The sequence below is a fragment of the Dasypus novemcinctus genome, chromosome 5, assembly GCF_030445035.2.
Source record: "Dasypus novemcinctus isolate mDasNov1 chromosome 5, mDasNov1.1.hap2, whole genome shotgun sequence".
NCBI classification, from domain to species: domain Eukaryota; kingdom Metazoa; phylum Chordata; class Mammalia; order Cingulata; family Dasypodidae; genus Dasypus; species Dasypus novemcinctus.
Window position 1 is genome coordinate 121,226,851 of NC_080677.1, and position 288,358 is coordinate 121,515,208.

Here is a 288,358-nt window from a genome sequence, read left to right on the forward strand (position 1 = left end):
TAGAAAGGATTTGAGGGCACAGTCATTAGCTTAACCAAAGTGACCTAAAAGGGGGTGTTACTATAGAAAAATATTATGAGTGTGAATCACATAACTTGAAAAATAAATGGGAAGCTATAATAATACTTTAAAACAGTGGTTCTTAACTTTTTTGTTCCATGGACCCCTTTGCCAGTCAGGTGAAAATCACAGACCCCTAACTAAGTCCACACTATACTGTGTGTTATTTAATAAATTTGTCACACCCACACCAACATGTCCTCACAAGAATGATGTTTTTTTTTGAATTTTGAATTCAGGCTCATGGACCCCTTGTTAAGAACACCTGCTTTAAAATGTCAGTATATATATCTCATGGTGGAAACAGTTAACTCCTCAAAGATGTATTTAAGACTCACTCCCCGTTTGATGAAGATATTCCCCATTTGGAAGTGGCATATCTGAGTCATAGGACCTGTTGTTTTTATCTGTACAAATATGCAATTTAGGGATGGAATGCAAAAAAGTCTCTCTCAGAGACCTACTGTAGTCACAGTCCACTGCTATGCTCTTCTTCATGTATGGGATTCTCAGGTTTTTTATTTTGTGGAGGTGTCCCATTTTTTTCTCATTAGATAATCTATGTAGAGGTCTGGGAACATCTCACCACTGGGAACCCAACAGGCTGATATCAATGTCCCCATTCACCCCTCTAGTTGGCTGGAGGGTTGCTCCCCCAAAATATGTCCAAGTCCTCACTCCTGGAAGCTGGGAATGTGAACTTATTTGGAAAAAGGGTCTCTGCAGACACAATTTAAGTTAATGATCTATGGATGAGATCATCTTGGCTTATCTGAGAGGACTTTAAACCCAAAGGCAGGTATCTTTATAAAAGAACAGGAAGGAGATTTGACACACAGGAGAAGGCCATGTGGAGATGGGGACAGAGGGTAGAGTGATACTACCTGCCATAAGCCAAGATACACTCGCAGCCACCAGAGGCTGGAAGAAGCCAGAAAGAATTCTTTCTTAGAACATTTGGAGGGAGCGGAGCCCTGTCAAAAGACTTTTGGTCTTCAGAACTGTGAGAGAATAGCTTTCTGTTGCATTAAGCCACTGAGTTTATGGTTATTTGTTACAGCTGCCCTAGGAAATGAATACAACATGCTGGCCACAGTGAAATTTACATGGCCTTCATATTAAAGAAGTAAACAAATGAGCATCACAGATTGTGCCACAAAATGGCTCCACTGAGCACTCCTTGATGGCTAATCATTCCTGGGTGATGCCTGCTGTGATATACATGACCCTCCGTGTCCTTTTCACCTTCTTTTCTCTCCTCTGTCTTGGGATGCTGTTTGCCAGTGTCCAAGGGCTGTCACAACTCCTATTCAGGCATTCTGGGCATCTGCCTTTGATGCTTGACCTTTTCAATAGTACTTGGCTCTTCAACTCAAATAAAATCAGGGGTTTCTTTTCCCACAGTTCAATTACACCCAAAGGTTACTTTCCAGTGAGATCCTGGAAGATCTTTGAGATCCCCCAAGCTGCCAGAGAGTCATTGCTGTGACCCTGATTTTAAATGGAAATCTGAAATCTCACTCCAGCCCTGGTTCTTTGCCAGAGTTCTTGCCCTGGCTGGGCAGAGTTCCTTACAGGCTGAATACGTCGAGTAACTCTTCCCAGTTTCTCCAAGCACATGTTCTTTCTTTCAAGGTACCTAATGGGTTGCAAGGAATAGGTTTCTGGTTAGTTGATGGCTACTTGAGCTTTAGGCTGTGTCCATGAAGAAATAATTTTTAAAATGATGCTTATTGAGTGTTAACTATGTTCTAAGCACTTTTCTAAACGTTTTACATGTATAGACTCATTTAATCCTCATGAGAACCTATGAAGTAGATACAGTTATTATCATCATTATAGAAATTGAGATATAAAGAAATTAAGTATATTGTTCAACTCCCTCAGCAGTATGTGGAAGAACTCAGACTCAAATCCAGGCAGCTTGGTTCCAAACTGGTGCTTAACTACCCTCCTGCCTCGGCACAGGCTAAGTGGCAGCATGAAGATGACATCAAGTGCCTATCTTTAGCCTTGTTAGTATTCTATCATTCAACTCATCCAATAAGTCACAAGAAACTGGAAATGTGAGTCTTCTCACTGCCATGGAACTATCCACACCATACATATGCTTATATGGCCAAGTTTACACAACTATATCATGGGAACACTCATAGGCAAACATACATACACAATCACATTCCATGCAGTCACACTCACATCCACATGCAATGAGGATGTTCCAGCAAGATGGGCTTCTGATCTTTAGGGGCCTAGATCAGAGCTTCCTGTCTACAGATATCCCAAAACAACAACAACAAAAAATAAGCCTTCAAACAACAACAACAAAAAGCACACATATATGTGGAAGTTTTTTAAAAAGCTTCTTTCTAGATTTTCTGATTGGAAAATTATGGAAAGTTCATCAAAGCTGATCCTTTCTTATTTTGGGTAACTACCATTTTGCTGAAGCTCTAAAGCATATGTTTAGTCTGTCCTTTAGGCAATCCAGCATCAAGTCCCAGAATTTTTTAGCCTGCAGGCGAACAGTTCAGCAACTCATTTTCAGACACACATTCTTTAGATAGCTGGAAAGGAATTGAAAAGTCTTCCATATTCTCCATTTTACCACCTGTTAGAGCTATATGAGATTTTTTAATGGTGTTCTTCTTCAGGACCCTAATTTGCAGATGGAGGCTCAGGAGAGAGGACTAGAAAGTTCATTCCAGTATTTAGTATGATCCAGTGAGGATTAGAACCTGGCCTAGAGCTTGTTTTATTGTGCCACAACCTTGTTGAAGTTTCTCACTTTTCTTAAAACATTCATCTAAGGGGAGATAGGAAGAATGCGTTGTACATGTGGCAAGTAGGGAAAGTAGATTGTAAGCTATATGAGGGCAGGAGCCAGGATGGTGCTGTACATGGGAGTATCTCTAGTGCCTGATACAATGTCTCACACATTCTCATCAGTCATCAAATGCTGATTGAGCAAATTATGGAAGGAAGAAACCCAGATTGCCTGGCTTGGTTCCCACACTAATTTGGGGTCCTGTGGGAGGAGGATAGAGACTTTGAACTGCTACCTGGTGGTGGCATTCACCCTGACTTCTCAAAAGCATTCTTAAAAAATAAAATTTTAAAAAAAAAATTAGAGCAGTTACAGGTTTATAGAAAAATCGTATGTAGAGGTCCCATATACTGCTCCCCTCCCACGCACACAGTTTTCCCTATTAATATTATGCATTAATGTTGTACCTTTGTAAGAGTTGATAAAACATTATAATTATATTATTAACTTAGTCCATTGTTAACATTAGGGCTCACTCTTTTGTCTTCTATTCTGGTAACATAAATACAACCTAAAATCATTTTTATCCCCTTTCAAGTATACAATTCATTGGTGTTCAATACATTTACAATGTGCAATAGCACTCTTGCTCTCTAGAACCCACCACAATGTGGCCAGAGAAATGTTAAAAATGTAAACCATGTCATTGTCATTTCCCTCACTAATTTCCTTCAAAGCCTTCCTCTTCCATTTGGTATAAAGTCCAAACTCCTCACCACCAAGGCGTACCTTGCCCACCTCTGCAGCTTCCTCACTACCACTCAACCGTCAGCTCTCTGCTTCACCCTCACTGACCTCTAATGTGTCTAAAGCCGGCTTTAGGGCCTTTGTATTGACCATTCCCTCCACCAGGATCTCTCTTTTCCCCTCGATCCTTGCTTGACCTGCTCCTTTCCATTCAGGTCTCAGATAAATTGTCACTTACCGAGAAAGGTCTTACTTAGTCTGACTAATTTAAAATAGTTTCCCCCATCCCGCTCCCTTTATCTTTTCCTTTTATTTTTTTCATGGCACTTATGACTATCTGAAATTACTTTATTCATTTAGTTCATCTATTTTTCCATTTAGTTCCCAGTTCTTAAATGGTATTTGACATGGTAGGCTTTCAGTAAAACATTGTTGTGTGAATGGATGGATGGATGGATGAATGAATGAGTGAGTGAATGAATGAATGCAACCCATGGCTGCTGTCCTGCAGCACCAGCGTCAGGATGGTCCCTACTAACCGCACTCTGCCTGTCGCGTCAGTTCCGGCTCTTGCCCTACCCCCTGGCCTGGTCAGAGCGCGCAGCCTCACGTCGGAACCCGAGGGAGGAGGCAGCGGTTTCCCTTGAACTAGGGGGGGATTCTTGAGAGAGAACACAGGAAAGACTGGGCTGTGATCCGGCTCCGCCGCGGTGAGTGCGGGCGCGCCAGGGCGGGGGAATCGAGCCTTTGGCGCTGGGACGAAAAGTGAACGAGGGTTCCGGGATGCAGGGTGGAGTCTCAGGAGCCAAGCTCGGGAGGGAGCGGCCGGGACCCGGGTGGAAGGGTCCCCGGCGTCGGGACGTAGGCTTTGGAAAGCTGGGGCCGCGCTTGCTGACAGCTGCGGCTCGGCTGTAAGAAGACAGTGAAGGCCCGGCGGGCGGTGCCCGGGAGGAGGAGCGCGGCGGGGAAGGGGCTGCGCGCTGATCATCATGTGGTCTCTGTTGTCCAGCCGGACTCAGTTGTCCTGGGTGCAAGTTCCAGATCTGCCTCTACCTTGGGCGACCCTTACATGTATCGCTTTCTTCTTAGACGTCAGAGTGCTTATTTGTAAGATGGGGCGAATAGTTTCTGATCGATTTATGGGTTGATTGGTTCATTCATTCTGGCTCTTTACCAGCCTCTGATGCTAGACAGAGATGGATAAACAGAAACTGTCCTTGAGGGATTCAGTCTAGTGAGAAAACACCCACGTACAGGCCCAGGGGATTGAATACTATTAATAATTTGGGAGTTCTTTGAAAAAATGAATTGCTTTTCCAACGAGCAATGTTAATTGAACGTTTAAAATTTAGACTTCTATTGAGATTGGGGATTTAGAATTCTGTTACTTAGAAGGTATATACATTGTTAGCTACTTTTTATAATGACAACCATCCTAATAGAAAAATTTACAAAGTTCATTCACAGCGGTAGAACATTTATCAAACTAGGTAATCAGAGCAGGTGGTGGTATCCTCATTTAACTAGTTAAGAAATAGAGGTTGAGGTTAAATGACTTACCCAGATTCTTCACTACCAAAACGTGAGGATTTGAAACAACTTCTAGGTAGCCTGCATGTTTCCACATTGTTTTCATAACACATGAATCACCTGTGAGAAAAAGGTAGTTCTACTGGGTTGGGTATGGTCATTAAACAGACTTTTATTGATTCTTAGATTGTCTTCTAACTTACTGGCATTCTTCTCACTTTCTACTGTCACTTGGGGTGATTTTAGCTGCACTTGACCTCCTTTACACCTTTGATTCCCAAATCTACATCTTCACCCAGACAGTTTCTCCTAGTTTCAAACAGTTTATTTTTCAGACTTCCCCTGGACATTTCTACTTGACTCCCTCACAGTTATCTCAAACTCAGTATCTCCTAAACTGCACATATGATCTTTTACAAAATTATATTCCAAATCTAAATGATTGCAATAAGTTTCCAACCAGTTGCCCAAGCACAAAACCTGGTTTGGTTCCTCCTCTCACATCCCACAGTCAATTGATCACCAAGGGTGGCCAAATTGTTTTCTAAAGATATCCCAAATCCATCCTCTGTCTGTATTGTCTCTTCTCTCATTCAGTAGCCTAGAGACTATGGTAATAGCATCACATTTCTCTTTAGCTTTGAATTTTAGCTTCATGTCTCTCTTTAGCTTTTAATCTTAAATTCCCCTAGTCCATTTTCCGTTCTATTTTAAGTGATCATTCTACCATTTGATAAAGATCATATCACTCACTTGCTTAAATATCTTCACAAAGGTTTTTTTTGGGGGGTGGGGTGGGGAGAGGGGTCATTTTCAACATAATTTCCAAAGACTTTAGTATTGGTTAAAGGTCTTTCCTGATTCCCCGCCCCTTTCCCACTGCATCCTCATCCTTAAATTGTTTCTCAAAGTGTAGTGTGGTACTTGTTGAGTTCCATTAAAATCATGGGAGTACTTGTTAAAAATGAACACAACTAAGCCCAATTCCAGAGTAAATCAGAATCTTGGCTGGGTAATACCCTAGAATCTGCATTTTTAATAAATTCTCTTCATTTTAACAACTTCTGCACTAAAGTTAGAGAGCCCATGTTCTAGATACTCTCTCACATTTAACCAGCTCTTTATCCAAACCTGACTACCTACCTGTGTTTTCCTGAATACACCTTGTTGTGTTCTGTGCCTTTGTATGTGTCGGTCTCTTTAGCTCCTTCTTTACTTTGCTGACTCTTACTCATCCTTCAAGATTAAGTTTAAATATCACTCCCTGACCATGTACTTCCTGTAACCCCCAATCTAGTCTAGGATAGGTTCATTTTTGTAGATGCTCATGGAGCGTTGTGCTTACCCTTCAACATTAATCCCACTGTATTGTAATTGTGGCTTTTACAATTGTGAGCACTTGAGAATAGAGACTTATTATTCTCTGCTCTGGCACTTAGCACAGAGTCTAGCACAGAGGATCTTATTAAAGATCTGTTGAATGAAGAGAGTGGTTTAGAGTCAAATGGCTAGGAGTTGTTCGAGACTCAGATAGACTCAGATGGGATCCTTTATGCACTGGCCTGGACTGTGTACTAGATTTAGGAGAGGGTGGCTTCCCTGGCACTGGCCTCATGGTAGATTTTGATAAAATTAGAATCTTCAGTGAAAGTAGCTTTTTCCCCCGCTTGGCCTCTTTACCACACCCATATACAGACTTAATTTTTTGTTTATACTTTTATCTGTTTAGGAAATAATTTGATTTAGAAATTTATTTTAGAAAATTTAGGAAATGTGTTGCAATTTTAAAAAGAAAAAAGGGGAAGCGGATGTGGCTCAAGTGATTGGGCTCCTGTCTACCACATGGGAAGTCCAGGATTTGATTCCCAGGGCTTCCTGGTGAAGACAAGCTGGCCCGTGCAGAGTGCTGACCCGTGCAGGAGTACTGGCCTGTTGCAGGAGTGCTGGCCACACGGAGTGTTGGCTAATGTGGAGTGCTGGCACTTCAAGATGATGCAACAAAAAGAGACGCAGAGAAGAGACAATAAGAGATGTAGTAGATCAGGGAGCTGAGGTGGCCCAAGAGATTGAGCACGTCTCTCCTACTCCTGAATGTCCCAAGATCTGTTCCCAGTGCTGCCTAAAGAGAAGACAAGCAGACACAGAAGAACACACAGCAAATTGGACACAGAGCAGACAGTGAGCACAAAACGAGGGGAGAGAAATAAGCAGATGTTTAAAAAGAAAAGAAAAAACACCCATCATCCCACAACCAAGAGTGAATTACTTTAAATTTTTTCTTCCCTGAGATGGGTCCCTTGTCTGCCTGCTCATTGTCTACTGGCCGTGTCTGCTAGTTGTCTCTGCTCTTTTTCACCAGGAACCCTTGAGGGAGGCGGGTGCCCATCTGCTTGAACCACATCTGCTCCCTGCTCATTGAGTCTACTTGTTGCATCAGCTCATCACATCTGCTTGTTGCATCTGCTCGTCTTCTTTAGGAGGCATCGGGAACTGAACCTGAGACCTCCCGTGTGGGAGGCAGGCACCCAACTGCTTGAGCCACATCCATTTCCCCTTTTAAATTTGTTGTCTTTATGTTCATGCTTGACTATAATTGGGATAATACTAATTTCATATGGCTTTTCGTTCTGCTAATTTTACCTAATGTATTATTTTGAGTATTTTTTACAACAGTAAAAATTTTAGTGACAGCATTTTAATGGCTACATGGTTTAATCATTCAACAAATATTTAATGAATGCCTGTTATGTGCCAGATCTTCTTTTAGGCCCTGGGCATACAGCAGGGACCACAACAAAGTCCTTACTCTCCTGGAGTTTACATTCCAGTGGGGTAAGTTCATAAACAAATCAGCAAATAAATTTAGGATTTATCAGATGGTAAGTGCCATGAAGGAAAAAAACAAAGATTTATATTGTCACTGTGCCTTTTAGAAAGTTTATGCTAAATTCCCTTCCTTACATGGCTGTGATGTTCCTGTCTCATTTTATCTCGTCATCAGTGGATATGATCATTTAAGAAAATTGTTAATTTTATAGTGAATAGTGATAATTCATTGTAATTTGTATGTCTTTGATTACTCTGGAAGTTGAACATTTTTGCATAGCCACATGCATTTCCTCTTCTATGAGTTTTCTAAGCAGGTTCTCTGCTCATTTTTCTATCAGGGCCTTTTCTTCTAGTTTTCAATAAGACCTTTACATTACTATATTTGATGTTGGGTCCTTTATATAATAGACAGACATATATTGTTAACAGTGGTATAGTGAGATTGTAAGGCTGGAATCCCTTTCTTTGCCCTTTGCCCTCCTCCTCCTAATACAATGAAGAAAAAGTAAAAAAAAAAAAAAAAAAAAAAGAAGGGAAGGAAGAAAGGGAAGGAAAGTGGGTGGGTAAGAAGGTGACCTTGATGAGACAAGGAAGATGATGAGAAGAGGCCAGAGTTGATGTGGTAAGAAAGAAAAGTTAGGGAAGGAAAGAGTACTAAGAGGTTGAATGGAAGAAGGGGTAAGAGGGTCTCTATGATTAACCTGGATAATTTTTAAAATATATATATATCATTCTTTTCTTTCTTTCTTTCTTTCTCTGGCTTTACTTAGCAAATCCCTTAGAGAAGATGACTGTATTCTTTAAAACACTTCGAAATCATTGGAAGAAAACTACAGCTGGGATCTGCCTGCTGACCTGGGGAGGTCATTGGCTGTATGGAAAGCACTGGTAAAGATCTGACAACCCCTTGACCTCACCTTTATCCCCAACAACAAAACAGCCTAAAAGGCTGAAGTGAGAATCTTATTCAGTTGTATTTGTATTTATAAAACATTATGGTCGGAAAAAAAACAATGCATGTTATTAAGAACAAAACCAAAAAGCTTCTTGTTGTAGCCAGTTCTGTATGCTTGAAACTATGGAGCTGTTAACACTTATACTTCAGTGAGTATAAATTATAGTAGTGAGATTGGAAGGAAGCTATTTTTCTCCATTTTATTTATAGTGAAGAAATTGAGTCTCAACTAAGAGAGAGAAAAGTCACTTTTCAAGTTAATAGTAGAGAGAGATTGAAACTCCTGTGTGCCCTTGGGATTTTATGACCAGTTTCTGACTACATCCTCTTGATCTGCCATCACTTTCATTGCTGCGTACTTACTGAATGTACTTCCTCCAAGCCCTGCAACTTTCTTCATTACTCCATTAGTCTAGTTAATTTAAATGAGACATAGACTTTCAAACATTTTAAATAAGAAATTCAACAGTCTTAGGTTTTATCAGCATTTAGGCATGGAGGCATAAGAAAATGTCAGAACTCCTCTTCTGGGTTAACATGGTAATAAGATTTAAATAAATAGAGATGCTTTTGTATAAAAATGATATTAATTAAGGCAGCCAAATTGCAGTTGTTTGGGGATTAAGCTGCACCTTAAGTACATAGCAACACTCTGAAATTCAGGTGTCTTAATTGACTGCTTTGTTAAATAGAAAACAGAACTGTGATGCTTTTTAGGAAATTCATACTGATAGTTTTGTGAATGTTCTTATTTCACCACTGTTAGAGAGAACTTTATTAGCAGAATGGTGTCTGCTTTGCATCTGTAGGGACCACAGATCTTTTTCCTCTTCTAAGTATTCTCAAGGCTAAGCACTCAAATTTCATTAGCTAGCATTTAAAGAAAAGAGTAGACCCTAGAAGCTTAAAATTTGTAATATATTAAAAAAAAGAGTAAAGTAAATGTTTTAATAAATGGAATATGAAGCATATGATATTTGGCTTCTCTCTCTTCTAAGTACACTTGAGTCCTCAAGGAAAGACTCCTTCCTGCCAAGGTAGCAACTCAGATTTCCTTTGCAGAGGCACCTAATTAGGCCATGGCTAGCTCTATCAGGGACAGTCTCTCACTTATTGAGGATTACAACTGTTTCTACTGCTGGGTAAAGATTTGACGAATTACCCTTGTCCCCACTTCAGGAAGTCTTTAGAGATGGCATAATAATTTCTTGCCAGTGTCCTCCTGAGACTTAAAAAGTCCCGTTTGGGTCATCTGGTCTCCATCAGCTCAGCATCTTCACCTGAAAAACCTTTAACCAGAAGTCTGATAGTATCCTGGAGACCTAATTCTGCTCTGTTTCCACCCTTGACAATCACAGTTACTGCCCAAAATGTAGCCCCCTATTGTCCTATTGTTTTTCTCAAGCTTTTCTCCTGGATTCTTTGGTACCATTTAACCTCCCCTCCCCCCCCTTTTTTTTGAGGTACCGGGGGCCAGGGATTGAACCTGGGACCTCTCATATGGGAAGCAGACACTCAACTACTTGACCCACATCTGCTCCCCCCACCTTTTTTAATGTCTATATCCCAAACCTTTTCACAGACCCATCCTCACATTCTTTCTTTTACACACTCTAGTTCTTTCCCCCAGAAAATCTTATTCTTAAATCTTCTTCAATAGAAGTTCCCTGGCCTTTCAAATGGGCTGTGAGGTGGGGTTGGTACTAGCTCTCCAGCACCTATTCCAAAGCATTACTCTTGCATTCTTTATAAAAATCCCTTTTCCTTTGAAGCTTATAGTATCTGGCTACATTGTAATACCATAAATCTTCCACCTGTTTTGGATCTGGCTATAGTAGGCTCAGGCTTTGGTGCCTAGCTTATCAATGTCCTTTTCTCTTCAAGTTCTGTTCTTTTCCTCAGTGCCTGCAGTGTCCATGTGGATGACCTATCCAGCACCCTTTCCTTCTATTCCTTGGCTTCATCTGTTCCAGGGACTTCCACCATTACTCCACTCTCTTTCAACTCCACTCACTCTCACTGGTTGAATACTGAATTCACTTACCTCTTCCACTTCTGAAATAAAGAAATTTAGAATCTTAGGTCAAACTATAGCCTTCTATTATTCTAATTTTCTTATTCTCTCACTCCTGTTCTTGAATGTTATTAAGACTTCTTGTCTCTTGGCCCCAACATTTTCTTCCCTTTCTGTCACTCTTCCCTGCTTCTTCACTTTCTTCCTATCTGAGTCTTTGATCCAATACTTCATTCTTGACTCCATTTTTCACATGTCCTCCTTGGCCCTTTCAATGCTCCATTCTTCTGACAGCCAACCTTTATGAAAAATTTGTCTCTGCTTCTCCACTTCCTGGTCATGATCCTTCCTATCCAGACTGCATTAAAATTACTCTCACCAGTTTTATTCCTCATTCTTATTCACCACCCAAGCTTTTGACACAGTTGGGTGTCTTTGGAGCACTTTCTTTCCTTGGCTTCTGACTCCTAAATTCCTGTTCTTCCTCCTGTATCTCTGTCTGTCCCTTCTCCTTCCTTATCTTTTACTGCTCCCTTCTACTCAGGCATTAGTGGCATATTTCTATAGACCCTGCCCTAGGCTGTCTTTTCACTGTGTGCCCTCCTAGGTGATCTTGCCCACTCACATTGGGCAAGATCAGTTGCCAGCTGTATGTTGACAGATCCCGGGTTCATGTCTCCGTAAAGGCATCTTCTCAGCTCCAGATCTCTCTATATATTCAACTCTTGCCATGTCTACTTGAATGCTTCACAGGTGCCTCAAATTCAAGAGACTAAAAATAAAAAGCTTTCCTGCCAAACCTGCTCCTTCTCAGTAATTGGTACCATTTAGCATCCCCCCAATTTTTCCAAGTAGAAATTTAAACATAATTTTCCCTTCCTCCTCCATCTTCATTTCCCACACCCAGGCTATATATTCTAAGTGATTTTGCTTCTTATGTATTTCTTAAGTCATTCGCTTTCTTTTGTCTGTCCTCTCTGTCACCACCTTTGTCTATGTTATCATTATCTCTTACCTGGATTCTTATTAATAACCTCCTACCTGTTCTCCTTACATCTGCTTTTGCCCCTTTCTAATCTGTTTTGCATATAGTTGCCAGAGTGATCTTTTTAAAGTGCTGATTTGATTATTGACTTTCTATGCTTTTAAACTTAAGTCTAAAATTCTTACCAGCTCTCCTTGACTTGGTCTTGCATACATGTCTAGTCTTGCCTCATTTGACATTTTAACATATGGAACTTTCAGATCCTCCAAACTGACATTTTCTTTCTTTTTCAGGGTTCCTTGAGGTCTTTGTGCATGTCATTCCCTCCTCACATGCTCTCTCTTCTTCCCCAGCCAATTGTAATTTCTTCAGGTCTCAAAAGTTATTTCTTCAAGAAAGTCTTTACTGTTCACTCTAGTCTGGATTAGGCAATCTTGCATATTCTCCATAATACCATGAACTCCTCCTGTATAGTAATCATGGCTATTATAATTTTTTGTTCTCTTTGTCTTGTATATCATAAGTCTTTAATGGCAAGGGCCCTGTTTGTCTTGCTCAAAGTTGTTTCCCCAAGGCCCAGCACATTGTAGGTACTTGGCACATATTTTATTTATGAAAGAAGAAGCAAACAAGAGAACAAAGGTATGATTACTCACAGGGCACAGTCTCATTCATATTGACTGACCACTTCTGAATTCACTCACCCAGGCTCTTGAATCCTGTTGAAGAAAATTATACACTAAATCCCTAGTCAGGTTCCCTTTCATTTGCTACAAAAGTTATTTGAAATATTTGTGAATTTCTCAGTTCCCTGAATCCACCTTCACAATCCTTATTCTTAGCAGACAACCTTAACTCCCATTCTTAAAGAGAAAATAAAGGACACTGGGCAGTTACCCCAACATACACATTTATGCTCTTTCTTTCTGTTTTAGTGGATGAGGTTGCCTTCCTCCCACTCAAGGATAATCCCTCCAACTCTGATCTACATCTCATTCTTTCACCCTCTCACTGATTTTCCCTTCCCTCACTTGCATCCTTAAACTCATCTGTTTTGCTTCATTCCGTTATGTGTCAAACTCTTTCCTAGCTTAAACATGTCTTCACTTAACTGCGTATTCCCATTTATTTACTATCTCATTTCTCCTCTTCCATTTACACCATTTTTGAAAGTGAAGTTCATGCTTGCAGTCTCTCCCTTCATTTTAGAAGAAGCTTAGTAAAATTTAGTTTCTAGCCCATCATTCGATTGAATGTCCTCTTGACAAGGCCATTAATGACTTCTTAATTGTGAAAATAAATGGATACTTTATCGTCCTTATCTTACTTGACCTATCTGCTACATTTGATTCTCTTTGACCATAACCTTTCTAGTTAGCTTTAGGAAGTTGTCTTGCTCTGTTTGTCCCTTAAATGTTGGTGCTCCTGGGGTTCCATTCTCATTCCACACATTTCTTAGTTGACCACAATTACAATGGTGTTTTCTGATTATGACATATAGTTTTAGACTCAATATTTTTCTAGCCTACATCTTGCTTCTCTTGATACATATTCTATGTGAATAGTGTCTCTGGAGTTGTACAATGCATTCATCCATCAGAATATTCACTCTAATGATGTCACTCTTCTACTGAAAATCTTTAACTGGTTCTCCAATGCCTAGAGGGGAAAGGCCCTGATTCTTTGGCATGGCATAAAAGACTCAGGATCTGCTTTTGTCTTGGTTGTCCCTCACTCAGCCTTTGCATGTGTTCTTCCTTTCACCTGGAACACTTTTGCCGTTCTTCACCTGGCCAGCAACTTCAAAAAATGTGTCTCAAGACTATGTAAAGTAATGGCAGATTTGGTAGAAAAAGAGCAAAGAAAAACCAAAATGTATTAAATAATTACTCTGTACTGGTGCTGGACCATATATATGATCTCATATAATCCTCAAAAACAAGCTTGTGAGAGAATAATAATATTTGCTTATAATACCTAAGGCATCTGAGGCTCAGAGAAATTAAATAACTTTCCTGAGGATTTGGCTACGTATTGGCGGGATTGGAATTTGGACTCAGGTTACTCACACTCCAAATCCCATGTACTTTTTTTGCTGGTGACCACTTTGAAGGGCAACATTCATTTCAACATATAAGTTCTGCTGTATATGTATAAACATATATTTATATGTTATATATATATTACCTTTTGAATGAGTTTAATAGGTTTATATACCCCTGTTGCATTTTTAACTGCTCAGATGGAGTAAAACTCCTTTATTAAGTAGACAGAACACAATTTATTACCATTTAATACAGGTGAAAGATGAAAACTGACCACATTGCCCAGGGACGAGTACATTCATTTAAGAACCTGAACCTCCCTCTTCCTGATCGTACTTCATTGTCTATACTCTCTTGTAGTTATTCTCTGCCTAGATCTTTATGTTTTTGTCTGACTCCTGTTGTCTTTTTTTGCCATTACTTGTGTTCTTTCCCTTTCATTCTGCCTTTTACTGTTTTCTCCTCTTTTAGCTCCATTAACTGTTTGTAATATATAGCTGAGTATATTATTTTTTCTTTATTTTTTCTTTTTTTTTAATTGATTTTGTAAAAATATTACATTAAAAAAATATGAGGTCCCATTCAACCCTGCCACCCCCACCCCACCACTCCCCCCCCCAGCAACCCTCACTCCCATCATCATGACTCATCCATTGCACCTGGTAAGTACATCTCTGGGCATCTCTGCACCCCATGGTCAATGGTCTACATTGTGGCCCATACTCTCCCACATTCCATCCAGTGGGCCCTGGGAGGATTTACAATGTCCGGTGATTGCCCCTGAAGCACCATCCAGGGCAACTCTAAGTCCCAAAGGCGCCTCCACCTCTCATCTCTTCCTGCCATTCCCCATACCCATCAGCCACCATGTCCACTTTTCCCACTCCAGTGCCACCTTTTCTCTGTGGACCTTGGATTGGTTGTGTCCATTGCACCTCTTATTTTTTCTATAAACTGTCTATTTTGAAATAATTTCAGACTTACAGGGAATTTGCAAAAATAATACAAAACCCATACTGAGAACTGCAACATAACCTCTCTGCATACCTGGATCCACACATTTTAACATTTTGCCATATTTGCTGTTTCTATCTAACTGTCAGTCTATTAGTCCATCTGTCTGTTTTCTAAACATTTGAGAGTCTGTTGAACACATAATACCGTGTACATATCCTAAGAACAAGATAATTCACTTATGGAAAGATATCCATTTTAAATGCAGTTATCAAGTTCAAGAACTTTAACATTGGTATAAAGTGTGTATTCCAATTTTTTTATATCTCAATAATGTCCTTTGGGCCTTTTCTCTTCCATTATTAGATCCAGTCCAGGATCATATATTATATTTAATTGTTACTGTCTTTTCAGTTGCTCTTTTTTAAGGAAATTGTGGGAACACATATATATCTATATATATACAACATACACTTTCCCATGTCAGCCACTTCAAGCATACAATTCTGTGGCATAAATCACATTTACAATGTTGTACTACCCTCACCACTGTCCATTACCAGAGCTTTTCTATCACCCCAAACAGAAACCCTATACCCATTATGCTTTAATTCCCTATTATGAGACCCCCAGCCTGTACTCTCTCTCTCTACAAATTTACATATTCTAGCTGTTTTATCAAGTGGAAGCATATAATATCTATCCTGTATATCTGATTTATTTCACTCAACATAATGACTTCAAGGTCCATCTATGTAGTAGCATGTATTAGAACTTCATTCCTTATAACAGTTAAGTGATTTTCCATTATATATATATATGTATATATATATATATATATATATATATCACATGTTGTTTATCCATTCATCTGGCTATTGTGAAGAATGTTGCTGTGAACATTGGTGTACAAATATCTGTCCAGGTCCCTACTTTCAGTTCTTTTGAATATACACCTAGAAGTGAGATCGCCAGGTCATATATTAATTCTATATTCACTTTCTGAGGAACAAACTATTTTCCATAGCAGGTGCATCATTTTACATTCCTACCAATCATGTGTAAGGGTTCTTATTTTTCTGCATTCTCACCAGTACTTGTTATTTTCTGTTGTTTTTTTTTTTTAATTAAAAAAAAAGTTTTTGTAACTCATTCTAGTAAGTGTGAGGTAGTATCTCATTATGGTTTTGGTTTGCATTTCCCTAGTGGTTAATGATGTGCATCTTTCATATGCTTATTGCCATTTGTGTACCTTCTTTGGAGAAATGTCATAAGTCCTTTTTAATTGTTTTTATGTTGTTGAATTGTAGAAGTTCTTATATATTTTCTATTTTAAACACTTATCAGAGACATTGTTTCCAAATAATTTTCCCATTCTGTTGGTTATCTTTTGAGTACATTCTTTTTTCAATCACTTTATTGTGTAAATTTTTAAACAGATAATAAAGTTGATTCTAGATTTTACTGAATTTGCATTATCACAAATCTCTCTGTCCATCCCTCTATTAATCTTTTCTGATGCACTTCAAAGTAAATTATAGACATCAGTATACTTTAACCTAGAAATTCGAACATGCATATCAGTAATTAGAATTCAATATTTGTTAACAGTGTTTTTCCCTTTGATGTAAAATTTATAACCAGTGAAATGCACAAATGTTAAGTATATTAATACATTTGCTCAGTTTTGGCAGTGCATACACATCTGCATAACCCCATCCCTAGCATGATATAGAACATTACTATCACCTCAAGTTTCTTCATGTCCCGTCACGTCAACCCCCATGCCCCACCATTGTTCTGATTTTCCCCCATCTTAGATTAATGTTTTTCTGTTCTAGGACTTTATATCAGTAGACTTATACAGTTTGCACTCTTTCCTGTAAGTCGTCTTTCTCTTAGCATAATTGAGATTCATCCATGTTGTTGTATTTATCATTAATTCACTACCTTTTATTACTGAGTTAATTCGAGAAGTATATAATTTATTTTTACTTATAGAGTTTTACATTCCTTGTTCTTGATTTTTAAGGCTAGTGAATACAATATTTTACATTTCTCATTTTACAAAACAAATTGTTTTATTTTATGTATTTGATATTTTCCCCTCCCTTTAATAGGAAAAATAGTGTCTCTTGATAAAGGAGCCACATGACAATAATCCAAAGTGGCTGTATTTTGATGTTGATTTTAAGATTTTTAACAACAATGTGAATTTAATAAACTGTAAACTGAGTTTAATAAACTGTATTTTTTAAGGAAAAAGTTTTTTGCAATAGATGTAGGGAAGATTGCATATTTCAATTAATTTTTCTCTGTACTGCTTTTTGTTGCTGCCCTTACTTTGTGTTTTGATGCCAGGTATTTATTTCTAGGCTTTCTTTCATCATTACTATGTGTGTGTGTGTGTGTGTGTGTGTGTGTGTGTATATATATATATGTTTTTGTCTCCTTTGGGAATTCTTTCCCCTTCTTTTTTCTCCCTTCCCCGAGGTTTCAAAGACAAAATATGTGATTTTTCCCCCTTTGTATAATTTTCCCCACAGCAGTTTGCAGTGGTTGACAGCAGTAGCAGGGACTGCTCTCAGGAATTGGTAAGAGCAAGTGAAGAGGAGGAAATGACCCTGTTTGCCAAAGTAAAGAGAATTTAGGTATTGCTCATTCCTCTTCAACTGCTCTTACCAAGGTTTCTGAGTTCCACAGAGGAGATTACGGTCCAGATTGTTCAGTTCATCATGTCAGCAGTTTACCTGCCATGGTCTCTTACCCATTTCTAACACTTTTGGTAACAAAGAGTCATCTAATAAAAAGTAGAATAAGAAAGGAGGCCGTGTAGTGTAAAATGTGTCTCTGGAGCCACAACTGACACTTCTAGCACTGTGACCTTGGGCTCTCTAAGCCTTAGGTTCTTCATCTGTAAAATGGAGATAATAGCAGTACCTTCCTTATTAGGTTATTGAAGGATTAAACTGGATATCAGTAAAGCTCTTAGTAAGGGTTCAATAAATGGTAGTAATTGTTGTTATTGTGTGAGTAAGTTTGATATAATAAATACTCAATACTTTGGAGTTAAAACAAAGTGCTGCTGGTGACTGAGAGAGACAGCAGCCAGTTGGAACGGAAAACAAGGATCTGCCAGATGGTCTTGTTACACCTGAACTTATTATTTATTTCAGATTCCATATGTAAGAAGGCAATTGGGAAATTGTAGTTTTATGACATAGCATAACCACAAAAGAGGCAGGGCATAAGCAGTGAAAACCAGGAAGCCATGGCTGAACCATTGTCTATCTGTCTTGAGCTCAGATTGTTCCTTTCATTATTGAGACCTTGTCCTTGCTCACCCCAGCTGTGGTCTGTCTTTCCATGATTTTGGTAAGTGTTGGCATAACTTGTCAACTAACCCTTTTGGCTCAGCATTTAACAATAGCTTTGTCCCTGCTTTGTTCTGGTTCATACTTGTCAGCTTACTGCTTTGGGTTAGTGCTTCTGGGGCCAGCTCTGCTTCTCACCTGAGCCTGTGACCTGGGATTCAGGAGCATCTATCCTCTCAGCTTAGCTGGATTCCTTATACTTTCCTGGAGATTTTTAAATTTCCCAAATCCCTTGGCATTAAGCTTGCAAAGTAAATGTGATGCAGTAGTAATGATTCTGGGTTCTCTTATACCCTAGATTTTTATTAGTGTATTAGTCAGCCAAAAGGGGTGCTGATCCAAAGTATCAGAAGTCTGTTGGCTTTTATGAAGGGTATTTATTTGGGGTAAAAGCTTACAGTTACAAGGCCATAAAGAGTTCAACTTAAGGTACCATAAGAGGTACTTTGTCACCCAAAGTCATTTGTGTCTGTGAGGGTTCAGCCTTCCTTCTTCCTCTTAAGGCTCCATGGCCCCAGCTTCTTCTGATCTCAGCTATAGGCTGGCATAATCTCTTCTGTCTTCCCAGGTCACAAGATCCTCTGTGTATCTTCTCTTTGTATCTACTTCTGTGTGAGAGTCTATTTTATCCCCACTGAGGGGGTGGGGACTCAACCCTGCATGCCCTAATGACATGGTCAAATAACAGCCCTAATCTTGATTTAATAAAGTAAACGTGAAACCTCTGGATCTAATACAATTTAATACACCCAGAGAAACAGATCAGTTTACAAACACAATCCAGTATCTATTTTTGGAATTCATAAACAATATCCAACTACCACAATTAGTGTTGGAGTTTTTTTTTCTTTGAACATAGGAACATTAGTCTTAATTACTATACATTGGCTTTTGTAAGCATCAATGGGAGCCCACCTCTCAAATTCTATGACAAAAAAAAAAAAATTGCTTACAAGAGGTAAAAGTAAATGATTATTAGTTTATCAGAGGGATGTATTCAGTGTCATTCAATTTATTAAGCACTTAGTAATGATAATGATAATAGCTAACACTCAATCAGTGCTTACTATGTGCATGATTCTAAGCGCTTTATGTTTATTAACTGATTTTATCTTCCTAACAATTCTACGAAAAGATTTTATAGTCCCATATAGATGAAGGAACTGAGGGACAGCAAGATTAAAAACTTTGCCCAAAGCCATACAGCTAGAAAGTGTAAGAGCCATGATTTGAAACCAGGGATTCTTGATCTTGACCTCTCATAATGAGTCTCATAATGGTTACTATGCCTTAGGTACCATGTGGGATACAAAGAAATATAAGTGGGGGCTGTGGTACTGTAAAATACCATAAAACCCAGATGGCATAACATAAGTAGTATAATTTAATGCTTCAGACAGGTATGGGCTTGAGTCCTGGCTCTGCCACTTTCTGGATGTGTGATTTTAGACAAGTTATTTAAACTTGGAAGTTTTATGTAACAACATTATTGTGAGACTGACATGGGATAATCTCAGTTGCTGGCATGTATTTAAAATAGCAGCTGTTTGTATTTGAGATGTATGAGGCTGTGTGCTATGCAACTTATGAGTAGTACAAATGTCTAGGGGCATTTTATTAGTCAGCCCCTTGTATTAATTGGCTTTTATAAAGGGTATTTACTTGGGGTAGGAGCTTACAGATACCAGGCCATAAAGCATAGGTTGCTTCCCTCACCAAAGTCTATTTCCACTTGTTGGAGCAAGATGGCTGCCAATGTCTGTGCAGGCTTCTTGGTTCCTCTCTTCCCAGGGCTTGCTTCTCTCTCGGCTCAGGGTTCCTCTCTTCCTGGGGCTTGCCTCTCTTTTCTCTGTGTGCTTACTTCTTGGGGCTCCAACTTAAGCCTTTAGCATCAAACTCCCAACATCAAAATTCCAACATTAAAAACCTTCCAACTCTGTCCTTTGCCATGCCTTTTATCTACTGATGTGGCCCAGTCAAAGCCCTAATCATAATTTAATCATGCCCAGGTCAGACCAGTTTACAAACATAATCTTGTATCTAGTTTTGGAATTCATAACTATATCAAACTGTTACAGGCATCTAAGGAGAAAAAAGGATCATTAAAAAAGCCTTTTATTATGGAAAATTTCAAACATATACAGAATTAGAGAGAATAGTATAATAAATACCCATGTACCATCACCCAGCTTCAACAGATGTCAACATTTCACCAATCTTGTTTCATCTATCCCCTCTGCTTTTTTTTTTTGGTGAGGGGTATTTTTTTTTTTCATTTTTTTATTCTTTTTTTTTTTTTAAAGATACACAGATTACACAAAATGTTACATTAAAAAATATAAGAGGTTCCCATATGCCCCACTCCCAGCCACTCCCATTCCTCCCACGTTGACAGCTTCTTTCACCAGTGTGGCACATTCACCACACCTGACAAGTACAGCTTGGAGCATTGCCACACAGCATGGACTATAGTCTGTTGTACTTTACACTCTCTCTCAGTCCATTCAGTGGGTTTTGGCAGGATATATAATGTTCTGCATCTGTCCCTGTGATATCATTGAGGACAACTCCAAGTCCCAAAAATGCCCCATTATCATACCTCTTCCTCCCTCTCCCTGCCTTCAGCAACTCCTGTGGCCATTGTCTTGGTGGGGGGTATTGTAAAGCAAATCCCACATATTATATCCTACGTTATTTCACCTGTAAATACTTCAGTTCCTTATCTTCAATAAATACTGTAAAAAAATCACTATGACATTATCATGAACCTAACAAAATTAAAAATAATTATTTTATGTCATCTAATACCCAGTCCATGTTTATATTTCTCCTTTGCTCCCCTAATTGTCTGTTTTACAACTAGTCATGCTCAGATAAGTATCAAAACATTTGGTTTCTGTGTCTCTTAAGTCTCATTTAAATTATAATACTCTCTCCTTTTTATATATGTATTTGTTTTAGGGTCCAGGACTGCATTTGCCCTGTCACATTTTTCATTCTCTAGATTTGCCAGATAACTTCCTTATGGTGTTTACTGCTGTGTGGCGCCATATTGGAGCCTGAGGCAAAAAGAAAAATCAGTAATACTGATCTTGACTTTATTTAAAATTTTAATATGTGTTTATCATGGGATTTTTGCATTAAATTTCATTTTAAAAATATCATATTAAAATATTCATCTCCAACTGAGTTTTTTACTGTTCCCTTAAATCTTGCACTTGAGTGAGTACCTCACTTGCCTCGCTTAAGTTCCAACTATGAGTTTAATTTATTCCTCTACTCCTCATATGTCTTGTTAACTGGTGATTAGATCCAGAATCTAGAGACCGGTTCATCAAACTATGGGGCTGTGGACCAGCATCATTTTTATCTACTGGGAGCTTATTAGAAATAGACTCTCAGGCCCCAATCCAGACCTACTGAATCTGGAATCCACATTTTAGCAAGACTGCATGTGATTTGTGTGCACATTAGAATTTGAGATACACTGATCTGGAGGCATGATTATAGATTGAGGTATAATTTGGGAGGCAGGAATGCTTTCTAAGGCAGTGGTGTGGATTTCTTGTTGAATCAAACCAGGCGGCACCTAGTGTCTGGCTGTTCTGCTTTGGTGGTAAGTTTGATCAGTGGATTCAGGTGTGATCAGCCTGATCTATTCATTGGAAAGTTAAGGATGACTTTTGAAAGTTAACTAGAGCATAATGGTTGAAGAAGGTGAGCTCAGAGTCAGACTGTATGGGTTTGAATCTCAATTACCAGCTATGTGACTCTGGATTAGTTACTTAAATAAATTGGAGCTAATGGTAGTACCTGTCTCATTGGATTTTTATGTTGATTTGCTTAGAACAGTACCTGGACAAAGAAAATATTCATTCAGTGTGTGTCTTTACCTCCTCTTTTTGCTTCATCAGGAAAAGCATCGTAATAAAGCTGGTCATATGACTTGGGCCTTGTGGGATGAGTGGGGCAGTGTTCTAGGTGATAGTAATGACTTGAGTGAAGGCACAAAATGGAAATACAGTTTATTTTTGGAGATTGGCAAAGAATTGGATTTGACTGTAGAGTTGTATTTTAAAATAGAATGGGGGAGAAGCCAGATTATAGAAGGCTTTGAATAGAGGAAGTTTGTAGTATTTGGTCAGCAGTGAAGGCTCAGTTAAGATTTTAAGGGGAGGGGAGTGTTGTGAACAAAGTGGTACTCCGGAAGTGCAGGATACATTTGGGGGATGTAAGTCTGAAGGCTGAGAGAGCATTTCAGGAGTGTACATATAAAGTAATGTTTTAGTTGGTAAAAGCTGCTGGGAGCAATGTATCAGAAGTGGTTTTGGCTTTTATAATGGCAGTTTATTAGGTTAAAAGCTTACAGTTCTGAGGCTGTGGAAATGTCCAAATCAAGGTGACATCAAGAGATGCTGTCTCACTGAGTTGCAGCTGCAGGCGATCAGGCACATGGCAGGGCATAATGGTGGCTCTGCTTTCTCCTCCAGGCTTGCTTTCTCCTTGAGTTCCACTGTGGGCAATCAGGAGTTGGCTTATCTCTCCCCTCTTCTTCAGCTCCTTTCAGCTTCTCAGTTGCCTTTTTCCGTGCCTCTGTGCTCTGCTGGTTCCAGCCTCTGGCCCCTGGGGCCTCTTCCTCAGCCTCTCCAGGTTTTTCTGTCTCTGCAGCTTTTTCCTATGTCTGCTGCTTTTAGTCCTCCATTCATAAAGGACTCCAGTAAGAGAATTAAGACCCACCTTTGGTCACACAATCTAATCAAATGCCCTTAATAGAAGTAATTTAATCAAGAATTCCTACCTACGGTAGGTTTACATGCACAGAAATGGATTCACTCTAAGGACATGACCTTTTCTGGGATCCACAAAAAGCTTCAAAATGTCATAGGTAATAAAGGCCTGAATGAGGATGGTAGCAGTAGGAGTGGAAAATTAAATAGATAGATAGGAGATTGTGACTGTATGAAGAATACAGTGTGGGCACAGAAGGCAGGTTGACTTGGTTTGGGTTTCACTACTCATTAACTAAGTAACCAACTTAACCTCTGAACTTCAGTTTTCATATTAGCATAATGGAGATAATAGTTTTGCAAGGTAGCTCTAAGGATCAAATGAGATGCTGTATATCAAGTGCCTGATATAACTATCCAGCTTATAAATTATAGCTGTTATTATTACTAAGTGATTGGCTGTTTGGTTGAAGAAGAGGAAGGTAGAAGAAGTCATTTTTAGTTTCAAGACTGGAATAATTGGTGGTAAAGAAAGTGGAAAGTCTCCATGGAGAAGTGGATTTAAGAAGGAGGTATTATATCCCATTTTAGATACGTTGAATTTGAGACACTGACAGAATATCCAGGGAGAAATGTATTAGAATCCAAGGGTAAATTATGCACGAGACACTCTTCAGTAGACTCATATTTTTTCTTTTGGTACAGATTATGGTCACAGTAATGTCTCGTACTTCATTTTGCAGCATCTCTGGGGTTTCTGACAAAGCAGATGCTTTACCTTGAAATCAGTTCAAATTAGCCTCTGACTTTACAGTCAGTGGTCTGGGGCCTGGCTGCTTCATCAGCATCTGAAGGGAGGGAGGTTTCCCTTCTCGTGACTTTTTCTTATTTCAGAATTTGTTGAAATTTTAAGAAAGCAGCTTGTTTTGCTTTCCAGCCATTTCATGTTTCATCTCTGTCTCTATGCACAGGCTGATGCTGAAATTTGGGGTATTAATAGTCCTATTTAAAGAAGCTCATTTATGGGCAATTAAGTAACACGCTTGTCAGCCCAGATTTGATAAGGAATAGGGAACCTTTTTCTGTATATAATTAAGTTTAATTATATTCCTTTTCCTTTCAATTCTTTTGCTAGATTATCAGAAAACAGATTTCCTCTTTTTTAAAAAAAGTCATTATTTTGCTTCCTCCCTATATATTTATGGAGGTTGAGATAGAAGGACAAGAGGTATATTTAAATTATATTTTGTTTTGATTTTATATAATTTAAAAGATATTCATGTCAGTGGTTTTAGCTATTTCAAGCACTACAGAGAACACAATCATAATTGATACTAAAACTAACCTCTCTTCAGGTGATAACTGACATTTCAAATATTTCATGTACAGAACAGCAAAAATACTGATAAACTAGCTACTAACTTTTGCATTTATAGGTCAGAAATTGTCCAGGTCTGTCATGTACCCTGGAGCCCAAACAAACTAAATGCTATTTGATGCATTCTCTTTGTAGAGAAAAAATTATTGGGGTTGAGAAAGAGGGGAAAGGGAGGGACTCTCTTCCTAGAGTTTCTTCTTGAAAAGCTGTCATAGTCTCTATGAAATCTGTTTCTGTCTTTCCTTTCTCTAGGTAAATAAATTCAAATGCTTTGTAGCTCATTGAGATTCAATACATATTTATTTGTAATTGCTTATGCAAATGTTTAATAGCTGATGGGGAAAAAACTAGCATTTTGGTTGCCTAGAAAAATTAAAATTACACAGTATATGGAAGGAAAGTATCTGGCATAGCATGTTTACATTGGGGTGTTTGGTGGAAATGTGTGGATGAAAAAAAGAGCAGAAAGTATAAGAAGTGAATGAACAATAAAAGAATGTCAGTAAAATACTTAGGAGAAATAAGTAGGTAGAGCTAAAAGATGCATTTTAGTGGCAGCCGAAAGTATTACCTGGTAATGGCATGGTCTGGATTTAAGCATGAACCTAGAAAGTCAGCTAGAGACAGAATCTTTTTTCCATGTCCATAGAAATTAGCTGACTAAGTTGGGTTTCTGTGAAATTAGGATAGAGAGGGTAGGAACAGAAGTTTAAATTTTGTGGCAACCTGAGGCTAGGATAAGAGAGTGAAAATAGAATAATATCATGTTCTAAGAAGAGAAGTGAGAGGTGAAGATATAGTCCTCTTCCATTTTTAAAAAAAAATTTTATTTATCAAACATGAACAAGCATAAATAATAAATACATAGTAAAATCTATGAATTTATAAATGCATATCATCATAACACCTTGCATTGTTGTGAAACATTTGTTACAAATTATGAAAAAGCATTGTCAAAATTTTATTAATTATAGCCCATATCTTATATTTGGTGTATTTTTCCCCCAACCACCCAATTATTAGCATCCTATATTAGTATTAAGTATTTATTGTTCATGAGAGAATGTTCTCATATTTGTCCTGTTAACCATAGTTCCTCATCTGCCATTGGATTCCCTGTGTTATACAGTCCCCTGCGTTGTACAATCCATTCAAAGTGTACACTCAGTGGCTTGCATTTTCATCACAGAGTTGTGCTGTCATCACCTCAGTCAATTTTAGAACTTTTCATTACGCTCAAAGAAAAAACCCCTGGGAAGCAAATGTAGCTCCAGTGGTTGAGTGCCTGCTTCCCATGTACAAGGTCTTGGGTTCGATCTCTGGTACCTCCTAAAAACAAAAACAAATGAACAAATGAAAAAGCGAACTTTCATTGGGAAACAGATGTATCTCAGTGGCTGAGCACCTGCTTCTCATGTACAAGGTCCTCCAGTCAATCCCCAGTACCTCCTAAAAAAAAAGGAAAAAAATCTCATATCCCATACCATCTTATTTGCCTTTTGCTGTTGTCCCTTAGTATTGAAATAATATCTTCTTGCCAATGCTGCAAAATATTATAATATTACCATTAACTGTCATCTGTTAGTTACATTAATTGTAATTTTCCTGTGATATACTTTTTTACTATCACTATAGAAATAAATCATGAATTGAGGTTACTGTAAGTGGTGGCATTTGTTTGTGCATATGCTTAAATAGTGGAACAAGGTTTAATGGTTGTGTTTCTGTCATTTGGGAATGCCCTGAGAAAAAAGAAAAGTATGGGGTGGGGGGGAATGTCATGTTCAGAATCAGGACACTTAAGTTCTAGTACTAAGCCTTCAAGTAACTTCTAAACTTCTAACTGGACAAATCCCCAGGCTAGGTATGTTAGTTGTTCTATTGGAGCTTGAGAGCGTGGACACTGTTGAATGAAGAGTGTCCTGCTTAAGTGAACACAAGTTCACCATGGGGAGGGGTAGCGGGTCTTAGAGATTGGGGTTTGAACTACACAAGTTGTATGTGTGTTTATGTATTTATCTTTGCCCAAATGAGAATCACTGCTGTAGTGAGCATCGTTGCTAATGGAATATTGTCATATTTGGTTGATGGGTACTGTGGTAGGTGGGGGGAGGTTGAAAAGCATTGGACTAGATAATTTGTAAGGATTCTTCTAACCTTAAAAGCTTAAATCTCCAGGAAATGAGACTAGGGTTTGGATGCCTTTTTATTTGCCTGGCTGCTGTAGGGTTTTCATACTTTGAGAAAGTAATAAAGAAAGATCATAAAAGCAGGGATTTAGACTTGAAAATTGTTATAAATATTCAGAAAGCCATAGTTAAATAGTGGGAAAATTCTTCTCTCTGGGACAAACCACAAATCTTAAGTATTAAGTGGGGTATAACATATTTTGGCAAAGGATTGCTGGATCTGCTTTATTGAGACAGGAGATACTGCAGCCCCTTGTGTGTTGGTCTGTTCTTGGAGCAGCTATCTTTGTTCGATTATTAATTTCGATGCTGAATTATTCATTCCTGCTAACTATGCACCTAACTTCCTTCTTTCCTTTTTCCCACCCCCACCCTCCCCTCTCCTGCCCTCCCTCTCTCCTTCCTTCCTTTCACTTTTAGCAAATTGTCTTGGAAAAATTCTCTTGGCTTGCTTTATATTATTATTAAAAATGTTCATCCTGCCCTTGTTAAATATACCACCAGTTAAAGAAATCCAATTGACTTAAAAATTCCTGGTTGAAAGTTTGGTATACTTCTTACTAGCCCAGTAGGAGGCAGATCTATATGCTTGTCCTTCACATTTCATGGTAGAATTGTTAACTTTTTCTTTTGCTGAACTTTTTACTATCAGCAACACCTGTAATGGACTTTATTTTAATGCTAGTGATTGCCTGTGTGGCTTCTGACTTTCTCTTCTTTTATGTACTCTAAAGGGTATTGAAATTGACAGTCAACCGTTTAATGGTTAATCAGTAAGATTTCTTTTCGACCCTTTATACCTTATGACATTCAGGGACTTCTTTATTTCATTATGTTGGGGAGAGGTAAAAAGATATAAATTTCTTCAGTAGTAGGTAGCACATTATGGGGAAGTTAAGAGCACAAGAAAAGCTACCATCTTTTGGTTAAACTGAAAGACCAGAAGGTCCTAAAATCCTTTTGAAAATCACTAGCATTTTGGTCATTCCCTTGGAGTTTCTGTTCTATTGCTACCTATTTTCTTGAATTTAAACTATTTTTAGTCCAAAATGATCAAGTGGGCTGCATTTCCTCTTGCTTGGTAAGATGTCTTTCTCTTAGACAGGAATTCTGAATATTTTTCCATGTGCAGCAGAGTCATTGCAGCAGCCATCATCTATTTGGGTGGGAACAAGGGGGGCTGGGGAGCAGAGAGTCAGTTTAAAAAAACTGTTCCTCTCTGCACATAGGAGAATCATTCTCTTAAGGTTCATTTTCATCTTTGCTTCAGTTTCCGCTCCATCCTTGCTGCTCCATGGGACAAGCAGTGGACACAGCCACTGGCAATGTAATGATTAATTATTCTAGAATCCTTGGATAAATTGAAGTGGTTGTTATAAAAATCTAAACTTGAGATGGGTTTTGCTATAAAGCAAAAACTGTGCTTGCATGCAACAAGGGAAAAGCTGGTGGTAGAAGTTGTTGTACAATTTGCTTGAGGTTGTAGTGGAAAAGATCTTTTTTAGGAAATAGGATAGATCAATGTTTTTTTTCTCCTTGTAAAATTGTTATTGAAATAACTTACCTTTTTTTGCAGTCCTACAGTCATAAATAAAGCAGTTATGACTCGGAATAAATTGAGAGCATCCCATTACTTGTGGTAGCAGGCATGTTCATATTCTTTTAAAAGCTTTAGGCAAAGTGACATCAGCATTTTTTTTCCTTCATTTTATAATCCAGAAGCTTTTAATTTCTTTCTGTCAAAGAACTCACATTTTAGTACTGAGCAGTTCTTTAGGGACCCATTTTGATATTACTAAATTTTGTAGCACCTCTTTCAAATAGTGCTTAACTTCATTTCTCTCAGGAGACAGCATGAAGGTAGTGGAAAAGACATGGACTTAGAATTTATAAACACTACTTTTTTTTTTTTTTTGGTAACAGGATTTTCAGTTCACATTCATATTTTTGACCCATTAACAATCTGGAATTTGTCTGATGACCAAACAGTTCTTATGGTGCTTCCTAGTGTACCAAAAGGAATTTCTTACTTAGCCTTTTTAGAGAATACTAGCTACATTATTGTCTCCCCAGATATACACATATATACACAACTTTGGATCTTCTTGAACTAATAAAGTTCCTGTATCCTCTCCCGTACCATACCACAGTGATTCCTATTCTTGCCCATTATTAGTAATTTCACACCAAAGAACCATCCTGATTGATCTGTTGGTTCAAGAATGTCTAATATTCATATAAAAAATAACCTTCAGTTTTTCCTATAGGACAAAACCCTTGTCTGAGCATAGTAAGTTAATCTCTCCTCTTCAAATATTTCCCACATATTTATTTATTAAACATTTATTGAGTACCCTCTATCTGCAAGAATCTTTGCAGTAGAAGAGAAAATGGTGAATTATCCATGAATTTAAAAAGTGAATAATCTAAAAAGGAAGGTAAAATGAGCAAGTGTATGTGTGTGTGTGGGGGGGTTAATCTGCTTAAAACTGCTGGAAGCAACATATCAGAAATAGGTTGGCTTTTACAATGGGTATATATTAACTTATCAGCTTACAGTCTGAGGCTTTGAAAATGTTCAAATCAAGGCTTCATCAGGCAGTGCTTTTCTTCCAGAAAACTGACGGCTGATGTTCTAGGACTCTTCTTTCACATGCCAGCTCCTGCTTGTCTCCCTTCTCTTCTGGGTTTTGTTACTTCAGCTTCTGGCTTCTTCTGGCTTTCTATCTCAACTTCCATGGCTTTCTCTCTGTGCTTTTGTGGGTTTTCTCTCTATCTCTCCTCATTCATCCTGTTTATGAAGGACTCCAGGAGGAGAATTAAGACCCACACTCAGTCTCATCCTGCTGAAGTAATCTAATCAAAAGCCCCTTAACTGGAGTGACCTAATCAAAAGATCCTACCCAAAATAGGTTCACAAGAACATGATTTTCTGGGGCCCATCTAGCATCAAACCACAGTGGGTAAGGACATGGGCAGTGTTTTGTTTGGTTCTTTTTTTCTTTTTTATGGGGGGATGAAATGATCAAATTCTTGGAGGTGATTAAGTTCATTGTATATTTTAGGAACAGCAAAGCATGAAATTTGGCAAGCATAGAGGCAGCATCAGGAGGATGACAGGAAATAAGGAAAATGGTACCATAACCTTTTCCCTAAATTATCCACCAAATTTTTTCTTTGCCTTTCAGATGAAGCACAGCTTCAGTTTACTTGAGATACATTTGGTGTTTTCTCTCATGTGTCTCAGCCCTCAGGGTATCTCTTTTCCTGCTTTTATCACTTCTCATCCACTCTCATAGCTAATCTTATCTACTCTCATCCCTACAGTTATCATTCATGTCTTTCACCAAAATCCATCTGGAATTCCAGACCAGTATTTTCAGCTGTCTCATAGATGGCTCCACCTGGATCTACCACCAGGATCCCAGAGCAACAGATCCAGACCTTGAGTCAGCGTTCTCCTTTTTTAACCTTTTCTTCCTACTGTATTCTGTATCTCTAACTTCTACCAGATTGCTCAAAGCAGACATGTGGGCACCGTCTGTGACCCCTCTCTTTCCTTTAATTCCCACATCCCACTCCTCAAATTGACCTCCTAAATATCTACTGATTCTATCCACTTCTCTTTCTTCCCACTTTTGTGATCCTAGTTCAAGTCATTATCATCACTGACCTGCATTACTGAGGAAGCCTCTTTGGTCTCCCTGTATTCAGTACCCCTGACCAATGTGTCCTTCACATTATAATCAGAATGATCTTTCTAAAATATAAATCTGGTCACATCCTCTCCATCACCCTTAGGATAAAATCCAGATCCTTTAAGTAGCTTAAGAGGTCCTTGGTGATCTGACATTTACCTGCCTCTGGGAACCTCATCTCTTGCTACTCTTCCCATTGCATGTTGCCTCCAGCTGTCCAGAATTACTTTCAGTTTCCCATATTTATCCATATTCTATCACTTGCAGGCTTTAAAACACCACTTCCTTTCCCTAGATCCTACTGCCCATTTTTGCCTGGCTTCTATCTATTTCTCCTCTAGAACTCAGCTTAAGTGTCACTTCCTGAGAAGAAGCCTTCTCTAACTCTCTCAACATTGGGTTTGGGTTAGATACTTTTTTTTCCTCCTCAGTTCTTTTTTTAAATTTTTTTTTACTAGAGAAGTTATGGGTTTATAGAACAGCAATGCATAAAATACGGGATTCCCATATACCACCCTATTATTAACATCTTGCAAGGGTATGGTACATTTGTTACAATTGATGAAAGCACATTTTTATAATTCTACTATTTACTATAATCCATGGTTTACATTAGGGCTTACTGTGCAGTGCAGTTCAATAGATTTATTTTTAAAGTTTTTGTTCTATTACCTTATATACAACCTAACATTTCCTCTTTTAACTACATTCAGATATATATTTCAATTCACAATGTTGTGCTACCATCACCACCACCTATTACCAAAACACTTCCATTATTCCAAATAGGAACTCTGTATATTTTAAATCTTAACTCCATATTGCCTATCCCCACCTGTCCCATGGTAACCTATATTCTAGATTCTGATTCTATGAGTTTGCGTATTCTAATTGTTTCATATCAGTGAAATCATACACTATTTGTCCTACTGTGTCTGGCTTATTTCACTCAACATTATGTCTTCAATGTATACATCCATATTGCTGCATGTGTCAGAACGTCATTCCTTTTTATAGCTGAATGATATTCCATTGTATGTATTACCACATCTTGTTTATCTATTCATTGGTTGATGAGCACTTGGGTTGCTTTTATCCTTCGGCAATTGTGTAATGCTGCTAAGAACCTTGCAAATGTACAAATATTTGTTCAATTCTTTCAATTCTTTTGGGTATATACTTAGTGGTGGGATTGTTAATGTGGTAATTCTATACTTAGCTTTCTGAGAAACCAACAAACTGTCTTCCACAGTAGCTGGATTGTTTCACATTGCCACCAGCAATGAATGGGTGTTTCTGTTTCTCTGCATCCTCTCCAACACTTATAATTTTCTAATCTTTATTTCCTTCCTACTGCTTGCATTGGGTTTAGTCTGCTCTCTTTTTCTAGTTCTTCCATTTTGAACTTAGGTCTCTGTAGCAGTATGATATGGTTATGAATTCCAAAAATAGATATTGGATTATGTTAGTAATCTGGTCTGTACCTGGGAGTGATTAAGTTATGATTAGGGCGTTCTGATATAAGGGGTGGGGACTCACAGATAAAAGGCATGGCAAAAGACAGAGTTGAGAGTGCTTTATGTTGGAGTTTTGATGTTGGAATTTGATGCTGAAGTCTTAAGCTGGAGCCCCGGGAAGTAAGCACACAGAGGAAAGAGAAGCAAGCCCCAGGAAGAAAGGAACCTTGAACCCAGAGAGAAGCAAGACCCTGGAAGGGAGGAACCCAGAAAGCCTGAACCCTCACAGATGTTGGTAGCTCTCTTACTCCCACATGTGAAAATAGACTTTGGTGAGGGAAGTAACTTATGCTTTAAGTCCTGGTATCAGAAGCTCTTCCCCCAAATAAATACCTCTTATAAAAACCAACCAATTTCTGGTATTTTGCATCAGCACCCTTTTGGCTAACTAATACAGTCTCTGATTTGAAATATTTTTTTTTTTAAAGATTTATTTATTTCTCACCCCTTCCCCCCTGTTGTCTGCTCTCTGTGTTCATTCGCTGTGTGTTCTTCTGCATCCGCTTGCATTATCCGGCGGCACTGGGAAACTGCGTCTCTTTTGTTGTGTCATCTTGCTGCATCAGCTCTGTGTGTGTGGTGCCACTCCTCGGCGGACTGTGCTTTTTTCATGGGGCTGCCCTCCTTGCAGGGTGCACTCGTTGCATGTGGGGCACCCCTACACAGGGACGCCCCTGCTTGGCACGGCACTCCTTGCATGCCGCAGCACTGTGCATGGGCCAGCTCACCACATGGGTCAGGAGGCCCTGGGGATCAAACTCTGGACCCTCCATATGGTAGGCAGATGCTCTATCAGTTGAGCCATGTCCTCTTTCCTTCTTTTTTTTTAAGATTTTATTTTTATTTCTCTCTCCTTCTCCCTGTTGTCTGCTCTCTGTGTCCATTTGCTGTGTGTTCTTCTGCATCTGCTTGCATTATCTGGCAGCACTGGGAAACTGCATCTCTTTTTTGTTGCATCATCTTGCTGCGTCAGCTCCCTTCTTTTTCAATATAAGTATTTAGTGCTATACATTTCTCTCTCAGCACTGTTTTGGCTGCACCCCACAAGTGTTGGCATGTTGTGTTTTCATTTTCATTCATCTCAAGGTATTTCCTGATTTCCCTTGTGATGTCCTCTTAAACTCATTGGTTGTTTAAGAGTACATTGTTTAATTTCTACATATTTGTCAATTTCCTTTTCAACCTTGGTTACTGATGTCTAGCTTCATTCCATTATCAGAGAAGATACATTGTCTGATTTCAATGTTTTTTAATTTATAAAGACTTCTTTTGTGACCCAACATATTGTCTATCCTGGAGAATGATCCATGTGCACTTGAGAAAAATGTGTATTTTGGTTTTGGTGGGTGAGGTGTTCTATGTATGTTTTTTATGTGTAGTTGGTTTAGAGCACTGCTCAAGTCTTATATTTCCTTATTGATCTTCTCTCTAAATGCTTTGTCCTTTATTGTAAGTGGTGCGTTAAAATTTTCTATTAATATAGAACTCAGTTTCTTCTCCCTTCAGATATGTCATTATTGCTTAATAAATTTTGGGACTCTGCTATTAGGTGCATATATATTTATAACTGTTATGCTTCTTGTTGAATTGACCCCTTTTATCAGTATATAATGACTGTCTTTATCCCTTTTTTTTTTTTTCTTTTCTTTTTTTCAAATTCTACTCAATTTATTCATTTTTTTAAAAGATATTACATTAAAAAAATATGAGGTCCCCCACCGCCCCCACCCCACCAGTCCCCCCACAATAACACTCTCCCCCATCATCATGTCTCATCCATTGCGTCTGGTGAGTACATCTCCGGGCATCGCTGCACCCCATGTCCCGTGTTCCACACCATAGTCCACACTTTCCCATGTTCCATCCAGTGGGCCATGGGAGGACATACAACATCCGGCAATTGTCCCTGGGGCACCACCCAGGACAACTCCAAGTCCTGAGAATGCCTCCACATCTCTTCTCTTCCTCCCATTCCCCGCACCCAGCAGCCACCATGGCCACTTTTTCCACATGAATGCCACATTTTCTCGATTATTAACCACAGTAGTTCATGAATAGAATATCATTAAGTCCACTCTGATCCTTACTGTATTCCTCCTTCCTGTGGACCTTGGCTTGGTTGTGTCCATTCCACATCTATGTCAAGAGGGGGTTTAGATTCCACATGGATATTGGATGCAATCCTCCTGCTTTCAGTTGTAGGCACTCTAGGCTCCATGGTGTGGTGGTTGGCATTCTTCAACTCCATGTTAGCTGAGTGGAGTAAGTCCAATAAATCAGAGTGTAGGAGCTGAAGTGTCTTTATCCCTTGTAACTGTTTTTGACTTAAAGTCAATTTTATCTGATATTAGCATTGCTTCCCCAGCTTTCTTTTGGTTACTGCTTGCATGGAATATTTTTTTGCACCCTTTCGCTTTCAACCTACTTGTGTCCTTGAATGTAAGGTGAGTCTCTTACATACAGTATAGTTGAGTCAGGTTTTTTAAATCCATTCTTCTAATCTCTGCTTTTTGACTAGATAGTTTAATCCATTTACATTTAAAGCCACTACTGATAATGTACGACTTTCTTCTGCCATTTTTCTATTTAGCCTTTGTAAATCTAACTTTTTTGACCCTTGATTCTTCTGTTAATGCCTACTTTCATATTTATTTACTTTTTTATGTGGTACACCATATTGTGTGCCTTCTCAATTCTATCTGGATATATTTTTCATATATTTTCCTTGTGGTTACCATGAAGTTAAAATTTAACATCCTAATTTTATAATAATCCTATTTGGTTTGATTCTAACTTGACTTTAATAGCATGCACATACAGTTCTCTTTTACCTTCTGTCACCCAATTTTGTTTTTTGTATTTTCTACCAGTTATATCTTAGTGCAAATATATGTCCCAAACCATGAATTTTTCATAACTTTTGGGTATTTGCATTTTAGTACCCATAGGAAGTAAGAAGTGGCATTACAGAGCAAAAAAATACTATTTAATAGTAGTGGCATATATAATTACCCAAATGGTTAATGGCTGATGCAAAGGTCCAGAATTCTGTTGGCTTTTATAAAGGGTATTTATTTGGGATAGAAGCTTACAGTCACAAGGCCATAAGGCATAAGTTATTTCCCTCCCCAAAGTCTGCTGCTGGTGAGGGTTCAGCCTTCCTCTTCCTCCTAAGGCTCTGTGGTCCCAGCTTCTTCTGTTCTCAGCTGTAGGCTAAGATAAGGCTTGTCTCTCCCCCTGGGGCTTGTTTCTTTCTGGGCTTTCTCAACTGTTCAAGGCGGTGGTCTCTTTAGCTGCTAGCTGTCAGGGGAACGGCTTGGCTCTCTCCCTGGTACTCTAGCATCAAAACTCAAACTCTCTCTTCTGTCTTGTTTTCTCTGTGAGTCCCCACCCACCAGGTCCTAATCAAAGCCCTAATCATCATTTAATCAAGTAAAAGCGAAACCTCTAAATTTAATACAATCTAATATGTCCAGAGGAACAGGCCAGTTTAAAAACACAACCCAATATCTCTTTTAGGAATTTATAAATAATATCAAACTGCTGCACTCCAGCCTCTGAATTCCAGAGGTTTTTATTTCTTTATGCCACTTTGAACCACTGTCTAGTATCCTTTTCCTTTCAGTCTGAAGAATTCCCTTTAGCATTGCTTGTGGAGCAGGTCTAGTGGAGATGAACTCCCTCAGCTTTTGTTTATCTGGGAATGTCGTAGTTATTTGGGAATGTCTTGCTAAACTCTCGCTCATTTTGAAGGAAAGTCTTGCCCTATGTAAAATTCTTGGTTGACATTTGTTTTCTTTCAGCGCTTCATGTATTTCAACCCATTGCCTTCTTGTCTCCATAAGGAATTGGCACTCAATCTAATTGGGATTCTCTTGTACATAACACATTGCTGTTCTCTTGCTGCTTTTGTGGCTCTCTCCTTGTCCTTTGCATTGAAAGTGTGATCAATATATGATGGGTATATTTTTCTCATGTTGGACAAGACTAGGAAGTAAGTGACTAATTTGATAAATGCACTATAAAGTATATACCTGAATGAGTATTTGTCCAATCAGTATTGCCATTGACGTTAAGAAGAAAAAATATTTGAGCATTTGCTTTGGGGTCAGGTTGGCATAGGCTTGAGTTCCATCTCCACTACTTGGTAGCACCTTGATCTTGGGCAAGTCATTTGCCTTCTCTGAACCTCGACTTCTTCATTTGTAAAATGAGAATAGTAATGTCTGACTTGCAAGGTTATTACAGATTCAAAGTTAATGAAAATAACTACTTGGCACATGGTAGTTGCTCTATGAATTTGAAGTTATTTTCTCTTTTATTCTAACAATACTGCCATTACTGAAAACATTTTTGGAATTTATTTTTTGAAATAGTTTTCAAAGCTTGCTATTGGTCATCAGAATATCTCAATGGGAGAAATCTTTTTTCTTTGAGGATAGATTTGATTTTCAGAAGCAGCCTGGTTCAGAGAGCAAGATTAAGATGGTTAATGCCACTTATTTAATATTTTAAAATTACGTATGATCACAATAAGATACTCTTTTTACGATCTAAATTAGTGCATATTCTGTTTTTCTCAAAGGTGGTTTTGATAGCACATTCAGTTGGTACAATAAAATTCAGGGGATTATCAAAATCTTTTAATTTTGAATAGCACTCTGATAAATAGTATTAGTAAGCTCAGAGAACTGAGGTCTTGAATAATGTATTTAATCACAAGTTAACCATCAAAATTTTACTTCTGGTGAATGAATTTCCTAATATCCACATCCTTTGTAATTTGGATGCCAAAACCTTTGAAATGATCAATATTTGTTCCTTTTTGCTTAACAGCTCCTTCCTCAATTTATCTCTTTCCTCACATTTTACTGTAAGCATCAATGTCAAATCAGGCTGTACCTTCAAAATTTTGCTTAGACATCTCTTTAGCTAATTATGCAAGTTTATTTCCTACAAATTATGCTTTCTACCCAGTAGTAGGACAAATTCAGCCAAGTTTCTGCCACTTTATATACAAGGATTGACTTTCCTCCAGTTTCCAATAAAATGTTCCTCATTTCCTTCTGAGACTTCACCAAAAACACCATTTAATGTTCATATTTCTACCAACATTGTGTTCATGATGATATATCCATTTTCTGAGATGACTGAAGTTTTCTCTTCTGTGCTCTTCACTTCCTTATGAGCCCTTACCAGTTACCTTTAATGTCCAGTTTTCTGCCAGCTTTTTCTTCAAGGCAATATAGGCTTTTTCTATTATGCACCTCAGAATTCTTCCAGCCTCTACCTCATATCAAATTCAAAAGTTATTTCCACATTTTTAGATGTGTCCCACTCCCCCCCCCCAAAAAAAAAAAAAACTTTATAAGTTTCCTATAACAGATTATCATAAATTTGGTGGCTTAAAACCACAGAAATGTATTCTCTCACAGTTCTGGAGGTCAGAAATCTGAAATCATGGTGTTGACAGGGTGATACTCTCTCCAAAGTTCTAAGGGAAAATTCTTCCCTTGTCCAGCTTCTGGAGTCTCCTAGAATTCTTTGGCTTGTGGCAGCATAGCTCCAGTCTCTGCCTCTGTCTTCATATGGCCTTCTTCACATGGCCTTCTCCTCTGTGTTTCTGTGTCTTTTCTTTCTCTTGCAAGGACATTTATCATTGGATTTAGGGCCCACTCTAACCCAGTATGATCTTGTCTCAAGACCCCTATTTCCAAATAAGGTCACATTCATAGGTACTGGGGGTTAGAACTTGGACATATCTTTTTGGGATCACGATTCAACTTACTACAGATGTAGAGAGAGGTACACAGCTTTTACGGAAGCATAGAGGGCTTGTACAGAATAATATACAGGATGAGTGTATTAGTCATCCAAAGGGGTGCTGATGCAAAATACCAGAAATCTGTTTGCTTTTATAAAGGGTATTTATTTGGGGTAGAAGTTTATAGTTACCAGGCCATAAAGCATAAATTACTTCCCTCACCAAAGTCTGTTACCACATGTTGGAGCAAGATGGCTGCTGAGATCTACCAAGGGTACAGGCTTCCTGGGTTCTTCTCTTCCCAGGGCTTGTTTCTTTCCAGGCTCAGCTGCTCTGCTCTCTCCACAAGGCCAACTGTAGATTATCAGGGGAACTGCTAGTCCCTCTTCCTGGGGCCTCTGCCTTATCTCCTTCTCTGTGTGTTTACTTCCGGGGCTCCAGCATAAAACTTCAACCTCCCTTCTCTGCTGTGTGGTTTCTCTGTGAGTCCTTGCCCAGCAAGGGGATGGGCACTCAGTGTCTTACTGATGTGGCCCAATCAAAGCCACAATCATTATTTAATCGAGTAAAGATGAAACCTCTGAAGCCAGTACAGTCTAAGGGTATCACTAACCTAGAGGAACAGACCAGTTTACAAACATAATCAGTACTTCTTTTTGGAATTCATCAATAATATCAAACTGGCACAATGAATTTATAGGATAGAAATTAAGAGGCATGGTAAAAAACAGCCTACTAGGGAAAACAACATTAAAAGCAAATGGTTGGAGAAGCACAACCATGAAAGGCTAGAAGCTGTATTCCCAGGGTAGTGTGGAAGCTGGCTAAGAGGCTAGGAATAAGCCTCATGTCAGGGAATACTCAGTAGCAGTGCTGTGATTACTACAAAGAACACAGTTTTATTTGTGACCAGGCAGTTACTGAGGATTCAGTATTTTACCTCTTCAGTGTATTTAAGGTCATAAATACGAAGTACCAAGTAAACTATAAAGGGTTATCTCTATGTTATCTATTTTAAAATATACCTCACTGTATAGTATATATCTTTTGTGGATGTTGGAATGACTTGCTGAGAGTGATTGATGGGGAGGGTTCCAGGGAGAAAAGCAAAACATGAATATTTGCGAATCTTGGGTGGTGGAGGATGGAGAACTGTAAGATTCTCTTTTGCCATCTGAGTAGTAATGAAGCAGTGTTATTCAAGCAAGTGGTGACTGAGCCTGGCTCTAAAGGCTGCCTCCTGGGCTAGACTTCTCTAGGGATTAGTCCCTCTGAAAATTTTTGCTAGAGAATGACATGGACTTTTTTGTTCTTCAGTTTCAGACTGGCAGCATTTGATATTTCCCTTTTGATAATGGTTTCTTCCTGCAGCTTACTGTTCTATGAAGTGTAGGGATTGTTCTCCAGCCTAGCTCTAGGAGAAAGTCATTGAACAGCCTTGGACTGCAACTGTGGCAAAGAGCAAAAATTGTTTAATTTCTTGTAATTTAGCCATAAGTTTAAAATTTGATTTAAATGACTCTAAAAATGCAAAACTCAAGATCTTTGATGTTATGAAAAAAGTCTAGAGCGAAAGAATATAAGTAAAATGACAATTTTTTTTCTTTCTTTTAAAATTTTCCTGTACATTGGATAGAGATCATCTTTTCTGAGTATTGGTTTTCCTAACTGTCAGGAATCAACTTGAAATCATTATCTTAACAATGCCAGCCATATGCACCAGCACTGACTCTTTAGAGAAGATTCTGGAGCCATGTAGGCAAACAGAGCAATTTAAAGTGCTCTTATGGTATAATAGCATAAATACATTTTAAAGACCTTTTTGTTAAAATAGACGAACATATTCTCAGATGAGCATGTTCTGACTTCCATTTTTGCAAGCCAAAATTTTGCCTAATGCCAAAAGTCTCCATTTATAATATAATTGAGTGTCTGACAGTGATATATACTATAAGGGATTTGGATAAAACTGCAGCAGAAGCAACTAAACGATTTCTTGGCAGATGACCTAAGTAGCTTCTACTGGATAAGAAAATTATAGGATATGTATATATTTTTTTCTATTGCTACCATAACAAATACCACAGATTTAATGGTTTGAAGCAAAACAAATTTATTATCTTCTAGTTCTGTAGGTTAGAAATTCAACATAAATCTCACTGGACTATAATCATGTCATTAGAAAGGGCTGTGGTTCTTTCTGGAGGCTCTAGAGGATGATCTGTTTCCTTGGCTTTTCCAGTTTCTAGAGGCTGCCCACATTCCTTGGATTGTGGCCCTTTTCCTTCATCTTTGAAGCCAACAACATTGCATCTCTCTTACCATTCTTCATAATTCCATCTGCCTCTGTCCACAGCCAGCAAAGATTCTTTGCTTTTAAGGACATATATGATTAGATTAGACCTATCTGGATAATTCAGGATAATCTCCCATCTCAAGGTCTTAAACTTAAATCACATCTGCCGAGTTCCTTTTGCTATGTAAGATAATATATCCACTGTTTCCAGGCATTAGGACATTGACATCTTTGGAGGGCCATTATTCTGCTTAACACAATATAGAAATACTTGGCACGAGTGTCATTCAGAGAAAGTATTTTTCAAATGTGGCCATGATTTGTTATCTGCTCTTAAAGAAACTTTTACATGGCATTTTGTAGGGAAGGCGTACATATGTTTTAAAAAACTGTTGTATTTGTTTGGATTTTAACCTATTATTAAAAGCTAATGTTCATTCTCTTTTGTTTACTTTGATAGTGATAACCTACTAAGGAGAGCAGCCTGTCAAGAAGCTCAGGTAATGCCATTTAATGTGATAAAATTAAAGCTCACCTTATCTGTATTGTGCAGAAAACTGAAGCTTTGCCAGGGGACTTGTATAGTGCCTTGCATCAGTGCAGTTTGGCTATTTTTTTCTGCTATCAGGGGATGAATCAGGCTGAAAGCCAACCTGGAGTAGAACATAAGGAAGTTAACCATCTGGTGAAGAGCAGTTCTAACGCCCACCCCTTTAGACTTGTTTACTTCCCATGAGCACATGACTAGACTGGTTGGAGCTTTGGGAATTTGTTCAAGTGTGCAGTAGTCCTTTGAAGATCAGGCTGAATCCTGAATCATCCCTGATCTGAATAACAAGGATATCAATTCAGAACAGGTGTTACCTCTAAAAGTTAAGTCTTATTAAAGCTCTTGAATCATATTTTTAACACCCATCTCTTTAGCTTAATTTATTCATACTCTGTGCATTATTATCTTAGTCACATGATATTGCATTTACTTTTCCATTTATATTATAATTGTAAATTCTTTCAAGTTTAACACCACATTTTTGCTCTTCTCTTCCTCCACATTTGTACATTATACCTACAGATGAATTTCAATACTGAATTGCTTTTTTGTTTTATGTCGTTTAAGCATTTGATGTCAAAGATACTAAAAAAAGAAACATAAAAGTCATAAATGGCAAATAGATGATCCATTTAGTAGGAGAGGTGGGTGGCAAACCATATGTTTGTTTCTGAAATGTTTTCATGTATCATTAGTTGCTATTAATAAATTCATCTCTTTAGTGATTTTGACCTAACTTTTAAACTTGTGTTTTAAGAACTTAATTACTTTATTGTTTAAAGGTTTTATCTCATATGGTTCCAAGTTTGTTTTAGAAATCAATTTAAGTAAACTTTAATTTAAATTTAAGGAAACCCCCACCCCAAGCTATCCTTTAGCAACTGGAAAATCTTGGAAGGAGACCCTTTCTTTAAGTGAGGAGACCTATATGATTTTGGGGTCCTCTCTTTTTTGTTTAAGGTAAATGCTACTACCTCTGTTCTGGATTCTGAGTCCTCTTATTTTTTTCAGGGACTGTATTCCTTCAGTTATTTCCTTTCTCATTTATTTACCCTTTCCTATAGTTCCAGTTACCTACTTCCTCAAGGCATGCTTAACTCTTTACATCTGACAAAAGAAAGCAGATTCATCTTTAGTACCTCCTCCGGTTACTTTTCTTGCCTAAGTTCTTTTCTTTATAGTCTAAATTCTTGAAGAATATGATTTTTTAAAAATATCCTTATTGCACACAAACTCAACTCATCATTTCATATAAACCCTTTTACCTTCTGTGAACCTGAGGCTTGAGCTGCAGCTGGGTAAGAATCCTAGAGACTATGAATCCAGGAAAGAGAATAATAACCTAGTACTATAGGTCTGAAATCTGGTTGGCCAGAGAACCTGGTTAATTAAATCATTTCTGACCACATTCCTGAAAGAGTTTGGGCAGAGCAAGTACAAATTACAGTAATTGAAGATTTGGCAGCAAAGTGCTAAGATCTAACTTAGTAAAAGTGAAAACAGTTGAAATTATAATGTACAAGAAGCTTTTTACAAAAAAACAATTTGTCTCCTTGAAGTATTCAGATATAGAAGTTTTATTTATTTTTTAAACAAGAAATAGACAGTGGATGAGAGAGTCTCCAATGGATTGTAAGTAAGCTTTTAATAAAAATCTTTGGATAACTTTCCCTAGTCTCCTGTCTTTACTTTGTACTTCTGTCCTTGAGTTCTTCTATCTTAGCCCAGACCTGGTCCCCAAGATTCTTGTTTTTGCCCTTTTTGGTGCTTTCTTACTCTCTTTTTGTTGACCATCTTCTCTGATCCAAGCAATAGCTTCCATTTAGTTCCCATTTGGCTCCTCTGTTCTTGTTCTCTGTGACTCTTAATTCTGCCTCATTTTTTATCTTTTCCTTAGAGCTGATAGAGGTTAAAAATAAAAAGCATAGCTTTTAGAGTTAGCTGTAAATTCTAGGCATATAATTTATTAACTGGATATCTTTGAGTAACAATCTTTGTGAATCTTTGTTTTCTAATCTGTAAAAATGGGATTACTTAATACTTCCTTAGTTTCTTAGAACTAAGAATAATGTGTGTATCAGTGACAAATATTGGGTGCTTAGTAAGTATTTAGTTGCATTTGTTTTCCTGTGTTATTTGATGCTAAATTATTTACTTGCTATACAGGGTTGCAAAGTAGAGGAGATAAATAGGGTATTAGGTTTAGTTTTTACATATAAAGATATGAAGATTATTTGGTAAACTGCAAAATTCCTTATAAATTAATTTTAGTAATAAGTTGAAGGAGAAGAATATTTATTCTGAAAATTAAAGACACACAGTTTGAACCTCCCTTCTGGCTGACCATGGCCTTACTGATTATGTGTTTATATTAAACCTCTCCATATCTTGTAGAGAAAAGAAAGGTGAATTGCCCCCAGTAGGTGAAGCAAAGTTTTTTATTCTGATAAATTGAATTTATTGTTTCTGAATAATGGTACACATTTTTTTGTTTGTTTATGGTGTTTTTGTTAATTGAGATCACCAAAGGACATTTTCCCCCCAGAGTAGATATAGTATCTGCTGGGTGTAAATTCTTTAGGAATAAAAGAATACATATGGTCACTAACTGAATAAGAGGACATTTATTTGATTTTTTTTTTTTTTTCCTTTTTAGGTGTTTGGCAATCAACTCATTCCTCCTAATGCACAAGTGAAGAAGGCAACTGTCTTTCTCAATCCTGCAGCTTGCAAAGGGTAGTTCAGTTTGTGATTCATTATATATTTGGTGTTTCTACAGGAAAAAAGTAATAGAATATCAGGCAGCTAGTTAGATTGTATAGAGTAGAAAGAATTAGCTTCATTTCTCTTCTGTTAAGATTCAGTAATAATGTAGAAATAACAATTAACAATGAGATACAATTTTAAAACTAGTTGTTTAACAAACTTGTTTAATTGACATTTAATAGTCGTTCCTGAATGAATACACCCAAGGAAGCCTTCTCTTAAAAGTAGTCCCCTTGGGAATGACTACTCTGCTGCTCTGGCATAAATCATTAGGTCATCTCTGTGTGCAGTTCAGTGATGGCTAAGAGCACTGTGGGCTTGGGAGGTCAGGAAAATTTTTTTCCAAAAGAAGTGAATCTTGAGCTATGTCTTAATGAAAGCATGAAGCAAGAAGAGGGAGAACACTTAATCTTAACGGTCAAGGAAATGGCCCATGGGTCCTAGAGACAAGAGTGACCTTGTTATGTCAAAGGACAGTCTATAAACTAGTCTGCCTGGTCTGAAAGGTCATGTGAGGAAATTGTGGGAATTAAAGTGTGAGGAATAGTTGGGGCCAGACTGCAAGTGGTAAGGTTTATATTTTTTGGTATAAAACTCAGGGCCTAAAGTCAAGGTGTTTCTCTAGTTGTTTCTTGGGAGTTAGTGAGCATGGCTTTGTAGATATGAGGACAAGCCACGCTAATCCTAAACAATATATTTGCTAATCGTATTCATTCAATGAATTGAATTATACACCATGACCAAGTGGGTTTTATCCCTGGTATGCAAGGATGGTTCAACATAAGAAAATCAACCAATGTATTACACCACATTAAGAGACTGAAAGAAAAAATCACTTGATCATCTCTACTGATGCAGAAAAAGCATTTGACAAAATACAGGATCTTTTCTTGATAAAAGTACACTTCTGAAGATAGGAATAGAGGGACTCTTCCTCAATGTGATAAAGAGTATATATGAAAAACCCACACCTAACACCATATTCAATGGTGAAATGCTAATAGTTTTCCCTCTAAGATCTGGAACAAGACTAGGATGCCCACTGTCACTGCTCTTATTTAACGTTGTGTTAGAAGTACTTTCTCGAGTACTTCGGCAAGAAAAAGATATAAAAGGCATCCAAATTGGAAGGGAAAAAGTAAAAGTTTCACTATTTACAGATGACACAATCCTATACATAGAAAGCCCTGAGAAATGTACAGCAAAGCTTCCAGAGCTGATAAACGAGTTCAGTAAAGTGTCAGGATATAAGATCAGCACACAAAAATCAGTAGCACTTCTGTACACCAATAATGAGCAATCTGAGGAGGAAATCAAGAAAAAAATTCAATTTATAATAGCAGCTAGAAGAATAAAATAACTAGGAATAAACTTAAGATGTAATGGAGTTGTACACAGAAAACTACACAACGTTGTTAAAGGAAATCAAAGAAGATGTAAATAAATGGAAGAATATTCCCTGTTCATGGAAGACGAAACATCATTAAGATGTCTGTCCTCTCCAAATTGATTTACAGATTTAATGCAATCCCAATAAAAATTACAACAGCATTTTTTACTGAATTGGAACAGCTAATTATGAAATTTATTTGGAAGGGCAAGGGGCCCGGAAGAGCCAAAAACATTGAAAAAGAAAAATGAAATCGGAGGAATCATGTTACCTGACTTTAAAGCATACTACAAAGTTCAGTGATCAAAACTGCATGATATTAGCACAAGGGTAGACATAGTGTCCAGTGGAACTGATTGAGAGTTCTAATATAGATCCTTGCATATTTGCTCAACTGATATTTGACAAGGCCACCAAGCCCACTCAACTGAGAGAGAATGGCATCTTCAACAAATGGTGCTTGGAGAACTGGATACCCATTATTCAAAAGAATGAGAGAGGATCACCATCTCATGCCCTATATGAAAATTAACTCAAGCTGAATCAAAGACCTAAATGTAAGAGCCAAGACCATAAAGCTCCTAGAAGATAATGTAGGAAGCATCTACAAGATTTTGTAGTAGGAAGTAGTTTCATAGACGTTATACCCAAAGCACCAGCAACAAAAGGCAAGATAAAGGGAACCTCCTCAAAGTTAAAACCTTTTGCACCTTTAAGGAGTTTGTCAAGAAAGTGAAAAGGCAGCCTACTCAATGGGAGAAAATATTTGGTAACCATTTTCTGATAAGACCTAATATCTATCATATATAAAGAAATCCTACATCTCAAAAATAATAAGACAAACAACCCATTTAAAAAATGGGCAAGAGATTTGAATAGATACTTCTTCAAAGAAGAAATACAAATGACTAAAAAGCACATGAAAAAATGCTCAACTTTTCTAGCTATTATGATAATGCAAATCAAAAGTACAGTGAGATATCATCTTATACCTATTAGACTGGCAGCTATTAGAAAAACAGAACTACAAGTGTTGGAGAGGATGTGGAGGAAAGGAAACAATCATCCACTGCTGGTAGGAACGTAGAATGGCACAGCCATTGTGGAAGACAGTTTGGCGGATCCTCAGGAAGCTAACTATAGAACTGCCGTATGATCCAGCAATCCCAGTTCTGGTTATATACCCAGAAGAATTGAAAGCAGGGACACTCACAAATACATGCATGTACACCAGTGTTCATAGTGGCATTATTCACTATTGCCAAAAGTTGGAAGGAACCTTATTTCTTTTTTTTTTTAATCCTGTGATTGAAGTTTCTTTTTTTTAAATATATTTTTTTATTTTTTTTAAAAAAAGATACTTAGATTACACAAAATGTTACATGCAAAAATATAAGGGAATCCCATATGCCCCACTCCCCACACCTCCTACCCTTCCCCACATTAACAACTTCTTTCATTATAGATTACATTCTCTCTCACTCAGTTCTGCAGGTTATGGCAGGATATATAATGGCCTGTATCTCTTGTTGCAGTGACATTCAAGACAATTCTAAGTCCCCAAAATGCCCCCATATTTCACCTCTTTTTCCCTCTTCCTGCCTTCAGCACCTCCAATAGCCACTGTCCACATCAATGATATAATTTCTTCCATTATGAGAATCACAATAAATCTGTAGTAGGATAACAGTAAGTCTAATCTAATCCTTATTTCTTTTTAATTCAAGATTAAGATTTTTACCTAAAGATGGTCTAAATTGGCTTCTGTTTAGACCTATCTATCTGAATCATATCCGCCCAATTTTATTAGAGCCCTTCTCATTCCCCATAAACACACCAGTCTGTTTGTTGATCACACTCATTTAATACTGCTACTAAATACAACCAACAAATGAATGGGTCCTAACACAACACAATAAAAATATCCGAGATAATTGATTAAATCGTCATTGATGGCCTGTGGTAGAAGGTAGCAGAGAACTCAGTGTGGGTTTTGGACTTTGAGGGACCTAGTCTGTATACTATTTTGCTGCTTACTAGCTCTGTGATGCTATGAGTTACATGACTTCTTAAATTCTCAATTGTTTCATCTGGTCAAAAGAAACAGTCACTCATATAATCAATGCTGCAAGTTTATTAAAAGAGAAATTGCTTGAGCAGAGAGATCTCAACCTGGGACGTTAGAGTAAAGGTCTCTATATCTGGTCACAGCTGCTTATAAATGCACTTAGAGGATTTTCAAGTGCAAGGTTACAATGATTGGTTGACATTTAAGCTTCTTATTACATGGGAGGGTCTTACACAATGGGGAACAGATGTACGTTGGTTAGGATGATATACTTATCCATTTCTGATAGGCTGTCTTTACTGGACTAAAACTGACTTATTACTAAGTGTCTTTAAGTGTTGTTCAAACTGCAACTTTATTGGGAATGTTTCATTTCTTGTAAGGTCCCATCCCGGTAATCAATTGTTTTGTCTTTCGGAAGATACCTGTCATTTCTTGGAAAGGGGTCGCTTCTGGCAAATGCCCAAGGCAGGCAACCATTTAATTTTATTTAACAGTCTAAAATCAGAAAAGTAATGGTGCCTACTTTATAAACTTACCTTATAGATATTGCACTCTTAGGATTAAGTAAAATAATGCCTATGAAGTGTTTAGCATCATTTCCAATACGTAGTATTGGAATGTAAGCAACTAATATTATTGGCCCATATGCTAGGTTCAAAACATTCTCTACTATGCTCTGCCACCCTTCCCTAAAACTCTGTGCCTCTCTTTCTAACTACCTTAGTATAGCTGTTTTATGTCCTAGCTCTTTAGAAACTCAATAAGCTAGTAACTTGCTAATTTCTGATGAAGAAATGTATGGTTATTTAAGATATCGTCAGTCATTTTGAGTTTCTACTTCTAAGAGGCATTTACGGTTTTTACTTCTAATGCAAGTAAAAACTCCAATTTTACTTGCATATGCGTTTTTAAAGGTACGTCCTTTATTTAAAGGAAAGACTGAAACTACCACCAAAGGAAAGTAGCTTTCTTTTGTAAAGGCATTGTCTCTAACAAGGTGAATCCCTACATGCTCTTAGGAAGCAGCCATTCTGAAACTCTTCGGCATTTTCTTAAAATACTGCTTTGAGTATTTAACTGCACTATTTTTGTCATCTTGGCTCTGTCCTGACAACTTTATTTATAATTTATAATGGAGCTATTTCATTATGTAGTATTGCTTTAAAACTGCATAAGAGCTTTAAGAAATAAGATAACCGTGGGTTTAGCTTAGTAAATAATATATTAAAGAGTAATTATTTTTTGTATGTGTGTGAACCTGGAAATTGCTATAAGTACATAAAGTTTTTATTTATCCCTGGTGCTATTTCACCCTTAATTATGTAATAAATAATGCACTTCTTACTGGAAATACTTATTTTTAAATCTTTTATTTGAAATCTCTAGAAGAAAAGCAAAATCTTCAAACTAACTTATAGGAGGTTACAAATTTGTTGTGAGTGATTGATATGGCAGATGGAGACTTCTCCAGGGTTTCGCTTCTTGGATATAGAATTGATCCACTTCCAACTGATTCTTTCTTTCTTTCTTGTTATTTTTTTTTTTTTTTGAGCATTTTTACAAAGATACATAGATCACAAAAAATGTTACATTAAAAGGTATGAGGTTCCCACATAATGCACACCCTCCCCCTCACCCCCCCCCCCTCCCACATCAACAACCTCCATCATTGTGGCACATCCATTGCATTTGGTAAATACATTTTGGAGTACTGCTGCACTGCATAGATTATAGTTCACATTGTAGTTTACACTCTCCCCCAGTACATTCAGTGGGTTATGGCAGGATATATTATGTCCTGCATCTGTCCCTTCTGTATCATTTAGGACAACTCCAAGTCCCAAAAATGCCCCCACATCACATCTCTTTTTTCCTCTCCCTGCCCTCAGCAACTACCGTGGCCACTTTCTCTGCATCAGTGCTACAGTTTCTTCCATTACTAGTCAGAATAGTTCTTTCTTTCTTATCAGTCCAGTAATGAAAGCAACCCTGGATGGAGAAATGTTTGTAGTATCACTAGCTCAGCCTTTTACTGTTGGGTTAGGGCCCCAAAAATGGTGAACTGGAAAGGAGAAATTTCCATTTGACCTTTTATGCCTGTTAAAATAATCATTCAGAGCAGTAGAAAAGGTAGAGGGTGTTTGTTAATTTGGTAATTACATATTCAGATAGACCCTTGGTTTGAGATATTCTTTTTGATGGTTCTTATGAATATTTGTCCAAGGTTCTCAATTCCTTTTTAGTTTAAAATTTAAAGCATGTTCAATTTGATCTGTGCATATTTATACATGCTCCTCATTAGCTACCTTTGCATCTCTTCTAATATAAAATGTCCTTAAGAAAGTCAAAGCATTGGTAAAAAGAAGAAATCTTTTATGGCAAGAGAACTGAGCTAATATAGATATAAAATTTAGATGTTTGATATGGATTGTTTTGAAAGTACTAGTTTTTTGTTTTCTTTTTTTTCCTCTCCTTGTGTGATTGTAGAAAATATTTGTGTAAAAGATGGGTAAACTAGTTGGTATGTTTTAAAATTTATTCAACCTCTGGGAAGGAATGCAAGGAGGGATGTTTTTGCAAATTCTGCATGCCTAGATGCCTAGGCTGTGTTTTCGAATCCTGACCTGAATTGGGCAAAAGTCACTACCAGAGGGTGTGCATGATACTTTTAAAAAAAATACAAACTCTTATAAGAACTGTATAATTATTTCTTTTATTATAAGACATCACAATGTTGGCATTTCCTTTTCCTCAGAATTTATGTGAATACATTTGGGGAGGTTTATTCATTTTTTTCATTTGCGTATTCATCAGACATATTTTAAGTACCTTCTAAGTACAATAGACATTATCCAGATACCAGGAAAGTCTAAGGATTAGTAAGATTTGGTGATTGTTTTTGCAAAGCCTCTAGTCTAGCCCCAAGAAGAGTCTTGCAAATCTCTAATCAACATTCAGTGTGAAAGATGCTAACAAATTTGTACAAAGTGCCAGGACAAACATTTGATTAATTATCCTATAGTTAAATCAGAGAATTTCTAACATTTCCCTTTCCTCACAGAAATTCTGCCTTTATGGAAAAGACTTTTGTTCTGTCTCTGGGGATTTCACTACAGATTTAAAACTCAAGAAATGGAGATACCCCTAGCATTTGAAATTATTACAAGTGATTTATCTCTGTCCAAAAAGTTAGGACCACTCAGTCAGAATTAAGCAATGGCTCTCTTTGGTTTAGTCTCTTTCCTCAGGCCATATAAAATTGTTGCAGTAAATACATTACCTTTCTTCTACCTATATAATATAAGTTCCGTGAGGACAAGTATTTTTATCTGCTTTGTCATTTGTATCCCAACCTCCTGTACCTGTGTCTAGCACATAGATGCTCAATAAATACTTGCTGAATGAACCAAATATTGTTGCCTGAGCAGAGCCATATCTAGTGTATATTTTCTAAAACCTGGACTGCAAACTTAAGTATCCTAAATGAGTAAGAGCCTATATTATTAGACAAGGGGCAAACTCCTGGAGGCCCCAGAGTAAAAGATTTTATTTCTCTATCTGTAGGAATTTATTATTTGTTATTAAACTTTCTATATTTAAGTAAACAAAGAAAACCTTTCTTCCACAGTCTGTTCTTTTCTGGGCTTTTTATTCTCGCTCTAATGGAACTCATGTTAAAATATTTGTATTTTTCCTTTTCTACAGTAAAGCAAGGACTCTATTTGAAAAAAATGCTGCCCCGATTTTACACTTGTCTGGCATGGATGTGACTATTGTTAAGGTGAGAATGGCTTGGGAGTGTTTATATTATCCATGCTACTGCTTTTTATAACATATCTTTTTCTGTTTACTTCTTAGCAGGAATCATTGGTCATTTGAAAACTCAAGAAGAGGGGAGCAGGTGTAGCTCTGTGTTGAGTGCCTGCTTCCCATGTATGAGGAAGAGGTCCCAGGTTCAATCCCTAGTACCTCCTAAAAAAAGAACAAACAAAACAAACAAAAAACCAATAAGGGATAAAGATGGAAAAGTACATTTTAAAAAAAACACAAGAACAAAAAAATCGGTGTTGTGTACTTGTTCTGATAGTTAATAAAAGCAATTTTGATCCCAGCCAGCTATTCATTTTCAGAATAGGATTAGATGGAGGCATGGAGGACTTGATACCTTTCATTTGAGAAATAGGATGTGAAATTATCTCTTGGATCATGGAAGTGTTAGAGCTTTAAGGGTTCTTTTCCTGAACATATTAAACCTCCATTTTAGAAGAACTTATTGGATTTCTTGGTAGTTTCACAGACAGGTAAACATTTTTCTCTCCGATGAGGAATTTTAATTGGTAAAACCTTAGAATTTGTGGAGATTTAGGTAAGAAAGGCGACAAAAATAAGTAGGAGGAATTTTGCTATTTCAGATGATACCTCAAGATTCTACTTTGTTGACTTTGTATGGATATATATGTGAGTGTGTATTTGGTAAAAATCACTGTTACTGTGTTTATAAGGTCTATGGTTAACTTATTTTTAATCTTACACACTTTCAGTAAATCATAGAGATTAAAAGGTGATTTACTCCAATTTACTATTGTTTTAGTTTCTCAGCTGCTAAAACAAATACCATAAAATGGATTGGCTTAATAATAGTAATTTATTGACTCACAGTTTCAGAAGCTAGAAGGCTTGCATTCTCCTGGGATTGGTATCTTCTGGCTAGTTGGCAATTTTGGGGTTTCCTTGGCTTTTCTGTCACATGGCAATGCATGTGGCAGCATCTTCTTTTTTGGGTTTTAATGATTTCCAGCTTCTTGCTGTACATTCTGGGTTCCACTAAATTCCAGTTTCTTGCCATGGTTTCTCTCTGTGTCCAATTTCCTCTGCTTATAAGGACTTAGCCATATTGGATTAAGGCCTACCTACATTCAGTTTGGGCACACCTTTAACTAATAACATATTTAAAGATCCTTTTTACAAATGGGATCATACCCAAAGGAAGAGGGATTGGGACCTGAACATGCCTTTTGTGGGGAACATGATTCAACCCCCAACAATGATGCAGCGTTGACCTTGCTTCTCCACCTTATCCGAAACATGGTTGTTCACCTCCAGAGATAAAAGAAAGGGGAAGAAAACTAACATTTATTTGAGTACCTGTAATGAACCATACTCAACTAATAAGAGGACTTAGAATTGTTATGTTAGACTGATAGTATGTGTTTCTTGTATTTTTGGTAGAACTCACCTTATATGGGCTTAGAGCATTCTTTGAGGGAAGATTTTTAACTTAATTTCTTTAATGGCTGTAGAACTACTCTATTTCTTCTTAAATTAATTTTGGTAAGGTATATTTTTCAAGGAATTTGTTCATTTCATCTAAAAGTTTTCAAATTAATTTGCATAAACTTGTTCATAATATCCTCTTTTTAACTTTTAAATTTCTGTAGCATCTGTAATATACCATTTCATTCTTAATCTTATTTGTACCATCTCTCTTTTTCCTTAATTTATCTTGTGAGGTGTTTGTCAGTTTAATTATTCTGTGCAAGGAACCATTTCTTGGCTATTGATTCTCTCATATTTGTTTCATAAATCTCTGGGCTTGTCTGTATTTTTTCCTTCATTCTGTTTTCTTTGTTTTCTGCTCTTTTTCTTAAATTTTAACTCGAATATATAGTTTACTAGTTTTCATCCTTCTTTCCTATTACATGCATTTAAGGCTATAAATTTCATTCTATAATGACTGCTTCAGCTGCATCCTATATGTTTTGGTATATAATGTTGCCATTATTTAGTTTTAAATCTTTCCATCATGGTTTTTGTTTGAACTGTGAATTATTTAAACATGTCTGTAAATTTCCAAATTTAAAGTTTTTCTACTTCTCTTTTTGTTCATGATTTCTGATTTATTTGCATTATGTTAAGAGAATGTGATCTGTATAATTCCAGTGTTTTAAAGTTTGTTGAGATGTGTTTTATAGTCCAGTATGTGATCTCTTCACAAATGTTCTAAGTGTTCTTTGTATTGCTAAAAAGAATATGCATCAGTTATTGGGCACATTATTCTATACATGTCCACTAAATCAAGTCTTTTAATTCTGGGGTTCAAATCTTCTATGTCCTCTTTGATTTTTTTCATCTGCTCTATCTATAAATAATTGTGAGAAGGAGTGTTAAAATCTCCCACTGTGGTTGTGGAATTGTCTCTATCTCTGTGCATTTTTCTTAGTTTTTGATTTTTATATTTTGAGCCTATAATTAGTTGCACTCTTGGAATTATTTAATTTCTCTCATGGTTTAACTTTTCATAGATTGAGTTGCTCTAATGCTAATACTGCCTTTGTTCTCATCTATCTTATCTGGTATTAATTGTAACTATACTAGTTTCTTTTGGTTACTTTTTTGCCTGACATAATTTTTGCATCCCTTTACTTTCAACATTTTTGAATCCTTGTATTTTATATGTATCTTTGGTAAAGTCATGAAAACACGAGATTTAAAAAATCTGATTTAACATTTAATCCATTTACATTTGTTGTAAATGTACATTTGTTGTTAATCCATTAATATTTGTTGTAATTATTGATGTTTTTAGATTTATTTCTATATCTCTTTTCTTTTGCTGTATAACAAACTACTTCAAAACATAGTACCTTCAAACAACTATTTTTTCTGCTTATGATTCTATTCAAAGAAGTTTTTGTTTAGGATTCTTTCTAAAGAAGAAATTCCTCTTTGCCATGGCTGAGGCTGTAAATTCTAAGATACACTCATTCACGTATCTGGCAGGTTGATGCTGGTTGTTGTCTTGCCCATGTGTCTCCACTAGTCATGTTCACATGGTAGCTGGATTCCCTGAAGTAAATTACAGATATCATCTCATTCTACTCCTAAATACTTTAGTATGCATTTTGGAAAAATAAGGTTTTCTATATAAATGCAATGTCATTATCATAAGCAACAAATGTAACAATTCTCTAATATCATCTAATGTTACCTAACCTATGTTCAAATTTCTTGAAACCCATTTATTATTTTTCTAATTGAAAATATTTATAAATTATATACAAGTACTAATATATCATGTGCATTATAAAACCTATATGAAAATAGATATTTAAAAGGATGAGATTTAAAATTTGTTAGAAATACTAGTGTTTTCTTATGCTTAGAAACTGCTCTATGCATGGTTTATTTCCTTTCTTTTTTTTAAATTTCATCTTGAAAAAATTTCAGACTTATACAGAAAAGTTACAAGAATAAAGAATTCCCATATGAAGTTTACCCAGATTCTTCTAATATTTTACCATGTTTGCTCTATCATTCTCTCTCTATATATATGTATACACACATAAACACGTAATTACTATTATTTTCTGAATTGTTTGAAACTAATTTGCAGAAATAATATCCCTTTATCCCTAAATATTAATATTACCCCAAAACAAGAATCCTTTCTTACACAGAGTAATTATCAAATCAGGAAATTAACATTGATGTAGTACTATTATCTAATACTATAGAATTTATTTACCTATTTTTAAAAATATTTATTTGATATATATATATATATATATATATATATTTTATGCTCCCACTACCAGTCCCTGATGGTTCTCTTGTCTGTCTGCTCATTGTTTGCTCACTTTCTTCAGGAGTCATCAGGAACCTAACCCAGGGCCTCCCACATGAGAGGCAAGTGCCCAGTGGCCTGAGTCACATCTGCTCCCCAAGGGCTGCAGCGTCTGCTGGCTTGTGGCATCTGCTTATTTAGGTATCTGCTCTTTGCGGCAGGGTGGTGTCTAGCTTGTTGCGGCAGGTGCATTGTCTTATTGCTGTGGGTGTGGTGTCTGCTCATCTTTAGGAGGCACCAGAACCCAAACCTGGGACCTCCCATGTGGTAGGCGGGCACCCACTGGTTGAGCCATATCCGCTTCCCACAATTTATTTAAATTAAATCAGTTGTTCCACTAATGTCCTTTATAATAAATGAAAAAAGTTTTCTGGTCCAGGATCCAATCTTGGATCACATAATATATTTAGTTGTTATGTGTCTTTATGTAACTTTAATCTAAAAAAGATCCTCAGTCTTGTCTTTTTCTTTTATGGCCTTCACATCTTTGAAGTGTTCAGGTCATTTATTTTGTGGAATGTCCCTCAGTTTGACTTTTGTTGTGATTAGATTCAAGTAATGCGTTTTTAGCATAAATTCCACAGGAAAAATGTTGTGTCCTTCCCAGTGCATCATATAAAGAAATCCTGGGAGCTCTTTAAATTAAATTATTAGCTTAAGTTTTTCAGATTACCCAGGTAGCATGTATTTGGGTCACTTACCTTTCTGAGGACCAGCTTGAAGTCATGAATTCTCAGGGGAGATTCCCCCCCATCCCTAACCTCCCACCCCAGTCCTCCCTAGGATGGAAATAAGGATAGGAATAAGTGAGCTATATTTCTAATTCACCCTTAAACTGTGCATGTACCTTTTTGGATCCTGGCTTTTTGGCTGAGTGTGAATCTTCTATTAGACTTTCTTCTTTGGGCAGGTTCTGGGATTTTGTCTCCTTTCCTTAGAACAAGGTCAGGTCTACCTGGTTCGCTAGAGGCCCTTGAAGCATTTACTGTTTAGGTGTTATTTTTTGTTGACTATTTCTTACTTTATTCCAGTTTATCTGTGCATCAGAGATGTTTTTAATATTTTACTCCGTAGCTTTAGTGTTCAATGGCAGGGTACCTCTACTACCATTCTGCTAGAAAGATAATTGTACCACTTCACCTAAGTCAACTTACTGAAAGACCAGTGAAGTTGGGTGTTATCTTTATTTTTATGAATGATAAAACCGAGGATCAATGCATCTAGAAATCTGCCCAAAGTTACTCAATTTACAGCGACAGAACTAGGACTTAAACCCAAATCTGACTCTGAAACGGAAATTTTCTATTGTGAACTCTTCCTCCCACTTGACATGAAACTTACTACCCTCCAAGACAACCTCTGTCATCTTAGGATAGCACTGTTAAGATGTTCTTCCTTATTTTGAGGAGAAATCTATTTCCCAGGAACTTTTAAATATAGGTCAATGATTCTCAATTCTGGCTGAATAGTAAATTACCTAGAGAGCTTTAAAAAAAATATCAGTGCTCAGATCTTACTCCCCCATTGTAACTGATGTGGTATGGAGCCTAGGCATCTGCAGTTGAAAAAAAAATCCCAGGTGATTCAAATGGGCAGTTTTATGGAGAATCACCTAGTTCTATGGCCATGTGAAACAAGCCTAATCCTTCTGCATACTAGTATTCGGAATATGTGAAGAATGTTATTGTGACCCCTCCCTTCAGCCTTCTCCAGTTTAAACATTTTGATTTCCTCACAGGGGTCATGTTTTCAATTTTGTCACTATCCTGGTAGTTCTCTTGAGTGTTCTCTGTTGTTCTTCTGTCTCTTAAAAGTATAGAGCCCAGGATTGATTACAGCAATTGCAGGTGTGGTCTAGCCAGGGAAGAGTAGAACAGGACCAAAGCATCCCTCATTCTAGTGCTGTTCTTCTTTTAAGTAGCCTAAGGTCACATTTTTTTTTTAAGAATCTTTCTCTCTTTTTTTTTAAAGATTTATTTATTTATTTCTCTCCCCTTCCTCCGCCCACCCCAGTTGTCTGTTCTCTGTGTCTATTTGCTGCGTCTTCTTTGTCCATTTCTGTTATTGTCAGCAGCATGGGAATCTGTGTTTCTTTTTTTTGTTGCGTCATCTCGTTGTGTCAGTTCTCCATGTGTGCAGCACCATTCCTGGGCAGGCTGCACTTTCTTTCTCCCGCTGGGCGGTTCTTCTTACGGGGCGCACTCCTTGCACGTGGGTCTCCCCTACGCGGGGGCACCCTGACATGGCTCGGCACTCCTTGAGCACATCAGCACTGCGTATGGGCCACCTCCACACGGGTCAAGGAGGCCTGAGGTTTGAACCGCGGACCTCCCATGTGGTAGATGGACACCCTAACCGCTGGGCCGATTCTGCCGCCTAGGGTCACATTTTTGTTGTTATTATATCATGTTTGACTAATACTGGACTCATGGTTCCCTAAAGCTCATATATCTTTTTTCCTATGTACCATTAGGCCACTTTTTATCATTCCTGTTTTTGTGTATTTGGGATTTTCATCCCAAAATCAGATCCCCAAGTGTACTATCACTAGTAATTTAATCTTTTTTATATGTTCTACTCTTAAGTCTGTCAAAATCTTTTTGAATTTTGGTACTTTCATGTAAACACTTATTCATATTTATTCATTTTTAAGCAAATATTTATTGAGTGCCAACTATTAGCCAAGCCCTGTTCTAAGTATTAGAGATGTAATCTGAACAAAACAAGCTCCTTATCTATCCTCAAAGAACTAATAATCAAAGTCTGAAAGGAAGAGACAGACAAGCAACAAATATACAAATAAAAATATGATTTTCTGATGGTAATGAATATTAAGAAGAAATATATAGTTGGTTAAGGGGACAAAGACTAATGGGTTTTGTTATTTTGGTTCAGATGGTCAAGAAAGGCTAGTCTAATAAAATGTCCTTTGAACAGAGATCTGAAGGAACTGAGTGAACCATGTAGATACTTGAGGGAAGAGAATCTAGGCCAAGGATATTACAAGTTCAAAGGCTCTGAAGCAGGAGTATTTGTGGCATGTTTGAGGAACCACTATGGTTGGAGTAGAATTAGCAAGGGGGTACAGTGACCAAGGATGAGGTTAGAGAAGTAATGAAGAGCAAGATCATCAGATTTGTATCTTAATTATTTTTCATCTCCATTATTGATAAAATAATGTATAGGAAAAGACTGAAGGGAAAGCCCTGATGAAATGTCACTAGGAATCTTCCCACAGTTTGATGTCACTGAATTAAACATAGGCATTCAATTGGTAACTAATTCACTTAATTGTATTCTTTTTTTTTTTTTTTTTAAAAGATTTATTTATTTATTTAATTTCCCCCCCTCCCCTGGTTGTCTGTTCTTGGTGTCTATTTGCTGCGTCTTGTTTCTTTGTCTGCTTCTGTTGTCGTCAGCGGCACGGGAAGTGTGGGTGGCGCCATTCCTGGGCAGGCTGCACTTTCTTTTCACGCTGGGCGGCTTTCCTCACGGGCGCACTCCTTGCGCGTGGGGCTCCCCAACGTGGGGGACACCCTTGCGTGGCAGGGCACTCCTTGCGCGCATCAGCACTGCGCATGGCCAGCTCCACACGGGTCAAGGAGGCCCGGGGTTTGAACTACGGACCTCCCATTGGTAGACGGACGCCCTAACCACTGGGCCAAAGTCCGTTTCCCCACTTAATTGTATTCTTAGAATATTGTTTCCATATATCTCTACCTTGTCCCCTAGGACATCGTCAAATAGCTTGCCAGGTGCCTTGCTGTAAACCAGATACAATCTGATTTCCTTGATAATCTAGTAATTTGTCAAAGAAGAAAATGAAGGTATTCTGAAATGACTTGTTTTAGCAAATCGATGTTGATTCCTAATGATCACCTATTTCTGGGGCTGACAAACCATCCTTTCACTCAAGATTAGCTTATATTCTTGTTTTCTAAAAATCAAATATATACAAAAATAACTATAAAGCCAGTTATTTTTAGGGTAAAAAGTAGGATTATTCCTCACAAAATTCAATGGTATTAGCTTAGGGGTGTCCTTTTTCCTCTGTGTTAACCATGAATTAATGGTATACCAGAACTTGTTGGCTCTGGTGCTTTAACCCATCTGAAATCAAAGTATTTAATTTTTGTCTATTACAGTTTCTAGTGTAGTGTCCATTGGAGGGAGTATTTTTAATTTTAGAATTAATGTTTTCTTTGAGAGGTGTGCCTATCATTGATGGGTTAAATGATTTGATTAAGTTCGTGCATATATCTGAGATGAAATGATCTCAATAAAAATAGTAAGGTTTAGGTACTGCTTTGTGACTACTTTGAATCATACTTGTATTTCTTAACAATAACCTCCTAGGAACAGTTACCTAGTTGTCTCACGTATGGCTTTACAAAGTACTGTAAGCAAGGAAGCAATTATTACCCCTCCACAAACATGCATAATTTCAGTGATAAGGAACCTAATATCCGGAGAGTTTAAGGCTACTCAGCTGAAAAAGTAGCAAAGTTGGGATTTAATCTGGTCTCGGGGGTTCTCAAATCTGTGCTCTTTCCATTACATTTGCTTCTCCCTATTTACATATTAACTTGCCTTCGGATGAAAGGCACTGGGTAAACGATGTAATGGAATTGGCACTGGACCGGAAATGAGTACTTGACTACCTAGCTGTATAAACTTAGAAAATCACTGGGTTTTCTTACTTGTAAAATGAGGAGCTAAGTGGATGGTTTTTCAGGTCCCTACCAGCTCCAAAGTCTATAATCATATAATTGCTTTATAACTGTTTCATGTCTATCAATTATGTAAAAGTTAAGAGACTCAATGTAAAACTTTAAAGATAATAGCTAACATGATTTAACCTTTGGCCTTGTGGTCCCAGGATGCTAAAACTATCAAAGGTTTCCTTTATATTTCAGACAGATTATGAGGGACAAGCCAAGAAACTCCTGGAACTGATGGAAAGCACAGATGTTATCATTGTTGCTGGAGGAGATGGGACATTGCAGGAGGTGTGACTTTTTCCTGTTAAGTCATTTTGAAGAGGAGGAAAATGGAAATTATTCTTTTAGTGTTGTGCTTTCTGAAACAAGTGGGGTTTTGTATTTGTCCTAGGCACTTCTATTTCATTGTTTTTTGTAAACCTACTTCTTAGAAGGATTTTTGTTACATTTAAGTTTGATAAAATCAAGTAAGACTAAAGATAAAATGGTGGTAGTTGGGATAAGCTTGTTATATCTGAAGACATGTATGAGGTAGCTCTGTTTATGATGGAATCATAGTTTCAATTATGAGGAATGTTTCTAATAAAATAAAGACTCCTTTAAAAAAGTATACATCTATTCTCACATCATTTCCATCATATGTAATGTTATCTCCAAATAGTATACTTATAAGAAGAGATCTACATGTTCAGATGTATGCATTTGCTGTATTTTAAAATTGCATATACTTCCTGCTTCCCTTTGTCCAATAAAGTAAGTAAGTATATTGCCCTGGAAGAGCTATTCTATTCCACGCAGCAGAGTAAATTGTTCATTGTATATTGGAAAATTCCAAAGAGCCCAGTGTAGGCAGTCTTCCTAATTGCTCCATCATTCCATACTATAATTCACATCCATACACATTTTGCCTCTATTTGGTGATTTTCATCAGATTCAGGGATCAGAAGCTAACAGCACGGAGGGTACTATCCTATGTTTGATTTAATAATTATGGGAGTTTTAGTAAGCTTCTTTTAAAAAGGTTGTGCTAATGATCTTGTAATTGTTTTTATGGCTTTTTAATGAAGTGTGAAGAATACTGATAGCCTACCAACAAAGAATGGCAGTCCCATTTAATCCTGAAATTCAGTGAGGGAGGTAGAAGACAAAGGGAGAAGATTCACATGAGCCTTTACTTTACAAAATGTTTTTAAAGAAAGATATCAAATTGTGTATTTGGTATAATCACAGCCATTTAAAAATATGCCTTGATTAAAAAAAGGATTAGAGGGAAATATACCAAAATATAAATAGGTGATTAGTGATGGTTATCTTGCATGGTAAGAATATAAGAAATTATTTTTTCTTCAAGTATTTCTATAAGACACATATGTTACATTTATTAAGAGAAAAAGTACATAAAAATTAAGAGTGAAAATATATTTAATCCCTCTTCATATTCATCAGTAAGAAACATTTATTGAGCTCCTACTTCTCTGAGTATTACAAGGTATTATTTATTTTCCTGAGGGTGTTCATAGTAGTAAAGTAGGGTCTTTTGTATAATTGATGTATATATCACATTTGTACCCATTTTATAGAACTTAGAGCATAGGTTTGCTAATATAACATGGAATTTTTATTATTATCTTATTCTTTATCATATTATTGATTCTAGGTTAAAAATAAAAGCTCTATTTTACCGCTGATTCTATTGGAGAATACTTTGTGTTTTAAGATCTCTTTGACGTAGTTTCTAGGAAGAAAACAAGAACGAGTTTCTGGCCCATGAGAACTGAATCCAGTTCTTTTATGATAAAGGGAATACATGTGGCTTATTTTATATATATATATTTTTATACATTTATAGGTTGTTACTGGAGTTCTTCGAAGAGCAGATGAGGTGAGCATTAAAGAAGGATTAACTGCACTTTTGCTTTTCATTTTCTGTTCTGTTTATCTCTCTTTACCTTTTCTCCTGAGATTCAGTGTTTTTTGGAGGGCACAAGTTGGACCTCCTTGAGTTTTTGAAGGAAAAGTATTGCTGCCTGTGTCATAGAACACTTTTATTAAACCATAATGGACTTTTCTGCTTGGTAATCCCAGGTATCCAATAGCTTTACCAATGGTTGCTTAAAATGTAAAATCCCTACAAAATCTTTTCTTTAAACAATTACTTCATGAATAAATTATGTTATGGTCATATACTATAAGCAGTAATGCAGTTAACATGAATGAATTTTATCTATAAATATCTGAATGACTAAATCTCAAAAATGCTGATGATAACAGGTAGGTTGCCAAAGTATGTTATATATTTCTACAAGTTTTTAAAATTCAGAAAATAAACCACATATTATTAATGGATACCTATTTATTTAGTAAAAGAATAATAATATGGGTGAAAAAGAATCAAACCAATTTCAGGATAATGGTTACCTCAGGGAAGGGAGAGAAGGGAATAGGATGAGAGGAGATAGCACTTCTATCTGTACCATTTTATTTCTTAAAAAAAAATATTGGAAGCCAGAATGGCAGAATGTTAACTGGTTAAATCTGAGTCATGGGTACATGTATGTTTGTGACATTATTTGTAAATAACAATAACAACAAAATATCTTTTTCAGTTCCTTTGTAAAGTTGAAGTAGTATATAGTAGACTGCTCAAAATAGTCTTTAAAAACCTTACAGTATGTATTGTATTTGTGACATTTAATTAAATTAACTGCTATGCCATTATCTTTACTTCCTTAAACCTGTGTATTCTCTTTGCCTTATTTATCCTTGAGATAGTTTGTAAAGCACTTTTACTTGTTATTAGCCACTATGCAAATATGAGACATTCTTAGCCGAATTTTATCTGCAATTTTTTCAAATAATATGACATTCTCTGATACAGGAGTGTATTTATCTAATATGTTCAAGGCCCTTACCAGTGGCCATAAGAGAGTTCTTAAGTATTTCTCCAAATTCCACTCATTTTGTTTTCATTGACTACCTTGTTTAGGAAATTGTTCAATGTTTTCTGATACTGGTCTAGGGGTCTGTGAAGGGAAGGTCTAAGGGTGGTGGCTACAGGATCAGTTACTTTGTCATTTTGGAAACTCCTGGGCCTCTCTGTTTGGTCTGATTTTCTAGCTATAGTAATAAAACTTTCCTCTTTTTGTTTTCCCCAGGCTACCTTCAGTAAGATTCCAATTGGATTTATCCCACTGGGACAAACCAGTAGTTTGAGTCATACCCTCTTTGCTGAAAGTGGAAACAAAGTCCAGTAAGTTGTCATTGTAGGATATTAGCATTTGTGGGTGCATGAGGATGGGAATGAAAAATTCACAAGTATGATATAATAATTATTATTGTTTTAGTTTTGATAGCCTGAAACTTGAAATAATTAAGAGGGCCTAGATCAGAGTTCAACTTTTTAATTCATTGTGAGGTTTTCCTGTTGGGTTGTAGGACTCTGGTGATCTAATAATATGTCCCATACTTAGACTTATTATTAGATGGAAATGAATACTTATGTTTTTTTGTCTCAGTATGCCTGAACCAAACCGCTTTTATGCTTTTACATTGTAGATTCTCTAGTTAAGACACATTTGCACTGATCATTTTTTGATGACAAATAGTAAGTACCTTGCCTTCATTTTCATGATGCTATAAATAGCTAGAACAGCTAAATAGAATAACATTCTTTTGAGAATGCCTCGTGTGATAGGCAGTATGGGTAAAGTAGACAGGAAAACTGTGTAGCCCTGACATCTAAACTAAATTGCTGTGAGTCTAACAATGTCTTCAGGAGTCAGGCAAATTATTGTTGTTTTTGTTCTTTTTTTCTTGAAAACATTATGTAAACAAACCTCTTGTCTTTCAAGAAGTTAGGAATATTAAATTAGAGTTCTGGCTTTGCCCAAAATTAATAATATTATCTTGAGTAAATAATTTTCAGACTTTGTGTCAGTTGCCTTATCTTTAATGTGACCTTTGTGACACATTGGAGGAGGTCAATAAATAAATATTTGTTGAATGAATGAGTTAAAGTATTCTCAAGACTTTTCTGGTTGTAACGTTCTAGAATCAATAACAGTTAGGATGATTTTCTGTTTTTGGTTAGGATTTTTTCCCTCTGCATTGGAGTTCTTTGGTAAGGCTGGTTTTTTGTGGATTTAGTTTTGTTGTAATTTTAGAAGTCAGTTGTTATATGCCATAACAATTCTGTATTTATTCGTCTATTTTTAAAAAGCCTTTGCCCATATGTCAAACACTGATCATACTCATAGACATATATCAGTTCTTCATTAAAATGTTTCTCATGTTTCAAATCTTAATGTGATGGGGACTGTTGAGCGATTCACCAATCATTCTGAAGTCTAAGAAATATGAAAGACCATTTCAATTGGCCATACTTTTTATTCCCAGCTTAGAATTTCTGAGGGGCAAAAGATATGACAATGAATTAGATATCTTTTGCTTATCTGAAATAAAACCCATCTGCCTTGTGTCTTGGTTACTTTAGAGAGCTTGTCTAGGGAAGTGGATTTGGCTCAACTGATAGAGCTTCCGCCTACCACATGGGAGGTCCAGGGTTCAAACCCAGGGCCTCCTGACCCATGTGGTGAGCTGGCCCATGCGCAGTGCTGATGTGTGCAAGGAGTGCCATGCCATGCAGCAGTGTCCCCCATATAGGGGAGCCCCACACGCGTGGAGTATGCCCCGTAAGGAGAGCTGCCCTGCAGGACAAAAGCGCAGCCTGCCCAGGAGTGGCACCGCACACACAGAGAGCTGACGCAGCAAGATGACACAATAATAGAAGAGACACAGATTCCCGGTGCCGCTGACAAAATAAGAGAGCTTGTCTTTCCCTCATGTTAGTATTTGATGTGCTTTAGTCAACATTCCTAAATAGCTTATGTCACTGATCCAGGGGTAAACAGTTTTCCTTGGAGAAAAAATTTGTTTTTCTTTAGAATTCCTGAACCCTTGTTCTAAAGCCAGTTTGTACTGAGTGTGGTTATCCTCATGGCCTGAGATAGACATTAGTTTTGGGGGCACTGATTTCCCCCTGTAGTTAAAATAATATTGTTGCTGCTTCTAGTTTTAATTTATGAAGTTATAAAACTTAATTTATAAGCATGCCCCAGAGCTTTTAGGTAAGTAAGTGCCCTCAATTCAGAATTTTGTAGACCTCTTAACATGGCAGATGCCTAAAGCTATTTAAAAGAACAAGGCTTTGCTTTTTGCACTGCTGTCAAAATTTGTTGTTCTATAATTACCACAGAAGAAAAAAGAACCTTGAATCTGGAATATTGCAGGTAAATAATTCTAAAAGTGCTGTGCTATACCAGTGTTACTTTATTTAGAACTTTCAATTATTATGGGAGAATGATAAATTCAAGGTTATATTTTACCTGTCTTCTGTGAAGCAATTTAGAAAAATGTATTTAAATAGTATAAAAGTGCTTTGGAGTTGCAACAGTGTTTAGTTTTTAAGTCCATTTTTTTACAAAAATAGTTACTAAGCATTTCAGTGTGCTAGAAACTGTTCAGTGCAAGTATTGTGCTTCAGGACCCTGTCTAGTAAATTCCTTCAGAGCTTATTAAATTCTTATCAGATTAATCTAAGCTTTGTGTTCATACTTCTTGCTTTCTGAATCTCATTTTCTAAACTGCTACCTATTTCCCAGGCAGCACCTATATTGGAGAAGAAAAATGGGATAAAGATGATAAAAATGTGTTGGTAGAGAAATGTGAGAAAGTAAAATAAGCTCTTTCTTAAATTTCAACTTCCTAGGGATCTCAGAATTTAATCCAAACATTTGAATTAGCATGTGTATATTCAGGATTTTAAAGTATCTTAAGTTGTGTCTAATTTTGTTAGAAAACACTAATTTAAATAGATATGATTCCTGACTTAGGTGTTTCTCTTTGAAAATTCATAGATGTCCATCTGATATATCTAAAAGGCAGCCTCACAAGGGAAAGAGGACATCTAAAGTCAAACTTAGTTTTGACACATGCTTCCTAATCCCATCTTGGGAATTTTATTTAACCTCTTTGAACCTCAGTTTCTTCACCAGTATTTGTTAAATGTATAATAATCATATTTACTTCAAAAGATTGTTAAAAAGTTAGATATAAGGACTACTATAGTAAATAAGTAATTTTGCCTAGTACAGTGCCTAATATTGTTAAAGCATAGTTGTTTGTTATAATCATATTCACTAAAACCTCATTACTGATGAGCAAACTATAAAAACAAATAGGATGACTATATAATTACTGACTACAAATCCTATGATTGGGAAGTGGATTTGACCCAATGGATAGGGTATCTGCCTACCACATGGGAGGTCCAAAGTTCAAACCCAGGGCTCCCGACCCGTGTGATGAGCTGGCCCACATGCAGTGCTGATGTGTGCAAGGAGTGCCGTGCCATGCCAGGAGTGTCCTCCGTGCAGGGGAGCCCCACGCGCAAGGAGTGCTCCCCATAAGGAGAGCTGTCCAGCGTGAAAAAAGTACAGCCTGCCCGGAATGGCGCCCCATACATGGAGAGCTGACGCATCAAGATGACGCAACAAAACAAGATGCAGATTCCAGGTGCCACTGACACAAGCAGACACAGAAGAGCACACAGCAAATGGACACAGAGAGCAGACAACTGGAGGGGAGGGGGGACAGGGAAGGGGAGAGAAATAAATAATAAATAAATAAATCTTTTTAAAAAATTCTATCATTAAAATAAAAGTAAATAAAAAAAGATAATCCTGCTCTTTTATTGCTAACTGCTTTACCTAGAAATATACAAGAAAAAGGGGAAAGAACCCTTCAGGAGAACTCATTCATAAGAATGGGAAAACAGAAGAAATAAGAGTTTTCATCACTTAAACACGAGACTGCTTTAAAATGCAGTAAATCCCAGCTGGTTCAGAAATGTAAAATTATACACACACATGCATAGACATAACAAACTTTTCAGTCAGTTACCATGGAAAGGTGACCTTTCCTACCAAATTCACCATTTTAACCACAACTATACAAAGCAGAAGAGATTAAAAGGGGCTAAATTAGAAAAATGACACTATTTTGGATGGAAATTGAAGTAATTTTTAAACAACTCCTGTCTTGCAGTTGTACTTACAATACAGACAGAATAATCATTTTGCTTTGTTATTAATAAATATTTTTATTTTTCTAAAATATAACTACCAACAATAAAGGCACTAGAATACTAACATTATTAAGCATGTACAAAATAGGGATAAATCTAACAAATAAGTGCAGGATTTATATGCTGAAAACTACAAATCATTGAAGAGAGAAATCAAGAAGACCCAAAGAAATGGAGAGATACCTTTGTTCATGGATTGCAAGGTTCATTATTTAGATGTCCGTTTCCTCACATTGATCTATAAATTCAACACAATCCCAATCAAAGTTCCAGCAGACTTTTTGCAAAAATCGACAAATTGATTCTAAAATTTATATGAAAAAAAAAGAGCTAGAATAACCTAAATGACTTTTAAAAAGAATAACAAAGTTTGAGGACTCACACTGGCCAATTTCAAGATTGTGCTAAAGCTACAGTGATCAAGATGTGCAGTATTGGCAAATGGAGAGACACATAGATTAGTGGAAGAGAAGAAACAGTCCAGAATTAGGCCCAAACACATATGACCAACTGATTTTTTGACAGAGACTCCAAGGCAATTCAATGAAAAGAGGACAATTTTTTAACAAATGTTGCTAAAGTAATTGGACAATTGGATGCAAGAAAATGAGCCTCAACCCATACCTCACACTATAAATAAAAATTAACATGAAATGAAGCATAAACCTATGTCAAAGCTAAATCTTTAAAACTTCTAGAACAAAATATTTGTGATCTTGGTGTGATGATTTGCAGCTTTATAGATCCCAGAAAAGTAGGTTTTTAAAGTGAATCCATGCCTCTGGTTATAAGCCTAGGTAAGTATGGGTCTTTTGATTAATTTACGTCAGTAAGGTGTGGCCCAAGGTGGGTCTTACTGGAATCCATTATAAATGGAATGAATATGGAAAGAGAGAGAGAAAGCCACAGAAGCAGGAAACTGGAAGCAACAAAACCTGAAAGAGGGAAGCAGACTTGGCCCAAAGGATAGGGCGTCTGCCTACCACATGGGAGGTCTGCGGTTCAAACTCCGGGCCTCCTTGACCTGTGTGGAGCTGGCCCATGTGCAGTGCTGATGTGCGCAAAGAGTGCCCTGCCACGCAGGCGTGTCCCCCGTGTAGGGGAGCCCCACGCACATGGAGTGTACCCCGTAAGGAGAAGCCACCCAGTGCAAAAGAAAGTGCAGCCTGACCAAGAATGACACTGCACACAGGGAGAGCTGACACAACAAGATGACGCAACAAAAGGAAACACAGATTCCTGGTGCTGCTGATAAGGATAGAAGCAGGCACAGAAGAATACACAGCGAATGGACACAGAGAGCAGACAACTGGGGCGGGGGGAACCTAAGAGAGAAGGGAGGGACCTGCCATGTGCCAGAGTCGCTGGCAGCTAATCTTTGGGGAGAAAGCAACGTCTGATGATGCCTTGATTTGGATATTTTCCCCAGCCTTGAAACTTTAAACTTTTAAACTAATAAATTCCCATTGCAAACCATTTCAGTATATTGCTTCTGGCAGCCTAGCAGACTAAAATACTTGGGTTAGGCAATGATTTCTTAAGACCCATAAATGAAAAAAATGATAAATTGGACTTCACCAAAATTTGACACTTCTGTCCTTCAAAAAGCATTGTTTAGAATATGAAAAGATAAGCCACAGACTGGGAAAAATATTTGCAAGACACACACCTGAAAACAGATTGATATCCAGAACAAAGAACTCTCACAACTCAATAATAAGAAAACAGCCCAATTTAAGGAAGAAGAAAAAAAACCCAAAACATGTGAAAAGACACTTCAGCAAAGAAGAGACATGGATGGCAAATGAGCCCATGAAAAGATCTTCAACATCATTAGTCATTAATAGGGAAATGAAAATTAAATCCTTAATGACATGCCACTACACAGCTATTAGAATTGCTTAAACAAACTAAATAAACCCAGACATCACCAAGTGCTGATAAGTATATGGAGCAACTGAAACTCATATATTGCTTGTGGGAATGCAAAATGGTGCAGCTCATTATGGAAAACAGTTTGGTAATTTCTTGTAAAACTTAAATATATACTTACAATATGAACAGCAATCATACTTCCAGGTTTTTACCCAAAAGAAATTAAGATATACATTCATACTTGTGTGAACATGAATATTTATAGTACCTTTGTTTGTAACTGCCAAGATCTGGGAACAGCCTCAAAGTCCATCAACTAGTGAATGGATAAACAAATTGTGGTAAATCCATACAATGGTATACTACTTAGCAATAAAACAAATGGTGTACTGATACCTCTAGCAACATGAATGACTTTCAAACTCATGCTAAGCAAGCATAGCTATATTGGAAAGGCTCCATATGTTTGATTCTCTTTATATAATATTCCAGAAAAGGCACAACTATCAGGACAGAACACAGATCAGTAGTTGCCACGAACTGATGGAGTGGGCTTGAATTGGCCTTAAAGGATCATAAAGGAACTTTTTGGGATGTTGGAAATGTTATATGTCTTGATCTTGGTGATGGTTACATGATTGTGTGTGTTTGTTAATATTTATAGAAGAGTATACCTAAAAGAATGAATTTTACCATATGTAAATTATACCATAATAGATCTAGCTTTAAAAAAGAAGTTAAAAAATTATCCCAGCCCCTGGTAACCTGTATTTTAAATTCTAACTCTGTGAGTTTACTTCTTCTAATTATTTCATGTCAGTGAAACCGTACATTTGTCCTTTTGTGTCTGGTTTGTTTCACTCGACATGGTGTCTTGGGGGTTCATCTATGTTATCACTTGGACTTTGTTCCTTTTCGTTGCTGGGTGGTGTTCCATTGTGTGTATGTGCCACATTTTGTCCAGTCATTGGTTGGTGGACACTTGGGTTATTTCCATCTTTTGGCAATTGTGAATAGAGCTACTGTGAATATCAGTGTTCAAAATAAGAAGTTAAAAAATTAAATTAGCCCTTTCAAAAAGAGTTTTACTTGCTTAAGTAAGCAATAGGAAAGAGCTGTTAATTTCTCTTCAGTTTGTTTAGCATTGACATTGACCTTCTGTGGCTACTTTCTCATCATTCAATCTAATTATATACTGACTCTTGTACTCCACCTTTAAAATTCATTCATTTGTGACAATTTGAATATCAATAAAGTTGATAACTATAAATGGATTGAAACATTTAAAATATGCTTCAGTCTATGAGTTCATAATGAAACTAATAAAATTGAAAAATGAAAAACTCATTGGTCACTTTTGGAGAATACTAGGGAATCAACCTATTATTTTAAAAACGGATAAATAAAGTAAAAAAAAAACAATCGTCTATCCCACTTTTCTCATATGATCTCTATATTTCAGTGTTAACAATTGTTAATGAGGGCAAGTTTCTCTTTATAAGCCCAGTTAATAAAAACCACCATTTTGCAACCCTTCGTTAATTAAAAAATCCAGCCAATGATTATCAGTGCTTGCTACTGTGACAAAAAAAAAAGAGACAGGTATGTGCCTCCTGACAGAAATATGCACCACCATCTATGGAGTATTTCTGCCAAAAACACAAAGCGGAATCTGAACAGATTTTCTGTTTAGATACAGATTTTCAGGAAATGCAGAGAGTGGAGGCAATTGTTAAACACCACCACACGGATGCAATAAGTAAAATCTAAACTGTCAGAAAGTTAATATGACAGCCTATGTCTTCAAGTAGAGAAAAGAAAAGGAGAGACATCTCTAGATAGGAGAGATCTAAGAGACATGTAAACCAATTGCAATGTATAGATGTTATTTGGATACTGATTTGAACAAAGAAACTAAAAATATATGTATGGATTAATTGGGAGAGTTTGACTCAATTAAATATATTTTGGTTTAAACATTTAAATATTTTAGGTATGATAATGATATTTTGGGTTTTCTTTTAAAGAAATATTTATTATTTAGAGATACTTAGATATTTGTGGATAAAGGGTTAAGATATCTGGTATTTGCTTCAAATGAAGGGTAGGGGGAAGCAAGTGGGGTATACAAGTAAATAAGATTGGCCATTAGTTGATCATTATTGAGGCTGGATGAGGAGTATGCAGGCGTTCATGGTTCCATTACCTAGACTCTTTTATATCCTTGCAATTTTATATAATAAAATCATTCATTTAGTAAATAGTGATACCTATTATGTACCATGTACTGTGCTAGATGTAGGTTTTATATTAGTCAATAAATGGATGTAAATTATCACTTACCTTGTCGAATTTTCAGCCTACTAAAGGAGGCAGATTATAAGTAAGTATTATAAATTGTGATCTCCTTCACAGTTCAGTGAACACAGTTCACTGATACTTGCAGGGAAGGATCTACTTCTAGGCTGGTTGGGTAGACCTCTCTGAGATAGTGACATTTAAGCCAAGATCTGAAGGATGGGAAATAGCCAGCCATGTAAAGAGACAACAGAGAATGTTATGGGAGGAGTGGACAGCCTGAGCGAGGAAAAGTGCTTGACCTGTGTTTACTTCTTCTCTCTGTTCCAAGCAAATATCTTATTGGCTAGCCATTTGTTGGCTTAATATTTTTTCTGCTGACTATATGTTGTTTATTTATATGTGCATTTGGCAGTGGACCTAATAGATAGTGTACAAACCCTAGAAATGTGCCTCTAAGTTGGACATATTTCACATGCCCTAAATGGATGTCAGTAGTACTATCTTTTGATGAATACTTTTTAAAAAACCTATAGACTTTTCAAATGACTATCAGAATGTATTAATAGATAAAAACAGACCTGAGTCTTTGGACCAAATAATCAAGAATTAAAATGAAGTATATCCTAGTAATCCTAGAAAATAAGAGGAATATATCATGAGTTCTGGTTCTGGATTTTATTTTGCTAAGGTAACTTCACAAATCTTGCCCTTTAGTTACCCTTCTAGTTTTTATAGTAAAAAGACATACTGTTTGTGAAGTGCCTTGAATTTTTCATTCATTCCTTGAATGAATTTTTCACTCATTCCTTGAATGCATTTTTCATTCATTCCTTGAATGAAGGAAAGATGTTTTATTATAACTTATTTAAACATCATATATTCCAGTGATAAATGAATAAGGCAGGCACAATCCTGAGACTCAATGAATGACAAATAAATAAATGATTGGTATTTTGTTTGAACTTTTCCTTGCCGGAACCTTTACTTTGAGTCTGTGTCAGAGCCTTTACTTTGAGTCTGTGTCAATATCCTCTTTGTTCTGCAGTCTTGGAGTATTTTGAAGGAGTATGTCTTTTTCCCGACCCAATTACTAATACTCTAGTCTGGAGTATGGTTGTGTGTGGAGGTATGTATATGGGGCAGAAGTGGGTGAGTGATGTTTGTTTTTTACATCATGATCATTCTCATTATCTTTTAGACATATTACAGATGCAACACTTGCCATTGTGAAAGGAGAGACAATTCCACTTGATGTCTTGCAGATCAAGGTAAAGTCTTTTCTTTAGATTTTTAAAAGAGTTAAAACAAAATTTATCAAAATAGTAATACGCACGTGTTAAAGAAAATAAATTACAGCTGTTCAAATGAGATTTTAATGAAAATAGCTACTCTTCTTACTCCTTCCTACCCAAAGTCTTGCTCTCCAGAGAAAAAGAGTTTTAATTGTTTATTCTGGTTGTTATCACTAATTAATATACTTATGATTTATCAGTTTTAAACCTTATCTGTTGACCTCTTTGTTATATATAAAAATTCTTCTCTATCTCTTCCCAATATAATTGTATCACTATTTTTAGTTCCTCTTTTCATCACCTTTGGACCACAAGTAATTCTCTACCTCGTATTTTTTTTTCTTGTTTTGAATATTAAAAACGTTAATATAGTGACTTGATTACTTGTATGGGAGCCACCTCTTTTTGTCATCCTCTGACAAAGGTAAAGCCTTTTGTATGTTCCTTTTTTCCTTGGAGGAGTTTGTCTTTTGAAATTCAGATTACTTTGTTGCCTTGCAGTCTCAAATCTCTGATGGGTTTAAGAAGAATCTCTGATTTTGTATATTATCTGGTTTTCTCCCATTTGGGTTGTCTGACTTTTTCTTATGCATGTGTAGAAAAACTCCTGAATTTTTAAAGAAATATGCTTCCTATTTCCTTTTGGCAGGGCTTAGAAGCATTGACACCAATTAGCAATGAGCATACCTTGAACTCAGATCTTGGTGTCTAAGTATTTTTCCCTAATAAAATGAACCAGCTCTCTGTGAAAGGATAGTTTTCAGAGGCAGGGCAAGAACAAGTTAAGGAAGCACCCAAAACTGATGGGGGACATCACAAAAAGACATAGGAAACCAGCCTGATGGCATCCTACTGGCCAATTTTGGGATAGTTTGAACATCAAATATAATAATAATAATAATGGATTATACTACATTAAATAAAAATGAAGGGTTCATGAATCTATAGTGATAATGTAGAAGAATTTCTAGCTTATAAATATAGAAGAAATGGTAGAATTAGAAAATTACCATTTTACAATCACCGGTGTAATAATTGATTCAGGCAAAGATCATCACTGGATGCTAAAATCACTGGATAAGATATTGAGGGTATTGGGAAACAGATATCCATACAGTTTCAAGGTATCACAGATTACTTAGTAATTACAAAGGAAAAATATACTTTATATATATGTATATTTATACTTTATCTATATATCTAGCAGATACTACCTTAACCAAGTTATCATACTTACCATCAATAATGTGACTGACTGGCATTATAGGCCTGATGTGATATATTGAGAACACCTGTGAAGTTTACTGTCAAAATGTTAACCAGAATCTAAACATGAGAAAGCAACCAGACAAATCCAAAGTGTGGGTTGTTTTAAAACAACAATTAGTCTGTCCTCTTCAATAATGTTAATGTCACGAAATCCAAGAGAAGATAGAGGATATGCTCTAGATTACAGTAAACTAAAGAAATATCACAACTAAATCTAGTACAAGATTCTGGATTGGAAAAATGAGAGAACAGCCAGTAACAACCAATAAAGACCTTTGGAACAATTGGGGACCTTTTAATATAGACTGTATATTAGATATTATATTGAGATGTTGAATGCAATGGTGTTATGGTATGTCTGAGTATGTTCTTGTTCTTAAGATACACATACTGAAATGTTTAGGGGTAAAGGCTCACGGTGTCTGCAAATGATTGAACAACACAACAAATGCAGGGCAAGTTGGCAGTTGGTGAATTTGGGTGCATGATCTCCAACCAAATACCACACAATGGACTGGCCTAAAGAATGGGAATTTATTGGCTCATGATTCAGAGGTTGACAGACTTGCTTTCACCTAGGGTCGGTAGCTTTCTGACTGACCAGCAATCCTTGGGTTCCCTGGCTTTGTCTCCAAAGGCAATGTCCTCTCCTTTCTCTTTTGAGTTCCCTTGACTTCTAAGTCCCGGCTTTGCCCTGTGGCTTTCTTTCTGTGTTTTGTTTTTGTTGTTGTTTTTGGGTTTTTTGTTTGTTTCTTTTTGCTTATAAAGGACTCCAGTAATCAGATTAAGGCCTATTCTCATTCATTTAGGCCACACCCTGACTAAAACAACATCTTCAAGAGATCCATTTCCAGTGGTTTCACACCCACCTGAATACACACTAAGACCAAGAACATGTGTTTTTCTTTTCTTTTGGGGTGGGGGTGGGGTATATTAGTTAACATATCACAATGAGTGAGAGATAGAAATGGTATTCATTTTTTCCTGAATAAGAATTTGGGGAAGAAGAGTTCCAAAAGCCAGAAGAGTTCCAATAGCCATTCTTGATTTTTGATTGGGATCCTCTTTTGTTTTTTTTAAAGATTTTTTTATTTTTTTATTTAATTCTCCCCTCTCCCCCGGTTGTCTGTTCTCTGTGTCTGTTTGCTGCGTCTTGTTTCTTTGTCCGCTTCTGTTGTCATCAGCAGCACGGGAAGTGTGGGCGGCGCCATTCCTGGGCAGGCTGCACTTTCTTTCGTGCTGGGCGGCTCTCCTTACAGGGCGCACTCCTTGCGCGTGGGGCTCCCCTACGCGGGGGACACCCCTGCATGGCAGGGCACTCCTTGCACACATCAGCCCTGCACATGGGCCAGCTCCACACGGGTCAAGGACCTCCCATGTGGTAGATGGACGCCCTAACCACTGGGCCAAGTCCATTTCCCTGATAAGTTTTTAAGATGACTTTTGGAGCTGCTTTAGAACTCCTTCTGCCTTCTTTCTTTTAATCTAGAATCCCTAAAATTCCTAGATTAGATTTCTATCTAGTTGATAAGATTTTTTTTTCTTTTCATGATTCCTTAAGCCTTTTTTCCAAGCTCTCCCAATTATTTTCTTTCACAAAACACTGAACTATTTTTTTCTCCAGGATTTACTCTTTCCAGGGGAGTTTGAGAATTGAGGCAGCAAACTTCCCTTGCTATTAAGATCTGGCTGATTCTGATGCTGTGTGCCTTCAGTTTTTGTTTTTGTTTATGGACCTGTCTATCTTACTATCTGACTACCTGTTCAGATCTTCATTGGGTTAAAATACTGTAGTACTTTGTCTATTGACTGCTAGTACGTCCATTTGACCCTCCTAATTTTTACTGTGCTTGTGTGTACTCCAATAGGCATGGCCTCTCCATTACTGATCTTCAGGCCTCTTCTCTAGCACTGTTTTATACATATTATACCTTGCTCATTTCTTAATTCCTTCTTGCTAGGACATAGCACTCCAAATCAGTTGACTCTTGAAGTTATAGGGCTTTTCAATTAATCCTAAAAGAATATTCCTAAATTTTGTCCCCTAGATGAAGAAAGGGAAAATAGCCTTAGAGCCCCACTCAGGAAGTCTGGAGCATTTACCCTAGCATTTGCCACTTCACACTACATACTTTTGAGCAGTGTGTCCCAAAGAAAGCTAGTTAGGCAAAATGCACTCCCCACCCCCATCCCAGGAAGGGTTGCCCAGTTAACTCAAGAAAACTGTATATTATATTTTCCTTTTTCTTTTCTTTTCTTAAGATTTATTTATTTCTCTCCCCTCCCCCCCCACCCCGAGTTGTCTGCTCTCTGTGTCCATTCGCTGTGCGTTCTTCTGTGACCACTTCTATCCTTATCAGTGGCACCAGGAATCTATGTTTCTTTTTGTTGCGTCATCTTGTTGTGTCAGCTCTCTGTGTGTGTGGCACCATTCTTGGGCAGGCTGCACTTTCTTTGCACTGGCCGGCTCTCCTTATGGGGTGCACTCCTTGCGCATAGGGCTCCCCTATGTGGGGAACACCCCTGCGTGGCATGGCACTGCTTGCACGCATCAGCGCTGCACATGTGCCAGCTCCACACAGGTCAAGGAGGCCTGGGGTTTGAACCGTGGACCTCCCATGTGGTAGGTGGATGCCCTATACATTGGGCCAACTCTGTTTCCTGTATTTTTCCTTTTAGAAATTCATACTGTATATTGCATCTTAAAAATTCTAAGAACTGCAGTAAATATAACTTATTTTAAACCAAATAAGTAACTTATTTGACCATGGAATCTTTATTATTATTATTATTATCATTGTTATTATTATTATTATTATATAACACTAACAGCTTATGACATATTTGGTGAAATGCTGCTGTAGAATCATCACGTGCACAAATTATTGCTTCTCTCCCTTAGTCTAGAATATCTTTTCTTTTCTCCTGTCCCTTCTCTTCTTGCTCCCCACTTCCCTTACCAACCTCCCCCAATCTAGGTATCTTATTCTTTAAAATTTAATTGAGTGTGTTGTGTTTTCCTAATCATCCATCTCCTTGTTCATTCCACCAATTATGCAGTTGTACCTGCTTGTACTTTCATACTTTATGCATTTCTCTATTATTTGATCTTACTGCTTCATGTTATTGTTTATGTCTGAGGACCATCCACTATACCTTAAGCTCTTTGAGGGCAGACATCTTTATTCCCAGTTCCTAGTATATAATATATATTCATTAATGCTAATTCCACTGGAAAAAAAATGATTAATGTGCATCAGAAGTGTGGTATTTAAAACTTAACTACACTCTTAAATTTCATTAGTAGTTTTGTTGAGGTGCTGTAAAGTGAGACTTTTTTTAGACAATTTTAGAGTCAATAGTTTACTCAGTTCCAGGTGGCAAAATTAAGAGGGACATTGATAATCAACAGTGGGATGAGTGGGTAAATAAACAAAATAATGAAGCTGTAAAATTATGAAGGGACAATTGAAGGACTAGGATATTTACCTTAGAAAGGATAACTTCTAAGGAAAAAAATGTAAGCATTTTCAGAGCAGGGAGTATGTTACTCTGGCTCACCAATGTGTCCTCAGCTTCCAGCCAAATACTTGGTCCAGAGTTGGGGTTCAATAAATATTTTTTGGGTGAATATATGAAATAATGTGCCTTCAGATACTTGGTAGGTAGCTGTTATGGAATTATAGTGAGAATAGATATATTTTTGAGTTATATCAATGCTTTGCAAGGTTACTTTGTTACCTAATTCTCTTGTTATCAAGAGAAATTTTTACATATGGACTATTTCTGACTGCCACTCACTGTACTAGAAGCTGAAGATAAAATGGTGATAGCCCTTAGTACACTTATAGGGTGGATCTAAAGATCAGATGAGAGAAGTTTATGAGTATTAAGGAAAAGATGGCCATGTTTTCAGATATGGAAGCTTTTGTTCAAAAGTTGAGTTGCCTAAGATCACTTAGCAATTAAGTGCTGGGTTTCTGATTTCAAAACCATTGTTCTAAACTACTGTTCTATTTTATAAACACAGCCAGTCATCAGCATCTAACCTTTCTAAGAAAGGAATAAGGGAGTTCTTAAAAAGATCATGTATTTGAAAAAATTCCTCTTATCATGTCCAAAAACATTGGATTCATTCTTGGCTCTCCACATCCAATCAGGCAAGTAATCTTATTGGCTTTACTAAATATACCCAGTTATCTTGCTATTTCTTCTCCTCTCTGTTGTTTCCACCCTGGTCCAAGCCACCTCATCTTTTGTCTGCATTATTGCAGGAGTCCTCTAGCTTCTCTTCTACCCTTGCCTCTGTACCATCCATTCTCAATACCACAGCTAGCGTGTAGCCACAAGTTAAATCATGTCACTTCGGGCTGAAACGTCTTCCATAGCTTCCCATCTCAGAATAAAAGCCAAGTCCTTCAGGGCCAAACACAATCTGCTCCCTATCACATCCCCGTTCTTATCTTCCCCCTTGAGTGCTCCTCTCCCTTTGCCACCTTGTTCTAGCCACACTGATCCCTTCACTATCCCTCTAAAAAGCTAGGTACTCTCCTTCCTCAGGATTTTACTCTGGTTGATCCCTCTACTTAGAATGTTCTTCCACCAGATATTTTTGTGACTCATTCTCTCACATTCTTCAGTTTTTTTTGTTCAGACTCTCACTTCTTAGAGACACCTATCGTGAGCACCCTATTTAAAATTGCAACCCCCCACCAGAGGCCCCCAACACTCTTAATCTCCCTTACTGCTCTAATTTTTTTTTTTTTTTGCATTGTACTTATAACCTTCCAACATACCATATAAATTTTATCCGTTTACTCTCTGACTTCTCCTACTAGAATATTAGCTCCATGAAGGCATGGATTTTCACCCCTTTTTTTTTTTTCACTGAACAGGGCCCTGTTCTGGGTGTGATACTTGTTAGGTGCTCAATAAATATTTTTAAATTACTGAATGCATAAATAAATGATTGCCCATATATGATAATTTTCAAACTGTTGCTTTTCTATTCACCATTAGTTTCTTAAGCTCTATTGGGAATTGCATAAATTAGATGTTTAGGCTTCTTATACCTTCTTGATGAATTGACCCTTTTATCATTATTGCTCTGAAATCTACTTTTTTCTGATATTAGGATACCCACATCAGATGTCTTTTTATTACTATTAGCATAGTGTATATCTTCCATTCTTTTACTTTTAACCCATTTATGTTTTAATATTTAAATTAAGTTTCTTGTAGGAAGTATATGTTTGAATCTTGCATTTTTATCCAGTCTGACAACCCCTCAAACTTTTAATTGGGTTGTTAAGATTTAATATGGGGGAAGCGGGCTTGGCGCAGTGGATAGGGTGTCTGTCTACCACATGGGAGGTCCACAGTTCAAACCCCCAGCCTCCTTGACCCGTGTGGAGCTGGCCCATGCGCAGCGCTGATGCACGCAAGGAGTGCCGTGCCTTGCAGGGGTGTCCCCACGTAGGGGAGCCCCATGCGCAAGGAGTGCACCCCATAAGGAGAGCCGCCCAGCGTGAAAGAAAGTGCAGCCTGCCCAAGAATGGTGCCACACACACGGAGAGCTGACACACAAGATGACGCAACAAAAGAAACACAGATTCCCTTGCCGCTGACAACAACAGAAGCGGACAAAGAAGAACATGCAGCAAATGGACACAGAGCAGACAATGGGGGGGCCAGGGGGTGTGGGGGGAAGGGGAGAGAAATAAATAAAAAATAAATCTAAAAAGATTTAATATGATAATTGATATTGTTGGTTTTAAATCTTTAATCCCACTAATTGTTTTCTATTTGTCCCATTTGTTCTTTGTTCCTTCTTTTTTCTGTATTCTTTTAAATTAATTAATTTTCATCTTTCTGGGTTTTTTTTTCTCCTTTGTTGGCTTATTAATTATATGTCTGTTTTGTTTGTCTTATTGGTTGCTTTAGAATTTCTACTATGCATCTTTAATGCATCACAGTCTACCTTCAAGTAATATACTATTTTGTATGCAGAATGAGAATTTTACAATATTACATTCCTATTTCCTCTCTACTGGCCTTTGAGTTATTATCATCATACACTTTTCTTTTACATGTTATAAACTCCAAAATACAGTGTTATTATTTTTACCTTAAACCATCAGTTCTTTTTAAGGAGATTTTTAAAAGGTATAAAAATTATTTTTGATGTCTTTTTCCTATATTTGACCTAGATTTCTGCCTAGCTTCATTTTCCTTTCCTGCCTGAAAGACTTTTTTAACATTTCTTCTAGTTCAAGTCTTTTAGTGATGAAAAGCCAGCTTTTGTGTATGGGGGGAGGGGTCTTTATTTTACCCTTGGTTTTGAAAGATATTTCCACTAGAAAAGAAATGTAGATTGATGGTTTTATTCTTTTAGGATTTGAAAGATGTTGCTCTATAGACCTTGGACTTACATTGTTCCTGATGAAAAAAGTCTGCTGCTATTCCTATCATTGTTCCTTTGTATGTAATGTCATTTTTCTGCTTTTAAGATTTTTCTCTCTATCACTAGTTTTAAGAAAATAAATTATGGTATGTGTTGGTGTAGTTTTTCTTCATGTTTCTTGTGCTTGGAGTTCACTGAGCTTCTTAGACCTAGAGGTTCACAGTTTTCATTAGATTTGAAAACCATTCAGCAATTATTCAAAAAAGTTTATTTTATCCTTCCTCTTGTCCTTGTTTTCAGGAACTCCAGTTACACATATATTAGGTCACCTGAATTTTTTTCCATAGCTCACTGATGATCTTTAATTTTTTTCTCTTTTTTAAATTTTTTAAAGAAGTTTTTCTATTGTGATGTCTTCAAGTTCACTAATCTTTTTTCTCTAGTGTCTAATCTTCTGTTAATTCTATCCAAAATAGTTTACATCTCAGGCATTGCTTGTTTCCTAACTCCCCTCATCTCTAGAAGTTTGGTATGGATCTTTTTTATATCTTCCATATTTTTATTTAATATGCTTAGTGCTTTCTCTGTCCTCTTGAACTTATGAAACATAGTTCTAACAACTATTTTAAAGTTCCTACCTACTAATTCTATCATCTGTTTCATTTCTAGATCTGTTTCTATTATTTGCTTTGTCTCCTCATTGTGAGTCATAGTTATTGTTTTGTTTTGTTTTTTTCTTTACATGCCTGGTAATTTTAGATTAGATATCAGGTATTTTGAATTTTAACTTTGTTAGGAGTTGGTTATTTTTATGTTCCTACACACATGTATATATATTTTAAGATTTTTATTTATTTATCTCCCCTCCTCCCCCATGTCTACTGTCTTGTGTCCATTTGCTGTGTGTTCTTCTTTGTCCGCTTGCATTCTCAGCAGCATTGGGAATCTGTGTCTTTTTTTGTTGTGTCATCTCTCTGTGTGTGCGGCATCACTCCTGGGTGGGCTGTGCTTTTTTTTGCCTGGGGTGGTTCTCCTTGCAGGGCACACTCCTTGTTTGTGGGGCTTCCCCTACGCGGGGGCACCCCTGCATGGCTTGGCAGTCCTTGCACATGGCAGCACTGCACATGGACCAGCTCACCACATGGAGGCCCTGGGTTTGGACCTCTTATATGGTAGGTGGTTCCTCTATCAGTTGAGCCACATCCGCTTCCCCCTACACATATTCTTGAGCTTTGTTCTGGGACACAATTAAGTTACATAAGACAGTTTAATTCTTTGAAGACTTGCTTTTAAGCTTTACTAGTAGAACTAAAACATCTTCAGTCTGTAGTTAGTTTTACCCCACTATTGAGGCAGTATGCTTTGGATGCCCTATGGATTATGTCATTTTTTTACTCTGGCTGAGAGAAACTCAAACTGTACTGTCCCTGTGTGAGCCCTGGAGATTGTTCTTCCTGCTCAGTTGGTCCCTCCTCTGGCCTTGGGTAGCTTCCTCTCATGCAAGCACTGACCAGTACTTAGCCGAAGGCTTGAAAGGGACTCTGCAAATTTTTGGAATTCACTGTCTAGTTGTCTAATCTCCCTTATGCTACCCTTAGAACTCTAGCCACCTAGGCCTCCCCAGACTCTCAACCCTGTTTTACCAAGTTAGGGAGCCAAGATTCTGGAAGGGAACTCCTTCCAGGTAGTAAGCCAGGGTAATTGTAGAGCTCACCTTGTATGTTCCCCCTTTCTAAAGGATCTGTGTCATGTGTTGCCAGCTGTCTAATATCTAAAAACTGTTGTTTCATATTCTTTGACTGGTTTATTAGTTGTTGAATGCAGGAGAGTAAATTCAGGCCTTGTTATTCCTTCTTGGCTGGGGGTGGATGTCTCATCATTAGTTTTTTTATAACAGATATTTGTTGAAATATTTGACATTGATATATAATAGAGTTAAACAAAACCATTATGCAATATTAGTAACCTTGGTACTCTTCCAGATTAGCTATTTCATTGACTTCCTAACTGGTCTCTCTTCCAATACTCTTATTCCCAGTATAAGGCAATTCACCATTGCCAGAGTGGTCCCTTAAAAATGTAACTCATATCAGATTACACCTTTGTTCAAAACGCTGTAATGCAAAGGTTGCCAAATTTTCTCAGTTCATGATGCCCTTAGTGTTTCAGTAATTTTTCATGTCATGTCAGGCCAAAAGAAATAACTAACAGGCTCATTTATTAAATAATTAGGGCCAATCAGCCTAATAAACATTTATATTCTAACAACTAAATAACTATTTGAAAAAAATAATACACTTACTTTTTTTTTTAGAGATTTATTTATCCCCTTGCTGCTTGCTTGCTGTCTGCTCTGTGTCCATTTGCTACGCCTTCTTCTGTGTCTGCTTATCTCCCTTTATTGCATTATCTTGCTGTGCCAGCTCTCTGCAAGCGCAGATCGTCAGTTCTCCACAGACATGGACCTTCAGTTCTCTGCGGGTGTGGGCCGTCAGTTGTCCGCGGGCACAGGGCAGCTTGCCTTTACAAGGAAATCCTGGGAAGTGAACTGGTGGCCTCCCATATGGTAGAGAGGTGCCCAATCGGTTGAGACACATTTGCTTCCCTACACTTAAATTTTTTAAAAAATTATTTCATTCCTATATAACCATAATTACTAATAGGATGTAGCCACCTGTTGGGGACTACAAAATGTCTTAATTTTATTAAACCTTGGAGTCAGATTGGACGTTCCCACCCACATTTTCTGTTCTACACTGGTTTTTGTGTGGTACTTGCTTTTTATCACAGCAGCTACCAAAATAACAGCTTCTCAAAGATATGTCAATGAAAGGAATGTAATGCAATCTAATATTGAAACTGTGAACTACCTTGAGCTACTAGATGCTGAGTATCACTGTTTTCTCTCAAAAATTTAAAATATTCTATGGCACTCCTAAAAGAATAGAATAAAATCCAGTGGCCCATATGTTTCTATATGATCTGATTTTCACCCCAACATGCATGCTCATACATGTGCACACATACCCCTCTGCTTCTGACCTTATTTTCTACCACTAGCCTCCTGAGTACACTCTATCTGCATTGGTCTCTTGCAGTACTTCATTTGTGTCAAGTGTTCTCCTGCTAGTTATTGCAATTGCTATTTTCTTTCACCCAGAGATCCACCTGGATTGCTTGGTTTCTTGAGTCTATGCTCAGCTGTATTTGTACATGATGCCTTGACTGCCTTACGTTAATTAACAACTAACCTTCCCTCAACATCTTTGTATTTATTTTCTTTCCATTCTCTCTTCTTCCTACTGTTTCTAACTCCTCTATTGATTATGTATAGAAAATGGATTAGAGAAAAATAATTTTACTTAACTGGTGGCATTGTGGTTCACTCCTGGTTCATGATGATGCCCTAGTGCTGCCTATTTTCTGGGTTAATGTGTGAGTTCTTTGGGATGCCTCCTGTGACAATTTTCTTGTGTTGGAGATCTGTTCAGTGTCTGACTCCATCATTTCTCTCCCATAGCACCCTCCATAGCCTCTTACACCTGTGGTACAATGACCTCTCAGCCATTATCTTAGATGGGGTTCTGTCAAGATGGCTCAAAGCCCTGCTATCATCCACAATATCCACTTGGCACCCCAGATACAAATATGTCATTGCTGTGCCAGTCTGTGGGTATGTAAGCTGCCTTACCATCATCTTATCTTTGCTTTACCTTCTCTCTCTATTTCCCATTTACTTTACATATCCAGGTACAGAGGCTAGAGATGTAAATCTGCTACATGAGTAATACACAACAAAGGAATGAGATGCCCATGTCATCGTCTTATAGACATTTCCACTTGTGTGTGATTCTCCTAGAATTTCATCACTTGGTTTTTGTGTAGTGAGAATGGGTGTGAAAAGTGGGGTTCAGGGGTAAGCACTCCCTCCATTCCTTTCCTCTCAGAGTATAAGAGAAGATTTAATAAAATTTTTCTAGCCAGCAACTTACAGCACCAAGAATTCTCCTTAAGTTCCTAATTTTCTGCTTATACTGCTTATAGTAGGGTGATGGTATGATAGAAGTGAGCTGGTTCTACCCCTATTTAGTAAGTCCTGTAGAATTGGGTCTAGCAAATGCTTGGCAACTCTCTTTATATTGTGAGGGTACTTGATGCCTCTCAGTTGTTAGGTCTTGGGCTTTTTAGTTCTAAGTCTGAGCTACAGGAAAAGTCCCGTTCGAAATCCAAGTACCTATATTATTTGTGCTTTAAAGAAGGTCCATTGTGGACTATAAACTCTTAGACGTAGTGGCTCTATGGTATATATTTCTTTATATTGTTAAACTCACTGATTTATTAGAAGCTCACTTACTGTAATATGCAATATTTGACCATAAAGCATTATACTAAATTCAAATCAGTTTTTATTTTGACCTTTGTGACATATATTTCAACTGTATTTTCAGGTATTCTGGTGAAACATTCTAGAGTACCAGGACTCTGATATTATTACTTCAGAGTCCTTGGACTCTAAGGAGAATGCAGGTTTAAATTAGCTTTGCCTTGAGCAAGTGGACAAGACAGAAGAAATTCTGGCTAACACCACTACTGATTGGTCTAAGAACTAGCATCAGTTATGTACATCTTAATTTATGGTCTGAAATATGATAGTATGTTCCCTTGCCAGCAGATTTATGAGGGCCTAATATTTAAAAATTAGTTCCATTTTATAGTTGGCTTATTCAAGCACTTTTATTGGATACTCACAGAGTTCATTCCTTTAAAGTTCAAACTTATTTTTTACAATTTTGATTTTGATGGAAAGCAGGCCATGAATATGTAGGAAGTTCTAAGTTTTTGTAATCATTATATTAAATTAAATGTATTTAACTTCCAGGGTGAAAAGGAACAACCTGTGTTTGCAATGACTGGCCTGCGATGGGGATCCTTCAGAGATGCTGGCATCAAAGTTAGCAAGTAAAGGATTACTACATTGATTTGTGATGTTTTCTTTAAAAATCATCTTCTTTGTCTTTAGGTTTTAAGATACATTGATCTTCTGGGAATAAATTTGGAGGGTCTGAAAGTTGAATTATGTATGAATGATTGGGGTAGAAACAGCCAGGTAGAGGGTTATATCCTATGTGCGGAGTGGTTGAGGGAGTTCCAGTGTCTTCAACTCTGGTTTGGTGGTAGCTAAAGACAAGAGTACGTCTCTATTTTTTTGGCATAATATCTGAACATATGGTAGGCACAAGCTAGATTGAAGGGAGAGCTAGATTGGCTATCATCTTGCAGCCTGCTTAGCTGCATACCAAGGGGACGGCACTGCTTTGCTGTTTTGGCTATAGCCTTCTAGGCTGTTTGCAATGCTGGTCAGAAGAGTTTCTCTGAAAGGTGTTTCTTCTTTTATTTATTTATTTATTTATTTATTTTTCGGGTTGTTGGTTTCGTGGTTTCTTTTTTTTTTTTTTAAGTCCTGGCAGATTAAGAGACCACAGGCTGTCTCTCTAAGAAGAAGAAAGGGTTACTTGACTGTGTTGTGAGGTGGAAGAAATAGGAGGTGATTAGAGGGCTATTGTAGGCTTTTTATGGGAATGGACTTATTTTGGGGGGATCCATTGTGTAAAATGAAACTATTGGCTTGGTAAGAGGGCATGTCATGTTCTGTTTGATATGGAGAGGTAATGTAGGAAAAAGCTTTCTGAGGTGGAGACTGAAAGAAATGCTGCAGGTTCACTTCATAGCTGATGTTGTTTTTTCCTTACCTATTCTTAAACTGTGAGCTTACTGTTTTAATATAGTTTAAATGAATTATGATTGATCTCACACATAGCTTTTATCAAGAAACCTCTCTTTCACTCATAGGTAGGTCTGCCATACTTTCTTTATAAAATTTTCTCTCACTTATTTCATTTTATTATTCCTACTCCTGCTAATGAAGTTTGTGACAGTAGAATGTCAAAAAGTAAATATTACCATGTTGTATTACAGACTGCATTCTTGACATCTTTATATTTGCAAGTATGCCATGGTTGTCTTGATTCTAGAAATTATCTTGTATTTGATCTGTAATCTCAAATTCTAGCCGCCTGCTAAAAGAAATTGCTTTGCTTTCTCTGAAAAAGTCTTGTGAGAACAAATTGCATTCCAGTCAACAATTAAGCACAAGCACAGGTCAGCCCTGTTGGAAATATATACATTCTTGCCCTGTACTTTGATTAATTTCTGAACAATGAATTTTAAAATCTGGAAATTGTTATCTAGTATTTTGACTAGGACTGACCACTGATTTGCTGTATGCATTATGGAAGACACAATAGGATATGAGAAGTGATTTCCTAGCTGGCCATATGGTAAACTTCAGCATATGTCAAAATTTGTTTTTGGTAGAGATGAAAGGAACTGCTGAAAATTTAGAAACTAGGATGTTTATCTAACTAGCTAACTAGGAAAAGAAGCAAACTACAAAGTAAGGACCTTAGTGTAAAATTAAGTAAATAAACACTTTTATAAATTTTTGGTGAAATTTGAAAAAAAAAATAATCAGGTGATCAGGGCTCTCGTTAGTAACATCACAACTTTTTTTTCGGTGTTTGCTCGTTTATTGGGCTGGTCCCAGGCAGCCCTAGAAGAAGTGTTGGGCCTCTTGGTGGTGAAGGGCGGCTTGTGCTGGCGCCGCAGGACGCGGTGGGGCAGCGGGAACTTGATCTTGGAGTCGTGGAACTGCTTGGCGGCCGGCCGTCACTTTGGCTGCGATCTCTTCCACCTTCAAGACCTGGATGGAGTGGGCGCACGCGGTGCCGGGCTCCCTTGTCACGATCTGGGGGCAAGAAGCCCGGTCAGCAGCCCCCGCACCACGCGGCACTCCCGGGGCTGTAGAACCTCCACATTCACTCTGAGCGGCACGGCACAGCCCCCCAAAGGCGCCGAGGTTCGTTTGCTGTCCACACCGCTGTTTGAACTGCTGTTACCATAAACTGCTGCTCTTGGGTTTGGGTGTTAAGAGTAACATCACAATATTGAACTGATCATAATTTATCCACATTGCCCATTGAATTATATCTGAAGTCCTTATTCTGGCATTCAGGGCCCAACTTTACTTTTAAGCTCTTTCTCCTTGCTCTGGCTATTACTATTTCCTGTACCTTTGCCACCCCTTTACCTAGAATGACTTCCTTCCCTCTCTCATGTATCTAAATCTCACCCATCTTTCTAAGTTCTACACCCTTATTTATTCTTGGGGCATTTATGGTGTAATGATTCTAGGCCCTTTATGATTTACTGCTTCTTCTTGACACCCCTTACCAATAAATAGAGATCAGGTTATACAGTGTCATATATATAATAGTCATTTATTGTTTTCTGTTACTATTTGGGGTCTTCATTTCTCAAATTATAAGCCCCTAAAGGCAAAAATTTTATATCCTGTGTATTTCTTCACTTTCCTCCATATACATAGTAGTTGCTAAATAAATGCATAGGGAGCAGTTAAGATGGAGTGGAAGGTATCTTAGTTTGCCAGGCTGTTATGACAAATACCATATTGTAGGGATGGCTTAAATAACAAGCATTTATTAGCTCGTGGTTTCAGGGGCTAGAAGCCCAAAATCAAGGCATTGGCAAAGCAATGCTTTCTCCCCAAAGTCCGTAGCATCCTGGCCCTCCTTGCTGCAATCTTTGAAGTCTCTTGGCTTATATTACTACCTCCTGTCACATGGCAACCTCTCTCTCCTTGTGTCTGCTCTTCAATTTCTAATGATTTCAGGCTTCTTCCTGGGTATCCTTCTTTGATCACTGTGTCTGAATTTCTTGTGCTTATCAAGGACTCCAGTAATATGGATTAAGGCTCAACCTGACTCATTTGGAGCACATCTGAAGTATAAAAACCATTTTCAATCAAAAGGTCTTATTTACAATGCATTCAAACCTATAGGAATGCAGATTAAAATTAATAACATGTCTTTATTGGGGTATATAATTTAATCTACCACAGAAGGTGACATAGTTTTAAGAAAGGAGTCCACTTTATGTCATTTTTCAAATTTTAGCTAGGCATTTTCTTCTCTTCAACAGCTTCTATCAGTTGAACAATGTGCAATAACACTCTTCACTCCCAGGTTTAACATTTGCCATTTTAAAGCTGCATAACTTGAGTAATGTGAAATTACACTGATTTATACGTTGTAATTGTATAGTTGTATTGCTCATTTGTGTAGGTGTGTGAGAAAGAATATGGTGTACAGGATCCAGCCATTTCAATTGTGAGATCATTCAGATCTGCATCTCACTGTGGCTTTTGAATTTGTATGTCTGTCAATTTATATTCTATGATGGAAAGGATAGGTTCCAGTGACACTTACAGATTTAGTGATTCAAGGAGTCTCTGGTTATATATCTCTTACAAATTACAAGTCTCTACGTCCTGTCTAGCTAATTATATACTGTTTGACATGGCATTGAAATGCTGGTTAGAATTTTACTGTAGTATACTTATATGTTAAGCCACAATCCCCAAGCCTTCAGAGATAGTCACTCATAGTAGAGGTGTAATACTAATGTATTGTCGGTTATGAATGTTATCTGTCATATTGATAGTTCTTTTAATATTCTAATTCAATTTTTATTTTGACCCCTTTCAGGTACTGGTATCTTGGGCCCCTGAAAACCAAAGCAGCCCACTTTTTTAGCACTCTTAAGGTAAATGCGGTTTACAGTGTATAAACTTGCCCTATGTTATTTTGTATAGTTGAATTCTGTGATGTGTGTATTTGGGATATGTTTGAAATTCCTTGTTACAGAATTATGTGACATGCTCCCTCACCAAAATGGTACATAAGTGCTTATATATAAATGCTTAAAACATTCCTGTTTTGATAAGCATCACTACCAATCCTCACCTACCAATACATTCCCTCCATCACCAAATTCATATTTAATTTAAGATTCCACTTCCCTTTGCCTATTCATTTACTCTTGTCAGGCAAACCTCAAACAGAATTACCTATATTTCATCAACTATTTGGAAGTGTATCCATATTAGTACCTAGAAATGATGACGATTTATATCTGGATATATTTAAATGTACATGCTTCTATAGGTTTCACAACCTATCTTTTGCAAGTGTGGATAGGGGCTACTGTATTGGACAGCACAATAGAATATTTCCATCACCAGAGAAAGTTCTATGGAATAGTGCTTCTATAAACTATACATTGAAAAATGTTGATATAGAGAAAATCTTAATTTATATTAGTGAGAATGCTAATAGAAAAGTTATCCTTAACCATAGACTAAATACTAGTTTCAATTTTTAATGGAATTCAAAGTCGTTTAGTCACAGTTGGGCTGACCAATATGAAAATTGGCACATGGAGTTTGAATATTAATATTGGACTCAAACTTATGTCTACAATCAGAGATTTTTTTTCTAATTATAACAATAATTTGTTTATTGCAGAACATTTAGAAAATGTAGCTTCTTCTACCTTCTAAGTAAATTCCAGTAGACTAAAGAATTAAAAAAAAAAATAAAACAACTAAAGTACTAGAATATATGTATGATTATTAAAATAAATTTGGGAGGGCACAGTCTTTCTAAGCATGGCACCTAAAGTAAACTGTTTATATTAATAAAATACATTATTAATATTGCTCAAGGTTTAGTGGTTTAGCTTTATGAGATATGACTATGATTAAACATTTTTCCCTTCATTTTCTTCTTTAACAAGGAGACCTTGATCATGTCATTTAACCAATCTGTGTTTAAATATATATATAGATATTGCTCAAGGGAATAATTTCATAATTATTGAAATTAGTAGTAGTGAAGTAGTATGTACTTTTAGAAAGAAACAAAATAAGTACATATTTAAATTGTGGAGCCTGGGAATATATAAACTCCACCATTTATTCAGTCAACAATAAATGGAACACAATAGATGGGATACAATGTCAAATAAGACATGTTTCCTACCCTCAGGAGGATTTTCATGTGCTGTTAGAGCTAAACAAATAAATCAGCGGTTGGGCAATGCTATGAGAGAAATATGGAAAGGCTAAGATAGAGCAGAGAAGAAGGGGTATCTAAATATGATTGAGGGTCAGAAAAGTCTTCCAAGGGAAAGAGCCATGTATGCTAAGTTTTGCAAAACATATAGGACTGAGATAAAGGGCATTTTGGGGGTAGAAGGGAGCAGGATGTGTGCAGTCACAGTGTTATAACATGTTTGTTAATTATGGCAAATGCAATAGAATGGCAGGAAAAGGCTAGAGTGTTAGGTGGAGACAGATTATGGTGATTTTTGATGTGGAATCTAACTTTTATCCTTAAATGAATTGGGGCGTTATTGAAGCATCTTAAGCAGGGGAATGACATGATCAGGTTTTCATTTTAGAAAAATTGGCAGCAGCATGGGACAAGGGATTGGACATGGATAGGCTAAAGGTGAGGTCATCAGATAGAAGGTTGTTAAAGTAATGCAGGTGAGAAGTGATGAGGGATAGATTATGCAGTAACATTGACAACAGAGGATGGATTAAAGAGATATTAAGGTAGGAGCTTCAAAATTTGGAAGAATACTGGATTCCCAGGTTTCTGGTTTGAAAAACTAGTGTTTGGTAACTCGAGTTTTCCATTAACATTGACAATATTAGAATGAGACCAAGTTTGTGACGAAAGATAAAGTTTTCACTTTAGTACATGTAGAGTTTTTTTTTTTTTTTTTTTTTTTTTTTATAAAGGGCATTTATTTGGGGTTGGAGCTTACAGGTACCAGGCCATAAAGTATAAGTTACTTCCCTTGCCAAAGTCTGTCTGGAGCAAAATGGCTGCCAACGTCTACGAGGGTTCAGGTTTCCTGGATTCCTACATTCCTGGGGCTTGCTTTACTCTGGCTTCAAGGTTCCTTCCTTCCTGGGGCTGGCTTCTCTTTCCTCTGCATGGTGACTTCCCAGGGCTCCAGTTTAAGTCTTCAGTATCAAACACCAAAATCAAAACTCCATCATTAAAAGTCCTCAGTACCTGCAGAGTTTAAAGTAGCTATGGTGTCAGCTCACAACCTTCCTCTACACCCCAACTTCCTTTAAGCCTATCATTCAGTCTCTAGCTCTCTGAGACAGCTTGGTTTACTTATTTCATATAAGATAGGTCATGTAGTATTGTCCATGTGACAGCCAGGCCTTGAGCCTGAGCAGACTTGCAACTCCTACTGTCTGGCTTATTGGACTTACCCTGGCCAGCTAACAGGGAGGTAAAGAAGGTCAACCACCACACCAGGGATTCAAGAGTGCCTACAACTGCAAGCAGGAGAATTGTATCCATCATCCATGTGGAATCTGAACTCCCTCTTGATATAGAGGGGGAGTGAGCTGGAGGAATAGAGTATGGATTAGGGTGCACTTACTGATATTCTGCTATGGAACTATTGTGATTAGTAATGAAAGAAATTGTAGCATTGATGTGGAGAAAGTGGCCACAGTAGCTGCTGAGGGTAGGGAGAGGGAAGAAGAGATAGGATGTGGGGACATTTTCAGGACTTGGAGTTGTCCTGAGTGGTACTGCAGGGACTGCTGGACATTGTATGTCCTGCCATGCCCACTGGGTGGACTGGGGGAGAGTGTAAACTACAGTGTAAACCACTATTCATGTGATGCAGCAGTGTTCCAAAATGTATTCACCAAATGCAATGTATGTGCCACAATGATGAAAGAGGTTGTTGATGAGGGAGGAGTGGGGTGAGGGGGTTGGGTGGTATATGGGGACCTCATATTTTTTGAATTAACATTCTAAAAAAAAGAAGGAAAAAAAATAGCTATGGTATATACAGATAGAGATACAGGTGTAATTTAGGTTTGGAATTCAGCAGAGAGGTTTTGGGCCACAGATACAGATTTAGGTGTCATAACAGTATGTGTGGTATTGAAACTATGGGTTTGGATGAAGTTACCAGTGAGAACAGATGACCAGATAAAGCCGTGATGAATATAGACATTTAAAGAGCTAGAAAAGATGACTGAGAAGTGTTAAAAAACAATCCAAGAGAGAATACCAACACAGAGTCCAGTGGAAGAGAGAATTTCTAGAAGAAAGTAAGAATTTCAAGAAGAAATAGCAGAGTCCAAATAAAGACAAGAAAGTATCCATAGGATTTGGCAAGCAGGAGCTCTTCGGTAACGTGAAAAGTAAATAGGAGGTAAAGAAGTGAAGACAGCAAGAGTAGGCCATTCCTTCAAGAAGCCTTACCTTAAAGGGAAGGAGATAGAAAAGGTAAAAGCAGGAGAAAAATATGAGGCCAGGGGAGTGTTGTTTTAGTTGGAGAGGTATCCACACCTTTAAACCCTGAAGGCTATGTAGAGGATTAACCTTGGAGAGGGGATAGGGCACCTTCTTTATTGAGACAGGAGAGATGTAAAGAATAGGTTCAGATGAAAATAAGTTTATATAAAGTTAAGGAAGTTTTCCCCTAATGTTCTTGATATTCTCATTGAAGTGTAAGAAGCAAAGTCATGTGTTGAAAATGAAATGGGTGGTGGTAGTGGCAAGGGAGAGTTCTGAAGAAAGATGAAAGTAGGCAGCCTTTGAAAGATTATCAGGTAGCACTGAAGGCCTGAGACCAAGAACTTATTATGACACTAACATGCTCCTTTAGGTAATTGGCTTTTCCTTTATTAATACTCAGCAGGAGTACTTTTTCCCCCTCTAAAAATACTGAGCCATGATGTAGGAGTGCAGAAATTTAATAACAGAATTGATCTAGAATTGGAGCTTTTTGGGGTAAAGGCAATGGAAGAACAAGGACACAAGAGGGCCAAGGGTAATGGAAAGAGTGATTTAAGGTAGTTGACATTTAGTTTGGCATTGAAGGAAAATGGAGTGGTCAGGGACTGGAATTCTTGATGCAATTGAAAACTTGGTATGATTAGGATCTTCAGGGACCAATAAATAAAACCCTTCTCTTTCTCTTCTGAGTTTGAACCAAGTTATGAAAACAGATGCAGGAACCAGGCAGATGGAAATCAAACTGTCAGCTTTATAAATGTCAGCTGGAGTGAAGAACACCACTTAAATATGTGGTCACAATCTAATTTCTTCATACTCCAAATTGAATTTATCCACTTAAAACTGTTCCTCCAGGGCAGACTCTGCCATGGTAAGCTTACTGCATGAAGATGCAGTGGCTGTGTGAGTCCCAAAGATAGTCAATTTCCGAGGGAGAGAAAGAGACAGCAAGGAAGGAGCTGAGTCTATTCATTGGTCTTTCTGGACTTGAGAAGGAATGAGTAAGTGGTGAAGTAAGAAAAGCCAGAATTGTTACTCTTTTGTAATTAACCCCATGAAAACTTAAGAACAGGGAAATAGTTCATTCTAAGAAGCATATTGACCACTAAAGAGCCAACTAGAAGAACATGAGGTGTGATTAGAGAGTAGGGTATGAGGGTTTTAGATTTCAAAGATGGAATAATTCTGATAGCAATAAGCACCCGGATTTGGTCATGAAAATGGGTGGCTGTGGTGGATTAGAGGTGAAGTCAAAGGCTGAAAGGCTAGAGTGTTGTTTTAATTATTCCTGTGGACACTGATGTTAACCAGGATAAAGTAGGTCTTAGAATGCCAGGCAGTAACAGACAAAAAATCGAGCGTGTGAGAATGATGGGCTTTGAAGCAGAAACGAGCTGTCTTGGGCTGCATTGCGAGGCTGGACTAAACCTTTCTGGCCTCTGATTGGGAATGTGGTTCCAGCAGTGAAGTAGGTATTTGATGCAGCTACATTTCATCAATTTCATTTTTGTGTTGCCATCTATAAACCAAGGTTAAACTTACTATGGATGATTCTGCATTCATTCTTTTTTTCTTTTCTTTTTTTCTTTTTTCTTTCTTTTTTTATTGTATTTCTTTTGAAGATACATTGATCACAAAAAATGTTACATTAAAAAATATGAGGTTCCCACGTAACCCTCCCTCTGCCCCAATCCTCCCACATCAACAACCTCCTTCATCGTTGTGACATATCCACTGCAATTGGTGAACACATCTTGGAGCACTGCTGCACCGCCTGGATTATAGTTTACATTGTAGTTTACACTCTCCCCCAGTATGTTCAGTGAGTTATGGCAGGCTATATAATGTCCAGCATCTGTCCCTGCAATATCATTTAGGACAACTCCAAGTCCTGAAAATGCCCCCACATCACAAGAGAAGAAGGTTGTGAGCTGACGCCTAAATGGGTGAAATCTGTGATAAAGTGGAGGTAAGTATTTGTACAGGTCATGTTCATTCATACTGATTTCAATTTTTTTGAACAAGTATAAAGTGGTTTTTAGTTCACTTTGATCTTTCTGCTCTGTGTGAGGGAGAGGAATTTGAGGCAACAATCACTGTATTTATAGTTTTCAAGATATGGCTTTAAAGAAAAGGAATCAATAAGATAAAAAAAATTGAAGATTTCATTCTTCAACAGAGTAGTGATAATTCCCTCCAATGGGAGGACAGTATTACCTTTCTAGCCAGTATAGTTAGAATACTAACCTTTCCAGAGATTGGAGTTGAGCGTACATGACAAATTTTTTTTTCTCTCTCCACATTAATAAGGAGTGGCCTCAGATTCATCAAGCGTCTATCTCGTACACGGGACCTACAGAGAGACCATCCAGTGAACCAGTAGGGACACCTCCTCGGCCTTCTTTGTACAGGCGAATATTGCGAAGGCTTGCATTATCCTGGGCACAACCACAGGATGGTGAGCAGTGTGGTCACTGAAGATCTGTTTAGGGCTGCCCTCGAGCAGATCCCCAACATCAGTTTTTAGAGATTTAACTAGAGCAGGAGAAGCCTCTCAAGGATCATTGAATTCAGTCTCCTATGTACCATCAGAGCAGGGCCCAAATGAGCACAAACATCTTATGAATGTGTCATTTGTGACAACCAGTGACTCCCTCTTCCTTAGCTGGCCTTTATGTTATTGGAGCTGCTTTTGGAAGGGATGTTTTGGGCATAGAGGTGCCGTTTTGCACCTGCCTCTTACCTTCTATGGATAAGAAGTATGAAATAAATACAACTAAGGTAGAGAAGTCAGCAAAAGGGCTTGGGAGGCAGAGCTGAGCAGCTGGCAGCTGGTCATTTGTTAGGATGGAGAAGTGTTAATGGGAGGAAGTGACCTGTGTCCAATGGATTCACACAGCCCTCTCCAAAGAGGTGAACCCAGAGATCTGGAAAGAAGTACAGCTGTCCACCATTGAACTGTCCATCACAACACGAAACAGTCAGCTTGACCTAACAGTAAGTGTGATTTTTTTTAATTAAAAAAGAATTTGGTATCTGGAAAAAAGCAACAAAAGCTATATGCTCTTCCACTGATTCAATATTTTTGTTTTTGCCCTGTGGTAATAGACAGGAAAAGATCAGGAAAAAGAAAATGGTGGTGTGCCTTTAAGGAATAATAGCAATGAAAAGAAACAGTTGAGTGAAGTAATGGCTTAAAAGCTTAAGGGACTGATCAAGTATTCCAGTCATTGCTTAGTCTGTAAACATTCCACCTCTAGAGAACTTAGGGCAGAATGCCTTTAGAAACTAAAAGTTAACCTACTCTCATTGTCACTGAAATAAAAATTGTGAAACTTTTACTTAAGTAAATAGCATTTTTGGGACTTAGAGTTGTCCTAAATGATATTGCAGGGACAGATGCTGGACATTATATATCCTGCCATAACCCTCTACTGGGGGAGAGTGTAAACTACAACGTAAGCTATTATCCATTGTTTTTGTAACTATAGTGAATATGTAGATTTAGAGCCCCAGTAGAAATACACACCCACACCCACACCCATGCACATCCATATCTGTAGGTATTTAGGGTTTTATTATGATCCAGTCTATAGATCTGCACTGTCCGGTATGGTAACCACTAGCCACATGTGGCTATTTACATTTAAATTATTTAGAATTACATTAAGTTAAAAACTCAGTTTCTCAGTCACAGTAGCCACATTTTCCAAGTGCTTAATAGCCATTTGTAGGCTAGTAGCTACCATATTGGAAAGCACAGATAAACATTTCCATCACTGCAGAAAGTTAGATTGCATAGTGCTGCTATAATACACTTTAAAAATGTTGAAATAAAGCAGTGGTCAGCAAACTGCAGCCTGCTATCTAATTTTGTATACTCCACAAGCTAAAGATTCTATTTGCATTTTTAGATGGTTGAAACAAACTCAAAAGAAGAAGAATATTTTTGTGACACATGAAAAGGATATGAAATTCAAATTTCAATATCCACAAATAAAGATTTATTGGAACACAGCCATGCTTATTCATTTACATATTATCTATGGCTGCTTTTGTGCTGCAATGGCAGACTTGAGTAGTTGCAGCTAAGACTTTTGAGGCCCAAAAAGCCTAAAGCATTTTATTGTCTGCCTCTAGTTTGCTGATCCCTGGAATACAGAAAATCTTAGTAATTTATATTAATGAGAATGCTAATAGAAAAGTCATCCTTTTCTATATATGGACTAAACACTATATTCAGCTTTTATGCAAATCAAAGCAGTATATATATATATATTCATAATTTGGCTGACCAGTGTGAAAACTGGCAGATGGAGTTTGAATCTAGTGAGAAGTTTGAGACCAACATTACTATTCAGAGTCTTGTGGTTTTTTTCTAATTAAAAATTTTGAAACAAGGCCTTCTAAGCATGACACCTGAGGCAAAAATCATATTGATGCATTTATCTACTTATAATGAAAAAAGATACTTAAACAAATTTTTAAATGACATGTTAGGAAAAATATTAGGCTCTCACAGACCAAGAGTAAATAGCCTTTCTTTATAACAAACTCTTAGGAATCAATAAGAAATGGACAAAGGACTTTTCAAAATGGGCAAAGGACAAGAATGGAAAATTCACAAAAGAAATCAGCATATAAAAAGTAGCTTATTTATTGAATATATGCCAGGCAGTATTCTAAGAATTTTACATAATATTAACTCATGCAGTCCTCATAATTACACTACCAGGTAGATACAATTTTTGTCTGCATTTTATAGGTAAAGAAATAGGAAAAGTACTCAGTATCAAAGAAATGCAAATTAAAACAGTAGCTGAATACTATCATACTTTTTAGTGTGTAAGTGACTAGTCTCATGTATTTCTGATGGGAAATTAATTGGAACACCATTTGTGGATGGCAGCTGGGCAGTGTTTATGAAACATTGTATTAGTCAGCCACAGGGGAACTGATGCCAAGTACCAGAACTCTGTTGGCTTTTATAAAGGGTGCTTATTTGAGGTAGAAGCTTATAGTCATAAGGCCCTAAAGAGTCCAACTCAAGGTACCATAAGAGATACTTTCTCACCCAAAGTTTGTTGCCACATGTTGACACAAGATGGCAGGTGATGTCTGCGAGGGTTTAGCCTTCCTCTTTCCTCTTAAGGTTCCATGATCCCAGCTTCTTCCAATTTCAGCTATAGACTGGCATAAGGCTCCTCTCTCTCCCCAGGGCTCACTTCTTTCCAGGCTCAGCTGCTCTGGTTTCTTTACAAGGTCAGCTGTAGACTATCAGGCTCATCTCTCTTCCTGGGGCCACAGGATTCTGTCTAATGAACTGTCTCTTGCCCTCTGTGTTCTCTCCTGTGTGTGTACTTCTGTGAGAGTCTGTTTTATCAGTCCATCAAGGGGGTGAGGACTCAATCCTGCATGCCCTAATCATGGGGTCAAATCAAAGCCCTAATGTTAACATAATTTAATCAAAGACATTCAGCTGAATCTAATACAAACAAAGGTTATCACACCTAGAGGAACAGACCAGTTTACAAACATCATGTATACTTCTTTTTGGAATTCATCAATAATATCAAACTGCCACAAACATCTAAAAATTCATAATGAAAACGTTGCAGTCATTCTTCAAATTACATGATAATAATTTGCTATATAAAAGAAGTTGGTTTTCATTATCCCAGTTAATACAAATGATAAAAAAAATAATAATTTTATCTGATATACCATATATTTGCCATTCAGGGAAACTCCACATTCCTGAATTTTCTTGTTGCATGTTTTACATCAGACCTTTGAAATCTGTTTTCCAAGGAAGATCAGGTTTTCAACTATTGTTTGTTTTTGCTTGCAAATGCAGTCTATCAGAAGCTGAGTCTATGTGATCAGACCTATTAAGTGTATTTCTAGGAATTTATCCTATGAAAATTATCAGATGAATACATAATATCAGCAGCCCCCTTCTTTCTTACATAATAGAATTCTGAAAACATTGATGCAAGTGAATATATTAAGGGTAAAAAAGTAGGTTCTGTTCCAAAGGAATTTAAAAAGAAAGATAAGATTTCTAATTATACATTTCCTTTATAACCAGTCTTTGATAATATGTATTTCCAGTACTTAATTCATGTTCTTTAACATTGTTCTTTTCTCTGATGATGGAATACCAATGAATGGATTGAGTCTAGTGAGTATGTGATTGCAGCTAAAGATTAGCCACATTCAGAAATCCTAGTGCTTTTTACCTTTATGTCAATTATGAAAGTATATGATACTGTGCTTCTTATCACTTGTAGCAGCACATTCATTTTTTTCTTTTTTTCCATACCTCTTTGTAGAAATAAAAGCAAATGCAATAAAATATTCAAAGACAATAAGCTGCCATGTAATAGTTCAAACTGTTCATTTTATTATTAAGGAAAAAAAATTGCATTCAGAGTATGAAAGGGTTTTTAGGAATATGGAAAGTATGAAAATTAGTATGTTCACTCTACAACTGAAAAATACATGAAACTAATCAGGAGACTGAATTTTGGTACATTTATTTAAAATATTCTGTGTTTGTGTGTGTGTATATATATATTTTGTTGTTATTTTTATTTCTGAGTTGCAATTTCCCCTTCCCCATCTTTTTAGAATACTGTATTCCCCCATTCAATCTTGGCTGCCACAACCAGACAGACAGAAAGCATGAGGACCTTCTTTTTCTTGAAGCTATAGTAGAAACCTTAGCAGCAGACATTAACTGCTCCACGTCTGTCAGATGCATTGTATATATTTATTGAACATGGAAAGATGTTTACATGTTGTTAAGAAAAAGGGTTAAAAAGTGATATGCATCAAATGATTACATTTTTGTTTAAAACAAATACTCCCACCTATAAGTGAGTTATGTGAATGACAATGTCTCCAAATTTTATATTCTTTTCATATAGAAAGCCATTTGTCTAAGTACCATTTATTGAAAAGTCCATTTTCCCCCTACTGATTTGTAATAAACCTCAAGTGTCTATATACATGGAAAGTTTTCCAAATTTTCTGTTGGTCTATTTTTATTTATTTCTACTGGTACTTTGCTTGATTATTACAGCTGTATAATAAGTCTTTCTACCTTTTTCTTCTTCAAGAGTTCTTGGCTATTCAAGGCCCTTTGGACTTCTCTTTCAGAATGTTTCTTTTATTAAGTGTCACATAATCTGTTAAAATATTGATCAGGATTACACTGAACCTATAGATCAATTCGAGAAGAAATGACATTTGTACCATATTGACTCTTATCCAGTATGAACATGGTTTTATTAATATTTAGGTCTTTAATGTCTTTCAATGAAGTTTTATAGTTTTCTCTGTAACATTCTGTATTTCTAGTTATCTTAATTTTTTATATGATTGTGGATAGTATCTCTTAAAATTTCATTTACTAGCTGATCTTAGTATATGGATATGTAGTTGATGTTTTATATCTTGATTCTGATTCAGCAACCTAACTAAATTTTTATTGTATTAAATTTATCTATGGCTTTAAAAAAAGTTATCTATAGATTCAGTCCTATTGACTGCAAATAACGCAAGTTTTGTTTCTTCCTTTCAAACACTTATACTGCTCATCTTTTGTCTTACCTTACTATACTGACTAGGATGTCAGTACAATGTTAGATAGAAGTGGTGATAGTGGGAGTCATTGTCATGTTCTGGCCTTAGAGAGAAAGCTGTTAATGCTTCCTTCTTGAGTTCAACTTTTGTTTTTTTGTTGTTGTTGTTATTTGTTTTTATAGATAGCCATTATCAGATTAAAGAAGTTCTATTCCTAATTTGCAAGAGTTTTTATCACAAGTGGATTTCTAATTTTTTCAAGTGCTTTTCAAGCATCTAGTGAGATAACATTTTCTCATTTAGCCTGTCAATGTAGTAAAATACATTGACTTTTGAATGTTAGAATGAGACTTCTACTTTTGGCTAAGATGGAACAACAAGCACCAGTTTTACTTCTGTAACTTAAATGACTAAAAATTGAACCAAAATCTATGAAACAACTGTTGTCAAACATTGGATAACAACCAGTGTAGGACAGAGATCTCTGAGAGAAGGAAAATAAAACAGCTTAACTAGAGAGAGTTTCCCCTCCACAACCTGGGGCAGAACACCCAGGCAAAAGCCTCTTATTTGAGGGTACAGTTGAGAATTCAGGGAGGCCAGAGCTGAATGAAGGGACAGGAGTTGCACGTAGAAGTGCTCCAGAGGTCTACAGAGGTTTCCTTTTGACGTTTAATTAAGGGCTTATTGGCACATGAGGAAACTTCCTGAAATGGTGGAAGAGCTCCTGACCAGAAACAGGCAGAACAATCCCTGGATATCACACAGGGCCAGGAAAAGTCTGGGTTCCCACCAGCCAAAGTGGAAGAACCTCAGAGTGCATGGGGCATTAGGTAGACTCCTCAGAAAGACACTCCCTCAGTTGTGGGGCACAGTTAGACCTAGAATAAAGGCTGCTCTGCTCCCTCCTAACAAAGTTTAAAAACTAAGTTCCAAAGGATCAAATTGTTTCCAATTAACATAATTTTGCATCCAGGACAAAGTTTATGACCAGGGGTCTGCAAACTACAGTCTGGTCAGCCTGTTGTATAGCCAGTGAGTTAAGACTTTTTTACATTTTTAAATGGAAAATCAAAAGAATATTGTACTACATGTGAAAATTATATGAAATTAAAATTCCAGTGTCCTTAAACGTTATTGGCACACAGACACACTCATTTAAGTGTTGCCTCTGGCTGTTTTCATGCCACAGTGCAGAGCTGGGTAGTCGTGACAGAGACCGTAAGGTCTGCCAGTCTAAAACATTTCCTCTTTAGCTCTTTACAGAAAACATTTTCTGACTCTCACTCTAACTGAAATGGGTCTGTCTCCTGAGGCTCTATTTTCTCTGCAGCATTTTCAAGTGGTACCTGTTTTTCTCTCTCCTACCCTTTACCACTAGGCCTGCTCATTAGGTCATTGTCCTCTTACTCCTCATCACTGCTTTAGACCATTCTTCTCCCTTCACTCTGATCCTCTCCCCCAGCTCTGAATTCTTATCAGACCCCATCATTGTTCCTGTCATCTACTGAACCCCAGACCGTTCCCCTCATTTCTCTGATTTTATTTCCTTGCACTGTTACTCTCTCCAATATTATTCCTGTCTTAATTTTGAGTTATTTCCATATGTAAAGCCCCGATTTCTCAGTTCCTTGAACTCTTTTCCTCCAATGATCTCATTCTCCACTCTTACTCAAACACTCGTGTGATTAGACCCTAGACCCTATAATTGCCAATAGCCATAGCCCTCCATAATCTCAATTTAATGCCTTCTACTCATTCTCTGATCACTGCTTTCTTTCTATCCAGCTCATCTCTCATACCCCAAATCCACAAATCCTATAATCCTCTGGCCCTACCAAGAGCTCCATTCCTTACCTAGTGTATTAGTCAGGATTCCCTAGGGAAACAGAATCAACAAGAGATCTCTGTCAATAGTATGCGATTTTATAAGTCTCTCACATGACCATGGGGATGCACAAGTCCAGGTTCCACAGGCAGGCTGCAACCAGGGTCTCTGAAAGTCCATTGAAGGTTCTTGACAAGTTCTGGGAGACGGTTGTCCGAAGACGAGCTGGGACATTCTCACTCAATGCTGGAATTACTTTCCCTTTTAAGGCACTCAACTGATTGCCTTAAACTCATGGCTGATGGCAATCTCCCTGATTGATGTAATGTAATCAGCTGTCTATGATTTACCACTGCAGTAAAGTCCATGGTGATGACTAAAGTCCATAAATGCCCTTTTATTAGTTGGCCCAGTGCTTGCTTACCAAACAACTGGGCACAATTACCTGGCTGAGTTGACACATTAGCCTAACCAGCACACCTAGCTTTAATTCCGTTGTCAGCCACAATTACATGTGTATATTCTCAGCAATCTTGTTTCTCTCACACTTCACAGGACTGGCTCAGCACAACTGGCTTGGCTTAATTGAAATCAACTCATGCTAATTCCAACTGCACAGCTAGCTGAATGTGGCTGAAGGAAAACACAGCCCCATTGACAGTTTATAACTGAATTTTAAGTGGGCCCTTAATGACAACTGGCTGTCATACCCTATTTCCCTAGTCCATTCATTTGACACAATTCTCTCCTCAGACCTTGAATTCTTCCTCCCTAATACTCACCCTCAGCTGATTACCTTGCTTCCTTCTCCACTGAGAAGTCAGAAGTTCTACAGATTCCTACCAATTTACCTACCACCTACCTGCCTAACCTATATACCTCACCCTTTTACCTCCTTTCACTCCTATTTACAGCTAATCCCGCACTTGTGTACTAGATTCTATCTTGCCCGTTCAAAGACTTCTAGTATATCATTTATTATTTTGTCTCTAGATTAATTCCTCATATACATAAGCCTTTATTTCTCCCATCTTATGCATATATGTATATACACACATATTTACTTATTTATATGCATTTAAGTGTGTGTAAAACTGTCTTGGCCCCCATTTTCTCCTACTCCTGCTGATTTTTCTTTAACGTAACTCCTTGAAGGGGCCTATCTGTACTCAATCTCTTCAATTCTTTTTCTCCCATTCTCTCCTAAACCCACTCCAGTCAGTCCAATCAGGCTTTCCTCCCCCTATAATTGCTCTTGTCAAGGTCATGAACAACTTTCACTTTTCTCAATCCAATGGTCAATTCTTAGTCCTTATCAGCAGTGTTTGAAACAGCTGATCACTCACTCTCTACTTCTTGGTACATTTTCTTCACTTGCCTTCTAGAAACCCACACTCAGTTTTTTCCCTTCCTCACTGGTCACACATTCTTTTGGTGAAATTACCTAGTTTCATTAGTTTAAATACTATTTATATGCTAATGATTTCAAAATTTTTAACCCAAACCCAAACCTCTTTCCTGATTCCCAGACTTGTATATCCGTTGACTTACTTTCTTAGGTATCTAATATGCATTTCTTAGCATCTCTAGAAGTGAGCTCCTCATCTTCCCTCTATCCCTTCAAACCTGCTTTACCCACAGCCTTTTCCCATTGCAGTTAATGACTTTTCTTCCAGTTATTCATGACAAACGTCCCGGGCCATCCTTGGCTCCTGTCTTTATAATCTTTTAGGAAATACTGTTGTCTTCACCTTCTAAATACTGTTACTACTTCATACTACCTCCACAGCTATCTAATCCAAACTTGGATTATGGCAATAGCCTCCTAAGCAGTCTCCCTGCTTTTTCCTTTTCCCCACTTTAGTCTACTTTAAACACAGCAGCCAGGGTGGCCCTATTAAGACAAAGGCAGGTCTCTCAGGACTCTGCTTAGAGTCCTCCAGTGGCTCCCTGTTTCACTCAGCCTAATCCTTATAATGGTCTACAAGGCTCTACTGATGTAGTTGTCGTTTTCCCTCTCTGACTTCATCTCCTACTGTCCCCTTCTCCCCTTCACTCACTCTGCTCCAACCACACTGCCTTCCTAGCTATTCCTTGAACATGTCGGGCCTGCTTCCACTATAAGGCCTCTGCCCTGGCAGTACCCTCTTCCGTAGACCAGCAGTACTCAAGATGTGGTCCTTACAACTGCAGCAGCAGCAGCAACATCCCTTGGGAACATGTTAGGAATTAAAAAAAAGAAAAGTTTTTTTTTGAGGTACCTGGGGATGAGCCCAGAGCCTTGTATGTGGGAGGCTGGCACTTAACCAGTAAGCCACATTGGTTTCCCTGAGTTGATTTTTTTCATTTGCTTTGCTTGTTGTTTTTTTCAGGTGGCACCAGGAAGTGAACCTGGGACCTCCCATCTGGGAGGTGGGCACTCAATCACTGAGCCATATCTGCTCCCAGGAATGAAAATTCTTGGGTCTCACTTCATACCCACTAATTATAGAGCCCAGAAGTCTGAGTTTTAGCAAGCCCTCCAGTTGAGACTAAGTTTAAGAACCACTGACTGCTCTGGATATATCCACATTACTAATTCAATCACCTCCTTCAGGTCTCTGCTCAGGTGTTACCTTCTCAAAAGGCCTACCTGGACCCCTTTTGAAAAATATAACCCACCATTATCAATACCACCTGGTGTTCCTTGCTGTTTTTTATCTCATCTTCTACTATACCTATAATTTGTTTTATCATGGTGATTTTTGTTTATCCCATCTAGTACATGTAAGATCCCCCAGTAGAATATAAGATCCTTGTAGGCAGAGAATTTTTACTTTGATGTAACTCAAGCACCTAGAAGAGTTCCTAGGACATAGCTGGCACTTTAAGCTGATTAAAAGGTGAACTTTGAGCAAAGTCATCTGTTTTGTAATTCCTAGTTCAGAGATAGTTGTGCTTTGATAGTATCCTTTGACTTTAGACACCGGCTGTAGGTCCTCAGTGGCCTATGGGTTATCCTGGGGCTACAAATTTTGAACCTGTCCAAAAAGAAAGAAAACTTCTATATGAAGCATATACAAAAGTATTTTATTACAAAGGGCTAGATTTGTATTACTAGCCACCGACTGGTGGCAAAATGGATAGAATGGTACAAGAACGAAGACTGTTTTCATAATCACCTTTTGCACTTCTCCCAGAATGTTCTGTGGTTGGAGAGTTTTGAATAAATGGATTGCTACTAGATATTTGGGCTCTCCACACTAAGAAACTGTTACAATATATCTGGTATGATGCTGATGTACAGGAAGAACTGTGGAAAGCTTGAGGTGTAGGGAAAGGAATCTCAGAGACTTTCACAGCTGCAATTATTCATGATTTAACAGAATTTCAAAAATCCCCAACCCTGACTTTAAAAAAAAAGCAGTGGAAGTGCATTTTATGGCATATAAATTATACCTCAATAAAAATGTTAATAAGAAAAAAAGTAGTGAAAATATACTTAGGATTGTTACGAGTCCCCTATATAATGCACAGCTTCAGAATTCAAACCTACAAAGTCCGAGACTAACAGCAAGCCTGCATTAAGCAAAATTTTAAGAAAATTGATGTTATTTTCTTTATCCTTTTAGAGCATAGAAGACTTTATGAATATCTGCATTGAACCTGACACAGTGAGCAAAGGAGACTTCATAGCTATAGGGTAAGTGAATGGGGGTCTGGAGGAAACAAGGCTTAAGTAGTTTTATTCTCACATTTTATTTTTCAGGGTGCTCCAGAAAGGCTCAGATAGAGATCCAGTGAAGGACTTGTCTTGCTTGGGAATTTTAGCATTCTTTTTCAGTCTAACATGCAGTGTCCCTCTCCTCCTTCAGCCTTCTCTGTTCATTTTGGGTAGGTCAGAGTATGACAGCAGTCTTTGCCTTTTAATTGAAATTTAAAAATTCATTGTAGCATGGCATAGTGTGGAGAGTTCTGGTTTTAGGTCAAAAGCGCTGGATACAAATCTTGACTCTGCTACTTATTGATCTCATGACTTGGACGAGTCTCAAATTTAACTTTTCTGAATCCCTTTCACTGTCTATAAAATGGGATAATATAATTAGCTCCGCCTATCTCAGGATTGTTTTTGAGTTTCAAATGAAAGAATATGTGTAAAAAACCTTTTAAAATTTTGAAGCATTTCATGGATATCAAATATTATTCTTGACATTCTACCTTGTCCTGTTTCCAGGACTTTAATGAAAAAATTGAAAATTTTTCATTGGACATTTTCTAGGCTTTTTTCCCTTTTCCAATACAAAATACTCTTTGAAGTTCTGTCTGATTTGTTAAGCTCTACCTCTGCCAGAGTTTCATTGGTTAAGAATTAAATAAACCTTCCACTGATCTTCAAAGCATCCTGAGGCACTACTGTATTACCATGCCAACTGGTAATCTGCAAGGACTTTTTTTTTTTTTTTCCTGTTCCTTGTCTCAGAGCTCCCTCTCGTGCCCATTTGGGGATTAGCCATTTCTACTGCAGCCGCTGGATCTCCATGACCACTTCATTATCTACATAGTCCAGGAAATTAGTTTGTGGTGTTCTTTCCTTTGGTATAAATTCTTCAAATGCCAATTCTGTAACCTTTGATTTACTTGCATAGTAAAGGGGAAAAGGGAAAGGCTTTTCCCTTCTAAAGCATGCAAAAATGACATTCCGTCTTCATCAAGAGTCTGCTCAGTGGGGTTAGCTGTATTCAAATATATTTTCTAATATTTACATCTGAAAAGAGAAAAGCTGATTATATTGCTTAAGTTGGGTGAAGTCATTTTCCTCATCATTTTATCATTTTCAGCTACAGGACAGGAAATGAAATCAAGTAATGTTTCCTCTGGATATCTGAATAGGACATTGTGAAATTGCTTTAGAAAAACTCTAATGCAAGTTTCATACACTGAAGAATTACTGTTGTAAATTAATGATAAATAATGAGCAAATTTAGTTGGATTAGGTTTTACTCTTTTTCCACTAACCATAACCAGCTATTGAGTATATGTGCATGTGGTAGTGGGATGTTGTATATGTGCATGTGTGTGTAGTTTTATTCCAAAGCCTTTTAGTCAAAGTAAACATATAGTCTGCTAAGTAGTCTTAATATGAATATAGGGAGTCATTTAAGAACAAGTTAAGACTAGTTCATATATATAAAAGAAATAGCTACTTTAAATTAGAATGAAAACATTCCCCTTTAAGTAGTAAACTTTTTGTTATTTCAAATAACAAAAGTTTAGTACTTTTTCCTAAGGAATTTAATTTCATTTTGATTTTTAAGTTTGAAATTTTTAATAGCCCAAGAATTAGGTACATGTGGAACTATTGAAAAATAAAGAACAATTCAGAGAAAGGCACTCTGCCTTACCTTCATGCATAATTTTCTACAGCAAGTAAAGCTTCTCAATGTAAAATATAATACTAAGCAAGAACAGTTGTGGGAAAAATTATTCCCAGAATTCCATAGTTTAATTAGAATACCTTGTCCAACTTTTAACCTCATAATAGAGGAAAGGACTTACTATATAATATATATATTTTTTTATTACCCCCCCTTGTGGCTTTTTGCATGGCTATCTGTTCTCTGTGTCCATTTGCTGTGCGTTTTTCTGTGTCTGTGTTTATTTACTTAATTTCCCCTCCTCCCTTGCAGCTTGCTTGCTCTCTGCTCTCTGTGTCCATTCACTGCGCCCTCTTCTGTGTTTTGACTTGTCTCCCTTTTTGTTGTGTCACCTTGCCGAATTGGCTCTCCGGGCGGCACTCCACAGCATGTGGGAGAGCCTGCCTTCACAAGGAGGCCCTGGGATGCGAACCCAGGGCCTCCCATATGGTAGACAGGAACCCAACTGATTGAGTCACAGCCATTTCCCAGACTTACTATATATTTGCAATCTAAATGCAGTTGCATCATTGGTTTCTAAGCTTACTTTCTCCTATAACTACAGAAGTAAAAAGGTGAGAGACCCCAAGCTGTGTCTTCATGGTACTGAATGTCTCCAAGCCAGCAAGTGCACTTTACTTCTTCCTGAGGTAAGTAGAGTTAGGGTAGCAGAGTTTTAGCTTGTCCATAGCTTTTGCTTCTTTCTTGTTCTGTCTGTCTTCCTATTAACCAGCCAATATTTAGGCAACATTTATTCTGTGTCAAATACTTTGCCAGGCCCTGAGTTATATTAAGGGAGATCTGAAAAGGAGAACTGAATTCACTTCTGAGCTGGACTCCCAAAGATTTCAGTGTTTTTAAGCCAGGGTTCTTCCATAAGGTGATCTTCAGGTTTCCTGAGCTTTCATTTTTCCATATATAAGTTATGCAAAGCATTCCTATATAGTAACACACGGAGAATTCTCTAGCTGGCAAATGTTAATCGTGAGTTCTATCTTTACATTTTTGTAAAGGATCTGGAAGTAGATTTCAAGATGCTTCTAAATTCTTCTATATTGTGAAATACCAAGCTTAGAAGAATAACCTGTATAAGTGGGGAAAAAAATTGGAAATATAAACTCTAAGGTTATTCAATTTATAATAACCCAGGGGTAAAAGAGTTACTACAGACTGCTTCTGAAAAGTGATGACCATCATAGTACTCTACTCAAAAAGGATTGTAGCTAAAACAGAAGGTATCCCCACAGTGGCTGGTACCACACTTTCAACAGAGCAAATGTTGAATTAAATGTATGAATTATGGAAGAGTTTTATAGAATCCATAATGATATTAATATTGCTATACTTTAGGTATGAAACTAAGCAAAGCCTAGAGAAGAATAATGAAAATGATCAGGTGGACATAACGGCTGTCATAAGAGAATTAGCTGTCTTTCTCACTTTCCATTTGACGGAGATAAAGGCTGAGAAGGATGGTATTATATGTTTATGAATTCATTAAAGATGTGGCAGGCACATGTCTTTTAATTAGTATTTGAAAACTATAACCTTGTTCCCCAAATTCTAAAATACTCTGGGAGAAAATTGGGGGTCAAAAAAAAAGCAAGCAAATCTTTTTTTTCACAGGTGGTAGAATTGGAATGTTTCCAGCACTAACATTATGCCTGTCATAGTAGGCCCTGAAATTTAAAAAAAAAAAAAAAAAAAAATTAGGGTGAATCTCCAGATCAGATAAAGTTCTCCAAAGTAAACTGCTCTGGTGCCATTGTGATGGCAGATTTCCCACTCAGGTAGGCCTCTGATGTGGATATAAGCTGTTTTTTTTTTCTCTCCCCTTCCCTGCCCTGCCCCCAACCAGTTGTCTGCTGTCTGTGTCCATTCACTGCATATTCTTCTGTGTCCACCTGTATTCTTGTCAGTGGCACCCAGAATCTGTCTCTCTTTGTTGTGTCATCTTGCTGTGTCAGCTCTCCGTGTGTGCGGGGCCATTCCTGGGCAGGCTGTACTTTCTTCATGCTGGGCGGCTCTCCTTACAGGGCGCACTCCTTGCGCATGGGGCTCCCCTATGTGGGGGACACCCCTGCATGGCATGGTACTCCTTGTGCACATCAGCACTGCGCGTGGGTCAACTCCACACGGGTCAAGGATGCCCTGGGTTTGAACCTTGGACCTCCCATGTGATAGGTGGGTGCCCCATCCGTTGGGCCAGATCCAATTCTGAATATCCTTTTCTCCACAGGGAACGAGGGGCTTCTTTAGCATTGACAGTGAGGAGTATGAAGCAATGCCTGTGGAGGTGAAACTGCTCCCCAGGAAACTCCAGTTCTTCTGTGATCCTAGGAAGAGGGAACAGATGCTGCAGAGCACAGCCCCCTGAGAGAAAAGGATAAGTGCTTGAAGTTGCACTTCAGGCTACCAATGGGACCAAAGGGAACAAATGCCTGGACTATGCTTAAGTGTCTTCAGAGTATCCCCAGGGCATTTTTCATGGCAAGTATCCCTTCTTGAGCAATGCTTCCCAGGATGTGCTCTGTGCCACCTGTTTTGTCATCAGCTTTCCATTAGTGCATGCTTTTATTTTGGCGTGACAGTTGAGTCCTAAATACTGATTTTCCTCAGGTTAGTTCAAGGCGTTCTCACACTCAATGGATGGAAAAAGGGTTACACCTTTGTTAACAGGAGACTGACACTGTATAAATTCTTCCATTCCTGTTCCATGCTTTGGCCATCCCACGGAAGTGTCTCGGCCTTCCCCTGGTTTTCTTATTTCTCAGCTCCTCCCATGTGCTGCTACGTTGTAGGCCTGGATTCTTATTTAGCTCTTGTTTCAGTTCTATCTCCAATCCAAAAAACATGTATGAGGCTGTTGTTTTCCTCTTCAGCAATGACTGAAATGCTGGAAAATACTAGTTGTTTTTTTTTTAAAGAAGTGATTCTTAAATGTTGGATTGCATGAGAACTACCTGGGATGGGGGGAGAGAATGCATGTTGAAAATTTTCCTGGGCCCTCACCCCAAACCTAATAACAGTCCAGGAATGGGGTCCAGATTCTTCATTCTTTATAAAAAAGTAGCCATTCCCTACCCCCACAGGTGACTCTGCTATGAGTGGTCCCTCAACCTTAAGAATATTTTAAAGCAGTGATCCACAAACTGTATTATTATTCATGTACTCCTCCAAAAGTAAGTTGAAAAATCATGTGTCCACTCATTAAGTTGCCATCTAAAATTTTTCATGATTAAATAGTTGCTAAAGTATGTACTTTCTGCTATCATGTAAATAGTTGCATTTTAAAATGGAATTGTTACATCATTCTCTTAAATAAATTGGTTTCCCTCCTTGTATATTTCCATACCCCTTTCAGCAAAGAATGTTATAACATCATCAGTGTTATGCTTGGAGTTTTTTTATTGATAGTCCTATCATCTGTCATCTCACCAACAAAAAATATGGCAATAAATTTTTTAGTTTCTGCTTTAAATGTTAGTACAGAATTTTATAATAGTTATTGGTACACAATTGATGGAACATTATTAAAAATTAACATTTTATTAGAAATGCTTTTCCTCCTAATTAGTTCATTTATTCAAGAACACATCAATGTTATTTATTTATTTATTTATTTATTTATTTTTTTTTTAATTTCCCCCCCTCCCCTGGTTGTCTGTTCTTGGTGTCTATTTGTTGCGTCTTGTTTCTTTGTCCGCTTTTGTTTCTTTGTCCGCTTCTGTTGTCGTCAGCGGCACAGGAAGTGTGGGCGGCGCCATTCCTGGGCAGGCTGCACTTTCTTTCACGCTGGGCGGCTCTCCTCACGGGCGCGCTCCTTGCGCGTGGGGGCTCCCCCACGCGGGGGACACCCTTGCGTGGCACGGCACTCCTTGCGCGCATCAGCACTGCGCATGGCCAGCTCCACACGGGTCAAGGAGGCCCGGGGTTTGAACCGCGGACCTCCCATATGGTAGACGGACGCCCTAACCGCTGGGCCAAAGTCTGTTTCCCATCAATGTTATTTATAGCCAAGACAGGATTCACCATCAATTACACTCCTTGTTTCATTTTGTAAACATGTAAGCACACAAAGAAGTCGATGAGAGTAGAAAGAATTTCATTATAACAGTGTCACTCAGTTCTCTAAATTCAGTGCTCTCCCAGCAAAATTAGTGATGATATATCAACTCAGAACTAGAAACTATCTGATTTGCTAAGAATTTGTTAGCCAGTAATCAGAACAATTTAGTTTTAATATTAACGTCAAATATTTTCTTTTTTTTTTTGGTGCCCCCAAGGTTTTGTGTGTGTTTTTTTTTTTTAACTTCTTCTTGTAGTAACATACGTAAAACTCAAAGTTTCTCATTTGAACCACTTTCAAATGTACAATTCAATGGTATTCATTACATTCACAATATTGTGCCACCATCACTAAGAAGCTGCCTCAGGCACTAAACTTCAGAAGCCTAAGAGAGGAAACATGAACACTACCACAGAAGAGGAGCATCGTCCAGCAAGTCCTGGCACCTGAGCAAGACCCAGGTACAAATTTTGGTTTGAAGGTCCTGGCGGAGCTACTACAGCAGGAAAGGGAGATGGCCATGGATGCCATCAAAGAAAGCAGCAGGAAGTCCATAATGGACCACAAGCAGAAGCTGTTGGCAGACCAGAAAAGAAGCTGGTGGCTGGAAAAGGCAGGGAGAGTGCTGCTTTCCTAGAAAAGGCTCCAGGACTCCTAAGGAGAAATCAAAGAGAAAGCATGTGGTGATGTCAAGGAGAAGGGGAAAGGGTTTCCTAACTCTGGGAACAGGAGGAAAGCTGAGGATAGGGAAGGTTGAGGGAGGAAAACAAGGCAACACAAAAAGCAAGGAGGAGGAGATGAGACAGACAACGGGGGTGGAGCAGGGGACGGACAAGGAAAAATAAAAGAAAGCAAAAAGATCTTAGCTAAAGACCCTAACTTGCCATCTCAGAAGGAAAAAAATAAAAAACAGCAGAGCATAAAGCCTGAAGGGCACAAAGCAGAAGAATGGTGTCCAAGGTCCAAGAACTGTTCCCAGAACATGTAACCTCCCACTCATTCTCCACAGTGCATAAGACATCTCTGTAGACACAGGATGCTTCATATAGATGTGTATAGTGTGTGTGTGTGTGTAACACTTGTTTTTAATGACCTGCCTCTGTCCTCAAGCTCAACATGTCCAAAGGTCTTAGGACTTCCCACGACTTAGCTCTGCAGACCCACCAGGAAGGCTTAGCCTGCAGCTCATCCCACATTCTCAAACTCTTCCAAAAAATGAAGAGGAGGGAATTACTACGTAATTCTATGAGGCCAACATCACCCTGATACCAAAGCCAGATAAAGATAAAGAACAATACAGACCAATATCTCCTTTGAATATAATGCAAAAATCCTCAACAAAATATTAGCCAACTGAATTCAACAGCACATTAGAAGAATTTTATACCATGATCAAGTGGAATTTATTCCAGGCATACACAGGTGGTTCAACATAAAATCAGTTAGTGTAATATACCATATTAACAGAATGAAGGGAAGAAAAATCACATGATCATCTCAATTGACTCAGAAAAAGCATTTGACAATATCCAGGATCTTTTCTTAATATAGACACTTAGAAAATTAGGAACTTCTAATTCCTAATTTCCTCAACATGACAAAGGACATATATGAAAAACCCACTGCTGATATCATACTCAATGGTGAAAGATTGAAACTAAGATCAGGAAGAAGACAAGGATGCCTACTTTCTCGCCTGTTATTCAGCATTATACTGGAGAAGTTATAAACAGAGCTATTAGGCAAGGAAAAGAAACAAAAGGTATCCAAATTGGAAAGGAAGAAGTTCCTGAAAAATCTACAACAAAGCTACTAGAACTAATAAAACAAATTAAGCAAAGTGGCAGGGTACAAAATCAACACTCCAAAATCACTAGTGTTTCTATACTCAAGAAATGTACAATTGGAAGAAGAAATCAAGAAAAAAATTCCATTTACAGTAGCAACTGAAAGAATCAAATATCTATGAATAAACTTAACCAAGGATGTAAAGGACCTGTACACACGAAAAACTACATAGGTCTGCTAAAAGAAATCAAAGAAGATCTAAATAAATGGAAGGACATTCCATACTCAGGGAATGGAAGACTAAATATTGTCAAGATGCTATTTCTGCCTAAAACAATTTACAGATTGAATGCAATCCCAATCAAGATTCTAACAACCCTTGCAAAATGTAAAAGTCTATTGTCAAATTTATTTGGAAGGGCAAGGGGCCCAGAAGAGCCAATACCATTTTGAAAAAGAACAAAGCTGGAGGATTGACAATGCCCAACTTTAAAACTTATTACAAAGCCGCAGTGGTCAAAACAGCATGGTAATGGCACAAGGAAAGATATATAGATCCATGGAATCAATTTGAGAATTCAGAGATAGACTCTCACATCTATGGCCAATTGTTGTGTTTTTTTTAATTTGTCTTTATTTTTTTAATGTTACAGTAAAAAATTATTAGGTCCTCATATACCCCCCTGCCCCCTCTTCCCATAACAACAACCTCCTCCAACATCATGGGACATTCATTGCACTTGGTGAATACATCTCTGAGCACTGCTGCACCACATGGTCAATGGTCCACATTATAGTTTACACTCTCCAAGTCCTGAAAATGCCCCCACACCACATCTCTTCTTCCCACTCCCCACCCTCAGCAGCTACCATGGTTTATTGGACTTACCCTGGCCAGCTAACAGGGAGGTGAAGAAGGTCAACCACCACACCAGGGAGCCAAGAGTACCTACAACTGCAAACAGGAGAATTGCATCCATCATCCAAGTAGAATCTAAGCACCCTCTCAATACAGAGGTGGAGTGGACATAACCATGGCCAATTGATTTTTAACAAGGATGCCAAGTCCACTCAATTGGGAAAGAACAGTCTCTGACAGATGGTGTTAGGAGAACCAAACATCCACCAAATAATGGATGTGGACCCCTCTCTCACACCATATACAAAAAATTAACTCAAAATGGATCAGAGACCTAAATATAAGAACCAGGACTATAAAACTTCTGTAATAAGATGTTGAGGAGGATCTTCAGGATCTTGTGTTAGGCAATGGTTTCTTAGACTTCACACCCAAAGGACATGCAACAAAAGAAAAAAACATACCTATAAGGGTTATGATCACAAATATATAAAGAAATCCTACAACTCAACAATAAAGACAACCTATTTTAAAAATTGGCAAAAGACTTGAAAAGACATTGCTCCAAAGAAGATGCAGCAGTTTGATATGGTTATGAATTCCAAAAATAGATATTGGATTATATTTGTAATCTGGCTGTACCTGGGCATGATTAAGTTATGATTAGGGCTTTGATTGGGCCATGTCATTAGGGCATTGAGTCCCTGTGGGGACTCACAGATAAAAGGCATGGCAAAGGAAAGAGTTGTGAATTTTTGATGTTGGAGTTTGATGCTGAAGCCTTAAGCTGGAGCCCTAGGAAGTAAGCTCACAGAGGAAAGAGAAGCAAGCCCCAGCAAGCCCCCTGAAACCAGAAAGAAGCAAGACCCTGGAAGGGAGGAACCCAGGAAGCCTGAACCCTTACAGACTTGGCAGCCATCTTGCTCCAACACATTTAAAGACTTTCATGAAGGAAGTAACTTATGCTTTATGGCCTGGTATCTGTAAGCTCCTACCCCAAATAAATACCCTTTATAAAAACCAACCAACTTCTGGTATTTTGCATCAGTACCCCTTTGGCTAACTAATACGGAAGATATATAAATGGCCCAAAAAACATGAAAAGATGCTCAACATCACTAATTATTAGGGAAATGCATATCAAAACCTCAGCGACACCATTTCACACCCAATAGAATGGCTACTATTAAAAGCCAAAAAATTTTAAGTGTTGGAGAGTATGTGGAAAAATAGAAACACTCATTAGTTGGTGGTGGTGATATAAAATGGTACAGCTCCTGTGGAGGACAGTTTGGCAGTTCCTAAGAAAGTGAAGTATATAATTAACTTATGACTTGTCAATCCCACTTCTAAGTATATACCCAAAAGTTTGGTGTATAAATACCTTTTTGAGTCCCTGCTTTCAAAGTTCATAGCAGCATTATTCACGATTGCCAAAAGATGGAAACAATACACGTGCCCATCAATGGATGAATGGATAAAATGTGGTAAATACATAAAATAGAATATCATTCAGCCATAAATAGGGATGAAATTCTGATACATGTGCCAACATGGATGAACCTTCAAGACATGTTAAGTGAATTAAGCCAGGCACAAATGGACAAATATATTATCTTACTGATATGAAATAATTAGAATAAACAAACTCATATAGAATACAGATTACCAGGGGCCAGCATAGGGGTAGGGAATGTGAGTTAGTGCTCAAATTGTACAAAGTTTCTATTTGGGTTGATTGTAAAGTTTTGGTAATGGATGGTGGTGATGGTAGCACAACGTTGTAAACATAACAGCAAAGCATTATATATTAGAATGTGGTTAAAAGGGGAAATTTTAGGTTGTATATGTTACTAGAATAAATTTTTTAAATTTTACGCTATACTGTAAGTGTGCAAAAGCATTGTCTCAAAAAACAGACTTTATTGCATTTTCTCAAAAAAAGACTATTGCTAAAAATGGCTAGCCATCATCTGAGCTTTCAACAAGGTGTAATCTTTTTGCTGGTGGAGGGTCTTGCCTTGATGGGGAATGTTGCTAACTGATCAGGATGGTGGTTCCTGAAAGTTGGCTGTGGCAATTTCTTAAAAAACAATAAAGTTTGCCACATAGATTGTCTCTCCCTTTCAAAAATGATTTCTCTGTAGCATGCAATGCTGTTTGATAGCATTTTACCCATGGTGCAACTTCTTTGAAAATGGGAACCAGTCCTCTCAAACCTTGCTGCTGCTTTGTCAACTAAGTTTATGGAATATTCTCAATCCTTTGTTGTCATTTCAACAATGCTCACAACATCTTCATCAGTAGTAGATTCCATCTCAGGAAACCACTTTCTTTGTCCAACCATAAAAAGGAACTCTTCATTCATTCAAGTTTTATCATGAGATGGCAGCAATTCAGTCATTTCTTTAGGTTCCATTTCTAATTCTAGTTCTCTTGCTATTTCTACCACATCTGCACTTCTTCCTCCACTAAAGTGTTGAACTCCTCAAAGTACTCCATGAGAGTTGGAATCAACTTCCAGGTTTCTGTTAATGTTGATATTTTAACCTTCTCCCCTGAATTATGAATGATTTTCATGGCATCTAGAATGATGAATCCTTTCCAGAAGGGTTTCAATTTACTTTGTCCAGATCCATCAGAGGAATCACTATCTACAGCAGCTATTGCCTTACAAAATGTATTTCTTCAATAATAAGACCAAAAAGTATAAATGACTCCTTTTGATCCATGGGCTGCAGAATGTTGTTAGCAGGCACGAAAACAGTTATCTTCTTGTACATCTCCATCAGAACTCTTAGGTGACCAGGTTCATTGTCAGTGATAAGCCATATTTTGAAAGGAGTCTTTTTTTCTGAACAGGTCTCAAGCTTAAAATATTCAGTAAATGTTTTAAACAGATGCACTTTCATCCAGGCTTTGTTGTTCCATTTCTAGAGTTCAGGCAGAGTAGATTTTGCATAATTCTTAAGGGCCCTAGGATTTTCTGAAGGGTAAGAGCATTGGCTTCAACTTAAAGTCACCCCTAATAAGAGTCAACCTGTCCTTTGAAGCCAGGCACTGGTTTCTCCTCCCTAGCTATGAAAAGTCCTAGACGGCATCTTCCAATAGAAGGCTCTTTCATCTACATTGAAAATCTGTTGTTTAGTATAGCCACCTTCAATTATCTTAATTAGATCTGGATAACTGGCTGCAGCTTTGTATCAGTACTTGCTGCTTTACCTTGCACTTTATGTTATGGGGTCTGCTGCTTTCCTTAAACCTCATGAACCTTCCTCTGCTAATTTCAAACTTTTCCTCTGTAGCTTTCTCACATCTCATTGCCTTCAGAGAATTGAAGAAATTTGGAGACTTGCTCTGGATTAAGCTTTGGCTTAAGGGCATATTGTGGCTAAATTTATCTTCCATCTAGACCACTCATTTTCTCTATATCTGCAAGAAATCAGTTTTGCTTTCTTATCATTCATGTGTTTAATGGAGTAGCACTTTTAATTTCCTTCAAGGACCTTTCCTTTGTATTCGCAGCTTGACTGTTTGGCACAAGAGGCCTAGCTTTCAGCCTATCCCAGTTTTCCACATGCCTTCCTTACTAAGCTTAATCATTCCAGTATTTTATTTAAAGTGAGACAATGTGCAACTCTTCCTTTCACTTGAACACTTAAGAGGCCACTGTAGAGTTATTAATTGGCCAAATTTCAATATTGTATGTCTCAGGAAATAGGGAGGCCCGAGGAAAGGGAGAGACTAGGAAACAGCCTGTCAATTGAGCAGTCTGAGCACCCATATTTACCTCTTTAAGTTTGCTGTCTTATATGGGTGCAGTTTGTGGTACCCCAAACAAGTAAAATAGTAACATCAAAGATCACTGATCACAGATCCCCATAGGGATAAATAATAGTGAAAAAGTTTGAAATATTATGAGAACTACCAAAACTACAGATAGACTTACTTGAGCAGGGATGCCACAATCTTCACTTTGTAAAAAACTGTATCTCCAAAGTACGCTAAATCAAGATATGTCTGTATATACTGCCTTAAAATAAATCTCTAAAGATGAAATATGAAATTAAAAATATACACACCATTATATAATATTTTAAACTAAACATTGATAAAAAGAGATTTTGTGGTACAAAAGGGTTTAGGTCTCTGTGTGGTTCTTCTCTGCAAGTATTGATGTGACTGAGCTTGTATGCCCTTGGCTCCCCTAGATGGAGTAGTTCTTCACAACTCTGGTTTCCCTTACCTGGGAATGTTTATCCAGGCCATTTCCTTGAGGTGCCAGCTCTCCGGTTTCCTCCATCGTTACTATAAGTCAAGTCACCAGTCAGCTGCCACGGATTGGGCTATAATTCCTTCCTACCACAAGACACATTTCTTAGACTAAGTGAAGGACTGCAGCACACATTTTCGTGTTAAAATGTGACTTTAATTGTAAAAATTGTTTTCTGTAAATATAGTTATATCAACCTCTCTGCACACTACCTGATTCAGATATATACAGATATGATATCCACAGATGTTATACAGAACAAAAGCAACTTAAGGAACATTTATTCTTAGCTTCAGGATTAACCCCAGCTTTCTTTAGGCCTTAAAAAGCATCACCACAGAGAGAGAGAACAATAAACCTTATGCAGTAGTGTTCAGGATAAAATTTATGAGCTATCGTACTCATTTCATAACATGAGGGAAAGTTTTGAAACAAAAATAGATTCAGTTTCTCTTATTGCTATAACTCTTATGCTGGGGTATTAATCAAAATAAGGGTTTTTACATTTAAGGCAATGGGAACCCTATGTTGATCCTAACTCAGAAGAAATAGGAAAACAGTTTTTCCAAGGCTACAATGATTTATTTTCCAGAAAAGGTTTCTTATTTCCTAGACCTATAAAAAAATTTAGGCAGCAAACTCTGGGTAGATAAAGGAAGTTAATTTTGTTTTCCTCTACTCTATATTTCTAAATCTCCTATCCAAGCAGTTTTAAAGCAAAAATTTATACCTTTCTTCACTTATGGTCATTTGGGGCATGCTGGATCCAAATGTTTTTTCCCCGCTAATGCCATTTTCAAAATTTTTTGTATACTGTGTCTTTGCTTAATTTACCTGAAGGATGACTTTTCATTCCAATGTCAATTAAATATATTTGCAACCAGCTTACTCAGTTACCTCTGTGAATTTTTCATTTTGTGGATCATCTCTGGCAATTTGTAATCCCCTACTTTACCCCCACATTCCCCAAATGTCCTTAGAAAGCAAAGTAAATTTATTATTAGTCTAAACAGGCATTCAAAAGCAAACACAAGTAATTCACAACTATCCTACTGTGGTAATTAGATATATATTTTTTAAATTTAGATATTAGCTCTAAAAGATCATGCTATTAAAAAATGAATCCATGGGTTTTATTTCTCCATCATTATTTCTCTGCATAGCACTAGAACCTTCTTATTCCCTTATTTCCTTTCTAAATGTGTAATTTCACTGCCCCTATATTTTAGCTTCAAAGATGAATTATTATCAGTTATAAAATGACTCCTCCTTCAGAATGATCACATATACCCCCTTTTGTATAAGAGTTTTACTTAAGGATGATGTTTGTATATCATCCTCCTTACAGCTGTCAAAAATAAAATTTTTCCTAAAAAGGACATTAAGATTTCACAGCACAATTTCCTTATGTCAATGCTCCAAAACATTCATACATAATAAACTTATATGAGGTCTCAGACACTACCAAATTACAAAACTGCTCATTTCTTCTAGGATTATCATTTTGAAATTTCTTTCCATTTCAACATCTGCATACTCAGTTCATCACATAGCATTACTGATATAAAAATAAACTTCCATTTCTTTTAAGAAAAACATTAACTTAATTCACAGCCTTTTGTCACAACACATAGTGCTCCAATTGCTTCTAGGAAAGAGGTATATTAGTAATGAAAATGGAATATTAAAAATCCATGACTTGCAAGTAAAAAGAGCCCTTCTCTCCTCTTTCCCTACCTGAATCAGAAAAGAGTTTTCCTGAAATGAGAAGGGATGAGACTGGGCTTGCTGAGGTAAGCCTATTAGTCTGCAGGATTCTAACATCAAGGGTACTAAGTGTAACTAAGAGGTACAGTGGAGAAGATAGGACCGCTGGACTTTTCAGATATTCTGAGCCCACTATAGCTAGGAACCTAATGGAGATAAAAGCCCATGTATAACATGTTGGTCCCCCTATTAATTTTCATGCCTGTTTAAAATTGTCAAACTAAAGCAAGTTCATTGTCAAGCTGAACACCATCTTATAATTTTATTCAGCATCACTATCCCCTCTCTTCTTGCCTCCCCAGGGATGAACTGTAATGGAACTGGAGAAATCATCTCCATCCTTCCCTAGGCTATGAAGTTTCAAAGGAAAAACAAAAAAGCAAAACAAAAAAACAGTTCCTGAGGTCCCTGCCTCTTCTTGAAGGGTTGATGTATTACCATTAAAAGGTTAAAAGTTTTCCTAAAGGCCTAAATGTAAAGGTGAATCCTCTTATCTTCTTATTGTATTTGAAGGGCTTTCTATCTAGACAAGTTAATCCTTATGGTCACAAGAATTAAAAATGACTCAGCTATGATTTAATTTATCCTTATCTCCTAGCTAAAACATCATAGGTAGTTACACTGATAAACAAATCTTCACATAGGACATCTGGAATGATCTTCACCATTGTGCTAATTTATTTCTATAAATGAATTCAGCCCCCCTCTCCTAACCAAAAGGAAGAAGACATGCCATGATGAATATGGGAGGCAAATGCCTTATTTGTTTGCATCCTTAATTTACTAAGGACTGTACAAGGCCCCAAGTGGGACACTTGCATTGCAATGGATCTACAGCAGGCATAATGAATGCTTCATGCTTAACTGAAGCCAAAGATAATTCTGGACATATTACTTGGCTCATATGTTTTAGTCTGGTAGGAGATAAGCCCCACCATTTCTGATTCCTTCTGGAGAAAGAGTTCTGAACCAGAGGATAAATGGTCATTTTCCCAAAGGCTGAGTATTAACTCAACCAAGCTTACAAAACTAAAGTAAAAAAGTCCATTTTAACATGTTTATATGTAACAAAGGTACATATTTTATGTAAATACCAACAAACCCCAAACCTAGATTCCAGTCTGTACAAGGACTGTGCTATCTGAAATTTCTTCTGACTCGCTTGACGGATGACAGAGTAGCCCCAGGCATAACAGGTCAGCAAGTACTTCTAGGTTATGGTTCACAGTGTAGTACCAGATCAGGCTTAATGTTCCCCAGAAGGACTAAGCTGGCTTAGGCAGGGAGGAGATGAGAGAGGCGGTCCAACAGTAGATAGGGACAGAAGGTTAGGATCAGTCAAGGCACCCACAGGTTTCCAACCCTGCCCAGAAGGTCAATGGTAGTAACTCCTATCCCTAGAGTCTGAATTTAGAAGACAGTAAAGTAGGATGTTTAGCAACACCTTCCATACTAAAGTAGATCATTGCTCATTAGAAAATAGTTCAAGGGTGACAGAAAAGGTGGTTCATGTGGCTCCTAACTTCTGCTGTCACTGGACAGGGATTCCTAACTGGTACTTAACAAACTAATTCCCATGGGGAATTGGCAGCAAATGATGCTGAGTTGTGCCTGCTAGCTTCAGATATTGGGGAGAAGAGGAGGGGGAAACAGGGCCAGTCTGGTACAAAGCAAGCCTTCAAAAGGTGACCTTGGGAAAAAGAGGCCCCAAACAACCTAGGCAAGAAATACTTTAGGGCTGAGAAACAATGCCAAAGATAATGAAAGAGTTAAAGAGCATGCTGTGCAGCTAGGCATAGGCACTGCACAGGAGAAATCTCTTCTAGCCCCACGAGAAAGCTGGCAATGTGGGGAAGAACTGAATCCTTGGGTCCCTTCTTAGAGGGAATACAGTGAGGGAGGGAAGAAATTCTGCTTTGGGGTCTGCTTAGCCCAGGTTGCATATGAACTAAGACATGCCACTGCCTCTCTGGTACATTTCTCTCCAGGCCCACCCAAACTTTGGTTCTCTACATGAGTGAGGAGTTGCCAATCAAACAGCTGCCTGGAATGGGATGTGGTTACTTGACTTAGCATTCAAAAGAATATGTCAGAACCTCATTCTCACCTCACTGTCATCACTTCAGCACTTCTGAGCTTGGAGGTAAAGTATGAGGGAAACTAAACTTTTCATAGGCAGGAAGGCTTTGGAGCAGAAGTGCTTAAAAAGAGTATTCTTCCAATTAATTCCCCAGTTCCAGAAAAGAAGAATCAGAACTTTCCTTTCATTTATACCCCTATTTCTAACCACCCCCACCCCAACTTAGAAAACCTTGAACCTTAGGATACCACTAAAAATAACCATTATGTGACTCAAGTTAGAAAGGTTCCCTCCCTTCACAGGTAAGAGGAGATTTGTCTCAAAGGAAAAAAAAATAATAGAGAAACTTCAACTTCTAAACACAATATTTTCTTTTGTGGCTAAACCCACACTGCAGAAGAAAAAAATGTATTAGCTGTACAGTTTACATCTTAATGCCCAAATGTACTTATATATTTACATAAAAGGTTCTACCTTGATTAATCAATGTCTATACTTCCACACATCTGAATTTCTTAACTCTTAAATTTAGCAAGGAGCCACATTGAATAAAGCAATACGCCCTAAAAATCTAGTCTTGAGAGAAGACGTATGATCCATCCATTTGGAAGTTATTTCTCTCTGCTGTGTACATTACCAGGATCTTGGCCACAGACATGGATACACTGATGGCTATTCCAATAACAGAACTATGGAAGAAAGGTGAAGAGGAAGAAATCATTTGTCACCCACAGCCCAGTACCTCAACTCAAGATCCTAAAGTATGGCCCAAAAGCCCTAAACACAACTCCCATAGGACCTGGCTTCCTCACTATGGTTAGCAAACAATCTTTCATCTAAGCTGACATCCATCAAACACCCTGCCAAAGAGACCAAGCAGGAGGTAATAGGACTGGCCCCAGACCAAAATATTTCATTGGAAAGCAGGTGCATTCATTACTGACACTCAAGTGTTCCTTGACCACTTTGCTGGAAGAAGGCACTGTCAAATTTTCTCCCTGACAAATCTGTTAGGGTTCTCACCCCCAAGCACTTAGTCCAAGAATATTGTCTCTGTTGAAGAGAAGTTTGCCTATCAGGGATCCAAACTGGTAAATAGTCTAGTTAACATCATATTACAACATCTGTGCTAACCAGCTTAGATTCTTGCTAGATTTCAAAATCAGTAAAGATATTTTGATCCAGAGGCTCTGCTGGTAAAGCCTCCAAAGAACTCTCATACATATGAATACACTTACTCCCTCATCTCTACTCTGCTTGAAGCTCAACTGCTCTGTCCTTTGGAAACTATTAACTCTGTCCTTTAAAAATACCCAAATTCCTCTAAGAGGATCTTTAGCCCTTAAAAGAGACTAAATTATGACTCGAATTTGTTTGTAGGCTCCAGGGCCAGCATGCCCTTAGGACCTCTCCAATCCATCCCAACAAGAAAGGATCAGAGAAAGAGGATATTACATTGGTCAGCCACCATTAACTCACTTTGAGAAAGGATTCAAGGCTTCATTCTAAAATTTTAGTTTTCAGCTAACTGATAAACAGTCTCTCCCTGTCATTCTGTCTTTACAGAAGCTCCTACTTGGTATCAGAAATACCCTTTTGTGCAATGGACACAACCAATCCAGTGTCCACATAGAAGAGGTGGCATTGGATTGGGAAAAGTGGACATAATGGACAAAGGGTATGGGGAAAGGCAGGAAGAGATGAGAGGTGGAGGCGTCTTCGGGACATGGAGCTGCCCTGGATGGTGCTTCAGAGGTAATCACCGGACATTGTAAATCCCCACAGGGCCTACATGATGGAATAGAGGAGAGTATGGGCCATGATGTGAACCAATGTATATGAGGTGCAGAGGTGCCCAAAGATGTACTTACCAAATCCAATGGATGTGTCATGATGATGGGAACGAGTGTTGTTGGGGGGGGGGGGGGAGAGGGGGGGGTGGGGGGGTGGGGTTGAATGGGACCTCACATATATATTTTTAATGTAATATTATTACAAATTCAATAAAAAATAAAAAAAAAAAAAAAAAAAAAAAAAGAAATACCCTTTTGGTCCCTCTTTGAGGTCTCTACTCAAGTAAATAGAGACAAGAGAGATTTACCCTCAAAACTGGAAAAGAGACTTGATCCCAAGACTACAGATTTTTAGGACAACTAAATACCTTGAAAGGTTATCTGGTCTAGCATCTGCCACTAGGCAGATGAACATCTAAGGCCACACTAGACACATGGTTGTCTTTTTGCTTGAATACATCAAGGGAAAAAGAATACACAGACTTTTTGAATAGTCTATCCCAGTGTTTCCAGAGCTGGATCTTCTCCTAGTATATGGCCTTCAGCACTTCCCCCTAAGTCACTCAATAATGAGTGAAATAAGAGAATCTACTTTTATAGCTCCTAGGACCAAACCAGGCTTAAAGCAGCTCTGGGGAGGAAGCAGTAGAGTCTAATGTCCTACCAAAGCAGGACACAAAACCAAAGGAAATAAAGGAAGGGAAAAGGGAAGAAAGAAAATTGAAAAATTTACATTTGTTGGAAAGGATAAACAATATTCCACTGTATCGACTTAATAAAAAAAGGAGGCCTTTTAGGGGCCTGGGGTGAACTCCAGGCTACTCTCATCCCACACGAGAACAGCTCACCACTTCCTATGGGCAACAGGGGTTGTCAATGACCAACATCACATCGATGCCATAGGCTTCCAGCAGGTCCATAAGAAAGCTCCGGTCTCCTTGCGGGTCTAGACCCATGCCCCGGGCATGTTCTGCTGTCAGGGTTTTGTCTTGACTGGCAGATATCTCCAACAAAGTCTGAAATATCCGGTTGTTTTGCTCTAGGAAAAACCTGCATTTCCAAGATAAGACATAGGAAAGGAGGAAAGAAAAGACAAAAACAAAACAAAAAACCTCACAAGATAATCCATACATGGATTACCAAAACTATATTGTTTTAGTTTACTGCCTAATGTTCTCTTAAATAGTTGAAAAAAAATGAGAAATATCTTTTAAGAAAGAAGAAAATTGTATAAAAGTTAAAGGTTTATAAAAGTGCTACTGAGGTTGGCAAAGAACCCATTTGGCATTAATCACAACGCAGTTAGGAGAAAGCTCTGAGCAAGTGATGGCCCAGCTACCAAAATTTATTTTCCTGTGAAGAGGGAGGTTATTAGGGTTTTAACACAGACTCGGGGAAAGGCTCCCAGACACTGTTTTTTCTCTCTGCTTGGTCATAGGGGAAGAGAATGTTTTTTTCTAAAACAGACAGGAAGGAGGGAGGCCCAAAAACCAGATAATGTAATTCTGAGGTCAAGTCTTAAAGTGAGAAACCGAAATTCACCTTTAAAGTACAGGACAGGTAATAGAACTAGTGGCAGGAGACAAGCCATATTAGAGAGAGAGGGTCTGAAATGGTTGTCTAGCACTGCAGACAGCACGAGGCTGACAGGCTGCCCACATGAGCAGAAAAGGTAAAGCTCTGACAAGCTGGGGCAGGGCTCAAGGCTGTTCGGAAGCTGGCCACACTGGAAGTAAAGGTATTCTATGAAGGAGAAATGGAAGCCAAGATGCTGGCACTGATACTGGCATAGTTTAACCTGACTCTTGGATTATTTGTATTCCTTTTGTTCTTTTTTTTTTTTTTAATTATGTACAGTGCAAGATTTAAATGTCACTAACTTGAAGTCCTCTACGAATAATGCCTTATTCAGAAAAAGCATTAATTGTCTAGATTTGTAAGCTGTGCTCCACAGGGCCCTCGGGTTCAGCAAAGGTTCCTAGTGCCTCAAAAAGCTCAGGATGCTCACGAATTTCCAATCCGATGGTATGTGTCATGCCTCGATGAGGCTGTACCTGGATCTTTGCTCAATACCAGATACTTTCACATCTAAACACTATGTCTGTTTTAGAAAGTACACTTTAAGAGACTCAAAGTACTGCATCTTAGTTTGAAATGTCAACCTTAAGTTTTAAACATCAGAGCCACAAACTGCTCTAACTGCAAGGAACATGGGGTAGGAGGACCAAATAGGACGTGGGGCAAATTATTTCTGTTTCCATTATAATTCTTTTCTTATCATTGACCACTTTCTCACAGCTGCTTCTGTGTGAAATTGATGCTGTAAGGGGTAAAGGTGCCCCACCAGAGCTGTGGAAAAGAGATTTCATTACCGGCAGGAGTGAAATATTCAGATTATCCCATAATACTCAAAAGAAGGAACTGCTTATTCAAAGGAAGTGATGGATGAGACTAGTCCCTATAGCTGAGGCTCAGGCAGCTTCTCTGCTGGGGCTAGCCTGGAAATAAGTGTTCAAGAAAAGACAAACACACACTGAGACTCCTCTTTTCTCTTAATGGCCTTCCCCTGCTTCTTTCCCTACCTCCTCTGCATCTCCCTGATGGCATTTCCAGCTGGGGTTTGACTATATAAAGCCCAGCTCTAGGGGTCCTAGGTAGCAAGAAAGGACATCCCTGGCCTGCAATGGCATGGGCGGGATCAAGGCCGTAGGTTCCCCAACAGCCTAAAGTGGTTTGTGCTGAAGGGATCCCCAGGGGGGACCGCAGCCACTGCCACGGGGCTTACAGCACAAAGAGGTCCTCTTCACAGGGGTGGTAGTCCTCTCCCACTTCCTGGGAATACAGCAGCATCTGCCTGTGGAGGAGGAGAGCACCATCAAGCCACCGAACTCTGGCACAGCCACAAGGGCCCCAGTCATGGGCGCCTCAATGCCCACCTCCTCCCAGGAAGCAACACCAGAGCAGGCTCTGGGTCCAAGGCTGGGAGAGAAGGGACAGCAAAGGAATACACAGGACTTGGGGTCAAAACCCCCAGGGTTCAGTGTCGGTTCTGCCCCTGTGCAATCTTAGGCAAGTGGCAATCGTTCCGGACTCGCCTAAATGGGGGTGATGATAATACCATGATTTCACAGGATAATCAAATCATTGAGAATTTCATGAGATAATGAGTACAAAAGTTCCCAACACGGCGATCCATGCAACATAGGTGCTCAGAAACTGATTAGTTTAAATACAGGTCTACACAAGCAAGGTAAAATCTAATCAGGTCATTTTGAGAATTTCTGGAACCTAGCCTAAATATCCCTTCTGTGGGCTTCACACATTCCCAGGTCCAGCAGAAAGAAATCACCCCATGCATATCTGCTACCCTCTGGTCAGGCAATCTGCAGGGAGTCTGGCTTCTTCAGCTGCTGCAGGGCTTCCCTTCATTTCCCATCCCCCAGGCAGCAGGCAGATGCAGGAATGAACCATGGCAGGCAGGGTGGGCAGGACGGGAAGCAGGGAGACTCTCACTTCTCAGTGGCCCCAGCAAAAGGACAGTCTATAGAAAGACCCTGGCAGAGTGGCCCCTGGGGGCCAGCCAACTCCCCTCCCCCAGAGCGGTGCGCTAGCCTTGAGTGAGTCGGTGTGACCTGGGATTCCCGCTACCTCTGCTCATTGAGCCGCCGGTACTTCTCCCTGTCGGCACTGTTGATCTTCAGCAGGGGCTGCAGGTGGTCATGGTGTGTCTTCACATTCTGGTTATCCACATAGACATCGTACAGTTCAGGTTTCTCCTCGAAAATCTTCTCTGTGGTGCCTGTGAAATCCAAGGTTAAGGAGGTGGGGACTGTGAGGCTGTCACTGAAGGGAACCAGCCAGAAACAGAGTCCAGGAGCCCCATGTCTAAGATGAGAAAAAGCTCTTGGGGAGCTGGGAGGCCAGAGCACAGCTCCCAGCTGAGCTGTTGGAGGCCATCAGGGCAGGGACATGTGCACGGAGTCGAGGAAGGGCCCCATACTCACAGGCCACATAGGATACCTCCACCTCCAGGTTCTCAATGTCAGCCACGTTCACATAGAAGAAAGGCTTGGACTCAGGAATGGTACCTCTGATGCCAGGCAGGGAGATGTTGGCCAGGCAGCAACAGCAGTAAACTGTGGGGGCACAGAGGAGAGGGGAGGCTCTGTGACACCTGCTGGCCAACACCTCTGCTCAACAGTCACCCAAGGAAGCTATCAAGGGTTCTGCTTTGTGCTCTCCTGGTACCTGAGTAACCAGGTGGTACTAGCATTCTGAGATGGGGGCAAGGCTTTTGGGGTCACATAGCAGAACCTGCTTTCTCCAATGTCACCAATGATGCACTCACCAAATCTGAAAGACATTTTTATCTCTTAGGTCTTGCTTTGGATTTGTCACTGTTGATCTTCCTCCTCCTCAAAACTCCTGCCTTCCTTGGCTTCTGTACCCCTTGCATCTTCTGGCTCTTCTCCTCCCTCTCCACTGTTGACCTGTTCTGCTCCAGCTTCTGTGCCTGCATCTTTTTTTTTTTTTTAAGATTTTCATTTATTTCTCCCCTCCCCCCACCATTGTCTGCTCTCTGTGTCCATTTGCTGTGTGTTCTTCTGTGACTGTTTCTATCCTTACCAGCGGCACCAGGAATCTGTGTTTCTTTTTGTTGCATCATCTTGTTGTGTTCACTCTCCATGTGTGCGGTGCCATTCTTGGGCAGGCTGCACTTTCTTTCGCACTGGGTGGCTCTTCTTATGGGGCACACTCCTTGCGTGTGAGGCTCCCCTATGCGGGAGAAACCCCTGCATGGCAGGGCACTCTGTGTGCGCATCAGCACTGCGCATGGGCCAGCTCCACACGGGTCAAGGAGGCTCTGGGTTTGAACCACGGACCTCCCATGTGGTAGGCGAATGCCCTATCCATTGGGCCAAGTCTGCTTTCCTGTGCCTGCATCTTAACACTGCTATGCCTCTTCTCACTCACAATACTCTTCTCAAACGATGCCATCCATCTCCACAGTTATCAGAACAATCTGTCATTCTCAAATCTTAATCTCCAGCCCCAACATTTCCCCCAAAGGTCTGGACCAAACTATTTGAGTGCCTGATGTGTACTTCTGTCTTCCCAGTACATACTCATCAGAGCCAAAGTTCACTATCAGACCAATCCCCCTCCTCCTCCTTCTTGGGTTCCTCATTTGGTGGTTCTGTCATTGTCATCCTATACTAACTTCCTTACCACCACACACATATCAGAGCCTCACAACCCAATCAGACACCAAATTTTGTCAACTTTATTTCTTAAATATATCTGGAGTCCATGCCCACTGCTTTAATCCAGACTCTTATCTCTCACCTGAGAACATCTTCTACATTGCCACCAGAGTCCACATTCTAAAATACATCCAATCATGTCACTTTGGGGCTTAAAAATGAGCCAGGCAGTTTCCATTCTAGAGAACTTAGGAAGAGCCCCTGTTTTTGCTTCAAGTTACCTCTATAGCATACAACGCCCACAGGTGGGGGTGAAAATATCAAGATGCGCTTTCGAAGTAAGGCAAATTTCCAGAGGATGAGGATCTGCTCTCCAAAGAACTTAATGAACTGAGACATGCAGCCAGCTGGGTGTGTGATCTGAAAAAACAAAAAGGGGGACAGGGTGGAAGAAGGGAGAAGTATCACTGGGAAAAGAATTCCATCCAGGTGTGTGCTAAACTCTCTCTCAACCCCCAAAAATCCAAAGTACATGAAAGGATGGTTACTTCCATACAAAATGGTACTTTTCACACTAAAAGGCTTATCTTTAAATTGAGTATCTATAAACACACAAGCTCCCCTGATACATTGAAGTTTGAGTTTAGGGATCATTTACTAGAGGGAGAAAGGTACAGAGGAAATAAAGCTGAATTTAACATTTTAAAAGTTAGAAATAAAAGTTATCTCTGAAGTACCATAATAAGAAAATTCAAACCAAAACACTACTGAGCACTAGAAGGAATAACACAATGAGCAGAGTCCCAGAGAAATTTCCAAATACATAGGAACCCAGGCACTGTGCAAAGTGAGATATGACTGCATAGGGCCTACTGGCATCATAACCTGCTATGCTTCAGTGTCAACCAATCTCCCTTTAGGCAACCTGGGGCTGCCTTCATGGAGCAAGGAATATCCTAGGAGTGGAGAGCATGAGCTCTGACCCCAGGAGGAGCTGAATTCTGAGCCTGGCACTGCCATTTACTAACATTGGCCTGGGAAAATTAGTTATGTTTCTGATTTATTTTCCTTGCCTGTAAAATGGGGGCTCAACACCTATCTCCTATGGGTATAAGGATAACAAGGGAAAACAGCATGATATAATGGCCCAAATGTGGGAATTGCTGCTGTCATGGGCAGAACAGAAGGGCTTCAAACTAGACAGATGCCTTGTGAGCATTTCAGAAGGCCATTTCCATGCTAGAGTGTCAGAGGTAACAGGTGAGTGGCCCTTCTGGAGAGACTGTCATGGTTTAACAACTGGGAGCCCTCTGAGAGTGCCCCACACTTGAGACTTGAGGCCAGCTCGCCCTACCAGGCCAGACCAGGGCAGTCCCACACCCTCCAAAACTGCCTGGGAGAGAACTTTCCTTTCCAAGGCATCAGCCCTGCACCAATGCCATTCACTTGCCCCACGCAAGGAGAAAAGTCACCTTCAGCTTAGCATACCCTGCTTGGAACCCTTGCCTACACCTCTGCCACCAAGTCCCAATTGACAAGGAGAGGCACCAATGGCCAAGTCTGGTCAAATCCCTCCAAGCACAATCTTTCCTGAAGGGCAAATAGGAACTAGCCAGGAACTGAAGTCAAAAGCATGCTCAGGTTCTTCTCAGCCTTCCCTCTTGTTATTTGTACACTCTTAACACATGCTTTTATGGCAGGATGGCAGGGTTTATACCAGTGTGTCCTGGGCCTTAGAATCCTGGAATAAATGATCGATCCTTAATCAAGTTTCATCTTATTTTTTTATTCATTCATTCCGGATATAGTTCTTACATGATTACTATGATCCAGACTCTGTGCTAAGTATTCTAGTTCCGACAAGGAACGAAAAAGACCCAGTCCCTGCCCTCACAGAGTTTATACACCTGTGGGAGAAAGACACAGGCTGACAAGCATTTAAAATATAGCCTGATGAGAGCTTCCAGTGGTGGGAGAAGGTCAGGGGGTTGAAGTACACAGTTCTGGGAGAGAGACAGAAAAGACCTCCTGGAGGAAGTGATGTCTAAGCTTCAACATAATGGATGAGTAGAAGGGACAGTGCTCTTGGCAGAGGGTCCAGCCTGCACAAGGTACAGAGAAGAGGGAACGTGCCCTTCCTGGGAACTGCCAGGGGCCCATCCACAGAAGTGCTGAAAACCAAAAACAGGACTGCGGCGTCTCTATGAAAGAGTTACCGCTCCAGAGACTTCTTGTTTCTCTTTGCTTAGCCCTGTTCAATTACATAATCTCACTTATAACAAACTATTTTTGCATCATAAGTAACTGACATTTCTCTTGCTTTAATTTAAATCTACTTCTCTTTTCAGGTTTGACCCTCTAGCTTTAAGAGAGAACTCTCTTTTCTTGACTCCTATACAGTCTACCTTTGTTTTTTCCCTCTGTCTAAGGTACTCCACCCTTTCTTTAACTCCCTTTTATTCCCTCAGCCTTGTAGGCATATCCCCGCCATGGTTCATCCTCATCTCTCTGGCTCTTTGAGAGCTCTACCTGCCTCTAAGGAATCTGCTCCCCATCTTTGCTTTTCTTTCCAGCTTTCCTGGCTCCCTAAGGAGAACCATTTACCCATCTAATTGCCTGATTTCTCAGAGAGGCTTTGAACTTTCCTTCCTTCCTCTTTTCTAACTTTTTAAAAAACTTAATTTAAAAAATTTCTTTATACATGTGTTTATTTAGTTAGAAAATTCAATGAACTATATACTTAATGATTTTTGTGTTTGTCCCTGTTATATTTCATCAAAAAACATACATAAAAATTTCCTTATACATATATATATATGTGAATTCCCATAACTAACAAATGGAATCATATCACAGATACCATTTTTAAGTGCTGTTTTTTCTTTCTGGCCCTTTTTTACATGTATAAGAACTGCCTCCCCACCCCCATCCCCACCACCAATGCCTTACTTCACTCCCTAGATAATATAGGAATTAATAATCTAGTATACATCCATCCAAATTTTCCATGTTCATGAATGTATGTTTGTGTATAGATTTATATCTGTATCGACCTACCGATATATATATATAAGAGACTATAATCATTTTACAAAGGTGTGACCATATTATACATCGTTTACTGCATCTTACTATTTTCACAAAAATATTTCCAGGTAAGCCTTCCACAGGAACTAATTGTGCTCTAATTCATTATTCATACTAACTGTTTAATATGTGGGGCATTCTAATTTTCTACCACTCTGAACAATGTTGAATTAAAATTCTTATACATGCATTATTTTACACATATACACATATACATGTACATGAAAGATCCCAGGAATGGGAGTGCTTGATCAAAGGGTACACATATTTTAAGTTTTAATGTGTTGGCAAACTCTTTTTTTTAAAGAAGACCTTTCACATTTCTCTCTGCAACCTATGCAAGCACCCTTTGCCCTGCATCTCCTAGATTTTAATAGGAGCTACCCTCAGTAGGGCAAAAGCAGAAAACAGCTTTAGTTTTTCTCTCTTTGTCCCTCCTTCCTGGCCCCTTGGGGAGAGGAAGTCAGGGACACTCAGGTCATATGCTGGTGATTCCCTGGGGTGTTTGGAGATTGCCTAGCAGTAGTTTGACTCGAGAGGGAAAAATAGGTCCGATCTGGGAATGGAGAGAAGACAGAGGAGGTTAGGTCAATACGAGCCCTGAATCCCCCTAATGACCCACTGACCATTTCTTAATGACTATCAGGCCATGCGATGGGCCCGGAAAATCTGCACACTACAGTTCCTAGACTCCCACGCCAATTGGCTTCCTGTTATGTTCTTCCAATGGGAGGCAAGGCCTGGAGATTTCTCCAGCAGCAGAGAACAGCTATGCCTCTAGCCTACAGTTTTTTTTAGTGCTCCCAGCACCAACTGAGCCACCCCCCTTGGAGGTCCTGTGTCTGACGCATGGTGCTGTGCAGCCGCCCCTCTTCCAAGCTCCTATGGTCTAGGTAATGCCACCTCTCCGCCTATGGTACCCCAGTCCTAGGGCTGTACAGCAGATAGCCTTTAAGATAACCGTCCATGATTCCCATCTCCTGCTTTTTACAGCCTTATGTCATCCTCCCACTTCCTCTTGAGTAACTTGGTTCTAGCCCATAGGAAATTGCAGTGTTGAAGGGACGTCACTTCCACAATTACGATTAGGTTACAAAGGATTTCGACATCTGTCTTGCTTGCAGACTCTCTCTTGCTGATTTTGATGAAATAAGTTGACATGGTAGAGATGCCCAAGTGGCTAAGAAATGAAGGCAGCCTCCAACCAATAGCTAGGAAAGAACTGAGGCCCTCAAGGAACTAAATCCTTTCCACAGCCATGTAACTGAGCTTGGGGATGCCTTCGAATGAGAGCCCGGCCCTGGTGGGCAACTTGATTATAGTCTATGAGAACAGCAAAGCAGGATCAACTAAGCCATGCCCAGATTCCCAACCCACAGAAACTATGAGATAAATAAGTATGTCCCATTTAAGCCATTAATTGTGTAGTCATTTGTTATGCAGCAAAAGATAACTAATAAATGGTGGCAGCTGCTTCCTATCAATACTAGTATATGGGTCGCCTTGTGATTTATTTCTAGCTCTTAAGTCCTTGAATGCCTATATACCCATTCCCTGTGTTGAATTCCCATGTTTGAAAACCTAACAAGATTTCTCTTTACTAACAAGACACTAACTGATACCATTTAAGGTTCAAGTCCCATGGTTTAGTATTTAAGGTTCTCTATAACCTGATTCCAACCTATTTTTCCAGTCTTTTCTTTCCTGGCCACCCTAAATAAGAATTAAACTCCAGTCAAACTAGTTTGCTCACTGTCCCATGAACTTGCCTGTGCTTTCTCATGTCCATATCTCCGCAAAGGCCGTGAATGGGGAAGGGAACAAAAATTGGCTTTGGCACCAGTCCTGGGTTGAAATCCTGGAGCCATCTCTTACCAGCTGTATCATCTTAAGCAAATCATGGAGACTCTATTAACCTCAATTTGTTTCTAGGGAAAACAGGGATCTATAAAAAACATTGACTTTAAAGGACTGCTGTACCAAGTATAGATAAAAACCTAGCACAAGGCCTGACTCGCAGAAGGTGATGACAAAGTGATAGATGAGGCCTCTCAAAATTGCCCATGCCTCCTCTTGGTCTGGAATTAGCATCCCTTACTTTCCACCTAGCTAAATACTTTGGAGATAAGTTCCTCTTCCAAGAAACCTTTACAGAGTCCACTCTAGGCACTATTTCTCTGTGAGGGGAACACTAGGGTTCTAGTGAGGTATCTTATGAGGGGAGGGTGGAGGAGAAGCAAGAGGAACTTCCTGTTCTTTGCCTTCTTTGTACCCTTCCAACATCTAATACTTGGTCCACTGCTGTGTTCAATGTAAAAAAAAACATATCCTAGAAGCAAAGGTAAAGTACTGTAGAAAAAACACACAATGAAATAATATAAAAAATATCACAACTAAAAAAGCATAATACCTATTCCTCAAACTCATCTTTAGTTCAAATGTCCAACTTGAAAATATCTGAAACAATCGATAGCATCAAATAAGTCTCTTCCCCACCTAGGAATCCACCTCGACTGGCCTACTTACCATACACAGCTTTGCTATGATTTATGAGTCCAGAAAGCACCTAAGATAACGCACCTTCTGTGGTAAAAGAGCCCAAATGCTTACCTTACAGTTCTAGTCTACTGAAAGCAGACATTTTGGCATGAGTCCAAGCCATAAGTTCCTTATTAAATAAAAGTCAATCAATAACTACTGTACTCAGACACAAATACAGCACTGCTTGAGAGTATGGCTGATCTCACCTTCATCTCGGGATACATGTATCGGTGGATGGAAGGCAGCCAGTAGACAGGTGGCAAGCTGCTGCCTCTCCCCGGACCAGCATGGAGCACCCCTTTCTTGTCCTCATAGAAAGCAGCCAGATGAGAGTAATGTCCTGGCATCTCCAGCTGGTGTCTGTACAACACACACACACATACACACACACACACGCACAGTGAGAACAGCTCTGGCCGCAGCTCTGCAGCTCACTCTCCATCCCCACCCCCAGCTCGTCCCTGCCCTCTGAGAATGACACCGCTAAGGGGCCTAGGATCTAATACACTAAAAGGACCCTTTTTTAAAAGGACCCTCTTTTGAGGTTGCCTAGGACACCTCCTTGGGTGTTACAGAAGATCCTTAGGAAAAGCTCCTGCCTGGGGCCTAAAACTCCCTGACAGCACCATGTGACACAATTCTCCTTCTCATGGGAAACAGACAGAATTAATAGACTATGACTAATGTCTATTGTTTTTGATCAAGGTATGCTTAAAAATTGTGTGTGTTTCCCAGAGAATGGCTATTTACAGTGAGAAGGGATAACTCGGAAGCCGATGATGAATTCCTGGCTTCTTACAGCTGCTCTTTATTTAGAAACCGTGCTTGTTTGCTTGCCTTGTTATAAAAGCAGCAGCAGCAGCAGCAGCAGCAGCAGCAGCTTGCCCCCACTGTCTCTGGGCTGCCGGGGCTGCCTGGTTGAAGCACTATAACCCAACTATGTACTCGCTCTAGGCATATTTTGCTTTCTGGGGAAGCCCAGGAGTGGGAAGCTGGAGGGAAGACAGCTGCTGGGTCTGGGCTGACCCCTTTTCCATATTGTAGCTCCAACAACTGCCCCTGCCTGGTAAGTATGTTAACTGACTTGGTCTCAACACCACAAGGTGGTAGAGATGAACAGGCAAATTTGAAAATTTGAAAATTTATAAAAATGTAACCTATCACTAAGAAGTCTTCCAGCTCCAGCTAGAAATGAGGGAAGAAGGGTCAATGGTACATTCTCTTAAGGGGATGGAGAAATTACTCAGAGTGATAGGACTCCCAAGCAATGTATCTTCTGGATGGTAGACACCAAGAGAAAAATGGGAGGGAGTCAGAGACGCCAACTGGAAAAAGAAAGACACCTAAAAGACTGGAAGAAAAGCTCACAGCTAGAAATAGCTGCACTAAAGTAAATAGCTGTCAACTAGGCAATATTTTCAAAATTGCGCATAGCAGTGGTAAGAGCACACCAAAGCAGGCATTCCCATTACTGTAGTGTGGGTACAAAGAAAAACCCCCTTTCTGCTGGGTAATTTGCAATTTATATCAAATTGTTCCCTGTATATACTCTCTGTGACCCAGTGATTTCATTTCTAGGACCGTCTCCTAAAGAATTATATATGGATGTGAACTGTCACATACCTACAAGGGATGAAAAATAAGAAACAGCTTAAATGCCCAATAACTGAAATAAATTGTGATACATCTATTTTGAAATCCTGTGAAACCACCAAAATGTTGAAGACTGTTGTTCATGATATACTGATATACTGAAAGGTGAACACACCAAGTTATAAAATTTAGATATTATATGACCTCAATATTAACATTTTAATGTGCATTATATATGTATACATGGAAAACAGACTAGAAGGATATATAACAAAATATTAACAGTAGATATCTGTCTGGTGAGATCATGCTTTTACTCTAAGATTTTCTCTATTTTTAAAAAGTTTTCTAGAACATATTAATTTTGTATTTAGTCATTTTAAACTTTTTATTATGGGAATATTCATCACACACAAGAAGTAGAAAGAATAGCATAATGAATCCTACATATCTATCACTTAGTTTCAATGATGATCACTATTTTATTTATACAGTTATGTCTATATCCTGTCCCTACTACCACTTTTTTCTCCCTGAAATTTGCTTGTTTTAAAACAAATCCATATCATATCATTTCACCTATAAACACATCAATATGCATCTCTGATAAAATTTGTTTAAAAAATAACATAACCACCATGCCATTATCTCACCTAACAAAGTAAAAATAATGCCTTTATTATCAACTAATAACCAGTCCACATTCACCAAATTATACCAACTGTCCCAATATGTCTTTTTACAGTTGGTTTGTTTGACTCAAGATCCAAATTAGGTCCAAAAACATGGCTATGTATTGTAAGTCCCTTTTATACTCTAACAGTCCTTCTCCATCTAATTTAGTTGTGGTTTTTTTTTCATTTTATTTAAAATAGCTCTCCAATGTCTCTGGTTAATGGGAAATAGTCATAGAAAGGACTCTCTAGCTACAGAGATATTAAAGGTAAGAGTTATAGGTGAAACATTAATAAGTTTGGGATATTAAAAATCAGAATGACTATACAACACAAATTAAATTTTGTAGGAATCCAGTCCAGTTATTTTACAAAAAAGTCACTGCTGTAATCAAGTATTATCTGCCTAGAAGCTGGGACTTATATAACTATGCTCCTTTCTCCTTCTCATAATAACCTGTCATAGAAACCTCTTCTCTCATATTACCTATAGTCCTCTCTAATAACCAAGTTGGGAAACCTTTCCAGGTATGACTCAAAATCTAGAAGCCTTAAAAAAAAAAAGACTAGTGAATTCAAAGAGGAAAAACATCTACATGACAAAAGATAATAAAGTTAAAAGACCAATAACAAAGTCAGGAAATATTATCAATTCGTATCACAAAAAGCAAATCTCATGGGAAGCAGATGTAGCTCAAGCAGTTGAGGACCTGCTTCCTACATTTGAGGTCCCAGGTTTGATACCCGGTAATTCCTAAAAACAACAAACAAACAAACAAGAAAACAACTCAGGTTGCCATTGCAGCTCAATGTTTGAGTGCCAGCTTCCCACATACAAGGTCCTGGATTCAATCCCTGGTCCCAGTACCTTAAACAAAATAAAACAAAACAAAAAGGAAATCTCATATCAGTGAGACCATACAACATGCATCCTTTTGTGCCTGGCTTATTTCACTAAACATAATAACCTCAAGTTTCCTCCACGTTGTCATGTTCTTCCCCAATTCACTGCTTCTTTTAGCTGAATAGTGTTCCATTGTATATATCATATTTTGTTTAAGTGTGATGAGTAGAGCTATGGAGTTGGACTATGAAGGATAGGTAGGTGGGAGATGGAACGTGGGTTGAAAAGGGAAGGGTTGGGAAGCGGACTTGGCCCAGTGGTTAGGGCGTCCGTCTACCACATGGGAGGTCCACGGTTCAAACCCCGCGCCTCCATGACCCGTGTGGAGCTGGCCCAAGTGCAGTGCTGATGTGAAGGAGTGCCGAGCCATGCAGAGATGTCCCCGCGTAGGGGAGCCCCAAGCGCAAGGAGGGTGCCCTGTAAGGAGAGCCGCCCAGCGTGAAAGAAAGTGCAGCCTTCCCAGGAATGGCACTGCACACATGGAGAGCTGACACAACAAGATGATGCAACAAAAAAGAAACACAGATTCCCATGCCGCTGACAACAACAGAAGCGGATGAAGAAGATGCAGCAAATAGACACAGAGAACAGACCACAGGGGTGGGGGGTTCAGGGGGAAGAGGAGAGAAATAAATAAATAAAATAAATCTTTGGGAAAAAAAAAAGAAAAGGGGGGGGTCATGATGGATTTATGTATGTAGAATGTTTAATAAGGCCAACTGTAAATAAGTCATAATGGGAAAGCGGACTTGGCCCAGTGGTTAGGGCATCCATCTACCACATAGGAGGTCCATGGTTCAAACCCTGGGCCTCCTTGACCCGTGTGGAACTGGCCCATGTGCAGTGATGATGCGCGCAAGAAGTGTCGTGCCATGCAGGGATGTCCTCCGCGTAGGGGAGCCCCACACGCAAGGAGTGTGCCCTGTAAGGAGAGCCGCCCAGCGTGAAAGAAAGTGCAGCCTGCCTAAGAATGGTGCCACCCACATGGAGAGCTGACACAAGAAGATGATGCAACAACAACAAAAAAGAAACACAGATTCCTGTGCCGCTGACAACAACAGAAGCGGACAAAGAAGAAAGACGCAGCAAATAGATATAGAGAACAGACAACCGGGGCAGGGGATGTGGGCGGGGAAGGGGAGAGAAATAAATAAATAAATCTTAAAAAAAAAATAAGTCGTAATGGATGGAGTTGATGGTAACACATTACAATGAGTATAACAAACACTGCTGATTCGTGGATATGATTGTGGCTGAAATGAGTAGTCCTAGGGAGGTTAATGTGAGCTGGAGGAAAGCTAGAGGATAATCTAGGGTCTGTATAACAGTGATTTTGGTGGTAGAGGAGGATTGTGGTTGATAACATAAATACAGAAATATTCTTCTACTAAAGGTATTAAGAATATGGTAATACATGGGAAAACATCACTAAATTAACTTACAGAATATAGTTAACAATAATGTTGTATTATTTTTGTAGCAAAAGCCAAGAAAGTACTCTATCAATGCTAAAAATAAAAATAAGAAAATGGGATTTAGTTTTTTGATACATGAATATAATTAAGTATTTTTTTCCATCTTCATTTTCTTCATGAACAAGGAGACCCTGATCATGTCTTTTAACCAATTTATGTTCATCTGCACATTGTTCTAAGTACTGGAGGAGCAACTGAGTTGGTTTTTAGGAAAGGGTTTTTAGGAATATGGAAAGTATGAAAATTAGTATGTTCACTCTACAACTGAGTTGGTTTTTAGGATTACTTTGTGATAAAAGTACCTGGACAGAATTTTTTGGAGAAATGCTTCCATAACTTGTTAAGCTGCCTTTTGTATGTTATTTTATTTTTTGAATTTGAGATAAAGTTTACTTTAAAAAAAGAAATACAACAGCAAATCTATTTTAAAAAGAGCTCCTCTAAATTGACAATAAAAAGCCAACAACCCAAAAAATGGAGTAAAGGCTAGAGACAGGTCACAGAAAAGGAAATTCAAATGACTCAAACAAATATAAAAATGTTCAACTTCACTCATAAGAAAAATACAAAATAAAACTATACTGACATACTCTCTTTTACCCAGCATTCTTTCAAAAATCCAAGTATTATTTTTGTGTTGGCAATGCTGTGAGGAAACAGGCATTCTCAAATATTATTATTTGGCATGCAAATACAAACCCTATAGAAAGGATTTGACAATATCAACTAAAATTACATATACATATAACCTCTGAATCACCAATTCCATTTCTAGAAATTTAACCTACAGATATATGCACAGGTGGGAAATTATATTTGTTCATGGGCAATCAGTGCAGCATTATTTGCAATAACAAAAGACCAGAAACAATCAAATGTCCACCAATAAGGGACTTAAGAAATAAAGTGTGGATCTTCTATACATGGCATATCATATAATGGTAAAAAAAAAAATGAAGACGCTCTATGTACTGGTGTGAGAAGATCATTCAGATGTATTATTAAATGAAGGCAAGGTATAAAACAACACATATATCACATGCTACCTTTTGTATGAAAAGGAGGAAAATAAGAATATAAGTTTGTGTTTTTCTTGACATACATACAAACTCTGGGAATATACCTGAGAAATTAATAACAGGGATTACTAGGATTGTTGGATATAAAGGTGGTCACTCAGCTAAAGATCACATTTCCTAGACTCCCTGACTGCTAGTAGAGCTAGTAACTAAGAACTGACCAATGGAATAAGAGCAGAAGTGATGTGTTCAACTTCTGGTGATCCTGTTTTCCCTCTTACTGCAGGCTAGAATATGACATAGTAATGTTGAACCAGCTTCTACCATATGGATTAGGACCATAGTCTAGGAGATGGCAGAATGTGGAACAGTTACCTACGCACTCTGGACTGCTTTTCCACCTCAAGGACTATCATGCTAGAAAAGCTATACTTCTACCTTGACTGTGTCACTGTGTTTAGGGTCTGTTACAGTAACTTTGCTAACGCAGAAAATGATGTCTAAAAATGAGTTACTACAGTATAAAAAACTATACTGTGGCACTGGTTTAGCAGCTGCCAGCGTAGAACAGTAAAAAAATAGATAATGCAGATTGGAAAGCTGGGAACTCTTTTACAGTGGAGCAAAACATTTGCTAAATTTGCTACCTTGGATCACTTGGAAGAATGACCCTGTGTCAGCTGAACTGGTACATTTAAGGGAAGTGGTTAGAAATAGAATGTTGTGTGTTGATTGCTTCTTGCTCCTTTTAGTAAGCTACTACAAGAGAGATGAAAACAGCCAATTGGCCAGTTTGCAAGTAGAAGTGGAAGGAAATATTGTTTGCTAAGGGCACAGAGTTCTTTCTGAGTTCTGCAATATAAAATATTTGAGACTCCAATAATTTAAGACTGTGAGACAAGAAAAGCCAAATGCTTCTGTATCCCAAAGCAGGAGATAAGAACATCTGTCAAAACCTCTAGGAAGAGTCTCCAGTTAAGTATTCTTGGCCAGTACCAGCCAGCCCAGTTGCAAAGATCAGATCCAGGGCATCACTTCAAGGAAATTGCCATTAAAATGAGGGAGAATGGAATAGACCACAGAGACTAGAATCCATAGACTTAAAAACTATGACCCAGAAGAGGTCTTTGGCAGTGGATATGTATATACATATACATATACATATACATGTACATATACATACATATACACACACACACACACACACACACACGGAACTGGCTAGAAGCAATGAGACCAGAAGTCTATTAAGGTTCGAGGGGTCTGCATTATCATATGACTGGCCTGGAAAGCCTAAAGGGCCAAAGTGGTGCTGATGCAAAGTACCAGAAATCTGTTGGCTTTTATAAAGGGTATTTACTTGGGGTGAAAGCTTACAGTTACAAGGCCCTAAAGAGTCCAACTCAAGGTTGCTTTCTCACCAAAGTCAGTTGCCATGTGTTGAAGCAAGATGATTGCTGATCTCTACCTGGTCTCTCCTTCCTGGGCTTGCTCTTCCTGATCTCAGCTGTAGGCTGACCTAGGGCTTGTCTCCCAGGGCTTCCTATATCAATGTCTGGCATAGGGCTCATTTCTTTTCAGGCCTTCTCAGCTGCTCTGGTTTCTTCACAAGATCAGCTGCAACTACCAAGTGAATGGTTCCTCCCCCTGGGGCTTCAGCTGGTTGTGCCTTCTCCTTTCTGTCACATGACAGGATCAAAATGACAAGATTCTTTCCTCTATGTGTCTTCTTGAGTGTCCACTTACATTGGCCCACTGACAGGGCGGGGACTCAACTGAATTACACCTTACTGACATAGCCCAATCAGAAACCCTAAATTGATTTTTATCAAATAAACTTAATCAGAGGCCCCTCACTCAATTTAATACAATCAAAAAAAGGAAGAGATTACAAACATAATCTTTCTCTTTCTGGCATTCATAAATAATCTCAAGCTGTCACAGCCCCCAACCCACACCAGCAGAAAATACGTTATAAAATTGTACAGCCTTAAGAAAGGCACACTCCCCAATGCTCATTTCAGATGTAGTTTTGGAGGAAAGTAAATAAAGAACCCTCTGCAAAGACAGAACCGATGGCCATGGAGGAAAATGGAAAAGAGGGTTGTAGACAGAAACATGCTGCTCTGCCAGAGCAAGGAGTCTTTGCAATCCCTGTCCAGCAGAGTTTCATTGTCGTTCTGGACCAATGACTTCTTGTATTCCTTATTCTTCCCTTTTTCCAATAGGAGTTTTGAATTGTGTTTGAATTGAACTGATTTGAATTGAATTTCCATATTGCAATTATAAAGTAGGAATGAGAGGACTCTATTCATTTACAGGTTGTCAGACCAAGAAGAACCGTGTCCTGATCCAACATAAAGAATTACACCTCATTCAGAAAGCCTGGGTTTTAGGCGGGAGGCACTAACTAGATGAGAGCTAAGCTAGCTCCCTTGGGGTTGGAGGAGTGTGTTCTACATGTGGGAAGATAAGTACATAGGGATACCTGGGTGGCCAGAGGGGCAGATTTAAGCAGAGTGCTAATTTTTCCTAAAATCCATTCTTCCTGTTCTTATCTGTAATTGAAGTCCCAGAATGTTAAATGGTCACATGGTCACCCCATTACAGGCTGCATTTCCCAGTCTTCTTTCCTGTTAGGTCTTCCATTGAGATTAAGAACTTGACCGTGAGCTGTGGGAAGTGATATATACAACAGTGGATATAATTTCACTCTTCCTATAGGCTGGCATGCTTTGAACGGTGAGCTGCTTTGAACATGCAAACAAGAAAAACACCTTAGAATAGTACAAAAAAACAACTTTTAATATGTTGGGACAGTAAGAGAGAAGAACCAGGGGTGCTGAATGATTGTGTAAGACAGGGTAGCCCATCCACCTTCACCACCTGTCTGCCTCTAGCCTGTTACATGAGAAAGAATCTTCTATCCTCCTTGAGCCACTGTATTTCTATATCTTCATAATAGCCATTTAGCATGAACCCTAACTAATATAATATCTCCTTAGAATTTTTAGCTTTTGAACCATGAGTATTTTGGAAAAAAATTTTAAGTAATATTAATGTTTAAAAAAATGCCAGGATCCCAATAAAAATGTTCATTTTTTGGACTCTATAATATTATTTCTGAGACTCAAGACTGAATACATGTTCCAAATACAGAAAAACATATATGCAAGAAAGTATTCACTACAACTCCAAAATGTAGAGGAGCAGTAAACAAACAACACAATATATTAGAAATATATTAAATTTTCCATATAAACTTATAAGATACCATTAGCATACATATGTTCCTAAAGAAGAAAAAGTAGAATAGAAAAAGTTAAATATTTTATCATAGAAGAAACAGTGAAATTCAAAATAGAAGACAGATCCATAAGTCAAACAGGGACAAATGATCCCAGAAAAAAGTTTTATGTACTAATCAACATTTGACAAGCTCAGTAACATCACATTTAAATAAAGACTCTATAGGCCTCTAGACAGAATAGACTTCTCCAAAACAAAATTAACATCATAGGACAGCAGAATACAATCAAAAGCATCCTAAGAGACAGAAAGTAGTACTCAAGATTCTCATACCCAGCTAAGTGTAAATATTATTTTAAACATGCAAGATCTCAGAATCTCAGGACCCACGATCGTTTTGTGAAAAACAAACAAAAAGAACAACAGAAAAACCCCACAAATGTTTGATTGCAAAACCCAGCAAACCAAAAAGTGAAAAATTTAAAAATTAAATCAGGAACTAAGGATGGAATCAGCCATAGTTTATAAACTATACAGGAAGCAGACTTGGCCCAATGGATAGGGCGTCCGCTAACCACATGGGAGGTCCACGGTTCAAACCCCAGGCCTCCTTGACCCGTGTGGAGGTGGCCCATGTGCAATGCTGATGCGTACAAGGAGTGCCCTGCAATGCAGGGGTGTCCCCTGCGTAGGGGAGCCCCATGCGCAAGGAGCGTGCCCCATAAGGAGAGCCACCCAGCGCGAAAGAAAGTGCAGCTTGCCTAAGAATGGCGCTGCACACATGGAGAGCTGACACAAGAAGATGACGCAACAAAAAGAAACACAAATTCCTGGTGCCGTTGATAAGGATAGAAGCGGTTCCAGAAGAACACACAATGAATGGACACAGAGAGCAGATAACTGGGGGGGGGGGGGGGGTAATAAATTAAAAATAAATAAATCTTAAAAAAAAAAAAGAACTATAAGTGGTCAATGAATCCATTTAAATATACAACTTAAGACTTAAATGGAACTATAGTTAGAAAGCTAAATTTCATAAACCTTGGTAATATAAAGGTGATGATAAAGATAAAACTATTAAAAAACAACAGAGGAAATAGAGGAGAGGATCTGGAAAAAATTATAAGATAACAGGTACTTCTAAGGTTGAAACAATTAAAAAAAAAAACAGTGACACCTCTACAGGATTTATGCACTATGTTCTATTTGTTATTCTCAATTAAAAAAAAAAAAGATACAATATCACCATAATTTCAAGATCCTTTTCCTTAACTTTGGAGGAATATTTCAGAAACTAATACCACTGTGAAAATTCCTCGAGTTTCATTAACTCTTTTCTTTTTTTTTATTTTTTATGAGAAAAACTTTAATGCTGCAAGAGGTTCCAGACCATTCATGAAAATCTGTTGTACAATCATGTTTTACCCAAGAAAATGTTGACTATGCTAAAAAAATCACAGATAAAGCATTTTTTGAAAAGTAAAATATAGATAACAAAAGTTGGATCACAGGAAACTAAGATAATCTCATATTTCTTTAGTAATAATTCTATTTCCACAGGTCTTTGAATGTTATGCCAACTTGTACCAGAGTTCTTCTTATATAGAAGTAGAAATTAAGTTTAATATATTTCATTAAAATACCATTTGATGAAATTAAATCTTCACAAAATATGATCCTATTTTTGAAAAATTATTTCTATTCTAGGATGACATTCACTGAATATTGACAATGAGCATCTGGGAGGATTACGATCTGGGAGGATTTTTAAAAATAGTTTTGTACTTTTCAGTTTTGTGTAAATTTTAGATGATGAGCATGTATTTTTCCACAAACAATAAATTTCATGTTCTCAAAAGATGATGCCCACGAAAGATTATGAATATGAAAACTACTACTAAATTTTAAAAGTATAGGATATAAAACTTCTCAAAATTTTAATTGTGCTTCATGGATTAGGGATAGCTTCCCCAATGTGAAATAAAATTAAGTTATTTTTATGATGAAAAATATCCATAATAACTAATAGTTTTGCTGCTTCTGCTGAAAATTCTCTTTCTGTTACCCCAAATAAGAAATGATCCAGTTTTAAAAACATTTAGTCTTTTTGCCTATCTGGGCAAGGAGATAATTATCAAGACTTAGGGTAAACAAAGATCACAAATTATCTAATCAAACAAACTTAACAACAGTATTGCTATAGACTGAAAGCAAAAATATAGCTTGGCTTTTGTGACATTAGACATAATGTCATTATACAGGATGTGGTTGAAACAAAAATACCACCTCCTGAGGCCTAAACAGTATCGTCGATGACCTTGGAAAGGCATCTGTTTTTTGTAACACAACCTTTATCTCTGAGGACTCTGTATATATCTATGTTATATACAGACCAGCTGGTATGTATTTGTTGCCATCCCCACATGTTTATATGCCACATACCGAACTTGGTTCTCCAAGAAGTGCATGTACCGGTAAAGCAGGGTGTAGGAAGGAGAGAGAATGCCCACGGATTTCATACGTGCGCCGCGTTCCAGCTCGCTTTCCACCGGCATGTTGGCGAAGCAGGCCAGGCCATAGAAGGGCCCCTTTCGGAAATAGCTAAAATACACCAAATAGATAGCATGGCTCCAAATCAGAGGAAGAAATTTTGTTTTAATTTTTTTTTCTCCTTTGAGATGCAGTCCCAAACAAAATAAATTAACTGTGTCCAATGCACTAAATGACAAAGTTCAGCCTTAAACCAAAAGTCTTCAGGACCTCAGAGGAAAAATTAGTCTAAGCCAGGCAACCTCACAGATGAGATAACCAAGGCCCAAAGGGATTATGGAATTTGCCACGGGTCATCCACCTAGCATTAGGACTTGATCAATAGCCCACAACCATGGATGCATACCTTCTCCTCTCTAGCATCCTAACTAATGATTTTATGGGGGTGCCAGGACAAAGATTAATCTTCAGGCCCACTGAGAACTAGTACTCTATTTTATTAGTATAAACAATGTGGATTTTTCCCCACTTCCTGAGTATGTGATAATTTCAATAAAGCATATGATCACAGCTGTCATTTCATTTCCTTCCCCATTTTTATACCGTATTAGTCATGGTTCAGCCCAATGATGAGATTAGAACTACTTTGTTACTTTTAAGTTCTTTCCATTTGCACCTCATAAAAGCCTTAACATTGGCCTTGCTTCAAAGTTCCAATTTCAAATTTTAGCACATAAATGTTTTAATTTAACCCAACTGAACTACAGCTCCATTCTTTCATAAAAGCAAAACTCAAGTGAGGTCCATTTTATTTTCCCAGAAAGTGAGACAACCTCTATGATAGAAGTTCTTAACTTTTTAGGGTCATAAAATCTGTTGAGAACCTGATGAAAGCTAAGCAACTTCTTGCTAGAAAAATTGATATAAACTCAAACTCTGTGTATATATGTGTCTGTGTGTGTGTAGTATTCAGGGCATTTACATATACCCCCAACAGATCTCGCTGATAAAAGCCCTTATGCCAACGGGAAATTTCTAGGAAGAGCAAATGGTATGCAAAAGGCTTAAGATCAGAAGTACTCACATGAAATCAGACTGAATTTTATGAGACCCACTGGCCATAGATTTGAACTCAACCCCTTCAAGGTCAATATCTTGAGGTAAGCACCATTCTACCATGTTTCCTGTGGAAAAGGGAGGATTCAAATTAATAGAAACAAAATCATTCAAGAAAAGGGCTTACCACATGTGGCTTCTCATTAAATGTGCTGTCTGATTCAGAACCACCAAGATGTTGAAGTGGCCCATCTCAATCCATCACTCACATGCTGGCAGGGTTTTTGAGTTACTCCAGAGGGCCTGAAGAGGGCATTAAAAGGAATTTCTGTTCACTGCTTTCAAATGAACAGAGTTTTCCCTTCCAGTGAAGGTGCCATCTTTGATTCCACCATTCTGCTTAACCACATCCAAACCCTCCTTTCACAACCTCACTTCTCTTGAGTATTCTCTATCCCTTTTCCTCATCTCTTATTCTGTCCTTAACCTTTTGAGATCTAGCTTCTATTCTGCCTTTCTATAGTCACTATTGACTTTGACAAATCCAAAACCTCTTTATAAAAAAAGATCCTCATTTGCACTGACCTCTCCATGGCATTTGATAATTCCTCTAAAATGTATCCTCTTTTCCCTTGATTCCTATGATGGTATACTATTTTGGTTCTTTTCCTACTTCTCAGATCAATGTAGCTCTGCTTCCTTCCCTTACTCTCCCCAAGTAAAACAGAGTGAAGTTCTTTCCCAAAGTTCATCCATCAGTTCTTAGATTCCAGGATTTAGGGGCTCATTATTAATTATAATTTTTCCCAAGTTTCTACTGAACTAGACATTGGAAATACAAAGTTAAATAAGACATAGTCTCTGACCTTAAATAGATTATAGTCCAGAGAGGAGATAAACAAGGAAATAAGGGTGGTCAGTGCTATGACAGAGGTTAACATAGGATTTTATCATGATGATTGTGAGTATCTATGAGAACGGGGAATCAGAGGATTGCACAATAGTAGAGTTACCTCTCCTAAAGGATTGAGGGACTGCTTAGTCTCCATTGTTTTCAAGCTTATTCAAATTTTTCAAAATAAAAATACTAAGCAGCTTGCAAGATTTCATTTTAGAACAAACTTCTTATCAACACTCCAAACTCCAAACCTTTGAAAGCTATTTCAAAGCATTAGAAATACCGTGAATAATCCCAGCCAACAATGCTGTCAGATAACTGTTTGGGGCATCAGAGGTGCCTGGAATGCAGTCCATCTAAGCACAACCCAGTCTCAGGATTCTGCAAACATCAAAGAGGATTATCCAATTCCATATTCAACAGCTTGAGTACTTTCAAACATCTTATTTTCAAAAGAGGAATTACAATTCTGACCAACTATTCAATTAGCTAAAACATGAAAAGGGGGATGAAGATTTCACAAAACAGAAAAGCGACAAGTTTTGTCAGGGTTATGATGAGAAAAAGCACATTCTATTCAGATAAAGAGGTGAACTTGGGAATAAGTTCCCCTACATCCCTGTATTTTCCCCCAAACATCCATGTTTATTATCCCCCCACTCCAGCAGGATTTTTTTTTTTAAATATGTGGAGGTCTTCAGAATACCTAAGAAAACTTAAAAAGGTATCTACCCCAGATCTACAGAATTACAATCTCTACAGTAGGTAGGACCTGACAATTTGTCAGCTGCCCCTTCCCCCAGCCCCGCCTGCCACATGGGAGATTCTGCTGATAAGTACCAGAGCCTAGAGCCAATGCTAGGGCCTCTGTGTACAGGGAACTCGCCCTTATAATAGCAAGCAGATGGACGGTAAAGTAAGGGCCAGCCTGGCAGAGCCGCCATGACCCTCACATAGACTCTGTCCTCTTCTCACCCACCTAACCTGCTTCTTCTAGTACCTGCTGACTTGTTTCCCACATGCCACTCCTTAATGGGCTTGCCTAGCTCTAATTTTGTTAGCTTTGTTAAAAAAGATATATTTATTTATTCCAACCCTACCCCCACCGCACCCCCGTTGTCTGCTCTCAGTGTCCATTCATAATGTGTTTTTCTGTGTCTGCTTGTATTCTCATTAGGTGACTCTGGAAACCGATCCTGGGACCTTCCAGAGTGGGAGAGAGGCGATTACTCTCTTATGCCACCTCAGCTCCCTGTTCTGCTACATCTTCTTATTTTCTCTCCTCTGTGTCTCTTGTTGCCTCATCTTGCTGCACCAGCTCTCTGTGTTGGCCGGCATTCCTGCACTAGGCAGCACTCCTACGCAGGGTGGCACTTGTACGCGGGGTGGCATTCCGGCGAGGGCTGGCTTTCTGCGTAGGCCAGCTTGCCGCACAGGCCAGCTTACCCTCAACAGGAGGCCCTGGGCATCAAACCCTGGACCTCCTATATGGTAGATGGGAGTCCAACTGATTGAGCCACATCCATTTCCCTCTAATTTAGTTTCTTCCCTCCAAAAAAAACAAGTGTATTTTGAGTAAATTTTGTATAGAAATAAAACAGAAATATATATAAGTACATAAACCACAACTATAAAGCCCAATGGATTTTCCCAGAGTGAACACACCTGGATAAATAGTACCCAGCTCAAGAAATGGAATATTATCCTCACATCAGAAGCCTCCTTTGTAACCCCTACTAGTCATTAACCTTCTCTCAAGAGTACCTATTATCTGAGATCTAATACCATAAATTAGCCCTGCCTTTTCTGATATTTAGATAAATGCAATGAGAGTTCACATTCTATTGTATCTGTCTTCTTTTGCTCAATATTCTTTTGTTCTTTATTGCTCAATATTTGCCCAGCATGCAAGATTCATGCATGTTGCTGCATGTACCAATAGTCTGTTCATTACTTCCATCATATGCACGTAACATTATTTATCTACTTTACTGTTGATGTACATTTAGGTTTTTGGCTTGGAGATATTCCAAATCACACTGCTGTAAATAATCCTTTACTTGTCATTTGGTGAACTATAAATGTGTTCACCAAATGAACTACAGCCACATGTACACCTGGCTATCCTATGTTTCTCAGAATTCAGTTCCTTGGATGTTTCCAGATGAAATTTGGAGGGTGGAAGTGAAGCAATAGTTATGTTGCTTTTACACCCAGAAAATTGATGCAGAGCATCAGACAGCTCACATGTGTATTGACTACCTGCAGGCTCATCGCATTGGACAGGGTCAGCAGCCAAGCGTGCCGCTGCTGCAGGCACCTTCCTTGGATTGTCCTTCAGTGACAACAGCCAGAACTGACTCCTTAGGCAGATGTGTGTTTAGTTCCAGGACTAAGAGTGCCAGTTTCTCTTGTAGGATACCCACACCATCAAAGTTGGAAGGTGAGAGACTGACACATGTTTCTGTCCATCCCTAAGAGTTCTAGCTTGTTCTCTTCCGCTAGTTCCACATCTATCTTCTACCTTTAACTGCCTGCCCTGTAGACTTCAAGCTCCTTCATCAGATGTGAAGACAGTAAGACCCTAACATGGACTGTTTAACTAGTGCCCACAACTGTGTAAAATCAAATCCCTGCAATACACACACACAAATATGTATGTATATATCTCCCAATGGTTCTGTTTCTCTGACTGAACCCTGACTGAGATAATATGCACTTATTTCCACTAACTATATACCTAGCTATAGAATTGCTTGAAAAATGTTTTACCTTGGAGAGCTTCCAGGAAAGATGGTAGAGTAGGGAGCTCAAGGACATACTCCTCCTACAAAAACAGCTAGTGAACAGGCAGAAATTTTCTGAAACAACATTTCTGGGGCTTGAGGAGACAGGGGAGCACTGTACAAAATCCAGGAAAGAGTGGGATAGGGAAACTGAGAGACTGTAGCAAAAAACTGAGTGAATTGTTCCCACGGCAGTAGCCAGGACCCACCCCCCACCCTCAAGGTTTGCTTTGGGTGTAGTCCATGGTTAGCTGCCAAGGATGGAGATGGGCATGAAGGTCTTCCTCTCCAGGAATGGGGTGGAGGGAACTCAGTCAAGTGCTGAGCATGGCTTCTAATCAGCAAGTTTGGACTGATGGCTTCCAGCTTTGAAACACGGTTCTAGCCTGCTTTGATCGGGGATCTCCACAGCCACTGTTTCAACAGAGCTCAATGAAGGCTGGAAAATATACTCTCTCCTTAAGGCTGCAGGGAAAGGTTTGCCAAAGATGAAGATCTGCTCTGCAGGCCAGGAAACTTCAGCATGGGGGAGATGGGAGAAAAGAAAAAAAAAAAAGGCTTTTTATCAACTTTCCTAACCCTTTCCCTAGGACCCTCTGGGACAGATCTGTATTCCGTTCATGGGACAGTGGCCCTGTTTTGATCAGCTCTGATCAGTTAAACATGGGCAATTCTAAAGATCTAGAATATGTTGAACCAAGTTTCAAAGGAGGGACATAACAGAAAGCCAATCAACAATAAGACTCTAGGCAAGAGACAGAAACCAACCATCAGGGTAAAGTACATCAAGATAAATCAGATGCCTAGACATGAACAAAAAATTATGAGCCATAGTAAGAAACAGGAAAACATGGTCTAGTCATAGCAATAAATTAAAAAGCCAGAAGGGACACATAATTTGGAAAAACTAATCAAAATTGTTCGAACAAATCTTCTAAATCAATTTAAGAACATGAAGGAAAATATGGCTAAAAAGATAAAGGCTATAAAGAAGACATTGGGTGAACATAAAGAGGAATTTGAAAGCATGCAAAGAAAAATAACAGAACTTACAAGAATGAAAGGCATGATAGATGAGATTAAAAATAGACTAGAGGCATACAACAGCAGACTTAAACAGGCAGAAGAAAGGATCAGTGAACCTGAAGACAGACCATCTGAAATCTTACATTCAGAAGAAAAGATAGAGAAAACAATGGAAAAAAATTAACAGTGTCTCAGGGAATCAAAAGAAAACATGAGGGAAGCGGACTTGGCCCAGTGGTTAGGGCATTCGTCTACCACATGGGAGGTCTGCAGTTCAAACCCTGGGCCTCCTTGACCCATGTGGAGCTGGCCCATGAGCAGTGCTGATGCACACAAGGAGTGCCGTGCCACACAGGGGTATCCCCGTGCAGGGGAGACCCATGCTCAAGGAGTGTGCCCCGTAAGGAAAGCCGCCCAGCATGAAAGAAAGTGCAGCCTGCCCAGGAATGGTGCCACTCACACAGAGAGTTGACACAACAAGATGATGCAACAAAAAGAAACACAGATTCCCATGCCACTGACAACAGAAGCGGACAAAGAAGATGACGCAGCTAACAGACACAGAGAACAGACAACTGGGGTGGGGGGGAAGGGAAATCAATCAATCAATCAATCAATCTTAAAAAAAAAAAAAAAGAAAACATGAAGCACATGAACATATGTGTCATTGGTGCCCCAGAGGAGAAGAGCAAGAAAAGGGGAAGAAAGAATATTTGAGGAATTAATGGCCAAAAATGTCCCAACTCTTATGAAAGACATAAATATACATATCCGAGAAGTACAACATACTCCAGATGGGATACATCCAAACAGACCTACTCCAAAACACATACTCATCAGAATGTCAAATGCCATAGACAAAGAGAAAATTCTGAAAACAGTAAGAAAAAAGGTATTCACAACATACAAGGGACACTTAATAAGTGCCTATATCTCAGCAGAAACCATGGAGGTGAGAAGGCAGTGGTGTGATATATTTAAGATACTGAAAGGGAAAAACTGCAAGCCAAGAATTCTTTATCCAGCAAAACTATCTTTCAAAAATGAGGGAGAGATTAAAATATTTACAGATAAAAAGAAACAGAGAGTTTGTAAACAAGATGCTGTCCAACAGGAAATACTAAAGAGAGTTCTGAAGGCTAAAAGGAAAAGATGAGAGAGGGGCTAGGAGGAGAGTGTAGAAATGAAGGTTATCAGTAAGGGTGACTAAAAGGGTAAAGAGAAAGACAAAAATAAGATAGAACATATAAAATCTGAAGGATAAAATGGCTGAAATAAGTACAGCCTTTACAGTAATAACATGGAATGTTAATGGACTGAACTCCCCAATCAGAAGACACAGATTGGCAGAATGGATTTAAAAAACATAATCCATCTATATGCTATCTACAAGAGACTCAACTCAGACCCAAGGACACAAATAGGTTGAAAGTAAAAGGCTGAAAATAGATATTCCAAGCAAACAGTAACCAAAAATAGCTGGCATAAAGCTATACTAATATTGGGCAAAATGGACTTTAAATGCAAAACTGCTGTAAGAGACAAAGAATAACACTAAATATTAATAAAAGGAGCAATTTACCAAGAATAAATAGATGCCTCTACAGTAATTGTTGCAGAGTTCAATTTGCTACTCTCATCAATAGGTAGAACACCTAGACAGAAGATCAACAGGGAAACAGAATTTGAATAGTATGATAAATGAAATAGACCTAACAGATATATACAGAACACTGAGCCCCAAAACAAAATATGCATTCTTGTTAATGTTCATGGATTATTCTTCAGGATAGACCAATGCTGGGTCACAAAACAGGTCTCAATAAGTTTTAAAAGACTAAAATTAAACAAAACACTTTCTTGGATCATAATGAAGTTGGAAATCAACTTCATTAGAGAACTGGAAAATTCAGAAGTATATGGAGGTTAAACAACAGACTCAAACAACCAGGGTTCAAACAAGAAATTGCATGAGAAATCAGTAAATAACTCGAAATAAATGAAAATGAGAACACAACAGATCAATACTTATGGGATGCAGCAAAGGCAGTGCTGAGAGGGAAATTTATACCCTTAAACGCCTACATTAAAAAAATGAAAGAGCTAAAATCAAACACCTAACTGCACATCTGAAAGAATAAAAAAAAAAAAAAAATAGCAGAGTAATCCCAAAGCAAACAGAAGGAAAAAATAACAAAAATCAGAGCAGAAATAAATGAACTTGAGAAGAGGGGAGAAAAAAAAATAGAATTAACAAAACAAAAGTTGGTTCTTTGAGAGAAAGTCAAAATTGACAAACTCTTAGCTAGACTGGCAAAGAAAAAAAGAGATAAAATCAGAAAGGAGAAGGGAGACAGTACAACTGACCCCATAGATATAAAAATGATCATAATATTATGAACTATATGTGAACAAATTAGAAAACTTAGATAAAATGGACAATTTCCTAGAAACATACACTGTGGCAGTTTGATATTGTTTATGAATTCCAAAAATAAATATCGGGTTATGTTTGTGAATTGCTCTGGGCATATTAGATTGTATTGGATTCAGAGGTTTCACTTTTAGTTGATTAAATTATGATTAGAACTTTGATTGGGCCACATCAGTAGGAGTCAAGTCCTTGCCCCCTTGGTGGGTGGGGACTCACAGAGAAGACCACATGGCAGAGGACTTAGTTGGAGGTTTTTGATGCTGAAGCTCCAGGAAGTAAGCACACAGGAGAAGAACACAGAGGAACAGAGATGGCTTCACAGACACAGCAGAGGCCCCAAGAAGACAAAGAGCTTGGTAGTCTACAGCTGACCTTGGGGAGAGACCAGAGCAGTGAGCCCAGGAATAAAAGAGCCCCAGGGGAGAGAAGAGACAGATGATATTGGAAGAAGCTGGGACCACACAGCATTAAGAGGAAGACGGCTGAACCCTCGCAGATATCACCTACCTGCTCTAACACATGGCAACAGACTGTGGTGAGTGAAGTAACATGCCTTATGGCCTGGTAACTGTAAGCGTCTACCCTAAATAAATACCCTTTATAAAAGCCAATGGATTTCTCATATTTTGTACCAGCACCCCTTTGGCTGATTAATACACACATGAACAAACTACACTGACTCTAGCAGAAAGAAAAGACCTCAACAAACCAATCACAAGTAAAAAGATTGAAACAGTCATTAAAAACTTCCCAAAAAAGAAAATTCCAGGACCAGAGGGCCTCACAGTTGAATCCAACCAAATATTCCAAGAGTTAATACCATTTCTGCTCAAACTCTACCCAAAAATTTAAGAGGAAGGACACCACCTAACCCATTCTATGAAGCCTATGCTATCCTAATATCAAAGCCAGACAAAGATACTACAAGAAAACAAAATTACAGACCAAGCTCTCCGAGGAATATAGATGCAGAAATCCACCAAACAAACAAAAACTCTGAAAATCAAATCCAACAGCACATTAAAAGGATTATACACCATGATCATGTGGGTTTTATCCAAGGTATGCAAGGATGGTGTAGCAGTTTGATATTATTGATGAATTCCAAAAAGAAATATTGGATTATGTTTGTAAACTGATCTTTTCCTCTGGGCATATTAGATTACATTGGATTCAGAAGTTTATCTGATTAAGTAATCAAGTAAAGAGGTTTACTTAATCAGGTAAACCTCTTGTGCCAGTAGTCCTCATTAAAGAGTGGGGACTCACAGATAAAAGGCATGGCAAAGGACAGAGTTGGAGGGTTTTTAATGTTAGAGTTTTGATGTTGGAGGTTGATGCTGAAGCCTTAAGCTGGAGCCCCAGGGAGAGAGACAGAGCTGTTCCATTTGCCTGGTAGTCTACAGCTAAACTTGTGGAGAAAACAGAGGAGCTGAACTGAGAGGAACCCAGGAAGCCTGAACCCTCGCAGATGTTGGCAGCCATCTTGCTCGAACATGTGAAAACAGACTTTGGTGACGGAAGTAACTTATGCTTCATAGCCTGGTATCTATAAGCTCCTACCCCAAATAAATACCCTATATAAAAACCAACCAATTCCTGGTATTTTGCATCAGCACCCCTTTGGCTGACTAATACAGATGGTTCAACACAAGAAAATTAATTAATGTAATATACCACATTAACAAATCAAAAGGGAAAAAACTGATCTTCTCAATTGATGCAGTAAAGGCATCTGACAAAATCCAGCATCCTTTATTAATAAAAACACTTCAGAAGATAGGAATAGAAGTATAGCTCCTCAACACAGTAAGAGCATATATGAAAAGCCCACATCTATCACCATACTCAATGGTGAAAAACTGAAAGCTTTCCCTCTAAGATCAGAAAGAAGAAAATAACACTGTTATTCAACATTGTGCTAGAAGCTCTACTAAAACAGGCAAGAAAAATAAAATAAAAGGCATCCAAATTAAAATGGAAAAAGTAAATTTTCACTCTTTGCAGATGACATTATCCTATATTTAGAAAGTCCCCCAAAAATCTATAACAAAGCTACTAGGGTTAAGAAATGAGTTCCACAAAGTGGTGGGATACAAAATCAACACATAAAAAGTGGTAGTATTTCTTTACAATAGTAATGAGCAATCTGAGGAGAAAATCAAGAAAAAGAATTCTATTTACAATTTCAACGAAAAGAATCAAATATCCAGGAATAAAATTAACTAAGCATGTAAAGGACTTGTAACTAGCATACCAAAAAACATTGCTAAAAGAAGTAAAAGAAGACCTAAATAAATGGAAAGAAAGTCTGTGCTCATGGATTGGAAGACTAAATATTATTAAGATGTTCATTCTACCCAAACTGATTTAGAGATTCAATGCAATCCCAATCAAAATTGCAACAGCCTTAGCAATGAAAGAAAAAATGGATAAATGGTACACTTTTGTACTTCAAAGGAGTTTGCCAGGAAGGTGAAAAGGCATCCTACTCAATGGGAGAAAATTTTCAGAAACCATATATCCAAGGGTTTGATTTCTATGTTATATAAAGAGATCATACGACTAAACAATAAAAAGGCAAGCAATCCAATTTTAGAATGGGCAAAAGACTTAAATAGACATTTTTCCAAAGAGGAAATACAAATGGCCAAAAAGCAATGAATAGATGTTCAACTTCACTAGCTATTAGGGAAATGCAAATCAAAACTGCAATTAGATATCATTTCACATCTACTAGATTGGTCACTATTAAAAAAACAAAAAACTACAAGTGTTAGAGAGGGTGGGATGAAATAGTAACACATATTCACTGCTGGTGAGAATGTAAAATGGTACAGCCACTGTGGAAGACAGTTTGGCAGTTCCTCAGGAAGCTAAGTATAGAATTGCTACATGACCTGGCAATCCCACTACTAGGTATATATTCAGAAGAACAGAAAGCAGGAACACAAACAGGCACTTGCACATCATGTTCATAGTGGCATTATTCACAATTGCCAAAAGATGGAAACAACCCAAGTGCCCATCAACCAATGAATGGATAAACAAAATGTGGTATATACGTACGATGGAATATTATTCAGTTGTAAGAACAAATCAAGTCCTAATGCACATGACAGCATGGATCAACCTTGAGGACTTTATGTTGAGTGTAATCATACAAATATTGTACGATCTCACTAATAGGGACTAATTATAATGAGCAAACTCGTGGAGTTAAAATCTAGAATACCAGTTACCAGGAGATAAAATGAGGTTAGAGAATGGGGAGCTGATGCATAATTTGTGCAGAATTTTTAATAAGGTTAGTTGTAAATGTTTGGAAATGGATAAAGGTGATGATAGCTCATCATGAGTGTGATTAACAGTGCTGAACTGTTTGTGTGACTGTGTTTGAAAGGGGAATTTTGGGGTTGTACATTCACTAGTAGGAAAGCTAGAGGATGAAACATGGGACTTAGTAACTGTCAACCCTGTTGTGGATGATGAATGTGGTTAATAGTACAAATATAAGAATGTTCTTCCATGAACTAGAACAAATGTACATCACTATTACAAGGTTAATAAAAGGGTGTTATATGGGAAAAAACACACCTAACGTAAACTATAAGCTATAATTAATAATATTTTAATATTCTTTCATCAATTTTAACAAAGGTATCATCGTAGCAATGATTAAGTGTCAGTAATAGGAGGTATAATAGGTATAGGTTTTTCCTCTTGGAGCAATGAAAATGTTCTAAAATTTATTGGATTGTGGTGATGAATGCTGAGAGCCACTGAATGTACACTGTGGATGGATTGTACAGTGTATGAATAAAACTGCCTTTTAAAAAAAATGCTTTACATTACTGCAAACTCAGGAAATCTTTAATAATTCCCCAAAGGGTATTTCTCAAAGCTTATGTTAATAGGGTTTCTGAAAAAAAATTTTAAAAATTTATAAAACTTTTTTTTTTTTACAGCGAAACTATCTTGGGAAACACAAGGTTAAACAATGACACACAGGTTTCTTTTCTGCAGAACTTTAAAAGCCTTTAAGTTTGCCACTCTGCATTGTGAATCTCTATGAGATGAATACAGTACTTAACATTTCACAGAATTATTTGGCCAATGAACACTTTCTTTTCAAGGACCATCTTAAGGGACTAGTTTTATAGAAGACTAAAAAAAAAAAAAAGAAATGGTAGTCTGGTAGAAACTGCAGGTTGGTCCCCCAAATCCATTCTTCCCTTATAAGGAAAAGAACCCCTTATTTTTAGGTTGGCACAGAGCTATAGATAGCTATCTGAATAAATTCTGGCCAATGGGATATGGGTAGAAGAGATGCATATATAGTTTTCAGGATGTTCATTAAAGGGTGTGAACCTGCTGCCCTCTTTCTCCATCTTGCTACCTTAAGTGTAGAGGTGATGACAGGGTATCTTAAATCATGCAGACGTGGCTGTGTGCCTACAGAACATGGAATGGATGATGGGGCAAAAAGCCAATAAAAGCCTAGGTCCCTGGATGACCCCATAGATCTGTGCCAGCATTTCAGCCCTGGGCCACTATCTCCTGACTGTTACATGAAAAAGAAAAAAGTCATATCTTGATTAGGCCCCTGCTAATTTGGATCTCTGGTACTCATGGTTAAACCTATATCCTGAAATTTCCATTCTTCAGCCTGACTCTAAAAGCTCTCCTCCTTGTTCCTGTGTGTGGCCAATCTTTGTTCTACAGAAACTAAAAGAATCAAATGGAATGAGTGACACCCTTATAGTTCCATTCTTCACTTCTAGATGGATACAAGCCCCTCTGGGTTGGGAAGAAAGTTTTGTCAGGGTCTGGCCAGAGAATTATAGTTTGGTGCTCTGGCTCCAGCACACCACTCAGGAGGAACATTTCTGCTGACACACTCTGTATTAGTCAGCGAAATGGGTGCTGATGCAAAACACCAGAAAACTGCTGAGCATTATAAAGGGCATTTATTTGGGGTAGAACCTTACAGGTACCAGGCCATAAAGCATAAGTTACTTCCCTCACCGAAGTCTATTTGGAGCAAGATGACTGCTGACATCTGCGAGGGTTCAGGCTTCCTGGGTTCCTACATTCCTGGGGCTTCTTTTCTCTGGGTTCAAGGTTCCTCTCATCCTGGGGCTTGCTTCTCTTTCCTCTGTGTGCTGACTTCCCCAGGCTCCAGCTTAAGTCTTCAGCATCAAACTCCAACATCAAAACTCCAAAATCAGAAGCCCTCAACTCTGTCCTTTGCCATGCCTTTTATCTGTGAGTCCCCACCCACCAAGGGGACTCAACGCCCTAATCATAACTCAATCATGCCCAGGTACAGACCAGATTACAAACATAATCCAATATTTCTTTTTGGAATTCATCAATAATATCAAACTGCTACACACTCCTTCAATGAAAGGAAAGTATATAGAGCTACTAGGGCCTTGATCCCAGCCTATTATCTTCATTGTTTCAGGAATCTGTCTCCCCAGAACACATTAACTTCTTAAAGACAGGAACTGTGCTTGTTAATCTTCATATCCTCACATAGATATAGTGTATAGCATAAGATAGGCCAGGCCTTTTTTTTTAAACAGCTTTCTTGAAAACAGGCATGTTTTTTAAAAACCTAATTGATAAATAAATGTTAATCATCCTCGGGGTTAAAGATATTGTGGTTATGTAGGAAAATGTCCTTATTGCTAAGAGGATTATACACAAGTATTTAGGAGTGAAGCACTATCATGTCTGGAATTTCCTTTCAGATGGCTGCAAAGAAAACATATCTACATCTATACATCATCAGATCTGTTATAACAATTGCTGGATTCGTTCCAATGCAACTGACATACTGGAGCACAATGTGAACATAGGGAATTTCACATTTGCGTTTGCGAGACTTCAATCATAAGAAACACAAAGTGAATGCAGAAATCTGCACCCAGCTGAACTGAGCTATGTAGGAGCACACAAAACATGCAAACACACACAAACACACACCCCTCACACATCTACCATTACTTCAGTTCACTGTGGGTTATGAACCATGCCCATCCATACCGGGTGTTACAACTTTGCAGATTTCAGATACTTTCTCTTACTTTGTTAAAAACTGCCAAAAACAATATGCCAGAAATGGGTTGGTTTTTACAATGGGGATTTATTAATTTATAAGCTTACAGTTCTGGGGCTGAGAAATATGAATAAAGGTATCAAGCAACTTTCTCTCTCCCAAAACTGGCTACGATACTGGACTTCTCTGTCACATGGCAAGGCCCATGGAAGCATCTGCCAGTCTCTGCCTTCTCCTCCCAGCTCCTTGCTTTCAGCTTCTGTCTGTTCTGTGACTCTCTCTCAGCTTCTGTGGGTTCCTCTCTTAGCTGCTGTGTCTTTTTTCTGTCTCTGCAGCTCTGCTCCATCCATGTTCATCCCTTTTATTAAGGATTCCAATAAGAGGATTGAGACTCACCATGAGCCACATCCTACTGCAATAATCTAATCAAAAGGTCCCACCTACAATAGGTGTACACCCATAAGGATTAGCCTTAAGGACATAATTGTTTTCCTGGGGTCCACAAAAGCCTCAAACTACCACAATTTCCTCCCACTATTTCTTAATAACCCCCAGGACCACAACCCTTTCAACTTCAACTTCCATATGTAAACTTCTGGTCTTTTTTAAGGTAAAAGTGCCATATTTATTGAGTATTCATGTATTTTTTAATCAATAAGTGTAAAACATGCTATTGTTTGTATTTTTTTGTTGTTTTTTAAAGGGTCACTGGTGGAGTTTGACTGTTGTGTTCCTAGCCCCATTATTTCCATATGCCCTGTGGTTTTCAATGCATGATTTTTCATAGAGCTGTGAGTTTTAGGAACACTTATGCCACATTATGGCAGAACTCACCATATAAGGATAAAGTAAATGTAGCAAAATGTTAACAAACAGGGACTCTAAGGGAAAGATACATGGGTTTTCACTGTACTAGTCTTTTTTTTTTTTTTTTAAGATTTATTTATTTATTTAATTCCCCCCCCTCCCCTGGTTGTCTGTTCTTGGTGTCTGTTTGCTGCGTCTTGTTTCTTTGTCCGCTTCTGTTGTCGTCAGCGGCACGGGAAGTGTGGGCGGCGCCATTCCTGGGCAGGCTGCTCTTTCTTTTCTCGCTGGGCGGCTTTCCTCACGGGCGCACTCCTTGCACGTGGGGCTCCCCCACGTGGGGGACACCCTTGTGTGGCACGGCACTCCTTGCGCGCATCAGCACTGCGCATGGGCCAGCTCCACACGGGTCAAGGAGGCCCGGGGTTTGAACCGCGGACCTCCCATATGGTAGACGGACGCCCTAACCACTGGGCCAAAGTCCGTTTCCCCTGTACTAGTCTTTTAACCTTCCTGAAGTTAAATATTTCAATATACAATGTGGGGAGAAATAATTGAAATAATAGAGATGTGAAAAAAATAAGGTAAATATAAAGGATTTTGGAAAAACAAAAAAAATAACTGAGGCAATGCATTCATGCTAGTAGGGGAATGAAGATGGATCATGGCTAATGGTTATCCCTTAGCAGAAATATTGTGCTATTTTCAGAAATTGCAAACTGATTTCTTAAAAAGGAAAATAATTTTGCAAAGATAGCAATCCTTATAGTGAGCCATTTAATGCCAGAAATACTTCACAATGAACACTACCTATTCCAGGCCCAGTCTTCACATCTTCGGTTTTCCAAATAGCCTTGCCAAACTTTGAAAACACTGCCAGGAAGACTTTCACAGAAGGGGTCATCCCAAGGTTAGCCAAGCAGAAAGACAGGAGTCACCACTGACAAGGGCCCTTTACCCCCCACCCCAATTAGCTTTCCCTCTTTGTCCATGCCCTCCCTCTTCTTGGACTACACCTTGGGCCTACCACTGGTACGTGCGGGCCCTGCCTGGCCTCTCACTGTAAAGGAGGAGGGGGCCATACCACCACATGAGGAACAAATGTGGCGATCTGCACTGTGTACATTCAAGCCAGTCATTCAATAAATATTGGCTGAACAAAACTGGGTAGCACCGTGCCAGGTGTTAGGCTCATGCAAAGGCAAATACATCCCTGTTTAAAAGGAATTCAGACTAACTATTGGGCTGGCAGCTCAGTTACTCAGGGGAAGCTAGAAGGGCAGCATGTACACCTGGTGGTGGAGGTGCAGCCGGGCTGAACCCTGCCACTCCACTGTTCTAAAGGTTAGCCTGGCAGCTCTCTGTGCCTGGGTATCCCAGAGCTAATGTTTGATAAGCTTAAGCTAGGAAAAGCAGTCTGTCCTGTCCATATACAGGGCTGCCTCTCTCTTCTAACGATTTCTGTTTAAAGGTGAAATGACCATACCTATCCCCCAGGTAAATTTGGATGTCACCCAACCACCATTTCTCTAGTGAGAACAGCCATGAGATGCTGCTATTGATGCTATTAGAAAGTTCATCTCAGAAATGGTTCTGGTAAAGAAAGCAATGATCTTGAATCAAAATCATCTAATGGGAAATATAATGACATTTCTTCCTCCTCCTTCTTCCCTGCTGGGTAACTCCCAATCAGATAATTCCTCTTGAGGTCGTTTCATAAGCAGTGATTGTCCAACTTGAGGTTACAGCCCCTTCTCACCTCATAGGTGTAGCCTGGCATCAGTAAATATCTAGGTATTTACTCTTTCCATCAGCTTCTTCCCATTGATATAATTCCAGTCAGGAAATAAAAAGGAATTGTGTCTTGGGAATAAAAGCAATAATCCAAGAGTACTCATGGCCCCACCAGCACATGCCCTCTATACAACAACTTTCTTAAGGAGCCACCAAAATCCAGAGATGGAAGAAACCTTAGAAGAGTATTGGTTTTAAATAATTTTAAATAGTCTTAAAACCTCTTAGGGTGAGAGTATATCTAAAGCAAAAGGGAAAAAAAAGAGGATAAAAAAAATTGGAGCAAGAAGAAATTAATCCAGGTGGTTAAAGCCAACCATATGCCAACCCATGGCTAAATTCCAATGCATTAATTTTATATAGGAGAGCCTTTCCATTTTGCAGAACTCGTATAATCTTACACTGGGAGGTGCTGTGGTTTGGGGCAGGAGTACAGGCCCTGGAGGAAGCAGACCTGGGCTGGCGTCTGGGCTCTGCAGGCTTCCACTCTGTGGCTTTCAGCTCTGTGCACCTGTTTTTCTCATCATGACAGTGAACACTGTTGGGAAGATTACAGGCAAGCTCCTCGAAACACCTGGCATAGTGCCTTAGTGCCTGGCACACAGTAGGCACTCAGTGAGGGTAGGTTTTCTATTACCACTCCGCCTTTACTCTTCACAGACTTTCAAGAGAAGAAACAGAATCACAGCAGATGGCCACAAACTGACTGCTCCCTGGAAACCACAAGCAGGTGAATCACCAACAGCCTGGGAAAGATTCTGCCAGTTTGGGATTAATAAAAATAACCACAATTGTATTCCACTGACATCTGATGGAAAATACAGTGAAAGGAGAGTGGTAGAGTTCATCATTGTAAGATACCTTCTTGTTGGATCTCAGAACTGGCCTTGTCTTTGCCTCCCTCATTGGAGCTAAGCCTCACTGGACCCATTCTTAGTACTAGTCTTACATCTCAAAATTATGCTCCAAATTTTCCATTCTCACTTTCCCACCCAATGCTTGAGACATTATTTGCCACGAGTCAAATGACTGGGCAGCATTCCAAGTTAAGCCTTAGACACCAGACACCCGGCTCGAAGTCTCTCTGAGGCTCCATCTTCTCTGTTATTTAAATAAAAATGCTGGTATTTCATTGACTATATGGAAACTCAATGAAGATAAAAATTAGTGTGAAAGTGATTTTAAATATCCATTTGACATAACTATTGGAGAATTCAGATAAACCCAAGTAAGTAGGTGTTTAGATGTAATTTGCACACTGGCTAGGGGCTTGGGAAGGAATACAGAGTAATTCATCCCTAATAAGGAAGAACAAAAGGAGAAGCAACCTCTTAAAACCTTCAGCAGGTATTTCTTTCCTCAGTCATCCCTACTTTCCTCCCCAGCCACCCAATACAAACCCATGCAGCATAAGGAACTCCTCCACACATCCATAAAATAACTCTGGATAAAGCAGAGCGGTTTAAAGTGATCCCCTTATAAAGAAACAGCCCTGAGAAGCAGATTCACAGGTGTCCAGATTGTAGGTCCAAAGTTTTATCTGCCTCAAGCCCATCCTCAGTCACACAACAAACAACTATAGTTGCCACCATAGCAATGCGGGGGATGGGGGGAGTGGTGGTTAGGAAAACAGGCTGATTCCCAAGTGTGACAATACCGTTTTCCTTAATTAAGCAGAGAAAAGTAAAATTTTACTATAAATCCAAAAAGCAAAATAAAAACAAAAACAAAAAAACCAAGGTTCTAAGTAATGGGGCTGAAGACAATGAAAAAGCAATATTCTGGCTGCCAACCTCTCCCACCCCACTTACATAGTTAGCATCTGGGGCTGGATTCAATAGCAGCTTTGTAGCTCAGATGGCCAGCACCGCCATCCTAGGGGCTCCCTGCTCCAGATAAAGACTGAGTGTGCGTGTGTGAATGTGTGTGTGAGTGAGCATGTATCCAGCAAAGCCTCTACCTTCTCTTGAAACTGAAGTCCCTAGTTCTCATGTAACCTGTAGATCTAACAACCATCATTTTCAACCCATGAGTCCAATGAAAATAAACACTGTCTCTACGCTCTCCTCTGATTCTTTCTACAAGTACCCCACCCCAGCTTTCCAAAATGTGTATCTAAAAGTAGAAAAGAATTCTTCTATCCCTACACAGCAGTCTGAGAGTCACTAAACACACACCTGCCCAAATAAACACACACACTCTAACAAGGATCTGCTCTTCCCTCATGTCCCCTCTTATATCCACTTTCACCAACACAGACCCACGAGCATCCTTAAAGGTGTACCTTAACTATAGACTCACTACCCCCTGCCAAGGACTCAGATACAGTCAAGAGTTTCCCATATTAGGTGGGGGTATGGGATGGCAATGAAATGCCAATGGCCTGGGAACTAAATGACTGGGTAGATGAGGGAAGAAGGGAGAGCCCCTAGGAAGAGGAAGTGAGGACATAAGTGGAAGAGACATGGGAGGCAGCAAGCAAAAGAAACTAAACAAGTTACTCCCCCATAATAACTTCTGTGATATACTCTGATTTTGGTCAAGAATCCAGTATTCTCTACTACTTTTGATAATAAAAAGTCCCTGTGAGGGAAGTGGATGTGACTCAAGCAATAGGGCTCCCATCTACCATATGGAGGGTCCCGGGTTCGGTTCTTGGGGCCTCCTGGTGAAAGTAAGCTGGCCCACATGGAGAGCTGGTACAAGAAAATGACGGAAAAAGAAAAAGAAAGAGACACAGAGGAGAGTCAGTGAGAGACACAACAGACCAGGGAGTTAAGGTGACTCAAGAGATTGAGGGCCTCTCTCCCACATCGGAAGGTCCTGGGATCGGTTCCTTGTGCCTCCTAAAGAGAAGAAGAGAAGACAAGACAAGCAGACACAGAAGCAGGAACAGCAAATGGATACAGAGAGCAGATAGAAAGCAGACAGCAAGGACAAGCAGCTGGGGGGCAGGATAAATTAATAAATCTTAAATTAAAAAAGTCTCTGTGACCCAAGGGTAACCTGTAGCACAAAACAGATTTGCCTCAGTAGTAGAGGCAAAATTGAGAGCAAAATCAGGAGACATAATTCTGGTCCCAGTGATGTCTCCAGTTTCCTGGATAACTGTGGACCATGATTTCCTCAGCCACCACACAAGGGGTACACCAGGCTCTGAGGGTCCTGATCCTAGCACTGAGGCCCTGATAACCCCAGAAAACATTCATTCATTTGGTCTTCTACTTTTAAGAGATGTACTATATCCTTTTTCTTTTATAAAAGGACTGTCAGAATATTTTTAGAGAATGCTAAGTGCTGTTTTTACTGGGATAGGTAACAAAAGAGAAACATGTTTATGGGAGAGAAACAATTGCTTTCCAAAAAATAAAAGGAGCAAAGTTAAAAGATCCTCCTTTTACTTTTGCTCTCACTCTCCCTTCTACCCTCTCCTTCCCATTTCCTGGATAATGATGAGAAGTTAGGGAACAGAAGTTCAGACAGTATAGCATACTAGAAAAACAACTGTACTTAAAGTATGTACAGGCTAGGTAATTCTTGTAAATGATGTAACCATCCTTGGCCTGTTTCCTTGTGTTAAAAATTGAGTATAAACAATCATCAAATCACAGAGTGGTGATGAGAATTAAATGAAACAGCATTATAGAAAAATGCCTGCATAAAGTAAATGTTTTAGCATCACTTCCAATCCCTTCTTTCCACCTGAACCCTACTCTGAAAACCATTACACACACATCTGTTTGTGCGTGTGTTTATTTGTGTGTATATACATATATACCCCATATTCACAAACCCACAAAACCACACTCACCAGCAATGACTGACAATGGATGGGAAACTCCCAGCTCTTTGGTGCTTTTCAATTTTATCAGGTCTATCTATGGTTAGTACAGGTTATTCTTTTCCTCTTATCTAGACTGTACCACTAGACCTTTGTAAGAGGTTCACTATGAAGTCAGAGCCTGGAAAATGTTCCTTCTGTTTTTTTTCTAGTTAAACACTTCCCATAAGGAATCTTCCGTTCACTATCTATTTACAGGTAGGTGAAGGGGTCAGGCATAGGGAATATAATTAGTTACAAAGTAATTTCTTTTTATTATTAAAAACATTTTTGTCTAGCAAGGTTTTTGTTGTTGGTATTGTTTACAATAGACAAAGAGCAATATTTTTCAAACTACTGGTAACTGGGTGTCTCAACCAACATGTGAGTCATGGCCAGTACATGTGATAAGCACCTAAAAAAAGAAATGGAATTGAAAATATCAGTAAGCTCTGCATGTAAAGGGTCTGTGCTATTTCATGAAACGTTTATTTCAGTTACATATGTATGCAATTGTACTGGGTGGTGATGTAAAACATATTTCATATGGTGGGTCAAGTCAAAAACGTTTGAAAGTCATTGGAATGGGGCAAAGGAGTCAAAAAGGCTTAAGTCCTCTTTACCACAAACTATTGCTATAAAAGGGACTTGAGCTTACCTCTGAAAATCTAAAATTCTTTCTATGTTTTGCTGGCTCATAATCCTTGCCCAAAGTTACTCTGCCTCAAACCATCATGTTCTGCCATATCTGAAAACCCACCTAAAGATCCTAACCCTTTTTCCTCCCACTCCACCTCTTCCCCATCAGGCCAGGTGTTCATGTGTCCTTCAGAATAATGGGCTACACGTCCTTCCGGGAGGACCAGCAAGGGAACTCCAGAAAGAAGCAAATGTTTTCCTTCACTAACAGGCACTCTACATCCCAGCAACTCCACTGGAAATACTGACAGAAAAACACACCAGGTTCTTTATAAAGCCCTAGAACCTTGCTTATGAACATCTTCCTCCAATACGTAAACAGCAGAGGAGCTTTCCAATTTAACACAGACGGGCTGGGGCTTTCTGAGAGCGCATACCAATTCATTCACTTTGTAACCCTTACAGAATCTCTCGCCAATAAAAGGCAGAATTCCTCACAGGGTGGGTAGGTTAAAGATTATGTAAGGCAGCCCTTTAATTCTCCAAGCATATAGGAAAAAGGATCTACCCAAGGAGGCTTCCCGTTTAATCAGTCTTCCAGCTTAATTCCTCAGTCACATCTTAACTCTACGGCAATGACTCCTCAAAATAATGCCCTCAGAGAAAGTGAACTTGGCCGCGAGGAAAGTTAACCTGCTGGAGTGACAGGCAGCGAGGGCGGGCAAAGAGAGAACCACGGAGCTCAAGACAATGTTTCAGAAGGAGTTCACCTGGGGGCTTTCCGCCTCCTCTTTACTTGAAAAAATCTTTGAGCCAAGCAAGAAAAGAAAGAAAACGGAAGAAAACATTCCTCTAGCCACAAAGAGAATACTCTTAAGATCTGAGAAGTACAAATACGACTGTGGAGACGAGGGCGCGAATTGAGGGATCCGCCTAGAAGCAACCGGACAGAAATGAGCGAGGGGTCGAGGGTGACCGGAACAAAGCCCACAGGTCGGGTTCGGCCAGGGGCGCGCGCCCAGACCTTGCGCCGGCGACTCTGCTCCGCTCCGCGGGAGAGGGCTGAGGACGCGCCACTCCGGTCCCTCCCGGGCTCCCGGGGATGAAGGCCGGCCCGGGTGGGGGTGTGCAGGTGTGTGGGTGCGGGTGCGCGCGCAACAAGCCCCTCCCCCGCCAGCCCCAAAGCCGGAGGGGAGCCACCTGACCCCAACATCCTGGGCTCCCGGAGCGGCTCTCACCCGAGCGAGGGTCGAAGGTGACCACGAACACGGCCACCACCTGGTCCTCCTCTACGTCACCCGGCTCCAGGCGCCCGGGCTGCAGCAGCACCTCGGAGGGACCCAGCTCCTCCGGCTCCCGCCTCCTCAGCGGTTCCGCAGCCCCGCCGCTGCCCCAGCCCCGGCCCCCAGCCTGCAGCTCCGGGGCCTGCGGCAGGGAGACGGCGGGGCCCTCGGCCCAGCGCAGCAGCGGCGCCGCGTCTCCCTGCTCCACCATGGCGAAGCGAGGAGGAGCCGCGGGCGGCGAGGGGCGGGGGCAGGGGCGGGCTGGCGGGGCCGCCCAGGCGGGAACTACCCTCCCGGAGCCCCGGCCCGAGCCCGGCGGGGCTTCCTCTCCCCCGCCCCGCGCATCCGGACTGCCAGAGGCTTCCTCACCTGCCCGCGTCCCGCCCCCGCCTCTCCTCCCACTGCCTTTCACCGGCTACGACTTGCTGATCAAGCCTGAGAAGAAGGCATCCTCGGAAAAGGCTTCACTGAACTCCAAGTCCGTTTTGAGATTTCTTTTATGCATATACGTGCATGTGTGCTCAGGTGTTGGGAAATATGTGATGACATGACACGCGTCCATCTGGTTCTGTCTGCCTGGTATGGGTTGAGAGGCTTTCTCTCCTAGGATTCCTTTGAATAACTGCACCCCTGTGAATTTTTATATGCCACCGTTATTTTTAAGTCTCTAGTCAAACGGACCATGACAGATATGTATTACATAATCCTGAATGCGTGGCAAAAGCTGCTACTATGCAGGAAAGTAAGGCAGAGGAGGGGGAACCTTGGCTGCAGGAGTGTTGTTTGGGCTTGGGGCGTGGCCTATCTCCTGTTGTACATTTTGGTGTCTGCCTGGAGTTCTTGTGTGCATGTAAGCAATCTTGTGGCCTTGAATGAGCTTACTAGTGCTCTGGCCCTGGCCCTTAAACTCAGTACCTGGAGGATGCCTGGGGCTCCCCATCCATTGCGGTGATACTCTACAGAATGTTACGTGCTTTTATGGGGTTGCTAGTGTTGATTAAATAACGGTCATTATTCCTTAGGATGAAGATGCTGCAAAAATACCTTCATTATTACTATATCACAGATTTTGCACTAGAAGGCCTTGGCCATTCATTTATTTTTATCTCTTTTGGAATAGAGGTTGAACACTACCATTGCATCTCTGGTAGTAGGGGATGAATCCTCATAACATCACCTGGTGTAACACCTAGCGTGAAAATCCTCTCTGTTCTTCTGAGTAAGAGATAAATTGTGGAAACCTTCCTGAACCTTGGATTTATTGTGTATCTGAACACTTCTCTCTTCTCACTTCTTCCCTCATTGTTTTACTGGTCTTTTAGTTTTCCTTGGCTACTCAAGCAAATACGGGTTGACTTAAACATTGGGAACTTAAGAACTCATGGTTTCGAGGCTAGGAAAAAGCCCGAATCAAGACATCATCACGGCGGTGCGTGCTTCCCGACGACAGGCATTCTGGGGGTGATTCTTGGTCCTAGGCCACTCTGTCACATGACAATGCACACGGTGGCCTCTACTGGCCTCTCTCTTCTGGGTTCTGTAGACCTTCAGCTCTTGCTTCCTATGGTTTTCTCTCTGTCTGAATTTTATCCTTCTTATAAAGGACTCTAATAATTAAGACCCATCCTGCTTGAGATGATCCTTAACTGAAATAAGCTCCTCAAAAGCCCTACTTTACAGGGAGCAGATGTGGCTCGAGCAGTTGAGCACCTGCTTCCCACATGGGAGTCCAGGGTTTGGTTCCCTGTGCCTCCTGGGAAAAACGGAAACAAACAACAAGCAAAAACAAGCTTAAAAAACAAATCAGGGAAGCTCAGTGGTTGAGCACTGGCTTCCCACGTACAAGGTCTGGGGTTCTTTCTCTAGTCCCCAGTACCGAAAAAAAAGTCCTGCTTAAATGATTCACATCCGTAAGAATGGATTAAGTTTAAGAACAGGGGTACAGATAGCTCCAAACCACCACAAGTGACTATCCCTATTTCCCATTCCTGCCCCCTTTGAAATAGTTAGTCATCAGATTTATACTGAGTTGAGATGTTTAAATTTTTACTTTTAAAGGTAAAATAAGGATTCACAGAAAATCCTTAATTTCCAAAACCACCAGTTTTAGGGCTCACTTTTCTCCTTCTTCCAGGAGGGACTTCCTTTTCTTGGTCTTTTGTGTGGTCTCGCCTCACCCCAACATCCCCTAGTTTAATCCCTCAACCTATATATATACCAGAAAAATAAACTCATCATCTCAATCTCAATCAGTTTGCCATGTAATCCTAACAGTATAGCCTCTTTCAGTCTTCATTTATGAGCTGACTCACTAGGCACAACGTCTATCTTTATATTCTTTGTGTCTTGCATAAGAAGTGATCAAAATATGTGTGAACTAAGTCAACGAATAAAAGTAGAGACATATTCCTCTGTACAACTGGCACTCTTGAAGGCTTAACTTTGCTTCTTGCACATAGTAGGTACTCAAAAATATCAGCAGCACCCCTTTTAACACAATTTGCAGCTTGAAAGAGTCTCTAATTTTGAGCCACAGATTTATCTTCCTGTGCCTACTGAATTTCACAAGATTATAGGAAGGCAACTAATTGAATTTTTGCTATTAGAACAGCACTGGTGGGCAAAGAGGTATAGAGCACAAGAAGAGAGGAAGAGGCAATCAATTCAAAGACCCTACGGTGATGTCTATTATATTTCAAAATGAGTTTTCCTAGAACTCCGTATGTCTAAATCATTAAATAAAATTTATTTTACTATCCCCAAAATTAAATTTATCCACATATAAAATACATTAAAGTATTTTTTAAATCTATAATCTTATTACTGATTCAGCCACTGTTAAGAAGTGGTTATCTTATTTTATTAATTCTTGGATGCAAATTTTTTCACTTAACTTTGATGATAGTAGCTCACAATTACTATCAACCTGCAATAAAGTGGAGTTCACTTGGAAACTTGTGTTTACTTTTACCAGCCATCTTGAGGCACTACCAAAGGAGGCTACTTTGGGTTAAATTCTCTGCTTGATGTTTTTGGATCATGCTAGTAGTATAAATTCAAAATGCAAGCCAGGGTGAATATTGCTTTGCAGGTCAAAGTCTTAGGGGAGATTTTTTGGTCACCTCTACCTAGTAACAAGCAACTTGGAACAAGCAAGTTTCCTTGCTGACTCTTCCTTTATGAGAGATTTATTTGCCACAGTTTCATATTGGAGTATCTTATTAAACTTTCCATCTTAGTTTTTTTTTAATATTTAGTGACATATAAAAGTAATCGCTCATCTTAAAATAGATAATAGATTAGTTTTCTATTTTTACCTTGTTGAAATCATGCTCTATATCAATTTTGGGTTCTTTTTTCCCTTAACATCGGAATATGAACATTTTTGCTATCCTATTAGAAACTTTTTATAGGCATCTTTTTAATGATTTCCATAGTAGCTAGGTTTAATCATTTACTTAGTCATTCTCTCATTGTTGGTCTGTCAATTCCCTCCCTCTTTTTTTTTGTTTGATCAAATTTCTTACCTAATCAACACTACAATATATGACATGCTTTGCTCATGGCCCTGGAACAGCTGGGAAGAAGACAGATGTGGTCTCTTCATCAGGCACTCAGCCTGGCAGGGAAGGTAGCTATCAAGCAAGAAATTAGATACAGAATGAGGGGTCCAGGAAGGGCAAGTACAATCAGCCATTCAAGCTGCTACATTTTGATAAATTGCTAAAGGTGACAATACTGGGTTGAAATGTATTTGTGTTTTTATGGTTCTTGATTGTATACTGTCAAACATTAGTTCACAAATGTGAAAGGATATGTCTGAATTAGGTCTTGTCACTTAAAATTCCTTTTGCCAATTTGTTGGATAAAATTGGTTTTTGTTTTAAGGTAATGTTTTCTGATGGAATTTAATCATGTTTTCAAAATAAATGTTGGCTATTTGTGGTTCCTCTTCAGTGAATTGTCTATATATTCTGTCCTGCACCCACTTATCCTCTGGGGTCTTAATGTTCTTGTCACCAATTTGCATGGATTCTTTATCAAGTAAAAATATTCATCTTTTGTCTGGTATACATTTCATTAATATTGTTCTTTATTCATTGTTTGTTTTCAATGTGATTGATTTGCTTTATGAAATATCGCAGTTTTAAATTTTATGAACTTAAACCTATCACATTCTTTTTGTGATTTCTTGTGTTGCGTTGACATTTTGACATTTAGGAAGTTAGTCCCCACCCAGGAATTTTATTAACATTCACTTTTATTTTCTTTCTATTCGTAGATTGATTTTTTCCACACTTAATTTCTTTACCTATTTGATGTTTTATCCTGATATGTGGTATGAAGTGAGAACCTAAAATATAATAATTATTGAATAGTTAACCAATTATTTCCATGTCACTTATTGAACAGTTTTGTTCCTTCCTGTGATTTTTAATTCTCCTTTAAAGTACAATATTAAATTACTGGTATTCATTAATCTATACACCCTTCACCATTGACCTGTATTCTTGTAGTAATTACTTGTAATTAGTCTACACTAATTATTATGTTTTTAAACTTTTATTTCTTTGAGGGGTAGTTTTTTTCATTACCTTTCTTTTAAAAGTAATCTTTGACTATTCTTTGACTGCCATTTTCCATGTGAACTTTGAAATTATTTTATCCAGTTTCCCCAAAAATGAGGTATTTCATTCAAATTACATGGGGATTACATATTTATGGGAGAAGAATCAACATGTTTATATCATTAAGCATTGGAGAGGATATGAAGAAATAGGAACACTCATTCACTGTTGGCAAGAATGTAAAGTAGTACAATACTGTGGAAAATGGTTGTGCAGTTCCTGAGAAAGTTAAGTACAGAATTACCAAATAGCCTGGCAATCCCATTCCTAGGTATATACTGAAAAAAAAAAAATTGAAAGCAGAGACTCAGATATTTGTTTCAATGTTCATAGAAGCATTATTCATAGTTGCCAAAAGATGGAAGCTACTGAAGTATCCATCAACCAATGAATGGATAAACAAAATATGGCTGTGGCAGTTTGAAATTATTTATGAATTCCAAAAAGAAATATTGATATGTTTGTAAACTAATCTGTTCCCCTGAGCATTATACCTTTTGGGGTTGTATTAAATTCAGAGGTTTCACTTTGACTTGATTAAGATTAGGGCTTTGATTTGGCTATGTCAGTAAGATGCTGAGTCCCTGCCCTCTTAGTGGGCGTGCACTCACACAGAAAATGACAGCAGAGGAGGGAGCTGAGCCATTCACCTGAAAGTTTACAGCTGGCTTTGTGGAGATAGCAGAGCAGCTGAGCCCAGAAAGAGATAAGCCCCAGGAAAAGAGACAAGCCTTATGCCATCCTACAGCTGAGATGGGAAGAAGCTGGGACCATGGAGCCTTAAGAGGAAGAGGAAGGCTGAACCCTTGCAGAGACTAGTAGCCATCTTGCTCCAGTGTGTAGCAACAGACTTTGGTGAGGGAAGTAACTTACTCTTTATGGCCTTGTGACTGTAAGCTTCTACCCCAAATAAATACCCTTTATAAAAGCCAATAGATTTCTGGTACTTTGCATCAGTACCCCTTTGGTCGACTAATACAATATTATATACATACCATAGAATATTATTATTCAGTCATAAAAAGAAATTAGTGCTGACACATGCTACAACATGGATGAACCTTGAAGACCTTATGTTGAGTTAAATAAGCAAGACTCAAAGAGACAAATATTATATCATCTCTCTGATATGAAATAATTAGAATAGGCAAATTCATAAAGTTAAAAACTAGAATACAGGTTTCCAGTGGCTGGCGTCAAGGTAGGGAATGGGGAGTTAATGCTTATTTGGTACAGAATTTCTGTTTCAGGTGATAGAAATGTTTTGGTAATGGATAGTAGTAATGGTAACACAGAATTGTTAATATAATTGCCACCACTGTATTGTATATCTACTATGGTTAAAAGGAGAAATTTTAGGTTATTTATGTTACTAGAATAAAAAGTTTTAAAAAAACCATAGGACTGACACATAAGTGAACCCTAATGTAAACTATGGACTATACTTAATAGTACAATTATAATAATACTTTTCCATCAGTTTTCACAAAGCAACTACAAATGCAAGGTGTCAATAATAAGGAAAACTGGTGGCGGACTTGGCCCAGTGGTTAGGCCATCTGTCTACCACATGGGAGGTCCACGGTTCAAACCCCAGGCCTCCTTGACCCGTGTGCAGCTGGCCCATGCACAGTGCTGGTGTGCACAAGGAGTGCCGTGCCACGCAGGGGTGTCCCCTGCGTAAGGGAGCCCCACGCGTAAGGAGTGCGCCCCGTAAGGTGAGCCGCCCAGCGCGAAAGAAAGTGCAGCCTGCCCAGGAGTGGTGCCACACACACGGAGAACTGACACAACAAGACGCAACAAAAAAAGAAACACAGATTCCCGTGCCGTTGACAACAGAAGCGGACAAAGAAGACGCAGCAAATAGACACATAGAACAGACAACTGGGGTGGGGAGAAGGGGAGAGAAATTAAAAAAAAAAAAAATAGAAGGGAAATAAAAAATAATAAGGAAAACTGGGTGATTGTGTGTTTTTGGGGGTATATATGGGAACTCTGTATTTTCAGCATGATTTTTCTGTAAACCTACCACTTCTCTAATAAAAAACATTAAAGAATACATAGCATGCTCCTCAATTCACTCTACACATACTTACTGAGCAACTTCTGTGTGCCAAGCTCTGTTCCAGGTAATCCAAGTAGAGCACAAACAAGAGTTAAGTCCCAGCCCTCACAGAATTTAGATTCTACCAGGGAGCAAGGGGGAGGCAAACAATTTATAAAACAAGCCATTGAATATATAGTGTATGATGATAAGTGCTGTGAATAAAAGACCATGGGTAGGGGCCAGAGAGTGGGAATGAATACTATTTTGGGTTTTCAGGGAAGACCTCTGGGATAAGGTGATCTTTGAGCAGAGACTTGAAGGAAGTGATGGAGAAAGTTAACTACGTACACAGAGTGGGTAGAGCATGCAAGCAAGAGCCAGCGCTCTGAGGAAGAAAAGTGCTTGGCGTCTGGAGGAACAGTGAGGAGACTAGAACAGAATGTGTGAGGGGGAGGGTGACAGGAGTTGAGTCAGAGAAGTTTTGAGGCAGACCATGTGGACTTGTAGGCCTTTGCATGGGGACTGGCTCTGTATTCTGAAGCAAAGGAGGATTCGAGGAGAGGAATGTTATGATCTGCCTTACCTTTAAAAGGATCCCTTTGGCTACTAGGTGGAGAATAGACTGCAGTGAGGCAAGGGTGAAAATGGGGATACAGTTAGGAGGAGGATGTTGCCTCAGGGGAGTGGTAATGATAGAACTGAAATGATTTCTTGTAGATTGGAGGCAGAGTTTGAGAGGAGAGTAGTCAATGATTATTCACTGGTTTCTCAGTATATGCCTCCAGTTAACAAGATGTGCACAAATTATGGGAAGAATAAGTTTGGTGGGGAAGATCAGGAGCTTGATTAATAGGCATAGATTGACATGTCTATTAGACATCCAAAGAGATTTGATTAGGTAGTTGCAAACCTGAAGTTCAAGAGAGAGGTCTATGAAGTTCAAGAGAGACGTCTGTGATAGCCATTGCAGTCATCAACTGGTAGATAGTTTTTAAAGCTCTGGGACTGGATGATATTCCAAAGAAGGGAGTATATAAAGAGAAAAAAATTTTTAGGAGAGTAAGACCAGGTACTTGCAGGTTCTATAGGCTAGAAGATGAAAAGGAACACTTTATGATGATTCAAGCACTTTATGGAGCAGTGTTTTGAGAAAACTTATTTTTTGTTTACTTGATTAAATTTTAAAAACATTTTAAGTATTTTAATAAGTAAATAGATATTCATGATAAAAGTTAAATAATCAAATAGCCCACAGGGTGTATAATGAACAGAAATTACCTTCTCCTCCAACCACCCTTCTCTGTAAAGCAGTGTGTGTGAGTGTGTATATGTGTGTGTGTGTGAGAGAGAGAGAGAGCACATCTGTGGGGCTGCAGGGCTACCCTTGGTGTAAGCCAATAGGGAGCCCATTACCTGCTCTAATTTTAGGGAATCTGGGAATGATCAAATCCCTACAAACTCTCCTAATTGTGGCTAACAGAGAAAAGGTCAGTTTAGGGGGTCTGTACCAGTTTTTAAAATTTCTGGTCCGTAGAGTAGGGGCAGTACATCAACAATCTAAATTATTGAAATGTCAGGTCAGAAATCTGTTCCTATTCTAAGAGTACTATGCCTTGTGGGTGGACAAGGAGTTTTCTATTATAATAGCTATTTTGATGAATATCCTCTGGTTCTAGCAAGTGGGAAATGTTGGCAAGGGAGGCAATTCATTAAAAATTGATTTACTTGTCAGGTAGATTTAAAGTAGAATTCAAATTAATAGATACACCTAGGAATTTTTACTAATGGTGCTAAGTATTCATGGATGATGTGACATGTTATCTGTGAACTACTTTAAAATACCCCAGCACCTACCCCAACAAAGTGGCAGCTATAAAGGAAACAAGACTATAAACCATCCATAATTTTTGAAGCTAGGTGATGGGTGCATGGGAATTTATTATACTCTTCTCTCTACTTGAAGTATGTTTGAACATGTTCGTACGAAAGAATTAAGCAAAACAGTGAAAAATATTAATGATGTCTTTGTGGAGGCTCTATCTTAAATAGCCCATAATCTTTCCTTGGTATTATATTCTGCTGGCAACGTTCCCCATTAGATAAAGATGTAGTAGCACTTTGAAATGATAAATGTGATATAAAAATATAAAGTAATATTAATGATTCATATAATTATCACTAGATTCACTGCTACCAACAGGCGTTTGTTTCTGTGCATTCTCTCTTCCAGGGAGAGAGGAGATCAAGAGAAGGTCCCTTCCCAGCACCTGGCTTTGCTGACCATGCTGGTCATAGAAGAAGAGCCATTAGAGTGTGGTGCACAAGAGCCCCTCTTGCTCCAATGACTCCAGGCCTAGAATAGCTACACTGGGCTGTACCTGCTCAGTGTCACCCCTACTGACTGATGAGTCCAAGGAGCTGGTGGATATATGTTTATAACGAAAAAATTTTGCTTTTCTCTAAGTTACTGCTAACTTTCCCCTGTGGGGCTGAAGAAATACTTCCAATTGTGATGTATAGTTATACATTCTATGGTATGTATATAACAAGTTATCTTGTTCAATCTCAAGAAAGCATGGAAAGGTAAAGCTGGCAGGGTAAAGCTGATAGAGATATTATTGTCTATCTCTCTCATTTCATCGTTGAGTTGTAGATGATCCCTCCACATTTCAGTGAGGTCCATAGTCCCTTGTCAAGAATGCTGATTACAGGGTACATTCCTGTGGTAAAGGCCAACTTTTTATCTCTACCACCCTAGAGGTCCCTCAAGTTTGTCTTTGGTCTTCACAGTCAGGTCCAACAATCTGAAGATCAGAGAGTCACCTTCAGCCTAAATTCTTGTCAAGTCTTCACTTCCTGTCCCAGAATTTGCCAGCTTCCCAGAAAAAAATATGATAGAAATAAAAGCAGAATTTTCCCAGAGTCTGAATTATTCAATCTTATGCTAAAGTAAACAATATGGGGAAGCAGATGGGCTCAAATGATAGAGCGTCTGCCTGCCATATAGGAGGTCCAGGGTTCGAACCCATGGCCTCCTGGCTCTTGTGGTAAGCTGGCCCACGCACAGTGCTGCCACATGCAAGGAGTGCTATGCCACAAAGAGGTGTCCCCGTGTAGGGGAGCCCCACGGGCAAGGAGTGTACCCTGCAAGGAGAGCTGCCCCCCCTTCCCCCCCACACACACAAAGCGCAGCCTGCCCAGGAGTGGTGCCGCACACACAGAGAGCTGATGCAGCAAGATAACGCAAGAAAAAGAGACACAGATTCCCGATGCAGCCAAGAATGCAAGCAGACACAGAAGAACACACAGTGAATGGTCACAAGAAAAGACAATGGGGAGGGGACAGGGAAGGAGAGAAATAAATAAATCTTAAAAAAAAAAAAAAATTAAAGCTTAAAAAAAATAAAATAAACAATATAGTAGAGGTTTCCTTTGGTCTATTCAAGTGGTTTTTACAATTCTCCCTGACTGAGGGGGACAATAAGTCAAGCATGTCCTTACTTGGTGTCACAGATCTAAAAAAAAAAAAAAAAACCTCCTTTTCCAGTGCCTTAGTTTGAATTTTTGCAAAGGAGCAGTCTACCCCAAAGGTGAATGAATACAAATCTCCACCTTCTGCAAAAAAACAACTTGAATGGACAGATTTTCCTGATCCATTCTTCCCATCAGTGTTTTAAAGGCCTCAGAACCAAAGTAGGGTCAGAACTGAGGATGGGAGTTTCCTCATCATTCAGCAGTATCTGCCAGAGGGGAGTTACTCCCATGCACATGGTTTACATCTCAGCCTCGAGATATAAATTGACTTCCTTCTTGTACATCTTTCTCTTGTAAACACTGCTTTCCCACTGTACATAATCCCCATTACAGTAAGGAAAACATTCAACTGTTCAAACCGGCCAAGCCATGAGTATTTTAAATAAAGCTGATATATGTTATTTCCACAAATTCATTCAGCAGTGATTTATTGAACACACATTTTGTGTCAGACATTAAGTGGGGGGGAACCCTCCTCTTATTATTATTACCACAGATTATGTGGATTTCCCTTCTGAGACACCATCTCAATTGTGACGTGAAGCTTTTTGCTTGGGAGGGATGCCTGTGGTATTAACAATGAACTGAAGCAAAAAATGGAAATTTTATAAAGTGAAGAGGCTAAGAATGAAGAAAAGAGTAAAGCATGTTGGGAGCAGAGGTGGCTCAAGTGATTAGGCACCTCCCTCTCACATGGGAGGCCCTGGGTTCCATTCTTGGTACCTCCTAAAAAGAAGATGAGTGGACAGTGAGTGCAAACGAGGGGGGAGAAATAAATAAAAATAAATAAATCTTTGTTAAAAAAAAGAGGGAAGCAGATTTGGCTCAACTGATAGAGCATCTGCCTACCATACAGGAGGTCCAGGGTTCAAACCCAGGGCCCCCTGACCCATGTGGAGCTGGCCCACGCTCAGTGCTGATGCATGCAAGGAGTGCTGTGCCACACAGGGGTGTCCCCCACATAGGGTAGACCCATGCTCAAGGAGTGCGCCCCTCAAGGAGAGCCACCCCATGCAGAATGAGTGCAGCCTCCCCAGGAGTGGTGCTGCACACACGGAGAGCTGACCCAGCAAGATGATGCAATAAAAAGAGACGGATTCCCGGTGCTGCTGACAAGAATGTAAGTGGACAAGAAGAACACACAGCGAATGGACACAGAGAGCAGACAACTGGGGGCAGGAGGGGAGGGGGGAAAAGGGAGAGAAATAAATAAAAAATAAATCTGAAAAAGAAAAAAAGAGTAAAGCATGTCAACAAAATAGCAGGACTGTGGGCCAGGGGCAAACTCTTTAACTCCAGGAATCCCCTTGGGTCGTCAAGATCAAAAAGTGTTCAGTTCCCATTATTTTATTTTTCAAATCAAAATATCTTTTTCGTATTTGTTATTATGCTTTTATTATTCTGAAGACTTAGTCACAATCATTATCTGCTGAGTGACAATACATGGGAATGTTACGGTGCAATTTCTAGCAGCATTACCTCTGATAACAAGAGATCGAAAGGATCATGATGGCGTGTTTGCCTCCCTAGGCAAACAGTGTAGTCATAAATAAGGATAACTAAGAATTATAGTAAGGCAAAGAGTAAAGACAGGTGGTAATGGTAAAAAAAAATTACCTGGTCCACTTGGGGAACCAATAAACTAGCACCTTTGCCCTACCTGCAGCGCCTGATGCGAGTGTTTTGAGTCAGGTCTAGTGCTTGGGAGCAGAGCCAGCCCAGCTGGCCTGGAGAGGTGGGAATGATTAGCCATGCACTGTGAGGGGGAAAGAGATCAACGCAATGTTGTAGTAAGAAAGCAATTGTACCACCTGGTCTGCTGATTTGTAAACAGGAAACCCTCTCCTAGGCCCAGAATCTCAGTTGATAGTGATTTCTTTACTGCTCACTAATGTGTCCTCCTTTTCCTGTTGATGATTCTGTTTTTATTGGTTCCTGTGGGACACTGAATCTCAGACAAAGGTGAGCAGCAAGCTACCCCTTGCTGAATTATCTGGGGAAGTTTACATGGCAGGGAGGGGATAGATAAGGGTAAAGGAAGGACTGGGTGGTGGGCATACCTAGAAGGAGCTGGAACCTGAGGAGTCTCTTAGCTGAAAAAATACTTTCACATCCCACAGGTTAGTTTTCATTTGGATTAATACCCTCCAGAGTTCTGGTTGGAAATGGGAAAGGAATGAACGGGGAGGAAGGGCTAGAGGGATTGGTGAAGAGAGAAAATGGAAGAGGGGTGAGAGGCAAAGGGCAAACCCAGGAATATAAAGAGAAGGGAAAGAAAACGTTTCAGTCAAGGTCACACTCTTAAATGCTGCCTTGGTTCCTCAGGGCCTCTCTTTCCCCAGGCCCACGTTTATTATGTAAGTAACTCCTCCAGAGACTCTCGCCTAAGGATGTTGAGGGGCTCATGTACATCAGTCTCCTTATACATGGACTGCTTTTCACATGGTTTTCTCCAATAAAGTGCTATAGGTGTTATTTTAACAATTTTTTCCTTCAAGGAGTTTTTTAACCTCTCCATGGGGCATCTGTGAGAAAGAAATTTAAAATTGTTCTTTAAAGATATCTGAACAGTATGAAAAGGGTTTTATAAAATAAGGTATTTTTGGCAAAAGTAATTGCCATTTTAAGGTGGTCCATAATTTCATCTTTGTATTGCTGATCTTTCTAGCCTTTCCCCTGTCAGTTTAAAAAATTTATTCGAGTCCCTAAAAGCTTTAACTACTAATACCCAGAGGTGTGACTGTGTGTGTGTGCGCATGTGAGAATTAGAATAAGTGTGTTTGACAAAGACCTAAGGGATATGAACTCCAGCCAAGATATGTAAGAGTTGATTTAAGGATCATTATATTCAGGTGATACTGAATTCTAAATAGTTGCTGTTAGCCTTCCAGTGGGTGGGAGTATAGAAAGGATATTTATAAATGGTAGGTGTAAAAGAATGAAAATAATTTCTTTCCAATAATGGGTTAGTTCCTGAATTGGCTAATGAGTATTTCTGAAAGCCTTGCTAAATGAAAGGAGTCCAATTACCTCTCTAGTATTTTTGTAGCATGTGGGTTTGGGAAAAATACATGGGCTTCCAGAACAATTCTATATATAAACTGGATTTAACTGCTCAAAGAACTACTGGAGCTTTCATTAATCAGAAAATCAGAATGGAAATAAGGATAAGCTAAGGTGTTGCAAATGTATGATGTACTTAAGGCAGAAAACTGTGTCTCGAAGTAGCTATTAGTTGGCAGAAGGAAAGGCAGGCTAAAATTGAAGAACTTCCCAGTTTAATTTATTTCCTCCTTACTTCGGCAGATTACGTAGCCTTCCCTTCTGATAGACTTTCTTACCTATGCTGTGAAGCTCTTTGACTGAGATGGATGACAGTGATATTAACAAAGAACTGAAGCAGAAATTAAACTTTTCCTATTGTGAAGAAGAGACAGAGAATGAAGGGCAGAAGAAAGCACAAGAGAATTGGGAGGCCCAGAGCCAAACCCCAGAAAAGTCTGAATTTCAGGCCTCCGAGACAAAATTTGCATCTCCCCAAACCCCTGAACATAGCACATTTCAGGGAAGAGAAAAAGGGAGTCCAGATCAGAGTCTGAAGACTCCAGTGTCAGGCTTTCTCAAATGTCCTGAAACACCGGCACAATTGGACAGCAGGAGAAAGTTGCTGCATTGTGACAGTCCCTTTACTCCTAAAGTAAGTAAGCTGTGGGGAAAGAGGTACCAAGGACTCCAAAATCCATCTTCCTTAAATTCAGCTGATAAACAAGACTCATTAGTTTATGTGTCTATGATATACTTGCCTAACATGCTGCATAGCCTCAATTATCTATCTACTAGTGAAAATGAAGAAGGGTTTAAAGTTATCAGAAAATAATTGAATGTCTTATCAGTTGTCTTCTCAAAACCATTTTTGCCAGCACTATTTGGTGTAGGCCACAAATAAATCTTGAGTGGGAAAAGAATTAAAGAAATTGGAGCTGGAAGAAGAATTGTAACTAGTCCAACTTCTGCATTTTACAGATGAGAAAATCATGATCCCAAGAGATGAACTGGGTTACAGCTCACCAATGGCAGAGATAGGGTTAGAAGCCTGATTTTGGGGGGCTCAGGTATTCTGTCCATTACACCAACTGGCTTTATTTTCATGTAATTACTAATATTTTTTAATATAGGAATGTTCACATTTACTGTTTGAATATATTCATATCTCTTTGCTGCTGCTCTTCCCAAAGGAACTCTCCTCCCCTCCTTGGTCTAGTGAAGTGCAGGCTCTTCTGTTATTTATGAGCAAAGAGATAAATTGTTGATACCTCTTTATAAACTAAGGAGAACTAATGAACAAAGATCTCTAGCAGTCAGCACATTCCTTTATTCTTGTTGCCATTGGTCTCGTATTACATCCTTCACATTATTAAAACCAGAGTGGGGTTATGGATATCTCTCTTAGAGTCTGTGCCATAATATGTGATTCCCTGGGACTGGTATCAGCTCTGCTTCCCGCTGGCTCAGCTTGTGGTATTTAAGATTATCCTAATAACATCTGTGATCCTGATTGCAGCACAGACACTGTCAGTATGTCTCTTTAGTACCTGCTGTGTATGAGTACCATGTCTACCAGGAAATACTAAGTTTCTGGTTTTAACTGCAGGCATACTACTTTAATATGCTTGTGTGTACATCTGCAGGAATTTCAATGGCCCCAACACTAACCAATCAGTCATTCATTCCCTCATACATTAATTCATTTTTTGACAATCCACTGTGGGCAAGGAGCCTTATACACAGCATCTGCCCTCAAATAGCTTACAATCTAGCAAAAAGAGAGGCGATATGTCTATAAACACTGTGATAAGAGCTTTGAGAGTCCTCAAGCAGAATTCGCTGAGCAGACTGCTTCTTTAGTGAGCAACTGCTCAGGAAAGAAAGCAAAGCAAAGCATATAACTGGTAATGGAAGTGAAGATTTTGATATATGGAAATTAGGGAGAGAGAGCTCATGGTTCAGATAGAGAATGTGACTCTGAACAAGAAACATAGGTAAGAAAACATGATATGGGTTGGGCAAATGGTGTGCATATTTCATTCATTCACTCAAAATCTAACTGCTGGCAAAATCCATTTACTGCCTTCAAAAGTGCCCACAAAATGAATGAAGATGAATAAGTGAAACAACGAAAGTTTAGATCATGTATGCCAGAGAAGTGGGTAGGGGGTGATGAAGAAACATAGAGGAAGAATTCTGAATTAAGTTTCGTGAAATCAGGGAAGACTTTAAAGAATTTACTTTTTACAGAATTTACTTTTTAAGGAAATTAATTTTTGAGAGAAGCCTTCAAGGATGAGTTGGAGGTAGTCAGGCAAAGAAGAGGGGAATGGGAACTCTAGGCAAAATGAATTGCATCTACCAAGTTAAGGAGGGGAAAGAATTTACTTGAAAAATTGCATGCTATTCAGTGTGTCAGCCATCTGTGCATGAGAGTGCAGGAGATAAGGCTGGAGAGGTAGGCAGGAACTGGATCAAGATTTTAGTCTGAAGGTAGTTGAGAGAGCCATCTAATGGTTTTGAGCAAAGGCACTTTTGAAAAATCATGGCATATGTATGTACTGTGGTTTGGAGGCTGAGAAGTATTTACAACAGTTCTGATGAGAAAGGAGAAGGACCTGAACTATGACTGTGCTGGACCAAGATAACCTGAGAGATGTTTAGGAATTGGTAATTGACTTGATGGTGGGATTAAGAAAAAAGGAGGGATCTAGGATGACAGGTAATACTTTAGGATGTATTAGTTTGGGGAAAAGCAGAGATGTGGCATAAACAGTTGGATAAATGTGTCTGGAGTTCAGGAAGATAAAGAGTTGGAGATCTATATTTGGGTCTCTTCATCATATTTGGGTCTCTTCAACATTTAGGAAGAGTTTGAAACCATGGGTTGGATTAAGCCACCTAGCACCAGCCTCAGTTTAAGGAAAGAAGTGGTCCAAGTTAAGAATCCAAGATAACACCAAGATTTGAGGGACAGGCAGAAAACAGAGCTTGAGAGGGAAACTGGGAATGCAACTGAGAAAGCACACACTTTATGAAGAATGTAGTTTGGTCCATGGTTGGAGGATAAAGGCAAATATGATAACTAGGGATCTTATCCTAAAAACAAGGCTGCCATAAGAAAGAAGAATTGGCTTAATTCAGTCTACACAAGGGACGGAACTGGAAATCAAGAGAGATTGACTTCAGTCAAGAAGGACTTTCTAGCTAATTATCTAGACATAGAAGAACTTCCTATGGAGGTAATTAGGTCTCTGCGACTAAATACATTAAACAGTAGTGGATGACCACTGGGTAGAAATATTTCAGAAGGGGTTAAAGCATCCAGAGACTCATTGTACCAACTAGGACTTTAAAGTCCCTGCCAGTACCAAGATACTATGATTTTGTGTCTTTGTGGGTGGGTGCCTTCTCCTCTTACTATCTTCAGAAGTCAAGGAGACACCTCTCAAACTTCTTTTCTCTCTCTAAGAGAGCTGTTACTTTTGGAATTATCTAGCCCAGCATTTTGGAACACATTTATACTCTCAATCTGTGTCATCATTTCACAAATTTTAAATCTGTTTTTACTTCCAGGCAGAACTTCCTTTCATGAGTCTTATTCCAAACTATGTTCTTTTTAGATTTCAAGAGGACTATTCATAATTCCACTATTCTGGTAATAAGATCCATAGTCATATAATTAACATCCTTTCCTATTTCATAAATGGAGAGTAAAATTTCTCTCAGCCTTCATATTTCCAGACTGGAAATTCTAATATTGTCTGTCCTGATACAAATACTTTCTTGATACAAATACTTTTCTTTCTTACATGATTTTTTTTCTATGCCCTCTTTGTTTTCCTTTAGGTGTGGCAACGAGAAGCCACTGTATATATAGGATAGATGCACTGTACTTTCCATATGATAACCAGCATTTCAAACAAAAACTTAGGGACTACCTAATTCTGAGTCTCCTTTCCTGAATCACACTAGCTGAGAATTATGATCCTAGAGTATAGTTTTACTTGTTTTCAGCCCTATATAAACATGAGGAAAATTGTAGGTTTGTTAGTGAAGTTCTGGCCGGAGCCCCGGGCTATTCACCCAACGAATTTCAAGAGGTATGTAAAACCCTTGTAAAACATCTTGACTCTGGCAGTGACATGTTTTTCCTTATTTCTTTTGTAAATATTAGGTTACTGGGTATGCTCTATGGCTTCTTTTGTTTTTGCTTATATCAACCGTTTGAGTACAATGTTCATTCTTTAATCATGTTGTAGTCTACTTTCTGCTTCTGCACAGAAAAGTCATAGGCAGAGATGACCAAAACAGTAGAGTATTTTTAGAAAGAGCATCCCAGTACAATGGCTATACTGTGAGGTTCTATCCTGGCCTCGCTGTATACTGCTGTATTCTTGAAGCTCTCTAACACAAGCATTCCTCTACCCCTGACACTTAGGTCACAATGGCATTCTGCGCTGTCTCATCAGAATTCTTTGTTTTTGGTTTAGTTCCAGTGGCCAGTTAGGTTTCAAGCCTGTGAACTCTTACTGTACCCCACTTGGAGCGGTAAGTCATAATCATTTTTCTATTTTTCAGAGTCAGCCACTGCTGAGCCCTGATTCTTAGCTTATTTAAGGGTATTTATTTCTCAATCTCTCTATTCCATTTCATAGAGCTCTTCTCATTTAATGATAAATTTTAAGTGGAATAGGAAGACTCTTCTTTAATGTTTACATAGCCTATGAAATCTTTCCCTTACAAAGTGATTTCTTAAACATGGATGAACTGCTGATTAACAGACCACGTGTCCTTAAGAGCTGGAACTCATCTCGATACTATCGACATCTAGCCCAGCACCTGCTACTTAGTAGATGCCAGACAAATGTTTGGATAAAAACTCAAAGGGAAGTTAAAGTATTAAACTCTAAGAGGACAAAGACTAGGTCTTTGCTACAGAATTATTTTCATTTGTCTCAACTAAATATCCTCATCTTTAAAAGTTGGAGGTAGGTAAATGTTAAACATAAAACACCTGCCACATAACCCAGTCATTCCATTACTAGGGAGTTACCCAAGAGAAAAATAAGCATAAGTTCACAGAAAGACATATACACAAATTTCATAGCTGATTTATTTATAATAGCCAAAAAAATCCAAAACAGAAAACCAGCCTGGAAACAACTACAAATGTCCATCAAAGGTGAATGACTAAACAAACAATATAATATCCATACAGTAGAATATTACTTGGCACAGTATTGATATACACACATTTTGTTGAGGGAAAGAAACCAGGAAAGAATAGGACATACCAATATAATTTTATTTATTGAGAATTTTAGAAAATGCAAGCTACAGTGACAGAAAGCACATCAGTGGTTCCCTGGGGATGTGGGTAGAGGGAGGAATGGATTACAAAGGAGCATGAGGAAACCTTTGGGGATGATAGAAATGTTTATCTCGGTTGTAGTGATGGTTTCACAGGTATATACATATGTCAAAACTGGTCAAATTTTGTACTTTATCTTGGTTATTGTGCTTCAATTATGCCTTAAAGTTCTAAACTTTTTAAAATGAAAACATAAAAGTTGGATGTAGAACAAGATTGGTGATTTTCATAGCTATCAAAACTGCCCAGAATACCAGTGAGAAATGGTCTCATGATTCAGAAGATTTAAAGCAGAGGTTCTTAACAAGGAGTCAATGAGCTTGAATTGAAATTTAAAAAAAAAAAACCATTATTCTCATGGGGACATGTTGGTGCAGGTGTGGTATATTTATTAAATATTACACTGTATAGTGTGGACTTAGTAAGGGGTCCGTGGTTTTCACCTGACTGGCAAAGGGATCTGTGGAACAAAAAAGGTTAAGAACCCTTGACCTAAAAGCAGAGACTGAGAATCTGTTTTTTAAAATAAGAGGACCAATTAGGATGCAACTAATTTGCATTAAACTGATAATCTCTAAGGCCCCTTTCAGCGATAACATTCTCTGGTTCAAATATTAACTGACCAACTGATACGGAATTTTTTTTTTAACCCCATTCTGATCTGCCTTTTCTTACTCTCATTCAGAGTCTGACAAGCCAGTCGGTGGTTTCTTCAACAGGAAAGTTACCCTCCCGAGGCTCTAAGCATTTACGGCTCACACCTGCTTCCTCCACGGATGAGATGACTTCATTGGCTCTGGTCAACATTAATCCCTTCACACCAGAATCCTATAGAAAATTATTCCTACAATCCAATGGCAAGAGGAAAACCAGAGGAGAGCTGTAAGTGCACTGTTGCCTATGACTCTTGAGAACTGACCATACTAAAGCTCAAGTGACAGGAGAGAGATCTCTGTTCAAATGAGATTGTATGATGGCTTACATATCCTGTCCCCCTTCCTCAATGCCAATGTTGGTTTGAACCTGCTTTTCACAGGGATTTGGGCAACTTTCTACTCTGAAGTGTAATGTACATGCCTTCTCTGAAAGAGAGCAGGGCAGCGTGAGTAATGGACCTCAAATGTCCATTAGGAAGTTGAATGGGCTATGGTATTGCAGTTGGAGAAAGGTATAGTTCACACTTCAAAGACTAAGTAACTTGCTATTTTCAGTCTGGCTTGTGTAAATGGTGATGGGAGTTAAAGAGCAAGTATTTGAAGTTCTCAGCTGGTAATAGAAGATTGGCTAAAAAGAAAGAGTGTTGCTTTCAGAAATGCTAGAAATTGAAAAGCCTCAAAGCCCACTGAGTGGTAGAATTTGTGTAAATAAGGGCTTTGCGTGCTACTTATGGACACTTCTTTACTGTGTTCCTTGAATGCTGCTTTTTAAAAAAAATTTTTAAAGAAATGGAAGCATCTCTAAAATGAGATAATCAGTTGTGATCATATGTACTTACAAAATAGATACACAGCTGATAATCTAAAGCCTGCGGAGTATTTAATATGTAGTGTTGAGTTCATTTCTTTGGAATTAATGGTTATTGTATTAACCAAACTTGTGATCAGAACAGGCTTACTCAATACTATCTCCTGGATCTTAAATAAACAGGACTTTAGCCCAAATGCACTGGTCTACTTATGTTACCAAGAATTCTAATGGTTTCTAAACTCTAATGATTTATGTCTTATGAAAGCCATCAGGAAAAAATGGTTAATTTCAATTCCTGGCAATGAAAGTGGTGACAGTTTAATAACATCACTTAGTGATTCTCAGAGGGTATTTTTCCTCTCATTTATTGCATTTTTATTATTTTATAAAGTATTTGAATGTAGTATTAAATAAGTCACAAATTCCAGGATCAATTAATTTCCATGAATATAATCTTCCATTTGCCTTTTTACCCTGTACTTCTCTGGAAGAAAATTCTATAGCTGGCTGATCTAGAAATTGAAACATTGTTTAAAAATACAGACGGCAACTCCTCATGCCAAATAGGAGGTATAGTCAGTTACTTCAGCTTATTGAAAAGTTATTGAAAATATCTTAGCTGTGCATAGAGCTTACTCTGCTATTGTATTAGTCAGGGTTCTTTGGGGAACCAGAACTGACAGGAGATATCTGTAAATAGTATGAGATTTTATAAACTTGTCCCATGTGACCATGGGGAGGTCAAGTCCAAATTCTGTGGGGTGGGCTGCAAATCAGGGGCTCTGATGAAGGGCCTTGATGAGTTCCCATGTGATGCTCTTTGTCGGAAGTAGAGATGAGAATTCTCTCTCTGAATGCTGAGATCACTTCCCTTTCCAAGCCTTCAACAGATTGGATGAGGCATCACTCATTGCTGACAGCAACCTCCATAGTTGATTATAGATGTAATCAGCCATCTATGCAATCAACTCACAGATGATTAAAGTCCATCAGTGAGTTGATAGGCTGTTTCTCAAAAGGAGAGTAGTTATCTGCAAAGGATGGCAGGGCTTTGCTCCAAAATCCTAAGGATCTGGATTATGATTCTCCTATAGGGCCTGCCAAAGGCTCCAGACAGCATCTCTCTTTGCCACTGACTTCCAGCACCATTCGATCTGCTGGATCATATGACCCAAGCGGTAGAACGGCTTGCACAGCAGCATGCACCTATTGCAGAGCCTTCCCTTGCTCCAGCCCACACTCAAAACTAGCAGCTTTTCTGGTCACTCAGTAAATGGCCAAAGTAGCACACCCAAATGAGGACTACAAAATTTTGTAGACTTTGTCTACAAAATCCACGGAGGCTTCTTCTTTGGATGTAGGAGGGGCCAGGTGCAACAGCTTATCCTTCACTTTAGAGAGGATATCTTGCCATGCCCCACACCACTAGACACAGAAATTTCAGTGAAGTAGAAGTCCCCTGTATTTTTGATGGATTTATCTCCCATCCTCTGACATGCAAATGCTTTACCAATAAGTCTAGTGTAGTTTCCTATAGTTTACCTGTGAACTTAACAAAACATCAGTTTCTAGGGGAGGTGGGTGTTGGAAGGGGGAGTGTGGTGTGGCAGTGAAGAGCATATGTTTTGGAATCTGATGACATATCAAATTCAATTTCTGCCACTTAGGAATTATGACTCACAGTTATTTGAACTCTCTATACTTTGGTTTTTTCATTTAGGGAAAATAATGCCAACTTTCAGTTTTTTGTGTGTGTTCTATACTCTTTCTTGCCTCCAAGTCTTAACACATTTTGTCCTATTTGCTTAAATTCTGCTCTTTTCTCTTTCCCATACCATAGCTAGTTCTTACTCATTTCTCAGCTCTGGGAAAGATGCTACACTTGAAAGAATGAATTGAGTGCTATTCATGATATATCTTGGTATCTTCTTTTAAGGTTATCCTGGGTTCTTAAATTGCAATTTACTGTTGTTTTTTTTTTTTTGTTGTTGTTGTTGTTTTTATTCCAGCACCAAAATAATAAATTGAAAAGGAGAAGAAATTGTCTAATTCACTGTTACTGCCCTAGAACCTAGCATAATATCAATAATACCATAGTACCAGGTTCTGAAAGTACCAGCCATACTTCAATAAAACTTTTTTTTTTTTTTAAGTGAAGAAGCTGGTCCAGGGGAAAGCAAGATAGAACAAGGGCTGCCTGCCAAGGTGAGCATGCTTCCTTGACCCAGCTGTCATAAACATGGTAATTTCATTCTTCAGCTTTTCCCCTTCCCTCCCTCCATCCTTACTCCACCCCCCTAAAACATGCTTTGTAGCTTTACAAATGTGATTTTCATCTGAATTTATCTGAAATCTAATCAGGGTCTGTCTTCTTTATTGATTGTTATTTTCCAGAAAGTGTCTGATATGTATATTGCTAAGTCATTACATTGGAGTATTTTTAAATTAAAGGTTGCTGCTTCTATCTTTGATCTTGGAAAGAATTCTATACTCAGCTAGTGAAGGGAAAATCAAGATATTTAAAGACCCCAGATGGAAAAACAGAAGAGAGAAAAATAGCATGAAGGAGAGAAATGGTGTATATGTAAAATTTTGGATATTGTGTAAATATTTATCAGTTTTCATACTGTTCATAATCTTTGATCTAGTATCCCTTATTAATACAACTTAAGAATATAATACTTTAAATATTATCCTGAGAGCTGTTTATTGAAGCTTTGTATATAATAGCAAACAAAAAAGGGGCGGGGTGAAGGAAGGTAGGAAAGAAGGATAAACTAAATTTCCAACAATAGGAGAATGGCTAAGTAAATTATAATTTTAATTCAGTAAAATATTAATTTGCCATAAAGATGTTTATGATATCATGAAAACATGCTTATGCCCAGTGTTCAATGGACAAAAAAACTCAAAATTTAAATGCTGCATGATCACAACTTGTGTGTTACACCTAAGTACAGGGAGAGCTGGAAGGAGCTACAACCAATATTATTTGTCTTTGAATGGTAGGAACTTGAGATTTACCTCTTTCTCCTCCCTCAAAATTTCCAAATTTTTTGAGGCAAGTTTTATTTTATTTGGATTAGTAGAATGTGTTAAAATTTTTAAAATGTCCACTCTTAGCTAATATAATCATTGTGAAGAAGAAGGCTGTCAATATTGAGAAATCCTTAGACATCTCAGACATCAAAGTAAGGTGGCACAAAACACCACTTGAAACATCTTTTCCTTACTACATGAGTTTCTGACTCAAGCCTTCACCATTCCATATAGATCCTACAAGAAAAAAAAATTCATACAAAAGTTACTGCCCAAGATAAACTTACTCTCAAAGATCTTTGAAATACCTTTCATAGCAGTCAGTATATGAATGTGAAGCTACAAAGGTGCATGTGTGCATGTATTTGCATATCTGTGTATGTGCAGTGTGTATGTACATATTCATATGTTTATACATTTATAAATCCATCTGTACTGGGGTTAGTAAAAATACTTAATGTAGAAGAGATGGCTTATTATTATTGAGAGAATTCTAAGCCCAGGAAATAACTTTTAATGCTATGAAGGCCAGGTAACAGGCTACCAGTGTGGGGTGGGCTGATGGCTGGGAAGACATGTAGATGGCAAGCTGGCTAATTTGGTGTCCAAGATGAGAGTGGTGAAGGAGTGGGTGTGCAATTGAGGCCTTTGCTATTGGAAGAGATGAAGAGAGGACTGGGCAGGTGTGGGAAATCTAGAGATGGTAGAAACAGATTGAAATTGGCTAAGGGCAATGAAAATTGCAGCTCTTTTTTGATGAAGACTGATTAGAACGTATGTTGAAAATGAAGACCTAGGAAGAGCTAAGATTTTTTGAAAAGTTAGATGAGAAAGAAATTCTTGCTAATGGGGAAAACTTGACTTCAGGTCAGCTGGATTGAGATTCACAGAAATAAATATAGATTTTGGTCATAATAGCTACCAGTTCCTAAGGATTTATTATGTTCTCGGCATGGTGCTAAGTTATTTATATGTTCTCAAGTAATATTTAAAAGAGCCCTGAGGAGTAGTTGCTAATGTCCTCATCTTACAGATGAGAACACTGATGGAGAGGCTCAAAAGATTTGCCTGGGGTGGGTTATTATTAGCCACGTAATGAGTGATGTGGCTAGTTGGCCAGTAGGGGGAGTGGTCACTATAACCAAGCTATTACTCAAAAATACTGTGTTTGAAAATTTTGTTCTCTAGACTATGATGAAAAGATTTTCATGAAGCAAACTGAAAACAAATATGTATGGTCAGCTCAAGATGAAAATATTAGGTACATTGTGCAACAGGTAAAGAAGAGAGTCAAAGGGCGGTGTCTTTTTCAAAGATTTTTTTAAAAACTTGCCTCCCCTCCCCTTCTACTCCTCCCACCCGTTCTCCCAGCCAGTCCTTCAGCTGAAGACAACAGCTCTGGGTCTGCACAAATGTGACCCCTGTAGGAATATATAGAGAACAGCATGGCCAGCCGGAGGAGAGAATGTGGAAAAATATGTGAAGGAAATGTCAGTACAGAATTGTGTGGAAAGTTACAAAGATCACAAAAGGAGGTAGTCAGTAATCTGAGAGATTCTTGCTACCACAAATACTGATGTAAACAGAACCCATTGGATTTGCCTCAAATGTTTTTTAAATTAATTTTATTTTTATTTTTAAAGAAGCTTTAGATTACATAAATGCTACATAAAAAACCATAAGGGATTCCCATATACCCCACTCCCTACCCCTCCCACATTTTCTCACACTAACAACGTCCTTCATTATTAGTATGGTTACATTTGTTACAATTAATGAACCCATATTGAAGCATTGCTACTAACCATGGACTACAGTTTACATTATAGTTTACACTCTGTCCCACACGATTTTGTAAGTTATGACAAAATATACAATGGCCTGTATCTGTCACTGCAATGTCATGCAGAACAAATCCAATGTCCAAAAAATGCCCCCATATTACACCTATTCTTCCCACTCCTTCCCCTCAGAACCTTTGGTGGCCACTGACTTACATCAATAATAAGGGTTCTTCCATTGCTAGAATAATAATAAGTCTATAGTAGAATAATAACAAGTCTACTTTTGTTCATTGTTCCTTCCCCAATCTTGAGGATTTGGGAATGGTGATGCCAACTCTGCTTCTAATTGAGAGGGGGCTTAGATCCCATGGGGTAGATGGTTGGAACTATCTTGCTTGCAGTTGCAGACACTCTCTGAAAACTTTGAGCAGTTTAAGAATGTAATATGCCTCAATTTTGTTGTTCACAATATGTTAGGAAGAATTATTTTAACTTCCTTTCTGTTAAAATATTTCAGAGAAGTGTCCTACGAGAAACCAACATGCATTCTCGCTATGAAAAAGAATTCTTGGAGGTAGAAAAAATTGGAGTTGGAGAATTTGGCACCGTCTACAAATGCATTAAGAGGCTGGATGGATGTGTTTATGCCATAAAACGCTCTACGAGACCTTTTGCAGGATTGTCAAATGAGTGGGTACCTTCAAAATGTACTAGAAGTATTTTAACATATCAGAACAATCTTGGATATGGAAAGCTCTTTCTTGTCAAAATATTTGAAAATAATAACATTTAATGATACCATTCACTGCTTTTTTTTTACTACCCCCTAACTAGGTGTTTCCTCATTTCCATAAATTTCCTGAGTTTTTCAGATCAGAGATGAGTTATTTCCCAAAATGACTCATCATTTAAGATAGCGTTGGGTTTTTGTGTGTCGTCTTGACTTTTACTTTCTATTACTGGTCTTACTGCTTAAAAAAGATTTAAGGAATAGATCTTTGGATTGATCTTCTGGTGCATTTTTAGTTCATCAGAAATATCACAAAGTAGAAAATTATTGTTCTCTCACTGGCTTATCGCTACTTTGTTTTAATAATGAATTCAATAATAAAATTTAAAGACTACCTGCAAGGAAAAATGAACGTTTATATTTCGGTCCCAGAACTAATTGTTCAGTTTTTCCTTAATTGTAAGGAAATATTTTCAGAATTCAGCCAATGCTTTTTATGAATCATAAGGATATAAAACTTAACATACTGAATCTGAAACTACAGGCTTTAGAATTCTTAATTTTTATACTGAAATTCATCAAGTACTATAATTTGCACATCTTGTTTTAGGCTTTCCTATCTATGATGACTACCTCTCCCCTAGACTGTCCCTGTGACGCTATGTCATATATGGCCGAGCTTTAATATTGACTCAGACTGTCAGCTTTCACAGCCAAGATTCAGGGCCCATCACAATAGCCACAATCAAGTCTGTGGTAGCCTTCTCTATAAGCCCACTAAAATTTTTTGGAAACCAGTGGCTATGCAACTTATTTTTTTTGGAGATTATGGTACAGTGAAATTAAGACCTGAAGCATGTCTGCTGTTGAGGTAGTAACCGCCTAGGCCCCCTCTTTACGGATGCTGTGCTCAAACAAAACAGCATGGGGTTTGGTTCCGGTCTCAGGAATTTGACTATGGGCCAATCACTTAACTTTCTAGAGCCTTAGTCCTTACTGTTCTACCTTACCAAGTAGTTATGAAGATTATGTGAGATAAAACTGTAACAACCACTTGATACATGTCCTGCCGTTGTTAACATGCCCTCATATTTTTGTCTTCTCAAAATATTTTAGGGTATATAATCTTGGTTAATTTTTCTCAATGCGTTTCCATCTCAGGAATTTGTCTTTGCGTGAAGTGTATGCCCATGCAGTACTTGGGCATCACCCCCATGTGGTACGTTACTATTCTGCGTGGGCAGAAGACGACCACATGATCATTCAGAATGAATACTGCAATGGTAAGTAGGTGGGCTAGTTCCTCTGGAGAGGGAGGTGGAAGAAGTCTTTGACTCCTCTTCATAGGTGATGACGGATATAGCAGAGTCATACCTAAAAAAACTTGGAAGCAGAGAGTTGGACAAAATGAGTTGAGCTGAAAAGGAATTTCCAGGGTTCATGCTTTATGACATACTTTATGTCTTTCAAAGCCAGTATGTAGCTGATTCACAGAAGCTATCATTCTCTTTACATTGATGCTTCAAGAGAAAACTTTGACCCTACTGATTTGAATAATAAATTATCATTTTACCATTTGCTGGGTGTTCTAACAATACAAGCTGTAGTTCCTACTATGGGGGGGGGTGTTAAATTTTTTTTTCATTGTACCTTGGCTAGCTATATAGTCAACTTTGATTAATTTTCAAGTGGATTCCAACATTTCCCACTACTTGCTTCTTCTTACCTTAGCGTATTAGTGTTCTTACAAGTGTAAGGGTGGGTGGTGCTGGGACTAACTTAATGACTTCAGATATATTCTCCTAGGCCCATGAGGGCCTATTTATATCCATAGTAATCTGGTAAAACTCTCTTTTCTGAGCTACTTAAGTCACAAAGAGCATTGTGTTGGTTCAGCATATGTCTAATCTATGATAAAGGGGTTAGCATAACAGCCATTATATACTGTTAGTCTTGGAAATACTTTTCAAAAATATTTTCAGTGGTAAAGTAGAAAAGTGCTATCAAATTGAAGAGAAACTTGCCCTAATTTTGGGACTGACAATCCATATTCTGGCCACAATAATATTGGATAACCAGTCCTCCCTCACCCCCAATACACATGCTGAGGTGGTTGAATAGTGCAATCTGTCTTCCTGTAATTTTAGTACTACCAGATAGTCCCAAGGATGTATATCCAGCCTATCTTTTGAGGATAGTGATCTCTGATAAAGCCTTATTAAATAGATACATAAGTGAACATTAAGTAAATAACACTGTGAGATGCTAGAAACATAAAAAGTGGCATACAACCTGCAAAATAATGATGTGGCATTTTCCTAATTTTAAGGGTAATGCTTCCTAGAGCCTGGTTTCCTTGCAGCCGTCCCTATGAGCTTTGTGGGTTTTTTCCCTTTAACTCACTCCCAAATCCTTTTTGCCAATAATCTATTACTAAAAAAGAGTATGCTTGTGACTGAGAGGTTGAGACTCTTCTTAATCATTTCTTCCTAATTCCATTTTATCATATCTTGAGATTTCTTATTTTTTGCTTTCTCCCTCCCTTTGTGTGAGGAAGATTGTGTTTTCATGACTTTTAGCTACCAAGAAAGATAATATCAAATATTTATTATCTAAAAAAATTAATCAATAAAATGAAACTATGTTTAATCTGATTTGGGACAATGTAAAGACTTCAACTTTTCAACAGCAGAAAAGATGGTGTGATTAGTCTATTACAAATCATCTAATTTATCTCCATATTTGAAGACCTGCTATATGCTGGACACTATTAAGTTTGAGGGTAAGAAATACTCTGGGGTGAAATAAGGTAAGTCCTTATCTTCAAGATTTATTCCACTTAAGTTACAATGACTACGTAAGAAACAATTAGGTGAAAACCTAGATGGTACACCTATCAATAAAAAGCATTCAGAGAAGATGAATGTGAGCAGGAGGTGAGAGGTGCAGGCACAGTGTGGTGGATTGAGCCAGGTTTTAAAGTCAGGTAGGATTCAAAGCCCGGCTCTGCCATTGACTAGTTGTATGATCTCCAGCATATTGTTCCTTCTCATTGAGTAAAGGGATAGTAATACTTCTAAGGGAGAAGTTTGAGAATTAGCAAAGCTTGTGTGTTCAATGCTAGCACAGTTGCCAATACCTGACACACAGTAGGAACTCCATGGTAGTTGTTATTAGAGTAGCTCAAGAAATGTTCATATAAGGGAGGCAAGACTTGAATTAGAAATTGTAAAAAGATTACTAGAGTTTAGGAAAGAAGAGGGAAGGCATCTGGGTAGGGGAAGAGCATGCAGGCAAAGACATAGTGTTGGGAGTGGGCCTGACTTAGCAGACAGCAGGAGCTAACATGACTGAGGTGAACCCTGTATATTGTTTAGTTGTAGGAAATAAGATTAGCAAGATAAAGTATAGGAAGACTATAAAGGGCCTCAAAAGTCAGAAAGTGGATTCTGGACTAGATGTGATACATCATCTGGAATTATTGTTCATTCATCATGGTGGTCCACTAATTTCAATGGGTGCTTGCTGATTAAAATGTAACTTTGATTTGTCAAAATATAATATACATTGAACCTTTCAAATGTGTACCGTTTATGGAAAATAAAGCAGGCCCCTTTATAATTTGTCTTACCTGTAGTTGTAATCAATGTCAAGACTTTATCCTACAGCTCTAAATAAAGAATAATAAATCCAAAATATTTGTTAGCAGCATAATAGCCCAGTGCCTCATCCCTTCTCCCCTCCATCCTATGCTTCTCCCCCTCACCTCTTCTTCCTCATGTCTTGCCTCCCCACACCCACCTTTAACTTGGCCTCCCCTACCTGTCAGACTGGAACATGGAAAGTTATGATTTTTAACTTAGATTACAAATTAGATAAACTGGATGACTAGTATCAATCTCATTTTCCCTACTGGCTCTCCTAAGCCCTGAACTAAGCAAATGTTCCCTCCTTTTCATCTATCCCTTCCAAGTTTCTGTACAAATTATCTCTGGGCCAGCCTCGGAAGTCTGAAGGTTTTCCAGTAGTAGGTTGATTCTTCAAACCTCAGGACTCCAACTGATTCAGGATTGGACTATTAACCTCCCTGAAGGCAGTATTCCCTTGTGACATCTTCGTCAGTGAAGTTTTATGAAGCACCCTTGCCCAGAACAATAGTTCTCACACTTGTTTGGGTGATGAAACATCCAGAAATCAGTCTGGATGGAACACCATGGAGATTGGTTATATTTTTCCATCAAACAAACGAGGAACAACTTTACCAGCAAAGTGTGCCTGCATTACAGCAGCATCATAAAAATCATGATTGTGAGCTGTATACAAGCATGAACCAAATGGCCTGTTGAATTCAGCATGATCTGTTTTGACATTTACTGATAGAAGGCATTTGCTATTTGTTTTAGTATCTGTTAGGCCCCACTAGCAGACAGGAGAACATGGATATATTTTCTTTTAATTTTTATGCCAAGTAGGTAGTTTTTAATCTTGATGGAGGGACACAGCAGCTCATCTCACAAAGATGGTCTGAGAAGGTGGAGCTGCCCAGGAGTTGGTTATTGCTCCCTGGGGCACAATGCTTGTAATTACTGTAGCCTCACCCGGTGGGACCTTGAGTTAAAGAGCGGAATCGGCTGGCTGAGATTAGGACGGATGAAGCTCACAGTTGATTCAGCTTTGCTATGACTATACACATGTAACTCTTAATACAACTTAGTAAAGAACAGTTTATTCTCTTCTGTGAAGGATGTGGATCAGCTTTAACTGTAGCAAAATAAGGGTATTCTAATACCTTTGCATAAGTGGGTTCTTTTCAATAACTTCTATTGCTAATTATTACTTGACTGACTTTAATTCTAATTTTACCGACAGAGCTTCCAGGTATTGAAAAGCAGGACTAACACTCATCTAGTTACTAGGAACTCGGGGGATTAGAACTATCTCTGCCTATAATCTATAAGAACATATTAAAAGATTTTAAGTACTCCTAGGATGCTTCGTTTTTTCCATTCCTTTTAAGGTGTTAAGGGGTCCTTAACTTACTCTTTTTTTTTTTTTCAAAGATTTATTTATTTCCCACCCCAACCCCCCGCCCCATTGTCTGCTCTCTGTCCATTCGCTGTGGGTTCTGCATCCATTTGCATTATCCAGCAACCCTGGGAAACTGCATCTCTTTTTTGTTGCGTCATCTTGCTGTGTCAGCTCTCCAAGTGTGTGGCGCCACTCCTGGGTGGGCTGCGCTTTTTTCATGAGGAGCAGCTCTCCTTGCGGAGCACTCTCTTTGTGCATGGGTCACCCCTACACGGGGTCACCCCTGCATGGCATGGCAGTCCTTGTGCGCAGCAGCACTGCATGTGGGCCAGCTCCACACGGGTCAGGAGGCCCTGGGGATCGAACCCTGGACTCTCCATATGGTAGATGGATGCTCTATCAGTCGAGCCATGTCCACTTTCCTTAACTTACTCTTTTTTCTTCCCTCTGAAGCCAGAGTAGACATACAGTTCAGAAAATATTTATTACATGCCAGACCTTAGGAAACTGAAGATGATAAGATGCACTGCCTGCCCTTAAGAACACGCAGGCCAGTAGGGAAGCAAGAGTTCCAGTGGATATCAAAGCCCTGGCGGTAGCCTTCCTCTCTCTCTCTTTTTTTTTTTTCTTAAAGACAATTCATTTAATATCACAAAGATGTCAATTCTTCACAAGTAATATGTACTTTAATTTGAGAGCAGTTAAATATAAACTGAGCACAAAAAAGGGATATTTTTTAAACTGGGAAAAATAATGAGTTATGAGCAAAAAAGTAGATTGATAAAATGTTAATTCTTTGGGGAAGATATCAAAAAATGCTCTGTCCATTAGCCTAATTAACAAAGAAGAAGAAAGAATGCACAAACTTACAAAATTAGAAATGATGAACAGTAAATAATCATAGAAACTGGAAATTTAAAAAATTGTAAGAAATTGTGTGGCACAATTCTCTGCAAATACATTTTTAAACCTAGATAAAATACATACGTTCCTAACACTGACCATAATACATATAAAATGTTGAATAGACAACTTTCCATAAAAGAAATAGAGAAAGTTGGTCAGAAAAAACTAGCCCACAAAAATCAGCAAATCCAAACAATTTTACAACAGAACTGTAGCAAACCTGGATTAGATTATTCCAATGTTTCTAGGTTCCAAAATGTAGAAAAAGAAAATCTGCCTATCCTTCCTCCTAAATACTTCTTTAACCTGATCCTTCCTTCCACGCCCACTATCATTGTCCAAGATCAAATCCTCGTAAAATTTGCCTGAACTCTCAAGTCTTTCTTTTCTCTTTTTTGTCTTTATTTTTTAAATATTACATTTAAAAAAATGAGGTCCCCATATACCCCCCACCCCCCTTACCCCACTCCTCCCCCCATAACAACAATCTCCTCCATCATAATGAGATATTCATTGCATTTGGTGAATACATCTCTGCGCATCACTGCACCTCATAGTCAATGGTCCACACTATAGCCCACACTCTCCCACGTTCCACTCAGTGGGCCATGGGAGGACATACAATATCTGGTAACTGTCCCTGCAGCATCACCCAGGACAACTCCAAGTCCTGAAAACGCCTCCACATCTCATCTCTTCCTCCCATTCCCTACCCCCAGCAGCCACCATGGCCACTTTCTCCACACCAATGCCACATTTTCTTCTATTACTAACCACAGTAGTTCATGAATAGATTATCAGTAAGTCCACTCTAATCCATACTCTATTCCTCCATCCTGTGGACCTTGCCTTCCTCTCCCTTGTCACAATTATAACTCAACTCCGAACTTAGTCACTGGGTGACTGTTTTTAACATGCTCCTAGACACTCTCTCTCCCTACTTAGTCTTCCTTTCTAATCAATGATCATCTATATAGTAAATCAAGTATTTCCTAAGAAGATTTCCTAAAAGAAAAAACTGTAACTTTCTTTTGTGTAGAACTGCCAGGACCCTATAATTTGGCTGAAGAGTCTGTCAATGAATGGTAATTAATGAAATAAGTGTACAGAAGCACTCTAATACTTTAGGGCAGGTATGTCTAAGATCAGGGAGTCATATGAATCCAGGACTTATTTTTATTTTTAGATAGCTTACATAATAAATTGGATGATTAGTATTCATCTGATAATCCTACTGGCTCTCTTGAGCCAAGTAAATTGTGGTTTTATATTTTCCTTGGGTCAGCAGTCACTAAATGCTCTCATTTCATGATATATTTTAAAGGAATTAAACTTAGAATTCATTAATGGAATAAATCATCTATATTAATAATAGCTATATAGTTAGGCCTGATATAGGCATTCTGGTTTATATGTGCCTAATACTTAGGTAATCCATAAAAAATATTATTTGGGGAATAATCCAGGCAGTAGAGCCATTATATTAAGTATGTGGGATACTGGAATTTTCCTTTCCTCTTTAAAAGTTCTAAACTTGTTCTTCCAACATGTTTGTGATATAGACAGGGGGCAGAAATTATGATTTACACTGACCCTGAAGACTTGTTGGACTGAAGCCATTCATGAGGAATTTGCTGAATATTTACTATATTTTTGATCTCTAAGACTAATACCCTTTCTGTCATTCTGTGGGGTTACTCTCTATTGTTCTTTCCCAGGTGGGAGCCTGCAAGCTGCTATATCAGAAGCCAAGAAGTCTGGCAATCATTTCCAAGAGCCAAAACTCAAGAACATCCTTTTACAGATTTCCCTTGGGCTTAAGTATATCCACAACTCTGGCATGGTGCACCTGGACATCAAACCGAGTGAGTATTTCATCCCTTTGCCATATTTTATTCTTTCCATATCATCATCAGCATCTATTGCCTGTGTGTTTATCAATGTCCAAAAAGCATTTGCTGGCAGAATTCCCTTCTTTCATTTGTCTCCTCTTAAAGAAATTTAACCATTTATTCCTGGACCCAGGGGACAGAGAGGCAAAAGACTCTAATATAGCGAGGTCAAACTTTGGAAATAGGTATTTGAATGATTACAGAGGTAAATGACAGCATGTCTGCTACATCCCAGTTGTGTTCAAGTACCAGTGCTAGATTCCTTTCAGTTCAGCACTAGTTGAAGGGAGCAGCAGTTAGAGGTTTTGTCACTTACTAATGTGAAACCCAAGGACAACTTGTTGTTATTCTCTTTGTTGTTGTTGTTTGAAGTAACCTTACCCTGTATGAAATTAGCTTCTTCAGAGGATGGGGAATGCATGCGGTCAGTTTAACCTAATAGGCCTTATCAATACCGGAACTGTTCAGAAGTAATAGGAATGATCCCTTGATCATTGGAAGTCTTGTGACATGTATGCAGAGGAAGAGAAAAGGAGGGAATCTGAAATATCAGTTCTAGAAAAGAATCTTTGGGGTGAAAAACCTTAGGAATCATTATGTAGGTCAATTCTGTATTTTTTCAGGTAACATCTTCATTTGTCATAAGATGCAAAGTGACTCTCCTGTAGTTCCAGAAGAAATTGAAAATGAAGCTGATTGGTTTCTCTCTGCCAATGTGATGTATAAAATTGGTAGGTTTTCCTTACACCTCTCTCAGTATACTGTCGTCCTATAAAACTTATACTGATGACTCCATTTATTCCATTCTAAGAAATACATGCTTTTAAAGAGCTCTCTCTTTCTTTTTTTCTCCTTTTTTTTCAGGTGACCTGGGCCATGTGACCTCGATAAGCAAACCCAAAGTGGAAGAGGGAGATAGCCGCTTCCTGGCTAATGAGATTTTGCAAGAGGTATAGATTAGGGAAATGTAGGGTATTTTATAATCCATTGAACCTTCTGACTCTCAGATGAAGGCTCACAGTACAAGACATGAAAAGTATATTTGTGATTTAAATGTACAGTATCTATTTTCCTATTCAGAATAGACATTAAAGGATAGAAACTTTTTAAGTTTTTTTTAAAAAAAAAGGTCAAAAGAGAAAAAAATTTGGCTTAATCAAGAACAGGTCCTCTACTGTTTCAAGTGTTCCTCAGAATTCCCAAACTCATGGTTTGTCTGCTAGAAAAGAAGACTTTCCTCCGTTCTTATTGGTCCCAGCCATCTTTATCATACTGCTAGTTCTCAGAGCACCACCAGCTCTGGTCACTGAAATGATGTTTAGCCAAAGCCCATCTTCTAAGATGTGTGTCAAGTCAGAACTAACAAGAATATAACTTCCTCCAGGATAATAATCAGGAAAAGAAGAGTCTTCCATTCTTAAAATCAGTCAATTTATGCTTCCAGCCCCTTCAAACTCAACAGAGGAAAATGGTGGTAAGGGTCTGTCTTGGACTCTACAGGGCACAGCATTGTTAATTAGATATATTTTTGCTTGCTTTATCTTCTTTAGAAGTAAACTAACCACTCCAAATTTGACCTGTCTGCTTAGGACCATATATGCACTCAAATGAACCTCTCCTCCTAGTTGTATTTTAGTCTAGACTAACTTTGCTTGGCAAACTAACTGCTGGTCTTCCTGTGTTCTGTTTGAAGGATTATCGACACCTTCCCAAAGCAGACGTATTTGCCTTGGGGTTAACAATTTCAGTGGCTGCAGGAGCAGAATCACTACCCTCCAATGGTATTGAATGGCATCATATCCGCCAGGGTAACCTTCCAGACATTCCTCAGAAGCTCTCGGAAAGCTTTTACAATCTACTCAAGGTGATATCTCTTATAAGATGAAGAGAAGATGGAAATGCCTATTTTGTTTTACTCTAATGGCAAGTAGGTGGAGAAAAGGAAATGAGGGACGTTGGTAGTGCCATTAACGGTAGGAAGGAAAAACCTACCATGACTAGGAAGCCCAGAAAAGCATAGGACAGGTTGAAAGTATCTAGAGGAAACTTAGAAGATATCATAAAGCCTTTTGTGTTATAGCTTGTAAAATCTTGTTACAAAGATGATTTTTTCAATTGCCCTTTCGAACACTGTATGTTAAGCAGGTGGTATCCCATTCTGAAGTTGAGGAAACCAAGACTCAGAGCAGTTCCTTAACTTAATTTTCACAGTCCGTTGACTAACTCCCAAATAAAAACTGGTCTTTTGGCTCCTACTTCAGAGTAAAATGGTGGCAAGTCATTCTTTTGGCTCCTATTCCATTAACTATTATCAATGGTAAGATATGACTAAGAGTTAAATTTTGAGGGTACAGAAGTCAAGCTACTTTATTAACTAGTAACTGATAATACCTCCAATTATTTGAGTTATTAGAAGAAAGGCATAATGTCAATTCAAGCAGTTGTTACTTGTACCTAGTGATATATGAAGCATGTGTAGTGACAAGGAAAGAAACATATCCCTGAGAAAAGAGAGGTACAAAAAACCTTACACTGTTGGGACACTTAGAATCATACAAAGGACTTAAAAAACAAGAACAGATTAGGATCCCTAAAACAGCCTTAGAAATATCTATTCTTAGGAGATTATATTTGAGTTTTGCAGGTCACCCAAAAATTACAAAAGTAGTTATAAACTTGTCCTTCTTGACTTCTTTTACTCTCATGAAAGGAGGTGGCAAATCCTTCTCCACCTGGGTCTTCTGTTCATAGTCTAATTAACCATCTCTGTATAGAAACTGCTCTTAGATTTTGCTGATACTTATTGAGTACCTAAATGTTGGCCATGTGTTTGGTAATACAAAAGTGTTAATTTATTTAATTCTCACAAAAGTCCTGGAAGGCGAATATTATTATCCCTATTTTCAGGAAGAAGAAACAGAGTTTCAGCAAAGATAAGTGACTGACTTAAGTTTACATAGTAAATGGTAGAGCTGGCTGTGAACTTTAGTCCCCAAATGGAAAGTTCAGTGTTCTCTTCATTAAACTACATTGCTAACTGTTATATATAATTAGGTATGTTCTAATTCATGTCATTTTAGGTTATAGACATCCTCTACCTGAAGATAAATGCCTTAGGGATACTGTCATGGTGGGAGAATCTTAATTTTAAGAGAAAAAGGAGCATAATGTAGTAGAATGAAAGCTGAACCAGGAGTTGGGCAACCTGCATTTTGGTATTGGTCAAGCCAATAATTTGACAAGTTACTTTTTATTTCAGAGCTTCAGTTTCTTCTTAAAATTAAGGATTAGACTAGTTAATTATCTAGCCAGATCTAAAAATGATATTTAAAGACAAGTCAGAGGTGTGGCCAACTGATGCTACTGGACAGGGATGATCTTCTTGTTCATGGTGGGATAAGTTTTAATTTCTTTCTTTCTCTGCACAAAGGAGAACCAGGGTTTCATAAAATTGACCAGCAAAAGTTGGGATGGAAGATTGGGGAGGGGAGGTTTCCTAGTAGTGAAACTTCTGTTTTATTCCTTTTTGTCTATGTCATCAGAACATGATCCACCCTGATGCAGAGCAAAGACCATTGGCGGCAGCTCTGGCCAGAAGTCGAGTTCTCCGGCCCTCCCTGGGGAAAACTGAAGAGCTTCAGCAGCAGCTAAACTTGGAAAAGTTCAAGACAGCCACACTGGAAAGGTAGATTTGCATGTTGGGATTTAGAAAAAAATCTATCTGTGTACTAGCACATATGACTGATCTGGTGTGTCTTCTCCATGGATTCGAGTGGAACCAGACATTTGAATACATGGGTCCTGCCCAAGGAGCCTGGTAGCATGAAGCCCTTTATGAGAAAGAAAATTCCAATTAGTGTAAAGGAAGCAAAAGTGAGGAATACAGTGAGATAAAACTGGTGAAGAAAAACTTAGGAGGATTATGAGTGAATGCAGATATTCAAGAAACTGTTGGGTCATCATTTCATGTAGGGTGATCCCCTAATGTAAGATGATCACTAAATGTAAGGTAACCTGTGTAAGGTGGGCTGAGACCTATTTTGGAAACTCATTGCTTCAGGTTGAGAGAGGAAGGCAGATACTCTGTCCTGGCACATGTTTAGATGAAGATGTATTTTCTAAGCAAAAGAAGCAGTCCAATCTTGTATATTTGCATGTATTGATTTATTCATCTACACCTTCATTAAGCAAATGGGAATTAATTAAATGGGGTAGGGTTGGGATATTTAGGCGGAATTCTGAAGGAGTTTTTAAGAGATAATTACATCTACTGTTCACTGTTGAAAATACAAAAGAAGGCAATGAAAAGTGATCCTTGCCTAAAACAGGCTTAGAAATCCAACTTCTCTTGGATGATTAGTGGGAAAAGTCCCCAAAATGATTCCTTGGTTATAAGTTGCAGAGCTGCTAAGCCTTTATTTAGTCAGGTAATTCTTTCTAACATTACATTACCAGAGATGGGTCCCTACATATTCAGATGGGGCAGATGTCCTCTTGAAATATTCTAGACTGCTGGGGGTTGACAAACTTTTTCTGTAAAGAGTTAGACAGTAAATATTTTGTGCTTTGTGGTCCTTATGGACTCTGTTTTAACTACTCAACCCTGCTCTTGTAATATGTATTAGTCAGCCAAAGGGGTGCTGATGCAAAATACCAGAAATTTGTTGGTTTTTATAAAGGGTTTTTGGGGTAGAAGCTTACAGTCACCAGGCCATAAAGCATGGCAGCCTCACCAAAGTCTGTTGCCATGTGTTGGAGCAAGATGGCTTCCTGGGTTCCTCTCTTCCCAGGGCTTGCCTTTCTCTGGGCTCAGCTGCTCTGCTATCTCCACAAGGCTAGCTGTAGACTATCAGGCAAATGGCTCATCTCACTTCCAGGGGTCTGCCGTTTCTAATCGTGCCTCCTCTCTGGTCCTTTGTATGCTTACTTCCTGGGCTCCAGCATAAAAAACTTCAATCTCCCTTCTCTACAGTGTGGTTTCTCTGTGGGTCCTTACCCACCAAGGGGGCAATGCTAGTTTTGATAGTAAATGTTATCTCTAGTTGGGGATCAGATAACCTTATTTCCCCCTTTTCATTGCCAGGGAACTGAGAGAAGCTCAGCAAGCCCAGTCCCCCAAAGAAAATATCCATCAAGGTGACCCAGGGGTCTCTGGAGCCGACACAGGATCAAGAAGCACAACACGCCTGGTGGGAGGAAAGAGTGCAAGGTCTTCAAGCTTTACCTGTGGGAAATCCTGAGGGAATGGAGTTTTGTTTTCTCTTTTCCCATTTTCCATAAGGATTCATTTCACACCCACCATCCTTCTACTATATAAATTCCAGAAATATTTTCCCATACTTCCTCTTATAAATTTGAAAAATTAACCAACTTGAATGCCCAAAGATTTCAGAAGCCACTCCTAATCCTAAAACTATGAAGGGTTTTTATTAGTAATTGTCCCAAGTATTATAACTGGATGCCATCTCTCTTTTGTTATATTCCCAACACTACCTTCCCACAATTTATGTGCTTCTCACATTTGTTCTCACAAAGGGAAAGCATGGGCCATTGAATTATAAGAAGAAGAGGAAGTAGCCCTAGGCATGGTCTAAGAGGTTCCTGTTGCCAACTACTCACTAAGGTTCCCAGGGCTCTCACTCTACATAGAAAAGAATAAAACTTGGTTTTGAATTAAGGTAACAGCTTATGAGAAAATTTGCCTGAATTTCAACAGCACTTCCTGTGTCATATGATACAATTCCTAAAAGAATTCTCAGCTACTTTGAACTCGTGGTTCTCCTAATGCATTTTCTGGATGGAGACAATCCCTTTTCTTGATACTGTATTTATTACATAAATGGCTTCACCATTATGTGAGGTGGGAAGAAATAAGACGACATATAACTTGAACATTTCTGAACTGGCCATTACTTTTTGGACAAAAACACTGAAATTTAATTTGCTCATTCTCCTTCAAACTATTTGCTTTGACTCTCTTGTGACTGTTACGTGTATTTTTGATTTTCTGGGTGACATCAGTTTCTTTTGATCTTAGAATTTGGCTTTGTTTTCTGTGATTTTATCATATTTTATTCAATTACTTTTCTCTGTATATATTTTTACAGGAATATTTTTAAATAAAGGTTTTTATCTTGTCCAAAGCCAGATATGGGTGAAGCACTCTTCTTTGTGATCTGAACTAACTAAAAATATGATAAATATATGCTGGAAAACATTTCTTAAGTAGATGGGTGAGAAAACTGGGTAGGTTGGTAGTTGTTAGAGGCTTGCAATAATAAACAAGCTGTAGCTCAGTTTCTCCTGATATGCACTGGTGAAAGGCTAAACCCATTCCCCATAAGCCTATGTGTTTAAGGGCATGACTTCCCCACATGTTAAACAAAGAAACCACATACAGATGGGAGTAAAGGGAAATGGAAACCTTCCCTACCTGCATATCAGAGGGAGATAAAAATCCCTAAAGATCAAAGAAACATCTGCTCCAGCAGCATTCCAAGAAACCATAACTCCCTAACCCATTATCCTCTAGATACTATCAGAGAAAATTTTCACCTGTAAGGCTTCCTATTGGTTCCCACCCATCAGTCGGACCCTCAACCCCCTCCCACCAACTATCATTTCCCCCCTGGGAAAGTTCTGTATAAATTCAAATCCCCCCCTTCCAGGAGTGGGCTGAAGTCTCTCTTCAGACCCCCACCATGCTGGTGGGGGGGCTGAACTCTGTTCTTCAGACCCCCTCCATTGGAAGAGCTGCTCAATAAATTCTTTCTCTGCCTGTGGTCATATCAATCTCCATGTCTCAGTGTGCGCCGTTTTTCTCCAATGGTAGTAATGGGTCTTGGCTGCAAGGCCCAAGCATCAAGGCCGAAAAGTGAAAAACGGTCAGGTTCTGCTATAAAATGTTGATCATGAAGGCATTTGATAACTTGTATTTGTGCCATTATTGACAGCAACCTTAGTGGTCTGTAGGCTTTTTCACTGCTCTTTCTCCTTTTTAGTTCATTTTTTAAAGCATATTAAGATTTTTAATGAATACCCCTCAAACCACTAATTGCTTTGTTTTGGAATAGCAATTATTCCTAAGCAATTAAGTGGGGTTTAGATTTCCATATACAACCCATTTCATTTTTTAACTTATTTTTTAAAAAGATTTATTTATTTATCTCCCTTCCCCCCCACCCCCCTAGCTGTCTGCTCTCTGTGTCCATTTGCTGTGTTCTTCTGTGACCACTTCTATCCTTATCAGCGGCACCGGGAATCTGTGTTTCTTTTTGTTGTGTCATCTTGTTGTGTCAGCTCTCCATGTGTACAGCACCATTCTTGGGCAGGCTGCATTTTCTTTCGTGCTGGGTGGCTCTCCTTACAGGGTGTACTCCTTGTGTGTGGGGCTCCCCTACGTGGCGGACACCCCTGCATGGCACGGCACTCCTTGTGCACATCAGTACTGCACATGGGACAGCTCCACATGAGCCAGGAGGTCTGGGGTTTGAACTGCAGACCTCCCATGTGGTAGGCCGACACCCTATCCATTGGGCCAAGGCTGCTTCCCTTTAACGTCTTTATTCCAGGTTTTAAAATTGGTTTCTTGCTTGTTCACCACCCTCCCCCACACATATACCAGGACATATCCCTTGCATATATATATATATATATATATATATATATTTTTTTTTTTTTTTTTAGAAAAAGCTGTATTAGTGTTGTAGAAACAGAGAGATTCAGTAATTGTGTATAGAAGGCCAGGACTCAGTAATAATTTTGGGAAGGAAGAAAAAATCATTTACCATTGGCCGGGCTTGGGAGCTTCTCTGTTCAAAAACCCAAGCCCCAAATAAGATTTTCGGATTCCTGCTTTGTCTGAGTACTAGATATGCTTGAGTTAACACATATTTCCCACATTCCAGGTAGGCTTGTATTAACATATTCAGTTTGCATCCTTCCTGAATATTCAAAGTCTATAGAGCCTATATCACTTAATTGGCTTTCTGGGACTGGAGTGTTTGGCATGGTTATGAAGGGCAGGGCTGTAGTTTTTTATTGTTTGACACACACAGCCCAGGTTATTCATGAAGAGATGCATAGCCCCCACCCATAGCTCATATCATTAGTACACGTATGCAATGTATAGAATAGAGGTCTTTGGTTATACTTGCCTTGGTTATATTTATCAGACACTGATAATTACTACTGTTAGGGTCCACAGCTGTTTCATCAAAGCCTAGCCTAGCCCTGAAAGGACCTGGTACCAGACTATTGTTTTTTCTCCCTTCTTCTTTCCTGGACTGACAACAGCAGGAAGTCACCAAAACCACATGTATCTGCATAGACATTCTTAACTGTGAGAGGGATTGGGTATTCACTGCTGTAAGGATTTAATCCCTTCCATTTCAGTTAGAAATCTACCTCTTACCTCAGCAAGAAGATCCATCCTCAGTCAGAAATTGCTTCTGCACCCACATGATGATATAACCCAGAAGCTAACTTTCAGAAGTATTTCATTAACATCATTGGGTTGGCAACATAAAAGAATTTAAATTTATAAACTTTAGGAAATAAATAAGTTGCCTTTCTATAGCTGTATCTTAAATGCAAATACTGATATTAAGGTGTCAACAGATTATCTTGAGACATAATTAAATACTATTGTACTTCATTGGTCTGGCCTCTAACATGTACCAATTTGTAGAAGCCACTTAGAACTGTAGAAATACTAAAATAGACAAATGTCAACATTTCAGCCTGAACAATAAAGCTTTTTTATTTCTAGATGAATCATCATTTTAATCACGGATTATATAAAAGTTTTAGCTTTTTATAATTCAACAAAAATCAACAAAAATAGCTTTATAGCTATTAACTCCAGTGTAAAACTGCTTCTGAACCACTTTAAAATACATGCTTGGAGGACGGTGGCTGAGTGAGCGCACTGGATAATCTCTCCTGCAAAGAATCGGCTGGGCAGCGTTGGAAATTCTTCGGGACCAGGCTGTTTCGGGATTTTGCAGGGCAGGAGGTGTCTGGACATCGATTTGGTGGGAAGCTAACATGGAATTGAAGAATGTCAACCACCACACCATGGAGCCTAGAGTGCCTACAACTGAAAGCAGGAGGATTGCATCCAGTATCCATGTGGAATCTAAACCCCCTCTTGACATAGATGTGGAATGGACACAACCAAGCCAAGGTCCACAGGAAGGAGGAATACAGTAAGGATCAGAGTGGACTTAATGATATCCTATTCATGAACTATTGTGGTTAATAATCGAGAAAATGTGGCATTGGTGTGGAAAAAGTGGCCATGGTGGCTGCTGGGTGCGGGGAATGGGAGGAAGAGATAAGATGTGGAGGCATTTTCGGGACTTGGAGTTGTCCTGGGTGGTGCTGCAGGGACAATTGCTGGACATTGTATGTCCTCCCATGGCCCACTGGATGGAACGTGGGAGAGTGTGGGCTATGGTGTGGAACACGGGACATGGGGTGCAGCGATACCCAGAGATGTACTCACCAGATGCAATGGATGTGTCATGATGATGGGGGAGAGTGTTACTGTGGGGGGAGTGGTGGGGTGGGGGCGGTGGGGGTGAATGGGGACTTCATATTTTTTGAATGTAATATTTTTAAAAAAATGAATAAATTGAGTAGAATTTGAAAAAAAAAAACAAAACCAAAATGGTATATAGATATAATAGAATAATATGCAGCTGTAAAAAAAATAGTTCCAATGAGAACTGAAACATGAGTGTACCATGAAACATTATGCTAATAGTATTAAGAATTAAATATATTTTGTAAACTCATGTTAATAATTAGAATATAAGTCACCATAAAAAAGACTGAAGTTAGAGAATGGAAAGCTGAGGTTTAACCTGTGCATAATTGGTAAAAAGTTTTTTTGCAAATCTTTGGTAATGAATAGAGATGGGGAAAGGACATCATTGTATTTGAAACTAGTAGTGCTATTGTATGGTTAGGACAGTGGTGGAAAGGGAATGTCTAAGGTCCTGGATATCACTAAAAGGAAAGCTAGAAACTGTAACATGGGACTGCACATGACAGTAAAACTTCATGCCAAACACAAATATGAGTGACATTGCCTATATAAGAGAGTTTTTACAAAATATAAATACAAATATATTGTATTATTATTCACCTGTATAACTGATTTTTAAAATGATATGGACAGAGAAAAATGTTACAGAATAATTCTTCATTTGCATTAAAAAACATTATGTTAAGTGAAATAAAAAAATAAAACAAAATACATGCTTGCACTGTATTGTAGATCTGGTGATGGGTGATGGTAATAGTAGCAAAACATTATGAATGTAATTAATACCACTGAATTGTATGTTTGAAAGTGGTTAAAATTTTAAAGACAAGATTAGTATACTGAAGTTAATTAAAAATTAAGATCATTACTTGGACAAAAATATTTGTCAGGCATGGCAATTCTCTTAATTGGAAACAAGTAAATATATTTTGAAAATGTTATTCATAAGTGAATTTGGATTATAGTAGCAAAATAATATTAATAAATTCTATTTTGGGTATAAATAAAATATTAAACTTAACATGTTTTAATACATCTCCTTTCCAAAATTTTAATGTTTCAATTAATGTTAAAAATCATTTAAAAGTAATAAAAACATGTATATATGGAGGCACATTTGTCATTGTGTCTCAGGTGCCAACGAGGCACCTACCCAGTTTTTATTTAAAATTTTAATAAATTTTTTGGCATTAATTTTGATTTTAATTTTAATTTTTAAGAGGTATCTGAGACTGAACCCGGAACCTCGAACATGCGCAGCAGGAGCTCATCCCTGAGCTACATCCGCTCTGAATTTTGACTTTTAAAAAAATATTGCATTAAAATTCCTTTAAATTTTGCACTCCTAGCCCTTTCGGGACTCCCAGTTCTTTTTCTAGTTTTCTTAACGGTTTTGGAAGCCTGGACCACTCAGGTTTTCCCCAGGTGCGGAGCTATCCTTTGTTTCGCCTATCTCACTCCTAGCGCCAGGCTAGGAACCTCATCAAATAATTTCATTTGCTTTATAACTTGAAACCACATCAATTTACCACCTAGCGGCGAATACCCATCAGTTCCCGGAACTCCTGAGTTAAAGGAACGTGTTTCCCATGGTACTGCCCGGAAGCTTCTCTACGATGCACGCCGCGTACTTCCTTGCGCGAGTCCTGCCTTGTTGGTGCACCCGGAACTATTTCCTGGCCTGGTGACTATTCCGCCCGAGCGTGAGGTGAGGCTGGACGGAAGGGCGCGAGTCTGCGGTGAGTGCGTACAGGCATGTGTCGGTCGCGAGGTTTTGTGGTGTCTGTGGCTGGCTGGTCTGTCTTCACTCGTGCGGAGGACTACGCATTTCCCTCTACCTCCCACCCTCCTTGAGTTGTTGGCTGGAAGCGCCACTTCATTGGTATTTGCTAACGAGTTAGAAGTAGTCATTTTTGCAGGAACAAATGTCAGATATTGAGCGTTTCGTAAGTGTTTGAAACTGTTGTAGGAGCTTGGGATATGACACGGAATAAAGCAGACAAAATCTCTGTCCAAAGGGGGCTCGCATTATAATGAAAGTTGAGAAGACATGGATTAGCAGTGGGAATATCTGACTCAATTGTTTCCATGGGTTGGAGGAGTAGGGAGCTAAATGGGATCTAAATTCTCACAAAATAGTGTACAAGTGAGAGTTTATTTTTTTCTGGAGGGGGAGGGGGTTCTCGTCAAAGGTGCAAGGATGTTGATGGTTTCGTGTTTAACCGCATAAAAACCAGGAATTTAGGACTAGTAAACTTGTACTCTTGCTTTTTTAATTTGACTTTTTTTTTTCCCCTTCAGGAAACTTGTAAATTGTAAGAAAAGAAAATATAGAAGCCATGTTTCGAAGACCTGTATTACAGGTAGTCACGTTTCCATGTTAGTGCTGGGATCTGTTATTATCGATTATAGTGATTTCTTCAGGATTATTCTGCAGGTGCAAAAGACCTTTGAGCATACCCACCCACTTGATGTGTATTAATTTGACATGTGAGGTTGGGAATGGATTTTGCCTGTGTAAATAATGTTCTTTAAAAACACACAAAAACGCTTAAAGTTTGTTCACATATATAATAGGAGTCATTACTTTTTAAAAGATGTGTGTTACTTGGATTTAGATTAGAGAGCCCTTAAGGTCTTTTTTCTATAGGGAGCGTGGGCTTCCTCAGCTGTACCCCCTATGCCACTCCATTCCACCCCTCATCTTCCTACTTTCAGGAGAGCAGCTGAAGTCAGTCATCACCATAGATTCAGTATGTCCAAAAAGGAATTTCTTTTCATTCCCCCCCATCTGGCTGCTTATTTATTCAGTCACCCTAGCCAGCCTTGAATCATCCTAGGCTACTCTTTTTCTTCACTTACTACATTTGGGCATCAACTCCTTTAGCTTCTACCCACCTTTTTTTTTTTTAATCAATTTTATTGAAACATTCACATACCATACAGTTCATCTAAAGTGTACAATCAGTGGCATTTGGTATAATAACAGAATTGTGCAATCATCACTTAAATCAATATTTATTTCCATTACTCCAAAGAAAAAAATAAAAAACAAGAACAAGCAGACAAAAGGAACATGCACAAAAAACCTTACCCCTTAGTAGTCATCTCTCAGTCCTTCCCCTGCCTTACATAATTCTTAATCTACTTCGCTCTCTAATTTGTATTTACATTTTTAATAGATGGAGTCAAACAATATGTAGTATTTTATTTCTAGTTTTCTTTCCCCTGGCATGTTACCTTTTTTTTCCCCACCATTGATGAAAGAGTAGTAATATATTACTATACACTACTGTCTGTCCATGGTTTATTTCAGTTGTATTTTTGCCTAAATAGCACTTTGGTATTAACCTCTTGTAACATTAATGTACATTTGTTCTAAACACATTTTGACATCTCTTTCCCATTTCCCATTCTGTTAAGACTAACCAAGAATCAATTCCTCTGTGAAATCGTTGCTCATGACTCCCTTCCCATTATAGATTGACACTCTATTCTTGTGTCCACAGTTTATTCTGTACATAACTTTTTAACATACTTTTTTTGTTTTGAAATATGAGGTATGGAAAAGTTACTACTGTGTACTGTAGTAAATAATCTTTTAAATAAAATATAACAGGGTAATTTAAAAAATTCCCAAGTTAAATAATCCTTTCCTTATTTCTGCTTCTCCTCCAGGTCTTGATTTTTGTGTGAGATGTATTGTTGTCCTATATGATATATAAGCTTTGGCTCACCTGAGCACTCAAATTTAGTACTTTTCTACAATTGTGACAAAGCTATTAGTTAGCAGTTAGATTTTGTAGTATGTTGTAACCCATATCTTTATTTTCTTACCCACCCTCTGCTGCAAATCTTAGGGAAAGGATTCAATAGCCAACAACACTCCAGGTGTACGTTTGATTATTGGGCTTTTGCTTTTTATATTAACAGTACTCCCACATTAAACATGCGCCTGCTATTGTGACTAGCTCTTGTAATTCTGAATCCAGTGGTAATGCCTAGTGATGTGTACTCAGATCTTGGTTGTAGTCCTTGTTCGGAATGTTTTTAAGGAGCTTTATAGGGCAGTGGGAAAATCAACAGCTTTGGTGTCAAGATATCCCTGGGGCCTAGTCATGACCTTGCCCCTTATTTGTGGCAAAATCTTGGGCAAATTACTCAATCTCTCTGACCTTCAGTGTCCTTACCTCCAAAACGGGGATAATTTACTTTGTTTATAAATTTATTTTTAGGATTAACTGATAATAGGTCAAGCACTTAACTGGTATTTAGTAATGATAACTGTTATCATTAAGCACAGATATTATGTGGCACTGACTACCCTTCTCTGACAACCTTTCTTTGTACTTTATCAGAGAACCAAATTTATTTATTATGGATTAGTTTTCCATGATGTCTTAGTTTGCCAAAGGTTACCAGTGCAAAATTATCAGAAATGGGTTGGCTTTTATAATGGGAGATTGATTATGGTAAAAAGCTTATAGTTCTGAGAAATGTCCAAGTCAAGACACCGTTAGAGATGCTTTCTCACTGAAGTCAGCTACCAGTGATCCTGGCATCCTGTTACGAAGTGAGGCAAGATGGTAGCTGATCTCTTCTGAGGTCTCTGCCTTCCCCTCAAGGCTCACCATCTCCTGGAGTTCAGCTGTAGGCTCTCAGGCATATGAGTGTCTCTTTAACCTTGAGCTGCTCTGTGGATCCAGAGTCTTGGAGGCTTTGTGCTTCAGCTTTGGCTGCTAGGGATCCTTGAGTCCTCTCTCACATGGCAGGGTCAAAATGTCAGCTCTTATTTCTTTGTGTCTCTTCTCTGTATCTCTGTTTATGTGAGACCCCAGTAAGAAGGCAGAGACCCAGTCTGAGTCAACTCCTCAAAAGCAATCTGATGAAGATCTCTTAACTGAGTCTAATGCAGTCAGAGGGTCTCATACCCATGGGAATGGATTAGTTCAAAGACAGGTTTTTTTTTTTTATTCTCAAATTCAAACTGTCACATAGGGTCTGCTGAAAGCATGAATTTTAACAAATATTTATAGAACTCACACTGAGCTAGCCTACTACATAAGCCATTTAATTCTTTAAATAGCCTTGTATCTGTCATCCTTCTGCTCATTTTTTAATGGGTCACTTTAGGCCAACCATATTTGTGGAATCTCCTAATTCCTTCTGAGTTCTGAAGATATAATAAAAGGAGAGCAGTTTTATAGTTTCTATAAGTTTTATCCATAGGGAATCTGACTTTGTTATTTGTATCTATTGCTATATTGAAAGTAATTGATGTAATGTGTTTAAGGAATGCGTTGTTTCATTGGAGTTTAACTGCATCGTTCACCAAACTATCCTTTATGCCTGAGAGTGAAGCTTTAGAATCAACATTGTCTTTATTTCATCACATCCTGATTGCTCTTTATGTTGCTAGTGAATCTGTTTATTAAGATACTAATTATAAAGCACTGATTTCTTTCCAGTCTCCTTCGGTTTAATGACTGACTAAATCTGTATGTGCTTGAGTTAAATATAGGTTAACTGATTTCTAAAGTCTACTAAAACCAAAATATAGTAATGATAATGCCATTATTTACAGTTCAAAAAAATAAAAGATCTGTTTTATTACACACATATACACACCTTTTACTTCCTTGTGTGTTTCCTGTTAATGAAAGCTGATTTTTTTTCTACTTAGCAGTGGTTCTTGGTATAGGTTGGGTTTCCAATTACTGTCCTCTCTACAGTGTGTTACCATTTTGATTTCACCTTTTGTATGCAAACACAAAAGAACTATAATCAGGAAGATTGCCACAAAGGAAATAGAAGAGTCTATAAATTAACTTTTTGAGGCATGCTCTCTGGTACCTCCTCCTTTGTACTTTTGGGTTTTTGATGATTGGTCTTTCTGGTGCTATATGTTGGGAGAACATGGAAAAAGCATCTCTTCTCTTGTGAATGTTTGCTATAGGGGTTACTGGTGACTCCATGTGAGTTCATAAAAGATTAAAGCCATTTGTTCCACTTTAGGTACTTCATCAGTTTGTAAGACATGAGTCCGAAGTTGCTAGCAGTTTGGTTCTTGAAAGATGTAAGTAGCTTGAAAAATTTCCAAGTTTAAAATATGTTATTTATAGTAATATGGTAATATTCTCAAATGTGACACAGAAAAAGTATACTTATTGGGTTATTGGGTTATAATCTGTTATTCAGGTTGTAGGAAGCTGGTATAAATTGGACCCTTGTTTCTTTTTCAGTTGTTACTCTGCTTGTCACTTTTCTACCATAAGAAATCCCTGGAGGGAGAGAATGTAGCTAAGAGGTTGAGTGCCTGCTTCCCACATATGAAGTTTGGGTTTGATCTCTGGTACTTCCTAAAAACAAACAATAAAACAAAACAGAGACAAAACCAACTCAGGGGAGCCAGTGTAGCTTAGTGGTAGAGTGCCAGCCTTTCACATACAAGGTCCCAGATTCAGTCCCCAGCCCGGGGTACCTCAAAAAAAAAAAAAAAAAAAAAAAATCCCTTGAATCCTATTTGGTTATCTAAGTTTTCTAAGGTTATATTCTATTGGGCCAAGATAGTGAAAGTTTGTGAAAGCTGTTTCACACAGAAATTATCCTTTGTAATTATAAAGATTTTCAGTTTTCAGATTTGTTCTATTTTAAAAATTATTATTATATATGATTTTTATTGTTTACTGAAATCCACTTAGAAATATGGGGGGAGAGGGTGCCAGAAGCCAGTGACTATAACCCTTACTTCTTTTGTTTTGTTTTGCTTTGCTTTGTTTGTTTGTTTTTTTGAGGTACTGGGGCTGGGATTGAACCTGGACCTTTTATAGGAAGTCCATGCTCAACTACTGAACCACATAGGCTACACTGAGTTGGGATTTTTGTTGGTTTTTTTTTTTTTTTAAAGGAGCACCGGGAATGGAACCTGGTACCTCTCATGTGGGAAGCAGGCATTCACCCTCTTGAGCCATATCCCCTCTCAGATTTGTTCTTTTAACCACACAGGTTTTTTGTTTTTGTTTTTTCTAAGTATTTTAAAATAGAATTTAAGATAAAATACTTACAGATTTTTTTTGTGGGACTGCTTTCTTATGAATAATTTCTTGCCAACATTCCCTTTCCCTCCCAGCCTCCTTTTATCCTAACCTTTTAACTTATTTTCTGGTATGTCAGAACTTTGGTTTTGCTTAATGCAGAAATTAATATTGGAGTGGTATTTGTAGTTATTCTTCTTTTGCATGTTTTTCAAAATCTCAGATTTTGGGCTCTTAACTTTGTTTTATCTCCACATTACATTTCAGCTCTAAATCGTGTGCAGTTACTTGGGCGAGTGGGTCAGGATCCTGTCATGAGACAGGTGGAAGGAAAAAATCCAGTCACAATATTTTCTCTAGCAACAAATGAGATGTGGCGATCAGGGGAAAGTGAAGATTACCAAATGGGTGAGTGTTAAAGACTGAGATTTTAATTTTATCAGTGATAAATGAGCATTTTTTGTAAATTGTCTAATCAGAGATAAGCTGTTCTTTTAGAAAGGGTCTTTTATTCTGTACTGTTTTCTTAGAAATTGTGGCACTGGCTTTGCTAGGCATGTAGTCTTTGGCATTTGTTTTGATTGCTGGCATTTGTAACGATGTTTCCTTTTCTTGTGATTTAGGTGATGTTAGTCAAAAAACAACATGGCACAGAATATCAGTATTCCGGCCAGGCCTCAGAGATGTAGCATATCAATATGTGAAAAAGGGGTAAGTTGAGGAAGGAAGGATCTGAAGGTGAATGTTTTAAAGAACTGATAACAAATGTTCTCATGTCAAGGAATGTGGGACTCCTTTACCTTTGAGTACTACTGGTTCTATATTCAAGAGATATTTAATTAAGTGCTTAATGCTATATACAAGGCACACTACCATGTGCTGACTAATTCATCGGTGTGTAAAATGTTTCCATAGCCTTCTAAGAACTTATAAATTTCGTGCAAATAAGTGTATATATAAATGGAATCAAATGAGGCAGAAGAGAAGGCAAAATGATTAAGTACCATTTGAGAAAATGTATTAGACGACCAAAGGGGTACTGATGAGTAAACATATTAGTCTGCCAAAGGGGGTCCCAGAAATCTGTTGGCTTTTATAATGGGTATTTTTTGGGGGTAAAGCTTAGAGTTACAAGGCCTAAAGAGTCCAATTCAAAGTACCATAAGAGGTACTTTCTCACCGAAGTCATCTGCCAAGTGTTGAAGCAAGGTGGCAGCCAATCTCTGCCTGGTCTCTCCTTCCTTCTTCCTCTTAAGGCTCCTTGGTCCCAGTTTCTTTCCATCTCAACCGTAGGCTGGCATTGGGCTCATTTCTTTCTGGGCATTCTCAGCTGTTCTCTTCTCTTCATCTGCAGAGTATCAGGTGAATGGCTCATCTCTCCTTGGGTTTTAACTGTTTGAGTCTTCTCCTTTCTGTTACATGACAAAGTTCTCTCCTCTGGCATCTTTGGGGCTCTCTCTCTTTCCGTGTGTCTTCTTGAGTGTCTGTTTATATCAGCCCACCAATGGGGCGGGGACTCAACCCTGAGTCACGTTCTACTGACGTGGTCAAATTAAAGGCCCTAAATTGACTTTATTAAGTAACCATAAAACCTGAATTTAATACAATCAAAGGGTATCACACCCAGAGGAACAGGCAAGTTTAAAAACATAATCTTTCTCTTTTTTGGGATTCACAAAAATAATCTTAAACTGCCATGGTAAGCATATGTGCTGTTTTGGAGCTCCCATGCCACCATTGCTAGGAATCCTGAGGGTGGGTGTCTTGCCTCTTGGCATCCACATGATGTCTTTAGCAGAGGATCTGGTATGTTTGAAGCCTTAACACATCGAGTTATTTTGGTAATATTCACATTATATGCTTGGTAATTTTCTTTAGATTTAATGTTTCCTAGTTGGCATGCTTAGATTGATGACGTATAAAAAGTGTCTTTTCCAAACCCTCAGAAGGACAAAAGAGTGTATTTAATTCATAATTTATATGCTTATATACTTGTTTTGTAAAAAAATAATCAAAATATCTTGTGAAAAATAATTTTAGCAGTGACTAAACTTTCTATTTGCCTTCAATTGTTGTATACTTTTTCTTTTTGCATTGCCCTTTATTTGTATGTACCTGTGTATATATTTGTGTGTACTCACAGACACATGTAGGATATTTCAAGGACAATGTTTATGTACAAGTTGATGTACTCATTGATGAATTGTGTGTGTATGTTTCCTTTGGCACCTAATCATTCCAATGGTTTTGTCCACTTTCTGTATTGTATTTTTTTTTGCCTTTGTTGAAACTGGTACCATTATAGTCATTTTTACCCCCTCAAATCATATTTATGGTTGTCTTCTAGTTCCATATAGTGCAGATAGGAATTCACTCTGAGTGATAGATGAAGCTTAAAACCTGTATTTTGAATTCTCATAATCTCAGTTCCTTGAAAATAAGGCCATGAACCTCACTGTAAAAAGAAATCAATTAGCAAAAGCCAATAAGTCTATTACGGTGTCCAAAAAAATCGAAGGAAAATGATTCACTGGAAATTATTCCTAGATGTTTAAAGATTGCTGCTAGATTGACTATTAGGTTCCATCTTCATTGTCTTAAGGTGGTTTTTTTTTTTTTTAACTCACATAAGGACCACATAAGGACCACAGCCAGCTCAGGGATGAAAATATTGTCCTTTTTACATACATGTGTCAAGTCTGTTTTTACATTTTCTATACATTAATTCTTTAAGAAGTGGGAGCAAAGATATGGTTCTGTGTGATTATGTATTTCATCCTTACTCATCATCTCCCCTGATGTTTTTGTAAAGTATATTAGAATTCCCAGATTAAAAACTAAATTTTGTTTATGTCAGGTCTCGAATTTATGTGGAAGGAAAAGTAGACTATGGTGAATACACGGATAAAAATAATGTGAGACGACAGGCAACAACAATCATAGTTGGTAAGGAGCTTGTGATGATGGCTGATCTTTTCTTCTTTTCTTTAAAAACTTGGCTGCATTGTAAGTGACTTTAACTGGGGCTGTGCATACCAATATTTATGAGGTTGGAAGGCATCTAACCAGAAGAATTCTATCAGCTTGGTTTTTGGGTTTGCTAAGAATTTCTATATTTATCTATTCCTGTAGAATTACACTAATGATGAGACATTAGAAATCTGCACCTGTTTATTCAGAACCTCTTTGGTACTTAACGTGCTGATTGTGTGTGTGTGTATGTGTGTGGGGTAATTTCTATAGTTCTCTGTAAACAAAAAGCAAAACTACCTAGAAAAGATGGATATGTAAAGCTTAAAGAAAGTTAAGAAGATATCCCTTAGAGCAGAATTTTCAAATCTTTCTGAAAATTCTATAATAGTTTTGAAAACATTATATTACTTTGGACATCTTTAAGTTGATAATTAAAACATTTTTCAATATAAAAGTATAATATCACTCTGAAATGTATTAATGGGATCTAAATATCTTTATGATTGGATACCATCATCTTTTAAAGAATTTATGAATATATGAATCCTTTTTTTAACGTTTGGATATTCATTTTTCTTATAACTTGTTTTTCCATTCAAGTTGCTCCTCACAAATCTGCATTAATATAATATATTGTATAGTTGGGAGTCTTTTATTATTCATGCTATTATATTTATCCATAACAAAAATGCAGACATAAACAGAAATTTTAAAATATAATAAAAAAATTCCTATGACAGTATGACTCTAAATATTATTTTTATCTTTGATTGGGTTATCATTATTATTGTTTTTGGTGCACAGTTGACCAAAGCAATATATTAAATATTTTGATATAAAGGATAAAAAACAAAATTTTACTGGAAATGTATCTTAATGAGATGGATGATACCTATTTCACTTCTTGGATAAATTACTAGAATAAGACAGTGTTAAGGCTCAATTCTTTTCTTTGATTTGTTAGTTTTTATGGTATAAATAGTGAGAGAACTTGATTTTATAAATAAGTATATGGGGAGTAGAAGAAAATTTATTTTAGCAATGTCTCAGTGTATATAAACTTCAGAGATATGCCGCCCAAATTGGGTAGTGATATATCATTCAAAAGCTACTTTTTTATTATGGAAAATGTCAAACATACAAAAAGAGAGAAAATAATAAAATTATCTTCCATGATTTAGCTTCAGTTATCACTTGATGGGCAATACTATTTCATTTATGTCCCCACTCTTCTACTTGGAATATTTTGAAGCAGTATGTTATTTGACGCATTATATTATTTCATCTATAAATATTTCAGTAAATATCTCAGAGTTACAATGCATAACTACAATTCTCTTATCACATGTAATATTAAGGAATTATCATTAACTGTTTGCCTGATATCAGTGTTCAAACTTCCTTGATTGCTTCATAAATGCAAGTTCATACATTACATTATTTTGGTTTATTTGCAAAATTTCTTTTAAAAATTTGTTGATTCTTTATCATTCTCTTTTCTTTCTCTAGAGTTTAACTACTATACTGAATTGATAAATTATAATTTGTTATAGATAAATATTAAAATATATTTTCTTACTGTTAGGTTTCTTTGAAAGAATATTGAAACTAACATAGGTATCTCCCTTATTAGACCTTAGACTAGATTCTTTCTGACAATTTTGCTTTTGTAATTCTTGAGTGTCTTTAAAATATGTCATTTGCTTTTCACCCTATTCTTCCTTTGAATCCTATGTCTACTTGTTCAAAAGTTTTTTCTAGACCTCTAGGTAAAGAACTACAGATGTGATTTCAGCTGTGGAAAATCAAGTTTTCCAATAAAATAGTGGTTTCCAGATCTGTATTGGTTATTCATTTGTATATAAAGCATTTAACACTGTCATGTTTCACTATAAACCAAACGTGTTGGCCGAGTTTGGAGTTGGTTGTTAAGAACCAAGCCTAAAAGACACATTTCAGATTATCTGCCATTTTGATTTTTTCCTGTCACAGGTTTTCATGCATAGGTGATCAAGCAATTACTATAGGTTTAAAAATGAATAGATCTTCAGTAGCATTTGAATTGAAGAAAATAGAGTTTAATTTTGTTGACCTATTTTCTAGGCCTTAATTTTTTTTCTAGGGATCATATCTGTAAATTAAAAGCATCCACCAGTAGATGGCACTCTTGCTATGCTACCTAGTGATGCCCGCTTAATCTTTTCTGAAGTAACTTTTCTATACCAAAATATTCTTTTTGGTATTCAGTAATTATATAATAATCACTTTTTGAATAATTTTAAAGTTATAAGAATCTAGATCTTTTGGAGATATAATATATAGGAAATACTCTTCCTTTGCTCATCCTCAACTGAACTCCCTCTGGGACAACATTTTTAAGAGTGTGTATGATGTTCTAGGATGAAGATGCTTGTTTTATAATATTGATTGGTAAGAATTTTCCCAAGAGGAAGTATATAATAGTCACTCTTTTAAAATCTAAAAGTAAAATTTTTTCTTTACAAGTTTTTAAACTTATGTAAATACATAAATGAAATAGATTGTCATTGATAACATGGCCATATGTTATCCATATCTCTGGAGTGTGGAGTGATGTGTTTTGGCCTCTTCTATGTGAGGGTGTGCTGCCTAGTATAATGTCCTCTATTTGAGCATTACAAGCATCCAAATTTGTGACAAGTTCTTTTCCAGGAAGGTGTTGCAGAGAAGACTTTATCTTAACTTTCTTAGGGAAAGTAAGAAATATCCCACCTCTTCTAATAAGGTCTGAATTGTCAGCCAAACAGCTGTAGCCCAACTTTTAGTTCTGTTTTTGCCTACCATATATAATCTCTCATGAACATAACAAGAGTTATTTAATATTTTTAGAATTTGTTTCTGTAAAATCCATTTGGTGATTAGCATTATAATATGTTTGTATTACAGAAGAAAGCGTAAACGAAATGGAGAAAAAGTTCTGAAAATAATATTTATACTTTGGCTTCTTTACAGATAACATCATATTTTTGAGTGATCAGATAAAAGAGAAGGCATAGAATGGATGATTCTTCTTTGGCTGTTGATTGGTACAGTCTCATTTCCAAATCATGTATAGTCTTTATAATTTCTATGGACAAGAATTAAAGTATTCTTTTACATAAAATGACTGATAATATTTTCCCTGATTATTGCTACCTTCCCCCCCCCCCAATTTGGTATATAAACATTGGTAGTGCATATCTATTATGGTATTTGTTATTCTTTAAGGAATGGTTTCTAAGTACAAATCTGCAAAAGAGTGAACTTTTAGGTTCACCCATCTGTCATAAAAGAGAAATATTCTTTGAAAGGCACCTTGGGTTTTTTGCATACTTGTCTTATGGTATATTCATTCAAGCATTCAGTATTTATTGAGTACTACTGTATGTCAGGCAGTTAGTAATGCCACTGTGGAAACTTTGCTTTTTTTGTTTGCTTTATTAGACTAAAGGTGGGGATTGCATCTTCTCTGTGTCCTTGGCACCCTAGCCAGTGCATGGCACAGAAAAGACACTCAATAAATGTTGACAGGTGAATGATCCCAATGGGATATTAAAATTAAGCCCAAATTGAAGGGGTTGCTGAATAGTGGTTAGTGTCTAACTTAAAAGATTTCAAGACTAATCTATTTTCTAAACATTTTGTGTTTTTAGACAATTTCGTTAGCAGCATTTATGAAACAGTTTACCAGCAGTAAAGACTGAATTATAGCTAGGAATGAAATAGTTCATCTCTAGGTGATAACACTGGGGGTTCTGTTCCACTATTCTCTGTCTTAATAAGCCCCTATTCTCTTATTTATTTTTTAAGGTATTTCTTGCACCCTTGAGCAGTTTTAAGTACTTACAGTGCAGTTTCGTTAAGGAAAAGTGGGGCTTCTTAACTTTATCCTCTCCTTGCCCAGGAACGGTAGAAAATTGCAGCTTCCTATTTTCAGCCAACTCCCCCCCTTGATTATAGCAGCAGGCTTGATTATAGCAGCATATTAATTCTGCTTTCTAAATTCACACAATAAAACTGCCTGGTGATATAGTCTGCACTCCATTATGCCATATTCTGTACCTTAAGCAAAAATTGTAAAGTTGATAAAATTTGTCTTTTGGGCAAACTTAATAAAATGTATCTTTTGGGTAACTCTTTATTTCTTCCTTCAGCAAAGCTGCTTTTATACTTTCTAAAAGTTGTAAGAAATTATGGAGACTAGTATCCTGTTTAAACAGTGTGATAAATTTGAGCTTTGGGAAAATGAGATGGTGAACAAAACATAATGACAAACCCCAAATAATTTCTGAGTCCAGGGTACAGGTCCAGAAAACTGAGTCCTGCAGAATCACGTAAGCCAAGGATCTCTTCTCCAAATTCTCCCATTGGATGTTGCCTTTTATTTCTACATCCATGAAAGGCTATAAGGCTTAGAGAACATTACATAAGTATTGACTCTTCAGTGTGTATATGGTATTGGCAGACCTAGTGGCTCAAACTCAGGTCAAACCCAGCATAAACTCTGCCCTCCTCTCCTAGGCAGTTCCATTTAGTGAAATCTTTCTACTGCTCCCAAGCTGATCTAGGCACAAAGTAGACTTGTGGAATTTGACAACAGTGAGAGACTGTAGGGGTTTTCTAGTCTCAAGTATTCCATTCTATACTTCCCTTTTTTATGTTGTGGTATCAGGGAACAAACCTTGAAAAAACTGCCCTATGATTTTGATTTGGAGTGTCCATGTTAAATGGCAAAATGAGTATGATAGAAAAATAGAAAAATATTTAATAGCATGTGTGGTGTCATCTCGTTTTCGAAAATGAAGTGATATAAGTATATGCTTAGAAAAGTATGTAAGAAGGATAAATCTCAAAATGCTGTGATTATTTCTAGATAGTGCGATTATCGATGATACACCTTAATTATTTACACTTCTGTATATTTTACTTTTTTCTTAGCATTAAACATGTATTACTTTTATAATAAAAAATGAATAAAGCTGTTTTCATTTTGGGGAAAAAATCGTTCCATTATTTCTAAGCCAGGCGTACTCTGCTCATTAATCTTCAGCCAGTACTCCCTCATGTATTGAAAGTGATTAAGCTAATCTTTTGTGTATTTTTTTCCAGTCATCTGCATCTTAGGATCTCATGCTTGGGCATTTTGTTTACCTCTTACTACAAATACACCACTCAGAATGACAGACTTTCAGGACCAACCCATATTAGAGTCACTGTTTGCTACAAATACTGTAGTTCTCGAAGAGTCATCCATTTCTCGAAACCCTGGAATATTCAGTAATAGTGCAAAGACATCAAAGACACGTTTCTATGTCTGTTTGGGGGATAGAAGTACATAATTCTTTGGTAAATGCTTGTCATTCCAACTTGGTTACAACCTTACCTTTGTAGTGCAGTTAGGAGAAACTAATGGTAGTTTCCCTTTGTTCCCTTCTTGACGCAAAGTTGTCTTAAATTACCCTTTCCTTCCTTATTCACCTCAGCTTCACACAGTGATGTTATAGGACTTTATAAATATTTGTTGTTCAGTTGGATTAAACTGAAGCATTGACATGAAAATGAGGGCAGGATCAATTAACTTGTTTTTCTGTTAGGGTTTACATTATATGCCATGAAGATTGGTGGGATAACAGCAAATAAATTATTGTGGAAAATGAGTAGTAGTGCCAAGGTTAATGAATTGTAGGGAACTCTCTTAAGCTGTAACAATAATCACATTAGTGGTTTATGTATATTGTATGCTTATGGTGTGTCAGGCACTTAAACTAAGTCCTTTTTATGTGTTCTCTAATTTATTACCCTAAGAAGGTGCTATTATCCCCAGTTTACAGGTGAGGAAACTGAAATTGAGAAAGGTTTAAGTAACTTTCAAAGTCATGCAGCTTGTAAGAGGCAGACCTGGAGTTTGAACTCAGGTGTGTAAAGTTTGCATTTGCTTTCCACTACTCTCACTCTCACAGCCCCTATGGACCCATAACCTGCTGCTAAATTTGAAAAAGACCTTACAGGGTATATCCGAATCTCACTGGGAGTTTCATAAATAATAGATACTGGTTGGGAGGAATGTAATGTATGAGGGAAAAATACTTTTACCTCTTTGTTTTTTTCTTCTAGTTTTCAGTGTGATGATCTTACAGGAAAATAAGTCACAGTTAATTTCTCTACAAGGTTATCGTAGCATGTTTCTCTCACTTCCCTTTTATCAAACATTGTCTCTCCTAGAGTAAGAATATGCACATATCCTACTTTGGTGGTGTTTTATGGTTGATGTTTAAAATCTTTCACAACTATTTATAATTAATCTTGGTATCTCCTTTAACTCAAGTCAATTGGGTACCTGCTATATGTCATGTACCTGTATAGGCCCTGGGTATAGGGATGAATTTAATAGGACTTCTGCTATGAAGGATCTTATAATTAAAATAGGGTGAATGGTTAGAAAGGGTTGGCTTGGATGCAGTTTGGAAGCTATTGCAGTAAACCTAGAAAGAAGTGATTAAGTCAGCTTTGTAGAATGGGGACAGAGATATCATGAGGGGTATTTGGGATTCTGGTTAATTCAGCAATTGTTTTGTGCCAATTGTGTGTCAGATTTTGTGCTAGGTCCTGCCCAGGATTTAGTGGAGAATGAAAAGGTATTGGTGGCTGGGCAACTGTGTAGCTAGCGATAAATTGTTTCTGAGATTAAGGAACCACAGATATGGGAGTGGATTTTGGGGGGGAGATAATTTAGTTTGGAATGTAGTTTAATTTCAGACTTTTCCTAACTGAAATTCCCAGACTATTGATAAATGAGTTTGGAGCTCAGAAGAGATCTTGACAAGAGTGACTTTCTTTTTTTTTTTTCCTGCCAAACACGTTGTAAACAAGTTTTGTGAGATAATTTTCAAATCTTTCCAGGATTCCAGCTTTCCATTGTGGAAAACCATATTGAAAAGAAACATATAGTTACAGAACCCCTTTTTGTTGGGGGCAACAGTGTGCACAGCTGAATGACTACATTCTATTCTCCTTTGCAATTAGGAGTTGCCAGTGAACGATAAATTGAAGTCATTTGGTGGTGCTTTCAGGAAAACTCCTTAAGGGAGATAACTCTTGGAAGGCTCACCCTTTCTGCTGCTTCAGACCCTCATCTTCTGGCTTTTTCTTTATTGTTTGGAATATGGACATGAGGGCCGAATCTCCACTAGCCAGCTTAAACCATGAGACGATGTCAGGATGAAGATGAAAGAAACAGGCTCTGTGATGACTGTGAAACTATCATACCAAACCTGGACAGTCCAGCTTCTGGACTTCTGTGGGAGACACAAATAAATCTGCATTGTTTACGCCACTCATTTGTCTTGTGCAGTCAAAATTAGTTCTTCCTAATTGACACACTCTTAACCTTGAGCTCCTTATATGTGGTCAACTCTTTACTTCTTATCTCTTCCTTTATATAACCTTCCACTATAAGTAGAAGAAAAATCTTATTTCTGTTCCCGTAGTCCTTCAGGCTTTTTACCTTTGTTTTGTGTATTTGGGGCTGGGGCATAAAAAGAACAAAAAACCTTAGCAGTTAGCTTTAAAAAGTGTGACAGTTCATCATAAAATACTTTTTAGTTTGCTTATAGTCTCTAGTGAGGGCCCTTAATTGTCCCCTATTAAAAACAGGAGCACTTAGGTTAAGAACAGAAGTATCACCCTTTTGCTTACCCTGGCAGTAGAGCAGACTAAATGATCTAGGGTGGGGGTACTTCCTACTGCAAAATATCCAGATCTAAGTAGAGCATAGTTTTTATTACATCATTGTGCCTGCAGGAAGAAAAGGACACAAACTAGTAACTAAACAGCAGTGAGTAGGGACTACACAAGAAAAAGGGGGTTCCCTGATGTATTAATCTTTGCAATATGATTTGGAGACAGCCTCAAATCTTGAGAGTTAAAATAATGGTGACAGCACAACCAGGAAAGGATAATGTAAAAAAAAGCAGAAGCACAAATGCAAATTTATGAAATAAAATACTAGCAAATGGTAATGTATGAAAAAAGGCATCATAATAAATTTGGATTATCCTGGGAATACAAAAGGAGATTATTATTTTTAAAAATCTATAAATGTAATACCTATGTTGTTTCCAAAAGAGGAAGAAAAATCATTTAATATATCACTTATTCTTAATTTTAAAAATTTTAATAAATGAGAAAGGGTATGTGTGAAAGTTGTGCTTCAGTCTTAAGAGTAGAGGGGGGAGCATTTCTTTCATAACAGGAACAAGGCAAGGATGTCTTTTCACCTAACAGCCTGCATTACTGAGGCTGTAGCAAGCATAGAAGAAGAGGAAAAGAAAAAAAAGTATTAGGATTGGAAAGGAAGAATGTTGTCATTCATAAATGCTGAGATTACATAGAAAGTAAGAATCTATAGATAACAAGAGTTGCTGGAAATAGGATCAACATGCAAAAGTTAATTGCAAACAACAAAGAAAATATAATTTTACAAAGATGCCATATAAAGCATAAAAAATATAAGGATTCTATAAGTGTTTGGCCTACAGGTAGAACATTATAAAGCTTGTATTGAAAGACATTAAAAAAAGACAACACATTGATATCCCAGGCTTATTTGTTGGAAGCATCACTGTTGTGAAGATGTTAGTCCTCCTCAAATTGGTGTTAAGGACTCAAAACAATTCCTGATTTGAATTTCCAGAAGGTTTTTTGGTAAACTTGACAAGCTGATTCTGAGGTTGTATTACCAAGCAATGGTTCAAGAGCAGCTAGTGTATTTCTGAAGGAGCTAGAGGGCTTTCTCTGTTGGCAAGATTTAAAAGAAAGAAAGAAATTTGTAGTAATAAATATACTGTTGATGTAGGAATTAGCAAATAAAACTAGAATAAAAACCCCAGGAATGTAATCCTTGTATGGAAATTTCATACATGATACAAGTGGCATTATAGACCACTGGGTTACAAAATTATCTATTGAGCGTGTGGGAAAAGGAAGGATCAGGTTAATTCTTAGGTAGTGCCTAATTTAAGCAACTGGATGGATGCTGCTGCTATTTGCTGAAATGGAGAAGACTGAGGTGAAAGGGATACTTTTTTGAGGGATAAATTTAGTTTTCTTTTGGGCATGTTAAGTTTGAGATGTCTGATATAACCAAGTAAAGATGTCATATAGCTAGATGGATATGGAAGTATAGAACTCAGAAGAGTGGTCTGGTATTAAGATGAACATTTTGGAATTATCAATATATGGATGGGGTTAAAGTAAATACAAGCATGCTTCATATTATCGGGCTTCTCTTTATTGCACTTTACAAATACTGTGTTTTTTTACAAATTGAAAGTTTGTGGCAGTCCTATGTTGGGCAAGTGTATTGGCATCATTTTTTCAGAAACGTGTGCTCACTTCATTGCTCTGTGTCACATTTTGGTAGTCCTCACAATAATCCAAACTTTTTCATTATTATTATATCTGTTATGGTGATCTGTGATAAGTGCTCTTTGATTTTACTATTAGAATTGTTTTGGGACACCATAAGCTGCATCCATGATAAGCAGCGAACTTAATAAATGTTGTGTATTCTGACTGTTCAACCCCCATTTTTCTCCCTCTCTTTAGGCCTCCCTATTCTCTAAGACACCACACTATTGAAATTAGGCCAATAAATAACCCTACAATGGCCTCAAAGTATTCAAGTGAAAGTAAGTGTCATGTGTTTCTTAACTTTAAATCAAAAGCTAGAAATAATTAAACTTAGTGAGGAAGGCATGTTAAAAGCTGAGATAGGCTGAAAGCTAGGCTTCTTTTGCCAGTTAGCTAAGTTGTGAATGCAAAGGAAAAGTTCTTTTGGGAAATTAAAAGTGCTACTGCAGTGAGTACCCGAATGATAAGAAAGTGAAAAAGCCTTATTGCTGATATGGGGAAAGTTTTATTGGTCCGGATAGAGGATCAAACCTTTGTGTATCAGTAGCAGAAAGGGGCTGGCAGAACCAGATTTGTTCTGAGAAGGAGATGAAATGGACTAAATGGCTACTCTTAGAGACAAGCCATATTTACAGGAAAAAAAGTTTGCTCTGTGGTGGTGAAGGAAAAGAGATTTTTGCATTGTGAACAGATCAACAACTGTCTGCTTCCATTGGCTACGAAGAGTTAAAGGAGAAATGACCTCAAACCCAATAGCCATGCTTGGACTTAAGAAGCCCTGCCATCTTTAGAGCAAGGCCTTGTTTCTCCCTCTAATGAATAAACTGCAAATAGGAAAAACTCAGCGGCTTCAAAGATGAGTAACCAAACATGACCCAGAATAGCATCCATAAAAGTGCTATTGATATGGAATTAGCTAGTTAACAGAACAGAGAGTTCAGAAACCAATCCTGTATATATAAGAATTTAGTTCTAGAGGAAGTTGGCATTTCAAATAAATGGAGAAAGATAAGCTATTTAAGAAAATGATGTTGGGATAAATAACTATATACCTGAAAAGAAAAATTGTCTCCTTCACAGAATCCACAGAAAAAGAGTAAGTTTTGTTTCTTTAAATATCTAAGCATTAAAACAAATTTAGGGAAGCAGACTTGGCCCAATGGATAGGGCATCCATCTACCACATGGGAGGTCCGCAGGTCAAACCCCAGGCCTCCACGCACAGTGCTGATGTGCACAAGGAGTGCTGTGCTACACAGGGGTGACCGTGCGTAGGGGAGCCCCACGCGCAAGGAGTGCACCCCGTAAGGAGAGCCGCCCAGCATGAAAGAAAGTTCAGCCTGCCCCAGGAATGGCGCCGCACATAAACGGAGAGCTGATACAGCAAGATGATGCAACAAAAGAAACACATATTCCCGTGCTGCTGACAACAACAGACGCGGACAGAAGAACATGCAGCAAATGGACACAGAGAACAGACAACTGGGGGTGGGGGGGAAGGGGAGAGAAATAAATAAAATTTAAAAAAACGAAATTAAAAATAATGTACACAAAATCCATAGATTGAATGATTTGACTTCATAACATTTTATAAGGTACGAGACATGATTATCAAAGCAAAAACGTAAGTAACTGAATGGGGAAAATAATCATTAATTTTCATACTATTAATTTTACTCCACCTCTCCTTTTCCTGATCTCTGTCAGGCATTGTTTTAACATTGGCAAGGTATAGTTTAGTAACCATAATAAGTCTTCTGGGTAATTTCTCTAAGTTGATTATAAATTTGAAATCCAAAAAATGGCATTTACAATATTATAATTATGCGAATATTATTTGTTGCAGAACCAAGTTGTGTGATACTCCAGCAGTTGCTCAAGATCATGCAGCTTAGTTTGCTTCATATTGGACCATAACTTCTTTGTGTAGCTTTCATCCTACATCCACTCTGCCAGAGTTTTAGTTGTCTTTTCTAGTTTTGAAAGAAGAAATGTACACTTCATTTAACTATTAAAAAGCGCCAGGTTTTTTATTATATGGGTAATGGAATCTATAAAATACTGGTTAAGAAAGAAGGCTCAGACTGCTGCACTCAAATATTTTTTTTAAAATTTTAAATATATTTTTAATGAAAATAATACATGAACATGCACAACTCAAATAATACTGAAATCCAACTTTCCCACCTTTTCCCCCTCCCCTGAGACAGTTTTTAACTGCTTTGATATTACCCCCATAATTCATAATTCTAAAGTTATGCTTATCCTGCCTTGTCAGGATATATCCACTTTAGGCAGTACTTTTTACCTTGCTAACATAAGGGAGGAAGATAAACACCCTATTTTGTGCCTCCCCTCCTCCTGCCTCTTCTCCCCCAATACATCATAGTCATTTATTTGCTCCTCCTATTTTTTATTTTTTTCTTCTTTATTTTCTTTTAATGTTACATTAAAAAAATATGAGGTCCCCATTACCCCCCTTTCCACCCACCCCACCCCTCCCACATCAACAACGTTGCACTCAAAACTTGAACCCTTTATCATTTACTGGTTTTGTGAACTTGGGCAAATTAATCTCTCCAAGCATGTGATAATAATGCATAGATAATGACTCCCAAATTATATTTTCTGACTAGATTTCTTTTCTAGGCTCCAGACTCATATCTCTAAATACTTGTTTAACATTTCTACTTGGTTGTGTTAAAGACACTAAACTTAATATACCCCAAACCAATGATCTTTCTCCGAAACCTGGTTGTGTTCTGATATTTCCTTTTTGTCAGTGATGGTGCCACCATTCATCTGGTTATACAATCCAGAAACCCAGAAGTCTTTCTCTCACCTCACATTTAATCCATCACTAAAACTTACTAAATTTAGCTCCTAAATGTCTCCATCCATGCATGTCTTTCCTTTCATTACGTGGTCACCCAACCCAAGTGAACAGTGTCTCTTGTTTAAAGGACTCTTCAATTCTTTCTCACCAGTTAACCAGAATGATCTTTTCAGAATGTTAATGTGATTATGTAAACTGCACATCCATTCCCTGTTTTCCAAACCACACATCAACAAAAACTTCAATTAAATGCCCATTGATCTTAGGATAAAAGCCAAAAGCATAAAGTATTAACATGGCCCACAAGGTCCTTGTAGTTGAATCCCAGCCCTCTTCTTCAGTCTTTTAACATGTTCCTCCTCTCCCTCAAACTTTTCTCACTTACTTCAATATGCCATACTCCCCTCACCATACTGATTCCACAGATTCTTTTTCCTTGCATTGGAATGCCTCCACCCCTTTCCCCACTCCCCAGTCCATGCTTCCCACCTCATGCTAGTCAGTTTAGTTTTCCTTACTATTTGGTCCTATAGCAAGGGGTACTTCATTTAAAAGCATCCCTCTCTATTTTTAATTAAATATTCAATGGAAAAATTGTTAAGGCACTTAAAAAGCAGTCAACTAGTTAATAGAAAATGAATGAAGAATAAAGATATAGATTTGATTAGTGTAAGTGCTTTAAGTTTTTTTGTGTGTGTATGTGTGTGTGTGTTTTAGGTACAAGGGCTGGGGATTGAACCTGGTACCTCGTATGTGGGAAGCCAGCACTCAAGCACTGAGCCACTTCAGCTCCCCTGAGTTGTTTTTGTTTGTTTGCTTATTGTTCATTTTTAGGAGGCAGTGGGAACTGAACCTGGGACCTCCCATGTGGGAATCAGGCTCTCAACTGCTTGAGCTACATCTGCTCCCAGTGCTTTAAGTTTTGAGGGCACTTTTGACGTACCTAAAATATAAATTTAGTATATTTAATACTACATTATATTATATATGTTATATATGTACACATATGCATGCATCTATATATTGCTTCTCAGTGTGGTTTAGTTTCAAGAGGTAGTGTCCAATGCGAAAGCACCTTATGCATGCCAAGAAGACATTTTATCTCTGTACTTTTTATTTTTTTAAAGATTTATTTATTTATTTCCCCTTCTCCCCCCCCCCCCCCCCAGTTGTCTGTTCTCTGTGTCTATTTGCTACGTGTTCTTTGTCCGCTTCTGTTGTTAGCGGCATGGGAATCTGTTTCTTTTTGTTGCGTCATCTTGTTGTGTCACCTCTCCGTGTGTGCGGCACCATTCCTGGGCAGGCTGAACTTTGGCGCTGGGTGGCTCTCCTTATGGGGTGCACTCCTTGCGCGTGGGGCTCTCCTACGCGGGGGACACCCCTACGTGGTACGGCACTCCTTGCGCACATCAGCACTGCGTGTGGGCCCGCTCCGCACGGGTCAAGGAGGCCCGGGGTTTGAACTGCGGACCTCCCGTGTGGTAGACAGATGCCCTAACCACTGGGCCAAGTCCACTTCCCATCACTGTACTTTTTATGAATTTCAGAACAATCATCAGATTTTTAGTTGCTTTACCACATCTAAGTCATATTAGGGTTCATCTGATTTTTTCAAATACTTTCCTTTTCATAAAATTACTGAAATGAAAAGCCGAGAGGCAATATCAGATGTATGATTTTGACTTGAGAATTGAGTTATTCCCTGATGAATAGCCCTTACAATTTTGCAAGTCAATATTTTAATTAATAACATACAATGATTTGATCAAAATTCATCAAATAATAAGTCTATATATGTACACATTCCTGTGAATATATTTGATTAGACCTATCTGTACATTTTTGGAGTAGCATGTACAGGATAGATGCTGTAGTTGGTCTAATAGCTTAGTAGCATGATATTGGAAATATTAAGGTAACAGACATTTGTTCTGGTTTTGTAAAACAAGGTTTTATTAATTTGGAGATGGGAAAGAAGGTGATTAATGAAGTCTGTATTTAAACTGAGTGTACGATACTCTGCAGAGGGATTATATACAGTATAAAACCAAGATCGATAACATATACCTTGTCTGGATGAAGTAAAATCATATATAAATAATGATCATATATTTAAAATGTCTTGGTTTGGGAGCATTTAAGTTTCTAGGACTCTGATGACTTGCTCATTTATTCAGACTTACTACTTACTATTGGGCACTCTTCTGGGTAAGGATTTTAAGGAACTCTGAAGCCTATACACTTCATATGTGCATAATATTGCTGATCTCTCTGGTGTGAACCCTGGTTGTGCTGGTTTCCTTTGTATCCTTTAGTGAACATTGATTGATATGTCTAGATGTTGTCTGACTTGTCTTGATGTCAGGTCACAGTATACTGTTGACATTTATCAACACAGTGGTCATGCAGATTAGTATCAGAAGCAAGAATGAGAAAAAGCCTAAACAATTATACCAAGCCTCTGTGGGGAAAGTGCAGGAGTAATGAAGGGTGGAAGATAATATTATAGTGCCTACTGACCTTTGTTTTGAGGTTATTCTACCAGCTCAACTTCCCTTGAGAGTTTCCTAACAGAAAGATCTCACCAACTGTCAGGAGTTCCCCTCCACAGAAAGTCTCTCTCTCTCTCTCTCTCTCTCTCTCTCTCTCTCTCTCTCTCTCTTTCTCTCTTTTCTCTGTCTCAGTGGTATCCCACTGTTACTAACCCTGGGGTACTACAACTATTCTCTTTATAGTTTCCCTATACTCTTCCCACACCTTTGTAAATAACGCCCTTTAAAAAGATTTCTAAAACTGTTCAATTTGAGTATGCCATTTCCTGGTTTTCCATTCAAAAGAGTTGTTGAGAATAGGAGCACGATCTCTTAGCAATCTTTGTGGATGTCTACAGCCTGGGTTGAATGATCCAAGAGATGGCTCTGGTATTGAGCCCTGAAAAACCATGTTTAAGGCTGCAGGCTCTATAGAATTGGACTTGGAGTATATGTGGCTATTTCGATGGGCAATGATCAAACATACATTTTGGAAGCAGCATTACTAAAACTACGATACATGGACATAGTATCATAGTTTTACTATTTATTTTATTTATGGGGATGGTATAATGAGGGGTTCTTAGTTCATATCAGTCGTATCCAATGGAAAAATAACAGTGATGTCGATATCCAATGAAGTTATTTAAAAAACTGAACTTTGGTCACCAGGTAATGTTGTGTACGTGAAAACAAATCGTCTTGGGAAAGAATCAAAAGATGAGAAATAAAAATTACCAGTTAAGTTATTTAATAACAACTTATAAAAAGGTACAAGTTCTAATTTATGAAGGTGTAAAAATAATAGAGCAAGTGAAAAAGTATCATCAAACATGAAATGATGCAAGAAACACGTTTAGACATATTGTGGATTCTAAACTTTCTATTCATTGGATAATTCTAATATATGGAAGAAGAATCTTATTGTTGCATTTTTTCCCATGGAGGGATGTAAAAGGTTTTATAAGAAAAATATCTAATCCTACAGAAATGAAGCCATGATAAAACTGAACAAGATTGGTGATAGGTAGCTGGATAATCCCTATAGTTGGTCTAATGTTGTGTTACAGGACATCTAGGAACATCTGGGAACTGACCTTATTCTAATTGTGCAGGAAGCCTTGAGTTTTAGGAAGCATTTGGGCAGATTAAATTAGCCCGAGAAAGCCTAAGGTGATTACGAGCTCTGTGTTCATGCCAAGTGTATTGTACTCTATGGTTCTCTGTAATCTTGTATACTGCAAAATGCCAAGATTGATGAGTTTCACCTAGTTCAGGTGAAGGGTTCCTGGGCACATATCCAGATGAGACTATGTTTCATTCATTCAGATTTATCACTTACCACTCTGTGAGGTTCTTTTGCGGGGACCTAAAATCTTTGTTTGTCATTGGATATTGTTGCTGAACTCTCTGCTTTGTACCTTGATGGTACTGATTTCTTTATCCATCCTTCATATCAGTGATTTCAAACAGTATTCATTACAAATCATTTTTGATCAATTTTGTGATGTGCAAAAAATAAATAGGTTTTGTGATATGCAAAAAATAAAGAAATAGATTAGAAAATATCAGAGTGCTTAACATGTAGTGGTAAAGGGAGATACAGTTTTTTGAAACTTTTGTGTTTCTCATATATTTAAATTGTGAGATATATATAATACTGCAATAAAATGTATAGGAAAACATACTGTTGGTCAATGTCAAAATTTGTAAGGCATAGTTTTAGCTAAATGAGCCTTGTTTGAGTGACACAGGTGTAGTGTCTGTGTGAGATCTCTGTGAGCCTGAACAGCTATTGGTATTTATCAATACAGTGGTTTGAGCTCCGAAAAAGATCTATGTTTTGAATAGCTTTTATGCTATACTTCATTACTGTTATCATGAAAGTAAGTATTTAAGAATATCTATTATCTGACTCACCAGTGGATAATTTGGCACCCCTCATGTAAGGCATTTTCCAAAAGGCATGCCTTTTAAATCTAATCCAGGGCCAGTGACAATGAACTTTTTCTATTTTATGCGCTTAACCCTTTCTCCAGAATGACTCCAGTAGTTCCTTATGGTGGAATTCTGATTTCTCCACATTTCCCTGTCTCTGAGTACTCCCTGCTGAGGTACAAGACTCATTCATCTGAGTGATTCTGTGCCTTCTTCTGGTGACACTCAGCTCTCTGTTCTGAGTGGTTCAGAACCCCACTCCCTTTGAAACTGAGTCCAAGTCCTCCATCTTCTTTGTGATCCTTTGTGACTCTTCCTTCTCTTTGTGACACTGGATACTACTCTATTTGCATTTTAGCAAAGAGCTCCTGACTTTATGATCATAGATACAATTTGAAAAGCTATATCATCTGCAAAGAGGACAGACTAACCTGGAAAGAGCGAGAGAAGATGCATTAAACTGTGCTCTATGACTGACTATATTGGGCAGAGACAAGAGACAGGTACAGAGAAGCAACAGGTAGAGGTGATACTTTCACAGAAATTTCAAATCAGTTAAGAAGATTATGTATCAAGAAGGATCAGGGCTGCCTAATTGCTGACATGTTGGAACTTGCTGATTTGGTGTTTCTGCTGCTGTCTGTTACTGAGTTCATTGTGGGAATGGTGGGGAACGGTTTCATTGGGTTGATTAATGGCAGAAGCTGGCTCAAGAGCAAGAGGATCTCTTTGTCTGACTTTATCATCACCAACCTGGCCATCTCCAGGATCATACTGCTATTGATTCTCTTGACCGATAGTTTTATGATGGTGTTCTTTGTCAAATTGCATGAAACAGGGACAGTAATGCAAATTATTGATCTTTTCTGGGCATTTACAAACCACCTGAATATTTGGCTTACCGCCTGTCTCAGTGTCCTCTACTGCCTGAAAATCGCCAGTTTCTCCCACTCCATGTTTCTCTGGCTCAAGTGGAGAGTTTCCAGGGTGGTTATGTGGATGCTGTTGGGTACACTGCTTTTATCTTGTGGCAGTGCAATGTCTCTAATGCATGAATTTAAGATCTACTCTGACTTCAGTGGAATTGATGACACAGGGAATATGACTGAACACTTCAGAAAGAAGAAAAGTACATATGAACTGATCCATGTGCTTGGGACTCTGTGGAACCTCCCTCCCTTAGTTGTGTCACTGGCCTCCTACCTTCTGCTCATCTTCTCCCTGGGGAGGCACATGCAGCAGATGCAGCAAAATGGTACCAGCTCTAGAGACCCAAGCACTGAGGCTCACAAAAAGGCCATCAGAATCATCCTTTCCTCCCTCTTTCTATTCCTACTTTACTTTCTTGCCTTTTTAATTTTATCTTCCAATTATTTCATACTGGAAACTAAGATGACTCTTATGATTGGAGAAGTTATTACAATGTTTTTTCCTACTAGCCACACATTTATTTTCATTCTGGGGAACGAAAAACTGAAGAAGACCTTTTTGGAGTTGCTCTGGTGTGAGTCTGGTCATCTAAAGCCTGGATCCAAGGAAACTTTTTCCCCATAGAGTAGCAGGTGACACAGGATGGATCACTATATAGATGAGTAGTATTTTAGTAACCTTCAGTTCAGCATGATGAGGCTGATTACTAGTTTCAGCTTGTAGTTCATCCTGACAATGATAAGCTGATGCAAATAAAATAGTGTAGTAGAGTTGAGGGAAAGAGCAAAAACTTTGCAGTCTCACAGACATGGGTTTGAATCTTGATTCTGTCAACTTTCCCAGAGTTTGAGTTTGGGTGTGTTACTTTAAACACCTGAACATACAAGGGGAAAGAAGAAATCTTTGTGATTTTCTAGGACTCTTGCAGATATCTGTGATCAAGGAGACATATACTTAAGCAATGCAAAATGTCAAAATTGTCAGGAAGCTTGTTATACATGTCAAATATGGTCAAGGGTCACTGTGATTAATACTTGGTTCCTTTGATAATAAGAGATTAAAACAGCAAAAATAAATAAATAAATACCTGAACAATTCTCTCTTCCCTTATCCATAAAATACGGATTATATATGTACTTCACAGGGTATTAGAAATTATAAGATAACGTTTGGCAGCTGTGGTGGTTTAGAGCTGTATGTACCACAGAAAAACATGTTCTTAAATTTAGTCCATTCCTGTGGGTATGAACCATTGTAAGTAGGATCTTTTGATGAGGTTACTTCAGTTAAGGTTTGACCCACCTCAGTCAGGGTAAGTCTTAGTCCTATAACTGGAGTCCTTTATAAGAGGAGACAAGAGAGAAAGCCACAGAAGCAAGAAACTCAAATGAACAAAACTCAGAAGAAAAGGGAGAGACCAGTAGATGCTGCCACGTGTTTTGCCATGTGATAGAGAAGACAGAATCACTGGTGGCCAGCCCCAGAATGCTGATCTTAGAAAGAAAGCATTGCCTTGATGATGCCTTCATCTGGACAGTCTCCTGGCCTCAAAACCGTGAGCAAATAAATTCCCATTGTTTAAGCCAGATCAATTCAGGTATTTGCTTAAGCAGCTTAGGAAACTAAAACACCAACATTTTAGCATAGTTGTATTATATTAAGTGCTAAGTATATAAATAGCTGAGGCTATTATTATAACTAATAATAAAATTATGCAGGAACAGGAATTCTCATAATATACTAGTTTCCACAAATCCATTGTATAATAATAAAAAATAGTAGAATGAAAATAAAGATTTTTACATTTTAGATTCCAATTCAGCCTAGTGGTTAATTCATTTTATTTCAGTAGTCTTTGCATGCCTTTATCATTTTGCTGAAGTAAATTTTCAAGTAATTTATTACTTTTTAGATTGGGCAAAAGACAAAGCAGTTTTTTCTTAACCAAAATGTATGTGTTTTTAAAATTACAGTTTTATCAAAAACTAAGATAAGCAGTTTTTATCAAACTATAATATAAAAAAATAAGCAGTTTTTATAATTTTAGACAATTTTACTGAACATACATAGGCATTGGTTTACTTCCTATCACTGAGAACTATAGCAAGTCAGTGAGAATATATTGCTTAATACCATAAAGAATTCTCAAACTTGTGAAGATATGCAGTTAGGACCCATGGCATTTCTTAATCTAGCTCTCTACCACTGATGGGACTTACAGGAGTAAACTACTGTGACTTAGAATGTAGACTCTGAAGCCAGATAGCTGGGGTTCAAATTCTGGCTCTGGTCCTTATAAGCTGAGTGACCTTGGGGAAGTTTTTTAATGTTTCTTGATTTTCCTTTCCTCTTTTGTAAAAAGGTGGATAGTAGTGGGAAAATTCCTAACAATGACACAACCTGAAATTCCCTTTTAAAAAGTTGTTTGCTAACACTTAAAGAATAATTCAATTCATTTATAATTCATTAAGATCTAAGAATTCTTCTACAATCCGAACTTCTTCCCCTCCTAAAATGCATCATTAAAAATTTGTGATTCCTTTTAGCATAGGGGAGTTCGTGGAAAATCATGCTGTCTTGATTGGCATCTACTTTGTTAACCCTAATCCTGGTTCTTTAACCCACCCTCACCCATTCTTGAGTACTTGTTCTACTTTCTGTTACTTCAACAACTTCATTATCTAGCTTTGACCTTATTGTTCTTCACCCCTTATCTGATTATTCATTCTGTGTTCTGGCTTAGATGTTGAGATTTTCCTCCAACTTAACTTTTTACTAAAGGTTTAGACTTGACTGTTCCTGGACTCTTTCTGTCTTTGGCTGACTTCTGTAGCAATCCCTCCATCTTCTCCCATTGTAGCCCCATTAAACCCTACCCTGCCTGAGAGAGTCAGAAATGGTTCAGTGAGTACTGCTGAAGTTAGCCTGTAGTGTTAATATAGCCTGTACACGAATTCAAACTTACCTAAATCTGTATCCAAGTGTGCCTAGTGTCTAGAAAGCCAGTTAAGTAATATAGGCCCTATAGGTTTTAAATATTAAGAAAGGATGTAGACTGAATGTATGTTCAAAAGTTACATCCAGGCAGAAAGTGAGCAACATGTTAATTCAAGCTTACCTGGAGGGTGGGCGATATGTTAATTCAAGCTTAGGTCGTATTCAAACAAATGGCTAAATCCTAAAAAAACAAACAAAGTCTTTTTGACCCCTAAACCTCTCCTGGTTGCACCACATGTGTCTCTTATGTAAAAACAACCTAAAAACCTCTACACAGGGCTTGGCTTTTTGGATAGGAGTCCATCGGGCCCAGCCTGTCATAATAAATCTTCCTTCTCAGAGTTTCTTGAGTCCTAGCTTTCAATATGCGATCATTGAATCCTCTCTGCTTCTACTACAATGTGTGTGGAAAAATGTAGAATTCCATGAGTGGGAGTCTTTTGTGGTAGTCCAATTGGTTGATTGCAGAGCTAGCCTTCCTAAGAGTAAAGGTGGCATCAGTCAGGTGTAACATCCCCAACTCCACTTCATTCCCTCTTTTAGAGAAATGTGGTGGTGTGGCCTGGAAAATCTCAGGCTCTATTATGTGACTTCAGCCATATGCAGACTGTCATTAGTCAAAATTGGTGGTAGGAGTAGGGGCATGGGTAAGTTGCTGAGGAAAGGAGTCTCACCTGTTGCTAGAGGCACAATGATGGGAAGTCTGGTTATTTTGGAAGGAATGTGGTCTTCTAAATTCACTGACAGAATGCCTGATCTTTTGGCTCTTCACTGAGTCCCAGAACATGGGACAGAATTACCTAATGCTTCAGGCTTAGTTTTAAGAAACCTTGGAAGGAATCATTTTTTTCATTTTGCTTTGCTTCTAATGAATTAGCTTTGGTGGCTAAACACTTAAAACTCTAAAATCAATGCATAAGAGACCAGGGCATGGCTTTCCCCCACTATTGCCAGATACATTGGGTTGAGAGTATGGAGATGAGAATTTGGAATCAAATTGCATATTAGAACTGATTCCAAGGCCCACATCCCTTCCAAACATAACTATTCTTTTGTGTTTTGCTGGGGGCTTTAACATACCAAATCAACAGCAACTTATGACAGTAGTCTATGAGACCTTCCAGTTTTCCATCAAGGGCCTCTATGTTCTATGTTTTAATAGGACTGCTTCTCAATTTTAATATTCTCTGACCTCTTGGGCTAAGTTCATGTATCCTGACACTTTATGAGATTAAACTTTAGTTTGGGTCTAGGAGGATTATGAATGAAAAACAAAAACAAAACTAAAAACCACATTCTAGCTTTCTCAAACAATTTTATTGTCTGCTAATGCTCTTTATTTTGTAGAATATCTGATATTTTTCAACAGTTGATGAACAGGACTACCTAGAATACCTTGAAGTTATATTTGTGATTTTCTTGCCTTGGGATAGGTGAAAAGGAAATGTTACTTGTTTATATTCTGTAGGAGGTTCTGTTTTATGGAGGCAAAAGTGATCTTATAAACTCCAACTGCTGATAAAAGTTGTATATTATTTTCTGGTATTTCTATATTTTTCAGACTAGAAAAACATACAGCATAGTGGTTGTGGCTTTTGTGGACCCCAGAAAATCTTGTTCTTAAAGCAAATTCATTCTTGTACATGTAAATATATTGTAGGTGGGACCTTTTGATTAAGTTACTTCCGGTAAGGACCTTTGATTAGACTGCAGGGTCTTAATCCTCTTACTGGAGTCCTTTATAAGTAGAGGAGTAAAAAGCTGCAGACATGGAAAGAAGGCTGCAGAGATAGAGAGGAACCCAGAAGCTGAGAGAGAAGGCCCCAGAAGCCAGAACTTGAGAGGAAGCCACTTTAGCCAGAATCTGAAAGCAAGAGGCCTGGAGGAGAGTGGAGAAACAACTGACGCAGCCATTGTGCCCTGCCATGTGCCTGATCGCCTATAGCTGCAGCTTGGGGAAAAGGATCTCCTGATGATGCCTTTTGAGTTGGACATGCTCATGGACTCAGAACTGTAAGCTTTTAACCTAATAAATTCCCATTGTAAAAAGCCCATTTCTGGTATATTGCTTCCAGCAGCTTTTAGCAGACTAAAACAATGGTTAAGAGTGTTAGTCAAACACACTTGAGTTTAAATCCTGACCACAGCCATTATTAGCTATGTGAGGTGTTTTGCAAGTTACTAAATCTCCTGGGACTTCAGTTTACTTTACTGCAAAATAGGCATAATGAGCCTATTATTACGTACCTGTGCCGTAGTGTTGGTATGAGGATTAAATAAGAAATGTATGTGAAGTATTTAGCACAACCAATATTAACTACTATTATTTGAATTTATCAAGACTTGAGCCTGCAGTATCTACCTCATGGAGTCCTTCTTTTATGACCGTGAATCCATGAAGCTTGTTGTTGCTGATGATACCAAGAGAACATGATATGTGGGAAAGTCTGCTTCTTCCAGCCTCTAGGGCAGGCTTCTTAACCTTTTTTGCTCCACAGACCCCTTTGCCAGTTGGGTGAAAACTGTGAGCCCCTTCTCAGAATGTAGCTGTATGTCTTTAAATTAAATTTTAGGATTATTTGAAATTAATTCAAGCTCATGGATCCCCTGAACTCTTTTAAGAACCTGATTAGGAACCCCTGCTCTAGGGGATGAAGGGAAGGGAAAGAGGGAGAGGGAAAAAGAATTGCAAATATGGCAGGTGAGAGTTCTGATTCCCCCTTCTATGAAAACTGGTTAAAAGCTTCTGGTTTGCAGTCAGTGGGAGCAAAGCCGAGTAGCCAAGACAGAGATTAGCTCATGAATTGTGCTACTCAACTTTGAATGCCAGCAGGGGAAGCAGCAACTAGGGAAAAGGACTGCTCCCTGGAAGGCTGAGGAGACGGGCACAGAGGCAGAGCACATAGACAAAGCCTCTTTGCTTCCATGAGGCAAAGTTAATCTTACCCCATGCCTGTACACCTGGACCTAAATTAAAGGAGAAAAGCATGACATGGGGAGGATGTCTCAGAGATTTTTTTTTTCTAGAGAGACTAATTATTTCCTGAAGGGATTTAAAAAAAAAAAAAGAGATTTATTTATTTATTTATTTATTTATTTCTCTCCCCTTCCCCCCCCACCCCGGTTGTCTGTTCTCTGTGTCTATTTGCTGCGTCTTCTTTGTCCGCTTCCGTTGTCAGTGGCACGGGAATGTGTGTTTCTTTTTGTTGTGTCATCTTGTTGTGTCAGCTCTCTGTGTGTGCGGCACAATTCCTGGGCAGGCTGCACTTTCTTTCGCACTGGGCAGCTCTCCTTACGGGGCGCACTCCTTGCGTGTGGGGCTCCCTTACGCGGGGGACACCCCTGCATGGCACAGCACTCCTTGTGCGCATTAGCACTGCGCATGGGCTAGCTCCACACGGGTCAAGGAGGCCCAGGGCTTAAACCGCGGACCTCCCATGTGGTAGATGGACGCCCTAACCACTGGGCCAAGTCTGCCGCCTGAAGAGATTTTTAAAAATTTATTATTGTTTTTTTGCTTTAACCAATTGGATTTAACACTTTTTTCCAACCAGCAGGTAGGAGCCCAGAAAATACAACAACGGTAGTTTATATAGACAAAATAAAGAACCTGATTTTTTTTTTTATCAGCATATCTGAGTTTGGAAAGATGGGTAAATTTTTTTGACCCCGCTAATATAAGTTATCACTGATTCTGAGACTGTGGACCTGGGCTTGCTACCAGAATAACATTTCCAGCTCAATCCTGAAAAATGTATTTTCAGAAGTTCCTAAGCACAAAGTTCCCTGGTCATGTTCTCTCTGGCCTAGGTATCCATCTATTGCCAGTAGATATTCATATCCAGAAAGAGAAGATTTCTGAACTTTGCTTAGTTGCTCAGGTTTTTACTCATACTGTCAAGCTAGCATTTCTTTTTGAGAAAGGAATGGGTTGTGGCTAGCTGTTGATGCTGGTGTATTATTCCAGGTAATAAACTTTCACTTCATCTCGATTCTGGTTTATCTTGGTTCTAGTTTATTCATTCATACCACAGACACATAACACTCACTGTGCACAAGCGCTGTGCTAGACACAGTTGCTATTTTCAAAAATATCACATCTAGTGGACCGTAAAGACACAGAAACAAGTATTTCACCTCTATATCATTGAGGCAGATGCTTTAAATATAATGAAGGAATCATCTTATCACAAGAGGGTTCTGGACCAGGTGATTTTTGTCTCTAATCCCCTTTTGGAACATCCATGAAATGTGCTGCTCAGACCTTCTTCTGGGTGGAGGGAATAACTGACTGATGGCTCCAGCTATTGTGATCAGCTATGAGGAGCCACACTTCCTGCCTGCTGCTCCCAGCTAATGATGGAGCACTGTGGAGTACTAAGGCAGGTCCATTCCACTGAGACATGGGACTACTCAAGCAGTTTGGTCCAAGTCATCCCCATCAGCTTGGGTGAACCTCTCTTGGAACTGTGCTGTGGTCCATGACCTCCCTGTTCAATCATTCTTCCTTTCCACTGTCCTTTCACACATGTCAGACCTACATTGCTATCTGAGCACTTTACCTCCTTCTCCTGCTCCTTCCCACCTAAAATTTCTTGCATGCCTAAATCCATTTCAGCCTCAGCTTCTTGGAAGGCCTGGTCGAAAACATTCTTACGGTATAAGTAAGCTCTTAATTAACTGTTAGTACAGATTATAAAGATACTCATTAAAGACATGCATTTAATTTTTTTAAGTACACCAGAATTCTGGAAATCATCCTAGTCCCCTTCTTCTCCTCCAGCCTTACTATTCATTTGGTCAGCATATCATTTTGCTTATACTTTAGAACTGTCCCCTTGCCTCCATTTCAACTCTTTTCAACATATTTGGGTGACCACATCAGGATTCTAATTTTTTTTTTCCTGTTTCTAATTACATCCTCTTCTAGTAAAGCATTTCCACATTACTTGGATTGTGTTCTCCACACAGTGAAAATACTATAGTATTGCTCTCCTCTTAAAATCCTGCAATCCCTCTCCATTACTTTGGATAAAGTTCAAACTCCTTAGTCCTGAATATAAAATTATTCATCGTTTGATCCCTATTTTCCTTTTCAGTTTCATTTTCCCATTCTTCACTCTTTTCACCTCTGACTCTTCACACAGAGTTTTCCTTCTGTCTGCAGTATCCTTCCTCCTCTCATTCTAGCCTTTTGCTTGGATAACTCCTTTGTGTCCCTCAAGAGATAATGTATGTCTCTTCAAGGGAGTCTTCCCTGAAGCTGCAAGGCTGGGTTAGATGCCCTACACTCCCATTGCACCCTTTAATTATCCTTAATATAGCATCTAAAACATTATCTATTCAGCTGTCTCTCCCACTATTCTTTATGTTCTTTGAAGGCAGAAACTGTGCTGTAGGTGATTTTCTGTTTCCTTAGCACCTAACATAGTACCTGGCTAACCGTTTATTGAATGATTGAATCAATGAGGGACAACCTAGTATTGTGGAAAGAGCTTCAGACTCAGAAAGACCTACCAAGTTAGCTGTTGGTTACCTAGGATATTAGGTAGGCACTTATTTTTTTAATTGTCATTTTTCTCACCTGTAAGTAAGGATGATAACCACATTTTCCTCCTAGGATTTGTTTTAAGGATTAATTGAGCTCTAAGGTACACTGCTGGGAACGTGGTGAACACTCAAAAAGCCTAAGAAATGCAGCTCTCCTGCTTTCTTAACTTTCCTAGATTCCATGTAGTAGTACTCTGAAAAAGATGTAAACTCTATGATTCCTATTTATCATGACCAATCTCATTTCTCCTCAGATATGCTAAATCTTCCTTTGGCTTTGACTATTTGCCCTGAAACTTTCCCTACGGATCTTTCAGGTAGTAGAATTTGGACCCAGGACTATATTTTCCACCAGTGGACCTTCTTGGGATATAGTAAACATTTAGACTTACAAGGCTACCTTAGGCCACTGTTGCACCAGGCACCCAGTTTACAAGCAAGGCAGCATTAGCCATCCCTTTTCTCTAGAATCTTTGCTTACAGTTCAGGTGCAAGGAGAAGAGTTACTTGTCAAGAAAGTGCAGGCACTGCCCTAGGTTAAAAGCTTCGTGACCCACAGGAGCCAATTTCTCTTGTAATAATTTCATAGACATAGCTTCCAGGTTTGATTCAAGGGATATGCATTCTAAAAGACCCTCAGGGAAGCCCAAAGCATGGAATCCCCATACGAATTTTTATAGTTCACTTATAGTTCCTTCTGGGCAAGATGCATTTTGCCAATCAGGGGTCATTTTTTTGTCTAGAATGTTCTTACTCATAGGAGATTGCCATGGGGAACAGAGCTAGAAAGTTTAGCCAAAGGTCAAATTCTCATGCAGACTTGAATCTCTGAACTGTCCATGTGCCAGCTGGGCCCTGAGCCTCAGCAGATTTGCAATTCCTACCCTCTGGTTAGTTGGACTTACCCAGGGCGGCTAACAGGGAGGTAAAAATGGTCAACCACCACACCAGGGAACTGAGAGTGCCTACAATTGCAAGCAGGAGAATTGCATCCATCATCCATGTGGAATCTAAGCCCCCTCTCAATATAGAGGTGGAGAGGACATCACCATCCCAGGGTCCACAGGATGGAGGAATAAATTATGGATTAGAGTGGACTTACTGATATTCTACTATGGAACTATTGTGACTGGTAATGGAAGAAATTGTAGCATTGATGTGGAGACAGTGGCCACGGTAGTTGCTGAGGGCAGGGAGAGGGAAGAGGAGATGTGATGTGGGGGCATTTTTGGGACCTGGAGTTGTCCTAAATGATATTGCAGGGACAGATGCCATAACCCACTGAATGTACTGGGGAAGACTGTAAACTACAATGTAAATTATTATCCATGTGGTGCAGCATTGCTCCAAAATGTATTCACCAAATGCAATGAATGTGCCACAATGATGAAAGAGTTTGTCAATGTGGGAGGAGTAGGGTGAGGGGAGATGGGGGATATGGGAACCTCTTATATTTTTTTGAATGTAACATCTTTTGTGATCTATATATCTTAAAAAAAATACAATAAAAAAGTTGATGGGGGAGAGGGAGAGAGGAGTGGGGTGTATAGGAACCTCATGTTTTTTAATGTAATGTTTTGTGTGATTTATTAACTTAAAAAATAATTAAAAAATAAAATTAAAATAAAATTTTAAAAAATTCTCATGCAGAGAGAGAAAGTGTTTGTTGACCTTTGCTTACACTGATCCTTCCAGAAGTAACTTCTGACAGAACCAGCTTATTAATGATGCTAACCAACTTGATCACATCTCAATTATAGTACCTCCTGCTACTAAGAGCACAGTAGCTGGGCTTTTCACACTCTGGATGGTGTCTATTACTGCCCTAATATTGAGTTTACCCCTCTTTTTTGGAGCATTTATTTCATATATCATACTCTATATTATTCTAATTATTCTATTTAAATGTGGTATTTTAGTGTTTCAACTTAATAACTTTAATGCAATAATCTATTTTATAAATAAGTAAGTAGAAGTCTGTACTATAATATAACCTTTCTTTTAATCATGGCCTTGCTTTGTTCACTCTCTGTTTGCCTGTTTGATATGGGCTTGCCTTTGTCAGTGCCCATTAGTTTTATATAAAAAATTTCTAAAAGCACTTAGATGGCAGCTCATGGAATTCCTCCAGGTACACCTTCTTTCCATCTGCCTTAAAGATCCCCATGAATTTACTCCCCTCTTCTTGACCTAGTTATCTTTATATCTTAGCTCCTTTTTCTTGTCTAACCTTCTTTGATTTGTTAATAAGACTTTGTATGCTTTACTGTGATGCTGATTTGTTAACCTATATGTGACTGCATACAGATTGTGCCTTGATTTTATCCATCTGCTAGTCTAGATAAGAGATGTCACACTCTCATACTCACCTATGGACCTCAGTATAATTTGCCAGACATACTATGCTGTGTTCTCTCTGAGCATTACAGAGGAAATCAGACAATGAGATGCCTAGCTACTTGGCCCACAAAACTACAACTAAAGCATTACTGTGCATCTGGTATCAGAGTACTCTGACTGACAGTTAAATGCCTAAGAAGAAACAGCCATGTGTTCCAAGCATAAACCCAGATCAATATGGAAAACATATGAAATGGCTGAAATTTATGTTCTAAGCAAGAAGAGAACACAACAAATTAAATAGGGTACAGTAAATGGCACAGATCTATGTATTGAATAGTATAAATCACAGTAGGGGCTAGAGGTAAAGGTGTGGTATTGGCATGGCAAGAAAAATAGTTGGAGAAAATGCCTGCAACAGCAGTATATTACAGGGGGGAGATAAATTGTATCCAGTTAATCCATGAATGTGTTAGATCAAGTGGTGGTTGCAGGGAGGGGTGCCAGAAGTGAAATATGAAAATTCCAGCCCTATTCTGTAGTTATTATAAAGAAAAGCTTTGCTCACTGTGAAACAGTGACAGAAACAGTGATGGAATAGAGCTATCTAATTTGGATTCAAAGTCCTTTGATCCTGCCGAGACTCCTCCTTCTAGCCCTCCTGTTCTTGGAGGAGTGCATTCTCAGGTTCACTTATGCTTGTTTTAATTAGGCATTTCTATGAAAAACAGGACACAAAGGAAGAAGTAGTAATGTAATCCTTGGAAGATTTGCATCCCAGTAAAAGCAGCTAGCTCTTAACCTACTAATGGCTCATTTGCTATGCTGGGGAAATTTTTTGAAAGGTGACATCTTGGCTGGACACTGGTGCCTACTTATATATTTCAATATTTCTCTTGTTCCCATCAGCACCACAATAGCTGAATCTTCAGTGTGTAGAGATGCTTGGGATATTCTTTTTCTCTATTATTTTCTCAACAATTTTTAATTCTGTAGGACTTATTGTGAACCTGTTTATTGCAGTGGTCACATGTAAGAATTGGGTCAAAAGGCACAGACTCTCCTCTTCTGATATGATCCTCTTCGGCTTGGCCATCACCAGACTTCTTATGCTGGGACTACTGTTTATACTGAACATTATCTTCATCTTCATTTCTGAGTATGTTGAAAGGTCAGTCTACATGCTCAAGTTTTTTGTGTTGTGTTGGATGTTTTTGGACTCTAGTGGTCTCTGGTTTGTGACCTTGCTCAACACATTGTATTGTGTGAAGATTACTAACTTCCAAAACTCAATATTTCTCCTGCTGAAATGGAATCTCTCCCTAAAGATCTCCAGGTTGCTGCTGGCCTGTGTGCTGATTCCTGCCTTTACAACTTTCCTGTACGTTGTGCTCAGCAAGATATCTCCCTCTCCTGAATCTGTGACCAGCATAAATGGCACGGTTTTTGTCATCGGTGAGGGTATCTTATCTTTGGTGACCTCATTGGTCCTGAACTCGTTTCTCCAGTTCATCATTAATGTAACTTCTGCTTCCTTGTTAATATATTCCTTGAGGAGACATATACAGAAGATGCAGAGAAATACCACTAAGTTTTGGAATCCCCTAACTGAAGCTCATGTGGGTGCTATGAAACTTATGATATATTTCCTCATCCTCTACATTCCATATTCATTTGCTATGTTGCTCTCTTATCTACCTTTTGTAAAGACGAGTTTGGGAGCCAAAGCTGTTTGTATTATTTTTTCCACCCTTTACCCTACAGGACATTCTGTTCTCATTGTTCTCAAACATTCCAAACTGAAAACAGAAGCAAAGAAGCTTTTTTGTTTCAACAAAAAGTGGAATTTCAGTAAAAACAGTGGGCAGAGTCATCCCATGGTTTGAGAGCTAGAATTCCCATCATTAGTTTTCCCAGGGGTCTGAGGAATTCATTTTTTGTAGCTGCTGATCTGACATTCTAGGCCTTTGGGTGCCCATATTTCAATTCATTCTGCATTTTTTGACAAATATTTTTAAGTCAGGCATTTTTTATGAGGAACTTGTATGAGAAATTACTTAACATGTATTTTGCATGGCATGCCATCTGGATAATCTAAATTGCTGTATTGTTCCTTTGGTTCTTGAAGTAATTGAAGCAATACTTTGTAGTGCACATTATTAGTTGAAGCAGTACTTTGTAGTGAACATTATTAATTAAATCTTGGTGATTCAGCTGAGGAACCTTCCATGGGTATCAGCAATGAGTACTTATTCATTGGGAGCCACCAGATTGACTTGAAGGATATGTAAGAGAGTACATTAAGAAAAGAAAAGAAAAGAAAAAAGGCTTCAGTGAGAAAAGGGAAGAAAGAGAAAGGTGAAAGGAATTAGGCATACATTGAGACAAGACAGAAAAAATGTCCTCATACTTGTTGGGTAATTGAAATAACTGTTACTACCAAGAAATCCTACATCTGAATTTTCAAGCTTGTTCTGGAAAGGAGGGTAGGGCCAGAGTTAATAGGTGAAGGAAATAATTGAATATTAAAGAATCCCAATCCAAGATGGCTCCAAGGATTTAAAATACAGGCCAAAACCAAGTGCCAAATAGTGAAATTAACACAATTCGAGTGCAAGTTTAAGAAATACTGTAACTCACACGATATGATCTAGAACTTGGTGGAAAGCTAAGGGGAGCCATTGAACAGGCTGAGGGCGAGTCTGTCTTTTGGCAAATTTACTTATTTTGTTGATGAATTCGTGCCCAGGGTTGTATGGGAATTGCAGAGTTTTCCAGGAGAAAGCTGTTTCTGGGGTTTGGACAGCTTGACTGTAGCTATGGAGGATCTGAAGATGAGATGTTGACAAGTTTTGGGATAGGAATTTGAAATAATAATTTATATTTATATAGTTGTTTGGTGTTTGTAAAATACTTATGTAGTATTTACACATCTGAAAATAAATGACCTTGTTAAGATAACATTTTCTTTATTTTTAAAAAAGGAAAAAAACCCAGTATTCTCCAAATTACACAGCTTACCTAATTTTTCCAATTCTGTCCACCAGAATCTTGACTAAAATATTCAGTTGGAGTTTCCATATCCAATGTCTTACACTACAAAACTTGGAGGTATTTGTCATGTTATAACTTTAGGATTACTAGATAAAAGGATTACTGAGAGTGATTAAATGTACACTATGGAAAAAACATTCTAAATGACTGATAGAACTCTCATGGTCCCCCAATATCCATTCTCTGTCCCTTCTTTTCTATAGTGGTAGAATCTTAGCTCTTCAGAATAAAGCCCCACATCTAAGTTCCACCAATATAAGCTGAAGTAATGTGTAATTTATAGGTGGTGTCCCTCAAATATGCTGTACCATAAATGTCTATAATAATATGTATACTTTTGATGGAATACCATGTAGTTATTTACAATCTTATAGTCAAAGAACATTTTAAATGACTTGGGAAAATGGTCATCATATAGTGTTATGTAAAAACAAAATTAAAATATGTATATGCAGTATAAAACCAATTGTTATTATAATATATATATATATATACACACACAAAAGAAAAAGCATGGAAGGAAATATATAAAAATCCACCAGCAATTTTTTTATGTGAAAGGTTTAGAGTGATTTTTCACATTTTCCAAGAGTTCTATGATGAACATATATTTCTTATGTAATCAGAGAAAGCATAATTTGAATATATACATTATATACAGTCCATTTATATGTTTTTATATCTGCTGTAAATAATATATAGAGTGATTCTGATGTGGACATCTAACTTCTCCTCACTAAGAAATTGGTGAATAACCTTTGTGAGGTTGAGTGAATGATCTTTCTTCTAGTTTGTCAGGATTCTCTTTCTTGTTTTGGCTAAATTCTGCTAATTCATTTCTACATTATTTTCATTTTTCTCCTATCTGGGCTGTTTGTACTGCCTTGCATTAGGACTACTGTTGCTGTTTGAACAAAGTCTTGAGTCTTTGATTAGATACTTGCTCAGAGTCTTCCTTGGGTGCCTGTTTAGCAGTGCTGTGGCTTTGGAGTGTTGCTGGTTCTAATGTGCTCTGCTGAATACCTGCCACTAATCAGAAACATGCTTTTAATGAAGACATGATAGTTTACAGGCTCTCTAATATATGTACTCAATATACTGCCTCTTCCTCTATTCTCTGTTTCAGGAAAAGGAGGAGTGTTTTAAACTCTTTGTTAAGGAGAATCACTTTCTTAAGTGAAAGGTGGATACCATGACAGTGTCTCTATAGTATCAGGAAACATGTATTGAGGTAACTATAATTCTGGGCATTACCATTGACTTTTTTTTTCTGAAATGATTGCATGCATTTAATACTTTATCATACAGCTTTTTTTTTTATAGTCTTCAAAAATTTTTTATTATCTTTTTTAAAAAAGATACATAGATCACACAAAATGTCACATACCCCGACTCCCCTGCCATTCCTCCCACAACCACTTACTTTTTTTTTTTTTAGATTTATTTTTTATTTATTCCCCCACCCCCACCCCAGTTGTCTGCTCTCTGTGTCCATTTGCTGTGTGTTCTTCTGTGACCAATTCTATACTTATCAGCGGCACCGGGAATCTGTGGTTTTTTTTTGTTGTTTCATCTTGCTGTGTCAGCTCTCTGTGTGTTTGCGGCACCATTCTCAGGCAGGCTGCACTTTCTTTTGCAGTGGGCAGCTCTCCTTATGGGGTGCACTCCTTGACCGTGGGGCTCCCCTAAGCGGGGGACACCCCTGCATGGCAGGGCACTCCTTGACATGGGTCAAGGAGGCCCAGGGTTTGAACCGCGGGCCTCCCATGTGGTAGGCGGACGCCCTATCCATTGGGCCAAGTCCACTTCCCCCATTTGCTTTTAAACGACTACAAACCCATTATTGTGCAAGCTTCATTTTCACATGTTATTTTATTGGATACTCACACATTGGAATGTAGGTGTTATTGCCTTTATATACATATGAGAAAATTGAGGCACAAATCCGTTAAGCAAATGGTTCATAAGGGTAGATCTTGAGCTCCAATTCCAATTCCATTATTCTGACTCAAAAATCCAAATATCTCTCCAGTTTATCCACAAGATAGATGGAAAGATAGAGGGACAAATAAAGCACATTTGTCCAATTGCAAAGCTTCATTTTCTAGGACAAGAAGAAATCTTCAAAATGATGTCTGAAGCAGGATATCACCAGCATGAAAACATACACAGGACCGAAAGAGATAGAGATGGAGGGTGTGTGTGTGTGTGTGGGGGGGGGGGGGGCGGTGGTTGGTGGGAGAATGAATATGAGAGAGAATATATATCTTATGGGTGCTTAAGTTCCTTAGCTGAAATGGGTATCATGTCATGTATATAATGGATTTTTAGATCCTGAGACTTATATGTTTTTAAACCAAAGGTGACTTTGGGTTTCCCTAATAATTGTCACCAGCATTCTGTTAATGAGCCATTTATTTATTTATTTTTCTGGTGTGTGTGGGGAGATCACACAAAAAAAGAAGGGATTATGAGGAGAGAGACATTTTATAAAACATTAATTGAATGTAGCTTTTAAAATAGTCTCAAATGCCAGAGTTTGCAGGTGAGATTGAAGCTTACCAAAGACATTTAAACTAAGTTTCCCAGTAATGTTCTTTTTCACATCTTAAAGCTGGAGATGGATCTTCTGGTCTAGCCCACCTGTTCTCAAAGGAGCATGGGGAGGGTGAGAAGCATGCCTCCCATTCCTTCTGGGTGTGGGAGAAGTGGGAAGTTGAAGTTTGACAAAACTTCCCAGAGATTTGGGTACTGTGGTTGGGGAAAGGCACAGATATAAATGTTTTTGCTCCTAAGACAACGGCCCATGACTAGTTTTAGTACCTGAGATAAAATGTGAAAAGAGACTACATGTAGATGTGAGAATTTGCCTGACAATAAGGAAATGATATGAGGTAGTTGGGATTAGGAGAAAGGAGAGAGAAGGGGGAAAAGAACTGAGGGTAAGGAGAAGGCAGGAAGAGGGGCACAATCTGTATACCACACTCTCCAAGCCTGGTAGGTGGAGGTGTGTGGGCAATCTTCTGGGGAAGTGCTAGGTACTAACACTGTCTCAGAACAACTTGACTATTGTCTGAGTGATGGCTGTGTATGTACATAGGGTTTGGGAAAAGGGATGACTATAACTCTGCCTTGGGTCAGGTCAGTAGGCAGGAGAAAGAGGTTCTAACTATATGATGGGTTGTGTACAGCTTAGTTGCAAATAAGGTATCCTTGATTTGTATGATAACATTTCTGACTTATTTTAAATATTTTATTTGTCTCAATTTTGCTGCTTTCACAGTTCAGACAATGACTGTGGTTATAAGGATCACCTGAAATCCAAGTATCTCAAGAAAAGAAATATTAATGGTTAAATATATTGATATTATTCAGAACAGATCTCTCTTTTAACTCCCACCGACTCCTCTATAACTTTGACTTCTGTTAATTTTTAAAGTCCTAGGTTAATCAGTCTCCTATCTTTATTCTTTCCAGAGATTCTGGAATTGTATAGACGTGATTACCTTTCTCTAGAAACAGCAACTCAATTCATCCTGGTTGTTCATACAGTGAATAGTAACAGGTTTCAGGTGCTCTCCTACTTCATTTATTTATTTTTATTTTAAAGTTAAAAAAAAAAAGAGATTTATTTATTTATTTATCTCCCCTTCCCCCCAACTCCAGTTGTGTGTTCTCTGTGTCTATTTGCTGCGTCTTGTTTGTCTGCTCTGTTGTTGTTAGCGGCATGGGAATCTGTGTTTCTTTTTCTTGTGTCATCTTGTTGCGTCAGCTCTCCGTGTGTACGACTCCATTCTTGGGCAGGCTGCACTTTCTTTTGTGCTGGGCGGCTCTCCTTATGGGGCGCACTCCTTGCGTGTGGTGCTCCCCTACGCGGGGGATACCCCTGCGTGGCAGGGCACTCCTTGTGCACATCAGCACTGCGCATGGGCCAGCTCCACATGGGTCATGGAGGCCCAGGGTTTGAACCGTGGACCTCCCATGTGGTAGATGGACGCCCTAACCACTGGGCCAAGTCCACCTTTATTAAAGGCAATGATTTTGAAGAGAAATCACCAACAAAGAAAAGGAAAATAACATTAATTAGAAAATAACATTTGCTGGGTACCAGGCTAGGTAATTTCATATGTTCTTTTATCATTACGATAGTCTATGAGATAAAAATTATTCTCATTGTTTTATAGAGTAAACTGAAGCTCAGAGAGATTATTTGACATGTCTAAGGACATAGCTACTAACTGGTTGAGTTGAAATGTAATCCCAAATCTGCTTAACTTTAAAGCACATTGCCTTTCTTTTTTTAAAGACTTTCATTTAAATAAATAAATAAATATAAAACTTTCCCATTATAAACATTTTCAGATGTACAGTTTAGTTTTATTTAATGCCAAGTCTTATTTATTTATTTATTTACTTATGATTAAATGCAGGACCTCATATGCGGGAAACACTGAGCCACATCGATTCCTGTGTTGGTTCCCTCGCTTGTCTGCTTCTTGTTTGTTTTTGCTTCAAGGAGACACTAGGGGCTGAACCCAGGACCTCCCATATGGGAAGCAGGCACTCAACCACTTGAGCCACATCCGCTCCTCTACTTTGCCTTTCTGTGCTTGGCCACAAGTGCCCCATTTATAAATTCCACCATAGGAAACTAGTCATGAGGTTTCTGTTCCACTGAGGGCTGATACTGGCATGAACCTATAAGTGCATTGCTTTGGATGGACAAATATCCAGAAAGCCCTCTCTGTCATCTGTTGCTTGACTCTTCTTTTCTTTTTATAATTCATTTTATTAAAAAATTTTCAAGATTTACAAACATTCTATACCTACCAATCAACAGCTACCTCTTTTCTTCTCCCCCATCCCTGGTAACCTCTTATTTAGTTTCTGTTGCTATGAATTTGCTATTTCTAGATATTTCATATAAGTGAAACCATGTAAAAATACGTCTGTATTGGTCCTTGCTTATCTTACTCAACATAATGTTTTCAAGTTAATCCATTTTGAGTCATTTGACTTTTTTCTTAGCATGATCATGCAATGTTATGGTAAAACCTCAGTCCCTTAAGTCTCTTCTAGAAAAGCAAAATTCTCAAATTCTTATAAAATACTATTCTCATACATTCAGTGAATATCTGAGTTTTATTTAACTTTTTAAAAATAAACTTTTTATACTTTATTATTTTATTTTACAGAAAAGTTGCCAAGATGACACAGAGTTCTTATACTTCTCTTAATCAGTTTCTCCTAATGTTGACATCTTAAATAACCATGGTATGTTTCTTAGACCGTCTCAATGGACAGAGATAAGAACTGTATGTATGTGTGTTAACTCATGTATACAAAATATCAGTAATTACTTCTGGTAAGTGGATTTGGCTCAACAGATAGAGCATCCGTCTACCACATGGGAGGTCCAAGGTTCAAATCCAGGGCCTCCTGACCCGTGTGGTGAGCTGGCCCATGTGCAGCGCTGATGCACATGGCATAAGGAGTGCCATGCCACGCAGGTGTGTCCCCCGCATAGGGGAGCCCCACGCGAAAGGAGTGCGCCCCGAAAGGAGAGCCACCCTGCAAATGGACACAGAGAGCAGACAATAAGATGTGTGTGGGAGGGTGCGTAATAAATAAATCTTAAAAAAAAAAATTGTCAGCTCTTTTTTTTTCTACCCCTGCTTTAGTGAGGTTATGTTATTTGTTTGTAGCATAGTTAGCTTCATTTGTCATAGTCAAAGTCCCACCCTGAAATTCTCTAACATTCTGGTTGATTTTTTAAAAAATTTTTGTTTACATTAAAGTTCACTTTTCATGATGTGTAAAATTCTGTGGGATTTGCTAATGCTTAATGCTATGTATCTGCTGCCACACTACCACAGAGAATAATTTCATCACCCTAAAAATTCCCTGTGCTTCCCTTTGTAGTCAATCATACTCTCTCTTCCAGCCCCTGGCAGCTACTCATGTTTTTTCCATCCTATAGTATTTTGCCTTTTCCAGGATGTTATATGACTGAAATCATACCACATGTAGCAGTATGGGCTTTTCTTCTTTTTTTTTTTTTAGCAAAATGAACTTAAGATTCATTCGTGAACTGAAAAATGAACTTAAGATTCAAAAGCTCTTTCCTTTTTATACCTGAGTAGTATTCCAGTATATGGATGTGCCACAGCTGTTTATCCATTCAAATGTAGAAGGACAGCTTGGTTGCTTCCAGTTTTTGGCAAAACTTCTACAAAGCGTTGATGAACTATATACACTGGTTACTATGGGAACATAATTTAAAAAAATTAAAAGCATTTCTGGGTCCTGTGGAAAAGCTAGATATAACTTTATAAGACCCTGCCAAACTGTTTCCAAAGTGGCTGTACCATCTTGCATTTCCATCAGCAATGAACGAGATTTTCTTATGCTCTACATTCTCACCAGCACTTAGTATCGCCAGTTTTCTGGATTTTTACCATTATTGTAGGTGTGAAATCATATTTAATGACAAATGATGTTTAGAATATTTTATATGCTAATTTTCATCTGTGTCTATGCTTTGGTGAAGTGTTTGTTTAAAATTTTTACATTTTAAAAATTGGAATTTTTTATTGTCGAGTGTTGAGCTCTTTATATGTTCTGAATATGAGCTCTTTATCTGAATATGAGCTCTTTATCAGATATATGATTTGCAAATATTTTCTTTTATTATCTTGCTTGGCCTTCTGTCTCTTGAAGGTGTCTTTCACTGAGCAAAAGTTTTAAATTTTGATAAAGTATAATTTATCAATTTTTTCTTTCATGGGTCATGCTTTTGATAGTGTATCTAAAAGCTTATCACCTGTTATGGACAGGCGATATATGGTTGCCAGGGAGTTATACAGGGCATATGTCCAGGGGGCATGGAAATGTTTGGATATACTCATAGTGGAAACAATTAAAAACAACAGCTGGGGGGGGGTACTGGGTTCCTGGCCGGGGTGGGGGGGCTCTGTCGTGGTCCCTAGGGGAGCAGCAGCAGTCCCCCAGGTGCAACAGTAAGGATCAGGAAGGAATGAGGGTCCAACAGTGAGCCCCTGATACTAATGACTATGCTTGCGAGCCTATACAACTGAAATAAGAACAAGGCCTAGAGCAGCACTGTGCCTAAGAGTTCCCTCCTAACAGCCTCCGTGTTACTCAGATGTGGCCAGTCTTGAAGCCAAACTCAGCATGTAAATGCAATGCCTTCCCCCCAGTGTGGGACATGACACTCGGGGATGAGCCTCCCTGGCACCGAGGGATCACTACCAAGTACCAGCTGATGATGCAACTAGAAAATGACCTTGAATTAAAGGTTCAACGCGGACCAGCAGAATATCCCTGTCTACATAGAATAACAGGAGTTAAAAATGCTGTTTGACCTAAATTAAGGGGGAAATGGGAAGGACAAATGAGTTTATGTGGCTATGAGTCTCTAAAAAAGAGTCTGGAGGTTGTCAGAAGGATTGCCCTTATGCACACCTGAGCAGAGTCTCAGAGACAGATAAAGTAGATACAACCCCAGGTATTGGTCCTTTTGAGGGCTAAAGATATCCACGGGTACTATGGTCATGGCAGATGGGGTTCACTGCCATGTCAGTTGGCCCTTCTTTGGAGCTGGTGTTTCTGCATGATGGAGCTGGACTCAGATGGGATCTCTTTTCACAAGCCTTTCATGCTGCTTTACTGGAATTGTAGTTGGTGCTGGGGCTTAAGATATATCTAGGGGATTTGAATCTCTGGACTGACAATATGATAGCCAGGCCCTGACCTCAACAGACTACAGCTCCTACACTCTGATTTATTGGACTTACTCCACTCAGCTAACATGGAGTTGAAGAATGTCAACCACCACACCATGGAGCCTAGAGTGCCTACAACTGAAAGCAGGAGGATTGCATCCAATATCCATGTGGAATCTAAACCCCCTCTTGACATAGATGTGGAATGGACACAACCAAGCCAAGGTCCACAGGAAGGAGGAATACAGTAAGGATCAGAGTGGACTTAATGATATTCTATTCATGAACTATTGTGGTTAATAATCGAGAAAATGTGGCATTGATGTGGAAAAAGTGGCCATGGTGGCTGCTGGGTGCGGGGAAGGGGAGGAAGAGAAGAGATGTGGAGGCATTCTCGGGACTTGGAGTTGTCCTGGATGGTGCCCCAGGGACAATTTCTGGACATTGTATGTCCTCCCATGGCCCACTGGATGGAACGTGGGAAAGTGTGGGCTATGGTGTGGAACACGGAACATGGGGTGCAGCGATGCCCAGAGATGTACTCACCAGATGCAATGGATGTGACATGATGATGGGGGAGAGTGTTATTGGGGGGGAGTGGTGGGGTGGGGGCAGTGGGGGCTAATGGGGACCTCATATTTTTTTTAATGTAATATCTTTTAAAAAAACGAATAAATTGAGTAGAATTTGAAAAAAAAATAACATAAATAAATAAATAAATAAATAAATAAAAAATAAATAAAAGCTTATCACCCAACCCAAGGTCATACAGATTTTTGCCTATGTTTTCTACTAGAAGCATTATAATTTTATATTTCACACTTAGGTCTATATAATTACACTAGGTCTGTCTACTAATTATGAGTTAATTTTTGTATAGGTTTGAGGTAAGTTTCAACATTCTTTATGCGTGTGTTCCTATAGTGTCCAATTATTCTAGCACCAGTTGTTAAAAATGCCTTAGTGTCAGGGAAGAGACACCTGTCACTACCTCCAGAGAATGGTTATAACCTTGGTTTGCAGATACTGAGGTCACCAGCAAAAGCACAATTCACAAAGTCACTGGATGCAACTACACTTTTACTCACATAGAAAAGAGATCAGCTTTAGTAGTGGGCATTCCAGTGGGTTTTGATCTGCAGCCGAAGCAGAGAGATGTTATTTGAGTACTCCTCTTGTGCAGCAAGTGAAGGACCCCACTCCTTCCTCACCAGGAATAGATATAGCAGTGGGGTACCCAGGTACCATAAAATGCACACACTTAGCCAAGCAATCTCCATGAATGTTTACATATGCTCAGGACAAAGGGGGACAGAATGTGCAACAGAACATTATCTGGTAGGGGATGTGTCTTTTGACAAGGCTCTTCAAGGAGGAAGTCAGCCCACATTCATCATCCATCCTAAGTGTCAGTTTGAGACATCTAATCTCAAGCACCAGGTTTATTTGTGGATCACAGGGAAAGGTGGCATCCTGCATCTGGCACTTGGCACTTTATTTAAAAATAAGTTCTAATAAATATGACTATATTTTGTGAGTCTGCTACTGGACTCTCAATTCTGTTCCATTTATCTGTGTATACATACTTTCACCATATTGTCCTAATTACTGTAGCTTCATGGTAAGTCTTGAAATTGGAACATATAAATTCTTTTTTTTCTTCATTTTCAGAACTGCTTTAGCTTTTCTATTTCCTTTGCCTTTACATGTAAGTTTTTGAATCAGCTTATAGATATCTACCGAAAAAAACTTACTGGAATTTTTTTCTTTTAAAAAAATTTTATTAGATAAGTGGTGAGTGTACAAAACAATCATGTATGCCATACAGGATTCCCATACATTACCCTACCACCAACATATTACATTGTTTTTGTGAAATATTTGTTATAAATGATGTAGGAACACTGTCAAAATATTACGGCCATCTATAGGCCATAACTTATATTTGTTGTATTTTCCCCACAAACCATCCTATTATTAACTCCATGTATTAGTACTGTATATTTGTTATAGTTCATAAGAGCTATTCTCATATTTGTACTCTAACCCAAGTCCATCATTCCCATGGGGTATACTATGCCATACGGTACATTCCATCCAAAGTGCATACTCAGTGGCTTTCAGTTTCTTCAGAGTTGTGCTGTCATTACCTCAGTCCATTTTAGAACATTTTAATTACTCCAAAAGGAAGGTTCCTATACCCCCTTACATCCCCTCTATTGTTGACCCCTTTCATTCATATAGTACCTTCTTGTCATTGCTGCAAAAATATTACAATGTTAATAGTCTATAAGTTACATTAGTTGTATTTTCCCCATGTATCTTCATATTCTTAACACCTTGTAACAGAGGAACATTCTTGTATTTGTATATTAACCACAATACTCATCTACCACCAAAATCACTATGTTGTATAGTCCCTAGGTTGTCCTTTAGCTTTTTTTCAATTGATATTAACCTCCCTAGACGACCCCTTTCAGCTACAATCACATTTATAAATCAGCAGTGTTAGTTATACTCACTTTAGTGTGTTACCATCAACTCTATCCATTTCCATACATTTACAATCAAAATTATTAAACATTCTAAATACAATCAGCATCATTTCCCCTTCTCAACCCACACTCTATCTCCTAGTAAGTAACCTGTACTCTATAATTTAACTCCAGGTGTTCACTCGTCATATTTAGTTCGTATTACTGAGACCATACAGCTATAAAATATTCGTTCTTTTGGGTTTGGCTTATTTCACTCAACATAATATCCTCAAACATTTTCATCCATGTTGTCATATGCTTCCCAAGTTCATTTCTTCTAACAGCTGAATAGTATTCCATCATTTGTATATGCCACATTTTGTTTATCCATTCGTTGGTTGATGGACTAATTGTGACTAATACTGCTGTGAACGTCTGTGTGCAGATCTTGGTTTTCATCCTTGCTTTCAGTTCTTCTGAATATATTCCTAGTAGTGGGATTGCTGGACCATATGGCAGTTCTGTATTTAACTTCCTAAGGATTCACCGAATTGTTTACCACAGAAGCAGTCCCATTTTACATTCCCACCAGCAGTGAAGGGGTGTTCCTATTTCTCTGTGACCTCACCAGCACTTGTAGTTTTCTTTTTTCTTTTTTTTAAGAACAATGGCCATGCTATAAGGCATGAAATGATATCTCATTGTAATTTTGATCCATATTTCTTGAATAGCTAGTGATGCTGAACATCTTATTATGTGCTTTTTGACCATTTGTATTTCTTCTTTTGAAAAATGTCTCATCAGTCTTTTGTCCATTTAAAAAATTGGGTTCCTTGTCTTTTTTTTTTTTATAGTCAGCATTTATTAACATCCCGATATAACCAGCATTTACATTAACATCCTGTGAAGGGCTCACATTTTCCTTATTTCCCCCTCCCCCACACTGGGGTTCTTTGGGAGGGGGTTGGATTTTTCCCACAGATGCTGCAGTTGCTGTGTTCTTGGGGAGGAAGACACAACCCTTGGTGCTCTACTGCCTGGAAGCGACCTCCTACAGGTGTCGTCAGCCACAGCTGCTTCCAGCTCATTTATCAGGACTGGTTATTAATCAGCCCTCTTCTGAGGTAAAATTTTTCCTACCCAATTCTCTAATTCATATCTGCTGTCAAACACCATTCCCTTCAATTTACCAACAATAAAAATTGAGTGGAGAGTATTTAACTCACTGCCAAAGAGACAGGTTCACCAGCAAGGCCAGAATGAGATATCTGGCTCAATGATTCTCACCGGCATCTGAGCTCCAAGCCAGTCGCTATCCACACTAAGGGTGGTCAAAACAGGCAGGTTGGGGAGGGCAAGGGGACTTGGGAGGAGTGGGAAACAGGCTTCCAAAACTAGTAGGACTCAGCAGAAGTCATCCTAACAAGCAAAAGGAAAGCCGTCACCATCACCATACAGAGAAGGAGAAAATGTAAGCCAGCCACGGTCCAGGGAAACGGGGCCCACACTGGCCCATTCATTTTCCTAGGGCAGTGGTACTCAAAGTGTGGTCCCCAAACGAGCAGTATCAGCATCTCCTGGAGTCATGTTGGAAATGCAGATTTTGGGGCATCACTCCAGGCCAGTTGGGGATTGGAAGCTCTGGAGTTGGCACTAAGCCATGTGCTTTTTAAAAAATTTTTAAAATTTTTCATTATTTATTCTTCTTCTTATTTTTTAAAGATTTATTTATTTATTTATTTATTTATTTATTTATTTATTTATTTATTTCTCTCCCCTCCCCCCCCCCCAGTTGTCTGTTCTCTGTGTCTACTTGCTGTGTCTTCTTTGTCTGCTTCTGTTGTTGTCAGCAGCACAGGAATCTGTGTTTCTTTTTGTTGCGTCATCTTGCTGTGTCACCTCTCTGTGTGGGCGGTGCCATTCCTGGGCAGGCTGCACTTTCTTTCACGCTGGGTGGCTCTCCTTACGGGGTGCACTCCTTGCGCATGGGGCTCCCCTACGCGGAGGACACCCCTGCATGGCACAGCATTCCTTGTGTGCATCAGCACTGCGCATGGGCCAGCTGCACAAGGGTCAAGGAGGCCGGGGGGTTTGAACCGTGGACCTCCCATGTGGTAGACAGATGCCCAAACCACTGGGTCAATTCTGCCACCTTATTATTATTTTTTAATGTTACATTAAAAAAATATGAGGTCCCCATATACCTCCCCACCCCCTCACCCCAGTCCTCCCATAACAACAACCTCCTCCATCATCATGGGACATTCACTGCACTTGGTAAATACATCTCTGAACACTGCTGCACCACATGGTCAATTGTCCACATTATAGTTTATACTCTCCCTTAGTCCACCCAGTAGGCCATGGGAGGACATAAAATGTCCAGTAACTGTCCCTGCTGTACCACCAAGGACAACTCCAAGTCTGAAAATGCCCCCACATCACATCTCTTCTTCCCACTCCCCACCCTCAGGAGCTACCATGGCCACTTTCTCCATCTCAGTGCTACATTTACTTCCATTACTAATCACATTGGTTCCAGAATAGAGCATCAGTAAGTCCACTCTAATCCATACTCTATTCCTCCAGCCTGTGGACCCTGGGATGGTTATGCCTGCTCCATCTCTGTATCGAGAGGGTGCTTAGATTCCACTTGGATGATGGAGGCAGTTCTCCTGTTTGCATTTGTAGGCACTCTTAGCTCCCTGGTGTGGTGGTTGACCTTCTTCACCTCCCTGTTAGCTGGCTGGGGCAAGTCCAATAAACCAGAGGGTAGGAGTTGCAAGTCTGTTGAGGCTCAGGGCCTGGCTATCACATGGTCGGTCCAGAGATTAAGGTTCCTTATCTTTTTATCAGTGAATTGTATGATCTCTTTATGTAACATGGAATCAAATCCTTATGAAAGATGTGGTTTCTGAAATTTTTCCCCCAGAGTAGACTGCTTTTTCATCTTCTTAGCAAAGTCATTTGAGGCATAAAATAATTTTGAGGAGGTCTCATTTATCTGTTTTTTCTTTCATTGCTTGTGCTTTGGGTATGAGGTGAGAGAAACCACTTCCTACAATAAGAACTTAAAATTTCAGTTCTTAAAATTTTTTCATCCTTTCATTTTATTTTTTACCACAAGATTTTAAAGATGTTTTCCTACATTTTCTTTGAGGAGTTTTATGATTCTAGCTTTTAGTTAGATCTAGTTAGATCCTTGAGCCAAGATAGGGGTCCTCTTTCTTTCTTTTAAATAGGGATATTGTTCTCCCAGCATCATTTGTTGACTAGGCTGTTATGACCCAGCTGGGTAGGGTTAATAGCCTTGTCAAAAATCACTTGACCGTAGATATGAGGGTCTATTTCTGGACTCTCAGTCTGGTTCCATTGGTCAATATGCCTGTATTTTTGCTAGTACCATGCTGTTTTTACCACCGTAGATAGGTAATAAGCTTTAAAGTCAGGAAGTGGAGTCCTCCAAATTCATTCTTCTATTTACAGATTTTTTTTTGGCTATTTGGGGACTCCTACCCTTCCAAATAAATTTGATAATTGGCTTTTCTATTTCTGCAGAAAAAGCTATTGGGATTTTAATTCGGATTGCATTTTATTTGTAAATTAGTTTAGGTAGAATTGACATCTTAATATTTATTCTTCCAATCCATGAATATAAAATGCTATTCCGGGAAGCAGATTTGACCCAGTGGTTAGGGTGTCCGTCTACCACATAGGAGGTCTGCGGTTCAAACCCCGGGCCTCCTTGACCGATGTGCAGCTGGCCCATGCGCAGTGCTGATGTGCGCAAGGAATGCTGTGCCACGCAGGGGTGTCCCCCACGTAGGGGAGTTCCACGCACAAGGAGTGCACCCCAAAAGGAGAGCCACCCAGTGCGAAAGTAAGTGCAGCCTACCCAAGAATGGTGCCTCACACATGGAGAGCTGACACAACAAAATGATGCAACAAAAAGAAACACAGATTCCCGTGCCGCTGACAACAACAGAAGCGGACAAAGAAGACACAGCAAATAGACACAGAGAACTGACAACCAGGGTAGGGGCAGGGAAGGGGAGAGAAATAAATAAATAAATAAATCGTTGGGAAAAAAAGAATGCTATTCCATTTATTTAGGACTTCTTTGGTTTCTATTAGCAATGCTTTGTAGTTTTCTGAATACAAGTCCTTTATGCCCTTGGTTAAGTTTATTCCTAAATATTTGATTCTTTTAGTCACTATTGTAATGGAATTTTCTTTCTTTTTTTTTTTTAATTTTTTTATTTTTTATTTACTTTGTAATAATATTACATTAAAAATATATATGTGAGGTCCCATTCAACCCCACCCCCCCACCCCCCCCTCTCCCCCCCCCAACAACACTCGTTCCCATCATCATGACACATCCATTGGATTTGGTAAGTACATCTTTGGGCACCTCTGCACCTCATATACATTGGTTCACATCGTGGCCTATACTCTCCTCTATTCCATCATGTAGGCCCTGTGAGGATTTACAATGTCCGGTGATTACCTCTGAAGCACCATCCAGGGCAGCTCCATGTCCCGAAGACACCTCCACCTCTCATCTCTTCCTGCCTTTCCCCATACCCTTTGTCCATTATGTCCACTTTTCCCAATCCAATGCCACCTCTTCTATGTGGACACTGGATTGGTTGTGTCCATTGCACCTTTATGTCAAGAGGAGGCTCAGATTCCACCTGGATGCTGGATGCAATCCTCCCATTTTCAGTTGTAATCACTCTAGGCTCCATGGTGTGGTGGTTGTCCTTCTTCACCTCCATCTTAGCTGAGTGTGGTAAGTCCAATAAATCAGATTGTAGGTGCTGGAGTCTGTTGAGGCTCAGGATCTGGCTATCACATTGTCAGTCCAGAGATTCAAATCCCCTAAATATATCTTAAACCCCAACATTAACTGCACCTCCAGCACATTAGCATGAAAGTCTTATGAAGGGAGATCCCATCTGAGTCCAGATTCATCACACATAAACACCATTTCCAAAGAGGGGCCATCTGCCCTGGTAGTTAACCCCATCGGCCATGACCATAACTCCCATGGGTCTCTTTAGCCCTCAAAGGAACCAATATCTGGGGGTTGTATCTGCTTTATCTGTCTCTCTGACTCTGCTCAGTTGTGCATGAGGGCAAACCTTCTGCCAGCCTCCAGACTCTTTTTTAGAAACTCGTAGCCATATAAACTCATTTCTCCTTTCCATTTCCCCCTTACTTTAGGTCAAACAGCATTTTAAAGTCATGGTATTTTATGTAGACATGGATATTCTGCTGATCCGCATTGAACCTTCCGTATAAGGTCATTTTCCAGTTGCATCATCAGTTGGTAGTTGATAGTGGTCCCTCGTTGCCAGGGAGGCTCATCCCCGGGTGTCATGTCCCACGCTGGGGGGAAGGCATTGCATTTACATGCTGAGTTTGGCTTCGAGACTGGCCACATTTGAGTAACATGAAGGCTGACAGAAGGAAATTCCCAGGCACAAAGTTGCTCTAGGCCTTGTTATTATTTTGGGTTTATCAGCTCACAAGCATAGTCATTAGTATCAGGGGCTCACTGTTGAACCCTCACTCCCTCCCGGTCCCCACCACTGTACCTGGGAGACTGTCGCTGCTCCCCTAGGGACCACGACAGAGCACCACTGGCCAGGAACCCAGTACCCCCCCTACTGTGGTTTTTAATTGTTGCCACTATGAGTATATCCAAACATTACCATGCACCCTGGACATATGTTCTGTACAGCTCCCTGTCAGTCATATATCATCTGTCATTGGTATCCCATACCAGTATCCCTCCATTGCCATTGTTGAAACACTCTGTGATCCAGAACTCCCCGAAATTTGAAGCCCAATATAATGTCATGGTCCCTTACTAGGGAATGGCATATAGCGATGAGTTTAAAGGATAGATAAAGAACTTGGATAAAGTTAGATAAAGAACTTAGATAAAGAATGTTGACTTGAAAAAATTCCACATCCTATTTTTTTCTTTTTTTTTTTTTTTTTTTTCCCCCCCCCCTAATTATTCAGCTTTTCTTCACAGGAGTCCTAGACCACAGCAATGTATATATATAATATACAGCACTCCCACACATCCACCAGAAAACCTTTTCCCTTCCACAGTGATACTCTTACGCCCTATTCATATCATATTTACTTAAAGTGATGTACAGAGTCTGAGACATTAGCTTTCTAACAAGGTGACATCTGTGTTTACATTATGGTGCATACTTTAGGATACACAGTTCTTTACATTTTTAGTTATCCTATGTTTTACATTATGGTTTACATTATCAGTCTGTCATCTCCTATATGTTATGGTGTAATATTACATGTTTTATATCCATCCTTGTGTACTCTCAAGAAACTCCTCTCTTACCCCCCATTTACTTTGGTTCCACACATTTAACGTCCATTTTCCCTTCCACCTTGGTGCCCTCAGTGATAGCCAACCTCCGTTTCCTGAGGAGCCACTTCCAGAGATAGATGGAATAGTGTTCAGGGCCTAACTTGCTCAACTGCCCCAATGCCCTGGGAGCCACCCTTTCTCTCGAGGGATACAGTTCCCTCTATTGGATGGCATTAGTCCTCCCCAGGATGTGGGTCCACCCCCACTCTCACTACTTGGGTTTCTACCCCATGGTGTCACCCACTCTGGCAGAATGAGCATTTAGACATTCCCCAGGAACCCGTCCTGCATCAGACCCTCCCCTCCGAGCATTCTAAACAGGTAACCCTCTTTATTATATTTTGATATGATTTTCTCGGCATTTTACTCTCCACCAACACCTGACCCTCTCCTGTTTCGTATGCTACCCCTCCCTCCCCCCACTTTTGGGCAACGTTACCCACCCGTCCCTCCCCAGCCACCCTCAAACCCGCAAAGCCCCAAGCAAAGGCAACCCCTTGCCCCCCTTTTATCTCTTCTTTGTGTTCATACTTACCACCATCTCGTCTTAAATTCCACCCCTGCAGACATCGGCTCACATCCTTCCTCCACCCTCCGATTTCCTGCAAGCCTATCGTTCAGTCTCTTGCTATCTAGGGCAGCTTGTTTATTTCATATCATTGAGGTCATGTAGTATTTGTCCTTCAATGTCTGGGTTGCTTCACTCAACATAAGGTTCTCAAGATTCATCCATGTTATCACATGTGTTTGTAGTGTGTTTGTTCTTACAGCCGAGTAGTATTCCATTGTGTGTATATACCACATTTTATTGATCCACTCGTCTGTTGATGGGCATTTGGGTTGATTCCAACTTTTGGCAATGGTGAACAATGCTGCTATGAACATTGGTGTACATATATTGGTTTGTGTTCTTGTTTTCAGTTCTGCTGGGTATATTCCCAGCAGTGGTATTGCTGGGTCATATGGCAAATCTATGGCTAGTTTTTTGAGAAACCGCCATACTGTTCTCCAGAATGGTTGGATCCTTCTGCATTCCCACCAGCAGTGGATGAGTGTTCCCCTTCCTTCACATCCTCTCCAGCACTTGTATTCTTCTGTTTTTTTCATAGCTGCCAATCTTATGGGTGTAAGATGGTATCTCATTGTGGTTTTGATTTGCATTTCCCTGATAGCTAGAGATTTGGAACATTTTTTCATGTGCTTTCTTGCCATTTGTATTTCTTCTTCGGAGAAGTGTCTGTTTAAGTCTTTTTCCCATTTTTTAAATGGATTGTTTATCTTTTTATTTTCAAGATGTAGGAGTTCTTTATATATGCAAGTTATAAGTTTCTTATCAGATATATGATTGCCAAATATTTTCTCCCACTGTGTGGGCTCCCTTTTTACTTTCTTGACAAACTCCTTTGAGGTGCAGAAGGCTTTAATTTTGAGGAAGTCCCATTTATCTATTAGTTCTTTTGCTGCTCGTGCTTTTGGTGAGATATTCATAAATCCATTACCTATTACAAGGTCCTGTAGATGTTTCCCTACACTGCTTTCTAAGGTTTTTATGGTCTTGGCTCTTATATTTAGGTCTTTGATCCATCTTGAGTTGATCTTTGTATAAGGTGTGAGATGGTAATCCTCTTTCATTCTTCTACATATGGCTATCCAGTTCTCCAGACACCATTTGTTGAATAGGCCACTCTCTCCCAGTTGAGAGGGTTTGGTGGCTTTATCGAATATTATGTGGTTGTATATGTGAGGTTCTATATTAGAGCTTTCAATTCGATTCCATTGGTCTATATGTCTCTCCTTATGCCAATACCATGCTGTTTTCACCACCGTAGCTTTATAGTATGTTTTGAAGTCAGGTAGTGTGATTCCTCCAATTTCGTTTTTCTTTTTCAGTATGTCTTTGGCTATTCGGGGTCTCTTTCCTTTCCAAATAAATTTCATAGTTAGTTTTTCTAGTTCCTTAAAGAAGGCTGCATTGATTTTTATTGGGATTGCATTGAATGTGTAGATCAATTTTGGTAGGATAGACATCTTAATAATGTTCAGTCTTCCTATCCATGAACAAGGAATAGTCTTCCATTTATTTAGGTCTTCTTTGATTTCCTTGAACAATCTTGTATAGTTCTCAGTGTATAAGTTCTTTACCTCTTTAGTTAAATTTATTCCTAAGTATTTGATTTTTTTATTTACTATTGTGAATGGTATTTGTTTCTTGATTTCCTCCTGATCTTGCTCATTATTGGTGTACAGAAATGCTACTGATTTTTGCGCATTGATCTTATAACCTGCGACTTTACTAAACTCATTTATGAGTTCTAGAATCTTCGTTGTAGATCTCTCAGGGTTTTCTATGTATAGGATCATGTCATCTGCAAATAATGAGATTTTGACTTCTTCCTTTCCAATTTGAATGCCTTTTATTTCTGGTTCTTGCCTCAGTGCTCGAGCAAGTACTTCTAAGACAATGTTAAATAGGAGCGGCGACAGTGGGCATCCTTGTCTTGTTCCTGAGTTTAGAGGGAAGGAGTCTAGGATTTCTCCATTGTAAACAATATTGGCTTTAGGTTTTTCATATATACTCTTTATCATGTTCAAAAAATTTCCTTGTATTCCAATCATTTGGAGTGTTTTTATCAAGAAAGGGTGCTGTATTTTGTCAAATGCTTTTTCTGCATCAATAGATATAATCATGTGATTTTTTTCCTTCAATCTGTTTATATGGTGTATTACGTTGATTGATTTTCTTATGTTGAACCATCCTTGCATACCTGGGATGAATCCCACTTGGTCGTGGTGTATAATTCGTTTAATGTGTTGTTGAATACGATTAGCAAGTATTTTGTTAAGTATTTTTGCGTCTAGGTTCATTAGAGAAATTGGTCTGTAATTTTCCTTTCTTGTGATGTCTTTGTTTGGCTTTGGTACTAGGGTAATGTTGGCATCATAGAAGGAGTTGGGTAATGTTCTTTCTGTTTCGATGGTTTGGAATAGTTTCAGCAGGATTGGTGTCAGTTCTTTCCGGAATGTTTTATAGAATTCACCTGTGAAGCCATCTGGCCCTGGGCTCTTCTTAGTTGGGAGATTTTTAATAACTGATTCTATCTCTCTGCTTGTGATTGGTTTGTTAAGATCATCAATTTCTTCTTTTGTCAATATGGGCTGTTTATGTGTTTCTAGGAATTTGTCCATTTCCTCTAGATTGTCGTTTTTGTTGGAATATAGTTTTTCAAAATATCCTCTTATGATAGTCTTTATTTCTGTGGGGTCAGTGGTGATATCGCCTTTCTCATTTCTTATTTTGTGTATTTGCATCTTCTCTCTTTTTTTCTTTGTTAGTGTTGCTAAAGGTTTGTCAATTTTGTTAATCTTCTCAAAAAACCAGCTCTTGGTCTTGTTTATCTGTTCAAGTGCTTTCTTATTTTCTATTTCATTTAGTTCTGCTCTTATCTTTGTTATTTCCTTCCTTCTTCTTCCTGTTGGGTTACTTTGTTGTTGTTTTTCTAATTCCTTCAAATGTGCAGTTAGTTCTTCAATTTTTGCTCTTTCTTCTTTTTTGATATATGAATTTATGGCTATAAACTTCCCTCTCAGTACTGCTTTTGCTGCATCCCATAAATTTTGGTATGTTGTGTTGTCATTATCATTTGTTTCAAGGTAGTCATTGATTTCTTTTGAGATTTCCTCTTTGACCCACTGTTTTTCTAAGAGTGTGTTGTTTAATTTCCAAATCGTGGTGTGAAATCTGGGCTTCTTTCCCTTGCAAATCTCCAGCTTGACTCCACTGTGGTCAGAGATAATGTTTTGTATGATTTCAATCTTTCTGAATTCGTTCAGCCTTTCTTTGTGGCCTAGCATATGATCTATCTTGGAGAATGATCCATGTGCGCTTGAGAAAAATGTATATCCTGCTGTGTTTGGGTGTAGCGATCTATATATGTCTATTAGATCGAGCTCCTCTAATATACTATTCAGATGTTTTGTTTCTTTGGTGATTCTCTTTTGAGATGTTCTGTCCAGAGTTGATAGTGGTGTATTAAAATCCCCCACTATAATTGTAGATGTATCTATTCTTTCACTTAGTTTTTCCAGCGTTTGCCTGACGTATTTAGAGGCACCCTTGTTAGGGGCATAGATATTTATGATTGTTCGATCTTCTTGACAGATTTTCCCTTTGACTAAAATGTAGTATCCTTCTTTGTCTCTCACAATTGTTTCACATTTAAAGTCTATTTTGTCTGATATTAATATAGCTACTCCTGCCTTTTTTTGGTTATTGTTAGCTTGTATGATTGTTTTCCAGCCTTTCACTTTCAATCTCCATGCGTCTCTGGGTCTAAGATGTGTCTCTTGTAGACAGCATATGGATGGGTCATATTTCCTTATCCAGTGTCCCAGTCTGAATCTTTTGATAGGTGAGTTTAATCCATTGACATTCAGTGTTATTACTATCAAGGAATTATTTGTGTTAGCCATATTTTGATTGGATTTGTGTTTGTCATATTTTGTTTGTATATTTTTTTTTTGTCTTTTTTGTTGTTGTTGTTGGTCTTATACTCTCCTCCAACTTTGCCTTTCCTGTTTTTTCCTTTCTTCCTGCAGAACTCCCTTTAGAATTTCTTGAAGGGGAGGTTTCTTGTTGGTATACTCTTTCAGTTTCTGTTTGTCTGCGAATATTTTGAACTCTCCATCATGTTTGAATGCTAGTTTAGCTGGATAGAGTATTCTTGGTTGGAAATTTTTTTCCTTTAGTACCTTGACTATATCATACCACTGTCTTCTTGCCTCCATGGTTTCAGAAGAGAAATCAGCACTTAATCTAATTGAGCTTCCCTTGTATGTGATGGTTTTCTTTTCTCTTGCTGCTTTTAGGATTTTCTCTTTGTCTTGAGCATTGGATAATTTGACAAGTATATGTCTTGGGGTGGGCCTGTTGGGGTTTATGACTTGTGGAGTGCGCTGTGCTTCTTGGATATGTACATCTGTCTCTTTCAGTAGATTTGGGAAGTTTTCAGCCATTATTTCCTGCAACACTCTTTCTGACCCCTTTCCCTTCTCTTCACCTTCTGGAATGCCTATAATACGTATGTTTGAGCGTTTTGCATTGTCATTCAGGTCCCTAAATCCTAATTGGATTTTTTCTATCTTCTTATTGACCCCTTCTACTATCTGTTTGATTTCTGATGTACTGTCTTCCACATCACTAATTCTCTGCTCTGTCTCTTCTAGTCTGCTGATATTTGCTGCAAGTGTATTTTTGATTTCTTGAACTGTGGTGTTCATTCCCATCATATCTGTTATGTTTTTGCGTATGTCTGCAATTTCCCCTCCAAGTGATGTCTTCATGTTGTTAACCTCTTTCATTACTGCATCAAATTTGTCGGTGATAAATGTTCTGAGATCTTTCATTGCTTGTGCCAAGTTTTGCTCCCCTTCGTGATTATTGGTTTGTTGATTGGATTCAGCCATGTTTTCCTGATTATTGGTTTGGTTCGTAGATTTTTGTTGCTTCCTGGTCATCTCTTTATTTTGATGAATTTAATCAGTTCCTTAGCTTCTTTGTCTGCTCTTGGAGGTTAATTAGTTGTTATTTTTGCACAGGTGTTATATCTTCTCTTTGTCACTTTTTTCTTCTTATTCTAGTTACTTGTTGTTGGTTAAGTTCACTTTAGAGGAAAGTATTAGTGTTGGGGAAAGGCAATTGTGTAAGCAAGGGAAAAGTGTAAAGTTGTATTGGTGATGTATGTTAATAAAGCAGGAATATGAGATCTGGAAGGATGGAGGTTAGATTCATGTAGATTGTATAGAGTTATAGCTGTAGGTAGAGTACCTTTTATGAAGTTGATGACTGAATTTGGGAGGAATATGGTATGAACTACACAGCTATTGTTTTCATGAGAGAGGGAAAAAGAAAAGAAAGGTAATAGTTTCAAGAGTGGATAATAGACAGAAAACAGAACAAAGGTATTAGAAATTAAGAGTTAGACACTTTGTGGATCAAAGAACGGGAGGTGGGGGGTGGAATATAGGAGAGACAGTAGATGATAGTGGATATCAAGATGCAGGGGAAGGGGGATAGTGTAGGTAGCCTAAATCAGTTCACACAGAAATGAGGCAGTGGAGGATGGGAAAACCCAGCAAATGTGAGGTGTTCCCTGTAGCACCTATTGTATACTTGAATTAAAGTAAAAATAAGTGGAAGATGAGGGACAAGAGGGAAAGAGAAAACCGAAAAAAAAAAAAAAAAAACAAACTAATTATAATAAAGAAAAAAGAAAGGCAAGAAGAAAGGAAGAAAGAAAAAGAGGATGGGCAAACGGTGGGGAATGGATAGGGAGAAGAGAGATACAGGTACACACGTGTCACAATTGCAACACTATCTAAAACAACAACTTCCCCCCGCTTTGCCCTAAAACCCCCCCGTCTGTCTGCCCAAATGGGTCTGCAAACACCTTCCTTCCCACAAACCCCCAATAGGCCGCCCAGGGCCCACGAACTCCCCAGTACTGCAGATGCTCAAAAAAAAAAAAAAAAAAAAAAAACAGAAACCCCTCCGCAGGCCCGGCTCCGCCCGCCGCGGAGGCTTGGACCGGCTCTGCCCGGCTCCTCACGCCGCCTTGGCCTGGCCTGGCTCCGCCCAGCTCCGCTCGCTACAGCGGCCCAGCCGGCTCCGGCATCCACCTCCCGCCACCGCGGCCTGGACCGGCCCTGCCCGGCTCCGTACCCGCCGCGGCCTGACCCGGGCCCGCCCGGCTCCAAGCGCTACCGCGGCCCGCAGCCGGGGCCTGCACCGGCCCCGCCCGGCTCCAAGCGCTACCGTGGCCCGCAGCCGGGGCCTGCACCGGCCCCGCCCGGCTCCAAGCGCTACCGCGGCCAGCAGCCGGGGCCTGCACCAGCCCCGCCCGGCTCCAAGCGCTACCGCGGGGAATTTTCTTTCTGACTTCTTCCTCAGGTTGCTCATTAGTGGTGTATAAAATGCTACTGATTTTCCATATTAATCTTGTAGCCTGCTACTTGCTAAACTCTTCTGTTAGTTCTAGTAGCTTTGTTGTGTACTTTTCAGGATTTCCTAGGTATAGGATCATATCAGTGAATAGTGAAAGAGTTACTTCTTCCTTTCCTATTTGGTGTCTTTTATTTCTTTTTCTTGCCTAATTTCTCTTGCTAGAATTTCTATCACAGTATTGAATAACAGTGGTGACAGTGTGTATCTTATCTTTTCTCCAATCTCAGGAGGAAAGCCTTCAGCCTTTCACTGTTGAATACAATGTTAGCTGTGGGTTTTTCGTATATGTACTTTTTCATGTTGAGAAAGCATCCTTAGACTCCTATCTTCTGGATTTTTTTGTTTGTTTTAAATCAAGAAAGGGTGTTATATTTTTTTTGAAATGTTACATAAATCACACAAAATGTGTTTTGTCAAATGCCTTTTCTAAATCAGTTGAGATGATCATGTGACCTTTAATTTTCAGTTTTTTAGTGTGGTATACATTTTCTTGTGCTGAACCACCCTTGCACACCTGGGATAAAACCCACTTGATCATGGTGTATAATTCTTTTAATATGCTTTTGGATTCATTTAGCAAGTGTATTGTTGAGGATTTTTGCATCTATATTTATTAGATAAATTGGTATGTACTTTTTTTTTGTAGTATCTTTATCTGGCTTTGGTATTAGGGTGATGGCTTTATAGAACGAGTTTGATAGCATTTCCTCCTGTTCAATTTTTTGGAAGCGTTTGAGCAAGATTGGTGTTAGATCTGCTCTGAATGATTGGTAGAATTCACCTGTGAAGACGTCTGGTCCTGGGCTTTTCATTTTGTGGAGGTTTTTTTTTTTTTTAATTAAAAAACATTTTTATTGTCTTTTTTTCGTTAAAAGATACATAGCTCATAAAAAATGTTACATTTGGGAAGCGAATGTGGCTCAACTGATAGAGTGTCTGCCTATTATATAGGAGGTCCAGGGTTTGGTACCCAGGACCTCCTGGCCCATTTGGTAAGCTGGCCCACATGCACTGCTGCTGTGCTCAAGGAGTGCTGTGCTGTGCAGGGGTTTCCCCAACATAGGGGAGCCCCATGTGCAAGGAGTGTGCCCCACAAGGAGAGCTGCCCCGCATGAAAGAAGCGCAGCCTGCCCAGGAGTGACACTGCACACAAGGAGACCTGACACAGCAATATGATGCAACAAAAAGAGACACAGATTCTTAGTGCCGCCTGACAAGAATGTAAGTGGACACAGAAGAACACACAGCAAATGAACACAGAGAGCAGACAATGGGCGTGGGGGGAAGGGGAGAGAAATAAATAAAAATAAATCTTTAAAAAAATGAGGTTTCCATATACCCCCACCCCCATTCCCACCCCCATTCCTCCCACATCAACAACCTCTTTCATTAGCGTGGCACCTTCATTGCATTTAGTGAATACATTTTGGAGCACTGCTGCATTGCATGGATTATAGTTTACATGTAGTTTACACTCTTCCCCAGTAAATTCAGTGGATTATGGCAGAATATATAATGTACAGCATCTGTCCCTGCAATATCATTTAGGACAATTCCAAGTTCTGAAAATGCCCAACATCACATCTTTTCTTCCCTCTCCCTGCCCTCAGCAACTACTGTGGCCACTGTCTCCACATCAATGATACAATTTCTTTCATTGCTAGAGTTACAATAGTTCTATAGTAGAATACCAATAAGTCCACTCTAATCTGTATTTTATTCCTCCATCCTGTATACCCTAAGATGGTGATGTCCACTCCACCTCTAAATCAAGAGGGGGCTTAGATCCCACATGGTTGATGGATGTGATTCTCCTGCTTGCAGTTGTAGGTACTCTTGGTTCCCTGGTGGGGTGGTTGACCATCTTCACCTCCCTGTTAGCTGACCTGGGTAAGTCCAATGAACTGGAGAGTAGGAGTTGCAACTCTGCTGAGGCTCAGGGCCCAGCTGGCACATGGCCAGTCCAAAGTTTCAAGTCTCTTGAGTATACACCAACCCCAGCACCAACCACAGGTTCAGTAAAAGTGACAGAAGAGGCATGTATAGAAAGGTCACATCTGAGTCCAACTCCATCACACTCAAGGCCACCAAGCCCACTCAACTGGGAGAGAATGGCCTCTTCAACAAGTGGTGCTTGGAGAACTGGATATCCATATGCAAAAGAATGAAAGGATTACCATCTCACACCTTATACAAAAATCAACTCAAGATGGATCTAAGACCTAAATATAAGAGCCAAGACCATAAAGACCTTGGAAAGCAATGTAGGGAAGCATCTAGAGAGCATTGTAATAGGAAATGGCTTCATGAACTTAACACCCAAAGCACGAGCACAAAAGAACAAATAGATACATGGGACCTCCTCAAAATTAAAGCCTTCTGCACCTCAAAGGAGTTTGTCAAGAAAGTGAAAAGACAGCCTTACCCAATGGGAGAAAATATTTGGTAACCATAGATCTGATAGGATACTAATATCCTGCATATATCAAGAAGTCTTATATCTCCAAAAAAAAAGACAACCCATTTGAAAAATGGGCAAGAGATTTGAACAGACACTTCTCCAAAGAAGAAATACAAATGGCTAAAAAGCACATAAAAAAAAATGCTCAAAATCACTAGCTATTAGGGAAATGCAAATCAAAACTACAATGAGATACCATCTTACTCCCATTAGACTGGTGGGTATTAAAAAAAATAGAAGACTACAAGTGCTGGAGAGGATGTGAAGGAATGGGAACCCTCATCCACTGCTGGTGGGAATGCAGAAGGATCCAGCCATTCTGGATGATAGTTTGGCGGTTCCTCAAAAAACTAGCTATCAATTTGCGTTATGACCCAGCAATTGCACTGCTGGGTATATACCCAGAAGAACTGAAAACAAGGACACAAACCTATATATGCACACCATGTTCATATCAGCATTATTTACTATTGCCAAAAGTTGGAATCAACCCAACAGATGAATGGATAAACAAAATGTGGTATATACATACAATGGTATACTACTCAACTGTAAGAAGGAATCCAATACAAACACATGGGATAACATGGATGAATCTTGAGGACCTTATGTTGAGTGAAGCCAGCAGGACATTGAAGGACAAATACTGCATGATTTCTCTGGTATGAAATAAGCAAATCTAGCTGCCTCAGAGAGCTAGAGACTGACTGATAGGCTTACAGGAAATTGAGGGAGAGAGGAAGGTTGTGAGGTGACGTCTACATGGGTGAAATCTATGATGAAGTGGAGGTAAGTACTTGTAAAGGGAAGGGATAAGTTGGGGGCATAGGGATACTATTGGGTGGGGTTTTGCATGCTTGAGGGGGGCTAGGATTGGGAGGATGGGTCAGATGACCCAAGGAATTGGGGGGAGGGTTGGAGGAAGCTAATGAACATGGGAGATTGTTGGGATGTGGTTGAAACTATAATGTTGAGAAAACTCTTTAGAAAGTATAATAAGGAAGGGTTACTTGTTTAAGGTGCTTAATGGGAGGCATCAGACACAGGGCAGGCTTCTAGGGAGTGTGTGAGTGCTTATCTTATCATAGTGTGTTTTTATTTTTTAAAGATTTATTTTTTTTAGTTCTCCCCACCCCCTCATTGTTTTCACTTGCTCTGTCTGTTCATCTTCCTTGTTTCTTTAGGATGCACTGGGAACTGAACCCAAGACCTCCGACGTAGGAGGGAGGCGCCTAATTACTGGAGTCCCCTCTACTCCCTGCCTTGCTGTGTCACTCAGGTTTTTCTTCTTGTGTCTCTTGTTTCATCATCTTATTGTGTCAACTCGCCATGCCTGCCTATCTCGCCAGCTCACTGTCTTCTTTTGGAGGCACTGGGAACTGAACCAGGGACCTCCCATGTGGTAGGCAGGAGACCAATCACTTGAGCCACATCAGCTTCCCTGGGAGTTTTTTTTTTTAAAGATTTATTTTCTTTATTTCTCACCCCCACCCCCACCCCCCCACCATTAACCCCGCTGTTCCCCCTGTTGTCTGCTTTCTGTGTCCATTAGCTGTGTATTCTTCTGTGTCTGTTTGTATTCTCATTCGGCAGCTCCAGGAACTGATCCTGGGACCTTCTGGAGTGGGGGAGAGGTGCTTACTCTCTTGTGCCACCTCAACTCCCTGTTCTGCTATGTAATCTTATTTTCTCTGTTCCATGTCTCTTGTTCTTGCATCATCTTGCTGCGCTAGCTCTCTGCGTTGGCTGGAACTCCTGTGTGGGGTGGCTTTCCTGTTCTGGGCTGCATTCCCACGCAGGGCAACACTCCTGTGTAGGATCACATTCCCATGTGGGCTGGCACTCCATGTAGGTCAGCTCACTGTGTGGGCCAGCTTGCCCCCACCAGGAGGCCCTGGGCATCAAACCCTGGACCTCCTTTATGGTAGACTCAAACCCAATTGGTTGAGCCACATCCATTTCCCCCTGGGAGGTTTTTGATGACTGTTTCAATCTCTTTACTTGTACTTGGTTTGTTAAAGCCATCTATTTTTTCTGGACTGTTCATGTGTTTCTAGGAATTTGTCCATTTCCTCTACATTGTGTAGTTTGTTGGCATACAGTTGTTCATAGTATCCTCTTATGATCTCTTATTTCTGTGAGGTTAGTGGTAATGTTCCCTTATCTTTTCTGATTTTATTTATTTGCATCTTCTGTCTTTTTTTGTTTGTTAATCTAGCTAATTTTCTTTTTTTTGAGGTACTGGGGACTGGGGAGTATGGAGTATGGGACCTTGTATGTGGAAAGCCAGCACCACATTGGCTTCCTTGAGTTGGTTCTTTAGTTTGTTTTGTCTTTTTTTTTTTTAGGAGGCACTGGGAAATGAACCTGGGGTCTCCCGTGTGGAAAGCAGGTGCTCAACCACTTGAACCACATCCACTCCCTGCTAATTGTTTTTTGATTTTGTTGTTCTTCTTGAAGAACCAGTTTTTGCTTTTGTTAATTCTTTCTCTCTTTTTTTCTCTCAATTTTATTTATTTCTGCTCTAATCTATGTTTTTTCTTTCCTTCAGCTTGGTTTGCGATTAGTTTGTGGTTCTTTTTCTAGAACCTCCAGCTGTGCAATTAGATATTCAATTTGAGCGCTTCCTTCTTTTTTCTTTTTTAAAGATTTATTTATTTATTTATTTCTCTCCCCTTCCCCCAACCCTGGCACCATTACTGGGCAGGCTGTACTTTCTTTTGTGCTGGGCCGCTCTCTTTACGGGGCACACTCCTTGCGTGTGGGGCTCCCCTACGTGGGGGACACCCCTGTGTGGCAGGGCATTCCTTGCGTGCATCAGCACTGCGTGTGGGCCAGCTCCACACGGGTCAAGGAGGCCCGGGGTTTGAACTGCGGACCTCCCATGTGGTAGACAGACGCCCTAACCACTGGGCCAAGTCTGCCGCCAGCTTCCTTCTTTTTTAATGTAAACATTGAGGACTATCTATTTCCCTTTAGTACTGCCATTGCTGTGTCCCATAGATTTAGATAGCTTGTCTTCTCATTTTCATTCTTCTCAGATATTTGCTGATTTTCTTGCAGTTTCTTCTTTGACCCACTGATTATATAAAAGTGTGTTGCTTAATCTGCATATATTGATGAATTTTCTTAAATCCTGTGTCTTTTCACGATTTTTGATGTATTCCTTTGGCTGTGCCATATCTTCCTGTTTCTTGGTGTGGCTTGTAATTTTTTGCTGATGTCTAAGCATCTAATTATGTTGGTGATTTTACTTCATTGGTCAGTTTCTTTCTCTTGCCTAGTGGTTTTGTTTCACGGCTCTTTGATTTTTGGTCCAACTTTTTTCTAAAACTTTAAGATCACTCTGTTTAAGTTATCACAACAGAGCCAGGACCCCACTAATATGGTGCAGACGAAACTCATGGGGGCCTGGGAATATGGACAAAACAGACAAACCTTGTCTTCCTTTATTTTCTTGGCTTGCCAGCAGATGGTGATCATTGGCCAACCTTTTCAAGGAGATGGGTCTTTCACCTTCCACTGGCTGGATTTTCTGAGTTGGTTTGAGCCCCAGTTCAATGCTGGGCCCTGCCATTTAAACTCACAGAAGAGAAACCACACTTAGCCCTCCTTTCCTTCCTCACCTTCCCTCTTCCCAAGGAGGAATATGCCTGTTCCCCTCTCAGTTGGTTGCCATCATTCATGGGTTTCATGGAGGTTGTGCCTTGAGGAAGGACTCAGTTCTCAGCCGTGGGGACAATTATCTCATAGTTTTCCTTTTGGTCTCTTCATCTCTCTGTTCCCAGTCCTCATAGATAATGTGTATGGCCCTCTCCTAGTCTGCATATGCCCCACAGCAGCTTTTTTGGATAGCTTCTGCCCTTTCTCCCCTGTTATATAAGAGCGCTGTACCCTGTCTGACCTAATCTAATGCCATCTTCCCAGAACCTCCTCCCTTACTGGGATTTTGATTGGTATTACATTGAATTTATAGATAAGTTTGTGCAGAATTTACCTCTTAACCTTATTGAGTCTTCCAGCCCATGAAAATGGTATATCTCTTCTTTTATTTAGATCTTTGGTTTCTTTCATTAGTATTTTGTACTTTTCAGCATACATATCCTCCATATATTTTGCTAGGCTTATACCTAAGAACTTCATTTTTTGATGCTATTATAATCATTAAATTTTTAAAAAAAGTTTCAAATTCCAATAGTTAATTGTTGGCATATGTAAACATACAATTAACTTGTATTTTGACCTTGTATTCTGTGACCTTTCTAAACTCATTTATTAGTTCCAGGAGATTTATTTATTTAGGCAGATTCCTTGGGATTTTCTACATGTTGCCTGTGAATAAGGACAGTGTAATATCTTTCTTTCCAATCTGTAAGCCTTTTATTTCTTTTAGTTGTCTTTTGCACTAGCTAAGACTTCTAGTACAATTTGTACATAAATGATGAGGGAGAGCATCTTTACCTTTTTCCCAATCATGCAGAGAAAACATTTAGTCTTTCACCATTAAGACTGATATTGGCTCTAGGTATTTCCTAGATGTCCTTTATTAGAAAAGGAAGTTACATTTTATTCTGAGTTTACTGAGAGTTTTTTTCTGGAATGAATGTTGAATCTTGTTAAATAATTTCTTTTCAATGACTCATGGATTTCCTTATTTAGTTTGTCAATATGGTAAAACATATTGAGAATTTTAAATGTTTAACTAGCCTTGCATTTCTTGGATGAACCCCTCATGATTGTGATGTATTTTCCTTTTCATACATTGCTAAATAGGGCTGAATATATTTCATATATTGCTGAATAGTTTTCTATTCTTGTAATTTTGTAATTTTGGTATTAAAGTAATTCTGGGCTTCCTAAAATGAGTTGGGAAGAGTTCCTGCCTCATTGTTTTCTGAAAGACATTGTGTAGAATTGGCATTATTTCTTGCTTAAACATTTGGCAGAATTAACCTGTGAAACCATTTGGGCATGGAGTTTCTTTTTTGAAAAGTTTTAAACTACATATTCAATTTCATAATAAATAGAAGTCTCTTGAAATTATTTCTTTCTAAGTGTATTTTGGTAGTTTTTATATTTTAAGGAATTGGTTCATTTAATCTAAATTGTTGAGTTTATGAGCATATAGTTGCTCATAGTCTTCTCTTATCCTTTTAATTTCTATGAATACAGTAGTGATGACCCTTCTTTCATTCTTTAAGAAGATTAATTTAATTTATTTATTTCCCCTCTCCCTGTTATTTGCACTTGCTATCTGCTCTCTGTTTGTGTGTGCTCTCTGTGTGTCTGCTCATCTTCTTGTTGGAGGCACCAGAAACCAAACTGGGAACTCCTGTGTGGGAGGGAGGTACCCAATCATTTGAGCCACATCTGCTCCCTGCTTGTTGTGTCATCTAGGTGCATTATCTAGTTGCATCATCTAGTTGCATCACTTAGTTGTGAAAGCTTGCCATGCCAGTCCATTGCATCTGCTTGCCGTTTTGTTCATCTTCTTTAGGAGGTGTAAGGAACCGAACCCAGGACCTCCCATGTGATAGGCAAGTGCCCAACCATTTAGGCCACATCTGCTTCTCCTTTTTTCATTTTTGAGATCGATAACTTGTCTCTTCTCTTTCTCTTTTTGGTTATCCTGGCTAGACTTTGACAATTTTGCTGATCTTTTCAAAGAATCAGCTTTAAAAAAATGTTTAAATAGTAGTAATGTTTGTTTTTTTTGAGCATTTATTTATTTTTTATCGTATTTTTTGAAGATACATAGATCACAAAAAATGTTACATTAAAAAATATGAGGTTCCCACCTACCCCACACCCATCCCCCCACTCCTCCCACATCAACAACCTCTTTCATCATTGCGGCACACTCGTTGTATTTGGTAAATACATTTTGGAGCACTGCAGCACTACATGGATTATAATTTACATTGTAGTTTACACTCTCCCCCAGTCTATTCATTGGGTTATGGCAGGATGTATAATGTCCAGCATCTGTCCCTGCAATATAATTTAGGACAACATTTTCGGGGCTTGGAGCTGTCTTAAAGAATCAACTTTTGCTGATTCATTGATTTTCTCTATTTTTCTACTTTCAAGTCCATTGACTTCTGCTTTAATCTCTATTATTTCTTTTCTTTGCTGGTTTTAGGTTAATTTTTTCCTCTGGTTTCCTAAGGTGGAAGCTTGAGTTATTGATTTGAGATCTTTCTTCTTTTGTTAACATTATATGCATTTAATGCTATATATTTCCCTCTGATCATTGCTTTAGTTATATGTGATATTTTCATTTTCATTTTTAGTTCAAAACAAATTTTAATTTCTCTTGAATCATTCATTTTACTCATGTCTTATTGAGAAGTGTATTATTTAATTGCCAAGGATTTGAGAATTGTCCATATTATCTTTCTGTTATGAAATTCTAGTGTATCTGAGAAAATACTTTCTATGATTTCTAACCTTTTAAATATGCTAAGATTTGTTTTAAGGCTGAGGATAAGGCCTATATTGGTGAGTATTCTGTATTCTCTTGAGAAGACTATGTATTTTGTAGTCGTTTGGTAAATTGTTCCATAATGGTCAGTTGGTTCCAGTTAGTTGAAAGTGTTCTTCAGATCATCCATATTCTTATTGATTTTCTATCTTTGTGTTCTAACAATTACTGGGAAATGAGCATTGATATCTCCATAATATAATAATTTATTTGTCTCTCCTTTGAGACAGTTTGGTTTTTGCCTCATGTATTTTGAAGTTCTGCTATTATGTGCATAAACATTTAGAAATATTATGTCTTCTTGGAAAATTGATCCTTTTATCATTACTTAATGCCCTTCTTTATCCTTGAGACTCATTTTCTGTTCTGAAATCTACTTTAAAAAAGAATAATATAGCTTCCCCAGCTTTGTTTTGGTTAGTGCTTGACTTGTATGTCTTTATTCTTTTACTTTTAACTTAAGTCTTCATATTTAGAATGGGTTTCTTGTAGACAGCATATATCTTAGCTTGCCACAGGGCTGCCAATGCAAAGTACCAGTAATGTGTTGGCTTTTATAATGAGAATTTTATAAAGGTAAAAGCTTATAGTTCTAAGGCTGTGAAATGTCTAAATCAAGGCTCATCAGAGATGCTTTCTCAATAAAGTCAGCTGCTGGTGGTCCTGGCATCCTGCCATGTGGTCAGGCAAATGACAGTCAATCTTTGCCCTGCCTTTCCTTTCAGAATCTGCTGTCTCCTGGAGCTCAGTGGGCAATGAGGCATTAGGTTCATCTCCTCAGCCTTAAGCTGCTCCATGGGCCCACCCCCCCAGGGGCCTCTTTCCATGCATCTGTTCTCTGCTGATTCCAGACTCTGAGACCTCTGTCAGCCTCTTAGGGCTTCTCTGTCTTCCTGCAGTCCTCTCTCTCATATGGCAGAATCAAAATGGCAGTGCTATTTCTGTGTGTCTCTTCTGTGTGTCTGGTTTATGTAAGTCTCCAGTAGAACAGCAGAGATCCAACCAGAGTTATACCTCAGTGAATAATCCAAACAAAAGTACCAGCTGGCCCTGAGCCTCAGCAGAGTTGCAATTCCTACTCTCTGGTTCATTGGTCTTACCCAGGTCAGGTAAGAGGGAGGTGAAGATGGTCAACCACCACATCAGGGAACCGAGAGTACCTATAATTGCAAGCAGGAGAATCACATCCATCAACCATGTGGGATCTAAGCTCCCTCTTGATTTAGAGGTGGAGTGGACATCACCATCCCAGGGTCCACAAGATGGAGGAATAAAATATGGATTAGAGTGGACTTATTGGTATTCTACTATAGAACTATTGTGACTAGTAATGGAAGAAATTGTATCATTGATGTGGAGACAGTGGCCATGGTAGTTGCTGAGGGCAGGGAGAGGGAAGAAGAGATGTGATGTGGGGGCATTTTTGGGACTTGAAGTTGTCTTAAATAATATTACAGGGACAGATGCTGGACATTATATATCTTGCCATAACCCACTGAATGTACTGGGGGAGAGTGTATACTACAATGTAAACTATAATCCATGTAGTGCAGCAGTGCTCCAAAATGTATTTACCAAATGCAATGGATGTGCCATAATGACAAAAGAGGTTGTTGATGTAGGAGGAGTGGGGTGTGGTGGGTGTGGGGTATATGGGAACCTCATATTTTTTAATGTAACAATTTTTGTGACCTATGTATCTTGAAAAAAAATGCAATAAAAAGTGATCTAATCAAAGTGCATTAACCAACTTTATGCAATTAAAGGGTCTTACAACAAAAGTAATGTGTTAGTTCAAAAACATAATCTTTCTTTTGGATTCACCAATTTCAAACCACCACAGCATATATTGAGTCTTGCTTCTTAATCCATTCTGAATATTTGTGTTTTCTAAACTGCTGTGTTTGAACACAGCATTTAAAGTGATTATTGATTAAAATCTACCATTTCCAGGGTGTTTTCTATTCCTTGCATTTGTTATTCATTTCTTATTTCTTTTTTCTATGTTTTCTGAGTCCAATTCAGAATTTTTTATCGATGTAGTGTTGTTATATATTTCACTTTTACATATATATAAACACAGACTACATTGTTATTATTGTTGTCTTAAATCATCAGTTATCATTTAGAGAATTTAAAAAGTGGATAAAAGATTATATTTTACTGCCATTAATTCTAGTTTTGATGCTCTTTATTTCTTTATGTGGATCTGCATTTCTCGCTTATATAATATTCTTTGTCTGAAAAACTTCTTTTAACTTCTTTTTTTTTTTGTAGAATAGATATGTTGGCAATGAATTCTCAATGAATTCTTTCAAATTTTGGGCCTGTGAAAATTTTAATTTCTCCTTCACATTTGAAGGAATTTTTTGTTGGGTATAACATTCTGGGTAGGCAACTTTTTAATTTCAGGACTTAAAGATATCAGTCCATTGTCAATTTGCTTGAATGGATTCTGGCAAAAAATCTGCTCTAATTATTATCCTTGTTTCTCTGGAGATAATGAATTTTTTCCCTCTGGCTGCCTTCAAGATTTTCTCATTGTCTTTTGGTTTTTACCAGTTTGAATATGACATGTCTGGGTGTCATATTTTTCCTTTCTTCCTTCTCTCTCTGTCTCTTCTCCTTCCTTTCTTCCTTCCTCTCCTTCTCTCTTTTTTCTTTTGCCCTGTTTGGCATTTTATGAGCTTATTTGCCACTAATTCTTCATAATTTTGTAAAATTTCAGCCATTCTTGCTTCAAACATTTCTTTTGCTTCAGTCTCTCTTTGTGGGTTTTTCCTTCTGAAATTTCAGTTACACATTCATTACATACTTTGATACTGTCCCACAGCTCTTGGGTGATGTATTCTTTGTTTTCCCCTCTCCACTCTTTTTTTCTCTTTGTGTTTTGGGTTGGGTAATATCTTGACCTATATTCACATCCACTGATTCTTTTCTTGATTTAGTTAAGTCTGCTGAAGAGCCCATTCTTTTACTGTGTTTTTGATTTCTAGTATTTCCATTAGATTCTTGTAATTTCCATCTCTCAGTTGAAATTGTCTGAAATTATATATGTCTATTTCTTACATTAGAATCTTTAGCTTATTAATTATAGTTTTTAAAAATTTCCTTGTCTGATGGTTCCAACATCTGAGTCACATCTGAGTCTGGGATGGATAATTGTTTTTTGTCTTCAGACTGTTTTCTCTTGCCTTTTGAAATGCCTAAATACTTTTTCTTGAAGTTGGACAGATTGTATATGACAGTAACTACTGAAGTAAGTATCTTTTATTTTTAGAGATTTTTAGAGATGAGTTCCCCTTTCTGTCTACTAGGCTTTTAGATTGCGGGGTTTTATTTTTCTGATCAGGAATT

At 38.5% G+C, this 288,358-nt stretch overlaps 6 protein-coding genes and 2 non-coding genes across 14 annotated transcripts; 5 read left to right on the forward strand and 3 right to left on the reverse strand.

Annotated features, from left to right (window-relative positions):
• Window positions 1-4,176: 4,176 nt before the first annotated feature.
• AGK (acylglycerol kinase) lies at window positions 4,177-109,867 on the forward strand. Of its 4 annotated transcripts, none has more exons than XM_058297490.2 (17): window positions 4,177-4,284; window positions 7,860-7,936; window positions 8,704-8,821; window positions 40,290-40,329; window positions 43,036-43,115; window positions 50,312-50,387; window positions 59,147-59,239; window positions 60,801-60,833; window positions 62,107-62,201; window positions 71,470-71,539; window positions 84,115-84,194; window positions 87,860-87,917; window positions 93,809-93,956; window positions 94,398-94,495; window positions 104,528-104,598; window positions 106,875-106,959; window positions 108,549-109,867. In XM_058297490.2, the coding sequence occupies exons 3-17, from the start codon at window positions 8,721-8,723 to the stop codon at window positions 108,684-108,686; spliced, it is 1,266 nt and encodes a 421-aa protein (XP_058153473.1). In that variant the 5' UTR covers window positions 4,177-4,284; window positions 7,860-7,936; window positions 8,704-8,720; the 3' UTR covers window positions 108,687-109,867. The 4 variants fall into 4 exon arrangements, with proteins under 4 accessions (XP_058153473.1, XP_071071417.1, XP_058153474.1 ...); XM_071215316.1 differs by lacking the exon at window positions 108,549-109,867 and adding an exon at window positions 107,936-108,024 and having other exon boundaries at window positions 4,226-4,284; XM_058297491.1 differs by lacking the exons at window positions 93,809-93,956; window positions 94,398-94,495 and having other exon boundaries at window positions 4,226-4,284.
• Window positions 86,092-86,223, reverse strand: LOC111762725 (small nucleolar RNA SNORA68). The gene has a single exon (XR_002795767.1). It is a non-coding gene; the product is annotated as a small nucleolar RNA SNORA68 (small nucleolar RNA).
• Window positions 98,134-98,264, reverse strand: LOC111764133 (small nucleolar RNA SNORA31). Its single transcript, XR_002796821.1, has one exon. It is a non-coding gene; the product is annotated as a small nucleolar RNA SNORA31 (small nucleolar RNA).
• A 7,565-nt stretch (window positions 109,868-117,432) lies between the features above and the next one.
• Window positions 117,433-168,103, reverse strand: DENND11 (DENN domain containing 11). 2 transcript variants are annotated; one of them, XR_009185898.1, is made up of 10 exons: window positions 167,737-168,014; window positions 146,259-146,358; window positions 145,127-145,285; window positions 133,977-134,130; window positions 128,424-128,562; window positions 126,943-127,074; window positions 126,587-126,737; window positions 125,724-125,792; window positions 123,190-123,988; window positions 117,433-122,738 (listed from the first exon to the last, which is right to left on the reverse strand). XR_009185898.1 is itself a non-coding variant. In XM_004458473.4 (10 exons), the coding sequence occupies exons 1-9, from the start codon at window positions 167,990-167,992 to the stop codon at window positions 123,793-123,795; spliced, it is 1,356 nt and encodes a 451-aa protein (XP_004458530.1). In that variant the 5' UTR covers window positions 167,993-168,103; the 3' UTR covers window positions 117,433-121,834; window positions 123,787-123,792. The 2 variants fall into 2 exon arrangements, 1 of the variants encoding a protein (XP_004458530.1); XM_004458473.4 differs by having other exon boundaries at window positions 117,433-121,834; window positions 123,787-123,988; window positions 167,737-168,103.
• Window positions 168,104-181,357: 13,254 nt separating this feature from the next.
• Window positions 181,358-207,398, forward strand: WEE2 (WEE2 oocyte meiosis inhibiting kinase). Its single transcript, XM_071215521.1, has 11 exons — window positions 181,358-181,687; window positions 187,095-187,291; window positions 190,030-190,081; window positions 193,217-193,389; window positions 194,591-194,712; window positions 201,082-201,228; window positions 201,879-201,986; window positions 202,120-202,205; window positions 202,949-203,119; window positions 204,798-204,940; window positions 206,339-207,398. Exons 1-11 carry the CDS (start codon window positions 181,358-181,360, stop codon window positions 206,493-206,495), a joined length of 1,686 nt encoding a protein of 561 aa, XP_071071622.1. The 3' UTR covers window positions 206,496-207,398.
• A 5,043-nt stretch (window positions 207,399-212,441) lies between these two features.
• SSBP1 (single stranded DNA binding protein 1) lies at window positions 212,442-225,835 on the forward strand. Of its 3 annotated transcripts, none has more exons than XM_004458476.5 (7): window positions 212,442-212,547; window positions 213,110-213,171; window positions 216,824-216,884; window positions 218,110-218,250; window positions 218,466-218,553; window positions 220,700-220,788; window positions 223,807-225,835. In XM_004458476.5, the coding sequence occupies exons 2-7, from the start codon at window positions 213,148-213,150 to the stop codon at window positions 223,848-223,850; spliced, it is 447 nt and encodes a 148-aa protein (XP_004458533.1). In that variant the 5' UTR covers window positions 212,442-212,547; window positions 213,110-213,147; the 3' UTR covers window positions 223,851-225,835. The 3 variants fall into 3 exon arrangements, with proteins under 3 accessions (XP_004458533.1, XP_012380598.1, XP_012380599.1); XM_012525144.4 differs by having other exon boundaries at window positions 212,451-212,516; XM_012525145.3 differs by having other exon boundaries at window positions 212,539-212,690.
• A 12,316-nt stretch (window positions 225,836-238,151) lies between these two features.
• On the forward strand, window positions 238,152-239,102 carry TAS2R3 (taste 2 receptor member 3). Its single transcript, XM_004458477.4, has one exon. The coding sequence runs from the start codon at window positions 238,152-238,154 to the stop codon at window positions 239,100-239,102; it is 951 nt and encodes a 316-aa protein (XP_004458534.1).
• An 11,204-nt stretch (window positions 239,103-250,306) lies between these two features.
• On the forward strand, window positions 250,307-251,251 carry TAS2R4 (taste 2 receptor member 4). The gene has a single exon (XM_004458478.1). It carries the CDS (start codon window positions 250,307-250,309, stop codon window positions 251,249-251,251), a length of 945 nt encoding a protein of 314 aa, XP_004458535.1.
• Window positions 251,252-288,358: the final 37,107 nt, after the last annotated feature.

What these genes read in the sequence shown, in the direction of transcription:
- DENND11 (XM_004458473.4), bottom strand. Translation starts at nt 167,992, where the DNA reads ATGGTGGAGCAGGGAGACGCGGCGCCGCTGCTGCGCTGGGCCGAGGGC. An exon ending in TTCTTGGAGAACCAAGTTCG is followed by an intron (nt 134,131 to 145,126) that starts GTATGTGGCATA and finishes TGTGTTGTACAG; the next exon opens with ACACCAGCTGGAGATGCCAG. An exon ending in GGGCGTTGTATGCTATAGAG is followed by an intron (nt 127,075 to 128,423) that starts GTAACTTGAAGC and finishes GTGCCCCCACAG; the next exon opens with TTTACTGCTGTTGCTGCCTG.
- SSBP1 (XM_004458476.5), top strand. Translation starts at nt 213,148, where the DNA reads ATGTTTCGAAGACCTGTATTACAG. An exon ending in AAGTGAAGATTACCAAATGG is followed by an intron (nt 218,251 to 218,465) that starts GTGAGTGTTAAA and finishes CTTGTGATTTAG; the next exon opens with GTGATGTTAGTCAAAAAACA. An exon ending in GGCAACAACAATCATAGTTG is followed by an intron (nt 220,789 to 223,806) that starts GTAAGGAGCTTG and finishes GCTTCTTTACAG; the next exon opens with ATAACATCATATTTTTGAGT.
- TAS2R4 (XM_004458478.1), top strand. Translation starts at nt 250,307, where the DNA reads ATGCTTGGGATATTCTTTTTCTCTATTATTTTCTCAACAATTTTTAAT.
- WEE2 (XM_071215521.1), top strand. Translation starts at nt 181,358, where the DNA reads ATGGATGACAGTGATATTAACAAAGAACTGAAGCAGAAATTAAACTTT. An exon ending in TTTGCAGGATTGTCAAATGA is followed by an intron (nt 193,390 to 194,590) that starts GTGGGTACCTTC and finishes TTTCCATCTCAG; the next exon opens with GAATTTGTCTTTGCGTGAAG. An exon ending in GCTTTTACAATCTACTCAAG is followed by an intron (nt 203,120 to 204,797) that starts GTGATATCTCTT and finishes CTATGTCATCAG; the next exon opens with AACATGATCCACCCTGATGC.
- TAS2R3 (XM_004458477.4), top strand. Translation starts at nt 238,152, where the DNA reads ATGTTGGAACTTGCTGATTTGGTGTTTCTGCTGCTGTCTGTTACTGAG.
- AGK (XM_058297490.2), top strand. Translation starts at nt 8,721, where the DNA reads ATGACTGTATTCTTTAAAACACTTCGAAATCATTGGAAGAAAACTACA. An exon ending in TGGATGTGACTATTGTTAAG is followed by an intron (nt 50,388 to 59,146) that starts GTGAGAATGGCT and finishes TTTATATTTCAG; the next exon opens with ACAGATTATGAGGGACAAGC. An exon ending in GGAGACTTCATAGCTATAGG is followed by an intron (nt 104,599 to 106,874) that starts GTAAGTGAATGG and finishes CTATAACTACAG; the next exon opens with AAGTAAAAAGGTGAGAGACC.